Source organism: Cavia porcellus, unplaced genomic scaffold (assembly GCF_034190915.1).
Source record: "Cavia porcellus strain 051 isolate PalLab524CR breed Dunkin Hartley unplaced genomic scaffold, mCavPor4.1 scaffold_61, whole genome shotgun sequence".
NCBI lineage: Eukaryota > Metazoa > Chordata > Mammalia > Rodentia > Caviidae > Cavia > Cavia porcellus.
In genome coordinates, this window is record NW_026947544.1 from 1,598,197 (window position 1) to 1,875,918 (window position 277,722).

The 277,722-nt window shown below is 44.0% G+C and overlaps 1 protein-coding gene and 1 pseudogene across 11 annotated transcripts; one reads left to right on the top strand and one right to left on the bottom strand.

The window, feature by feature from the left end:
- Window positions 1-20,192: 20,192 nt before the first annotated feature.
- On the top strand, window positions 20,193-241,308 carry LOC134470265 (F-box-like/WD repeat-containing protein TBL1X). 11 transcript variants are annotated; one of them, XM_063244472.1, is made up of 18 exons: window positions 20,193-20,351; window positions 97,964-98,037; window positions 132,511-132,562; window positions 176,336-176,425; window positions 195,093-195,200; window positions 215,943-216,088; window positions 217,991-218,261; window positions 220,596-220,728; window positions 221,050-221,191; window positions 221,659-221,722; window positions 221,827-221,924; window positions 224,160-224,220; window positions 225,385-225,506; window positions 234,693-234,767; window positions 234,885-235,012; window positions 237,391-237,556; window positions 238,376-238,477; window positions 238,988-241,308. In XM_063244472.1, exons 5-18 carry the CDS (start codon window positions 195,143-195,145, stop codon window positions 239,012-239,014), a joined length of 1,593 nt encoding a protein of 530 aa, XP_063100542.1. In that variant the 5' UTR covers window positions 20,193-20,351; window positions 97,964-98,037; window positions 132,511-132,562; window positions 176,336-176,425; window positions 195,093-195,142; the 3' UTR covers window positions 239,015-241,308. The 11 variants fall into 11 exon arrangements, with proteins under 11 accessions (XP_063100542.1, XP_063100539.1, XP_063100547.1 ...); XM_063244470.1 differs by lacking the exon at window positions 20,193-20,351 and adding an exon at window positions 21,575-21,717; XM_063244469.1 differs by lacking the exon at window positions 132,511-132,562.
- Window positions 241,309-258,812: 17,504 nt separating this feature from the next.
- LOC134475108 (G-protein coupled receptor 143-like) lies at window positions 258,813-266,657 on the bottom strand (annotated as a pseudogene).
- Window positions 266,658-277,722: the final 11,065 nt, after the last annotated feature.

The following is a 277,722-nucleotide window of genomic DNA, read 5'->3' on the forward strand; positions in this document are numbered from 1 at the left end:
TATTTATTTCCCATGGAAAAGAGGATTGAGAGAGGTGGGCAGGAGGAAGGCGCATTCATGTAGTTCCATGTGACAGGACTTTCCACCCTTTGTTTTTGTTTTTTTGTGGTATAAGAATAGAACCCAGGGCCATCACATAGAGCTACACTTCTAGCCCTTTTTAAAATTTTTTATAGCTGGGATTGTGCTCAAATTTGTGATCCTCCCACCTCAGCCTCCCAGGGTGCTGAGATTATAGCTGTATACCACCAGGCTGAGATTTTAGTGATCTGTAAAACACTTTGTGCATTCTAGGCAAGCATTCATCCTGCTCCTCCATTTTGTTCTGCTAACGGTGTCTTTTGTGAGCATAAGTTTTGATCTTAATGGTACTGTAACTTCTAGGAAAAGTGGTTGAGTTTACTCTGAATCTCTAACTGGGTGGGGAGACCCAAAGGGACAGGGTGTTATGCAGTGAAAAGTACACTGTCCCATCCCATCCTGTTCCCTGGATCACGTTCTTTCTCTGAGTGCACATTCTTTCAAGGACACTGAATGCATTTAACAGAAGTCTCCACTCCTTGTTAATAAAGGCTTTGAAAATAGCATCTAAAAGTAGCACAAGAATCCCATACTTGTAACCTCAGCCATTCAGGAGGTGGGGATGGTAGCTCACAGCAGAAAAGAGGTCATTATGGTAAGTGATGAGAATCGAGAATCGTGGATTGTGTCCTCTTTCGGGTGTGGACATATCTCAAGCCCGAGGGGTGCATAATGCTGGCGACCCCAGGCTGCCAGGGTGTGTGGGAGAGGAGAGGCCATTTAGATAACAGGGCCCAAGCACAGGAGATAAAGGGATGACCTTAGCACCCCAGCCCACGGGAGACCAACAACATGGTAATCTGGGCCATGGTTTCACAGGTCACTGACAGACAGCTAAAAGATCCCAAAGCCAAGTAATAATAAGGAGGAGAGAACGCTAATGACACTGATTTGGCCAGCACCACTCACATCCACAGAGCACAATGTCACATTGACACCCATAAATATGTGAAATTACTGTGTGCCAATCGATAATGAAAATCATACATTTGAGGAAACGGCCATGTTAACTGCCCTGACCTGATCATCATGCATAGCCTATATGTATTGAATGATCACACCACACAATAGAAATCTGCACCATTAAAATAATAATTGAAAAAAAATAAGTAAGGACTTTGAAAGTATCATATATATATATATATATATGTATGTATATATATATATATATGTATGTATATATATATATATATATATACATATATATATATATATATATATAGAGAGAGAGAGAGAGAGAGAGAGAGAGAGACAGATAGACAGACAGACAGAGAGACAGAGAGAGCTGAGAAAATGAATACACAGTCAGGGAAAGAACCAGAGGTCAATACAAAGGACCTTTGGCCTCTAGCATTACAAGGGGTGCTAGAAGCTGGTTCCTTTTGGTAATATGGCTATTTTAACATCCGGAACCCTGGCTACCTAAGAACAAGGGATGTCTTTCCCCTTCTGGCGTCTTCTTGTATGTCTTCCTTCAGAACACTGTGATATTCACACCGGACATCTCCCACCGCCTCGCTTGAATTGATTCCTAGTCACACACATGCACCAACCCCCCCCCCACAACCCCAGAAAACATAATCACTCTGCGGGGTGGTAATTTAATAAAACAGAGATCAAAGCCAACGTAGATGCTTCATGGAAGAGGTTGCTAATGCAAATGAAGGGCTACAGTTAAACATCACAAAGAATATCTCACTTCCAGCCAGTGGCTTCGTGTCATGCCTTCAGTTGCCAGGGAACAATCTACATGCCACCAGGATGGAGACCTCGGTGACAGACCTGAGTGCAAGCAATGTGTGGCCTCAATTCTAGGCCCAAAACAACACAGTGCCCAGCAGAACTGCCCTAGTCCTCTCTGTCTGCTAGTTCCCTAGTGTGGAGTCTGAACCCAGCTCCCAAATCTGGTTTCACAGGTGATAGTGTCTCTGAAGCCAGCAGTTGTCACCTTGGCACGATGTCCCCCCACCCTGGGTGACACTAGGCAATGTCCAGATGCACTCTTGACTGTCAAAGCTTAAAGTCAGGGTGTATCCACAGCTAGAGTCCAGTGATGCTTTTCAACACGATTTCATTAGTATGTTACTCAGCGTAGCCTCCAAATCCCAACAGCCACGACTGATTCACCCTAAATGTGAAGAAAACCTCATGGAACCCTGAGACCTGGAGGACACACGTCTCACTCCAGTGATAGTGAACCTATAGCATGTGTGCCACTGCTGGCTACTTGTACCACAGAAAGGTTCTCTGCCATTACTATCTCATTCTCTTGCACCTTTGAACTTGCAGCTCAAGGATCATGTGCTCCCACTTGACCCCATTACCATCTTAAAAACAAAATGATGGAGTAACTTCCTTCAGCAACAGGAAACATCTCCAAGCCCCTAACCCTGCCGTGCAGTTTTACTTAGTGGGTCTGCTAGGACCCCTGGACTCCTAGAATTTCTGGCTGCATGTTCTGCTTTGCAGGATGGGGCTTCTGGGAAAGCTCCCAGCTCTCCATCAGGACTGGCCTCTGAGGCTGGTGTTGGACACTGAGATGGGGGAAAGAATGTTAATGCAGAGATGGAATCTAAAAGCCTTACCTCCTACCCCCAAGGAACTTCGAGGCCCAATCTCCAGCAAACAGGAAAAGCGAGTGAGCAGGTGATTCAGCATGGGATGAAATACACACCAGCTCTGCCCTTTGGCTCTTTAATTTTCATGTTTATATTTAGTGCAAGCTTTGACACTGTACAGAGCAAGAGGCACAATCATTCTGCCACAGAAGACATGCATGAGACAGGACAGACCTTTTTAAAGGGAAAATCTTTAAGAGTACACTGATGATGGGGCCTGAAAATGGCGGCGAGCTAGGGGATCGAGCGAAGAGTCTCTCCAGAGAATTCAAACTCAAAGCTAAAAAAAAGACAGCATGGAGAGGACCAGACAAATCGATAGCGATTCTTATTAACCAAGACAGTACAGCTGGAGGATTTAAAGTCGTGCTGAGACCGGAGGCTGCAAATCCCGCGCCCTTAAATCAACAAACAGACTCGTGGACCCAGCACGAAAAGCTGAGTTGCTTTTGGGGACTGCGGGAAACTGAGACCCAGATCGAGACTCCAAGTAGCAGCCAGTTCTGCACCGCTGCACCAGAACGGATGTACAAAGCTCTGGCGTTTCAAATCTAAACGGTGCACAGAAATCTGACCGGTCAGCGCTGAGCCGCGAGTGGGGGAAAAGTGGACAGCTTGATGTGTGGCAGTCCCGGAACGAGGACTTGCACCGGACTCTGGTGAGTACAGAAAACCCCGCGGCTGCTGGGTTTGGCCAGAGAACAGCTGGCCCGCCACCACGGGGAAATCAATAACACAGAGTCTGGTGCAGACATATTAGCCTGGCGGCAGAAACCGCAGCTTGGTGACATCACCAGGTCCCCCTGTAGGAAGGGCTGGTGGAAGACATCTTGAGTCCTGGCAGAGCCTGATTACTTGCTGGCTTCAGCTCCACACAGAGAACTTAGTGGGAGCCATCTTGGTTTTGGGCAGATCTGCTTTTCTGGTGCTCCTATCACAGAGAGGTTTGGAAGAGAACGGCTGGGACCTGGGCAGAATCCTGTGCCATTACTCAGCTGCTTCTGATTCAAAGAGAACTGGCAGGAGCTACTGGGGCTAAACCAAGCCTCTGCTTGGGGCCCAATAAGCAGATACAAAATAGTCACAACTCAGTGACAACCAGAAAGTACAGCCTAATTTATGAACTAACTGACACAGAGGCTAGAGACTAGACTGTACCGCCCCTACATCCCAGCCTACCCCAGATAACAGCAAATTGGGGAGGACAGCAAAAACTCAAGCCAGCACGCTTCTGAAAGGTCCTAAGCAATTCGGAGAGGACCAGAGAACTCCAGGACAGTCTGAAAGAAACCAGAAACATGACAAGAGATAAAAATAAAAAAAAAAATCTCCAGCTGTTCAACAGGAGAAATTAAACCCAAGAGAACTAAACACTGAAGAGAACAAATACAGTAATCATCCTCTACTCGACACAGCATCAGCCGAAATTAAAAAGTACTTACATGATCTCATAGAGGAATTTAAAGATGTACTCCTGATCCAAGTGAGGCAAGATATAAAGAGATTAATTAAAGAAATGACAAGCCCCGCCCAAGAGAACACAGATGGAAGAACTGAGGAAATCAGAAAAGAAAGAGAAGCATCTGAAGAAGAACTTAAGCATAACTTAGAATACATGAAACAGATCCAAAGAGAATATCAGGAAACTAAAAACTCCATTGAATATTGGCAAAATGCCTTGACAGAAACTAAAGACAACCTTCTGAAACTTGAAGAGAGATTTAGGGCTTATGAACGTGAAAGAAAAAGCCTCTTAAAAATAACAAGGAACCAGAAAGAAGCAATTCTAAAACTGGAAGATGATAAAAAGATACATAACCTAAGAATAAAGAATGTGAGTGAGGAAGCAGGAACATCCAAATATGAAATACAAAAAATATTCACAGAGATATTAAAGCAAAATTTCCCACGTATAGCAAAAAGAAATGATATCCAGATAAAAGAAGCATACAGAACGCCAGCTACCTACAACCAAAACAGATCTACGCCTAGGCATATAATAATCGAGATCCCAGAAATCCACCAAAAAAACAGAATATTAAAAGCAGCCAGAGAAAAGATGCAGGTTACCTATAACGGGAAATCTATCAAAATAACAGCAGACTTATCAACACAAACTCTTAAGTCAAGAAGGGAGTGGGGAGAAATATTCCAAGTCCTGAAGGAAAAAAATATGCAACCTAAGTTCATATATCCGTCAAAACTCTCTCTAAAAATTAATGAAGAAATAAGATACTTTCAAGACAAGGAGGAACTGTGGGAGTTCGTGGCCACCAATCCAACCCTACAGAGAGCACTGAAGGACATTACAGAGAAAGAGAGGAAGAGATATCAGGATTACAGCTACAGTGGCAGAGAGGCCTCAGTGAACGGGGCAGACCATGGAATGAGGGAATAAGGTGGACAAATTATAGCAGAAAAGTGGAGTAGCAGACATGAGGCAGAGACGGTAAGCTAGTCTTTAGTAGAGACAGCTCTGAAACTATATTTAAAAAAAAAAAGCAGAGGTCATTGCTAATGGTGTATAACGATTTAAAAGACACAGTAGTCCTAGTGCCATATTTAGATTGAATTAAATTTGTTCTGGTCTGTCCACTCATATCAGATTTGAGGACACAGACCTCTAGAACCAAAAATAGCAGGTTATACCATGGTAACTATCCTTACTTTCCTATTGACTTAGGCTGAAATCCTGTATTACTTACATTGTCTTACTATGACTGATCTTAATTGTATCTGAATCATAAGACTATTGGTTGGCCTTGACTGATCCTATTTGAAATCGGTATGTGTGTTAGAATCAACCCTAAAAGTAGAGGAAACTACTCTGAGCATGACAAGAAGTAAAGGATATCCATACTGGTATGAATCAGTAACAGCTCTCAAATACTACAATGCAGTCAAAGATAAGTTTTTATAAAAATAGGTGATAGTATGTTTAACTATAATAAGCCAGTGTTGTCGACAAATCTATTGAAAATAACAAGAGAAAACATAGTAGCTACGGAAGATCATTTATATTATAGTTTTATAAGTCTTATCCATTGCATGTTTATCTAGGAAATTGTTTCGCTGTCTTGTTATGACTTGGTTTTCCCTATAATACAGAGAGGATAGGAACAAATACTCTGAGGAAGAGACCTGAAAAACCCGAGGCTTATTTTGTAGCATTATAATATAAATTCTAGCAACCTATTGCTTGCTGATTAAAATGACTCTGGACTGGTTTCTTCAGCTCAACTTCAGCATATGCAGAGATGGGGACGGCTATCACAAAGAGAATGAGAGATGCGATGGTAGTTGGTATTGTCTTCCCTAATTTGGAACTTGAGGACCTAAAAAGACTCCATCATCCTGTAATGATTTGATTAGTTCTATAATATGCAATAAGTATAGAAAGTGGGTGAAGTTAGGGACAACTATTTGTAAGAAGCTAGAGACAGTTAGATAAGGTAGATCTCCAGTGGACTTGCTTTGAAATCTGTATTTCTTTAAATTGTTTTTTATTTTTTTTAAATGCTCTGTTCTGTTTTGATATGGTTAACCTTATCCTCTTAGAGATGTAAAACAAATAGGTGGGACTGATAATCATATTACGGAGCTTTTGTTCGGCCATAGAGCAGAATGGTTTGTAGGGTCACTTTTTTGAATGTCATTCTAAATACTTTAATTCTATAACCTGAACAGCCATTTCGAAGATGACAATTTGTAACTTATCAACTGGCAATTTCTTACCTTTTGTTTGTCTGTAATTTAGTATTATTTCTACCCTTTTTTTAAATCTCCATGTATTTTTTTTTCGTTTCCTTTTCTTTAAATTAAAAAAAAAAAAAAAAAAAAAAAGAGTACACTGATGGTCTACATAGCATTTAAGGCAGGCTGAGCTCCAAAACAGATATTTTCCCTTTTAGGGCCAAGAGGCTGGAGGGAAAGCTTATTTGGCTTAAAATTTCTCTATCACATTTTTTGGAAGACAACATTTCAGTCAAGAATCTGCTAGCTTGCCAGTAATCATGATATTAACAGAAATAAAGATGGAAAGCAATCCAAGTAGCTCAAATTTAGGTGTACTTTGTACGTAATGAAGAACTTTTCAGTCCAAAGGCAGGAAAAGGCTGATGTTGGTCCATCAGGGTGGAGGTGGTCCCTCTTACCTGAGTTTTTTGTGCAAGTCAAACCTTCCACCAATTGAATGAGGCCTACTTGCTTGGGAGAGGGCAATTTGGTTCACTCAGCCTATAGTTCAAATGTTAACTCCCTCTGGAAATGGTGCCATGGTCACATGCAGGCTCTGAGAAATCAGTAGGCGCCCTGCAGAAAGACCTTTCATGTCCTTTACTTGCATAATTTGGGCCCTGGAGGAAGGAATTTAAGTCTTTGGAGGTGTGCTCTTGAAGGGGCTGTGGAGACCCATTCCCTCTCCTGTCTCTCTTAGCCTTCTGGCTGTCATAAAGTTAGCAGCTTCCTGTGTCACCTGTCACTGTGATGTTCTTCCCCACCACAGGTCCAAAAAACATCTGGAACTGTGAGCCAAACAAACCTTTTGCTCTTTTAAGTGGACCATCCCAGGTATTTTGTTCCACTGATGGAGAGCTAAATGCTACACTGAAGAATCAACTGTGCCAGCTGAACATTTTGTATTTTGAGGAAATAAACCCCTTAATAACTGTCAGATCTCTTCCCCACAACTCAAAGCCATGGTCAGAATGGCAGGTAGGTGGTGCATACATATAGCCCCAACTACTTGGGAGGCTGAAGCAGGTGTATCACTTTAATTTAAGAGCTCAAGGCAATCCAGTGAGACTCCCATCTCACTAATGGAAGAAAGCCAAGATGCTGCCCTCCAAAATCAGTGCCTGTGACCCCAGACTAAAGAGCCTCAGAGCCTTGGCCTCTCTGCCTTATGAAAGCACCAATTCTTTATGGCATTCAGACAGCTTGCAACAAGAAGCAGCCTGGTAGGGTTAAGGAGAGCCTGCAGTCAAGACTAGAAGAGCATCAAAGGGCTTCCTTCCTGTCACATTCTATAAGAACGAGTTTGGAGAGCGAGTCCATTCTGTTCTGGAGAAGACAACACCTCCCTGAGGAACTCAGCAGACCTTGCCAAAGGCACATCAAGGCCTTCCTGGTCTGGTCAAGCTGGAGGCCTGTGAAAGTCACTTGGCCTTTCTCTTCTGCTCCACACAGCTGGCCCTTAAATCAGCTTCACTGTCTGCCTCCCAGTCACTCTCTCCCACTGGGACCTTAGCCCAGGGCCTTCCAAGGGGATGCTTTTCCATGCCTGGCTTCTAGAGCATTTCTGGAACTGTGGCACCACGGTTATGCTTGCAAACAGAAGGAGCTACCTGGTGTCCGTGCACTGTGCAAATGGAAGTGCAGGACCTCTGGGCCGTCATCTTTCTTCCTCTCGGAAGTGCTCCACTCAGTGACTGACGGATTCCTTTAGGCCTGGAAACGCTTCCATTTTCAGGATGGAGCAGTGAAGCAATAAATCTTTATCATGCAATTTTCAGAATCAAGGGCCAAGGGGGATGGGGCGTCACAGAAAGCTGGAGGTGAACAGACATGGAATGGAATGGGCAGTGAGAGGTAAAAATAGATCTTGAAGAAGTAACGTACAGGCCTCTATGTAATCGTCACCATGTCCACTGGCTAGGCCTGCCATAACACATTACCTAGATGGACTGATGGATGTGACAGAAATTCACTTCCTCACAACCCTGGTGCGAGAGAACCCAGCACAGGGCCAGTCCTCCTGAGGCCTCTCTCCTGGGTGCCAGATGCCTCCTTCCTCCGCGGCCTCACCCCATGCGCCTGCCTCCATGTATGTCTCTGACATCTCTCCTCCTGAGGACACCAGACCAGCTCGCAGCCCATCTTAGCAGTCTGCATTACCAATCTGTCATTACAATGTGTGTTCAAAATATATGGTTAATATTTAGATTGAAATATTTATTACAATGAAAGACACATCTCCCTCAAAATGCCTCCCCTGACTTTCAACACACTTTTCCCATCATTCTTGCCACCTTCTGCGGCAGCTCTGGAGTCTTCTTTCCTGAGGGTTTTCACTGTGCACAATCAAAAATACAGTGAATGCTGCTGCCCACTGCCGTCCAGCTGAAAGAAAGCTCGCAAAAAACCTGGCAATGTGTTTTCATTCATTTCTTTCATGAGTTCTGGCACCAGGCAACTTCTGGCTCTTCCTCAAAGTCCAAACAACCATGAGAAGGAAATATTTTTAATCAATCCAGGACATCAAGACGGTCATGACAGCATAAGAAAAGGTGCTCAGGAAAGAGGATTTTCAGAGCTGCTTCAGAAAGAGACGTGTGAGCCAGTGTGGTGGTGCACCTCTGTAATCGAGAGGCTGAGACATGAAGATAGCTGAGAGTTTGAGGCTAGCAGAGTTTACATGGTGAGAGCAAGGCCAACCTGAACTTACATACATAGCAAGACCCCGTCTCAGGTAACCAAAGAAAGAAAGGAAAGAAGGAAGGAAGAAGGCAGCAAGAAAGGAAGGAAAGAAGGAAGAGACAAGAATGATGAAGAAAGTGTGTTGGAAGTGAGGGAAAGGGTTTTGGATGCAATTTGTTTTGCACACGCATACATTTTTAAAAGTTTAAACACTGTACTTTGAGATCATGTTGTGCATATGGGTGAAGAATTGGACTTGGGGTTAGGACTTCAACAGATGACACTGTGGGTGGAAACACGTTCAGCCTGTAGCACTGACATTTTGCTAAATAACAATGACTACAAACTCAGTGACTTACAACAACACACACGTTTCTTAGTGTGCAGTCACCGTGGGTTAGCAGTGTGTACTCAGGTAATCTGCAGCCCTGCTCAGGGATCCACAAGGCTGCAGTTAAGGTGTCCACAGGGCTTCCTCCTCCTTCCCAGGGGCCTTGGCTGGGGAGCAATCCATTTCCAGGGTCCTTAAGGTTGGAAGATCATTGTTGGAAGAATTCATTTCCAGGGAGTTATAGGACTCAGGGTCCTGGTTTCCTGCTAGACTGTCAGTTGGTGACTTCCTAAGGGCTACGTTACTCCTTGCTTTATCAAGGCCTCAGGAGCAACTCTCCGGCTCACCTCAGAACCCTACTCCCTGCAGTGGAGTATGCATCTCTTTGCCATATCTGCCCCCTAGAAATAAGTCACAGTTGTGGCCATGTTCAAGGGGAGGAGGTCCCACAAGACAGGTCATGAGTCTGTCCCATTGCCATAGTCTGTTCTGCGTTGCTCTAGAAAAATACCTGGTGCTTACTAATTTACAAAAAAAGAAACCAAAAGGTTTTAGGGGCTGAATGTACAATATTAAGCAGACCTGTCCCTTTATTGAGGGCCTCTGGGTACATCACAACATGGTAGAGAGAAGGAGAGAGAGAGAAGAGACAGGGATAGAGACAAACAAAGATAAGAGACAGAGAAAGAGCTCATATGGCTAGACAGGAAGCAGGCAAAAATCAGGCCAGGGACCCGGCTCAGTCTGGGTATAGCAATCCCATGAGACCAAATGAATCCATTCATGAAGGTGGACCCAACCTATGATCTACTCACCTTATACCAGACTCTGTCTCTTAAAGATTCCTCCACCCAAACCATGGCCACATTGCAGGCCAAGCTTTCAGCATAAGAGCTTTGGAGGCCAGACCATTTCCAAATCATAGGACACAGACTATGGGATTCCATCACTGCATCGGCATGGGAAAAATGTGGAGAGGAATCACAATGGAAAGCCAGCAGCCAAGAAGAAATTATATCCTTCCCAGTTTCCCCAGCACTCCGTCAGCAAACCTCGACGCTATCTAGTTAGTTCTTGAACCCCAATGCCATGGAGCCATACCAGTTTTTTAAGAGCATTTTATACAGACTGGGATGAAGCAAGATCAGGGGAAATACTGGCTCTTGGTGTCACTCAGTGATCTTCCTCCACCTGTAATTTGCAGGCCCAAATAACTGGGGCGGGAGGGCCTAGTCCCTGGCATTTACATTTACCCTCACTTTTCTTTCAGCTTATATTGGTTCTCTTCTGGAGCCTCGCAGAGTGCAGATAAGTGGCAGCAAGGTGCTGCTTTTACTTGGCAGCCATCTCCATCGCCTAGAGGACTTTTGCTTTCCTCTGGGCTTTCAGAAGGAGGTGAGGTGAGGTCAGCCTGTCTGACTCACTTGTCCACTGTTTGTGCTGGGTCCCTGGCGAAACAGGAACAAATTCAGGGTCCTTTATCTTTCATCTGTTGTGACACTTGCTCTGTTTTTCCAGGACTTGAAGTTCCCCAAGTCTAATAAGCCTCAGGGCACTATTTTTGGTGGAAATGAGAGTTCTGTGCTTTTCAAGGTTGACATTGTTCTGTAACTACATGGGGTCTGGCAGGAGAGCAGAGAAGCCTCTCGCGTGGGGTGTAGGGTGTGGGATGCAGGGTGCATAACCAGTGGATTTTCTCCTATTGATCTGAAGCTGTTCAAGAGGAGGGCCAGGGAGGGGAAGAAAGGGTAAATCAGCCAAGAAGAAAACAAGCCTCACCTCTCCTGCCTTCTATCTCACTGGGCTGCAGGAGCTGGGGGTTTTTAGTAGATTTTTTTCAGTATCTGTTTATTTTCCAGCCACTAAGCTTATATTTTTTTAAGTTGTTTCATAACAAAGAAGAATTTGGAAGAGCAGGATGAATCTGTAAAAGCAATGATGTGCAGTAAGCAAGATGCATTTATGAGACCAAGACCCATAGTGAAACCAGAACTGGACTGGCAGAGCCCAGGACATACAGCAAGGGAGATCAGAACCAAACCATGCACTGGCCAATTTCAGTGGACCCAGCTGAGCTGACACTTCTCCTAGCCATGGATTGTATTTTAGTGAGTGGCTGTTATTCTTTTGCCATGCTAGGGATAGCATTCAGAGCATCATAGGCTAAACCAGTGTCTCCCACTAGACCACACCCCAGGGAGCTGGAGTCAATGTACTCTTGCAACTGGTGAGCTCTGTGGCTGCGGTAATTGAAAGCTGAGTTCCAAGGCAGAAGTGGTGTAGTCCAGCTGGTACAGCAGACAAAACAAACTCTCCATCTGGTGCCCAAAAGTCAACAGGTCCTTCCAAGCTGCACCCTGAAGTACACTTCTGCCAATCATCTCTCCTCCAGCCATGGTGCCCCTACCCTCTTAACCCTCCCCTCTCGCACAGTTATTTTTGGCCTGGGTTATTTTATTCTTCTTCAACCAACACTCACACAGAGATAGCATGTGTGCAGAGTTTAATATTAGATTATTCCTAAGTCCCCTCTTGGATGTTTTTCTAATTCCACCCGGCAATGTTTGATGGAGAAAACACAGGCTGTAATTCTCCACTTTGGTTTGTCTGTTTTGCTTTGTGGGTTGGAAATGAGCCAGGGCCTTCTGCCTGCCATGTCAGCGTGCACCATTGAACCACACCCCAGCCCTAGATCTTTGGTTTTGTCCCTCAGGTTCTTGTCACAACAGCCAGTGGCTCCAGTTTCTGCAGATGGAGAACCCTGTGGGGTAATGGGGCTTCCAGCATGTGACAATGCTGAGTCTGCCTTGCTTACCCTTTCCGTATTATTATAGCACCTGTGTTTCTGAGCAGATAACTGGCAGGTCACTTCCAGCCAACATCTGGGTGCCTGAGCCCACGTGAATGAGTGTATTTATCATAGGTTCTTTGAGGGCTCTCTTTGCTTCTCCTAAAATTAATTGCAACAAGTGCCAATATTTCTGAAGTCCAGATGAGAAGGGAGTGTCAGCTGCTTTTGAAAATACTAAAATGCCTAAACTTTCGAACCTGATACTATCCAGCAAAACAGAATAGGGGAACATCAGTCAAAAACAAGATGGTGAGAGTAATACAGGGCTTCAAATCGGGATAACAGAAATTCAAAGTGGGTTACTATATTATATCCTGCTATTTTTTCCCTTTAATTAAATGGATAAAAATAGAAAAGTAAATAATGCAGTGGAGATTAAGAAAAAAAGAGGGCATAACAGGGAAACAGCGCAGATCAAAACATAACCATTTAAGCAGAATAGTGTTTCACCACCAGATAATTCCGACCCAAAAGTAGTTACCATATTGACTGTTTCCTTGAAGTCCTTGAGTACAACTTCATATACTGTAGCATTAAGTATATCAAAACAATGTAAAACCATTTAAGAGAATGACAGCATTACAGAATATTTAGAATCGACTAACAGAAAATGAACAATGGTTTCTGTATAATCTCCTTGTCTTTAAAAGGTTTTTGCTTATACTATCGTACATAATAAAATCCAATGAGATACAACCTGTTTAGACCATTGGAGACAGAAGAACAAAAGCTAGATGAGACTTCAAAACAAGATGATACTAAATCAGTATTACCTATTAAGATGTCATTTTCTCCAAAATAGCTGTTCCTATCATCCAATCTTCTCTGTCTCATTTCTGTTGAGCTCTTTTTCTGTCAGTAGCTGTCAGTTTGTCAGCTTTAATTTTGTGACTTGAACAATTATTTCTAAGATGGCAATATGTAATCCATTAACTAGTGATTTCCTGCTGTTCATTTTTTTCTTCTGTAAATCTGTATAACTTGTACCCTTTCACTGTTTTTTTTCTTTTCTCCTTAAATAAAAAAAAAAAAAAGAAAATACTAAAATGAATTTTATTTGGGAGAGAGAAAAAAAGAAAACCTTATGTATTAAGTAACATGAAGGTCATTTTCCCCTACCTTTTTTTCTCAGTTGACTTGAAATTCATGTAAGATAAAATAACTCTACAGTACGTAATTCAGTGCCCTGCAGTGCAGTTCACAGCGTTGGTCAACCATCATCAGCCTCTGAATCCAAGACACTCATCTTTCCGAAGGAAATCTTGCACCCACATTCCAACCTCCTCTTCCTCCTGCGCCAGGCAGCCACCAACCCATTTTCAATCTCTGCAGACTCCTCACTTCTGGACATTTTGTATAAATAAAATCAATATATGCAATACAAAAATAAATGTTATCTGTTGTGTCTGTTTTGTTTTGATTTTTATTTATGTTGGAATATGTGACAGTAATTTATTAGGTCTATCTTTAAGTGAAAATAATCATCAATGGCTATCACCAAGAAATCAAATGAAACTCAATGCTGCAGAGGCCATGGAGGAAAAGGAACCCTTCTGCATCTTTGGTGGGAATGTAAATTAGTACAACCATAACGAAGTCAGTATGGAGATTGCGCAAGAACTAGGAATTCCACTTGACCCATCTATCCTTCTCCTTTAGGTGTCTTCCCAAAAGATTTAAAGACAGTGATACATGAATACCCATGTTTATAGCAGCATAATTCATGATAGCTAAATCTTGGAATCAGCCTGTATGTCCAACACATGAACAGATAGAGAAAATGTGGTATTTATACACGATCATGTAGTAATGTGCCATAAAGCAGGATACACAAGTTATTTGTAAAAAAAAGTTGCACCTTGAGACCATAGTGTTAAGTGAAATAAATCAGATTTAAACATCATATGGTATTCTCTTATGTGAGAAATGCAAAACATAAATAAAGAGCAAAAGAAAAGATAAATAATAGACAGATCTTTCTCAAACGGAAAAAGGATCAAGAGGTGGAAGGAGAGGGATCGAGGGGAGAGAAAGTGTATGGAAAAGGAATAAAGAAGCAGTATAAACCAGATACAGTGGCTCATGCCTATAATCCCAGTGCTTGGGAAGCTGAGACAAAAGGATTGCTGTGAATTCAAGGGCAGCCTCAACTGCATAGTGAAACCTTGTCCCAAAGGAAAAATAAGGGGGGGAAAAAGATGCATTATACACATGCACCAGCTCTGCTCAAGGAATGTGCATATGATATATAGTACATATGGACTCCTGTTTTTTTAAATGCTTGCAAAAATAAAATAAACTTCTGACTTTCCTTGTCCACTTTCTTCTATGGTTACTTTTTCTAATCTACCTCAGCCCGGCACTAGAAGAGGTGCCTGCTTCTGGCTCCTGGGTGAGGTGCCGGCCACTCAGGACGTGCCCTAGGGTCACAACAGAGAGGCCAAGGCCTGGTCTCATGGTCTGTGGCTCTCCCTGAGCCAGGGCGAGCCACAACCTCCAAAAATGCAGCACTTAGTGTACTGACAGCTGAAGATCACACGAAGTGCACACTGCACACTGCCCTTTGGACCAGGCCACCTGGCCATGCAGCTGTAGAACCAACCCAACAGCAGCGGGAAGCCAAATTTCTGCAAGGGTCCTGCTGCCTTGGGCTGGGGCCTGGCTTCAGTGAAGACTGACTTGCTATGAGTTCCTTCCCTGAAGAAACCTGCAGCAACTGATGAGAAGAGGTTCTGCACTTTACAAGTCCCTTCTAAGTAAAATGTTGGTAAGCGACGTGATGACCCCAGTTCCCCACAAAATACCCCCACCTCTGTGCTGGCAGCCTCAAGATTTGGGCAAGCCTGGTCTCTTCCATTGTCTGACAGCATAACGTGTCACAGAGTGATGTGGGACGTGCCTTTGGAAAGCAAGTGGGTTTTTGAAAAAAAGAAAGTGAGTGTGCTTGCATTTTACTGAATGAATTACCAACAGGGCAATTTCAAAAAGAAAGTGGAATAACAATCTTTTATAATAATATCCACTCAGCAATACAAATGTAGAAAAATAGATAAATCCCTGTGAGATTATTAACTACCCTCCCTCCTCACTCACATACAATTATACACTTATTCCTACCATTCATCACTCTCAGCTTTTATTAAACAGCTGGCGTCTGAAAAGATTATGTGTTTTAAGAAGCTAGAGCTGGGTTTTATCATTTTGCCCCCCCCCCACGCACAGATATACATGGAATGCTCTCAGTGTTTGTTTGATTATAATTAAATTCACATTACTAAAAGGATTTTTGTTTTCAGTTTGTTTATTTTTGCAAGAGGAGCCTCTGCAATGCTATTTGAAGAATGACTTTGAATCATTGCTTGGGACGTGATAACTACCTTAAAGGAAAACCTTTCAGCTCCATTAGGAAATTATAACTAATGTACTATGAACAGAACGCTGGGTCATATGTTTCCAACAAATCTCAGGCCTCGACGACTTTGTTATGTGTACCCTAATAACATTTTTTTCATTATTTTTTTGGAGCATGGATGTGGTGCTGGAGTTTGAACCCAGGGCCTTACATATGCTAATCACATGCTCTATTCCTGAGCTCGCCTTCAGCCCATTGCTTGCTTGCTTCTTATTTTTTTACTTTTCATCCATTCATTTATGGTATTTAGAGACAGGGTCTCTCATAACTTAGGCTGGCCTTGAACTCAAGACCATCCTGTCTCAGCATATTATAGCTCCATTCCTGCATATTTGTGTAATTTCAGATACACAAAGTTCTGGCAGTTTTTTTTTTTTTTTCTTTTTTTTTTTTTTAATGCCAAATGAACTGATGATTGAAAGAATCTAAAATATTCAACCTGAACAATGTTCAAGTCTGGGCAGAAGAATCTCTTGGAGAAAAGCCCTTTGTCTCATCCTCATGTACAGTCTCCCTCAGTAATACATCTAGCATAGAAGGGATGTGCATAAGTTTCCATATGTATGCTTTTGAGCTAAATTAATTTTACAGGAAATATCGAATGCAATTTCCTCCTGGAAGTGAGAAGGTGTCAGAGCAGGAATGCTGAGGGCAGGTGTAGGTGCTTTCCAGCCCCAGGAGCCAGGCACAGGGAGGCTGAGACCAGGCTCCTCCCACTTCTTTGTCCTGTGCTGTTGAAGAGGGAGGGATACCTGCCCACACCGGGGAAGGCAGTGATTAACCAGATGACTAGGCACTCTGTGGCCCTGTCCATTAAAACATGAAAATAGCCAGGTCAGATGGTTTGGGCCTGTAATACTAGCACTCTGGGAGGCTGAGGCAGGAGAATCACAACTTTCAGCTCAGCCTGGGCAATTTAGCCACTTAGATCCTGTCTCAAAATTTAAAAAATGTAAAATGAGCTGTCAAAGTAGCTCAGTGTGAAAGCTCTAGGTTCAATTCTCAATACTGAAAAAAAACCCCATAAAACCCCAGAATTGACCACAGAATTGTCAGATAGTAAATGTTATTTCAAGCCACTGAGTATGTTGTGGCAGCAATAGGGAAGAAATCACTCCCTGAAGTCTCTGAGTTCCCCAGTCCCTTGCAGGGAGACTGTGCCACTGTGACAGCCATAATGGCCACCTTGCTTTCTGCAAAGCGAGTAGAAACAGGATCATTTCTCCCCAACTCCTGCGTATGTTACTATGACTGTCAGTGACACAGTGCTGGCCGATGTTTAGGGAACTGTAAAACTGTACTAGATTAAAAATATACATCTATAAAGTTCTTTTGATCCAGTATTTTCCCTAGTGCTTTAGTTACTCCTTTGTCAGCAGCATCAGCTCCTCTCAAGCCCATTTCATTTGGTCCCATATTATCAGGGACCTCAACCCTCTCCTCCCACACACTGAGCATGTCCACAAAACCTTCCAGAGCCCTGCAGTGTCACCTGCTAGGATCCGGCCAATACTGGTGTCTTTATCATTTCCTTCCTTTCTATTAAACATATTTTAAAGTAGTCCTTCATTAATTCATTCTGAAATCAATATGCATGCACACAAACTTTCCTAGGAAGAAGTTCAGAAGTCATTTTTCCTAGAACAAGATCAGCAAACTCTTGGAACAGTACAAAGTAGAAATACAAAAGTTAGTTGCCTCTCGGTGTCCCCAGGCATCGACTCTGGGAGACCCGGACTGGTTGGCCCTGGACCACTGTTTTCTGATCTCCATCCTAGAAAGAAAGCTCCCTGGGGCAGAGAAGGGTGCTTCTCTGTGAACTAATCCTCCCCCATATCCTAGAACACACACTATATGTGGCAGGGCAAAGCCAGGTCACAGAGGCAGGGCAAGGTCTTGTTTTTACCTAACATTATGATCTTTCATGCACCGTAAAGTTTTGGCATTCACTTTGTGTTTTAGGATGTGGCATTACGCAGGTTTGTGATGCACACAGCCATGGGTTTTATCCCCAGCACTATACATGCATACAGAGAACATTGTATTATTTATCTTGATGACTGTGTTGTTGATTTCCCCTAAACTTGTAGAGAGTGCTTACCACTGCCTTTTAGAATAATTTCAGACTTCGTTTTGACTTTTCTGCTTGCACCTTTGGCTCTCTTTGTATTATCTTATCATTCTTTTGATTGATATAATAGTAATATCACATAATACCTGGAGAAAGCCAATGCTTCTCTCTAAAGAGGGTGACACCCATGTAAACTTTGTCAGTTGGTAAAAATAGAGCAATAAGGTGGTAAGCATTAAGATGTTAATTTAACAAACAGATTCTGGAAATTTGGGTCCCTTCTTGGAGGAGCAGGGCTTTTTTAACGGGTCAGAAGCAAATGGTCCCCATATCTAGAAATCTTTGAAAATCAGATGGACCTGCAGGAAATTAAATAATAAATCCAACAAAAATTGGGCATTAAATTTCATGAGAAGTTTAACCTCTATTCCCACTATTCTTTTTTAAAATCTGATATGCTGTCTTTGAAGAATTTTAAAAATCTTTTTGACAGGATCTTACTATGTTGCCTGGCCTGGCTTTGTATTCCCAGGCTCAAGTGAGAGTTTGCTGTAAATATTTTCCAAATAGTAGTTCAAACTACAGGTGTGTAGTTTGAACACAAAACATGGCTATTTTTAAAAATAGTTTTAGATTTACAGAGCAACTGAGTATATCTTACAGACTTCCCCCACCCCCAGCTTCTGGTATTATTAACATATTGTTAGTATGGTACAGCATTACAACTAGGTATTAGCAACTTAAGGTTGAATGCTCACATTAGGATTCACTCTTTGTGTTGTACATATTATTATTACTTTGCTGTATCTAGGATTGAAGTCAGGGCTTTCATAGTAAGTGATATCTCCAGCCTATTTTTTGTGTTGCTTTAATATATATATATATATATATATATATATATTTTTTTTTTTTTTTTTTTTTTTTTTTTTTTTGAGATAGGCTGGCTTTGAACTTGTGACCTTCTGCCTTAGCCTGCCACAGAGCTTGGACTGCAAGTCTGTGGGATCATGCTGGGCTTCTTTTGGATTTTTGAGAAGGATCTTGCTATGTTGCCCAGGTTGGTCTTAAACTGGTGAGTTTAGGTAACCCTCCTGCCTCAGCCTCCATAGCGCTGGAATTACCTAGCTGGGGTGCCACCACACCCAGCTATTCTGTAATACCACTACAGTACAGGAATTTCATCACCCTAACACTTTCCTGTGCTTAAGCAGTTCATTTCTCTCTTTCCTGGCAACCACTGATCTTTTTCATTGTTACAATTTTGTTTCTCCCAGAATGCATCACCATGAAGGCTCCTACTGCTTTTGAATTCGATTTTGAGCACTGCTTTTGGGGACTGCTAAGGGTGCTTGTCACAAGCAGATCCTTCCTTCCTCCAGCTTGGAACATTACCTACACACATGCACACGCACATGCACGTATAAGCACACACAGAGGTACACATGCAGGCACACCTACTGCAGTGAGTATTGTGAAAACCGTTGCTCTCTTTCTTTCATTTTTTATTTAAAGAGAAAACAAAACAAAGCAGTAAAAGGGTACAAGTAATATAGAATTTCAAGAAAAAAAATATACAGTAAGGAATCATTAGTTGTCATCTTAGAAACAGTTGTCCAAATTACAAAATTAAAGCATACAAAGTGGTTGTTATTCTATCTGTCCTCCACTCCTCAGAACGCGCTCCTTCCTGTTCTAATATCCTGGCTTTCTTTCTCCTACAGGACTTCACCTCTGAGAAACTAACACCATGAAATACAGTGGTGTAATTTATCACCCACATACCACTCAGCCACGAACAGGATTTTTGGTGATTTTATGATACAGGGGAGAATCCCCTTGGGGAGGAATTCTATGGTCTTCGATAAAAGCCTTAACTTTCTATAGGCCAGACCACCGTTAGGATTTGGGGACCAGCACCAAACAGGCAAGATGGATTCGAAGTTTTCCTTGCAGGCAGTGCTTGGAAACCGGGTCACCCTGACCCTGCTTCCAGAGCGAGCCCATCCATCGCTTTCCTCAGCCAGCCTTCGGTGTCTGATATCTGTCAAATCACAGACAGGTACAGACAGGCTTCCTAACAAGTTCAGGTTGGAATTTCCAAGCGGCTGCTGACGAGCACAGCGGCTGGTTTTGTCATGCGCGACTACTCGGGAGTGTGCGGTAGCCTAGGGCAGAGTCCCCTTAAGGCCCTGAGCCACAAAGAAGTCAACTTGTTATTTACTTTCCAAATCTGAATGACTGAGCAAGGCGAAAAGAGAATCAACCAACCACAATGTGACCCTACAAGCGGAAAAAACGCCGCGCTCCCACCAGTAGGCGCTGGGGGAGGGGAAGCACGTGTAACTAGGGCCCGATTGCATCATGAGCCTGTTCGGGTTTTCTATTGCACTCTTCATTTGTCGATTGCATGTAATACCTCAGCTTAAGCTTGCATAAGCCCAGGGAGCCCCGGAGCACCAGAAGGCAGGCTCACGGAACGGGCCTATCAAGTCCTTCTGGGGCTTCTCGAATGACAACTGATACTTAATAAGACACAATGTGTTCTGCTGATTCACAATTATGGAGACTGTGTAAGTGTGTATTTTTTCTTGATGTGCTCTAATAATGGTGTAGCAACAATCTTTGACATCAATGAGGTTTTACAGCAATATTTTTCAGGATAGTTTTTTTTTTGTCCGCCTTTTTGATGGGGAGGATCGGGCCCCTTAAAAACTAACCGCGGGTCCCTCCCCTTCTCCCGCCAACGAGTAGAACAACAAATGGTCTAGTGTTCTTGGCTGGAGCAAGTAAGGATAGAGTTTAAATTGCCCAGTGTCCTGGGCTACCAGTACTGCGCTCCTTAGATACCAAAGGGAGGGGTAAATTTATGGAAAAAATACCCAACGAGGTAGACACCAAAGGTGCTGGGGAGGGGAAGAGAGTGTGTGTTGAGCTGAATGAAGGCGGGGAGGGGGGCAGCTGTCCCCCACCGGAGCGGAGGCCGGAGCGTGGGGTCTCGGGAATCCCAGGGCTGGCCCTACAAGCCCGTGCAGCGTTGAAACACTGCCAAGCTCCGCGGTCGGAGGCCTGGGAGAGGGACTGAGGGTGTGTGGATCCTACAGCCTGGGATCCCCAACTGGCTCCTCCTGAGGTCTTACCTCCTTGGGGTCCACCCGTATGTTTCTTGGCCGCTCCGCCACCCCGTGTTTCTGGCTGTCGCAAAGGTCGAGGCTCAGAATGAGCCCCCACTTTGGGGGGTGGGTTAAGGACTCTCGGGGCGTCTGTAAACCGCCACTTTTGTGGGAGATGCACGCTGGGGGCAGAATGTAAGGGCTCACTCGGTGCTTTGAGTGGCTGCTTGTTTAAAGTGGGGGAGGGTAACACTTTGGAAACGCTTTACCCTTCCCCCCCCACTGTACTCTAGAAACCACAGAAGGGGCCTGGGTCCCCTTCTCCAGAAGAGTGCACCAGCGGAGTCTGGCGCGCGCGCACACACACCCACCCACCTACCCACCTCCGGCCTAAGCTTGGGATGGGGAATTCTGTACACACACATACACACAGTCCCCCAGCCCCGACCGGGTCTACGCTGCATCGGGGAAGAGCTGCATGGCAGGGACGCGGCCCCCACCAGGGCGTAGAGAACCGGGACCCGGGCGCTGGGAGGGGGGATCCCCGGGTCGGGGTCTGCGCGTCGGCGGCTGCTGCTTTCCCGAGATCACCACTGCCCACGCGGCCGCCCCGCCCCCCGCTATCCCCTGCGCTCCGGAGCTCGGCGCCGCCAGCGCCCCCCCCCCCCCCCCGCGCCTCGCCGCTGCCGCCGCCGCGCGCCCGGCAGCCATTCGGCTCGGAAACTTTGCAGCGCCCGCGCCCTCTCGGGACTCGGCGGCGGCGGCTCCGGGGCGCGGAGCCCTCGGCGGCCGCACTCGGCCCAGGCTCGGTGGTGGCGGCGCCGGCGTGAGTGCGGGCGCGGTGGGTGGCGGGGCGCAAACTTCTCGCTCGCTCCGAGGGGCGACGGCGGCCACCGCTCCGGGCCGCTCCCCGAGGATCCCCTGGGCGTCGGGGCGGGGGTGTGCGCGCTCCCCCGAGCCCAACAACACCCCGGACGGCCGCTCCCCAAAGTGTCGCCGCGTCGGGGTGCGAGGAGGACGAAGGAAGCACTTTTGTTTTGGGGACCGGTTGGGGGGAGGGCGCCCGGCAAGTTTGGGGAGGCGCTGGGTTCCTTCCCAGGAGCCCTTTTGCCGTTCCGGGGCCAGTTGGGCAGCCTGTGCCGACCGGAGCCGGGGCAGAAGGTGGCGGGATCCCCATGGGGGAGGGGAGCCCATTCATCCCCGTAGGGTGCAGGACCCGCGTCTGCCGGGTTTCCCAGGCTCAGGCAAGCGCGGAAACTGTCAAGCAAGTCGGGACCCCTTCCCTGCCCCCACCCGGGGCCCCGGGTCTCACTCAGCAGGGGACGCCCAGGAGGGGGAGGCGCCCCTAGTCGGACGGGGTGGGGTTGCGACCTGGGGAGTTAGGGCGCTGACCTGATGCTCTGGGCTGGGGTGGGGCACCCTGAAACCCGTCGTCCCCGTCCTGTTTCTCAGTGTGTGTTGGGGGGCGGGGTTCCCCGACGCTGGACACGTTGGGTGCGTGCGCCGCAGAAGGGAATTGGGTATCGCGGGCGCCTGGGGTTTGGGCGCTGACAACTTTGGGTGGCTGCAGGGTCGCCAGCCCGGGTTAGGGCCGGGATTCACGTGCGTCGGGGGTGAGCGGTCAGGCCCGGGGTCCACGCTGGCTTCTGCAGCGGCCTGGAGCCAACTGCGGTGGAAATTCCGCGAAGTTAGGGTCCCCGCGTGTCTCCTACAGTTGCAAGTGGTGCTGTGCAAATCCTAAGAAAACCCACTTCGCCCCACTCCCACTTGGGCTGCTGGTGTATGGGCGCTGGGACCTGACTTCTGTGGATTTCCTGGCGATGCCAGGTCCCCGGACTACCGAAATGAGAGGTGTGGGTCTAGAGTCTCAAAGGTCCTTGATAATTTTAGGAAACTTTAGGAGGCATGCTGGAAGAGACACTATTAGGAAAAAGTAAAAGAGAACGTTGAATATGGTACAGTTAAGTGACTAAGACGAAGGCTTTTATTTTAAAGGGGTTTTGTGGCTTGGATGTGCTGCAAGGTTTGGTGGGAAACCACCCAACTTGGTAATTAACGAGAGCATCAAAGTGTGAGTCACCTGGACCACTTGTTAAAATGTCATACTAAGGCGATTCTAGGCCTTAATCAGAGGTGCACACCTGTGGGAGCCTGAAAGGAGAGTTGGGATGTCCTACTGCCCGCTGGCCCAGACCCCATACTGGGCATGTGGCTGCCTTACTGGGCAGAGAGAAGTTTGTTTTGCCTGTACCATCAAACAGTGGAGGGTTTGGTGGAGGGATCCCTCTACTGTGGACCTGCTCAGAAGTGAAGCTTTCCAAATATGGAGTTTTCCCATTGGTGACACTAGTGTCACTCATTCTACACTACAGCGTCTCAGTAAGAAGATACTTTCCCTCTTTATAGCGGGTTGGCACATATTCACTGGACAGTGCTGGGCACCAAGTCCTGGGGGAGGTGCCAGGGGAGTGGGGTTCCCAAGGCAAAGTGAGCTGCCTTGAAAGAGGGGACTCGGGGCCATACATGGCTGTAGACCACAGATGGCTGGCTCACCAACAGGAGAGTGTGCCCCCAATCTTAGGTGACGGTGTGCCCCCAGTTCTTAGGTGCTGGGTCTTCTTGCGGTTGTGTCCAGCTGGGGTTGGTCCAGGAATTGTGATGGTCCCTCCTCCAGATTTCACGCACTAGTCAGTGGATGCTCCAAGCCTTTGGCTTGGTACTGCTACCGAGAGTGTAGGTTGACCCCCCTATCCAGACACTGTTCTGTGTGCTGTGAGGGCCTGAAGTCTTGGAACATTCCAAATCCCGCTTGTGGCCAGCAGAGTCTCCATAGCTGCACATGCATTGTGGCCTCGTGAGTGGTGAGGAGGGTTTCTCCTCGCTCTGTGGTCTCCTTGCTCTGTGACCAGAGGCTGTCTTTGATATAACTGGTAAATGTTGATGCTCAGTGAATCAGATGTGACCCACCTTCACAACCTTCAGCTGTCTGACCTTGAACTTGTGAGTTTTTCTGAACCTCATCTCATATAAAAATAAAAAAGAGAACTTGTCTAATGGTGCTTATTAAAGTTAGTTGAGATGGGACATTGTTGTGTGCACTTCCAAAGAATGCTGCCCTTTCCCCCCTCTATATGCCCCAGGCTGTGCCACACTGGCGGGACAGTGCTCCGGGCTTTCAGTCTGTGATGTTAAGTAACACCAATCAGATGCAGGAGCTTCCATACGGCATGGTATCTCTTCCATGAGAAACCTAAAATACAAATGGAGAGCAAAGTAAAAGGGAATTGGAAGTAAGGAGCTAGACCTTGTGCAGATGGGAAGGGCATCAAAAGATGGATGAGGAGTGAAAGCCAGGGGAAGTGGGAGTAAAAGAAAAAATTAAGATGTGTGATGCACCAGTACCAGTGTCTGTGGTGAATGTGATGTGCTGCCAACATCTACTGATCAGAAGTAAAAACTGCAGGAAAAAAAGGCGGCAGATGTGTAGGGAAAAGTGAAAGCCATAGCTTTCTGCGGGAGAAAGGACGGGAAGAGCCCATAAATTTTCCTGTAGGTAAACTGTATGATTCAGAACAGGCTTGCAGTTGTTTTTTGTGTTACTATGTGGGGGAAAGAAAAAGAACTCCTATGTCTGCAGTGCCAGCCCATGCATTACCCTTGGCCGCTGTCTCCTGAGATGGCCTATTCGCTAAATGTACCATGGTCGTGGCATGGCAGTGACTTTATGTCTGGCAGAGTCCTGTAACCTGTGCTGAGTAGCCTGCAGAGCTGTTTGTGTTTGTGAGCTCTGTTTTTGGTGAGAAGACTTTCATTTGGATGTGGGAGTTGATGTCAACTGTACTTCGGGATAAAGTGAGTGTTTACTTGCATGTGCTTGGACTGTTGCTTTCCCCATGATTCAAAGAAGCAATCTTTTGGTAAACATTGATAACTTGTGTACTGTACTTTACAGTGAAAATAGATTAAGACATGTTGGGCTGTTGGGTGCCTCAAAGTATTTCTTGCGAGTGTAACGTTACTAGGTTCAGGAGCCTGGAAAACCAGCACAAACAATGCTCACAGCAAAATTCACAGTGTTTATTCTTGATCAAGGTGTCTGCCTCGGATTCTTGTTATTTTTTTCTAAGCTTGGTAGAGGTAGCTGGAATGCTTCAAAGAAAACACACAAGTCTGCCTGCTCCCCTTAAGCTTGGAGCCTACATTATGACCCCAGTTCATCACCAATCCCCATCTGGAAGGGAGGAGCCCCCCCCCCCCCAGCCCTTCAGAAGGAGGTTGGAGACTTCAGGGCGGAGAATCAGATCTCGGACACTACCTGTGTTGGAGCAAGACTGGAAGGGCACTTGGCCCCTTTCAGATTGGCAGGTTCATTATTGTAGCCCACTTTATTGTTTTTGCAGGATCTAGGCACCTTGTGGAAATCTGTGCAAAAGCCAGCTGCCTGTACGTGGCGTCCTTCATCCTCCTAAATCAGTAATAGCAGATAGTGACACCGTTTTAGATCACTTTAAGAACTGGATCAGAGCCCAGTTCCCTTGACCTGGGCTACCCATTTGCAGTGCTGTGTGGGTGATTCTCAGTAGTAACTGGTTCACTAGGTGCCTTCTGCCAACCGTGTTCTTTGGACATCCATTTGAAGACAAGAAGTCAAGGTGAGGGGGCTGTCTGCCTCCATGGTCACATGATGTGAAAATCTGTACCTAATGTCAGGGGCCATAAAAATCCAGGTAGTTTTGTAGTTACAGACAATAGATACATGTGCAAAACAGCAAAAGAGGGAACTGGTGTTCCCACCATGTGGTTTATTTGGGGAGTAGATGTGGATTAAACCCCAGGCATTGCCGTGAATTCTTTTTCCAGCAGAATCTCAGGCTGTTTGACAGTGGTGGGGTGGGGGGATGAGGTTGAACTTGGGACCCAGAGCACGCCATGCAAATGCTGTACCACTGAGCCCCAGGGTTTTTACCAGACCATTTTCATCTAAAGCAATGTTGATACCAATTGAATGTTGATTAAAAATTCAAAAATCCAAAGTTAGAAACTTGCAAATGGCAGTTGCTAGTTTTTGACAGCCTGGGAGACTGGTTTAGTTTAGTTCCTAGTTTTATTATGAAAAAACTACCTTAGAGTTTTGTTTCTAAGCTGCACTGCTGACCCTGTGACAGTTTCTACCATTTCCACTGATCTGTATCATAGTACTTAAAAAAACAGTCTTGCCACAAGAAGCAACCTTTGAACTCTGCAATTGATGAAAATAAAGTTAATAATCTTACATGTCCAGTGAGGATGATAATTATTGCCAAGACCAGAGGGAGACCAAGGGGAAAAGTCTGTGGAGTCAGGGTTGCCTGGTACATTTCATGGAGCCCATTGATAAGTTTCACATGCTGGTAGTACCTGTGCTCTTCAGATTTGGGGAGTAAGAGGGCATGCAAATGACTGTGTCACACCTTATTTCCAGGCCAGTCACCCCAATGAGTTTGTACCCTCAGACAGTTGCCCAGTGAGATTTGTTTCATGGATTTCCACCAAAGATATATTTCAGCCATCATAGTTATCATTGGAGTGGTTTTTTGCTGTTGTTTGCATTTCACATTAGCTTTTTTTTTTTTTTTTTTAATGAGAAAAGTGTCATTTTATGTAGTATGCTACCTAACTAGTGTGTCCATCAACACAAACATGACCCTCACAATGCAGGCTACCATGTGGGCTGCAGAGCTATAGGTCTTTTGCTGGAGCTGGTTTGCTGAGTATGGTCAAAGATTTAGTTTTCACAGAACTGTAAATGTCAGACTCAAATCACTCTGGAATTTTTTGAAAACCAAGTTTGTGCATTTGCTTAACGTGAGAGGATTGGTATATAACCTCTGTGTGCGTGCGTGTGCGCTGTTTGTGTCTTTTTTCCCCTCCATGAATATTGACTTTGCAGCCTAACTTTCTATCTAAATGAGGCTCAGATTTGTGCCATGCAAAGTCTGCCAGAGTGATCCCTGCAGTTTTCTAAACACTGTAAGGATCACTGCAGGCATTCCTGTGTCCTTGGGAAAACTGATATTTATCTTTGCTTTCAAACATTGCTTCTCCCCCTCTGTTACTATTCAGAGGGCATCTGGGCAAAGAGAGAGAGGAAACAGGAAGTGGGTTTTTTTTTTTTTTTTTTAACTACCTGGATTTGCAGCTGTCTCAGCTGGCTAGAGGTCAACACTTTTAAATTTCTATAACATTGGTTGTAATGAAGTGTAAAGGGGTTGAATGGAGAATGTTTGCCCAGCCCCCTGGAAGAGGCAGGAGAAATCCTATGCAGTATGTTTTCACCTGGAGTCCCAGGCAATCATGATTTATATTGGAAGCAGGTCAACAGGATAGCACCCAAGGACTCTCAGCTCTGGACCTCTGTTGGCTTTGTGCTTAAGGGACAGCACTGATAATTATGCATTTGATGGCTGGCCAGAAGACAGGCTACAATATGTCACGTGTATCTCTCAGAAAGAGCCCTTTTTGGAAGCCTGCAGCTGGAGGTCTTTAATTTCCTAAGGTTTAATTTCCTAACTGCACAGGTCTCAGGCTCAAACTGTGCTGTTTGTGGACATTTGAGACAGAGGTGTACGTAGCAAGAATAGAAGAGAACTGCAAGGCTAGGTGGGAAAAGTGGCTGGGATACTAACTCAGGAAATAATAACCTTGGAGAGAGAATTAGAAACGCATGTGTAACAGTGTTGAAGTCCTGTTTTCGTAATTTATCACCAGGAGGGTGCTTACTTCTCTTTAGAAGATGGGACTATTAAAAATTACTTGTCTTTATTTTTCCAAAAAAAATCAAATCAATTTTATTTCACATAATTATTATGTGAAGCTTTCTAATTGGAAATCTGAAGTTGGCAAAATTATGTAACCCTGCTTAATTACACTGGTGTACTCAAACTATAGAGGAAGATTAGCTCATGGAAACATTTCATTTTTATCTCGGTCAGTACAGCACATATCTTGCCAGTAGTTGGCTAGCCCTGCCCTGCACATGCCTTTTCTTCCCTCCCTTCTTTCCTCTCTGTCTTCTCTTTGACTCTTTCCTGTCTCCTCTTTTGTGTTGGGAATGAAACCTAGGAATGACCCATGCTGGACCCCGGGGGCTCACCTCTGAACTACATCCACCCCCTAGCTCCTCCACTTCCAGTTACCTTCTGTAACTTGTTAAACACTCTGGATGCTTATTTAGGAAATTTAGTTGAAACAAGAGACTGTGCTTTAATTATTTCCTTCTCCATCTCTTAAGTATAAAAAGCATAGATTGTATTAGTCTCTGTGAACTTTCTTTTCTTTATATTCTGCACCTGGTGCAGTAGAGGATCAGGTTGGGACTGTCACCTTTGCCTTTTTTTTTTGCACTGTGTGTGCTTTATGGGAAGTTTAAGCTGAATGCATGGTTTGCCATCTAAAAGTAAATGCTCACCCTTTTCTAGTGTCCTGGTGAGTTTGTTTTTCCATTCAGGGTTCTGTGTTTGGACAACAAATGTGTTCTGGCTGGGTTTCTAGTGGTCTAGTTCTGCATCAGAGTGGAATTTCTCTGTCCACACTAGGGCTGGGGCAGTGGCAAGTGTTTGGCTTTGTACAGCTGGAAGGGGTATATTGTACTCTCTTCCTCAGCAGGTCCCACCAGCAAGCTGGTGGCTACTTTATGTCTTTTGAGTTTGCTTTTTGGTAGATGCTGGCTTTGCCTTTGGGTTCCTAAGAAGCCATCAGCTTGGATGTTTGTTCTCCCCGTCCCCCTCCTTTCCCTGCCCCCTCTCCCTCTCCCTCTCTTTTTCTCTCTTGTTCTGTCTCTCTCTCTCTCTCTGTCTCTCTCTCTCTCTCTCTCTCTCTCTCTCTCTGCCTCTCTCATTCTCTCTCTCTCTCTCTCTCTCTCTCTCTCTCTCTCTCTCTCTCTCCCTCTCCCTCTCTCTCTTGCAGTCAGGGATCAGATCAAATCTTTGCCCTTTCCTGCTAGGCACATGCTGTTCTACTGAGCCACAATCCCTAGCGCCTATCTTAGAACTTTAAAAGTCTGACTTTTAAACCAAGCTGATTTCCTTAAACATCATTATTTAAGTATAAATGATATGCCTTACAGGTCACTGATTTTTAAGTGTACAATTCAGTACTTTTTAGTCAATGTACTGAGTTGCACAAATGTGATTGTAACCCTGTCACAGAACATTTCCATCCCACAATGCAATCCCGCCTGTGGGTCTGTTCCCAGCCCAAGCACCCCTTATCCCCTCTCTGTAGAGCTTCTTTTTCCGGGGATTAGCATTCTGCTTCCAAAGAGGGGCATCCTCTTGCATGATCAAGCTTTCTTCTGGGTGGTGAGACTTGGCTGACTGATCTTCCCCTGCCCCTGGTATAGCTTCCCAGAGACAGGGAGAAAGCCAAGATAACTGATGTCCTGCTTTGATCTTTGAACTTGGGAAATCGAGACAGTGGGTGTGCTGCAGGTCTTTAGTATGAACTGTGTGGGCAGTGGTTGGCCTGGCACTTGGCACATAGGAGGACATAGCTGTCGATGCCTGTGAATAGTGGAAGCAGTGCATGACGGTGGCGCTGGGCAGCCTGGGGGAGCTGAGGTGGCTGCAGGGCAGACACCCCTTCCACTTTTCGCTTTTTTCTTGAAATCACCTGCCCACCTTCTCAAGGCTTTAGATTTTAGGTATGGGGGGGGGGAGTTAGGTCCTGGCCCAGCATGTTATATAAGTCAGCAGCACTCAATCTGGACTTTACTCCCAAGGGACACTTTGGACCACTGCAAATGGGGCAGGAGTGTAGCTGGCACCCGCCAGGTAGAGGCCAGGGGGGCATCCCCCAGAATAGAGCATCCCCAGCCCACAGCAGAGAGTCCAAAGGCCCGAAGGTTACTGGTGCCAGGTTAAAAGACCTGCCCTAGTAGCTCTTAATCACATGGTCATTTAAATGAGGCCCTTAGATCCCGCAGAAGGGCCAATTGAATTTGAATTATTGAAAATCCCATTGGCCTCACAAAAGGTACACAAGAATCTTTCAGCCTTCCTATGTACCTGGGAAGTAGGGATTATTTTTCTCAAGCAAAGGATAAACAAGATTTTGGAGCGCACTTTAGACGGGAAGAAAGGACTCTTGTTCCTTTTAGAAGTATTCATTTACAAATAAGCCATGCAGCCAGAGAAACCCGGGAGGAGGCCCTGGGCTTTAATGTGATAATCACCTCTCTCTCTCTCTCTATCTGTGGCGCTGTCTGTCTGTCTGTCTCTCTCTCTCTCTCTCTGTCCCTGAAGAGCCTACACCTGCATCATCCTACTGCACCATCCTACACCTGCACCATCCTACTGGCTAACCAGTCGTTTGTAGCTTGGAGGGCCTTTTCCTCCTCACAGACGCCTGCCTTCCGGCCCTTCTTTGGTTTCCTTTGCCATCTCTAAGCTTGCTTTCCCCAACCCATCCCCAAGGGAATGCATGATTATATGCTAATTTTAAAAAATCTAAGCTGTGCGGAGTTATCTCTTTTCCTCTGCCCTGGCAGAGTAGAATGCCACACTACATCTTTTCCTAGCCCGCTGCACACACGTAGCCTGGTGCTTTTATGCATCCTATTTCCACTCTGTCTGTTTCCTAATTGTATAATTGTGTTGAGGTTGAAACAGTGGAGTAGACATGCACCAAGTGTGTGCTTTAATCCCTTTTCCACAAAAGTACACACAGATTCATAAAACTGGCATTATGGAAGCCAGGAATCTTCCCATTGGTCTCTAGTGATTGATGCCTCCTTCGGCTGCCTCTTTTGGCCCCCTGCACCTGGCCCAGGCAACTATTGATGGCCTCTCCACACTTTTCCAGGAGTGACCCATTGATAGCTTCTGTGCTCTGCTCTGCACACTTTCCAGGGGTGAAGTCCTGCAGGGCGCATGTGATTGCTGACCTTCATAGGCTCAGCACTGTGACTCTGGCCCGAGTTGGGGTGCATGGCCTGAATTCATTCTGTTCCTGGCTGCCAGGCTGGAGGCACAGTGTCCTTGTGTCTCTTCACGACATTAGGGCACAGCCTGCATGGTTCTGACTGTTGTGGGTGACCCCACCCTGCTGCCCAGGGAGCTATTAGAATATAGGTAACCAGGCCCGTGTGTGTGTGTGTGTGTGTGTGTGTGTGTGTGTGTGTGTGTGTGTGTGTGTGTGTGTGTGTGTGTGATTCAGGAAGTCTAGGATGATGGTACCTGAGACTGTCCCTGTTACTAGGGATTGGACCCAGCCTGAGGCTGTGTGTGTGTGTGTGTGTGTGTGTGTGTGTGATTCAGGAAGTCTAGGATGGTGGTACCTGAGACTGTCCCTGTTACTAGGGATTGGACCCAGCCTGAGGCTGTCCCTGTTACTGGGGATTGGACCCAGCGCCTCTGAACTGAGCTACATCCCAGCCCTTAAAGACCAAAAAAAAAAAGAATTAAATTTCAGAACAGGATCTTGCTAAGTCACTGTTGCCTACACTTGACTCAAACTTGGAGCTCTCTTGCCTTATCATTAGTCTTCGTCACTTTTGTTTTCTTTTTTTTTGCTGAGACAGTAATGTAAAGACACTTGTGATTGAAAGGAGGTAATTATTGGCATGGTAGAAGGGCTGGGCAGAGGGTGCTGCTCCCCTCATGGTGGGCCAGGAAGCATCAAGAGAAGGAATGGGGAGGGGATGCTTCCTTTCAGGCCACGCCTCCCAGTGATCCGCCTGTTACCCGGTAATCTCTCTCAGGCTCCCACCTTTGAGTGCATGAGGCTTTGGAGGACTATGGAGATAGAAACCCTATCACCTCCCCTCCCCTCTGCAGGCTGGGTTTAGCACATCTTGTCTTGTGGGGTTGCTTGTGGCTTAAATTAACAAACTATTTTCACACACACGCAGGAGAGGGGTGAGTCAGGGAGGGTCAGGATGCTGGTACTAGCAAAACCCCACCCTGAGAGGGAAACTACCCACTTTGTCCAGGGATCTCCTGCTGAGGAATGGCCAGTAGTGTGATCAGCATTTATGCCAGGGCCAAGCCTGTTGTCATGGCCTGAGCTGGGGATGCCCTGTATCCTACCCACCCCAATAGCCAGTCTCAAGCCAGTGGACTTGAGGGAGCCACTACTGGCCGTGTTGTAGTTATTTTGAAGGGAAGACAATCCTTGCATTAACAGAACAGCTTTAGGCTGCTTGTAGACTCTCACATCAAAGTGTTTTCCCCATTGCAATCATGACTGCTAGGTCTTCCCAGTGGGTTTCTGGGTGCCGTGATCCACCTCCAGGTGCATCTTCTAACCTTGCTGCTGACCTCTGCTCATTTGTGTGTGAGTCTTTGGGAGACTCTGAAGAAGCCCTTGTGGAGGATTCCAGGCTCTGCAAGAAAGCTCATCTCTTTTGGGAGAGCAATTTTGAAGTGCTTGTGGTTATATGGAATCATTGGCTGATGTCCTGTGGTCAATGCTGCTTCACCTCCTTTTAGTTTTGAAACTAAGAGTTGATACTAAGCTTTGCACCTGCCAACACTAGGCCTGTTCTCTGCCAGTGAACTGCACCCAGCCCTGCTGTGCTTTCTTTTAGTAGGACAGCTTTCTTGAGCAGGTGTACAACTTGCTTGTGGAACATGTGTCACTGGGGACTTTCCTGGTATATTTACAGAGTTGTGCAGTTCACACCTTTGCCTAATCCTAAAGCATGTGCACCACCCCCAAAGAGATCTCGAACCCACTAGAGTGTCACTCCCTGTGCTCCACAGCCCCATCCCAGCAAGCACAGATTTCCTTTCTGTCTCAAAATTTGCCTGTCTGGTGTGTGTGGCCCTTCGATGTGACTTCTCTGACCTAATGGCTTTGGGTTTCATCCGTGGTGCAGCGCATGTCTTGCTGAGCGTTTTATCAGAACTCTGGGTAGCCTTGGAAGGTTAGGCAGAGAGACTGGGCATCAAGATGGAAGATATTATGGGATGGTCAGCAGGAGATGCAGTCTGCACTGCTGTGCAATTACATTTGAAATAGAAAAACGTTCATAAAAACAGGAGCACTGTTTGTGAAACCCTGTTATACTTTAGCTTCCCTCTAGCACGAACTGTCATTTGCTCCCTTTTCTTTCATCACGTTTCTCCTCATTTCCTGTACCAAAAGGGCAACTCAGGGACGTTTTACCAGGTGTGCCTGCCGTGTCTTGTGGTGTGTTTGGGCGGAGTGTGAGGAAGTCCTTCCCAGGGCTGAGATCCAAGAAGCTTGACTTTCCCTGGGGGGCTGTGCTGCATGACGATCCTTGCAGCTCTAAGATCCCAGGATGCTGAGCAACAAGAGATTAGCTGCTTGCTAAGGTATCCTGGAGCCACAGCTCGGATGACACAGAGACAGAGTCATAAGGTGGTTCAGTTTTCTCCACTGATCAACCTCTTGTCTGTGTGGCCAGGCTCACTATTCCGAGCTTGGGCTGTTGAACATGGAAGCTAGCTTTGTTTTTCCCTCTTGCAGGGCTGGCAGTCCAGGGCTGCCTCATGCCAGGCAAGTAAGTGTTCTGCTGTGAAGCTGTGCCCCTGGCCCACGGCTGGTTTTCTCCAGCCAGGCGTGACAAATAACTTTGAGGCCATTTGCCCACAGTGAATGGCTTATTAATAAGACTGTAGGCTGCACTATTTTTCTGCTGCTTTCATAAGTGGGACTATACTGTGTCCTGCCAGTGCCATGACAAAGAACCACTGATGTGTTTTGAAGCATCTTTTTATTATCTTACAATTTCTGGAGGAAGAGAAGTCTGAAATAGGACAAGTGATTGTAGGGATAGAAAACTCATTATCAGCATTGTGACTTAATGGTAGTTTTTGGAAGTGTATCAAGTCAGCTTTCTGTGATACTGCATAACAAATAGCCCTCTAAACTCAGAGCCTTATACCTACAATCATTTCATGCTTGCTTACTGTTTAGGCCATCATCGAGCCTTTTGGACTGATCTAGAATCAGGAAGGCCTGGTCAGGTTGTGACTGAATGATGTAGCTCTTTGTTCTGGGGCTAGGGATCCTGAGACAGGTTCTTGCTTAGGTCCCAAGGCTAAACCAGGGAGGTAAATTTAAAAATCTACCTATCACCCTCATTAATCTTCTGTTGACGGAAGCAGGTCACACAGCTGGTCTAGCCATGGGGAAGGGTATTCAGTCAAGAGTTCCCATCGGGTCATGTGGTCGGGGGGCAGACATAGACATCCATTATGGGCAGCAAGGTCATGACTTTTGTGGTGGGAAAGAAGATGACCAATTGCCTCTAGTGTTTTGGTGACTTTTTGTCTCTTGTTGTGTACTATATGACTTCCCTAGGTTTTTTTCATTCTTTACAATGCTTGGTTTAATAAGTGAACCTTGTAATTGGTGTAGAAAAATCTATTCTTAGTATGAGGTTTTCATTAGAAGCTTAAAGTGTGTTTTCCCCTTAGCTGGGTGCTGTGTCACACACTTATAATCCCCACACAGTGGGAAACTGAGGTAAGAGGATGGCAAGTGCACCCCAGGCTGAGCCTAGACCCTGTGTCACTAAAATTTGGAGAGCTGTGGCCTGGGGTTCTAAATTCTAATCCCAGTAATGCAAAATAAAAGAAAATAAAATAGTTCTCCAAGATAGCAAAGATTTGCCTTAAATGTTGTTTGCTCATTTGTTTTGTTCCCAGAGACAGGGTCTTGCTGTGTAGTTCAGGCTGACCTTGAATTTGCTACAGAGCCCAGGCTGACCTCAAATGTGCAGCGATCCTCCTGCCTCAGCTTCCCAAGTGCTGGGCTTACAGGTGTGTATACCACCACACCCAGCGTGCCTTGATTACTGTTTCTGCTCTGCACTGTAGACAACATTTGGTAATCACGGGTTAGTTGCTAGGTGAAGTTGCTGTCTGCAGACTCATTTGTCAGATTCAACAGGCCAGCCTTCCCACCATGCTTTCAGTCCTGTCTCTGGTCTTGGGGGCAGATGGTTGGGGTGTAGGCAGAAAGAAAGCTGTCGCCTTGCCGCAGGCCATTGGTTAGCTGACAGCCTGTCTCCTGCTCCCTATGTTCCTGTCACTTTATTTTAGTGATGGAAATGTTTGTAGTAAGAGAAATAGCCCAGCAATTGCTTTCTAATAGGACAATGGGCATTGCCTGGAGTTGGATGCTGCTTGGTCTTTTTTTGTTTTTATTTTTTGGTTTTGCAGCACTGGATCTGGAATCCAGGGCCTCAACTCTGTGCCACATCCAGGCCCTGTGTGAGTTAAATCTTCTGTTTTCCCACTTGGGTCAGCCATGCCAGGTGATAAAGCTCCTTTTAGAAAGCCAGTGGGAAAAGCATTTGTGATAGGAGATGCTGTTACCTAGCATTTGCTGTGATCAAGAGCACTTGTCACCTCTGGGCTGCCAGCAAGTGAAAGAAACTGCTCTGTCTTAGATGCTGGGGAGTTGAGTTCAGTAGTAGAGTGCTTGTCACACATGGATGATGCCCTGGTTCTGTCTCCAGCCCTGAAGAAGAGACAAATAGTTTTGTTACACGTTTTTTGGTTGGTTTAGTAGTAACCGCAAAGGTTCCTGTTAGTCTGTGGCACAGTAGTTGGAAGAGCAAGGCCTTTGTTGTTGAGCGGTTGGTGGCAAAATTGGGGCCCTTAGAGGTAACTCCATTCTCCCTTTCTCTTCCTGTCCTTACGCAGCTCTCCCCATCCTCCCCTGTTCTTCCCATCCTCCCTTGCTCCTCCCATCCTTCCCCTCCTCTCCCCACTGTTTTATCCCAAGGATTGTTAGGATACCATGCTTATATGTGTGACAAGCGTGTGACCTAGAAACCCACATGAAATGAAAAGGCAGATGAAAGTAGAACTACATGAACTACATTAGAGGAAGGCCTTGGCTTCTTGGGGAAAGCCACATTTTACACATTTGAATGGCCACCATGTGCAGGGCCACAATATCACATGTCACCGTGTATACCACTCTTGTCAGCTGTGTTTTGTTTTAAAGAAATTTTAAATGAAAGCCAGCTGACCTCTAACAAGTCAAAATTCAGCAGCTGGAAAAAGGAAGACAGGGTTTTAGAAGAGTGACCCTCATGCATAAAGCAGCCTGGGAGCACAGCTGGAAGGAACTGTGCGATCTTTAGCTTCTGCTGCCTCTGATGGCATGCTTTGGCCCAAGTTCACGGTGTCAGACACAAAGAGGGTGCCATTGAGGTGGGGCCAGGATCGAGGTAAACATAGCAGGTTTATGTGACTTGTTGTGAATGAAATGTATTGTCTTTTGTTTGTTTGATTGGTTGGTTGGTTTTTTTGTTTTTGATCTTTTATTGTATTGAGGTTTCAACCCAGGACCTTTGGACTGAGCTATGTCCCTAGCCTTTTTTTTTTTTTTTTTTTTAATATATATAATTTAACTGTAGGCCGTCCTGGGCAGGACTGGAACTTGGGATCCTCCTGCCTCAGCCTCCCAGAGTGCTGGGATTACAGCTGTGCCTCACCATGCCTGCCTGTATTTGTCCTTTATGTCTACTGTCTCAGGGCAGCTTTCATGAATGCTTTCTTGAAACTCTGTGCTTAGAGGAGTGGATATTTTCCTGACCGTTTTACTGACCTGCATGGTGCAGGGCATGGGGGAGGTGTTGGATTTGTTCCCAGGGCCTCATACATGCCAGGAAAGTGCTGCGCCTCAGAGGTGCATTCAGGGTGCAGCTGCACTGAGCTGCACAGCAGCACCTCCATCTGCTGTGTGATAGAGAACCACAGACTGGCATTCTTAACTAAGCAATGTCATGATCTCTTCCAAGATTGTCTCATTTATCAAGGAGCAGTGACCAAGACTTTCATCACGCTTTGCTCCTTCAGGAAGTTTTGTTCCTGCCGCAGCCCACTTGTACCACATGTAAGAGGAAATGAAGGGGTTGGGGCAGTGGCATCCTCTGTAGGAAATTATGGTTATTTTAGCCCAGTTTGAGTTCTGATCTCATCTATGATTTACTGGATTAAATTTTAAAAAAACCTGTAGAATTGAGTTCTTTTGTTTTGTTCCTTGTTCAGACTGATAAAACTGGTATGTCTCTGGAAAGAGCCATTGGAAGAAGACAGGAGAGTTGTGACCCTGGCCTCAAGAGGACTTGGGAATCCTCTGGCTTCTGGACAGCTTGGGCTGCTGCATCGCTCAGAAGTTGCTCTTGCCATGCTATATGGCCTCATTCCAGACTGCTCAGGGCCTGCACTCTGAGTAGTACAGGCATATGGTCACTGCCATTCACAGTAGTAAAAATTGCATATGGCGCAACCCACTGGCTACAAAGTTGTAGTTAGCACTGGGCACCCTAATTACGGGAAGCTCTGTAGTTACTGTGTTCACTGGAACTTCGGGTGATTAAACTGCCTTGGATATAAACCAAGAAAGGCCCATTTGTCAACAAACTGCATTCTGTCATATTTTTTTCTAGAGGAAGTCTTGATTTACTAGCAAATCTGATATAGTTAAAAACCCATTCAGACCCTATCAGAGAAAACCAGCTTCAGGCACTGTATGTCATTAGGAGTAAGGAATGTGGTTACCTTCTCTCTTCCTCTTCCTCCTCTTTAGAAGGCATGCGAACTTGTGTTATGGTGACAGTTGTTTTGCATACAGATGGATTCCTTTTCTTGGAAAGACCTTGGAGACTCAGATCTCAGCTTGTTCAACTTAAGAATTTAATATTTTTTGTAGTACAAAAAACATAACTTGAGTGTTCTGTGGAAATTTAAGGATCTTGTGTGAGTTTGTTTCTGTAGGCACCTGCACCTTCCCCTTGCCATCCCAGATACCTTCAGAGTTGGGCTGGGCCTGTTCCACATGGAAGCAGGTGCCATAGCTCATCCAGTTCAATGTCCAGCTGTCCCAAGCCATGCACAATGAGTCCACCTGAGTCCTCACTGCTTCTGGCTCCCTTGGAAGTGTCTCCACACTTCTTTAGGCGGAGTTATAGGAACCCTGTGTTTTAACCCTGTGTTTCATAACCAATGGTTGCCTCTTGCCCTGAATTCTACATTTTTTTCCTGTTTCCTTCTTAAGAAATGCAGAGGAACACCAGAGTTTCCCGTGAGAGCTGTTGAGTCAGAGAAACTGAGGAGATGGTGGGGAGCTGTGCAGAAGGCTCCAGGGCCAGCAGCAGCCAAGGAGGGAATGGGTCTTGGTCTCTTGATGTGTGTAAGTTCTTTGTGGTCTCTGCCTTTTCCGTGTTGGGTGGAATGAAATGTCACCTAATAGTGCAACCGTGGGCAGGGGGCCCTGTGCGGTAATGTGAGACCCCAGGGGAAGGATGGAGTGGGGACAGTGGTAGGCCACTAGAGGGCATTGTTGGCATCTGGCAAGCTGGCTTAGAAGGTATCAGGCCTGACTACCATAGTAGGTGACAGCGTCTTCTGTGAACATAGGTTGTCACGCACCAGTCAGCCCCTAGCCTGGCACCTTTTGGAGCTTGCATGTGGCTCTGTGGACCTGTCACGGTCACACGTTTGGCTGGTGTGACTCGGCCATGCACTTCCTCAGCACTATGTATCCTGGCCTTCTTAGGTTAGGGTCTCCAGGCAGCACTTGAAACCTGTATTTTGGGGTCATTTCAAACACTGAAATCACCCAAGAGCCCAGGAACGTGAAAATCATGGCATTGGGTAGTCTGCAATGGCCCCTTCCCCTTTTGGTTCTGGTGCTGGGGTGGAACGCAAAGCCACTGCACAGTAAGCACAGGCTGTGCAATTGCACTGTCTCCGGGCCCTCTGGAGGACTCGGATTTACAGAGCAGGAGCCTTGCAGAACCTCAGCTGGGCATGCGCACTCCCAGTGCCTGCGCCCGCCCTGCGAGCGCCGTCAGGCGACTCACCTCAGAGGAGGGCTGATTTTGGAGTGCCACATAAATTGTAGGCAATAGGCACATGTGCAGATACAGAATCTGAGGACTGACTGTGCAGAGATAAGTAGCACAGCACCAGTCCGTGTATGCACACACAATGCATGCGCATGCCCAGTTTGAGATGGATAAGAAAGAGGGCCACATCACGATTGCCCTATATGTTGAGCCCTATGTGAACCACTTGGGGAGATGGAATGAAGGGGGCCTATGCTTTAGCAGGAACGGGGCCTTTGAAGGGAAAAAGGGGGCCCCGATTGAGTGGCACAGGTCCCAAGGCCGTGATGCGGGGTCGACAAGGTGCTGACCTTGGTGACACCCCTGTGATGTCTGGGTTGAAGGCTGCCCTTCAGCTAGAGAGAAGAGGCCTGGCTTAGTTATTGCCCGCGTTGGCCTGGGAGGAGCACAGGGTGGGCGCCTTGCTAGATCTGCACATTTTGTCCTCAGAGAGGGGAGTCCTGCGCTGATCTTGGCTTTGGGTTCCAGCTGGGCGTGTCCTTTGCACCCTGTGAGGCTGAGCCCTAAACTGGGGTTTGTCTATGTCTCCTGCAGACTTGAACTCAGAGCACAGATTGAAGTGAAGGGGACACCTGTGTCTTAATTGCTTGCTGAGAAAACTCTTGTCTGTCATCCACAATGGGACATGTGTCCTACTGGAGGTCCTGCGGCATCCAGAAGGATCATTGCAGGGATTTTCGGCTAGTGGCTTTTATCCATGCCTCTCTTGCCCCAGCATGGCTGAGAAGGAAACCAGGGTACATGCTGAGATGCATGGCTGCCTTACCCAGTAGCCATGGGTTAAATGTGCATGTGTGCGTTTAATTCTCACTTTAATTTGAGAGGGTGAATTTCTGGATGGTGCAGTTCATTTTCCTCCCAGGTTGATGAGGGTTGAAAACTCACTTGCTGTGTTTTAAAATTACACGGTTGAAGAAGAGCTTCATGGAGGGTGGTGACAGGGTAGACAGCACTTGCAGTGATGTGGCTGTGAAGTAAGAGTTGTCTGAACATGGCCCTGGCAGTGGGGGAATGAAGACTTGTCTTCCTATCGGGGTCCTCAGGCCAGTCTCAAGGGCAGCTCACCCTGAAAACCCTGCACCTGACACACGACGAGTGGCTTCCGATGGTGAGGGTCTGTTGTAAAAGAAACTGAACCGAAAGTTCCTTTTTACTTACTTTGTGCTTTACTTCATATAAAAAATTAGTGAGGAATTCCACTTGAAAAAAAGAAAAACCAAAAACAAACCTTTGAGTTGAGATCCTCCCTGCCTCTTGTACTGGGCCTTGCACTTGAGGTCCTTGTGCTGAGCTACATTTCCAGTCGTTGGTATTTTCAAATCGCAAGCTCACATTAGTCACCTTAGTTTCCTTAAGTGGGGCCCAAACTTTTGTGAGTCTGCTGCTTCCGCCTCCCAGCAGTCCAGGATTGTAAGGCATGCACCACCATTCCCAGATGTGAAATGGCCTCTGGCACTTTTGCATTTCTGTGCTCTCCATCACTATTAGGCACAGCATGCACACGGTGGAGGGCAGATTTAGCTTGCTGAACCCCTAGAAGCAGGGCCTTGGGGAGCAGGGCAGGGCCAGGCAGGCCTGGCTGGATGTTGTCTGTCTTGTGCTTCACAGGACACTGACACAGCCCGTCCTGACTGGATGGGGAGCTTCACTCTTCCGGTTTCCCTTTTTCTTTCCTGGCAGCTCAGCCATATGCCTGTCACTTTGAAGACAGGTCTCCCCGTGTTCCTTGGGCCTATTTCAAATGCATGGGCTCAAATGGGCCTCCTGCTTCAGGCTCCAGGATAGCAGGGATGACGGGCATTTGTCTCCTGGCCTTTCCCACACATATTTGATGAACAGGGTGGCTGAGTGATTGAATGGCTGTGTGTTTAAACATGATAACAAAGGCACAAATTGGTGGACATTCTAAAAAGCTTCTCATGGGTGCCCATTTTTCAAGTTTGCTTTGTGGGCTATGCAGGTCTTGTTCCCCACTGATGAAAGAGGCAGAGTCTGATTCAGGATCCTGTGGTTTTGTGCCAAGTGGCATTTGAGTTGTAATAATTATGCTACTTTGTGGGACCTATTTTAAATCATTGGATTATTCTTGATGTTCAGTTAATGTTTTCTTAATTTTATTTTCAAGTTGTTCATTGCCTGGATGGAGAAACTCGTTCTTCTCTATGGGCTGCTTTTGCGGGGGGGGGGGGGCAGTGCTGGGGATTGAACCCCAGGGCCTGGTAGACACTAGACAAACATTCTGCCACTCTTCTGGGGCCCTGTCCCTAAATAGAACTTCAGGTTTTGGAGCAGTTTTTGGGTCACAGCAGAACTAGACACAAGGTAGAGAGATTTCCCAAATATCACCAACTCCTGCACACACATGGCAGCCCCATATTCAGTACCCACATCCTCGCCAGAGGTAACGATACTATGGTCTTAGAAATAGGACTCCTGGTTTATTTCCCTAATGAGACATAAAAGCCTGAACAGGTGATCTGATTCTCATAGCTGGTGTCCCCAGGAGGTAAACTGCATTCCCCCCAAAATGGGAATCAGGCCGAAATGGAAGTTCAGGTCTCCTTCTATATAGCTGGCTCTCATGTGCTTCTCTTCCTCCTCCCTCCCCGCTGACCCACTTTTGAAACTTGTTTAAAATGAAGCTTTGTTTCTTCCACGTGAGTGACGACTTGATTTCTGTTCAGCATGTCAGGCATTTCAGGAACACGAACTGCTACAAATGCTCTGTCTTCTCAGCAGTGTTCACCGAGGCTAGGGAGGTGACTCAGGGAAACACTCCAGAAAAAGCAGTGGAGAAGACTGTCATGGTCACCAGGCATGGTGGCACACTCCTGTCATCCCAGCGCCCTGGGAGGCTGAGGCGGGAGGTGGTGTGAGTTTGAAGTTACACCTGAGTTCAAGGCTGGCGTGAACCACATATACATCAAAACCCTGTCTTGAAAAAATTATGTGTAATAAGCATTGACATGTAATAAGGGGCTCATGACCACAGAGACGGGTCCTCCTAAGGGAATCTTCTCTGTGTGTTGCTGAGAAGAACAGAAGAAGGAGGGATGGTGGTGTTTTACAGGTGCACACTTAGTGCCTTTATTAAGGAGGGTGGATGCGAAGCAGTCTGGGTTAGATCCTAGTTGGGAAGAGAGGTTTTAGACAGCCCTTCTCGTTTCTCTGTTGAAAGCAGAACAGAAGGAGAACGTGCAAGACAGGATGGGATAGGGATGGGGGAGTGTGTTTGGCAGGGTGTTTGGTAGGGGAGTGGTGCAGTATGCATTTTCAGCTCTGAATTTTTTTTTTTTTTTTTTTAGCATATAGTGGTGTTACTGGGACAGAGGCTCATCCCATTTCAGAGGATATCAGGACATGCTGTTTCTGGGCCAGCTACCAGCAGACCAGGGGCGTCATGGAAACTAATAGCATCAGCATGGTCCTTCTGAGACACTGCTGTGACTTCACTGTCCTTTTTATGTATTTATTTTTGTCATTTGAGACAGGGCGTTGCTATGCAGTTTAGGCCTCACTTTGTAGCCCTGGCTGGTCTTGAACTTGTAACCATCCTCCTGCCTCAGCCTCCTGATTGCTGAGATTTCAGGAGTGTGTCACCACTCCCAGAATTTTTTGGTTCTTTGACACAATCTCAATGTGTATTCCTACCTGGCCTTGAACTCATGGCAGTCCTCCTGCCTCAGCCTCCAGAGTGCTGGGGAAGACAGACAGCCCTTACTTGGTGCAGATCTGTGCTGCATTCTAAGGGAGGGGGTGATTTTGCTCCCTGGAGGACACTGGACAAAGTCTAGAAGTGTTGAATCATTACTGGGCTGTCAGCTATGCGCACTGCTGGTATCTTGTGACTAGAGGCAGGGGTGGACACACTCCATGTGTGGATGGCCCCCAAATCAGTAGTTCCCTTTGAGAAACCTATAGGTAACTGCATAGTCTTTCATTGTAAGTGACCCTACAGAGGTACCCATGGCACTAGAGTTTAGTCTTGGTTTCTTCCCGCAGGGCAGGCACCATGGCACCTGTCCTCAATGGCTTGTGGGAGTTTGTTCTGCCCCCTGCACTATGGTGACCTACAGGGTTGCGGTTGCCTAGGGCTTTCCATGCTGCCACAGGTCAGTAACGAATACAGAGGTCCAGTATGAAGGTCCCCTGTGGAGTTCCCTGGAGTTGGGGAAAGGACCTCACCTCTGAAATGCCACCTGCATGGTGTCAGCCTCCCTGTTCCTTGGATTTAGTGCCAGGCAGTGGGATGGGAATGCTAGCTTTGTCTTCCTGCTCCAGGTGTCTGTATCTACTGCTACTGAGTGGCTCTCTCAGATGTCTGTGATGGGGGAAGGACTGACTCCACAGCAAATGTCTCTTTCAGGGCTGGGCCATTATTTATGGGCAAGCAGAGGCAAAATTCCCCACCACCTTATCCATGATCTAGTGGCCTCCAGTGAGAACCCCATCAATCATTCATTTGTCTGTAACTTGACTCTGATCATGGCAGTAGCTGTCTTCTGCATGTGGCTGTAAAGTGCTTGCCATGTGGCCTGCCCAAACTGAGATGGCTTGTGTACGTGTAAAATAATCCCAGAGACCTACAGAGACACAGAGTGTTTTACTGGTAACATAGTGGGGTATAAAGGAAAATGACCACTTAACATACTGGGTACATGAAAACATATTAAAAGTAATCTGGGAACTATATTGACAAAAATGAATTCCTGGGGCAGGACCTTTTGTGTGTGAGAGATACTGGGCATTGAGCCCAGGGCCTTTTCACGGAGCTTCATTCCTGGTGCATTTTATTTTATTTTGTATTTTGAGGGAGGATCTGGCAAGGTTAAGTAGTTGTATTACTGAGCTTTCCTGTTGCTGAGACACAATATTCAATACCCACAGCTTAAATGAGGAAAGGCTTGGTTTGCCTCATGGTTTTAGAGGATTCAGTCCATGGACAGAAAGCAGGTTCCAAGGCAGGAGCATCCTGATGGAAGGGTATGGCAGAGCACAATTGCCTAGCTCATGGAAGCAAGAAAGCAGAGCAAGGGAATAGCACCAGACAGGAAAGGGGCAGGGACCAGACAGGTCCCAAGGCCAGGTGTCTATGACACATGCAGACACATCCAGAAGTGCTCCACCAATCCCCCAGGCAGATCCCCATCAGGTGGATACTCCATGGTGACCAATTAACCATCACAGTTGCTGAGGCTCGACTGGAACTTGAATTCTTGGAGCCTTAGACTTTTAGAGTGCTGGGTTTACAGGCATGTGCCACTGTACCACACAGGTCTTTTGAAGGATCTAAAATAACAGGGTAATTGCTTGGAAGGATCTTTGGGTGAACTCGGGCAGACCTGCAGGCTGGGGCTCTGGGTGGCCTGTAATCACTTTCATCAGAGCTGTTTACATCCATTGGTCTGGGGTACATTTCCTGGGTTATAGCTGACCTCACACACTTCGAGGTTGTCCATCGTAGTCGCAGCCCTCATGGGGTGCAAAAAAGCACCTGTTCTTGCTGTGCCCAGTGTTCTGTTAACTGTTTAGATACACTAATATATAGAGCTGGACTCGGACTGGTGACTCATTCAATAAATATCCATATGGACCTATACCATTTCTCCTCTTCATTTTTTAAAAATGTAAACATCTTTAATTGAAGTCTAATTTACATGCCCTTATTATGTTAGGATTCTGGCCACTTCTGGAGTTGTGGGCTGTTGTGATTGAGAGGGGATGTACTGGCACCTAGTGGATGAAGGACAGGATTCTGTTGTGCAGCACAGTTCTGTTAATGTTGTGTGCCCTCCACCAAATGATTCAGCCCCCAAAATCTGTAGTGACACAGAGAGTAAGCCAGATGAGGTGGGTTTGACTGGAGTCAGGAATTATATCCTGTGGTCCTGGGATTTTGGCCACAGTCACCACAGAACCTCAGACAGTAGTTTAGAGCTTTCAAGCCCCAACTAAGCCTTGAAGACCTCGGAGCAGGTGGGCAGAGCTCTGCAGCAGGGCTTTGGAAAGATGAAATGGTATGGTGGTGCAGGATGGTTGCAGCAGAACCCAGCAGGCTTTCCCTTGTAAGGCTGTCTGCAGGCTCTGGCCTCAGCCAGTCTTTGCAAATAAAGTTTTATTGGCACATGTCCACACCCACTCACTACAGATTGTCTGCATTAGCATTTTACTTGTTAACCTGATGGCCACAGCCCCTCAACACCTAGTTTAATATGCCAAGATGTTGCTGGGAAAGGGTTTGTGGATGAGGTTAACCCTTCTGTGGACCTTGAGTACCTTCGATGATCCCCCTCCTGTAATCACTTGAAGGCTAGAGGAAGAAAACAGTTGACGTCCTTGGAAAAGAAGAGAATAAACTTAGGAGACAGAGCTGGTGTTACACCATCCTCCCTGGAGTTTCGTTTTTGCCCAGATTCATGTGTGGTCAGACTTTGGAGATAAGTGACAGTGGTATCTTTTTGGAAACCTGAGCGTGAGTGTGGATTGGGGTGGAGCTGGGGTAAGGTGGCTGGATGGGGGTGCTGGAAGCCAGATGTAGGCCTTCTACTCTGTGTGGGGCATGCTCCTTTGTTTCCAGTGCAGAAATGAGACAAGCCATTTCTGTTTCCAGTGGCAGGGCAGTTGGGCAGACTGATGACAAAACAAAAACAGAAACACAACCAAAGCCAGCTTTCACAACTGAGATTATTTGCCTCAGACTCCCTTAAAAAGTACACCCCATGGGATTTAATATTACTTATTTTGCAATGGTGTCATTAGCAGCCCCATCTGCTGGGCCTGGGTGCTCCTTGCTCATGGCGAGACTGGAGATATAAAGTCTTCGTAAGAGAAAATGGTAGAGGCCAGGGATTTAGCTCAGTGGCATAAGCACCTGTCTGGCAAGTATAAGATTCTGAGTTTGATCCCTGACACAGAGACAGAGAGAGAGAGAGGGAGGGAGGGTGGGAGGGAGAGGGAGGGAGGGAGGGAGGTAGAGAGAGAGAGAGAGAGAGAGAGAGAGAGAGAGAGAGAGAGAGAGAGAACAGCTTCTTTGCATCCCTGGCACTCTGGGAAGGCTGAGGCAGGAGAGTCACAAGTTCAATCCCAGCCTGTACAACTTAGTGACTCAGCAAGGCTCTCGTCAAAAAAAAAAAAAAAAAAAAAAAAAAAAAAAAAAGAAAGAAAATCAAAAAGGGCTAGAAGTGGAGGGTAGTGAGGGCCCTGAATTCAGGCCCCAGTACTGGAGGTGGGGGAAAGTCACCATGTATGCAGGAGAAAGATAAAATTGAGTACATTGTTCCTCAGGGTCAGACATGAAGATTGAGATAGCAAAGAATGGATATGCAAGATACATGTTGCTGTCACCGAGGTGAAAAATGTGCTAACTCCAGCCACCCTTCATCATCTACACTGAAGCCAGTGTAGGTGTCCCCCTTGTGGCACCTAGAGGACATGAGGGGATTGCACCTCGACTCCCACACACTCCACCCTGTGTTACTGTCAGTGAATCCCATCACGCTTAGCAGTGGATGTATCTTTTCCATCCAGAAAGCTTTAGTTCTTTTTTTTAAAATTTTATTTAAAAGGAAAAAGAGAAAAAGCAAAACAAAACAAAGCAGTGTAAGGGTACAAATAATACAGAACTACAAAAAAAAAGTAAGAAATCACCAGTTAATAGATTACATATTATCATCTTAGAGATAGTTGCTCAAATCACAGTATCAAAGCATACAAAGTGGACATTCAAACAGTGAGACTGCAAACAATTGTGTTCAATGATCCAACCAAAACATTAATATGGTCAGCTATTCAACACCCCTAAACAAACTTGCTGTTGTATCCTTCAGAGCTCTTTTTTTCCCCTCTCTTTTTTACAAAAAAATTTACACATTTTGGGTTTTATTACTCCTTAGTTCTTATTACTTTTGGGGGGGGAGAATAAAGTCAAATATGGCAAAACAAAGGATCAGTCAAAACCAAGGATAGACATAGCACATGATGTAAAACAGAGTACAAGGTTATCAACAATGGTTATCAACAATGTCTCTTGTTTCCTTAAAAAAAATTGTCTATCATTAGATATTATAAAGTTGAACAAAACAGTAGAGAACAAGACCAATAAAACTTAAGCATTGTAAACATTACAGGACTTCCAAAGGAGACAATAGTTAAACCAGAATGGGCATCTTAGTGAATCTTACTGCCTTCAAAGTAGTTGCCTATACCCTCAAACTTGATACTATCATACAGAATGGAACAGAGTCTAATCAGTCAAAACAAGATCGTGGGAGTATTACAGGACTTCAAAACAAATTAATAGGAAATCAAAAAAAGTTACTATAATATATCCTGCTAATTTTTTAAATTTTTCCCCTTAATTAAAAAAAACATAAAAAATAACTAAATAATTTTTTAATGAATAAAGGAGAGATTGAGATAAAACAGGACATAACAATATAACAATACAGGTCAAAGCATGATTATTTCAGCAACCTAGTGCTTCACCTCCAAATAACCCAACTTAATAGTAGTTACCATAGTGTCTGTCTTTTTCCTTGAAATATTTGAATACAACTTCATATACTGTAGCTTCAAATATTTCCATATCAAGAAGCCCAGAATAAAGCCTTCCCAATAAATAAGTGGAAACTTTATAAGGCTTCAAGGCCACATAATGGGGAATCATGATTACCACATATTTTTATATATTTGAATCATTACTTACATTAGGGAAACTATTTGGTATTCATACCTGCGAGATTGATTTATTTCACTTAGGAGTATGGTCTCAAGCTGCGCCCATTTATTGATAAATATCTCAATGTGATCCTTCTTTATAGCTGAATAATACTCCATTGTATAGAAATACCACAACTTTTTTATCCATTCCTCAGTTGATGGACACTTGGGTTGTTTCCAAGATCTGGCGATTACAAATTGTGCTGCTATAAACATAGGTGCACATATATCACTGTGGTATGATGCTTTCAGTTCTTCTGGGAATATGCCTAGAAGTGGAATAGCTGGAACAAATGGGACTTCCAGTCCCAGCTTTTTGAGAAATCTGCAGACTGACCTCCACAAAGGCTGCACCAGTCTACAATCCCACCAACAGTGTAGGAGAGTTCCTTTTTCCCCACACCCTCTCCAGCATTTGTTGTTGTTGGTTTTCTTGATCCTCGCCATTCTTTCAGGAGTGAGATGGTATCTCAGTGTGGTTTTAATTTGCATTTCTCTAAGGACCAATGATGATGAACATTTTTTCATGTATTTATTTGCCATTTGTAATTCTTCATCTGAGAAGTGCGTATTCATCTCAGATGCCCATTTTTGGATTGGATCTTTGAATTTTGGAGGTCTGAGTTTTTTTAATTCTTTATATGTTTTAGACAAGAGTCCCTTGTCTAAGAGAGAGTTCACTAAAATCTTTTCCCAGTTTGTGGGTTTTCTTTTCACTATGCTGGAGATTTCTTTTGACATGCAGAAACTTTTTAATAAGAAGTGGTCCCAACTATTGATTCTGGGAAGTATTTCCCGTGCAGCTTGAGTCCTGTTCATGAATTCTCTACCTACTCCTATGTCTTCCTACCTACTTCAATTTGTCTTCCAATAGATTTAGTGTTTCTGTTTTAATATTCAGATCTTTGACCCATTTAGATTTTAATTTAGTACATGGCGATAGACATGGGTCTACCTTTAGTTTTTGGCAAATGGAGAGCCAGTTTTTCTAGCACCATTTATTAAAGAGACTGTCGTTCTTCCAGTGAACCTGCTTGGCTCCTTTATCAAAGATAAGGTGGTTGAGTGTGTTTGTAGTTGTGGTTGTATCTTCTAATCTATTCCATTGATCTTTGGCTCTGTTTTGATTCCAATACCATATTGATTTTACTACTGTTGCTTTGTAGTATAACTTCAAGTCAGGGATTGTGATGTTTCCTGCTTTGTCTTTGCTGCTTAGAATTGCCTTTGCGATTCTAGGTCTCTTCTGGTTCCAGATGAAATTTAGGAGTGATTTCTCTAGATCTATAAGGTATGTTGATGGTATTTTTATTGGGATTGCATTGAATCTGTATAACAGTTTTGGGAGAATGGCCATTTTCACAATGTTTGTTCTTCGTATCCATGAGCAAGGGATGTCTTTCCATTTTCTGAGATCATCTTCAATTTCCTTTTTCAGTGTATTACAATTTTCACTGTATAAGTCTTTCACTTCTTTCATAAGAGTAATTCCTAAATATTTCATTTTTTTGCTTGCTAATGTGAAGAGTGTAGTTTCTCTTATTTCCCTCTCTGAGATTTTGTTGTTCGTGTATAGGAATGCTATTGAATTCTGAGTATTGATTTTGTATCCAGCCACATTACTGAATTCATTTATTGTATCTAAGAGTCTTTCAATGGAGTTTAGGGGGTCTTCTAGGTAGAGTATCATGTCATCTGCAAACAATGATAATTTAACTTCTTCTTTTCCTAATTTTAACCCCTTTTATGTCTCTCTCTTGCCTAATTGCTCTGGCTAGTACTTCCAGTACTATGTTAAATAGGAGAGGTGATAAAGGACATCCTTGTCTTGTGCCTGATTTTAAAGTAAAGGCTTTCAATATTTGGCCATTTAGTATGATGCAGGCTGTTGGTTTGTCATAAATGGCCTTTATTATATTGAGGTAAAGACCATCTATTCCAATTTTTTGTAAAGTTCTTATCATGAATAATGTTGGACATTATTGAAGGCTTTTTCCGCATCGATAGAAATGATCATGTGATTCTTACTTTTGAGTTTATTGATATGGTGGATTACATTTATTGATTTACGTATGTTGAACCATCCTTGCATTCCTGGGATGAATCCCACTTGGTCATGGTGTATAATCTTCTTGATGATTTGCTGGATCCTATTTGCCAATATTTTATTGAGGATTTTTGCATCTGTGTTCATTAGGGAGATCATCTATAGTTCTCTTTTTTAGTTGGGTCTCTCTCAGGTTTTGGTACTAGAGTAATATTTGCTTCCAGGAATGAGTTAGGAAAGATTGCTTCCCTTTCAATTTCATTGAATAGTTTGAGGAGTGTCGGCATTAGGTCTTCTTTGTATTTCTTGTAGAATTCTGCAGTGAATCCATCTGGGCCTGGGCTCTTCTCTGTAGGTAAGGACTTAATCACATTTTCAATTTCATTAACAGAGATTGGGTTATTCAACAGTTTTACATCCTCTTGATCTAGCTTTGGTACTTCATATGTTTTTAAGAATCTGTCTGTTTCTTCTGTGTTATCAAACTTTTGAGAGTAGAGGTTTTCGAAATAGGTGTTGATGATCTTCTGTATTTCTGTTGGGTCTGTTGTGATTTCACCTTTTTCATTTCTTATTGCATGAATTTGAGCTTTTTCTTCTCTTTTTAAAATAAGGTTGGCTAGGGGCTTATCGGTTTTATTTATTATTTCAAGGAATCAACTCTTTGATTCGTTGATTCTTTGGATTGTTTTCTTCGTCTCTATTGCATTGATTTCTGCTCTGATTTTTATAATTTCCTCTCTTCTTTTGGCTTTGGGCTTGACTTGCTCTTTTTTTTTCTAGCTGTTTGAGGGTAGCATCAAGTTATTTATTTGTATTCGTTCTGTTTTCCTGATGTGGGAACTCAGTGCAATAAATTTTCCTCTCAGGACAGCTTTCATTGCATCCCACAAATTCTGGTAAGTTGTATCTGCATTTTCATTTTCGTTTAGGTATTGTTTAATTTCTTCTTTAATTTCTTCTGTGACCCACTGATTACTCAAGAGTGTTATTCAATTTCCATGTGTTTGTGGGATTTTTGCAGTATCTTTTATCATTAATTTTTAATTTCAGAGCTCTATGATCCGATAACATGCAAGGGATGATTTCAACTCTTGCATTTGTTTATATATGTTCTGTGAGCTAATATATGGTCTATTTTAGAGAATGATCCATGTACTGCTGAGAAGAATGTGTATTCTGATGTTGTTGGGTGGAACATTCTGTATATGTCTATCAAACCCATTTGTTCGCAGGTGTGATTCGGTTCTGTTATTTCTTTGCTCATTTTCTGTCTGGTTGATCTGTCCCTTGGTGTCAGTGGTGTATTAAGGTCTCCTGTTACAATTGTGTTACTGATAATTTGAGTTTTCATTTCTGTTAATAGTTGTTTTATATAACTGGGTGCTCTGGAGTTTGGTGCGTATATATTTAAGATAGTTATCTCTTCCTCTTGGAGTTTTCCCCTTACGAGTATGTAGTGACCTTCTTTGTCCTTTATGGTCATTGTTGGTTTAAAGTTCACGTTGTCTGCAAACAGAATGGCTACTCCTGCCTTTTTTTGGATTCCTGCTGCATGAAGAATTGTTTTCCATCCTTTGACTTTCAGTCTGTCAGTATCCTTCTGGGTTAGATGGGTTTCCTGTAAACAGCATATGGTTGGATTTTGTTTCTTGATCCATTCTGCTAGTCTGTTTCTTTTGATTGGTGCATTGAGACCATTTACATTAATGGTTATTACTGTTAAATGCTGGTTTATTGTGGACATGTTATCTCTCTGCTGTTGCATCTTTGTCTTTCTGTTCTGTTTAATTATCTGCTTTGCTTAGTGTATGTTTCCTTTGTGTATCTAAACTGTCTTTCAATATTTTTTGCAGGGTTGGTTTGTTTTTTCATGAGTTCTTCAGCTGTTCTTTGTCATGGAAGTAACTTATTTTACCATCAGTTTTGCATGATAGTTTTTCAGGATACATCAGTCTAGGTTGGAATTCATTTTGCCTTAGGATCTGGAATACTTCACTCCATGCTCTTCTTGACTTTATTGTTTGTGCTGAGAAGTGTGCTGTGATTCTGATAGGTTTTCCTTTATAAGTGATCTGTCTTTTCTGTCTGACACCTTTTAATAATCTATTCTTGTGTTGGATTTTGGGATGGTAATTATTATATGTCTGGGTGTAGTTTTATTTTGGTTATGACTATTTGGAGTTATATATGTTTCACTGATCCTGATGTCGGTTTCTGATCTGATGCTTGGGAAATTTTCAGCTATTACTTCTCTAAATATCCTCTTGACATCCTTTATGTTGTCTCCTTCTTTTTCATTAATCCCAATCATTCTTACGTTATTTTTCTTTGTGTTGTCTTGCAGTTGTTGAATTGTTTTTTCCTGGTTCCTTGTTATTTTTAAAAGATCTTTCCTTTCCTGTTCACTAGCTGCAATCCTGTCTTCAAGGTCTGAAATTCTATCTTCACTTTCATTAAGGCGGTTTTTACAACTTTCAGTGGAGTTTTTTATTTCCTGTTTATCTCTGTGCATCTGCATTATGTATTCTGTTTGTTTCTTATATTGCTCGTCTAGAGATTCTATCTTTTTGTTTAGTTCCTCCAATTTTTTAACTGTGTTTTCTTTAGATATATTCAGAGTCTCTTTCATTTCTTTTATCATTTCATCTTTTACCTGGGAGATTATTTTTGAATTTCTTTAAAGCTTCCTGGAGTTGCTTGTTAATTTCAGTAGCTATTGTGCCCAATATTTGAAGTGAATGGCATATATTTTCTTCTATATACATTGCTCCTAGGGTTTCTTGAGATGGACTGGATGTTTGAGGTTGTAATTTGGTCTTTCGTTTTGTCATTTTCCTATATTTCTGTGTTTTAAGTGTTATTTGAAAGCTTCCTCAGGGTCTGTTGGAAATCCCCTTCTATGTTCCCAACTCCTGAAACTCTGGCACCCCGTTACCCGAAGCCTCTGGGCCTTCAGAACCAATGGCCCTCCTCTGCCTGTTCAGAACTCTGCAGTTCCAGATAAGCTGGGCCTCAGGGACACTGTGCGCCCACCTGCCCTTTGGAAGCTCCATAGCTCTCCAATCACAGCCCGGATGCGGAGGAGGATATAGACCCCTTAAACCCACCTCTCCACTTCACTGCACCTGGAAGCCTAGAAGAACCTGAACAGTCTGGACTTTGGGCAGAGTGCGCTGAGCACTCACCACAGGCCGCAGTGCCTCTGGAACCTGCAACCCTCCCCTGCTTGCTGAGACACCCACAGTCCTCCTGACACACACAGAGCCTGATGCAGGTGCCCCAGATCTGCTGAGCCCCTCCTCTGCCCACAGATGGTGAGGTACGGGAATCCCAAACAGGCTGGGCTCAGAGGATAGCATGCGCCCGCCTACTTGTGGAAGCTCCACAGTTCTCCAAGTGCAGCTGGGATGGGGAGGCAGATATAGAGGCCTCAAACCCACTTCTCCATTTCACTGCACCCAGAAGCCTGGTGGGTCCCAAACAGTCTGGTCTTTGGGCAGAGTGAGCTCAGCACTCACCACAGTCCACAGGGCCTGTGGAACCTGCGATGCTCCACTGCCCGCTGAGACATCCACAGTCCTCCAAACACATGGGGAGGTTGATGCAGGTGCCCCAGATCCACCCACACCCTCCTCTGCACACCGAGGCGAGGTGCGGGAATCCCCAAAAGCTTTAGTTCTTAACCCAATAACCACCAGTTCTGTGTTTTTCAGCAAAGCTTAGCATGTGTAGGTGGTCACTTGGTATTTACTTGATGCTGAAATCCTCAGAAATTTTGCTCAGAGCCTTGTGGATTTAGCCTGGGTGCTTAGCTGAGGTCAGGAAAGAAATGACTGAGGCTGCAGGCTGAGTGATCCCCCAGCAGGGACGGCTCCAGAGAAACATCCTTTGCCATCATGGTGTCACCCTTACGTGCAGCCCCACCACAGCCTCCTTTGGGTGTTATGTTGTGTGCTGCACCAGCACTTAACTCTTAGTCTGCCTGGTTACCAGGCGAGGAGAGTGTGAAATGAAACTGCCAAGCAGGGGAGAGATGGCAGGCTGGTGTGGTAGATACGAGGCCCAGGAAAGTGGAGGAAGAGCAGCTGTGGTTGATCCATGCCCTGGATCCCAGATGGGCCTAGGGAGTGGACACCTGAGTGGCCTTCCCTGCCAGTGACCCTCTCTGTTCTTTACCCCGCCTCATCAGGGGCTCCTCTTGCTGTCTGCTGTGCTGGGTCAGGTCCCTGGGGTGACTTCTGACATGCAAGAAGCTTTAGGTGTGGACAGAAGCATGGAGCTGAGCCTCGGGAGAGGAGGATAAACACACATACACACAAACACACAGAGGGAACAAGACAGACAGAGAGACTTCCACAGCTCTTCTTTGTGGATTCTGGGATCCTGGGAGTGATGTTCAAGGTGCTTTCTTCGGTTCCTCTAGAACTGGTTTAGGAAATATACATCTTGTTTTATGAGTGGGTAAACCGAGGTCAGTGCAGTGTGACTTCAGGGTCACACTATGAGCTGGGAGCTGTGAATGGACTGGGTGCAAGGATCCGCTGTGATTTCAGAGCCTGACAAGTGCTGCTTTTGATTTTTACCCCGATCCAGGACCCTGTTGGTCTCAAATTCTGTGATGTCCTGAGTGGTCCTCTGGTCCATGGTGAGATGGGTGGAAGCCAGGATACCTGGTCATGAGGCCCCTGGAACACTGACAATGTGCAATTCAGAAAACTCCTTGCAGCCAAAGCTGGAGATGCATTTCCTATTAGGCCAGGTTTCACTACCTGTTTCCATCTAGGTTTTAGTTTTTGTGGTACTGGGAATCGAACTCAGGGCCTTTACCTTGAGCTACACCTTCGCCCTTTAAAAACTTTAGTTACTGATTTATGAAACAATATCATTTTTGATGTATAGTCTCATTTCTGGCCTTGATCATGGGACTCTCCTGTCAAGAGTGCTGGCATGATGAGCATGCACCCCCACTCCCAAATAGCCCCTGAGGACTGCCTTGTAACAGCCAAAGAAGATGTGCAGTTGCAAGGTCAGTGGTCGCACACAGTCCTGCTGGAAGCCAGCTTCACTCCTCATGCATGTGTGCTGCTGCTGATTTCTCCTTACAGTGGTTCTGGCAGCCCTGTGATGGTGCCCGAGTGCCTGGCAAAATCTGAACTTCTCCTCCCTGCTCCTCTGCAAAGCAAGGGCACAACATCTTGCGTGCTCCAAGGCATGTATTGTTTCAGTGTAGTGCCTTGGGCGGATGCTCCTTCCCGTTTTCTTCTTCACTTCCCCTCTTCCCTTGTTTGCTGACGCCTGCCACTGCACATCAGTGAGCCACTTGCTCCAAGTGAAGTTTTGGCCAAGTGAAACTGTGGAGAGGCAATGCATGGTGCTCTGTGGTCCAGGATCAGAAAGAGCTGTTGCTGGCACTGGAGGAGGAAGCCTGAGTGTTGCTGCATAAGCTGAGGGGATTAGGGTTCCCCTGTGTATGGTGAGAGAGAGGAAGAGGTAGGTCCTTCCAGAGGTGGGCTTCGAGCATTGGCTACTTTCCCTGCACCCTTCTACGGGCCCCTGGAAGCTGGGGCTGTTGATGGATAGTGCCACAGCTGAGCTCCACTCTGGAAATTGCTGTCTCTGGGCATGCAGAGGTGGAGCCAGAGAGGGGCTGAGCTGGGATTTGTAGGGGACAAGTCGCTCCTGGACCTCTAGTGCCTCATGGCTTCCAAGCAGCTTGTGTGCACTTTCAGCTTGACTGCTGACACCTCCCTAAAATCTGGGGAGACCCACACGCAGGAGAGACCATTTGACTTCTCTTGTCCATGGTTCAGGGAGCACATTCCCTAGAAGCAGTGCTATTTGTAGTTGGTACGCAAACTGCCTCTGTGTACAACTGTCACCATATGGGTGCCATTTGAATAGTTTTCACGGCAGTTTACATTTCAGCTGCTATACATCGGGGGCTTTAAAAGGCCTTTCCGCACTAGCTGGGAATTTGATTATATTTCTATAATTTGTCTCTGGTAGAAAATCTTACAGTGAAAAAGGATAGGAAGACTTGGAAAGTAGCCCATTTGTCATCTGGAGATGGCTCTCATCTGAACAGTTTTTCTCCAAATGGATTCTCACTGTGACCCGCAAAGTAAAAAGGCAAAGCGTTTTAGCACATTAGCTATGGTGTCCTTTTTAGTGGCTTCCTTCTTCAGAATTTCTGGTTTCACTCCTTGACTTCACCAATGCTGGCAGCTGGGGGTCAACAGATCCCTCTCCTGGTGGCAGCGTGGCGTGGGAGAAGAGATGGAGTAAGAATTATAGCTAAAATCAAATCCAGCCGTGGCGGCCCAGATAATTTTTCATGCTCCCCTACTTCAAACACTGCCAGAACCGCTGCAGCATGGGCAGGATCCTTTCTCCTCCCAGTGAGACATCCGGTCTCTCGGCAAGGAAATAGGCACATGGCCCTTCTCTCTCCTCGGCCTGGATGGCTCTGGGTCAGAGCAGTTCATGGGAACTTGATTTTCTCAGTGAACATGCTGGGGTGACGGGGGCAGGGAGAGAGGCAGGCACTGTAATCTTCCTTCATCGTAGAGCTATTTGATGCGGCCTTCCATCACTGGCTTCTCTCAAATTCCTTGTCCCACATCTTTCCTTTATGCAGCCGATAATACAGGTGCTGTTTTGGTGGTCGAGAAGTTTCAGAAAGTGGGACGATGACTCTTCAAGAACTCTGTCAAGCTGCAACCTGATGTGAGGGAGGAGCCTGATTTTCTAAGGGAGACACCAGGGTCTCAATTCAGAGGAAGCCAGAGAGGATGTAGCCAGCCAGTGCTGGATGGGGTCAGGGCCTTGCGACCATACATAGTGAGTTACACTTACTTCTATCTTAGCCAGGGCCTGCTGTTGAAGCCAAGCTGAGGCACCCTTGGGAGAGCATGGGCCACCCAGCCCCTCACAGGGACAGCCCAAAGGATGGAGGTCAGGCACCATGCATTCCCCTTCCCCCATCCCGCTGCTAGGTTGCTGCTGGTGCACTGTTGAAGGAAGGCTGAAGAAGACCGGAAGGTGCCAGTTGAGCTGGTGAGATTTGGGGAGGAGCAGCACAACTCTTCTGCCATGGAAATGCCACCCCTGCCCCACGAAGTCACTTTCTCATGCTCTCTCCTTTCCATTCTGGCTGTTATTGAGTTCTCCATCACTGCCTTGAGAAAGGAGAGAAACACAACTTATAAAGTTTCCATTCAGCCTCAAGCCAGCGAGGTCTCCTGGGCGTGTTAGAAACATGAGTTTAAGATGCTGAGCTCAGCAGGAATCCATGTGCCTTGGGATTTAGTAAACATTAGGTTTCCTAAAAGAAGAAAATCTCTCTCACCTCTTCCATGCCTCTCTTGACTGAAAACACAAAGTATCATTGAAAAAAGAAACAGAACAAGGGGCCAGGGATTTAGCTCAGCAGCATAAGCCCTGCCTGGCAAGCTTGAGGTCATGAGTTCCATCCGCAGTACCAAAAAAAAAAAAAAGAGAAAAGAAACAGAACAAACCCTTTGGTTGATTGCATTGTGCTGTGCATTTTTCTTCCCATGAATGATACTTCTCCTGGTCTGGGCAAGGTCTGCTTGGTTGCTCCTCACTCTGCTCCCCAAAAGAAGGCAGGTTTGGGGACTGGAACTTGAGCAAGTGCCTACACTGTGACCATAGGACAGGCTCCTGCCCAAGGCTACCAAGGATCAGGATTCTCTACTCTCTCCTGCTTTAGTGCCAGGGCCCTTAACTTTTAGGGGTGGTTGTTGTTTCTGTTTGCTTTTGGGCATGGACTTCTTTGGCAAAGCCTCCAAGGTCTGAGGATCATGTCACGGGCATTAAAAGTAGGATATGAGCAGTGGAGCTGTACCTAGGTGGCAGAGCACTTTTGTGAGGCCCTTTCTTGCATCTATGCAAGGCCCTTTCTTGCATCTGTTGGCACAGTGCACTTAAGACCCTGCTGTGCAGCCCAGCTGCAGAAATCCTTGTATCTTGCAAATCTGAAATTCCACTGCCAGGAAGGTGTCTTTACTGTTTTTTTGTCTCTCTGGATTTGGCCACTTGAACCTCTGATGAGTGGAGCCATACAGTTTTGAGCATTTTCGAATGACTGATGTTTCACTTAGTACGATGTCCCCAGTCTTCATCCTCAGGATAGCATGCATCAGAATTTCTTTCCTTTTGAGGCTGACTGATATGCTGTTGTATTGGTGGATAATATTTCACTTCACCTTTCCTCTGTGAATGGACATGGGTGGTTTCCACCTTTTGGCTGCTGTGATCTTGGGCATAAATACTTCCTGGGGGAGCTCATTGGTTCCCCCATATATGTTTTGTAAACACATTAAATAACACAATTTAGTAGTGGCCCAAACCACGTCTGTGCACTTGAAGCCATGGAGAGCGTCAGCAGTATTTTGCAGTATCTGAGATCCCGGAGGGGATCAGAGGCTGGCTGCCATTTCAGTTGATGTGAGTCTCAGCAGTTGCTCCTCACTCTGCAGTTGGCTAATTCCGCCAGGGTTTATTGCCTGTAACCTCCAAGAACTTGGGTTCTTTCCAGCCAGGTTGGCAGGCTGATCTTCCCAGGTGCACTTGGAGCATTCTCCTTTCTGTTTTGCCTTCAGTTAAAATCCCATCACTGAAAATGCTTGCCTAGCTGATGGCATCTTCCATTCCTAGCTGTTTCTTTCATCCATCTATCATCCAACCATGGATCCATCCATCTGTCCATCCATCCATCTATCTGTCCGTCTGTCAATCCAGCACTGGCTGATAAGCCTGGCACCTAGCTGTGAGCCAATCCACAAATTGCTCTTGGACTCCCCTCCTGTAGAGACAGAAGAGAAGCAAATATGTCCACAGAGGTCATTGGGTTCCAGCAGCCATGAGAGGCATCGGAAATCCAGGCAGCCATGAGTGTCTCTGGGAGGGACCCCACCAGGGGAAAGCTGTGCCAGGCTCCCTGGGTAGCCTGGAGCCCAGGGCCTAAGAGGAGAGGCATTGGTGGGGGTCCAGTCCCTCTCCTCCACGTGCACCCAAGGGCGTGTACTCTCACCCCAGGAGGGCTGGGATGCCAGGGCAGGGCCGCATCCAGGACTCAGTGAAGAGTATTTGGGGGTGGGGATCATCAGGGCGAGTGTGTGGGCTCCAATCCTGCTAGACTAATCTGGAGGCAGGACTTGGAGGGTAGGCAGGGAATGTGAGGACCAGCACATGGGGAGGCGGTTGTCAGTGAAAGTCAAGATGCTGGCATTTGTCAGATTTTTTATTTCCCTCAACTGTGAGAGATTCCTCCCCTACCCCAAACTCGATTCAAATTCCAGAACACCCCACATTTCCCTTACTCGTATGTTCTCATCTTGAAGTTCAGCTGCCTGTGTCCTCCTCCTAAATCCCACCTGTACTGCAGGGAGAGAACTTAAATCCTTGCTTTGAACTGAATATTGACAATATTATAGCTAGTGTTTTCCTCATGCAACTCATCTAAGTATTTGGACAAGTTTCTCAGTGAGAGATTTGCAAAGGTGATTAAGGTGTAGCATCACATCCTGCAGGGGACACTGTGAGAAGATGTTATAAGGAGAACCCTGGAGGACCCCAGTGATCTGTAATTGTCTCACAAGGAGATGCTAAGATTTACACTGTAGAGGTTTGCTTTTTACAAAGGAATTATCCAGGTTTGAATGCAAGAAATTGCATGAGTCTCCTTCGATTCAGAACTGTTCATAAGTGGTAAAAAAAAAAAAATCACCCACTTTAGTTCTAATAGGAATGCGTATGTGGCACACAAAACAGTACCAATTTGGCCAGCACTGAAATTGTTTGTAAATGTAATCTTCGGAGGACGCAGATTGCTCTGTGTAATTTCCCTTCTGGGTTTGCACAGAGAAAATAGTTTGCCCCTAGGGGTTTTGTGTTATAGTCCCTGATCCTGTTGGAAGTGTGCAATGTTATAGGCTTGATTTTCCTCCTTTTGCCTCAGACGGTGGGTGTTTAAGCATCTAGGGATGCCTGTGTACTTGAGAGTGTTTATGCCTTATTTTTATACTGATTACTGATGTGCACAGCTGGATTCACTGTTCAAAATGAAGGGAAGGAGATAGATGACAGAGTCAGAGAGAGACAGAGACAGAGGGAAATGGATACACATGTATGTAAAGTGTGTGTGTGTGTGTGTGTGTGTATGAGAGACAGACAGACAGAATGTCTGCAAATGTATCTATGTGATGTCTGTTACAGTAAGAAAGTGAGTCACTATGTTTATGTGTGAGATAAAGGCAATGCATGTATTCATTATCGAGGCAGACAGACAGACAGAAAATGCAGTGATACACCCTCTTGGTGATTGGCACCTGACTCCACAAGTCTGCACCTCCAGGTTTATTGAACTCATCTCCACACCTTTTTGGACTGGAACCAAAAGTGAGTTCAAAGTCAACAAACGAATTTGCCCTTGCCTTACAGAATGACTCCACAGCAGTGGGCAGGTGAAACCTGAGCTCTAGGCTGTAGGGTTTCAGACAGCTTGAGGCTGGGTCTGCTTCTGTGTCCTGGAGCTGGAGGCTGAAGAGCCTCAGAACCGTTCCCCAGGATGCAGTGTGGCTGCACCTGGTGCTGACGCTTTTATGGTCACTGGGCTTAGGATGTGTTGGTGTTTTCACATCTTTTGAAAGACTTCTCCTTCGGAGCCTGTTCCCTTCAGCGTACCTCTTCACTCCTGGCCGTCTCCTGGCCGTGGCCATGGGTGTAAGGCATTGGGCAGGGCTGGCCGCTGACACACTGGAGTTTGCTTCCTTTCTAGTAGGTGATGCAGTGTGGTCTTGTCTCATCTCTGGGCTGGAGGGAGCCGTGCACCCCATGCACCCTACTTACGGGATCCTTTTGGGTGCAGAGCGCAGGAAGGAGAACGTGCACCTGACTGCCCAGCTTCTGCTGAGGGGGTGAAGCGAAGGTGCCTCTGCAGGGCGGCTGAGGCTCAGGGTCAACCTGTCTAGAAAGCACTATTCTAGGTGCGCCCCCTGCACCCTGGCTAGTGGGGTAGGGGAACGGGTTAACATCTAGAAGAAGGCTGGGCCCAGGAATGAAAGCAAAACCCGTGAACACAGGGAAACTTCACAGTGTGGGCTGAGTTCCTCTAGCTTCACAGGACTTCTGAAGGTGACTTTATCTGGGTATGATGGTATGGGGCAGGAAGGTCACTGTGAGCTCAAACCAGCTTGGGCTATATAGCAAGACCCTATCTCCAAAAAATGGAGGAAACCCTACAGAAACATGAGGGAAAGAAGTTAGGCATTAGGTAGAAAGACTACTGCATGCTAATTCATCCAGATGCTGTCTTTGTCTTTGTCTTCTGCTTTCTGATTTCCTGATAATGTACTCTAGTCCCAGAAGTTTCTGCTCCTCCTTAACAGCACTTGAGTAAAATTCCCTCAGTGTGAATGCAGTGGATTCTAGTATTAAAGAGGTGTTATAAGAAACTCTGGTCATTTGATGCTTTAGGGTTTTGTTGGTTTGATTCATTTTGTTTTTTGAGACTCCCTGTGGTTCAGGTTGGCCTTGAACTCCCTGCAGTCCTCTTGCCTCATCCTCCTGAAAATTGGGATTACAGGTGTACAGCACCTTCTGAGTTTTCATCTGGGATGCAACATTTTTTATCAGTTCAGCACAATCTGTGCAAAGAGCCAGCCAGAGCCAGCCAGCCCTGCTTCTTGTCACTACATGGTGTGCTCCTTTGAAAGGGCACACATTCCATGGACTGTTGGCTCCATCTCGGGGTCTGCCTTGCCAGGGTGCCATGCTCCTCAGCCTGGTGATGCTGAGGGACACGAACTGGGGCATGCATGGTAGCAGATCGTTGGCTGTTAGTGGTGGCCACTGTGGGAGGGGGTGTCGGGTTCGCCCAGGAGTGCTGGCCTAGTCAGTATTTTCTGGAGCTGTTGCTTTCTGTTTATCTGTGCTGTCTGGGGAGCTGTCCAAGTGCAAATGGTGGATGGCCACCCTCATCGTACCACTCTGCTGAGGATACCCATCTCACAGCAGAAACTGGATCTAGGTAGGGAGAAGTAACTTTGAATAAAAATTCATTTTGATGATGTTCATGTTCTCTCTGTCTCTGTCTCTGTCTTTCTCTCTCTCTGTCTCTGTCTCTCTCTGTCTCTCTCTTTCTGTCTCTTTTTCTTTTCTTCTGGTACTAGGACTTGAGCCCAGGGCCCCACACATGCTATTTTTATTTCTTATTTTGAGCTCAGTTATTCAGGCTAGCCCCCAAACTTGTGATGCTCCTGCCTCAGCTTATTGAATAGCTAGGATTGTAGATATGAGGCACTGCACCTGGACAAGCATCCTTTGCAAGCTTTCTGAATAAAGAATAAGAGCACAGCCAATTCTAAATCCATTGTTGGTTTTGTGGAGCTTTTTAAAAAACAAACCAAAACAGAAACCTTGAGACACAGTTCACCTACAGTACACTGGTTTGTTTATGTGTTTGTTTGCTTATTTGTTTTGCAGGGCTGACCCCAGGGCTTTGCTCTTGCTAGGCAGGCATCAACTACTGAGCTGTACGTACCCCATCTCCTAATGTAAGGCAGAAATCAGAATATTATTTTGCTTCTCTTTTTTCCCCTCCAATGGATGAGGAGTTGTAATGGGAAGTAACTGTCTTGAGGGCACCTTCTAAGAGGACACACAGGAGCTTCTATTTTCTCAGAGTGCCATCCTCCTGTAGACCAGAACTTCCAGACGCCATCCTGCATCAATTCCCCTTCTGTGAGGAAAGCTGGGAGTCCTCTCTGTCCCCTGAGCCAAAGGGGCTTCTCTGCAAATGGGCCCCTGGGGAGCCCTGTTAGTTCAGGAAGTTAGGAGGTGTCTGCCTCTGCCTCCTCCCCAGACGGGGAAGTGAGTTCCCCCTCCCTGCACCCAAAAACTGTTCCCAGGACACAGGCAGAAGTGAAAGTGAAGGGTGTGCTCAACACCTGCTTGCCCCTTGTTTTGAAAATTTTGCCTCTATGGTTTTGGCTGGAACTCAGTTTAAATTCCATCACCCCAGGTCTGCCCTGCACACCCAACAAGGAATCCCTCCAGGATGTATGTCAACAGAGCTCCTGGCCAGGGTGAATTGCCCCATGAAATAGTCCTGGGGCAGGTACTCTGTGATAGTGCCCTCATGGTGGGACTGGGCTCTGGTTTCTGGTGAAGGTTGAGATTTGCAGAGACAGCCTTTCCTGGATGTCCTGATGTTGGAAGCTTAATGTCCACCACTGTCTGTCCCCATGGCAGCTGTGGGGAGAATGCAGGGAGATTCTTTAATGGCACTAATGGGCTGTACCCCCAAAGTATCCTGAATCACAATGCAGAAACAGAGTTTTGGTAACAGGGCCTGGGGACACGAGTGAGCAGTGAGGAAGTATGTTCAAGTCTTGATGATGGACTGAATGATTATTGCTATAAGAATAATTGGATTTTTTTTTTTGGTCTTTTTGAGACATCTTACTATGCAGTTCAGGCTGGCCTTGAGCTCAGCCTGTAGCCCAGGCTGGTCTTGAGCTTACGACGATCCTCCTGTCTCAGTCTCCTGAGTGCTGGGATATCAGGTGTGCACCACCATGCCCGGCTGAATGATTGGAAATTGGTCAGCCTTGAGTTGGATGCTTTTGGCTTCAGCACCCGGATGGTGCCACTAAGGGGACACAGCTATGCTTTTTAATGCACAGTGACAATCTGCTGAGGACTCACAGGCATCTGTCACAGGGTAATCAGAGTGCACATCCTTTTGATGCACAGTGCCTTGTGAGCTCCTGTGTTACAGCTACTATTACATGGCCATTCCATAAAGCTATTGGACGGTAAGCGTATTGGGCAGTTCTTGTCTGTCCAGCATTGGAACCGAGTCCTCTAGCATGTGTTAAAGAGTGTTGGTGGTCATGGGGAGTTAGGTTTGTGCTGCTGGTAGCACCATGGTGTCCCAGCTGTCACCAGCAGCTTCTTTAGCTGTGGGATCGAAGCAGAGAGAGTCGAAGACAGCGGTGTAGGCTGCCACCCAGCCAGCTGCCTCCTGGCTGCTGTGATGCACTTAACCCCACTCCCCAGGGAATGGGATGCAGCTCGAGATTGCTGGGAGGTCAGAGATGACTCACTGAATTTTCATGACAGCGTGGTGATATTTCCCTTTATTGGATGGGAGCTGTGACTTGCATTTCTCTCCCAGTGACAGAACAAGAAACTGTTTCAAGACTTTCTCTTCTTTCCAATATCCTAGGAAGGCTGGAGGTTGTGCCTCCCCCATTTTTGTTTTTACTGGAAGGACAACCCTCTAGCTCTGGCTGGCGTCACCCTTCTCAGAATCCCTTGGAATCTGAGTCTCTTGGAATCCTGGGAAACACAGCTGTGTCCATGTGGCAATGGAGCGAGACAGGATTCAGAAGGGAGTTTGGGCCTTAGCTTGGGAGCATCCTGCATCCACAGTCTTGTGTGGTCTCCACGAGAGTGGTGACCCTGTCCAGTGGGCTTGTTGTGGTATGTTGAGCTTACTGCTCTAGGTGGTGCTTTATGCTTTTTTTGTTTTCAAATTGTGGTAAAACATACATAGCACACAATCTACCAGCTTGGTCTCCCCCTTTTTTTGGAGTTAGAGTGGTAATGGCCCAGGCCTCCTGCACCATCAAGCCTGCTTCCCAGTCTCACCAAAATGTTTGGAACAGTAGATTTCCAGTGGTATCAGATAACTTCATACAGTCACATGGCTGAACTTAGGCATCACCCCAAACAGAAATGACCTGGTTCATCACTGCTTTTCTATCTCCTCACGCCTGTCTCCAGCCTCTGGTTTCCACCATGTTCCTGTTTGTAGGATTCTGGGAGCCCCATATAAGTGGAGGTTTGGTCTTTGTCTTTTTATGACTTCACATCAGGCTCCTAACACATGTCAAGATTTAGGCTTGAGCATATAGCTCTGTGGCACAAGCGTCTGCCTGGCATGTTTAAGGTTGTAAGTTCGATTCCTGGTACAAAACAAACAAACAAACAAAAGATTTATGTAGGGGTCAGGAAAGTTTCTGAGGTGAAGGCTTTGGATTTGGAGTTACATTTTTAGTGATGGTGACCAGATACCTCTTGGGTTGGCCCAAGTTCTCCTGAGGTCAAGGTCACTGAGGCCCATGTTAGAGCTACTGACTCTGGCAGTGTGGCAAATGTTAACTGCCTAGAACCCTGGTGTAGTGTTTGATGTCTGGAGGTTCAGTTAATAATTTAAACACGGTGATTGTGGGGAATGGAGATTAGATTTAATCTGGCTTTTTCTTTCTCCCTTCTTCTCTTCAAAGGCCCAAGTCCTCATAATAGTGCTTCCCATTTTAATAATTTGAGCCTGGTTTATGTTATGAAATACCAGAAGAGGCGGGTCACATTGACATGTGCTCACACCTCTTCGCATCCACTGGTCATAACCAAAGAGTAACTCTCATTTAGAATGTCACTAACTGAAGATAAACTTGATAGAAGAACCATGCTGTATCCCCTGGCCTTCCTCAAGGACGCTTCTGCCCAGATTCTGTGAAATCCTGGGGCAGCCAAGCCTCCTTCCTGTGGCTGGAATGGAACCTTGTCTGCACCGCCGATCTCTCTGGTAGATAGCCTGTTGTGAGCAGCTTTGGCTCCTGCCTGTCTGTGGGGAGGCTGCTGCCTGCCTCTTGCTCAGTGCTTGTCTCATAGTGAGGAAGGCTCTAGCAGTGTCAAATCCAGGGGCACGGGGGGCGGGGGGGAGTGTCCTTACGTCTCTTGTGATTTGCAGAAAGGCAGATGAACAGAGCCCCTAGAATACCTTTCTTATCTGCAGAGCCTGATGTCTGTGTACTTGGCCTTTGGTAGGTGGAGTTGGCCAGGGAAAGATTACCTGACATGTGCCCTCAGGAGAAACCAGTGAGCAGTCCCTGCCCTGTGTACAGGACAAGGCCCCCCGGGGAGCAGAATCCATGTGGGAACCATCATCCCTGCCCACAGAGGTGCTGAGAATGTGGTTCTTTGGGGACAGAAGAATTGAGAAACGGCCAACAGAGGCTGAGGTGATGGGGTGCTAAGGGAAAGGGCTGACCGTCTTGATTTCTGTCTTCTTTCTGTATGATTCAGGGGCCAAGATAAAAGAAGAGATGATGCATGGGGATGGTAAGGGACCCCTAGATACATTATCAACCTGCACAGGTGCACAGAGACCTTCTTGTGGCCTTTATGACAATCCTGGGGTTCCACGAAGGTTGTGCAGGTAGCAGGTATGCTGGGCATTGGGGTGGCTTGTGCTCTGCTGTAAAGTGTTGTGGAACTTCAGTTTTGCACTGGGTAGAACAGAGTTGACAGTCTGTTTGGTAAGGTTGCTAACTGCATTCCAAGGAATTGTGTAGGTAAGGAATTTAGACCCAGGCACAGGGTGAAGGTTTGCTCCTGTCATCAATCTAGCGTGTTCTGAGATGGCCCCCATCCCTGTCTTCTAGGCTAATGTCTACTCATTTTAGGATTTGGCTGGGCTGGCACCTTCCCTTGATGGCTTTGTGGCCCTCATCAGTGTTGGGTGATATGCTGAGAGCATGGGGTGATTGCATTTCTGGGAAGCCTGATGATAACCCTTGGTTAAATCTCCCACCCCGGCTAACTGCCTCTGTGCCTACGCCACAGGCATATGCCTCTCTGTTGCCTTGCACCTGGCACAGAGCTGGGCACATGACCAGTGCTCAGTCTAGCAGAAGATGAGGTTATATAGTCATCCCAGGATCTGCCCCATCATCGCTGTCTATGCTTGGAGACCAACCCTTGGAGCTAAACTGACCCAGTATAGCCTGGAAGTCATAGTAACTCTTGGCCAGGACTTTACAGACATCCATTCGCTGCAGCTGATCAGAATGTTATGCAGAGGTTATGCAATGTGTATACACTGCATTCTTACTTGATTACATATGCAAACCAGATGCCAGTTACAAGTACTGGAAGAATTTGGCCCAGGAAACCAGGTCGGTGGTAGTGAGGTCACAGGGACCTTTCTGTACTCTGGTGATGATGTAGGAGAATAAAACTCCCTACTTACTATATATCTGGTGCAAGTTCATGTTCTGTAACATTGAAGAAAGAATTTTAGGAACAATAGAGGTTAAGAGTAGAATATATTTATTGAGAGAGAGAGAAAGCTTCTGTCTGAAAGAGACAGAAAGGGTCCTGAGCAGGTGACCAAGGACTCTTTCTAGGGATTTTTATAGAGTAAAATCATGGGGTGAGACAGGTTCAAGTTGGGGAAGACTAGGAACTTGCCTTTGGTGGTCAACCAATAAGATTAATTGTTCTGGTAAAATTCATTACATTGGAGACAAATGGGAAAGTGAGTCATGTAGGAAGTGGGCATTCTTAGAGAGCAGTGACTCTTTCCTTAGGGGGTTGGGATGATGACTCCTGACTTCCTCAGAGTGATAGGGAACTATTTAGAATATCAGTCCTTATGATATGGATGCATTTGTTTGAGCCCGTGTCTTGAAGTCTGGCCCAAAGCAGAAGGAGTCTGTCTCCTTGATAGTTGCAAAGTATCTGGGTTTCTGCACTGGCTCCTTTAAAGACCCGCCTTGTCTCACTACCTATAATATTTCTGGCTAACTCACCTGTCTGTAACAGTGACAGAAAGTACTGCTATACCCCGTCACTGTCCCATTGGTAACCCTGGTCACACCCACTGAGCACTCATTATGGTTCATCAGGACTCAAGTCTAGACGGTCTGGTGCATTATGCAGGTTACCAAGACAAAGAAGCCAATGTGATGTACAGATGAGGTTGGCTTGTAAACAGGGTGACTCATAGGAAGGAGGCCTGCTCATTCCAGTTAGAGAATCCGTCAGGGCTGGACAGGTGGCCTGGCTTTCCTGAGGCTGTGACAGTGTCAGAATTTGCACCTTGTACTGCCAAGGTCAAGTCACCTGCAGGTGAAGTGAGCTAGAGAGGGACCGTGACTCAGAAGGGCCCACTGCAGGCCATGGCTGCCATGTGGGAGGCAAAGTCTTTCCATTGTGTCTTCTTATGAAGTTACCCATTTTACAAGGGAGCTTAAAGTTGGGTTTGTAACAGAAAGCTGAGCCACTGAAGGAAGTGACATGGAGGACAACTGTCGATCTTCCCTTCAAATATGAGCTGAGTTAGGAATTGCAAAATGTTTTCTGTTTGCATTTGACAGAAGACTCAAGCTTTTCATCACAAAAAGTAAATTCAGTGGTTAGCCAGCAGTATATTGTCCCATAAGAATGCAGTGTTAATTTCCCCATGGTTTCCAACTCTGCCTCTCCCTTCTAATTGAAAATAAAGGCAGAATGTACTTTTGGTACAGGTGTGTTAGGTAATAAACAATAAGAGAGAATTTTGTTCACTGGGGGGAAAAGAGGCTGAGAATCCAACAATATAAAAGTGTAACCAAAAAAATGCTGTTTGGTGGAATTGAACTATAATTAATTGTACTAATTATGGAAACAAATAATCAAATTGCCTTGATGGTACAATGCATGTGTTAATGCCTATTTTTAAAAATTCATTATCTGTTAAGGTGGGAAAGACAATATAGTGCACTTAGCCCAGAAGGGCTAGATTTGGCCAATTGAGTTCTCTGGTGAGAGCAGGTTTGTGCCTTGCTTACAGGAGCATTGGACAGTAGGCGGACTTGGACCGGAGGATGGACAGAGGCCTGAGGACCAACACTATCAGGGGAGAGGGCTATAGAAGGAGAAGGGAAAGTTCATTCAAGAGGAGATGGGGGATTTTGCAAGGGTGTCTTCTCTGGATTTGATCCTTCTTCTTAGGTTTGTGTGCATTGTGTTTTATTATGGTCCGTGCATGCTGTTGATTTAATTAACATTTTAAAAATCCAAAGAGTACTGCAGAGTCTGCGTGAGTCATGAAAATCTTTTTATTCCTCTTAATGTCACTTTTCAGAGTAAGCACTGCTAATATTTCCCCCAGAAGTTTTACATAAATTGTGAGGAGAGACAGAGAGAAACAGAGAGAGAAAAGGTCTTAACGTACCTTGGACTTGCTGCCCTGTGTGCAGTAGACTCACCCTCTGGAAGACCAAGTGAGTGTCCAGTAGGCTTCTTAGTGCTAGATGACCGAATTTTGAGCCCAAGCCTGGGGATCATTAGAATCAGTGAGAGCTCTGGCAAGGACAGAGAACCAGGTGGTTGACGTTGGGGTGGTAGGATCCAGACAACTTTGCAGGGATTGAGAACTGGGGAGGCACAGAGGTAGCAGCTCTCACTGTGGGAAGTATGGACCCTGGATACTGCATAGCTGAAGAGTTGGAGGGGAACCTGCAGACACATTCCTGTACTAGGTAGGGTTGGAACCTCAAGACTCAAAGGTAGTGTGTGTTAAGCTAAGTCTGGTGTGTCCATCTCCAGGCTGGTCCAAGGGGCAGAGAGAGCAAGGACTCGGTCACCCCCTCATTTGACAATATCTTCACTAGAAATTACCCTCACTACTGGGCTTCCATTAGCTGTAGCTAACAATTTACAATTTATTCTTAAAGGTGACAACTATTATAGACATCATAGTGTGGGAAAATGTTTCAGAATTGCTTAGTGTACCTCTGTCTCTCATGCCTACTTAAATTAAAAAAAAAAAAAAAATTGGATGTGGTGGCCCATAACTGTAGGCTTAGCTATTGAGGAGGCTGAGGCAGGAGGTTCACTTGAGCCTAGAAGTTCAAAATTAGCCTGGGCAGTATAGTAGACCCTGTATCAGAAAAGGAAAAACAAAAAAATAAATCCCCAAAGCCATCTCATCTATTCTCTGGTTGTCTCTTCCTCTGACATTGTCTCACACTATTATCATTTTCAGTAGAAGGACTAGCAAGAGTATTTGTGGATTCCTTCCAGTGTCATTTGGGGGTGGGGGTGGTAATGGTGAATGTTCACATCGTTTTACTGATAATGATGTATAGCTCTTCTGCGTGTTAAATTTTGGAGAATAGCCTTTACTTTTATTTAAAGAATAGAGGTGGTAGATGACTTGGTAAGTGATAAAATTCCATAACAAAGCCGGGAGTGGTGGTGCACACGCCTGTAATCCCAGCACTTGAGAGACGGAGACAGGAGAATCACTGTGAGTAAAAGGCCAGCCTGGGCTACTAAAGTGAGCTCAAGGCCAGCCTGAACTGCATAGTAAGACCTTGTCTCCAAAAAAAAGAAAAAATTAGACAGAAGACTTCTGTGCAGTGGTGTCAGATACAGTGTTCCTGCAGCCATTCCCACCCATGGGGGACCACACAGATCCTCCCACTGAACCAGAGCTGGGGAGCTCAGTTGAAGGAGAAGGGTTTCTTGCTGGTTACTGTGGTTCAAATGTCTTCACTTTATAAGTTTGTATCATCATGAGCTTGGTGACTGTGTGCTGTGACCCTTCATAAGCCTTTGAAAAAGAACAGAGGCAGAAAGCACCACCCCAAGGTGAATCCTGTGTTCCCACCACTGTCTTAACACTAAGGAAAAAAAGCAACTCTGTAAAGGCACTGGGATAGGAAGAGGTTTGGCATGAGGCAGGTAAAGTCTAATAAAAAGTACACTGTGCTAGGCTAGATGTGGCCATGTTAGAATAACAATAGGATTCTCCACTGATGTAGCTTAGCATCAGTAGACTTCTTTGTTTTTAATGAGGCAGGCTTTCGCTAACTTACCCAGGCTGGCTGAGAACTTGCAACCTTCCTACTTCATCACTGTCTGGGGTTATAGGTGTGAACTAGCCATGTCCACCCCTGCACAGCATGTATCCTCTGTTGTTAGAAGAGCCCTGAGTTGCAAGTGCTCAATGCCTGAGTCCCTTCGGAAGCTGTTGAGTACTGAGAAACCTTCTTACCCACAGTGTTGTAGGAGCTCAGCTTTCGGGTGTGGGCCACTGCATAGGAGGAAGGCTTAGAGTGGCAGGAGGAAGGCAGTGTGAGCCCCTCTTTCCTATCATTTATCAATGTGAACCCTCATAGGTGCCCTGCAGTTCCCTAATGCCTTCCTTATGCTGAAAGCATCCCCACGACATAGCCAGACAGGTGGTGTTATAGCTCTCTGACCAACAGTTTGGTTTCTTGAGACAGGGTCTCACTATGCAGTTCAGGCTAGACTTGAACTCACCATGTAGTCCAAGCTGGCCTGAAACTCACATCGATCCTCCTGCCTCAGCCTCCCAAGTGCTGGGATTATAGCACCATCTCATGCAACTCTGTTAGCTTTATAAATTTTTTGTTGTTGTTGTGGGGACAGTGAGTGCAATTTGTCACATACCCTGAGACTGGCCCTATGGCAGTTGTGCAGTTACGCTAAGTACAAATTCAGATACAAATCAGCACTTTGCAATTCTGGTTGAACATATGACCTGGGCTTGGTTTTGTGAGTCTTCTGCACACACGTACTGGTGTGTGTTATGGATGGGGCGGGGAAGGAAGCTACATCTGCTGGCCATGTGTCTACATGCCTTGGGCATCCAGGTACCAACTGAACTTGTGGAGCCCTATGCATGTCTCATTTGTCTAGACAGCAAGACCCAAGCAGTGGTGAGCCCTAGGGGTATTTGTGTGCATTTGGAAGTGGGCTGCTTTCTCCTCCCCTTATACACAGCAGAACCCTGGAGGATGAGGCTACAGTGTCCCCACAGTGGGCTACAGTGACCATATTCCATGTAGTCATATGTAAGTTCTCCAGTTGCTTGGTCCCTGCCCACATCTAGGATTGCATCCTGAGTTTGGCACTTTCGCCAGTCTCCTGCAGCCTCCCTCCTATAGTGTGGTGATATGATTCTCCCACTTCCCTGAGATGAAGTGAGTTTGGCACTTTCGCATCTCAACATCCAGCTTGACGATGCTCAGCTAGCAGGTCACTCTGATCATCTGTGATAATGACACATCTGTGTAGGGACACTTGGAGCCAGTGCAGATGCCCCATTCTCACCATCTTTGCCACCTGGTGTCCTCAGTGAGTGATATCCTGCACACTAGTACCTCTGTGGCTAAGCATGGCCCAGCTCCAGCTGAACCCCTTAAGCCTGCTGAATTGTTCCTGGTTCCTGGCAGCTTCTACTATGCAGTGACAGCATTGAGGACCGTGCCAGAAGCAAGAGGGCACACAGAGCCAGATGGGTCACTGTCCCACTGACTCTTGAGCCACTGCATTCCTGATGAAAAAATGATGTTTCAAATTCTTCCTTTCATTTTGCATTTATTAGTTGGCATAGTCAAAGAGCTTTCTGCTTTTTCACTTGAAAAAAAATCATTTATGGAAGTGTTGTAACCCTTCCTCTCCTCTCCTTCCCAACCCTCTACTACCCCTTCCCCTCCCTTCTCTTTTCTTTCCTTCCCCTCCCCTCTCCTCTCCATCCTGTCTCCTCTCCTCTTTTCCTCATCATCCTGTTCTATCCCCTCTCCTCCCCTCCCCCCTCCCCTCTCCTCTCTTCTGCTCTCCTCTCCTCTCCTGTCTCCTCTCCTGTTCTCTTTATCCCCTTTCCTCTCCTCTCCTCTCCCCTCCTCTTCCCTCCCTCCCCTCGCTTCTTCTCTTCCCTCCCCTCCTCTCCCTTCCCCTCCCCTCATCTTTCCTCTCCCCTCCCCTCTCCTCTCCATCCTGTCTCCTCTCCGCTTTTCCTCACCATCCTGTTCTCTCTTTCCTCTCTTCTCCACCTCTCTTGTCCTCTCTATCCCCTCTCCTTTCCTCTCTATCATCTCTCTACCACCTCTTCTCCCCTCTTCTGTCCTCTCTATCATCTCCTCTCCTCTCTATCATCCCCTCTATCCCCTCTCCTCTCCTCTGTCTCCTGTCCTCTCCTCTCCTCTCCTGTTCTCTCTATCCCTTTTCCTCTCCCCTCCCCTCCCCTACTTTCCTCTCCAACTCCTCTTCTCTGTCCCCTCTCCTGTCCTTTCTGTCTCCTCTCTCTCCCCCCCTCTCCTCTTCTCTCTTCTCCTCTCTTCTCCTCTCCTCTATATCCCCTCTTCTCTATCTCCTCTCCTCTCTATCCCCTCTTCTGTCCTGTCTATCCTCTTTCTTCACCCCTCCTCTCCTCTTTATCCCTTCTCCATCCTTTCCTCTCCCCTCTCCTTCTCTTCCCTCTCCCCTCCCCTCCCCTCCCCTCCTTTCTATCCCCTCTCCTCTGCATCCCTTCTTCTCTGCATCCCTTCTCCTCTGTATCCCGTCTCCTTTCCTTCTAACCCCTCTCCATCCTCTGATCTCCTTTTTATCCCCTCTCCTCTCCTGTCTGTACCCTCTCCTCTCCTCCCCTCCACTTGTGCTGTGTGACAAGGAAGCTTTGGGCTGAGGATCCCAGAAGGAGTCTGTCCGATTCCCCAGAATTGGGCTGGGGGAGGCCAATGCCAGTGTGCTTTTGGAGTCATGGAAAAGGCTTAGATGAGCCCCTGATGTAGGCCCTGCTTCTAGCAGTCCACTGATTCTCTGTCCATGCACTAGAGAACATAAACAGACATTACAGAGTATTATTTATGTAACCTATCAATCTTGGTCAACCAGGGAAAAAGCAAAATGTGGGTTGATGACATGGGGCTGTCTCCCACGTTCTTCTGATCACATGCTTCAGTTTCTGTTAGACTTCCAAATCCTCTCAGTAATATAGAGATGGTTCTCTTTTTTGCATGGAAAAATGACATGTAAGGATTGTTGGAGTTTACATTTTGGTTATTTTAATGAATGCTGGAACCACATACCAAGAATTATTAGAAGAATTATTGCATTTTATGTTAGAGACTATTGTAACCCACCCAAAAAACAAGGCCCCATGATGAAAAATGGGGCCCCACATCTTTTTAAAAGAAGTGCTTTTGGGGCTGGGGATTTAACTCAGCAGCATTAGCCCCTGCATTGCAAGCAGGCAGTCATGAGTTCGATCCCTAGTACTGATAAAACAAAAAAAAACCCCAAAAAACAAAAAAGACAGAAAAAAAAAAGAAGCGCTTTTATTTTAGCTGGCCCAGCAACACAGTGCAGATGGAATTTGCAAAGCTGTGCAACTGAGTTAGAATTTTGACTGATTTTTATAGTTCATTTATGATGAGCTCATTGATCATTAAGTACATAGTGATGAGAAACAAACAAGGTGGGCCTTTGTTCCCCTTTGCTTGAAGCATTTCACAGTGTTTGGTTAGCCAATTCATAGCCCCTGGTCTGCCAATTCCAGGAACATTTGTCTCTCATAAAGGGAACAATAGTTGACACAACATCATTTGTCTCTTACAAGGGGGAACAAAGGATGACATAGCACAACCTTTGTTGTGGGGGGGGCGACACACACAGAACAGTATAACGACACCATCAGTTAATCTATAATTATGTGGTTGGTGCTGGGTTACTAAGGTAACAGGCTCAGTACAAAATGACAATACTGTTAATAACTATCCTTTTAACTAACTATTTTTGCTAATCATCTTTTAATCATTATTTTAATTTTTCAGCATCTTAGTATAACAGAGACAGGAATGGCTTTATAATCTAGGCTGGTCTGGCTGGTCTCAAAGTTGCAGTGATCCTCCTGCTCCAGCCTCCCAACTGCTGGGATCACAGCATGTGCCACCACACCCAGCAGTGTCCTTGATTGTGGTGGTCTGCTTCCTGAGGTATGAAGGAGCCAGAGAAAATAATTTAGAAAGAAAAAAATTATTTATTAAAGTATAGACCTGGCCACACAGCCTCCAGTAACCACTATGGAAGAATACATGCCTAATAGCTCAAGGGCAGGGTTTTTATCCTGTAAAATCACAAACAGCTACCAGTCTCACAATGCAGAGGGGTGGGGTCTGTGGCACACTACAGTACAGAACCGTGGCAGTTACATTTCTTGGAAAGAACAAGGTTCAGGTGGGCTAACGAGCAAGTTTAGATTAGGCAAACATCCTGTTCTGCTCTTAGAGTTACCTTTGATATTTCTCTTGCCTCCAGGGAGATTTACAAGGGGTTGTGTTTATATAGGTTACAACATTCCCCACTGATTTTATGTCTGCTTCTCCAAATCTTTGGGGAAGACTTGAGAACTAATCTTGATGGTGAACCAGTAACATTTCATAACCTCGGTGGCGTAACATCATCAGCCTCACATCTTGTAGCCTATTGACTATACAGAGGCCTATTAAAACCAAGAGTAGCAGCAGTCCAAGCAAGGGCAGAAGTAAATAGCTCTCTTCTTCTTTTTACCAGATCTTCCTTCAGTTTCTTTATTTTATCTCAAACAATGCCAGACTTGTTTACATAAAAGCAGCATCATTCTTGCAATGACACACAGATCCCTCCTTGTTCTGCCATCAGGAGATTTGAAGGACCATTTTAGCTAATGAATCTATCTGATCCTGAATGTCCTGAATGGTACTAGACAATGCCTGTACCTCTTTAAAGATCTGGATGGAAAGTTGAACTGAGACCCCCATTCCTGCTGCCCCCATACCCAGGGCTCCTGATATTCCCAGACCTACCAATAAAGGAATAAATTGAGCCCTCTTTGAGCAGCCTGCAATATAATCCAGGCTAGGAATGGGAACAGGCTCATCCTGCTTACAGGAGGTCCAAACCCACTGTGTGAGGTCAGTAACAGCACCATTAAAGTCCCCAGTAGTGGGATAGAAGGGGCAAAAGCAAGCAAGCTAAAGCAGCACATGCCTGATACAATTTAACTATGCTTAGTCAATTTTAACTTTAAGGGGTTACCAGTCTGCTGCACAGTCCATTGGTCCTGGGAAGGTTGGTCTCTCTTGAGTGTCCAGAACCTTCACATGAGAGTAGTGGAATCCAAGGCATTTTTCCAGCCACCTTCACTGCAGTAGGAGAGCTGAGGACCACGGTGTAGGGTCCCTCCCAGCATGGCTCAAGGATGTCTCATTGATGATGCTTGACTAGGACCAGAGTACCAGGTTCCACCAGAGGGCTGGACTCAGAGTAAGAGTCTACCAGAGGATGCTTCAGCCTGAATAATGGATGTATAGAGGTCAAAATGGGCTGAAGAGCATGCAGAGACTTAATGAGATCTTGGTTAGTCAATTCCACCAATTTTCCCTCAGAGAGCTTTGGAATGAGAGGAGGGGGGCTCCCTTACATTGCTTCAAAAAGGGATATAAGAAACATAAGGAGCGCATTGGGTCTGCAGGAGGGCAAAAGGAAGGAGACTTACCCAATTATTGCCGGTTTCCAGAGACAGCTTTGGGTAATCATATTTTTTAATGTCTGATTCATCCTCTCTACCTGCCCTGAGCTTTGAGACCGGTACACGCAATGAATTTTCCAATCAGTCTGTAAGGCCTAGGTTAGTTTTTGAGTTATCTGGGCTATGAAAGCTGGACCTTTGTCAGACCCCATAGATAAGGGTAAGCCAAAACCAGGAATGATCTCATATAACAATTTTTTAACCACTGTGAGAGCTGATTGTGACCTGGTAGGAAATGCCTCCACCCACCCAGTGAAGGTGTCGACCATCACTAGCAGGTATTTGTATCCCTGGAGACCTGGCTTCTTCATTTCAGTAAAGTCTATTTCCCAGTGTTGTCCTGGAGAAGTTCCCCGAAAATGAGTAGTTTCCATGTGGAGCTGTGGTTTGCGTTAACTATTTGATACTGAGGACATATTGAACTGGCAACTGCTGTCAATTTGGACAGCTGAGGTATAAAGAACTGGTCCTGAAATAGCTCGACTAGTTTTGATCCTCCTAAATGAGTGGACTGATGAGCTTGCTGAATGAGCTCCCATCTGAGGACTTCAGGCAGTAAGATTCTCTTATCTGGTAACTGATACCAGCCTCCTGGAATGTCAGGCTTCGCCTGGAGTTGGGCAGCCACGTGGAGGTCCTTTTGTGTATACACAGGTTCCGATAACATTGGAGGAATCAGCAAGAGGGTAGGAGTGGTTTCCTGTATGTCCCCTTCTTCAGACCCCACTGGTTTTATGGCAGCTTCTTTGGCTGCCATATCAGCCAAATTGTTTCCCCTGATAACAGGATCATCTCTTTTTGGTGGGTCTTGCAATGTATGATGGCCACTATCTCAGGTTACAAAATTGTGGCCAGCAGGTCTAATATTTGGGGGACATTTTTAAAACCTTATGGTAGACACATCCAAGTAAATTGTTCAGTTACTCCAGTCCCTGAGTCAGTCCATTCAAAAGCAAAAATGGGTTGACTTACCAGAGGTCCTTTTTTTTTTTTTTTTTTTTTTTTTTTTTTTTTTTTTTTTTGCCTTTTTTCCTTTTTATCGATAACGGGGATCGAACTCACAACTGCCTGCTTAGAAGGCTATGCTGCTGAGCTAAATCCCCAACCCCCTAAAATAAACTTTTAAAAAATTCAAATATTCATTTTAGTGTTTGCCTCTATTGTCAAATATCCTATGTGCTATCTCTATTAACTGACTTAGGGGCATCCCCTCAAATCCCTCCAGTTTCTGTAATTTTTTCTAATATCTAGGGCTGACTGAGATACAAAGGCAATATTAAAGCCCTTGCATTCTCATGCATAACTGGATCAATTGGAGTATAGAGTCTATAGGCCTCTAGGAGGCACTCCAGAAATGCAGAAGGGTGTTCATCAGCCAATTGCCTTACCTCTGACACCTTGGACAGAATCATAGGCTTCTTAGCTGCTCCTTAGAGTGCTGCTAGAAACAGTTGGTGATATTGGGTTAGAGCCTGCCTACCTCCAGATGTGTTGGGGTTCTAGTCAGGGTGGGATAAAGGAAATGAGCACTCTAGTCATTCTGGATCAGCCATGGGGGACCTGTCTGGGTCCAAGATGCCTTTTCGACTTAGAGTGCAGATACGATTTTGCTCTTCAGAGGTGAAGAGGACTCTGGAAAATTTGCTGACAGTCGTCCCAGGTGGGACAATGGATGGAAAAAATAGATTCAATTAGACTAATAAGGTTTTCGGGATCCTTGGAGAATGGGGGGTTGGGGCCCTTCCACTTATACAGGTCAGAAGTAGCAAAGGGAGTATAGACAAAAATCGAGTCCCCTGGCTCCCTGGGGTTGGGAACCTCCTGAAGGGGGCAGAGTGCTGATGCTGCTGTGGTAGAGTCAGGCAAATTTGGCCATGGTCTACTTCGGGTCTGGATCAGACTCGGAGGGTGGGAGGAAGTGTCGGGTGAGGGGTCTGTAGGAGAGGAATATGGGGGAGGGAGGCAGACATCTTCCAGGGGGTCCTCCGCTGATGGTAAAACTGGCACCAAGGGTTGGCAGGTGATTTTGGTAATGCTGCCACCATCTCCACCCACAGGAAACAATGAATCCACAGTGCAGAATCTATACAAATCTGAATGTAAACAATTTGGTCCGGGTGAGAAGGGGGCCCAAACACATACTGGCAGACAGCCTGAGCAGTGCCCATGTCAAAAGATCCAGTTGGGGGCCAGACACCATTTGTCCCTATTGGCCACTAATAAGAAGCAAAAATCATTAGTCTTCCTTTGAAAACAGGCTCCTGTAACCCTCAGCCTGCCTCTCAAATTCTTTCAAGTGATCCAAGACAAAACTAAGGGGCATGGGAGCAGTTTTCGCACCAGACTGACCCATTGTTGCTTGCTGTGGTTCTCTGTGAGAGGAGAAATCAAGAGAAAAGGTTATGGAGAGAATCACAAAACCTAGGATTTAGAACAAAAGACATGAGACAAAACAGGACTACACAAAGACACAAAACAAAACCACCAATACTGGTAAAAATTAAAACAACCTTTCTCTGGCAAAATAAATGAATTTAGGCTGGAGGTTTCCCTTCAAATTCCAATAATTGGAGGGCCGCCCTGCTAGGGTCCAAGATCCAAATGAGTCAAGGGACTCCAAAACAAACGATCTAAAATTCCCAACAAGGATCCTATCTCCCAAGGATGAGGGTGCCCCCTCCTAAACAAAATTAAGACTTCGTGGTACCACTTTAAATCAAACGTGAGCCTCCACTATTGTTCTTAGCGAATCGGTCCTCAAGAATTGAGTCAGTGGGCTGTTAATTCATCCTGGACGAGCCCCCAAATGTGGTCCACTTCTTGAGGTATGAAGGAGCCAGAGAAAATAATTTGTAAAGAAAAAAATTATTTATTAAAGCACAGGCCTGGCCACGCAGCCTCCAGTAGCCAGTATGGAAGACTGCACGCCTAACAGCTAAAGGGCAGGGTTTTTATCCTGTAAAATCACAAACAGCTGCTGATCTCACAATGCAGGGGGACGGGGTTTGCGGCACACTTCAGAACAGGAATGCAGCAGTTACATTTCTTGGGAAGAACAAGGTTCAGGTGGGCTAACAAGCAGGTTCAGATTAAGCAAACATCCTGTTCTGCTCTTAGAATTACCTTTGATATTTCTCTTGCCTCTGGGTAGACTTATGAGGGTTTTTTTTATATAGGTTACAACAGTGATGGTGTTTTATAGTCATCTGAAAGGCAGGTTGTAATCATGTGACAGGCAGTGTGTGCTTTAATTAGTCTCAAACACCCAAATTTTTGGTAATTTAAGACAGTAGTTTTCATATAGACAGGGGTGACTGTGTCCATCAGGGGGCAGGGGGAAACAGTGATGTGGATCTCTGGTGGACAGAGATGTTGCTCACCAACCTCACTGCACTGGACCTCTTGGTTACTGACAGTGTCTTAACTCACATACTCATGGTGCAGACCAGAGCAGGTTTTGAAGGCTGTAGCAGGAAGCTTTGTATCACTGGGACAGAAATACCTGAGCTAAACTAAAAAACAGGAAAGGTTTCTTTTGGCCCATCATCATTTGGCTCCGCTGCTTTTGGGCCTGTCCCTGGGCAGCATATAACAGTGGGAAGACATGGTAGAGACCAGTGCTTCCATCATGGCTGCCAGGAGGCACAGAGAAACAGGCAGGGGCCAGGCATGCAGGGTTCCCTTCCAGGTCATGCCCCCAGTGACCTCACTTCCTCCCACTAGGCTCCGCCTCTTAAAGGTTGCGCTAGCTCCCATACTGGGGACCAAACCTTCACCTCATGAACCTTTGGGGAATGTCTCAGATCCAAACTGGAGCGGAGTCCTCCTTTCTGAGCTTCATATTTTTAAAAAACTGTATACAGACACACACATAAGCCCACTTTGCCTCTGCATGAGTAAAGTGTACCATTGATACCCTGCCCACCCAGTGTTTCCCTAGGAGATCAGATTCCTTTGCTCTGCTACATAGCCATGTCAGTATTGTGGGGATGAGTTAGGGCCAGGCCCACTGGGGCTTATCTGCCCTGGGCAGGACCAGCAGTCAGTGAGCTGTGGGCCATGTTGGTGATATTAATCTTTAGACCAAAAGGCCTTTTGTGTTCTTTTATTCAGGGATTCCCAGTAGAGTAGCTTGGGTCTTTCTAAATGGAATCTTACAGTGTCCTCATAACTGTGGCATAGTTTTAATGAAGTGTTCTTTCACACATGCAGTTGCTTATGTTGCCACATTACCTTGCATCTTCCTGGTCAGAAACAGAATGGGGAGAGACAGAGGGAAGCTGACTGACACACAGAGCCACTTGCTGTAAAAAATGAGAGACTACTGTTGGCTCCTACCCACTCCTGGGGTGATATTCCAGCACTCAGGAGAGTACTAAGAGTCCAAGGCCAGCCTGGAATAGACAGCAAAGACCCTGTCTCAAAAAACAAAACAATCATGATGGCTTAGGGTGGTGTTCATGATTCTTGTGTCTTTGTAGGGAAGTGTTTGCTGAGAATGTGAAGTTTCAGAGAAAGGGGATGAACTTGGGGGAACCAGCACTTCCTAAGCCCTTGCAATGTCAAGTGCTCATCCAGGTCAGATTTCTGGTGAGCAGGAGATGTGTTTCTCCCCTGGAAAGTTGCAAGTCTGATCAGAGAACAAGATGTGGGTTCTAGTGACTCTTGCCCTTCCTCAAAGACATACATTGAAGTGGGCAGAGCTGTGATGGAGGTGTGGGTGGCTTTGAGCTGAACTTAGGAAAAAAGATAGAGAGGAGCTCTGGTATGCATAAAAAGGTGGGTTTTGGAGAGACTGGGCTATCCAGCATCCAGGAGTTGCTCAGCGAGGTTCATTGGTGACTTTGGAATCGTGGTGCAGAAGAGTTGGAATCCAGAGAGTGATAGTGTGTCTAGTGAATTCTGGATCAGAGGAGGCACTGGTTGGGCTTGCACCAGTGTTTGATTGTTTATAATGCCCTGGTCTAAACTGTTCAGTTTCCAAACTGATTTCTACAAATGCAGACTTTGTGGATATACAGTCCCAAGGCAGGGAGGACTATGTGGATTTGTGAAAGCAAAGAAAGCATGATACTATTAGGCATTCAAGGTCATGAAATTAATGCTGCCGCTTCCTGTTCCCATTGCTGCCGGCAACACTGGTCTCATGTGCCTCCCACACTGCTCAGTCCACTTCTTGGTGGCCATGGGAGGTGGAATGATGTCCCTTTCCTAACCCTGGAGCCTCTGAACATGTGGCTTTGCATGGCAGAAGAGACTTTGCAGATGTGATCTTGCATCTTCCAGGCATGTCTGACCACATTCTTTTGAGCAGTAGACCCCCAAAGACCAATTTTATAGCAACAACGCAGTCGCTATAAAAGTAAAAGTTCTGATCCTTATGACTGGAAAAAGCTGTAAAAATGTCTGTGAGAGATTTATTTTAAGAACATTTCACTATCATTCTTCCTTTCATCTCTTGTCATATATGACAACAGAAAATTGTATTTCTTAATGCACTCTTACATTGAATTTAAATCCAGTTAGGAAACCGGGGCTTTGGTGTTAGAACTCTCTAACTTCTAATAAGCAGATAGTCTGGATTTCATCTTCTGGGTTATGTGCGACTCTAACAAGACACATGTTATGCATTCCAGTTTGTGTCACAGACCAGCTTGAAACTGTGTTATGTGCAAATATGACTTGATTCAATCAAGCTCATTGTTTGGGTGTAATTTGAATTAGAAAGCCACTCTGTATACTTCTTCCTCATTTAAATTATGCTTTTATGCTCTTGACATTAGGAAATGCACATATTTAAAATCTCTTTACATTTCAGAGCAAAAGAAGAGCTTTGTTCTTCTTTTAAATTAGAAGTAGTCTCTAGGCTTTTTTGTATTTTGTTTTTTTCGCTGTATGTTGACAGTGTTGTGTGTATTGTGCTTAATGTTTATACATCCATAATCTTGGCTTCAAAGAGCTCAGATAATGTCTTTTTTAGACAGCCTTATTAAGCTGTAATTTACCTACTAAGATTCATCTTTTATAGATGGCTGATTTAGTGATCGGGGTTTTTTTGTTTGTTTTTTAATAAACTCACAGAATTGGGCAATATGATTTTTGAGCATTTTTTCATGTCTCCCCCACCTCCCCTTACTCCCTTCCCAATTTTTGAAACCATTACCAGCCATGCTACCCCATGGTCCCTGACCACCACAAACTTATCTGGAGTCTCTGTGAACTTGTGCATGCAGGACCTTTCATATCAGTGGAATTCTTTATTATGTTTTAGTGAGAACAGAATGCAGGACAGGAGATAAGAAGAGGCCACTAATTCATGAATCTCGTTCATTCATTCATTCATTCATTCATTCATTCATTCATTCATTCAAATGCCAGAGATGAGTTTCACAGCTGCAGGTGTGAAGTGATGCAAGCACCTTGGCAGGCAGCTAGAGTTGCAGACGTGGATCTCAGGAGTGATGATGGACATGCAGGACACAGTGTTAAGAGCCAGAACAGGGAAGTAGGGAGTACAGAGGGAGAGAGAGCAGAACATGTCATTTCCTACAGCTGCTGTAATGATAGTACACATATGCTGTCTTAGAGTCCTGGAGGTCAGTGGTCTAAAAATGGGTCTCACTGGGCTAGCCTTGAGGTCTTATTATTTCCTGGGGACACTCTAGATTTTTGCCTGTTGCAGATGCTAGCTGTCACCTGCTTTCCTTAAGTCACAGCTGCTTTTCCATTTTGAAGCCAGCAGTAGTGTGTTGAGTCTTTCTTGTGCTGGATCACCAGTATCCACTCTGTTCCTGCCTCTCCGACGTTTAAAGGGCTCTTCCAATGGCACTGAACCCAAGAGAATACTACTACTGAGCTACACCCTAGGCCCTTCTGTCTTTTACTTTGACACCTGGTCTCAGTAGGTTGCCCAGTCTGGCTTTGAACCACCATCCTCCTGCCTCAACCTCCCAAGTAGCTTGGTTTGTAAGTGGGTATGTGCCCTTGCCTGGCATTTGACCATTTTTAAATGTCGGCTGGTTTACCAGGTGCATTCTTTCTGTGACATTGTTCCTCCCAGTCCCAGAACATAACACAGTCCCAGTTCCTCAGGACAGGGATGGGAACAGTATGTGTGGCCAGGTGTCTTAATTTTGCCTGCTACACACAGCATTATGGTTCAAGTACTGTGGACTGCTCAGATTTTTCTCTAGCCCTTATCCCACACCCTTCTGGCTTCATGGGAAACGAGTGTGAAGGCAGGCCGTATGGGGAGTGTGGCCTGGCTTCCCGAAACGGAGATGCCACCTGCTGCCCATTTTTGGGTGATGGCTGGGACCATACCTCTACTTTTGAGGAAGATTCACTTTGTGGGCTTGTGGGGAGCAGTCAGGCAGAGAACAATTACTCTGTCATCGCCCAGAGGCTGGAGTGCCACGGAGGAGGTGGCAGGGGTAAGAGGAGATGGAATGTTAGGGATATGCCGGGGTGGAAGGACAGATAGGACTTGAGATCTGGTGGAGGGAGTGTTTGGGGTTTGTGGGAAATAGGAGAACAAGATGACAATGGCAGTTTCAAGGTCCTGGGGTTCAAGGGCAGCATTTGTGGGTGGAGTGCACCCAAGACCAGAGGAAGTCTGCTCTGGAAACACAGCCCAAGGTGCAGAACATAGATCTGAGTACAGACATGTGTTTCCTGAATGCCCACTACCATCTGAGTACAGATGAACTAAAAGCCTGCAGTCCCTAAGCTCATGGAATTGCCCATCCAAGCTTTGGGATGTAGCCCTACACGTGGGCAGGTGCGGCTATTGGAGAAGCGAGCAATGGAGGCCGCTTCTGCAACAGGGGTCATGGCTGGCTCTGCCATGTGACAAGGATGAGGCCCCCACTGGCATTCACTGACTTCATGGATGCTGCTGGTCCAAGACAGCAGAGGAGGAAGCCACCTCTGGTGGTGAGAGCTTTCCTTTTTTGTCTACTGTGCTATTCTAGGAAAGAGCCTCAGGCTTAGAACCTGCCAACATCCTCGGAAGGAATGTGATGCCTGCTGCCTCGGCCTCCCTGGCTCATTTGTCTTGATCTTACACCATCTTAGTTGTTGACTTTTTGGGGGAATCTCTGGTGGCCATGTAATTTATCAGTTGGGACGCTTATCTGGTAGAAAGGGGGTCCTCCAGAGAGAGTATCATGGGGGTCACCCAGACCAAAACACTCTGGGTCAATCACCAGTCAGATAAAATACTGTCTCAAGTGGAGCTTGGTGGTATGGGGCATCAGGGGTTGCAAACCAGCGCTGCTTGTTGTAATTCCAGACAAACATCTATGTGATGACCACAAAACAGATACTTACAAACAGGGGGACACGAAACAGACCCTTTCCAACCATCACGGAGCTTCTTCCTGTGTGGGTAAAAGAAAGGCAGAAACAAGTTCTTATTCTAAATCCGGTAACTTTGGATTGACTGGATTTCTGACCTTCAAAACTGTAGGCAGAAAGAGATGTGTTCTGCTGGATTCTATACAACAGACCACAGGAATGCCTGATGTGAGCTATCTGGTCTGCCTTCCCAACCCAGAAGGCTGAAATTGCACAGGCTGTGTGAGGGTCACTGCCGGTCACGGTCATGTCCTGTACGCCCTGCCCATCATTCACAAGCTTGGAGATATTTAGCCAGGGCTGCAGCATGGTAAAGGAGACAGTAGTGCCTGCCATCTCATGCTTAGTCCTCAGGCAAGCTGGACATATTCACATGTGCCCGGGCCCTGTGTAATGTTAATTTAGCCATTGCATGTGGTAGGTCTTACAAATGCCTGTGGACACTTGTCTGAGACTGCCAGAAATATGTAATCTAGAAGCCATTGCTGACTTTACTGTCATACGGAGTCTTGCTCTCAGGGTTTCCTCACAAAAACATTCCATCTGCAAAGCAGAGCTTTGTATTTATATATGTAGGTAATCCACAAAACTTGCAGATACTTGGCAAATGGCTTTTGCTGCCTGTCTCAATATTGCTTGCCATAGCGAGGAGCCAGGGGCAGTGGTAAGGAAAATTGCTTAACAAAGTACAGTCCAGCCTGAAAAAGGGTTACCTGGAACTGTTAAAAATACTATTGCACAAGTGATGTCATTGTCACCAGATTGTGTTTACAGCAGGCTGTAGCCCCAGGAGCCCTGAGCTCAGCTGGGACTCAATGTACTCTTGAGTATGCCCTGTGGGGAGCTCTTCATGCTTCTGTGGTGTTGCTTCTCTACTCTCGAGTTGCCAAGCTGCACTTCAGTGCTATGTAGTTGTCCAGCTTTGGGAGTTACCTTCAGGAATATCTCTTGAAAAGTCCCATGCACATTCTGAGACCAGCCTTGTGCGTAGCCTGCACTTGTCTTCCTGGGATCCCTGGGAGAAATTTTGCACATTTTTTTGTGAGAGAGGAGAGAGTTGCCAAGGATTGACTTTGCAATGAGCAAATTCCTAGTCCTTTATTTTAAGGCAGTGTCTCACTGGGTCATAGTGTTGGTGAGACTGATCTCAAAGTTGCAATCTTCCTGGCTCCGCCTCCCAAAGTGCTGGGATTACAGGTGTGGGCCGCTGTATCTAGCTTAGGAACTCTTCCTGATGCATCTTTATTTTTTAGATATTGTGAAACACGATCTAATTGTATTTCTTTGGAATGAGTAAAGTCTAGGAAACTCTGACTTACAGTTCATTCCCTACAGTGACAGACATTAGTACCACCTTTAGCATTCAGCTTTGCCTCAGTTTCCCTAATGTCACTGTTTGCCCAGTTAATTATTTCATTTTTGCCATGTTGTGTGCTTTGAAAGCCATCCAGAGGGTTTCTTTTTCTTTTTCTCCATTTTCCCTCCCTGAGTGAGGCATCATAGGTCTTTCAAGATTGTGGACTTGTGGTAGCTCTTGCACTGTGACATTCATGCATCATTTCTAACCCGGCTGCTTCCTGTCCAAGCCCCTGAGAACCAGTTGCGTTTCTAAATTTAGTCTCATGGTTACTGAATTGTATCTGAAGACTAAATTGTAAATCAGTTTGCAAAAGAAAGATACATGGTGATTAAAAAAATCTCTTGAAGAGTAATTACCTATCTTATGTATATCTCTTATATACATGATATATATACATCGTCTCATTTCTCCTATCTCAGTTATTCCTTTCCTTTTGAGCAGTTTCTTCCCTTTCCCTTTTACATTTTTTGTATATTTTGGGGTTTTCATTCTTTGATCATTTGATCATTTTTTTATGCCTAAATCTCCTACTCTGAAAAACAACTTTGAAGATAACAGTATATTTTATATTAGCCAGTGTTAGTCTATTTTGAAATTCTGCATCATGGTTTTTATTCTTTTATTTTGTTTTAAAATTAAAAAACAAAACAAAAACCCTCCTGAATGACAGGAAGAATGTTACCGAGTTTTACTAAACTCTCAGGCATCAAGACACAAGGAACACAGTGAAAGTTCCCACTTACCCATAGCCTTAGCTACTGTGGAGTAGTTTCCTCCAAAGTCTGTTGCAACTGGGCTTGAATACGTCTACCCCTCATTGCTGGGCCAAGAGCAGGAAATGAAAATGGGCTGTTGGAAGCAAAGTTCTTACATTGATATAAAGGGACAGTGCAGAGATAATGCACATTTGCTCCTCAAGGGAAAAAGGAAAATTCAGAACCCTTTGGGTCTGAAGTCTGTGGAGTTCAAGGCCAAGCAGTCTCAGGCAGTATCTGTGTAGTGTCCCCTACACATCAGCGAGGGTCTTATGCTCTATCTAACTGCCACAATTGTCCTGATTCAGGAAGCTTCCTGTTGGTGAAAATGAGGGACATGATGTGTCAGAGGAGGATGCTTCTCCCTTAGGCTACTGTGCATCCCCAAAGACTGTCCACTTGGTGACAATCAGAAAAGACTCCAAGGTCCAGAACCATAGGGTGTACCCACAGAAAGCCACCATGGGCAGGGACTTGAAGCAGAGTAGTTAATGACATTGCAGTTCTCAGAGTGGGATGTGTGGGTTTTCTATAAGGGTAAAATCAGTCAGGGGGCCTTGCCAAGTCTGGACAAGGAAGCAGGAATACAAGGCTGAGGTCTTCACGCAGCCACTTGGCAAAGCTTGTTGGTACTAGGAAAGCTTCACCTGGGGTTCTCCTTCCTCCTCCTCCTCCTCCTATGTTGTCTTATTCATCTCTTTTTATAGTGACAAAATTCCTGAGGAGGAAGGGATTTTTTTGGCTTATGCTTTCCGGGGTGTCAGTCGAAATGGTGAGCTGGTGCCATAGCCAGAGACCTGCAGTGAAGGTGGGAGGATATGGTGGAGTACCACTGTGGCCTCAGGAAAGCCAGCAAAGGGGGTGTGGAGGAGAGAGGGAGATGGACTGAGCTGGCAGACTTCCACTTTTCATTTTCAGTCAAGATTAACATCACAGGAGTATCTCTAGAAATGTTTTGTTTTTTGTTAGGGGGGAGTCAGAGGCAAGGAGAGAATTAGGGAACTATTTCCCCCCACCAACTACATTGCAGGAAGGGCATGATGGAAAGACAGAAGCAATGAAGCCTCTGGATTGAGAGGCGAAAAGGCCTGACTGTGACATCTTGAATGGTGTGTGTGTGTGTGTGTGTGTGTGTGTGGCTGCAGATGAGCTCGGGGGCAGATCACTTGGTTAGCATATGGGAGGCCCTTGGTTCCATCACCAAGACACAAGAGGAAAGAAGAAAGAGGAAGAAGGGAAGGAGAAAAGGAGAGAGGGAGGGAGGGAGGAAGGAAGGCAGGAAGGGGAAAAAAGAGGGTAGGGGAGATACACATGTATGTAAGCATGTGTTTGTTTAATACTTTGTTCTTGTGTTAGCTGGCAGTTACTTTTTCTCTGTATAGACATCTGTGCCCCAGGTTTTGAAGTATTCCTGTAAGTAAACAGTTGAAGTTGATGCCTGATAAAGGGAAGTCTTGAGTTCATTTGATTGTTTTCCAAAGTGGGATTTGCTTGCTGAAATAGAAGATGACGTTCTTTTGTCTGTGAAATAGAAGATGACCTTTCCAGTGTAAGGAAGCGGTTGTGTTTTGCAAATGATAGAAGCTGAAATATGAACACCAGGACCATACAGTGTTCAGAAACTTTTGTCATCATTTCTGTGAATAAATAATGTGCTTTACAATCACATTTAAAATTAAGCTTCATGCTTTTTGCAAAAAATGTAGACAGTGCTTTCGGATGCAAGGAGATTAATTATTCTTTCCTATTGCCTAATATGCTGTTGAATCCATAAACAGAAAGCTGATTAGTATCATGGCTGGACTATCTTTGCAAAGTTTGGCCTGATATCTGTGGGAATAGATTCAAATTGCAATTGATCAAGTAAGAAAGATCACCAACGACTTTAGTGTATCATCTTTTTTTTTTTTTTGCCCCTTCCTTCTTTTTTTTTTAAATTTTATTTAAAAGGAAAAAGAGAAAAACACAAAACAAAACAAAGCGGTGTAAGGGTACAAATAATACAGAACTACAAAAAAAAAGTAAGAAATCACCAGTTAATAGATTACATATTATCATCTTAGAAATAGTTGCTCAAATCACAGTATCAAAGAATACAAAGTGGACATTCAAACAGTGAGACTGCAAACAGTTGTGTTCAATGATCCAACCAAAAACATTAATATGGTCAGCTATTTAACACCCCTAAACACACTTGCTGTTGTATCCTTTAGAGCTCTTTTTTTTTCCCCTCTCTTTTTTACAACAAAATTTAGTCATTTTGGGTTTTATTACTCCTTAGTTGTTATTACTTTTTTGGGGGGAAGAGAATAAAGTCAAATATGGCAAAACAAAGCTGTCAGTCAAAACCAAGGATAGACATAGCACATGATGTAAAACAGAGTACAAGGTTATCAATGATGGTTATCAACGATGTCAATTGTTTCCTTAAAAAGAATTGTCTATCTCATTATATATTATAAAGTTGAACAAAACAGTAGAGAACAAGACCAATAAAACTTAGGCATTGTAAACATTACAGGACTTCCAAAGGAGACAGTAGTCAAACTACAATGGGCATCTTAGTGAATCTTATTGCCTTCAAAGTAGTTGCCTATACCCTCAAACTTGATACTATCATACTCATCTTTAAATGCTGTGATTCCTTTCTCTTTTGCTAAACATTAGTTTCAAGATACTAAATAAAATTTAATCTGTCACTGTAATTTGAATATCATAAATACCTCAAAACAAATACTGCATGTCTGTTAGCTTATTAGAATAATTTTCTCTGGGTTTGCTTTCATTTTGGAGTATTGATTTCACCAATTTTACAAGCACGAAATATGTGTGTGTGTTTCTTTTTAGTTAAATAGCTTTGTGCTTTCACACTGAACTTCTAAAACCTGTAAGATGATAAAGATTTATATTTTGCAGGAACTAACAAGTGCTAAATGACTTATCTCAAGAACAGAAAAATTATCTCTGGATATTTATTTCTCTGTACATATAGTGCGGCTATGTCTCTGAGCTGAATAGTGACTTTCTTTTGGTTTTAATCCCATTCTGTGTTTCTTTTACATGCACACTTAGTATGTGCCTGCCTGTATGCCAGCTCGAGGCGTGAACCCAGAGTGACTCTGGTAATTCAGATGACACATTACATACCTGTGCAGCATAGGCAGCAGACATGGAGGACTTCCGCAGAACAATACGGCTTTTCTTTCTGTGTATGCCTCTGTCAATTGAGTGCATGCACAATGTCTGTTGTATTTGTGGTTATGTTGATGCAATGTGTGCATGGGTGGAGAAAGCCATGGTATGCATTTCCAGTTTCTTTTTGCTTCTGGAAAATCTGGTCGACAGAGATAGCACTTTTTACCAAAGCACAAAGAAAGAGAATCATAGTTGTTCACATGGCCTGTGAAGATGCTGCCGTAATCTTTCCTTGTAACTTTTATTTTTGACATTGCACAGGGTCCTCCTCTCCCTGTGTCTAGCTGAGGAGTAATAAAGCCTCTCGTTAGGAGCAAAGAGCTGTTTCCATGTCTCCAGTACCCACTGAGATCCTTCTTCATGCAAGGAAGGAGGCAGTTAGGAATTAGGTCCTAGGACTGTATATCAAAACAGCAACCATAGGACTTAGAAATTAGTCTCATTTTTTTTGTTCTAAATTCAGTGTTAATAGAATCTTACAAGGCCTTGGTTTGCCCCCTGTCTTTTTTTTTTTTTTCCTGTTCTGTCTAGGTTTTTACATTTGTGCTGCTTTCATATGCTAGCTACTAGCTGCATGTGGGTAAATTTAGTTGGCATTAAATAAGAATTGAGTTTGTCACTCCTGCTAGCTATATTGCTTGTGCCCAGCAGCCACTTGCAGCTAGGGGACACCTTGTTAGATTCTGAGATACAGTGCAGAAAAGGAGCTGTGATTATTCACATATTTGCTAATAATAATCAGGGAGCAGGGGAGGATACACAAAACAAAAGAAAAACAACACACTGAAATTTTGTTTTTCTGAGACAAGATCTTGCTGTGTAGTTTGGGTTGGCCTTGAACTCACTATTTAGTTCAAGCTGGTCTCGAATTTAAGATTATCCCCCTGCCTCAGCTCCCAAGAGCTGGGATTATAGGCATGTGCCACCAAACCTTGCACAAATTCTTCAGTCTGTAGAAGAGAGAAATTTCACACCAAGTGATTAGAAGAAAGTCATGTACTAAATCTCCATAGTCAGCTTAACAGAAACACTGGAAGTTAGAACATAGAGTCAAGTATAGGATTGTTTGAAAAGGATTTGCACTCAGAATTTTGAAGATTGCCCTCTGGTGAGTTTTCAGGATGGAATAGCAATTTCATATACTTCTACAATGTCAGTGGAACTCAGCTCTCACACATGGTTTCTCTCATGGCCCCACCAGACTGAAGAAGTAAATCCAGAAAGAGGGAATGAGGTTTTGATCCTGTGAGACAGTGACTCTAAGAATGTTCTAAGGTCTTGGAAGACCTTCCCAAGGAAAAGATAGACTTTGTGAAGATAGGAGGTGGAGGGGTCTGTGGATTGCAGGAGCTGTGGAAGAGGGAGTAGAAAAGAAGATTAAGATGCAATATATCTATGTACCAGTTCCTGGACCTGAGTCCACTTATTATGTATCACATACTAATTTAAAAGGGAGACTGAGTGTGTAACTCTGTGCAAAGGCCCTGAGCTCACCTCAAGATTATTAGGCAAATACTAATAATAACAACAACAATAACAATAACCAGGGTGGGGGGAGAACAGAGGCAACCAATAACTTTTAAAAAAAAAATCCAAAACGAGTAAGAAGTGAACCTTATTCCTACTCTAATGCTTGTACAGCAGTACCCATCTCATTGTCAAAATAATGTGTATAGAATTAACAAAAAATTACATAAAAAAAGATTGGGAAAATGTGGAAAGTTAAGCATGGAATTCATTGTAGAAATTTTTAAAATTAAAATCTTCTCGAAGCTGGGAGAACATGGCAGATAGATAGCAGCAGCTACAGAGGCTCTCTGGGATACCCCGCTTAAGAGTCCAGGAATGGTGCGATGCGAGGAGTCCTAAGCAGGGGGAGATGTACCCTGCTGACCCAGGAACAAACTAAGCTAAGAGAAACCAACTGGAAACACAATCCCAGTGCGATAACAGGAACAGATAAGGTCTCAGCATGGAAGCTGGAGCCCACGCCACTGGAAGCCATAATTTGAATTTCCTGCTGCCGCTGCTGTGACCAAATCAGCACAGCAGGGAGAGAGATGCGTGAAAACTCTGAGAGTGGGAACCCACAAACTGAGTTGAGAATGGAAATGGCAAAGCCCTGCATCGACCTGTGGTGAGTAAGCGGAATGGGGACCCTTCCATAGAGTAGGAGGCTTCAGCACAGGACATACTGGGACCAGTCAGACTTGCCAGAACAGGACACTGCAATGACTTTAGTCGCATATGCCCCCTCACAAGTGAGATTGGTGGGCAGTGCCTGGCCTGGGTGACACCACTAAGACCCAGTAGGCTAGCCCAAACCAAGTCCCAGCACTGGAGGTGCACCCTCGCAGTGAAGCCTTCAGTAGGTTGACCTGGAGGGGAGGGCCCCGCATAGGCTGCCCAGGTCTGTGTCTCCCTAGTACACTGCAGTGAGCAGGAACACCTAGCTGGCACAATTCAAACAAACTGAAACCGACAGAGAAAAAACTGGGCCTTCTATACTCGCTTGTATGGAAGGAACAAAAAGTATGGGAAGAGGAAGCAACAAGAAAAGATCCTCATTCCCCAATCCTGAGAACACTGATTCGGGAAAGGTGAATGCAAAGGAGAATGATGACAGAAAAAATGCAATGTCAGACACGGCACCAACAGACATAAAGCACTATATCCGGAACCTCATAGACAAGTTCAAAAGTGAAGTATTTGACAAAGTAAAGCAAGATATAAGTACAATAGTTAGAGAAATGCTAAGCACTGCCCAAGAAAAAACGGATGGAAAGAACAGAAAAAAAGGGAAGAATTGTTTGATGAGAAAATAGAGAAAACATAGAATACATGAAGCAGGTTCAAAGCGATTACCAGGAAACTAAAAGCTCTATTGAAAGCTGGCATAGCAGCTTGAAAGAAACTAAGGATAGATTATCTGAACTGGAGGACAGATTTATAATGTGGAAGCATGAAATGAAAAGCTTCTTTAAAATAATAAGGAAACAAACATCAATAATACAAAGGCTAGAAGATGATAAGAATTAAGAATGTAAAGGAAGAAGTAGGGACACAAATGAATGAACTACAAAGGCTACTCACAGAAATAATCCAGGAGAATTTTCCTAATTTAATAAAAGGTAAAGATACTCAGATGTATGAGGTACACAGGACCTCAGCCACCTACAACCCAAACAGAGCTACACCCAGACATATAATAATCAAAATTCCAGAAATCCAACCTAAGAACAGAATATTAAAAGCCATCAGAGACAAGAAACAGATCACTTACAAGGGAACACCCATCAGAATTACAGCAGATTTCTTGGCACAAACCATCAAATCATGGAGAGCATGGGGGGAAATAATTCAAGATTTGAAAGATAGTAACCGCCAGCCAAGATTGATATATCTTGCACAACTGTCCCTAGAAATTGGAAAAACAAGGTGCTTCCAGGATAAAGAGAAACAAGGGGAATTTGCAACCACCAATTCAACTCTACAGAGAATACTGCAGGATATTCTAAAAAAGGAAAATACCAAGATCCCAGAAACAGTGGCAGAGAGACCACAATGAATGGAGCAGAAAGCGAAATGAAGACAAACTGATAACAAATGACAGAAAAAGATCTCAACAGAAATGAGGCAGAGAAGATTGGATGGTAGGAACAGCTATTTTGGAGAAAACAAGACATCATAATAGCTAGTGCTAATTTAATATCTTGTTTTGAAGTCCCATCAAGCTTTTATTCTTCTGTCTCCATTGGTCTTAACAGATGTATCTTATTGGATTTTATTATATGTGATAATATAAGCAAAAATTTTATAGACAAGGAGATTATACAAAAACCATTGTTCACTTTCTGATAGTTGGTTCTAAATACCCTGTAATACTGTCATTCTCTTGAATGGTTTTACATTGTCTTGATATGTTTGGTGCTACACTATACAAAGTTATACTCAAAGATTTCAAGGAAAGAGACACTATGGTAACTACGTTTATGTCAGGATATCTTGTGGTGAAACACTATTTTGCTTAAATGATTATGCTTCGATCTGCGCTGTTTTGTTGTTATGCCCTCTTTTATCTCAATCTTTTTTAATTATTTACTTTTTTAGTTTTATCTTTTTAATTAAGAGGAAAATAAAAAATAGCAGGATACATTATAGTAACCCACTTTGATTTCCTATTAACTTGATTTGAAACCCTGTATTGCCCTCACCATCTTGTTTTGACTAATTTTCCCCTATTCTGCTTTGCTTGACAGTACCAAGTTCGAAAGTATAGGCAACATCTGTGAAGACAGTAGGATTCATTATGATGCCCATTCTGGTTGACTCTATCTTCTTTTAAAGTCCTGTAATGTCTCCAATGTTTTGGTTTTATTCTCTATGTTTTGTTCAATTCTATTATAACTGATAATATAGACAATGCTTTTTAAGATAGCAAGAGGCAGTATGATAACCATTGTTGATCACCTGGTATTTTGTTTTTACGTTATCTACCATCCTTTTGATTTGACTGACTCTGTTCTATTATGTCACATTTGGTTTTACTCTCTTCAAAAAAAAGTAATAAGAACTATGGGAGTAATAAAACTCAAAATGTGTAATTGTCATTGTACAAAAGAGAGGAAAAGAAAGTGCTCTAAAGGATATAACTGCATATATATTTAAGTGTATAAGATAGATAACCATACTACTGAGTTTTGTTGGATCATTGAACAAAACTTTGCAGTCTCACTGTTTGAAAGTCCACTTTATATGCTTTAATTTTGCAACTTGAACAACTATTTCTAAGATAACAGTATGTAATCTATTAACTAATGATTCCCTACTGTTTATTCTTTCTGAAATTCTGCATAACTTGTACCCTTTTCTGTTTTTTTTTTTTTCTTTTTCTCCTTAAATAAAATTTTAAAAAAATTAAAATCTTCTCTAGGTGAGAAGATCAGTAAGACACATTGGAAACTGGTTTTGCAGAATGAATCTCCACAAATTATTTTTAGCATTGCAAGCAAGTTATTCAGAAACTTAGAGGTTAGGACCAAGAAACAGTGACATTAGCAAAAGCAGTTCTGAGATTTGGAAGCGGTTGCTTTAGGAAGTAGAATTGGGGAGAGGGTTGAGGAACTCAGATGCTCGTAATTTTTAAAATAGAGGCTTTAGACTCACCTGTATAATAATTTTAAAAATCTGCCCTCATGTATTACTTTGAAAAGAATAAAAATGAGATTGGATGCCCACTGTAAAATGATAGGAACATCCGTTGATGTGCTTTGACAGGAGGGCTCCTCTTCAGAGCAATATTGGTGTTGGCGTCAAACAGTGTATTTGCTAAGGGGCTGTGCTGGGTCTTCCCAGGTACCCACTAGCCAGCATACTGGCCTCTGCCCATTACATGCTGGTGGATTCCTCCCCAGCTCTGGCAGTTAAACCACATGTCTTGGTTACTTTTCTCTCGTTGCTGAGACAAAATACCAAGCACCCCAAATGAAGGAAGGAAAGGTTTATTTAACTTACTGTCTGTGGACATTTCACTCCACAATCAGCTGGCTCCAAGGCAGGGTGGCATGGCACAGGGGCAACATTTTAAGGCAGCAGCCAGAGCATAAAGGTAGATAACAAACCAAACCTCTTCTGGCTAATATTGTACACAGGCCACGCCATCAAGGGCCAGTGCAGAATTCACAAAACCTCCTTAAAGATGATGATATTTACAAAGTTAAGAACCCTGGCTCCCTGCTGAGCCTCTTAGTTAAACTTCTAAAATGCTCAAGTTGACACAGGGTATCAACCATAACACCATGTTTCTAGACCTTGCCATGGTTCCCTGGGGAGCAGAGTCACCACTACTTGGGAACCGGTGATTTAGAGGACTTAGCAGTCTATTGCCACATGTGTCATGTCAGTACAGAAATGATTGTACCGTTTTATTCTGGAAACACAGTTTCAGACTCAAACTGCTATTGAGAACACCCTGGCTGGGCACCACAGGCTCCTGCCTGTCAGCTCAGGTTCCATCACAGTCTGCTAAAGTAAACTGAGGAATCTGGAGGGAGCTCCCGTTCTCCTGTCATGCTTCTGAAAACATAGCTGAGATTTTTCACATTGTTTTCCCAATTTGGATTTCTCTGGAGTTGCAGTGTTAATAATCACTGTGGTGAATGTAGACACCTAGGCACCCTTTGGGTAACTCCAGCTGTCAGCTGTGAAACAGACTCACCTTCCTGCCCCCTGGACAACTTTCTTTTTTCCCTTTTCTGTTTTGCTTTCTTTCTTTCACAAGTTCTTAGGTAAGTCCTAGGCAAGTATTTTTCCCTAATTTTTCAAAGGATGCCAGGCCTGGTGGCTCACACCTGTATTCCCAGCACTTTGGAGATGGAGAGAAGAGGATCACTGTGAGTTTGAGGCCAGCCTGAACTGCATAGTGAAACCCTGTCTCAAAGAGACAAAAAAAAAAAACTTACAAGGGAAGTTGACCGAAAAATGGCCCCTCATATCTCTTTAATGTGGAGGAAGCCTTGGAAATAATTTAACGCCCTTATTTTGCAACTGAGGAAACTTAACCAGAGTTGACTTGTTAACATTTATTGGAAATAAAGGGGTCTGCTGCAGATGTATTCTTTGTTTATTCTTCTCTCTTTCCCAGCCTTTCTCCCTTACTCTTGGAGACAAAAACCAGTGCTCTGTTGGTGCTGAGCAAGTGCTCTACCACTGAGCTACATTCCCAACCCTTTGCTTTTGCACAGCGTTAACTGTAGCTCACAAGTTTAATTTTTTTCCACAATTCTAGTCTCAAACCAGAACTGAATCAAATTCCTCCGTCAGGTCAACATTAAACTTAACCTTTGCACGTGACTATTGAATTTGGTTTGCAAACAGAATCATGGAAAGAATTAAGCTGGTGTTACAGATCAAAAACTGATGGTCAGCTTAATGCCAGCTGAATTAAATCAGCATGGTGCTGAGTGTAGATGGTTTCCCCACCTGAGGAAAGTTGCCAGCATAAATAGAAACATGGAGAAGAATAGCTGGGCTAAGTGCTGCTGTTTGAGCCATTGGTTCTCCTGAAGGAGCTCGTCAGTGTTCCCCGGTGAGAGTTGACCATTATCATCAGAGGAGCTTGGGACCTTGGTGAGGGTGGCTATGATTCACTTTGGGGGAGCTCTGGTCCTTATATCAAGCATGGCTTCCTGGCTCCAGAGGGGAAGATGTGTGCTGTTTAATCTCGTAAGAGAAGCTACTTACACTGGCTTCCTGGCACTTACTTGAGTGTTCAGGAGGAGCTCAGGACCTCTGTGTCGCTGAGGATGGCTGTGGTACTTTTCAGGACAGCCTTGGTCCTTGTTTTGAATGTGACTTCTTGGCTTCAGTGTAGAACCCTCAAACTAACAGCACAGCTCCTTATTCTGCTGGCATAGACTTTCTATCTTCCACTGCTGATCTTGGAGCCTTCCCAGCATAGATCCATAAAAGAGACTGCCATGAGTCTTTGTCATAGGCTCTAGACCTCCAGTTGGAATGCATTGTCATAGGCTCTAGTCTTCATTGGGACTTGTGCAGGACATTGATGTGGCCCTTGGCTGAATATTCTGGGTCTTTAGTGTTTTTGACAGATTTCCTGCACTTTTCTTTTTGTGTTTAACTCTGGGTGACCATCATAAAATAATATAAATTCTGTGTTCTGATTGTAGTTGTTCTCCTCACAACTCCTGACTGTAAAAGCTGGTGAACCACTGTATTTGGGACAGGCTTTAGTAAGCTGCCAGTGTCAGCTTCACACTTGAGATCCTCTTGCCTCAGCCTCTCAGCTGGGAATGCAGGTGCATATCACAGTTCCTGGCTCCTTATTTCTGCTCAGATGTATGATGTGCAAGTGGCCTGTGGTAGAAGGCTGGCAGCATGAGCTGTGCATTGGCTCTGGTTTGTGGTGATTCTCAGGAGCTCCACTCAGAGAGCCCCAGTGGAAAGCCAGCTCCCAGTCCACTGCTTTTGAATGATCTTGCACATCTGGTTATTAGTTTGTCATCCTTTCCTCCCCCCAGCAAGTCCTTCCCCAGGTCTCTGGGCAGCCTTGGCAGCTGTGAGATTTTGCTGAGTTGCCCTGCCTTCTAGAAATGCTCACATCTCCGCTCTACCTGCTTTAGCATGGCCCAGATGATGGTGGCTGCAACAGCCAAGGCAGTGCTGCCTCTTGAGCAGGGACTGGAGGAGTGTCGCTGGAGCAGGGGACCCAGCGCAAGTCTTGGGCCCCCCAGGATGGTTGTCTACCTCCCCATAGGGGTATTGATGAGCTTTGAGGTACATCACCTCGCAGGGCCTTGTTCTGAGCATCTATCTTTTGATTCTGTGCCTGGGTGGGCATAATAAAATGAACATGTACAAAAGAGGGTGGCCACAACACTGCCAGTTGCTTGCATCTGATGGCAACACTGCCTTGCATCTGGCCCACAGTGAACCGAGGCGGCGTTATTCAGTGGGTGACCACACTCCTTAAGGCATACGCCCACCTGGCTGCAGCAGGGCAGGGCACATGGGATCTGTGCTTGCTGATGGTCCTGCCTCACTCTCCTGTTATTCCTTTCCAGGTAGCAGGAGATAGACGAGGGGCCTAGAGAGAAAGTGCGGGCCAAAGGAGAGATTTGCTGACACCTGTTTCTGAGTAAGTACCCTTGCCAAGCTCATCTCTTCCTTTCAGAGTGAAGTAGAAAGAGCCTGTTCCCTGCTGCATTTTTTTCCTGTGCCTAAGAAATGATTGATGCATTGATTTTATGATCTAGAAACATGATCTCCCAAGATATGGAATAGTGAGTGTCTGTCTGCTTCCTCTAAACAAATCCCAAAACCTCAGAAACCTAAGAATGGTTTCTGAACCTTTGTTGGCAGTTCTCAGCCCACTCTCTGTGTGATATCTGTGGGCTGCAGATACCACCGAGGGCCTTAGGGTTAGGGCTAGGGGTAGGAGTAGGGGCAGGATTAGGGTTAGGGCTAGGAGTAGGGTTAAGACTAGAATTAGGGTTAAAGTTAGGGCTAGAGCTAGGATAGGGTAAGAGATCATGTTAAGGTTATGGTTAGACTTAGGGTTATGGCCAGGGTTAAACCTAGAGTTAGAGCTAGGTTTGAATTTTGGAATAGGACCAATGCTATGGTTAGGGGAAGAGGTATGCTAGGGTTAAGGTTAGGGCTAGAGCTAGAGTCATGTTTAAGTGTATGGTTAGGTTAAGTTTATGGCTAGATTCAGTTCTACAGTTAGGGCTATGTTCAAGTTTTGATGCTGGACTGTTTATATTACTGGTTTATGGCTATGCTAGTGTTAAGGTTACAGTTCTTATTTGTCTCATAAAATTGGTCATACATGAATTTTAGATAAGAATGGAGGTAATTATTAGAATTATTAGAATTTGTTCTGTTTTGAGTAGCACAGTTTGTGATTTGTTTTTCCTTCTATATGCTTTTGAGATCCTTGTCTGGCTTCTAGTTTCTAGAAAAGAAAGGTAAGTCCTATTCGGCCTTTTCAGTCTTGTCTCTTGTGCTCCTCAAGGAGTGTGTTGTGGAATGACAATGGTGTGGCAATGCATACCAGCCTGCTTGCCAGCCAACCTGTCATTGGGCCTGTCCTAGGGGTCAGTGAGGCTATAGAGAGGGACTGGGGCAAGTATCTCCCTGCAGACTGTGCTCTGTGCAGTTTGTCACTGGAGTAGACAGCTGAAGAGCATGGGCCTTTGGAAGTGGGCTTTGGCTGTCATGAGGCACACTCTATACAGCTCACAGGATCCAGTGCACCTACAGCTGGGGTGCCCATTACTTGCTCCCATTGGGAGTATACTGCTGTGGGTATGCAGTGGGGTGAGTGGGATTCACCCATGTACTTGTGTGAGAGCACTCCTGAGGTGTGCAGAAGTGAGTCCACTGCAGGGTGTGGTGGAAATGGACGCCTCCAGAATGTGTGGGGATTCTGGTGCAGGCTCCATTGCAGAGGTGGAGCTGTGTAGGGAGGCAGCTCTTGGCAGGCTGGGCAGGATTTTAATGCCCCTATAGAGGCAAATCCCACCAGGGACTTCCTGAGCAGACATGAGCCAGGCACAGAGAAGCAGTGTTTTAAGGGAATATAGGTAAAGCAGCAGCCCAGTGGAAAGGAGACAGTAACGTAGGAAAAAGAATGAAAGGAAGCACCAGGACCTTGCATTTGACCCTGCCTACCTCATTCCAAAGGGGACTTTGATCTGCAGGCTCTTAGCACCTTTGTCTAGCTGGACACACTTGGGGGACACTGCCTCTCAATATTGAGGGGCAGCATGTAGTTCAAAAGAGCATCAGAGGTGATTCTTACAGCTCCCAAAAGTGAAGGAAGAATAACAAGTCACAACAGAATCCTGAGACAGACAGTCTCTGGTTTAGTTAATGATGGATCAGTTTCATGGATTTTTGACTTTGTGATGGTGTGCATTTCCATGCATCTTCAGTGCATCCACACTTTGAACACTAAAATTTGATGGCATCCAACCTTAGCAATAGGTAACGTGCAGCTCCCAGTCTGCCCCCAGGGCCTCTGAGGAAATAACCAGTCTCTGGCTAGGACATCAGCAAGGAAGAACTTGCACATTCAGCTTCCATGTGTGTGATACAGAATGGGATTCTCAAAGACCAAACCCTGTGGTTGCATGAATTCAGAGCATTTTGCACCAGACTCTATTGTTGTCATAGTGACTTTATTGAAATGCAAACTCACAGATAAGGTAATTAGCCCATTTGAAGTGTATGATTCAGTAGTTTTTAATATAGTCTCAGAGTTGTGCAGTATCACCACCATCGATTTTTTAGAACAGGTTATCACTTCCCGAAGAAACTTATTCCCGTTAGCAGACTCTCCCTGAGCCTGCCTCCCAAGCCCTGAGCAGCCACTCATCTGCCTCTTGTCTCTATGTGTTTGCCTTGTCCACAGGCGCATGGAAAGGAGCGTGGCCTGTCTGATGTCACGCTCTCAGCCCATATTATTTGTATGGTTCACCCTTATAGTCTCCTGTATCAGCACTTCATTTCTTTATGTAACCTTGTGCTGTTCCACTCTATGGCCTTGATCATCCTGCCTCAGCCTACCAAGTAGCAGGGACTAGGGTTGGGCCACCACACCCAGATAGAAGCCTCCTCTTCTAGAATCACATTAGGCTCACAAAAATTGCCAGTGAGAGTCCCAATTTCTGTCCACCTCCCCTCAGTGGTCCAGTCTTGCAAGATGGTGTCATGTTATCCTCAGAAAGCAGCTCTGGAGCAACACTATTGACAGAAATGCACGCCTGTGTGGTCCTGCAAGTTGGCCTTGTGGTGTGAGCATATGTGTGGGTGCATGAGACCCCACCATGATCCATACAGGAAGCCCCCTCATGCCATTTGGCTCCTGGCAGCCAGTGTATTCTCCTGCCTTTTCCCAGGGGAATGAGGATGGACTCCTGCAGAGCGTGGTGCTGCCAGAATGACTTTATTTATTTATTTTTTATTTAAAGAAAGATAAAACAGGCAGAAATAGTACGTACTTTCAAAGACAAGAAATAAACACTAATAAATCACTAGCTAATGTATTCATATTGTCCCCCTATAAATAGTTGTTCAAGGTACACAAGTGAAACATATAAATGGGATTTCAACCAGGGAGACTGAAAACAGTTCTGTTCAACTATCCAACAAAAACTAAGCATTATGGCTATCAATCCTATACACTTAGACCTGTACACATTTATCCATATTTTCATTTATGTTGAGACCTATCAGAGCATATTAGATTAAAATCCTTCTGAACAAAGATTAATAATATTGCTGGATTTCACATCATAACACTCCAGAATCAGGATTGGGTCCTGCAGTGCCACTTTCTTTCTTTCAAAGTATTTGTTCATTTCATCATGTGTCATCAGATCAGTTCTCATAAACTGTTCATAGGTTTTACACAAGCATGAGTCTTAACATGTATTTCTATCCTTTCTATATTGGAGGGGGAAACAGAACAAAGCAAGACAGAACTAAACATATTCCTATAGACACATAAAACTAAAAAGCCGTATAAAACTGCTATATAAGGAGTTCTACCATGGTCACTGTGCTGTCTCTTGTTATCAACAGAATTGCTATATCATCAGGTAAAGTATAATTGAATATATCAGCACATAGCAGAATACAACTTTGTACATAGTGTAGAGCTGCGAAAACAGGTAGTAATCAAATCAGAATGGATATCATAGTGAATCACTGTCATTTTCAGTATAGTCGTCTGTACTCCTCAACTTGATACCAGCAACCTAACAGTAATAAACAGTATTCAAAGAAGTCACATTTAACTAAGGTCTGTCATGATACAACAGTGTAAGTCATACAGGGATCCTGATTGAGTTAACAGGAAATTCAAGATGACCACTGTGCACTGTCCTGATATCTTCAGGACAGCTGTCTGTGCCCTCAGATCAAGTGCTTATACACAAACTAGGATGGAACAAGTTCCAACCAAGCAGAGTGATGCGAGTAATAAGGGTTTTAATTCCTGATACACTGTTAGCTATATCTTCTGCTGTTTTTTAAAAAGACTATTCCTCCCCTTTTACTCCCCCAGAATGAATTGGGTATTTTGGGGTCTCCCCATCACTCAGAGTTTTATATTGGGGGGGCAAACCTGCTATTTACCTAAGTGTTTCCAAACTTTCTCACTCCTGGGCTGGATTTCTAGTTATGTTTCTTCATTTCTTAAAGCCTGTCTGTTCAACCTATCCATAAATACTGGTCCAGTTATCCCTATTACTCTATAGTTCCCTATCACATCGAGTTCCATTTTCTCATGTTTGATTTTGGTCTATATAACCTTCTTCAGGGTAATTATATTTCCTATGAAGAGTCTCTCATTGGACCAATAGGGTCCTGATCCACTCTTCCTGTGGTCCTTTTTTCCCTTAAGTTAGTGTACCTATGCCATCTATACTAGAAATTATATCGAACCTTTTTTGCCTCATTTCTATTGTGCTCTTTTTCTGTCATTAGTTGTCTGTCTTCTTCATTTCATTTTCTTCTCCATTCATTGTGGCCTCTCTGCCATTGTTTCTGGTATCCTGGTACTTTTCTCTCTCTTTAGAATGTCCTGCAGTATTCTTTGTAGAGTTGGATTGGTGATTGCACATTCCCCCAGTTCCTCTTTATCGTGGAAGCACTTTTTTTTCTCCATTAATTTCTAGGGACAGTTGTGCAGGATATATCAGTCTTGGCTGGAGGTTATTGTCTTTCAAGACTTGGATTTTTTTCCACCCATGCTCTTCAAGATTTGATGGTTTGTGCCAAGAAGTCTGCTGTAATTCTGATGGGTGTTCCCTTATAAGCGATCTGTTTCTTGTCTCTGATAGCTTTTAATATTCTGTTCTTATATTGGATTTCTGGAATCTTGATTATTATATGCCTGGGTGTAGGTCTGTTTGGATTGTAGGTGGCTGGAGTTCTGTATGCCTCATACATTTGAGCATCTTTCCCTTTTCCTATGTTTGGGAAGTTTTCCCTCATTATTTCTGTGAATAGCCTTTGCAGTTCCTTTGTTTGTACCCCTGCTTCTTCATTCACCTTCTTTATTCTTAAGTTATAGATCCTCTTGTCATCTTCTAGCCTTCGTATTGGTACTGCTTATTTCCTTGTTATTTTTAAGAAGTTTTTTCTTTTATGTTCCCACATTACAAATCTGTCCTCCAGTTCAGATAATCTATCCATAGTTTCTTTCAAACTGTTATGCCAGCTTTCAATAGAGTTTTTAGTTTCCTGGTAATCTCTTTGAGCCTGCATCATGTATTCTGTTTTCTCTATTTTCTCCATCAAACAATCCCCCCCCCTTTTTGTTCTTCCATTCCACCATCTGTTTTTTCTTGGGAGGTATTTAGCATTTCTTTAATTATTCTCTATATATATCTTGCTTTACTTGGTTAAATACTTCACTTTTGAACTCATCTATGAGATCCCAAAGATATCACTTTATGTCTATTGGTTCTATGCCTGATATTGCATGTTTTCTGTCCTCATTCTCCTTTGCATTTACTTTTCCTGAATCAGTGTTCTCAGGATTGGGGACTGAGGACCCTTTCTTGTTGCCTCCTCTTCTCATATATTTTGTTCCTTCCATATAGGCGTATATAGGAGGCCCAGTTTCTTTCTTTGTCGGTTTCAGTTTGTGTGAGGTGTGCTAACTAGTTGGTCTCACCCACTGCAGTATACTAGGAGGTACAGACCCGTGCAGCCTCTGCTGGGCCTGCCCCTCCAGGCCAACCTACTGAAGGTTTCACTGCTGTAGGGTGCACCGCCAGGCTCAAGGACCTGGTTTGGCTAGCCTGTTGGGCCTCAGTCTGTGGCATCACCCAGGTCAATCGCTCCCCACCAGTCCTGCTTGAGATGGGGAATATGTGACTGAAATCACTGTAGCATCCTGTTCCGGCCAGTCTGTCTAGTCCCAGAATGTCCTCTGTTGGAGCCTCCTTATCTATGGAAGGGTCCCTGTTCCTCCCACTCACTGCAAGTCGATGCAGGGTTCCCCAACAGCTCTGCTCTCAATTCAGTTCACCGATTCCCACTCTCAGAGCATTCACATCACTATCCCGGCTGTGCTGATTCAGATGCAGCAGCGACAGGGTATTCAAGTTGCAGGTTCCAATGGTGGCACCAAGACTTTAGCTGTTCCAGTTGTAGCACCAGGATTGCATTGCGATTGTTTTCTCTCAGCTTAGTTCATTCCTGGGTCAGCAAGGTATATTTCCCTCTGCTTAAGACTCCCCACACCACACCATTCCTAGAATCTAAGCTGGCTATCTCAGAGAGCCTCTGTTGCTGCTGTTGTCTATCTGCCATCTTCCCAGAATGACTTTAAATGCAGCCTGGCGACCCAGATCTCAGAACCCGGCCCATCCTGTGCTTGTGTCTGTCTGGAGTTTGCTGCCCTGGAATGTAGATTGGCCCTGTGGGTGTGGGTGGACAAATCACTCCTCATCCATCCCCTTTTGGAAGGTTATTCTCAACGGGGAGCAGCTGCAGGCTGACCTGTGGCACCGCTTTTGACCTCTGAGGACTGCTGGGTGTGATGGAGAAAAAGGGCTGGGGCTGTTCTGTGAGCCCCTACATACATGGTACGCTGCTTTTCAGCTGCAGTCTGGGGTGGTGGTGATGGTGTATGTGTGCATGCATGCTTGTGTGCTCATGCATATGCGCACAACTTGTTGTTTGGCTGTGAATTCTTCCTTTTTGAAGTCTCAGTGACGAGGATGAGTGGTCGGTTCTCCACAGTTCCTTTTTGTTCAGGAAATCCGAGGACACAGTTGACCCAGAAAATTATCTCTGGGAGGTGGGGGTTCCCCTGTAGGAGGTGCCTTGGAGCCAGCATATGACCAGAATTGGGAGTCATAGAAGAAAACAGTTCATCCTATGGGTCTCAGAGGGCCAGTGCACCCTGCTAAACCACAGCCTGATTGTGGGGTTTGCGCACACCCAGAGGCTGTAGGTCCAGTCTCAGAGGTGAAGTGGGTGTTGCTAATCCTACCTACCCTAACCCTCCAGGAACCTTCCAGGGTTGATTTGGGCATGGAATTCAGGTGGATAAGCCCCTAGAATAGTGGCCCTTTGTAGCGCCCTAACTCACTCTGTTTGACCAAAGGACTTGCTTTTTTTCTTCTTCTTTCCTTCTAATCTGTGGTCCACATTGATTCAATAGTTTTTTCTTTCTAGTGACACTTGTCTTCAGTGCTCACCCACATGCATGCATGCTCAACTTGGGTGTCACAGCATTACCTGCAAACCTGCTTTCTCCAAAATAGCCCACAATTTACTTCCTTTCCTCTCAGATCTGAGATGCCAGGAATGTGCTGGGTGCCCCCTTGCCAGCTGAGGATAGGCAGGCCAGTCGCTTTCTTCCCAGCAGAAGTTGGTTGGACTTCAGTTAACACATGTGGTCAGAATTAAATCCTTGAAAATGGCTCCTGATTGTGGCTGTGGCTGACCACAAAAGGGCCTGAGAATTTCCACATATCCTGCTCTTTTTGCACATCAAAAGAGGCTTGTTCTGATGTCTCCTTTCAATTGTCTGCCTATCCTTCATCTGTCTGCCTAATCGAGGCTGTTCCCAGATAGTGCTAAGTACAGGACAGTGATTCTCAGTGGGGAGTGGTTTTTCCCTCCTCAGTGGTATCCCAGGTACCTCACTGGCACATTTGGGGTGGGGGCTGCCACTGGCAGTAGCAGGTGATACCACAGTGAGGCTCAGAAAACTTGAGTCACAGGACAATGACTCCTGCAATGTCAAGGCCCCAAGTGTCACATGAATAAAACACTGGCTTCTGCCTTCTTCCATCAGGACCATAGCAGTGAAGGATTAGGATTTACCTTGGCTCCCCAAACAGGACTCTTGTGCTCAGTACAACTGTAAACTTGGGAAGCAATGGGATATTGTGTTAGTGTACTCAGCCTGTCCTGACAAAACAAAGAAGCAGAGACTAGGAGGATTAAACAGTAGAAAGCTCATTTTCTTAATTTTTTTCTTTGTATTTTTTGTTGTTGTTGTTTTCATCGGTACCAGGGATTGAATTTATGGCTGCCTGCTTGCAAGGCAGGCGCTTATGCTGAGCTAAATCCCCAGCCCTGAAAGCTCATTTTCTTCCATTGCTGGAGGCCAGTTGTTCAAGATCAAGGTGCCAGAAAATGTCACTTTCCTGCTTAGCTGTCTCCCTAGCTCATCTTCCTGCTGTGGCCTCCCTCACATGGCCTTTCTTTTTTGCCTGTGTGTATGGAGACAGAGAGAAGGACTTTGATTCTTCCATTTATTCAAACACAACCAATGCTGTCAAGCCAGAGCTTCACCCTTGTGACCTCATTTAACCTCAACTGCTTCTCCATCCCTGAGTGCAGAGTCACCTTAGGGCCTCTGGCAGTAGTGATAAACACATCTCAGGGCTGCAGCAGCACACCCAGCCCTCTCTATCAGCACATGAACCAAGTGGCTGTGTTGCTTTCTCGAAATTAAAACCTCAGTCTTCAGATGTAATTGTGGTGTTGGCACTTTGCAATCACTGGCTTAGGCCTTCAATCTATGAATTTGGGAGGACCTTATTCATTCCATATAGACCTCCTTTTGTACTCCTACATTGTGTTTTCTTTTTACCAGGAAATATACTTTGGTACTTGGAAGGCTGAGGCAGAAGGATTGCTGTGAGTTCAAGGCCAGCCTCAACTACATGGTGAAACCCTGTGTCAAAAAACCAAAAGAAAGAAAAAAAAGAAATATATTTTGAGTATGTAATCATGTATCATAGGTATCAATTTAGTCTAACTCCATGTCATTTAGTCTGTTTTAAAAAATAAATCTTCATAGTTTGACATTTTTCATAGCCAATAGTCCTGTATCTAATGGCTTAGGATAATTACAGAATTCTCCAAATTTCCCACTCAATGAACAATTAGTAATTTTTTAACAGAACTCCCAATGTGAAAATAATTTTCTAAGAAAAAGGTAAGAGTTGCCAAGAGTTGTTATTTTGTATTGTGATACTTAAGAGTTTTTGTTGTTGTTGTTTTGTTTTTTAAGACAATCTTGCTGTGTACTTCAGGATGGTCTTGAACTTTTAATTTTTCTGCCTAACTTAAATAAAAAAAAAAAAATTTACTATCTCACCTATTTTTTAGGGTACAGTTTATTGTTATTAAGTTCATTCATATGGTTGTGCAGTGATCCATCCATCTTGAGAACGATCCTGTCTTTTGCCTTCCATCCTCCTTTCTTTCCTTCCTTCCTTCCTTTTTATTTTTTTTCCTGTGCTAAAGAAGGAATCCAGAATTTTACATCTTCCAAAATGGAAACTTCCCCCACTGAGCACCTATGTCCCCATTTCTCTCTTTCCCCAGAACCACTATCCTACTCTCTGACCCTAGGGCAACCTATAAGAATCCATGTATCTGCCCTTTCGTGACTGACTGATTGCACTTAGCATAACTTCCTCAAAGTCAATCCATCTTTGATATATGACAGGATTTCTGTCCTTTTTAAAGGCTGAATAGTTAAAAACAATATAGAATTTTTTAAAAACTAGAAAATTAACACTAGTTAATATATTGCATATTGTCTTAGAAGTAGTTGTTCAGATTATAAGATTTAGACATGAAGGAAATGATCAAACAATGAAAATTCAAACTATTCTTTTTGATGAACTTAGAGAGTAGTAGTATAGTTGTCACTGATACACAAAACAAAAATTATACACATCAATCACATTAATAGGATATCAGGTAACATTTAGATATATGTATACACTATGTAAGGTTTAAGTCCAGTTAAACATTTACTTTCTCATTTCTTCTTTGTTTTTTGTTTTTTAAGGGGGTACTGGGAATCGAACTCAGGACCTTGTATTTGCAATCAGGCACTGTGTTGCTGAGCTACATATCCCCTACTTCCACATTGCTTCAAGGTGAAGATTCTTCCTTCCTGCTTTGGGACATGCAGGGTGTGTTATTCTCATTTCTAATTTGCCCTGGAGTGCAGTAGCACCCAGAGCTTTGGCTTCTCTCTGACTGCAACTCGATACCCTCTGATCAGCCTCCCTCATCTCTCCCTTCCCTGTGCTCCTCTGGCCACCACTGTTCTCTTAAATACCAGGAGGTCAGCTTTCTCAGGTTCACACAGCACTTTGCATTCTGCAATTGGCTTTTCTTCATTCACATAATGATCTCCAGGTCTGTCCCCATTGCACAAATAACAGGATTCCATTCTCCATGACTGAGAACTGCTGCTTTGTGTATCATCCCAGATTGTCATCGTTGGGTTGATGGACACCCAACTCACAGTGAACTCTAAAGTGCAGGGGTCCCTTGGATCTGGGTGACTTCATTTCCTTTGCATGTTCAGCAGTGGGAATGCTGGCTCACACAACATCTTCTTTTACTTATTTATGTTTGAGGACTCTCTGTACTGTTTTTCATAAAAGAGCAGCACCCCCACCCACAGTGGGCAGGTTCCTTTATCTCTCCATCCTCACCAGCACTTATTATCTTTAGTTTGTTCCCCATGGCCATTTGTGTTAGATAGAGGTGGTACCTTGTGGTAGATTGCATTTGCATTTCCCCCATGATCAGTGGTGTTGAGCATTTCTGCCTGTACCTGTGGGCCATTTTTGTGTCTTTTAAAAACCTCTGTTTAGCTCTCATATTGAAGTTCTCTAGAAGAACAGAACTGATAGAATGTGTATGTAATTATGAAGGGAGTTTATGAGAGTGGCTTAGAGGATCAGAGCCTGGAAGGAGCTACTTACAGGCTGGAAAGCAAGGAAATCCAGCAGTAGCTCAGTCCAGGGAGCTGGAAGTCTCAGATCTCAAGGGCCTGGCTGAAGCCGGAAATCCTGGAGGTCTCTGGAGTCACTATTGTGAGCCCCACGGAAGGACAGAAGAGTTGGAGTCTGCAGTCCACTGGCCATGGCAGTAGCTGAAGGTGCTCCTGTTCAAGAATTGAGCTTGCAATGGAGAGTCTCTGTGGAGAAATCAGATCAGATGCTAGAACTTGACAACATGGAGAGGGCCAGAGGATTGGATAGTGATTCTTATTAACCAAGGTAGTAACCAAAGGGAAAACTAAAACTAGGAAGAAGAAGGAAAAGAACTGAAACCTGACACATGCACTGAGACCTGTTCCACGCTGTACTTGGCATGCCCAGACTATCCAAAGTCGCACTGAGACACAGCTGCTGATAATGGGAGTCAGTGAATCACAGGCTCTTAACAGGAGGATGCAGCACAGTGAGCAGTGGATCCAAGAAGAAGAGCTTTATTGGCTCTCAGTGAGAGCTGGAAATTTGGTCACGGGGGCCTGCAAAGCAGAAAGAACCACCTGGCCAGGCCGGAGGAGACCGAGAGAGGACCATATACCTGGGCACCAAAGCCGGGCACAGCACAGTTTTCTGAGCAATCCGCACTGTGCTGGGGGTGCAGTAAAGACACGTGGCGCAGTATGGAGTGGACCCAAGAGGAAAAACAGCATTGATTCCTGGTGAGTGCTAGGGTCCCATGGCTGCTATCGCTGGCTGGAGGACATCTTCAAGTTGGGCAGAGACCGGCACCACGGTGACATCAGTCAGCCGCCCCTGGCACAGAGAAAACTGGCGGGATCTGTGGGGGCTGAGCCACACTTCTGATTGGAACATAAGAAGCAGGTACAAAATTGTCATGACTCTCTGATGTCCACAAGGTACAGCCTAACTTGTGGATTGACTGGCTTAGAGGCTTGAGGCTAGCCTGCACTGCCCCTGCAAACTGGGAGGGCAGCAAAACCCCAGGCAGCACGCTTTGGAAAGACCCTAAGCAATACAGAGAGGGCCAGAGACTCCAAGGACACAACAATCTGAAAGAAAGCAGAAACATGACAAGAGGTAGAAATAAAAAAGTCTCCAGCTCCCAAACCTGGGAAAATAAGCCCAGGAGAAGTAAATACAGGTGAGAACTAGCAGAGTAACCATCCAATATTAGACACAGCATCAGCTGATACAAAGAAATATCTCCATGGCCTCATAGACAAATTTAAAGCTATACTTCTGATCCAAGTGAGGCAAGATATAAAGAGATTAATTAAAGAAATATAAGCCACTCACAAGAGAACAGAGATGGGAGAAGAGAGGAACTCAGAAAAGAAGGAGAAAACTTTGATGAAGAATTTAAACATAATCTAGAATACATAAAACAGATCCAAAGAGATTACCAGGAAACTTAAAAACTCCATTGAACACTGGCAAAATGCCTTGACAGAAACTAAAGTTAGCCTTTGAAACTTGAAGAGAGATTTATGATATATGATCACACAAGCAAAGATCTCTTAAAAAAAAATGAAGAACCAGAAAGAAACAATTCAAAGGCTAGAAGACGACCAAAGGATATAAAACTTAAGATTAAAACATGTGAGCGAAGAAGCAGAAGTAACCAAAAATGAACTACAAAGACTATTCACAGATATAATTAAGGAAAACTTCCCAAGCATAGGAAAATAATTAAGGAAAACTTCGCAAGCATAGGGAAAAAAAGGATATTCAAATAAATGAGGCATATGAAACTCCAGCTACCTACAACCAAAACAGATCTACACCCACACATATAATAATCACGATTCCAGAAATCCACTACAAGAACAGAATATTAAAAGCAGCCAGGGAAAAGAAGCAGATTAGCTACAATGGAAAAATTTTCAAAATAACAACAGACTTATCAACACAAACTCTCAAATCGAGAAGAGCCTGGGGGGGAAATAGTCCAAGCCCTGAAAGAAAATAACCTCCAACCAAGCCAGAAGTACCCAGAAAACTCTCTCTCAAAATTAAAGGAGAAATAAGATGTTTCCAAAACAAAGAGGAACTGTGGGAGTTCATGGCCACCAATACAACCCTACAAAAAATACTGAAGGACATTCCAGAGAGAGAGAGGAAAAAATACCAGGATTCCAGCAACAGTGGCAGAGAGGCGTCAGTAAATGGGGCAGACAGTGGAATGAAGGAGTAAAGTGGACAAATTATAGCAGAAAAATGGAATAGCAGACATGAGGCAGAGATTGTAAGTTATAATCTTTAATATAGATAGCCTTGATACACTAAAAAAGAAAAGAAAAGAAACAGGCAGAGTAGATTAGGAGGCAGGTTCCATCAAGATGCTCTGAAGAGGAAAGACACTCAACCTGAAAGAGGGTTAATAAACTGAAAGTCAAAGATGAGAAAGCAAAGCTATATGTGACAGGAAACCAAAGAGAAATAGGGACAACTCATCCAGCAGCCGCAGATAGATTGGAAAGCTATGACACTTTTGGGCAGTGTAGAACTACACAGCTGGAAGGAAGGAAAACCCTATGACTTTAGTAAGTAAAGGAGTACAGCTCAAGATCAAGACCAGGGGTAAAAAGGTTCAGCAACACTCATAAAGACAACAGTCTGGCCTCCTAATCTGAAAACTAAAGAGGCTAGTGTTACCAAACATACAAAGCATCCTAAGAAGGGGAAAGGTGAAAAACAGCCTAAAGCAGGAAGGCAAAGGTCATTGTTAATAGTGTATCAGGATTTAAAAGTCATAGTAGTCGTTTAGTTTGATTTTATTTTGTTCCAGTCTGTCCACTGGGCACAGACATCTAACCCAAAAATAGCAGGTTATACCATGGTAACTGTCCTTAATTTGCTGTTACCTTAAACTGAAACCCTGTATTATTTACAGTGTCTTACTATGACTAATCTTATTTGAAACTGGTTTGTTAGACCGCGGTTTTGCCTTGGCTGATTTTATTTGAATTTGGTATGCTTGATAATATCAAGTCTAAGAGTAGAGGCAACTACTCTGAAGATGACAAGATGTAAAAGATATCCATTCCAGCTTCAATTATTAACCACTCTCAAGTCCTACAATGTCTTCAAAGTTGTGTTTTTATAAAAATAGCTATGTAATACTATGCTTAACTATATTAAACCTGATGATGTCGACAAGTCTATTGAAAATAACAAGAGAAAGTGTAGTAACTATGGTAGATCACCTAATATTGTGGTCTTATGTGTCTTTTTCATTGCATGTTTTTCTCAGAATTTGTTTGATTGTCTTGTTATGATCTATTTTTCCCTATAATACAGAAAGGATAGATATACATATAGAGATTCACACATGGGAAGAATTTTTTAAACTACAGGAACAGATATATAATGCACAATGTAATAAACAGATACTCTGAAGAAGAAGAGACACTAAGAAACCTAGTGCTAATTCTGTAACATTATGATATAAAATCTAGCAATACTATTATTCACTGTTCAGAGTGATATTAGTCTAGTCTCTTAAGTTCAATTTCAGCATACGTAAAGATGAGGACAGCAACTACGGAGAGAATGAGAGACATATTAATTTCCCTTATGTCATGTCTTGAAGACCTAAAAAGCCTTCATCATCCTGTAATGATTTGATTAGTTCTATAATGTTCAGCATGTATTCAATGTGTGTGAAGATGGGGACAACTATTTGGAAGAAATCTAGAGACAATAAGATAGACAGTGAAGATCTCCAGTGGACTTGCTTTGAAATCTGTATTTCATTGTTTCTTTATGAACTATTTTTTTTTTATTTAAGAGGAAAAAGAGAAAAACACAAAACAAAACAAAGCGGTGTAAGGGTACACGTAATACAGAACTACAAAAAAAAAAAATAACAGTAAGAAATCACCTGTTAGTAGATTACATATTATCATCTTGAAAATAGTTGCTCAAATCACAGTATCAAAGAATACAAGGTGGACATTCAAACAGGGAGACTGCAAACAGCTGTGTTCAATGATCCAAAAACATTGATATAGTCAGCTATTTAACACCCCTAAACACACTTGCTGTTATATCCATTACAGCTCTTTTTCTTTTTTTTTTTTCCCCCTCTCTTTTTTACAACAAAATTTACACATCTTGGATTTTATTACTCCTTAGTGCTTATTACTTTCTTTGGGGGGGGGGGGAAAGAATACAGTCAAATATGGCAGTCAATACCAAGGATAGACATAGGACATGGTGTAGAACAGAGTACAAGGTTATCAACAATGGTTATCAACGTTGTCCCTTGTTTCCTTAAAAAGAATTGTCTATCTCATTAGATATTATAAAGTTGGACAAAACAGTAGAGAACAAGACCAATAAAACTTAGGCATTGTAAACATTACAGGACTTCCAAAGAAGACAATAGTCAAACCAGAATGGGTATCTTAGTGAATCTTACTGCCTTCAAAGTAGTTGCCTATGTCTTCAAACTTGATACTATCATATAGAATGGAGCAGAGTCTAATTAGTCAAAACAAGATCGTGGGAGTACTACAGGACTTCAAAACAAGTAAATAGGAAATCATAAAGAGTTACTATTTATATATCCTAATTTTTAAAATTTTTTCTTTAATTAAGACAAACATAAGAAATGACTAAATAATTTTTTTAAAACAATAAGGGGGAGTTGAGATAAAACAGGACATAACAACATAACAATAGAGGTCAAAGCATGACTGTTTCAGCAACCTAGTACTTCACCACCATATAACTCGACTTAATAGTAGTTACCATAGTGTCTGTCTTTTTCCTTGAAATATTTGGATAAAACTTCATATACTCTAGCTTCAAATAGTTTCATATCAAGAAGCCCAGAATAAAGCCTTTCTAATTAACGAATGAAAACTTTATAAGGCTTCAAGGCCACCTAATGGGGAATCAGGATTACCACTTATTTTTATATATTTGAATCATTACTTACATTAGGGAAACTATTCGGTATTCACACATGCGAGATTGATTTATTTCACTTATGAGTATGGTCTCAAGCTGCGCCCAATTATTGATAAATATCTCAATGTGACCCTTCTTTATAGCTGAATAATACTCCATTGTATAGAAATACCACAACTTTTTATCCATTCCTCAGTTGATGGACACTTGAGTTGTTTCCAAGATCTGGCGATTACAAATTGTGTTGCTATAGACATAGGTGCACATATATCACTGTGGTATGATGCTTTCAGTTCTTCTGGGAATATGCCTAGAAGTGGAATAGCTGGAATAAATGGGATTTCCAGTCCCAACTTTTTGAGAAATCTCCAGACAGATCTCCACAAAGGCTGTACCGGTCTACACTCCCACCAGCAGTGCAGGAGAGTTCCTTTTTCCCCACAGCCTCTCCAGCATTTGTTGTTGGTTTTCTTGATCCTGGCCATTCTTTCAGGAGTGAGATGGTATCTCAGTGTGGTTTTAATTTGCATTTCTCTAATGACCAATGATGATGAGCATGTTTTCATGTATTTATTTGCCATTTGCATTTCTTCATCTGAGAATTGCGTATTCATCTCAGATGCCCATTTTTGGATTGGATCTTTGAATTTTGGAGGTCTGAGTTTCTTTAATTCTTTACATGTTTTAGACAAGAGGCCCTTGTCTGAGAGAGAGTTCACTAAAATCTTTTCCCAGTTTGTGGGTTTTCTTTTCACTATGCTGGAGATTTCTTTTGACATGCAGAAACTTTTTAATAAGAAGTGGTCCCAGTTATTGATTCTGGGAAGAATTTCCCGTGCAGTTTGAGTCCTGTTCATGAATTCTTTACCTACTCCTATGTCTCCAAGATTTCTACCTAATTTGTTTTCCAATAGATTTAGTGTTTCTGTTTTAATATTCAGATCTTTGACCCATGTAGATTTTAATTTAGTACAAGGTGATAGACATGGGTCTAGTTTTAGTTTTCGGCAAATGGAGAGCCAGTTTTTCCAGCACCATTTATTAAAGAGACTGTCGTTCTCCCAGTGAACCTGCTTGGCTCCTTTATCAAAGATAAGGTGGTTGAGTGTGTTTGTAGTTGTGGTTGTATCTTCTAATCTATTCCATTGATCTTCGGCTCTTTTGATTCCAATACCATGTTGATTTTCCTACTGTTGCTTTGTAATATAACTTCAAGTCAGGGATTGTGATGCCTCCTGCTTTGTCTTTGCTGTTTAAAATTGCCTTTGCGATTCTAGGTCTCTTCTGGTTCCAGATGAAATTTAGGAGTGATTTCTCTAGATCTATAAGGTATGTTGATGGTATTTCTATTGGGATTGCATTGAATCTGTATAACAGTTTTGGGAGAATGGCCATTTTCACAATGTTTGTTCTTCCTATCCATGAGCAAGGGATATCTTTCCATTTTCTGAGATCATCTTCAATTTCCTTTTTCAGTGTATTACAATTTTCACTGTATAAGTCTTTCACTTTTTCATAAGAGTAATTCCTAAATATTTCATTTTTTTGCTTGCTAATGTGAATAGTCCAGTTTCTCTTATTTCCCTCTCTGAGATTTTGTTGTTCATGTATAGGAAAGCTATTGATTTCTGAGTATTGATTTTGTATCCAGCCACATTACTGAATTTATTTAGTGTATCTAAGAGTATTTCAATGGAGTTTAGGGGGTCTTCTATGTAGAGTATCATGTCATCTGCAAACAATGATAATTTAACTTCTTCTTGTCCTATCTTTACCCCTTTTATTTCTCTTTCTTGCCTAATTGCTCTGGCTAGTACTTCCAGTACTATATTAAATAGGAGTGGTGATAAAGGACATCCTTGTCTTGTGCCCGATTTTAAAGTAAAGGCTTTCAATTTTTGGCCATTTAGTATGATGCTGGCTGTTGGTTTGTCATAAATGGCCTTTATTATATTGAGGTAAAGACAATCTATTCCAATTTTCTGTAAAGTTCTTATCATGAATAAGTGTTGGACCTTATCGAAGGCTTTTTCTGCATCTATAGAAATGATCATGTGATTCTTATTTTTGGCTTTATTTATATGGTGGATTACATTTATTGATTTACGTATGTTGAACCATCCTTGCATTCCTGGGATGAATCCCACTTGGTCATGGTGTATAATCTTCTTGATGATTTGCTACATCCTATTTGCCAATATTTTATTGAGGATTTTTGCATCTGTGTTCATTAGGGAGATCGGTCTATAGTTCTCTTTTTTAGTGGGGTCTTTCTCAGGTTTTGGTACTACAGTAATATTTGCTTCCAGGAATGACTTAGGAAAGATTGCTTCCCTTTCAATTTCATTGAATAGTTTGAGGAGTGTCGGCATTAGGTCTTCTTTATATTTCTTGTAGAATTCTGCAGTGAATTCATCAGGGCCTGGGCTCTTCTTGGTGGGTAAGGACATAATTACATTTTCAATTTCATTAGCAGAGATTGGGTTATTCAACAGTTTTATATCCTCTTGATCTAGCTTTGGTACTTCATATGCTTCTAAGAATCTGTCTATTTCTTCTGTGTTATCAAACTTTTGAGAGTAGAGGTTTTCAAAATAGGTGTTGATGATCCTCTGTATTTCTATTGGGTCTGTAGTGATTTCTCCTTTTTCATTTCTTATTGCATGAATTTGAGCTTTTTCTTCCCTTTTTTAATAAGGTTGGCTAGGGGCTTATCGATTTTATTTATTCTTTCAAAGAACCAACTCTTTGATTCGTTGATTCTTTGGATTGTTTTCTTAGTCTCTATTGCATTGATTTCTGCTCTGATTTTTATAATTTCCTCTCTTCTTTTGGCTTTGGGCTTGACTTGCTCTTCTTTTTCTAGCTGTTTGAGGTGTAGCATCAAGTTATTTATTTGTATTCGTTCTGTTTTCCTGATGTGGGAACTCAGTGCAATAAATTTTCCTCTCAGAACGGCTTTCATTGCATCCCACAGATTCTGGTAAGTTGTATCTGCATTTTCATTTTCTTTTAGGTATTGTTCAATTTCTTCTTTAATTTCTTCTGTGACTCACTGATTACTCAAGAGTGTGTTATTCAGTTTCCATGTGTTTGCGGAATTTTTGCAGTATCTTTTATCATTAATTTCTAATTTCAGAGCGCTATGATCCGATAATATGCAAGGGATGATTTCAACTCTTTTGCATTTGCTTAAATATGTTCTGTGAGCTAATATATGGTCTGTTTTAGAAAATGATCCATGTACTGCTGAGAAGAATGTGTATTCTGATGTTGTTGGGTGGAACATTCTGTATATGTCTATCAAACCCATTTGTTCACAGGTGTGATTCAGTTCTGTTATTTCTTTGCTCATTTTCTGTCTAGTTGATTTGTCCCTTGGTGTCAGTGGTGTATTAAGGTCTCCTGTTACAATTGTGTTACTGATAATTTGAGTTTTTATTTCTGTTAATAATTGTTTTATATAACTGGGTGCTCTGGAGTTTGGTGCGTATATATTTAAGATAGTTATCTCTTCCTCTTGGAGTTTTCCCCTTACGAGTATGTAGTGACCTTCTTTGTCCTTTATGGTCATTGTTGGTTTAAAGTTCACGTTGTCTGCAAACAGAATGGCTACTCCTGCCTTTTTTTGGATTCCTGCTGCATGAATAATTGTTTTCCATCCTTTGACTTTCAGTCTGTCAGTATCCTTCTGGGTTAGATGGGTTTCCTGTAAACAGCATATGGTTGGATTTTGTTTCTTGATCCATTCTGCTAGTCTGTTTCTTTTGATTGGTGCATTGAGACCATTTACATTAATGGTTATTACTGTTAAATGCTAGTTAATTGTAGCAATGTTATCTCTCTGCTGTTGCATCTTTATCTTTCTGTTCTGTTTAATTATCTGCTTTGCCTAGTGGTTTTTTCCTTTGTGTATCTAAACTGTCTTTCAATATTTTTTGCAGGGTTGGTTTGGTGTTCATGAAGTTCTTCAGCTGTTCTTTGTCATGGAAGTATCGAATTGCACCATCTATTTTGAATGATAGTTTTGCAGGATATATCAGTCTTTGTTGGAAATCATTTTGCTTTAGGATCTGGAATACTTCACTCCATGCTCTTCTTGACTTTATCATTTGTGCTGAGAAGTCTGCTGTGATTCTGATAGGTTTTCCTTTATAAGTGATCTGTCTTTTCTCTCTGACACCTTTTAATAATCTATTCTTGTGTTGGATTTCTGGGATGGTGATTATTATATGTCTGGGTATAGTTTTATTTTGGTTATGACTGTTTGGAGTTCTATATGCTTCACTGATCCTGATGTCAGTTTCTGATCTCATGCTTGGGAAATTTTCAGCTATTACTTCTCTAAATATCCTCTTGACATCCTTCATGTTGTCTCCCTGTCTTTCATTAATCCCTATTATTCTTATGTTATTCTTCTTTGCATCGTCTTGCAGTTGTTGAATTGTTGTTTCCTGATTCCTTGTTATTTTCAAAAGATCTTTCCTTTCCTGTTCACTAGCTGCAATCCTGTCTTCAAGGTCTGAAATTCTATCTTCACTTTCATTAAGGCGGTTTTTACAACTTTCAGTGGAGTTTTTTATTTCCTGTATATCTCTGTGCATCTGCATTATGTATTCTGTTTGCTTCTTATATTGCTCGTCTAGGGATTCTATCTTTTTGTTTAGTTCCTCCTATTTTTTATCTGTGTTTTCTTTAGATATATTCAGAATCTCTTTCATTTCTTTTATCATTTCTTCTTTTATCTGGGAGATTATTTCGAGTTTGAATTTCTTTAAAGCTTCCTGGAGTTGCTTGTCAATTTCAGTGGCTATTGTGTCCGATATATGAGGTGGATGGGATATATTTTCTTCTATATACATCACTCCTAGGGTTTCTTGAGATGGGCTGGAGGTTTGAGGTTGTAATTTGGTCTTTCGTTTTGTCATTTTCGTATATTTCTGTGTTTTAAGTGTTATTTGAAAGCTTCCTCAGGATCTGTTGAAAATCCCCTTCTATGTTTGGAGCTACTGAGGCTCTGGCACCGCGCTACCCCAAGCCATTGGGCCTACAGAACCAGTGGCCCTCCTCTGCCTGCTCAGAACTCCGCAGTTCCAGACAAGCTTGGCCTCAGGGACACTGTGCGCCCACCTGCCCCTTGGAAGCTCCACAGTTCTTCAATCACAGCCGGGTTAGAGTACTCACCACAGGCCGCAGTGCCTCAGGCACCTGTGGACCCTCCCTTGTTGCAGAGATATCCACGGTCCTCCAGACACATGGAGAGGCTGATGCAGGCACCCCAGATCTGCCCAGCTCCTCCTCTGCAGACCGATGGCCAGGCACGGCAGCTAAACAGGCTGGGCTAGGCTGATAGTGTGGGCCTGCCCACCCTTTGGCAGCTCAGCAATTCTCCAAGTGTAACCGGAATGGCGAGGCTGATGTGGAAGCCTCAAACCCACCTCTCCCTTTCACTGCACCTGGAAGCCTGGGGGAACTCCAGCAGCCTGGGCGGAGATATCCAGAGTCCTCCAGACATGCAGAGAGGCCGGTGAGGGCACCCCAGATCTGCCCAGCTCCTCCTCTGCAGACCGCTGGCCAGGCACGGCAGCTAAACAGGCTGGGTTAGGCTGATAGTGTGGGCCGGCCCACCCGTCGGGAGCTCAGCAGTTCTCCAAGTGTAACCGGAATGGGGAGGCTGATGTGGAAGCCTCAAACCCACCTCTCCCCTTCACTGCACTTGGAAGCCTGGGGGAACTCCAGCAGTCTGGGCGGAGATATCCAGATTCCTCCAGACATGCAGAGAGGCTGGTGAGGGCACCCCAGATCTGCCCAGCTCCTCCTCTGCCTATGAACTGTTTTGTTCTGTTTAATTTTACCCTCTTTGAGATTAAAAAACAAGTGTGTAGAACTGATAACCATATTACTAAGTTCTTGTTGAATCATTGAGCAGAATGTAGGCAGTGTCACTATTTGAATGTGACTTTGTATGCTTTAATTTTGTAACCTGAACAACTATTTCTAAGATGACAACATGTAACTTATCAACTAGTGATTTCTTACTATTTATTTTTCTGAAGTTCTGTATTATTTCTATCCTTTTTTTCCTGCTTTTTGTTTGTTTGTTTTTGTTTTGTTTTTCTTTAAATAAAAAAAAAAAAAAGAAATGAGCTTGCGTGTGCTGCCTGGGTGCTTTTCTCTCATTCTGCTCCCCATCCTAATGGACTGTGCTACCCTCATTCTGGGCAGGCCTCCCCTAAAGCTTGCTATCCCACTTGCCAGTCGTCTTGGAAGCATCCTCCCAAACAGTCCCAGGAGTGTGTTTTCCTAATTCTCTCCATGTCTCTCAATCCAATCAAGCTGACAGTCGAGATTAACTATTGCAGGTCTCTCTTTGTCCTCTGCTCCTGGGGCTCAAGCCCTGGGCCTGCACACTGAACCACATCAGCTTTTGGGGGAGGCTCCTACTAAGTGACCCAGGCTGGGCTTGACAAACTCTTTATCCTCCTCTTCACATCCTTCCGAGTGCTGGGATCTCTGTTACCCATTGTAACTGAGTCCTGTATGCAAAGAAGGATCCCAAAGTCGGGTCCTTGATGTGTGGTGCATGACTACTCTGTGGACATGGGAAGCCGTTCCAGGTGGTGTGTGTAGCATGGCACCAGCACAGAAAAGTCTGTAGCAGGGTCCCTCTCCTAAGGACTTTGCTGTGGCAGCACCTGGTGTCCTGAGTTGAGTCCTTTTTCCTTCTGGTTCCCTTCAGCTCTGTTTGGAAGAGTAGTAGAAGAAAAATACTGAACACAGCTGCAGGAACACACAGCAGCCCCATTTCCATTATGGTCTTGCATCGAGATCCCACCCTGCCAACACCTCCCCACACCCCCAGAGCTTTGGGCCATGGCCCTTAAGAGGGAGGGCAGTGACAGTCCCCTGCTTGTCTTCATTCTCCTCCTCAGATGGACTCCGATCTTTCTGGCCCCTGTAACTTGACTTTCCTGCACAAATTATAAACTTCTGCCCCGGGTGTATGAGCTTCAGGGATGCCCTGGGATCGGCATGACAATGTTTTATCTTAATTGGAAAGGATTCTTGATTATTCCAAAATGTAGTGTCTGCCAGAATCACTGCTCTATGTTTAGATTTGACACGGAGCCAGCAGTGCCACTGACTCAATCCCTCAGGAACTTGAAGTTTACTGGCCTGCAGTGTCTCTCAGCTCAGATTTGCTTAAAACCACATCTACATGGCACCATGCAAGGGATTTCTTTGAATTTCGGCACAGAGGATGACAGAATGATCTCTGTTCATTGTTTCTTTTATCGAGCAATGTCTGCCTTCTGGCCCAGGACAGAGATCTGGGGATGTTATTTTCTGGGGTTGCTGTATTATATTTTATTTGGTGCTTGGTTGAGGATGTGAATATGTTGGGAGCAAGCATGGAGCTGGCTGAAATAATTAAAAACCAGTTGCAAAATCTGTAATATCTGTAGCCATTTATGCTCCTTCCCATTTGCCAGGGACATAACTCAATGGCACAGGCGCATGCCTGGCAAGCATGAGGTCCTGAGTCAGCCTGTGCATCTCTTCTCCGACATGTCACAGCAAACACCTCATTTTGGAAACCTGAGGAGATGCATGAATTTGTAAGGCGGGCCCTCACAGCAGAGTTTTCTGGCATATGCACCAGGGTGCACTTAATCTTCATTTTACATTTCCGGTTAACTTGCAGTACAACTCTGGTATTAATTTACAGTTTCTTTTTAAATTATTTGCATTACAGGCTGCTTTCATGTGTTTTGCTTAGCAGCCTGCTTTTAGAGGCAGAACCTTTGACAGTGATGAAAGGCAAGGTGTTCACTGGCCTTTAGATTTTTTTTTTTTTTTTTTTTTTGTCGGTACCCGGGATCAAACTCAAAACCACACACTTGAAAGGCAGGCGCTTATGTCACTGAACTAAATCCCCAGCCTCAGCCTTTAGATTTTTTACATCTGCTTTAAAGACATTTTTTATTCCACGTGAGACTCCATAGTGGTTGGTTTGCAGAATATATGTATCTTGCCATCACCAAATTTCAGCCGCAAGAATCACCTTTCAGCTAGGTTCTTGGCAAAGTGTTTATTAACAGATCATCATTGTCCTTTCATGCTATATGGTTATTTGTCTTTGTCTGCCAAATGGCAGCAGAAAATTAACCTTGTATGAAATTCAGATAAGCAAGGAACAGATGGATCTTCAGCTCTGGCAACCTCAAAGCTCTGCAGCTGTCATGAGTGAATACTTCAACCATGAATAAAGCATCTCTGGACAGAGGCTAAGAGAGCTGGTGCCACCCAATTGTCCATTGTGCACGTGGAGATGTCGCATGTGCTTTCTGCTGTGTGTCTTTTCTGGATTGTTCAGAGTGGTGCTGGCCTCCCTCTGAGGAATGTACAGGTGTTTTCTTCATGGGTGACAGTTGGAGGAGTGCATGGGACCAGTCCAGGGTGCACCGTGCCCCAAGAATCTCAGCCAGTCCTCGAATCTCTAGCTGTTGCAGAATGTCTCCCCATGCCCCTGGAGCAGCCAGGCGGGGGAACAGAGGAGAATGGGGAAGTGTCAGCTACCCACCATCCTGAGCATCTTATTAAACACTGTGTAGCATTCAAGGTGGGCACCCAGCTTTCGGGGAAGGTGTGTGGTACAGCCAGCAGGTGTGCCGGGCCAGAAGGAATTTGGAGAATGCTTGCTAAATTGATCAGTTTTGCAATGTGTGAAAAATGCACAAATCTTTTGGCAATTCAAAATGGGAAGACAGAGTCTGCGCAATGGAAGACTACCGATGGGAACCGGGTGGAAGAAGCTATGCTTAGTGGCTTACCTCCCAGACTTTTGCTGGGAGAAACTTCAGATCAGAAGGGAGCACAGGTGGCTGCCACTGAGCTGTTGCCCTCCGGGAACAATGCAGTTGCTCCACCATCCACCTGCTATCTCTTCTCAGATGAGAGTGACTGGTCCTGACTTCACTGGAGGGCAGAGAACAAGAGCTTGAATATTAGTTCATTTGTGCTTGATTCAAGAGCTAGCTGCCCCCGGGTGTGGGGAGTGTACATGTAACCCTGCGCCCAGGGAAGTTAGGCAAAAGATCATAAGTTCAAGGCAAACCTGAGCTCCATAAAGAGATCTTGTCTCAGAAATAAAATTGTCCAAATTATTGGGCATGGTGGCACACATCCAGCTACTCAGAAGGATAAGGCAGGAGAATCACAAGTCTGAAGCCAGCCTGAGCTATTTCACAAGAACTTGTCTCAAAATTTTTAAAAGCTGGGGCTTTTAAAAATTTTAAAAGCTGGAGCTCGGTGGTGGAGCATTTACCACGGAGTATACATGGAGCACAGTTCACCCCTGTACTGCAGGAAAAGAAAACAAAAATTTTAACCTAGGGTGGTGGTGCATGCCTGTCATCCCAGCACTCAGGAGGCTGAGGCGCAAAGATCTCAGCAGGTTCAAGGCCAGCCTGGACTAATACTGAGTTCAAAGCAGCCTGAATTACATAGTAAGATCTTGTCTCAAAAAAAATTCTTTAGGTGAAGAATTTTGAGAAAATTACAACTTTAAATATGTTGCTATCTTCTGTGCTTTTCCATTTTGAAGTGTCATGTGTTGATGCTTTCCCATGATTGGAAAGTAATGGGTCAGTGTTAGAAGCTGCTCAGCTGTTTAGAAAAGGGTCAGTCAGTGGGCTCCAAATGGAGAACCAAATGTGCTCCATGTGGTTGTGGAATTGGACCTCATCTCTGTGTGGCTGCCTATTTTGGGAGCTATCTCAAATGGAGTGAGGTCTAGGAACAAGCTTAAGTGCAGACTGAGACGCCGAAGAAGGAAGAGGGAAGAGCAGAGCTGGAGCAGTGCTCCTGAAAGAAACTGAATTACATGACTAGACAATGCAGTCTCCCAGGTAATGAGCTTAGATGAGTAATTCATGTAGGTATCAGTCCTTTTCCCTTCCCCCAATTCATCATTTTGCACTGGTCTCAATATTTCCCAGTCTGATACTTAATTTTTTATTAATTGCATGCAAATTTGGGGCAAATTCCTTCTCTCTTAACTCCTTTTTCTTTTTCTTAGCTGAGCTAGAGGTCTAAGCCTGGGCCTCATGTGGACCTGAGCAAGTACTCTACCACTGAGCTACATTGGCAGTGCTTCACTTCCTGTTCTCTTATTGTTATTATAGTTCTCTAAAGTGTCAGTGTGGAGAAGCATGGGGCTGCACCAAAACTGCCCCTTCGGGAATGCCCTGGGAGGATGGAACTGTTCTGTGTCCATGCGATCCTTCGGAACAACCACCAGTTGCAGGTGATTTTGGAGTACCTGGCCTGGGGCTAGTGTGATGGAGGGGCTGAATTTTCAGGTTTTTTGAGACAGGGTCTCACTGTGCAGTACAGGCTGCCCTTGAACTCACAACAATCCTCCTGTCTCAACCTCCTGAGTGCTGGGATGACACACGTGCACCACCACACCCAGCTCAGTTTTGAATTTTACTCAGATGTGGCCAGTGGCCGGTGTTGTAAACCCCTTCACTGGACAGAGCAGATAGCAGTCTCTTTTGGATGGATGAGAATAGTGAGTCCATACTGGGCTGTTGGAGAGCTGGGCTGGTGTAGACTTTATTTTTGGAGGTGTCCAGAACCCAGGGTGGTAGTGTGGTGGTTTGACAACTGGTGGTCAGCTTGTCACACCCTGATGAACTGAGTCAGCATCAGCATGGTGCTAGGTGTGCAGGGCCCACCTAAGGATTGTGAAAAGGAGACCCAGAGAGAAAGAAGTGGTGTTGTTGGTTTTCCTGTTGCTGTGGGTTCTTCTGGAGGAACTTGGTGAGCTCCTTTTATGATATAAATTTGGCTGCTGTCATTGCCAGAGGAGCTCTGGAGCTTGTTGACACTGAGAATGGTTGTGGTTCACTTTGTGGAAGCTCTGGTCTTTACTTGGAGCATTGCTTCCTGGCTCCAGAGGGGAAGATGTGTGTTGTTCACTCTCCAGGAGAAACATGTCACACTGGCTTGCTGGCATATACTTGACAGTTCTCATTATTGGAAGAACTCAGGACCTCATTATCACTGAGGATGGCCGTGATACTTTTCCAGGGAGCCCCTGGTCCTTACTTTAAGTGTTGCTTCCTGGTTCCACTGGCACACATCCTTCATCCTGCTGGCACAGACTTTCTAGCTTCCACTGACCTTGGGGGCCTTCCCAGTGCAGATCCATGAAACAGACTTACATGAGACATTGTTAGGGGCTCTAGGCCTCTAGCTGGACTCATGAGAGTTATTGTCATGGGCTATAGGTCTTCAGCTGGACTCTTGCAGGACATTGCCTCAGGATGCAGGCCCTCCACTGGGTTTTTGGGTCTTTAGTGTATGGACAGCTTTCCTACACTTTTTTGTATTGGACTTTTTCAGTGATTGTTATAAAATACTACAAATTCTGTGTCCTGTATTAAATTATTTTCTTTGCAAACCCTTACTACAACAGGTACCTACTCCCTTTAGAAGGTGAGTCTCAAAAGTGGCACTTTTTCCTATTTCTCTCATTCCCCAGTGTGCATCAGGCAGTATTTGGAGATGTCTGGGGCAATCTCAATAGGATGACGTATGTGTTTGCAACAGGTTGATGTAAGGAGTTGCAACCCAGTTGAAAGATACAGCGTGTAGTTTCACTGCAGCCACCTGGGGAAATCCTTTCAAAGGCAGTGATGGCAAATTTGGCCTGCAGAGAAGAGCCTAGCCATTCCTGCCAGCAGCGCATTACTGATGTGAAGATGAGAACGAGAGTCATTAGATGGGCTTTCTAGATACCTTCCATGTGCTGGGAAGGGATTCAAAAGCCTGCTCTGTTTTCTTCTTACATGGCTGATAGAGGAAACCACAGCTAATTACTAAGGTAGTGGTCATTGATTTCCTTTACCCAGCCCAGGATAGCCTTCTAATTGGGGACTCCTGGTTGTGTGTTAGGATCCCCATATATCTACTCTAAAGGAAGAATCTTTCTTTTCCCCCAAGCAGAGGGAGAGCGCCCCTGCCTGGTACCCCACACTGCACTGAAAGAGGAGTGAGCTGCGTGGGTGTCCGCTGTTGTATAGCCCTGCATTCCCTCCTATGCCACACGGAGCTAGCACCTTGTTCTTTCTCTGGCTCTTGAATTTGGAGTATTCTTCAACCATTCTGAAGGGGAGAAAGTCAAGCAACTGAGCAATTGACAACAGAAATGACCAAGGAATGTTTTTGGTGGCTTCATGTGCTCGGCTGTGCCTGGTTTCAATATGTGCTAAAAACCCTGTCTCTCCTTAAGCCACTGCCATTATTCTTGCTGTTGTGTGGTTATTTCTATTGGAAAGCTAAGGACAATGAAAAAATAATAATTGCAACATCTATTGCATGGCTCTAGAAATTGCACACAACTGGGATATAATTTTTTAAAAAGACCCCTGCCACATGTGACCCAGTGCTGTAATTATTCATAAACAACTTGCTTTCCCTTCTTCTAAGCTCATCAGAGCAAATCTGATTAAACTTGCATGCTTGCTTATCTGTGCATTCTTTTCTTGTGTCTGGTTGGTGATTTGCTTTACGTTACTCAGATAAAAAGGAAGCCAAGTTCATGCTTTGTCCCACACTGATCAGGAGAATTTAAACTTAGGCTTTCTCTGAAGGAGATTTCCAGGACTCTAGGACTCCAGTTATGGTGGAGGATGGGATTGTACATCCCAGGGTGATCTTTGCAATGCCTGGAGGTGCTTTCGCTTGCCATGACTGGCCATCTAGTAGGTGAAGTCCTAGCTGTTACTAGACATCCTACAATCCACTAGAGAGAGAGTGACCATCCCTCATGTCACAAGTGCTGTCACATTTAATTAACTCTATCCTGGGATGGTTTTCACTTGCTTAGAGTTTTGGGAAGGCTTATCTCCAGATTTCTCCTTGGAGGAGAGGACCCAGATCTTGCCCTGGCCAGATGCACAGGTGTCCAGACTCCAGAAGGGCCTTGGAATGGCAAGGGTCAGATCAAAGGAAACCTTCAGCATATGGCACAAGTGACAGATCCTTGCTGTCTAGATTAGATTCTGCTGGTGTTTCTCCAAAAGTAGGCTGACCCACGGAGGCCCCTCAGACTTCATGACCTTCTAGTGTCATGTAGATAGAGCTGCAGCAGAATGTTCTCCCCAAAGAGGCACTGTGAGAATTAGGCCCAGCCTTTGCTGAAGACATTGACTGAGAGATGTCAAGCTGTTGCCAGGAGGGAGGCCAGCAGGGTCAGGGCAGGGCCTCATACCAGACACACAGAGCTTCCTCCCCTTGCAATGTCTCAGTGCTGTAAAGGATCCCAGCCAGTACAGTTACACCCTTAATTATGACTTCAGAACTCGACATTAATGTTTAGAAAGTGCTTTCCTAATAGCACTAAGCATGATCTTCCATAGTGCAGCCATATCCTTGGACTTGGCCCCTATTGCATGAGTGAGGTCTTTCTAAGCAAAGCGCTTCTTGCAAGCAGTTTGCCCACTCTTCCCTGCTTTCCAGTGGGGAACATAGCAGTCAGTGGCAACCAGAGGATATGGCAGAGTTAAATTGGTCAGTGTTGGCACTTGCAATTCCAGCCAAGTGCTCCTGATGAAAGAGCGGATCCCTTATTCTCTTCCAAATAAATGCATGTTCCTCAGTTTGGGATGAAGTGGACTTGATTTGGAACATACAGAGAGGAGATTATGAACTTATTTATTTCCATAAACTCAGTCCAGTGATTGCTCCCCATAAGTCACTTTGCACTGGCACCTTTAATGAATGGGTTCCAGTACTTTTGTTAATCTTTTGAAGGAGATATTGTGGTGTTTAATGATTCGGAAAGATTACACATGTGTAGTTCAGATGCTTGTTTGCTAGACTCTGACACATACCCTTCAGTTGTAAATATGGACATTGTCAGAGGTGGTCAGAACACTCAGACTACCACTGTCTGGACCTTACAATAACAGAAATGATTCTGTCACCTTCTGACACCCTTTGAGGGGAGAAGAAGAACACAGTCAAGGTGGCAGCAGGCTCAAGCCCTTCTGGGGGGTCCCAGGAAGAACACATTCATGCCTCTCCTTGGCTCCAGATGGCTCTAGGCATCCCTTGGGTTGTAGCTGCATCACACTAGCCTCACCTCTGTCTGCCCATGACCTTCATGAGGTCTCTTTCTGTGTCTACTTTCTGCCACTGCGTGTTTGTATACTGGGGGACTCACAGGAGCAGTGGTCTTCTTCAGGGTCTGTTCCTTGCTGACTGGTTTCTGTCCCTGAGTGTGTTTGGACTCCTTCATGTTCAAGTGTGTATGAGAAATTTTTTTTCTTTTTTAATTGCCCTGAATGGACCTGCTGTATGTCTGTACATGCTTTATCTGTCCATTTGGTAGACATGCGTGTGGGCTGTTTCTATCTACCTTTGACTGAAAGAATAACATTTTAATGCAATACTTAAGAAATGAAAATGAATGCAGGAAATCCCACAAGGAACAAAGTATGTATTGTAGGTGAAGCCAGGCCCTTGTCTTTCTGAGTTTTCCTTTGGCCTTAGGCTCCCAAATGGCTGGGCACAACACTGTTGGCAGAGCCTGCTGCTCCTGGTATCGTGGCACAGTGCTGGTTGTGTTTTATTTTATTCATTTTGACTGTTTGAACCTTGTATCCTCTGCAGCCTCCAGGATGGATCTTTGCTGCCTCTTCCTGGTAGCTGTAGGTGTCCCCTGGCTTGCAGTCACATCATCCTGGTCACTGTTTGCTAGACCTTGTAGTCCATCTGCAGAAACTGTTTCTAAATCGGGACCCTTTCCCAGGGGCCAGAGTTCAAGAGTTCTCCTGTCATTGCCAGAAGGATAATGGAACCCACTCAGGGCCCTGGGTGCTTACTCCCCTGAACCTACTATCCCAAGGTGGTCACTGATTAACTTAGCAGCAACTGGACTCTGGCACATGGTGTTTAATGAACCCACACTTCCCTCCGCCTAGATCCTGGGAAAATGGCGTGGCCTACTACTTGGGTTCATGAGAAAGGTGCGTTTACATGAACCCATGGAAAACGGACCATGCAGCAGAGAGCTGTGTGTTTCTTTAAGATTATGCAGCTATCTAATCATTCATATGGGAGAAAATTGTTGGCACTTAAAAACACCCTGTGATTTTACTAGGGCTTCACATCTATTGTTAAGCTTTGCAGAAACATGTCGTGGGCATTTTCTTTTTCAAGGTGTGCTAAACTAGGCTACTGTTCCCACTTCTCCACTGCACCCCAAGAGCACCCTGGGGCCTGCTTCTGTCGGTCTGCTTCACCCTCACTGACTTCCTCCCTGCTGCTCAGATGGCAGTTCTTGGAGTTCAACAGATCCATCCGTGTGCTCCTCCTGGACTAGGGTTTGAGTTAGGAGTTCAGGCTTAGTGTTAGCATTAGGGTTTGCAATGTGTGTGTTCCTTAATTCTGGTCATGCTGGATATTTTTTTTTCCTACAAAATTCATTATATCTCATTTTTTAAAAAATGAATGGACTTGATTGTTTTTGAGGAATGTGGGGCCTTTTGAAACCACCTTCTCTTTTTTGTGCATTTAGGGCAACAGACATTACCATCAATTTATTTTATGGTAGCATTTTAAGACAGATACTCCAAGAAAGCTTTTGCTTACAGTCAGGATAAAGATGACACAGGAGGGGCTGGGGATTTACCTCAGTGGCATAAGCACCTGCCTTGCAAGCAGGCAGTCATGAGTTCGATCCCTGGTACTGAAAAAGACCAAAAAAAAAAGATGACACAGGAGCCAGGGTCAGCTAGAAGCATCCTATGACCATGGCCAGATTTAATGCCTGGCCTGACCCTTCCCATTGGAATTAGCATTGTCATACAAACCCCCTGATATTTTAGGTGTCACATTCGCTTCATCTGTGATTGAACTCATAGCTTCAGTTTTAAGATGGTGTTTTAAAAGATTTTTTTCTTGGAAAAGAATTCTTCCAAAGGTTTCCTTTAGATAAGGCTAAACTGAGAGCTAGGCATTCAAATGGTACTGTTAGATATATGTTTGTTTTTATAGCCATGATACTTAAGAATCTTTTCATAGTCTTAGGCACATAGGGTCTCTTCCAAGATATGTATTCATCACAAAAGGGACAGGAAAACCCAACCTGAGAAGCATTCTGCAAAATGACTTCCCATAACCCTAGGCATCTGAGTGTCAGGGAAAGGGTGGAGGTCACTGGTTAGGGAAGGTGCTGTGTGTGGGTCCTGGGAGAGAAAGGGGACACCAAGGAGGAAGCAGTGACATCTGAGCAAGGCCTTTAGTTTCCATTAACAATTCTGTCCCGTAGTTGATGTCTTCAGTTTGCCAGTTGCTGTGTTTATGTGAATTGTTAGCATTGGTAGAAGCCACGTCGTGATCAGGTGGAGCTCTGTAATTACTGTGACTGCAGTCTTTTTTTTTTAAATTTTATTTAAAAGAAAAAAGAAAAAACAAAGCAGTGTAAGGGTACAATTAACACAGAACTACAAACAAAAACAAACAAACAAAAAATAACAACAGTAAGAAATCACCAGTTAATAGATTACATATTATCATCTTAGAGATAGTTGCTCAAATCACAGTATCAAAGAATACAAAGTGGACATTCAAACAGTGAGACTGCAAACAGTTGTGTTCAATGATCCAACCAAAAACATTAATATGGTCAGCTATTTAACACCCCAAAATACACTTGCTGTTGTATCTTTTAGAGTACTTTTTTTCCTTTTCTTTTTTACAACAAAATTTACACATTTTGGGTTTTGTTACTCCTTAGTTCTTTTTACTTTTTTGGGGGGGGGGGAGAGAATAAAGTCAAATATGGCAAAACAAAGCTGTCAGTCAAAACCAAGCATAGACATAGCACATGATGTAAAAACAGAGTACAAGGTTATCAACAATGGTTACCATAATGTCTCTTGTTTCCTTAAAAAGAATTGTCTGTCTCATTAGGTATTATAAAGTTGAAAAAAACAGTAGAGAACAAGACCGATAAAATTTAAGCATTGTAAACATTACAGGACTTCCAAAGGAGACAATAGTTAAACTACAATGGGCATCTTAGTGAATCTTATTGCCTCCAAAGTAGTTGCCTATACCCTCAAACTTGATACTGTCATACAGAATGGAACAGAGTCTAATCAGTCAAAACAAGATAGTGGGAGTATTGCAGGACTTCAAAACAAGTTAATAGGAAATCAAAAAAAGTTACTATTATATATCCTGCTAATTTTTAAAATTTTTTCCCTTAATTAAAAAAACCATAAAAAATAACAATAATTTTTTTAATGAATAAGGGAGAGATTGAGATAAAAGAGGACATAACAACATAACAATACAGGTCAAAGCATGATTGTTTCAGCAAAATAGTGCTTCACCACCAGATAACCCGACTTAATAGTAGTTACCATAGTATCTGTCTTTTTCCTTGAAATATTTGAATAAAACTTTATATACTATAGCTTCAAATATTTCCATATCAAGAAGCCCAGAATAAAGTCTTTCCAATTAATAAGTGAAAACTTTATAAGGCATCAAGGCCACATAATGGGGAATCATGATTACCACATATTTTTATATATTTGAACCAATACTTACATTAGGGAAACTATTCGGTATTCACACATGCAAGATTGATTTATTTCACTTAGGAGTATGCTCTCGAGCTGCACCCATTTATTGATAAATATCTCAATATGATCCTTCTTTATAGCTGAGTTATACTCCATTGTATAGAAATACTATAACCTTTTTATCCATTCCTCAGTTGATGGACACTTGGGTTGTTTCCAAGATCTGGCAATTACATATTGTGCTGCTATAAACATAGGTGCACATATATCACAGTGGTTTGATGCTTTCAGTTCTTCTGGGAATATACCTAGAAGTGGAATAGCTGGAATAAATGGGACTTCCAATCCCAGCTTTTTGAGAAATCTCCAGACGGACCTCCACAAAGGCTGCACCAGTCTACACTCTCACCAACAGTGTAGGAGAGTTCCTTTTTCCCCACACCCTCTCCAGCATTTGTTGTTGTTGGTTTTCTTGATCCTGGCCATTCTTTCAGGAGTGAGATGGTATCTCAGTGTGGTTTTAATTTGCATTTCTCTAATGACCAAAGATGATGAACATTTTTTCATGTATTTATTTACCATTTGTATTTCTTCATCTGAGAAGTAATATTAATCTCAGATGCCCACTTTTAGATTGGATCTTTGAATTTTGGGGGTCTGAGTTTTTTTAATTATTTATATGTTTTAGACAAGAGTCCCTTGTCTGAGAGAGAGTTCACTAAAATCTTTTCCCAGTTTGTGGGTTTTCTTTTCACTATGCTGGAGACTTCTTTTGACATGCAGAAACTTTTTAATAAGAAGTGGTCCCAGTTTTTGATTCTGGGAAGTATTTCCCATGCAGTTTGAGTCCTGTTCATGAATTCTCTACCTACTCCTATGTCTCCAAGGTTTCTACCCAATTTGTCTTCCAATAGATTTAGTGTTTCTGTTTTAATATTCAGATCTTTGACCCATTTAGATTTTAATTTAGTACATGGTGATACACATGGGTCTAGCTTTAGTTTTCGGCAGATAGAGAGCCAGTTTTTCTAGCACCATTTATTAAAGAGACTGTTGTTCTTCCAGTGAACCTGCTTGGCTCCTTTACAAAGATAAGGTGGTTGAGTGTGTTTGTAGTTGTGGCTGTATCTTCTAATCTATTCCATTGATCTTCAGCTCTGTTTTGATTCCAATACCATGTTGATTTTACTACTGTTGCTTTGTAGTATAACCTCAAGTCAGGGATTGTGATGCCTCCTGCCTTGCCTTTGCTGTTTAAAATTGTCTTTGCTATTCTAGGTCTCTTCTGGCTCCAGATGAAATTTAGGAGTGATTTCTCTAGATCTATGAGGTATGTTGATGGTATTTTTATTGGGATTTCATTGAATCTGTATAACAGTCTTGGGAGAATGGCCATTTTCACAATGTTTGTTCTTCGTAACCATGAGCAAGGGATGTCTTTCCATTTTCTGAGATCAGCTTCAATTTGTTTTTCAATGTATTATAATTTTCCTTGTATAGGTCTTTCACTTCTTTCGTAAGAGTAATTCCTAAATATTTCAGTTTTTTTACTTGTAATGTGAAGAGTGTAGTTTCTCTTATTTCCCTCTATGTGATTTTGTTGTTCATGTATATGAATGTTATTGATTTCTGAGTATTGATTTTGTATTCAGCTAAATTACTGAATTCATTTGTTGTATCTAAGAGTCTTTCAATGGAGTTTAGAGGGTCTTCTATGTAGAGTATCATGTCATCTGCAAACAATGATAATTTAACTTCTTCTTTTCCTATGTTTACCCCTTTTATTTCTCTCTCTTGCCTAATTGCTCTAGCTAGTACTTCCAGTACTATATTAAATAGGAGAGGTGATAAAGGACATCCTTGTCTTGTGCCTGATTTTAAAGTAATGGCTTTCAATTTTTGGCCAATTAGTATGATGCTGGCTGTTGGTTTGTCATAAATGGTCTTTATTATATTGAGGTAAAGACAATCTATTCCAATTTTCTGTAAAATTCTTATCATGAATAAATGTTGGACCTTATTGAAGGCTTTTTCTGCATCTATAGAAATGATCATGTGATTCTTATTATTGGCTTTATTGAAATGGTGGATTATATTTATTGATTTGCGTATGTTGAACCATCCTTGCATTCCTGGGATGAATCCCACTTGGTCATGGTGTATAATATTCTTGACGATTTGCTGCATCCTATTTGCCAATATTTTATTGAGGATTTTTGCATCTGTGTTCATTAGGGAGATCAGTCTATAGTTCTCTTTTTTAGTTGGGTCTTTCTCAGGTTTTGGTACTACAGTAATATTTGCTTCCAGGAATGACTTAGGAAAGATTGCTTCCCTTTCAATTTCATTGAATAGTTTGAGGAGTATCGGCATTAGGTCTTCTTTAATTTCTTGTAGAATTCTGCAGTGAATCCATCTGGGCCTGGGCTCTTCTTGGTAGGTAAGGACTTAATCACATTTTCAATTTCATTAACAGAGATTGGGTTATTCAGCAGTTTTGCATCCTCTTGATCTAGCTTTGGTACTTCATATGCTTCTAAGAATCTGTCTATTTCTTCTGTGTTATCAAACTTTTGAGAGTAGAGGTTTTCGAAATAGGTGTTGATGATCCTCTGTATTTCTATTGGGTCTGTAGTGATTTCTCCTTTTTCATTTCTTATTGCATGAATTTGAGCTTTTTCTTCCCTTTTTTTAATAAGGTTGCCTAGGGGCTTATTGATTTTATTTATTCTTTCAAAGAACCAACTCTTTGATTCGTTGATTCTTTGGATTGTTTTCTTAGTCTCTATTGATTGATTTCTGCTCTGATTTTTATAATTTCCTCTCTTCTTTTGGCTTTGGGCTTGACTTGCTCTTCTTTTTCTAGCTGTTTGAGGTGTAGTATCAAGTTATTTATTTGTATTCGTTCTGTTTTCCTGATGTGGGAACTCAGTGCAATACATTTTCCTCTCAGAACGGCTTTCATTGCATCCCACAGGTTCTGGTAAGTTGTATCTGCATTCTCATTTTCTTTTAGGTATTGTTCAATTTCTTCTTTAATTTCTTCTGTGACCCACTGATTACTCAAGAGTGTGTTATTCAGTTTCCATGTGTTTGCGGAATTTTTGCAGTATCTTTTATCATTAATTTCTAATTTCAGAGCGCTATGATCCGATAATATGCAAGGCATGATTTCAACTCTTTTGCATTTGCTTAAATATGTTCTGTGAGCTAATATATGGTCTATTTTAGAAAATGATCCATGTACTGCTGAGAAGAATGTGTATTCTGATGTTGCTGGGTGGAACATTCTGTATATGTCTATCAAACCCATTTGTTCACAGGTGTGATTCAGTTCTGTTATTTCTTTGCTCATTTTCTGTCTAGTTGATTTGTCCCTTGGTGTCAGTGGTGTATTAAGGTCTCCTGTTACAATTGTGTTACTGATAATTTGAGTTTTTATTTCTGTTAATAATTGTTTTATATAACTGGGTGCTCTGGAGTTTGGTGCGTATATATTTAAGATAGTTATCTCTTCCTCTTGGAGTTTTCCCCTTACGAGTATGTAGTGACCTTCTTTGTCCTTTATGGTCATTGTTGGTTTAAAGTTCACGTTGTCTGCAAACAGAATGGCTACTCCTGCCTTTTTTTGGATTCCTGCTGCATGAATAATTGTTTTCCATCCTTTGACTTTCAGTCTGTGAGTATCCTTCTGGGTTAGATGGGTTTCCTGTAAACAGCATATGGTTGGATTTTGTTTCTTGATCCATTCTGCTGTTCTGTTTCTTTTGATGGTGCATTGAGACCATTTACATTAATAGTTATTACTGTTAAATGCTGGATAACTGTAGGAATGTTATCTCCCTGCTGTTGCATCTTTATCTTTCTGTTCTGTTTAATTATTTGCTTTGCTTAGTGGTTTTTTCCTTTGTGTATCTAAACTGTCTTTCAATATTTTTTGCAGGGTTGGTTTGGTGTCATGAAGTTCTTCAGCTGTTCTTTGTCATTGAAGTATCGAATTGTACCATCTATTTTGAATGATAGTTTTGCAGGATATATCAGTCTTTGTTGGAAATCATGTTGCTTTAGGATCTGGAATACTTCACTCCATGCTCTTCTTGACTTTATCGTTTGTGCTGAGAAGTCTGCTGTGATTCTCATAGGTTTTCCTTTATAAGTGATCTGTCTTTTCTCTCTGACACCTTTTAATAATCTATTCCTGTGTTGGATTTCTGGGATGGTGATTATTATATGTCTGGGTGTAATTTTATTTTGGTTGTGACTGTTTGGAGTTCTATATGCTTCACTGATACTGATGTCAGTTTCTGATCTGATGCTTGGGAATTTTTCAGCTATTACTTCTCTAAATATCCTCCTGACATCCTTCATGTTGTCTCCCTCTCTTTCATTAATCCCTATTATTCTTATGTTATTCTTCTTTGCATTGTCTTGCAGTTGTTGAATTGTTGTTTCCTGATTCCTTGTTATTTTTAAAAGATCTTTCCTTTCCTGTTCACTAGCTGCAATCCTGTCTTCAACATCTGAAATTCTATCTTCACTTTCAGTAAGGCAGTTTTTACAACTTTCAGTAGAGTTTTTTATTTCCTGTATATCTCTGTGCATCTGCATTATGTATTCTGTTTGTTTCTTATATTGCTTGTCTAGGGATTCTATCTTTTTGTTTAATTCCTCCAATTTTTTATCTGTGTTTTCTTTAGATATATTTAGAATCTTTTTCATTTCTTTTATCATTTCTTCTTTTATCTGGGAGATTATTTCGAGTTTGAATTTCTTTAAAGCTTCCTGGAGTTGCTTGTCAATTTCAGTAGCTATTGTGTCCGATATATGAGGTGGATGGGATATATTTTCTTCTATATACATTGCTCCTAGGGTTTTTTGAGATGGACTGGATGTTTGAGGTTGTAATTTGGTCTTTCGTTTTGTCATTTTCCTATATTTCTGTGTTTCAAGTGTTATTTGAAAGCTTCCTCAGGATCTGTTGAAAATCCCCTTCTATGTTTGGAGCTACTGAGACTCTGGCACCATGCTACCCCAAGCCATTGGGCCACAGAACCAGTGGCCCTCCTCTGCCTGCTCAGAACTCCGCAGTTCCAGACAAGCAGGGCCTCAGGGACACTGTGCGCCCACCTGCCCCTTGGAAGCTCCACAGTTCTTCAATCGTAGCCGGGTTAGGGTACTCACCACAGGCCGCGGTGCCTCAGGAACCTGTGGACCCTCCCTGCTTGCAGAGATATCCACTGTCCTCCTGACACACGGAAAGGCCGATGTAGGCACCCCAGATCCGCCCAGCTCCTCCTCTGTACACCGATGGCTAGGCGTAGCCGCAAAACAGGCTGGGCTTGGCTAATAGTGTGGGCTGGCCCACCCGTCAGGAGCTCAGCAGTTCTCCAAGTGTAACTGGAATGGGGAGGCTGATGTGGAAGCCTCAAACCCACCTCTCCCTTTCACTGCACCTGGAAGCCTGGGGGGCCTCCAGCAGTCTGGGCGGAGGTATCCAGAGTCCTCCAGACATGCAGAGAGGCCGGTGAGGGCACCCCAGATCTGCCCAGCTCCTCCTCTGCACACTGATGGCCAGGCGTGGCAGCTAAACAGGCTCGGCTCAGCTGATAGTGTGGGCCAGCCCACCCGTCGGGAGCTCAGCAGTTCTCCAAGTGTAACTGGAATGGGGAGGCTGATGTGGAAGCCTCAAACCCACCTCTCCCCTTCACTGCGCCTGGAAGCCTAGGGGGACTCCAGCAGTCTGGGCGGAGATATCCAGAGTCCTCTAGACACACAGAGAGTCCGGTGAGGGCACCCCAGATCTGCCCAGCTCCTCCTCTGCACACCGATGGCCAGGTGCGGCAGCTAAACAGGCTGCGCTAGGCTGATAGTGTGGGCCAGCCCACCCGTCGGGAGCTCAGCAGTTCTCCAAGTGTAACCGGAATGGGGAGGATGATGTGGAAGCCTCAAACCCACCTCTCCCCTTCACTGCACCTGGAAGCCTGGGGGAACTCCAGCAGTCTGGGCGGAGATATCCAGAGTCCTCCAGACATGCAGAGAGGCCGGTGAGGGCACCTCAGATCTGCCCAGCTCCTCCTCTGCACACACATCAACACTAGAGTTCTAAGCAAGCAGTTGCCATCGGTTGGAGATGCTGGGCGGCCTGGGATGAGTACCCCCCACACCTTCCTGCAAGCCCAGCTAGTTTGGGATCCTCATTTGGCCCAGACAGGAAACTTCATGGCTTCCTGTTGCACTGGACCACCTTGGCATGTCTTGAGCTGGTCTCCTCCACTCCCAATGATCCTGGCTCAATCCAGGAAACTGGGTGGCCAAGATCCCAGGAGCTGAGGGCATAGAAGAGAATTTCCAACAGACTCTGGAGAAGCCTTGGAATAACACTTGAAATACTTGAAAAACAGAAATATAGGAAAATGACAAAACACAAGACCAAATTACAACCTCAGACCTAAGCCGATCTGAAGACACCTTACAAGTGATGTATATAGAAGAAAATATAAGCCATACACCTCAAATATCAGGAAAAAAATCAACTAAAATAAATAAGTTACTCCGGGAGGCTTGAAAGGAATTCAAACTAGAAATAATCTCCTAGGTAAAAGAAGAAACGATAAAAGAAATGAAAGAGATGCTGAATATATCTAAAGAAAACACAGTTAAAAAATTGGAGGAACTAAATGAAAAGATAGAATCCATAGATGAGCAATATAAGAAACAAACAGAATACATAAAGCAGATGCACAGAGATATACAAGAAATCAAAAATTCCATTGAAAGCTGTAAAAACCGCCTCAATGAAAGTGAAGATAGAATTTCAGATCTCAAAGACAGGATTGCAGTTAGTGAACAGGAAAGGAAAGATCTTTTAAAAATAACAAGGAACCAGGAAATAACAATTCAACAAGTGCAAGATGACACAAAGAAAAACAACATAAGATTGATAGGGATTTATGAAAAAGAAGAGACAACATAAAGGATATGTAGAAGATATTTAGAGAAGTAATAGCTGACAGTTTCCCAAACATGAGATCAGAAACTGACATCAGTATCAGTGAAGCATATAGAACTCCAAATAGTCATAACCAATATAAAACTACACCCAGACATATAATAATCACCATCCCAGAAATCCAACACAAGAAGAGATTATTAAAAGCTGTCAGAGAGAAAAGACAGATCACTTATAAAGGAAAATAAGGAATATTGGAATATTGGAATAATAAGGAATATTCCAAAATATTGGAATCTAAGCAGACTCCTCAGCACAAACAATAAAGTCAAGAAGAGCATTCAGGGAAGTATTAAAGAATCCTAAAGGAAAATGATTTCCAACCTAAACTGATGTAACCTGCAAAAGTGTACAAAATCGATGAAGAAATACGATACTTTCATGACAAACAACAGCTGAAGAACTTCAGAATCACCAAGCCAACCCTGCAAAGAATATTGAAAGGGAGTTTAGATACACTTAGGAAAAAACCACTAAGCAAAGCAGATGATTAAACAGAACAGAAAGTTAAAGATGCAACAGCAGCAAGATAACATGTCAACAATAAACCAACATATAACAGTTATAACCATTAATGTAAAAGGTACACCAATTAAAAGAAACAGATTGGCAGAATGGATCAAGAAACAAAATCCAATCATATGCTGTCTACAAAAAACCCATCTCACCCAAAAAGATACTCACAGACTGAAAGTCAAAGGATGGAAAGCAATACTTCATGCAACAGAAACCCCCGCCAAAAACCAGGAGTAGCTGTTTTATTTGCAGACATTATGAACTTTAAACCAATAATGCTCAGAAGAGATAAAGATCACTACATACTGATTAGGGGAAAACTTCAATGGGAAGAAATAAGTATCTTAAATATATATGACCAAATTCTAGAGCACCTAGTTATATAAAACAAGTATTAACAGAAATGAAAAATCAAATTATCAGTAAGACAATTATAACAGGAGACCTTAACACACCATTGACACCAAGGGTCAGATCAACCAGACAGAAAATCAGAAAAAAATAACTGAACTGAATCACAACTATTAACAAATGGACCTGATAGACATATACAGAGTGTTCCACCCAACAACATCAGAATAAACATTCTTCTCAGCAGTACATGGGTCATTCTCTAAAATAGACCATTTATTAGCTCACAGAACATATTTAAATAAATGCACAAGAGTTGAAATTGTCCCTTGCATGTTATCAGATCATAGTGCTATGAAATTAGAAATTAATGATAAGCGACATTGCAAAATTCCCATAAACACATGGAAACTGAATAACACACTCCTGAGTAATCAGTGGGTTACAGGGGAAATTAAGAAATAAAGCAATACCAACATGAAAATACAAATACAACTTCAGAACAGAATCAGTGGGATCCAATGAAAGCTGTCCTCAGATGTGAGTTCCCATATCAGGAAAACACCAAATACAAACAAACAACCTGATGTTACACCTCAAACATCAAGAAAAGGAAGAGCAAGTAAAGCACAAAGCCAAAAGAAGAGAGGAAATTATAAAAATCAGAGCAGAAATTAATGCAATAGAGACTAAGAAAATAATCCAAAGAATCAATGAATCAAAGAATTTGTTGAAAGAATAAACAAAATTGATAAGCCCGTAGCCAACTTTATTTTTAAAAGGGGGGGGGAGCTCATATTCATGCAATAAGAAATGAAAAAGGTGAAATCACTAAAGACTGTAGAAATGCAGAAGATCATCAACACCTATTTTGAAAACCTCTACTCTCAAAGGTTTGATAACACAGAAGAAATAGACAAATTCCCAGAAACATATGAAATATCAAAGCTAGGTCAAAAAGATGTAAAACTGCTGAATAACCTAATTTCTATTAATGAAATTGAAAGTGTAATTAAGTCCTTACCTACAAAGAAGAGCCCAGGCCCAGACGGATTCACTTCACAATTCTACAAGAAATACAAAGAAGACTTAATGCTGACTCTCCTCAAACTCTTCAGTGAAATTGAAAGGTAAGCAATCCTTCTGAAGTCATTTCTGGAAGCAAATATTACTCTAGTACCAAAACTTAAGAAAGACCCAATTGAAAAAGAGAACTATATACCAATCTCCCTAATGAACACAAATCCCAAAATCCTCAATAAAACATTGGCAAATAGGATGCAGCAAAACATCAAAGGGGATTATACACCATGACCAAGTGAGATTATTCCCAGGCATGCAGGGATTGTTCAACATATGTAAATCAATAAATGTAATCCACCATATCAATAAAGCCAAAGGTAAGAATCATATGATCATTTGCATAGATGCAGAAAAAGCTTTTGATAAGGTCCAACATTCATTTATGATAAGAACCTTATAGGAAATTGGAAGAAATGGACCTTACCTTAATAAAATAAAGGCCATCTATGACAAACCAACAGCCAGTAGCATACTAAAAGGCCAAAAATTGAAGGCATTTACATTAAAATCAGGCACAAGACAAGGATGTCCTTTATCACCACTCCTATTTAATATAGTACTGGAAATACTAGCTAGAGCAATTAGACAAAGAGAGAGAAATAAAAGGGGTAAAGCGAGGAAAAGAAGAAATTAAAATATGATTGTTTGCAGATGACCTGATATTTTGCATAGAAGACCCCCTAAACTCCATTGAAAGACTCCTAGATACAATAAATAAATTCAGTACTGTAGCTGGATACAAAATCAATACTCAAAAATCAGTAACATTCCTATATACTAACAACAAAACCATAGAGAGAGAAATAAGAGAAGTCATACCCTTCACACTAGCAAGCAAAAAAATGAAATATTTAGGAATTACTCTTACAAAAGAAGTGAAAGACCTATACAGGGAAAATTATGATATCACTGAAAAAAGAAATTTAAGACAATGTAAGAAAATGGAAAGACATCCCTTACTTATGGATAGGAAGAACAAACATTGTGAAATGGCCATTCTCCCAAAACTCTTATACATATTCAATGCAATCCCAATGAAAATACCATCAACATACCTCATAGATCTCAAGAAATCATTCCTAAAATTCATCTGGAACCAGAAGAGACCTAGAATAGCAAAGGCAATTCTCAGCAGCAAAGGCAAGGCAGGAGGCATCACCATCCCTGACGTGAAGTTATACTACAAAGCAACAGTAGTAAAATCAACATGGTACTGGAATCAAAACAGAGCCAAAGATCAGTGGAATAGATTAGAAGATACAACCACAACTACAAACACACTCAGCAACCTTGATTAAAGGGGCCAGACAGGTTCACTGGAAGAACAACAGTCTCTTTAATAAATGCTATTGGAAAAACTGGCTCTCCATGTGCTGAAAGTTAAAACTAGACTCATGCCTATCACCGTGTACTAAATTAAAATCTAAATGGATCAAAGATCTGAATATTAAAACAGAAACATTAAATCTATTTGGAGACAAAGTAATAACTTTGAAGAAATAGGGATAGGTAGAAATTCATGAACAGGACTCCAACCGCACCGGAAATTCTTCCCAGAATCATTAACTGGGAACACCTCTTATTGAAATGTTTCTGTCCATCAAAAGAAATCAACATAGTGAAAAGAAAACCCACAAACTGGGAAAAATCTTAACTGTCCCTCAGACAAAGGACTTTTGCCTAAAACATATAAAGAATTAAAATAAATCAGATCCCCTCAAGCCCAGTGCAGGGCAATATGAACTTAGTCTGCAGAACCTACAGTCATCCTAGCTTAGCATGATGTCTTCATCTTTTGGGGTTGCTGTAACCAAATGACTTAAACTGGTTTAATAACAAGTTGATTACTTCAGTTCCAGGAGCTGGAAGCCTGAAGTCAAGGCAGATTTGGGGTGTAGGGAAAGCCCATCCTCTCACTGACTGCCCCTTCCTGCTGTGCCCTCACATATTGGAAGGCACAGGGAGCTACATGGGATCTCTGCTGGATAAAAGGCACTGATCTCAATGGTGAGGGATCCCTGGAGTTCCCATGTCCATCACCTTCAGGGTTAGCTTCCTGCATCAGAACTTGGGAGACATGGGATATTCAAACAAAGCATGGCACAGCGTTTGTACCCTGGAGATGTACAGTTTCCCTTTTTAATAGAGGAAGAAGTGCCCTTTCACTGGAAGTAACAATCCATGTGCTCATTCACCCCAGCTGGTCTGATGGAAACATGATAAAATCATAAACAGGGCCATTGCCACCTACTTTGTGCCCATAACCCTGGGAAGCCATGCCACTTTGTATGGCATTTGGGTCATAAGCTACCAGCATCGGTCCATCTTGGGTACCAGGCACCATATTGGGCACAAGACAGGGAGTGAACCTAAGGTTTTAGAACCCACACAGAGAACTCCAGCCTGAATACAGACAGAACCCCAGTATAGCCTGGTGGCCTTAACGCTTTGCCACCTGTGTCCAGAGTTCAGCCTCTGCCTGGGAGCAAGGGATGCTCAGCTAGGGCATCACATTTCCTGCTGGAATTTTATGGAGATATTGATGTTTATCCAGAGGAGCTTTTGGAATTGATAATTCAATGGGCCAGGCCTGCACACTTGACTAACAAAAGTCAGGAGTAGAGAACCATGTCAGGAATCAGTGTTTCAGGGCAGGATACCCCAGTCTCTGGAGTGAGCACAGCAGCAGCAGCCCACACATAGATTGTGGCCAAAATAGGGGAAGGATAACACACATGCCATAGGGGTATCTCCTTTCACTGCTGATCTCACAGTAGGTCCTTGTGGCCACCTTTGCTGTCCATGGAGGAATCTGTGGCAGGGCGAGGAAACACATTTTTCAGTTGGGACCTGCCACTCCCTGGCCTTGAGTTTTTGTTGCATTTCATGAATTATGCAGGGATGCTGATAGCTAGATTCTGGACAGGATGCACACTTGTTTAGAGCTGACCTCAACAAGGGTTCGAACTGCCCAAGTCTGTGTATATGGAGTTTTCTTTTGAGGCTTGCAGTGACTCAAAAAAAAAAAAAAAAGAAAAGAAAAGAAAAGAACTTTCAAATGAACCAAATAGCCTAGAAATATAGAGCAAGTTAGGCAAGGGTTTGTCACAGTGAGGAGATGTATATAGTTAGTAGTCTATTTCATTGTATTTTGCCATCAAAATTACAGAATTTTATTTTTAAAAAGGGTAAAATTTAAGGGCCAGGCTGGCAATATAGCGCAGTGGTACAGCACCTGCCTGGCAAGTGCAAGGTCATGAGTTCAATCCCCGGTATCAAAAAAAAAGATAAGAACCAGGGGTGCAGGCCAGTGATAGAAGGCCACTGTAATCCAGATATTCCTGGTTTAACAACTTAACCTTGTGAACAACTGCTCAGACTCACGACCAAAGCATGCTGTTAAGACTTAGGGTCTGAGGAGAGAACATGGCGGATAGATAACAGCAGCTACGCAGGCTCTCTGAGACAACCAGCTTAGAATTCAGGTATGGTGTGGTGTGGAGAGTCCTAAGTAGGGGGAGATATACCCTGCTGACCCAAGAATGAACTAAGCTGAGAGAAACTAACTGGAAAAGCAATCCCAGTGCTATAACCGGAACAGATACAATCTCAGCACTGAAGCTGAAACCCGCGCCTCTGGGAACTGCGATTTGAATTCCCTGCCACTGCTCTATCTGAATCAGGTCAGCAGGGAGAGAGATTTGAAAGCTCTGAGAGTGGGAATCTGCAAACAGAGTTGAGAGCGGGACTGTCAGGGAGCCCTGCATCGATCTGCAGTGAGTGAGAGGAACAGGGGCCTCCTCCATAGATAAGGAGGCTCCAACAGAGGACATTCTGGGACCAGGCAGACTAGCTGGAACAGGGCGCTGCAGTGACTTCAGTCACATATTCCCCTCTCAAGTGGGATTGGTGGGAGCACCTGACCTGGGGACTAAGACCCAGCAGGCTAGTCCAAACCAGGTCCCAGCACTGGAGGTGCACCCTAGAAGCCTTCAGTAGGTTGACCTGGAGGGGCGGGCTCTGCATAGGCTGCCCAGGTCTGTGTCTCCCAGTACACTGCAGTGGGTGGGAACACCTAGCCAGCGCAATTCAAGCAAACTGTAACTGACAAAGAGAAAAAAACTGGGCCTCCTATACTCGCTTGTATGGAAGGAACAAAAAGTATGGGAAGAGGAAGCAACAAGAAAGGGTCCTCAGTCCCCAATCCTGAGAACACTGATCCAGGAAAGGTGAATGCAGAAGAGAATGAGGACAGAAAAAAATGCAATCTCAGACACGGCACCAACAGACTTAAAGCACTATCTCCGGAACCTCATAGACAAGTTCAAAAGTGAAGTATTTGACAAAGTAAAGCAAGATATAAGTACAATAGTTAGAGAATTGCTAAGCACTGCCCAAGAAAAAAATGGATGGAAAGAACAGAAAAAAAGGGAAGAATTGTTTGATGAGAAAATAGAGAAAAAATAGAATACATGAAGCAGGTTCAAAGCGATTACTAGGAAACTAAAAGCTCTATTGAAAGCTGGCATAGCAGCTTGAAAGAAACTAAGGATAGATTATGTGAAATGGAGGACAGATTTGTAATGTGGAAGCATGAAATGAAAAACTTTTTAAAAATAAGGAAACAAACATCAATAATACAAAGGCTAGAAGATGATAAGAGGATCTATAACTTAAGAATTAAGAATGTAAAGGAAGAAGTAGGGACACAAACAAATGAACTACAAAGGCTACTCACAGAAATAATTCAGGAGAATTTTCCTAATTTAGTAAAAGGTAAAGATACTCAGATGTATGAAGCATACAGGACCCCAGCTACCTACAACCCTAACAGAGTTACACCCAGACATATAATAATCAAAATTCCAGAAATCCAATATAAGAACAGAATATTAAAAGCCATCAGGGACAAGAAACAGATCACTTACAAGGAACACCCATCAGAATTACAGCAGATTTCTTGGCACAAACCATCAAATCATGAAGAGCATGAGGGGAAATAATTCAAGATTTGAAAGATAGTAACCACCAGCCAAGATTGATATATCTTGCACAACTGTCCCTAGAAATTGGAAAAACAAGGTGCTTCCAGGATAAAGAGAAATTAGGGGAACTTGCAACCACCAGTTCAGTTCTACAGAGAATACTGCAGGATATTCTAAAAGAGAAAAATAACAAGATTCAATAAACAGTAACAGAGAGGCCACAATGAATGGAGCAGAAGGCGAAATGAAGAAGACAAACTGAAAACCAATGACAGAAAAAGAGCTCAACAGAAGTGAGGAAGAGAAGGTTGGACATAATTTCTAATAGAGATGGCCTAGATACCCGAACTTCAGAGAAAAAGTAGCGAATAGCAGGCAGAGTGGATCAATTGATAGGGTCCACTAGAGGCTCTTTATAGAAAATATAATTAGCCTGAAGAAGGTTATATGGACCAAAATCAAACATGAGAACATGGAACTCAATGTGATAGGGCACCAGAGAGTAATAGGGGTAACTAGACCAGTATATGTGGATAGGTTAACAGGCAGGCTTTAAGAGATGAAGAAATATAACTAGAAATCCAGCCCAAGAGTGAGAAAGTTCAGAAACACTTAAGTAAATAGCAGGTTGCACCCCCAATACAAATCCGTGAGTGTTGGGGGAACCCAAAAATACATAGTTCATTCTGGGGGAGTAAAAGAGAGGAATAGTCCTCAAAAAAAAAAAAAAACAGCAGAAGATATAGCTAATAGTGTATCTGGAATTAAAACCCCTATTACTCGCACTACTCTGCTTGACTGGAACTCCTTCTGTCCTAGTTTGTATCCAAGCATTGGATCTGAGGGGCACGGACGGCTGTACATAGCATAGGGGACATCTTTAATTCCCTATGAACTCAATCAGAATCCCTGTATGACTTATACTGTTATATCATGACTGATCTTAGATAAATCTGACTTGCTTGATTGCTGCTTATTATTGATAGATTTTATTCAAAACTGTAAGGTTGATGGCAACAAATTGAGTACAGACAACTATACTGAAAATGACAATGCACTATGATATCCATTCTGATTTGATTACTACCTGTTTTCATAGCTCTATACTATCTATAAAGTTGTATTTCTGTTAATTCTATTATGTACTGATATGCTCAATTATGATTAAGATAGCCAATTCTGTTGATGATAAGAAATAGCACAGTGACCAGGATAGAACTCCTTATACAACAGATTTATATGCTTTTTAGTCTTATATATCTGTAGGAAAAAGTTTAGTTCTGCCTTGCTTTGTTATGTTTTTCCCTCTAACATAGAAAGGATAGAAATACATGTTAAGACTCATGCTTACATAAAACCTATAAACAGTTTATGAGCACTGATCTGATGACACATGATGAAATGAACAAATACTTTGAAAGAAAGAAAGTGGCACTGCAGGACCCAATCCTGATTCTGGAGTGTTATGATGTGAAATCCAGCAATAGTATTAATCTTTGTTCAGAAGGATTTTAATCTAATATGCTCTGTTAGGTCTCAACATAAATGAAGATATGGATAAATGCGTACATGTCTAAGTGTATAGAATTGATAGCCATAATACTTAGTTTTTGTTGGATAGTTGAACAGAACTGTTTTCAGTCTCCCTGGTTGAAATCCCATTTATATGTTCCACTTGTGTACCTTGAACAACTATTTATAGGGGGACAATATGTATACATCAGCTAGTGATTTATTACTGTTTATTTCTTGTCTTTGAAAGTATGTACTTTTTCTGCCTGTTTTCTATCTTGTTTTGTCTTTCTTTAAATAAAAAAATTTTTAAAAGACTTAGGATCCACACTTGGACTTACATCGGAAGAACAGGAGGGTGGTATGGCCATATGACAGCTTCTTCTACCATATAGTACTGTAATTTTTGCTGACTGTACTGTCCTCTACAGTTCTGAGTTATATGTTCTGGTATACATTACAGTATTGTGTGTAAGGGGGATGCACAGAAAGGCAAGGTCAACAGATTTTCCTGGGACCATTTCTTGGTTCTGAACATTGTAATGTACATACTGTATATAGTTTCTCATTTGGCGACTAATTCATTTAACAATCTGATCCCAGGAATGTGAACTCAGTCATTACAGAGGAATATCTGGGCTTTATCTCTACCCTGAAAAAAAAAAGCTAAGAAGTTCAAATGAAAATAGTTGTATCCAAATGGACCACCTGGTGACCCGTTGAGAGAAATGTAAACCAGCAAAAGGAGGCAGAATTCAATCAAAAACTGCATAATGTGAACCCGCTGCACTGCTATATAACTTCATAGCCACTAACTCTTGCTTTTCTGAGTTCCAAAAGTTAGCTGCAGATGGGCACCCCAAGCTCCTCTGTGTGTATTTCTACAAGCAGATCACTGAGGCACACCCATCTGCTGGCCTGGAAGTGTGATCCCTGTTACCATCCCTGCCCCTACTCAGGTAAGGATGAGCAGTTTCCCTGGAGCAAGAAGGCTCCCTGTAAATCACCCCTGTGTATGCATTTCCCCAAAGCACTAATACACTAACTGAAGGGCTGTGGGAGATCAAGGCTATAATTACAGCAGGCTTTGGTTTTGCTTCATTTCCTTGCCGATTTCATGCAAGCACTGTCTTTTTGATAGCAGTGGTTATAAGAAGAGTGGTACTCTGTGCTATTTTTGGTTGTCAAGTGTAGAGCTATCTGGCATGGCTCTGTGTTACTCAATTATGTGCGACTCTGGCATGGCTCTCTCTGTGTTACTCATGGAGTTATGTGCCTTCAAGGCAGAGAATGATGAAATGAGTGATTCTCAAGTTCAGATCCTGGCTGTGTCTTTCTCCTCTTCCTTCCCTTGTTGCCCTCAACACTTTTTATCTGTGATGTTGAAAATTGAATCTAGAGCCTTCATACTGAACTACAGTCCCTGCTCTCTTCATTTTTAAATTTTGAGCCAGAGTCTCTAAATTGCTGGGACTGGCCACCTTCCTGCCTAGACCCCCTAGCATGCTGAGATTACAGGCATGAATCAACATGCCTGACTTCACATTCCTTTTTAGTAAAAGGGAGTGTCCAAATTTCAGCATAGTTGGCCATCAGTTTTCTAGCTGCTTGGCAACACTGAGTCGTTTTCAGCCATACATCTTACTCCTTGGCAATCCTTGTCAATTCTGAGACCATGTGGCTCAGGATGCTTTGTCATGGGACGTTATGAACTAGGATCCATGCGGTCACATCCACTGCAGTGCCAAGTGCTAGACTCATCTCTTTTGGGTGGCTTTGAAATTGAACACCTGTGTGTATATGCATGTATATTTGGATATGCCTGTATGCATACATGTACACATACACATATAAGACACATACATATAAGAGATAGCAGTGTTTGAACCCATGTTCTTGTGTGTGCAAGTAATCACATGCTTTACCATTGAGCTACACTCCCAGTACTAACATGTAATTGCTTTAATGGCAGTTGCTTAATTAACTGAAGAGGCAATTTTCTTTCCCTCCCAATGGGATGATGAAGGGTGGGTGGAGCTGACTCAATTGTCTAGGTACAAGCTCACTGAATTTCAGTTCTAAGACAGTGTATGCTGTTAGTTAAGTTTCTGTCATGGTAGCAAACACCTTAGGTAATTATCTAAAGAAGGTAAGTTTATATTGGTTCATGATTTTGGAGGGTGCAGTCCATGGGTCCAGGGTGAGGGAGAGCATTAGTCCATGGTGAAGCCAACTGATCAATTCGTGGTGGCTGAGAAAGGAGGGAGGGAGAGAAGAAGAGACTGGGGTCCCATGTTCCTTTGGAGGGCACATCCTCAGTGTCATAACTTTCTCCTACTTAGCCCTGCCTGCTAAAAGTTCCACACTCTCCTCAGAGTGCCATAGGCTAGTGGCCAAGCAAGCCTTCAACCACATGGCCAGTGAAGGGCATTTATGACCCAGACATAACATATGCTAGTTAATAAATGGTGATGAAATGAGTTTTCTCCCTTTTGGAAATATCAGGAAAGTCTCAAGGATCTTAAGTATCTCATATTTTCTAATAATTAATCTGGGTTAACTCAGACATGGGGCAGTAGCATACCAAAGTTCTATGAGCAAACTTAGGACTCAGTTCTCCATTAAATACTGAAATGTTTGTGTGAATCCACGTGGAGCTGGCATTCTTCAGTCAGTTCTTGTGACTCAGAAGCCCTTGTGCATAAAGCCTTGAAAGATGCAATGGAAAAATCTTAGAGTAAAGGAGGGTGTATTTACTTTTCAGACATCCCAAAAGCAAGCCTAAAAGCAGGTGAATTATGTGCTCGGGGATTTGAGCTGTTTGCTGTCCTTCCCCATGAATGTGTCATTCTCCTTTAAGAGAAGCTGTTTCAAATATTTTCTTTTGGTACTGGGCTAGACTCCAGGCTCTTGCTCAGACAAATCAAACCAAAATGGTGAGCTACATCTTCAGCCTTTTTGAATTTTGAATTAATTCTTCTAGAGGATTCATTGCTGAGAATGGAGAAAGAGCTCATTATAGTAATGATTTCTCATCTGCTATGTGGTTTGGAGTCTTGGTCTCTGATGCCCTGTTAAACCATTGTTTCCAGTATTCATGGATCTAAAACCACTGACCACCTCTGTCTTTCGGACGACCATCTCAAATGCTTGTTTGGATATGCACAGAGATGTCAGTACTCTAAACAGATGTGCTTATGTACATGTGTGCACTTGTGGACATTTGGTAATCACCCATATAGTTAATCCCAGCCAGGTACACTGGTACTTACACAGTATTCCCAGCACTGTGGGAAGCTGAGGCAAGAGGAACAAAGTTCAAACCCACTTTGGGTCATGGTGGAAATGTTCAGTGGGAAAGCCCAGAACTGCAAAATAAAAACAGCTAATCCCTAATCTTCGATCTTGTAGGAACCCATCAGAAGAGCCTTTTTCTATCTGCAATTCTCTGCAAGAGGCACTAAGGATTCCTGTGCTAGTGGTTGTCAGATGCTAGTATGGCCAGAAGCAGGGACCACTCACAGGGTAGTTTAGATCATGCATTCCCTTTCAGCTCTGGAGGCTGGGCGGTCCAGCTGGGGCATCACCATAGTCCTGCTCCCTTTAGCCCTGCTAGAGCAGAGGTGGCATGCCTGTGGCTCTTAGCACCGAAAGCTCTAAAATATTCACCATTGCTGTTCTAGGGGAAGGGCCCTCTCTTGTCTCTTTCTAGCTCCACATGGCGCCATCTCTGCTTCCTGTCACATGTCGTTCTCCCTGGGCATGTCTGATTCTCCCTTCTTATTCCTTTCTGTGGCCATCTTCTTCAGGACACAAGTCATGTTAGATCAGGGGCCCACCCAACTCTAACTTGCAATTCTGTTTCTGTGGAGTATGCTCTCAGCTTGTCACTGGGTGGGGAAATCCCAGTTCTATCCTTCACAGTGGTCCCCCCAAAACCCGCCTTGCTCCCAGACTCCTGTGTTTACCCTATGGTAACTCCCTGACTAGGCAAGCCCCATGCCTATGGGCCATTGGCCATTGGCAGAGCAGCTGAAGTAATTCAAATGACACATCTCTGTGACACATCTCTGTCTCCAGTAAGAGTAACATGTGAATGCAGCAAAGCTCCAGACATAGGGTCCACAAGAGGTTCACGTGCCCCTCCATGTTCTACCCACCAGAGAATAATCAAGTGCAAAGGTCCAAAGTCAGCTTGGAAGTCACAATTAATGTGGTGAGATTTTGGTGTTTTGTTTTTATTTGTTTGTATGTTGCCAAAAGACTGCAAATAATCCTGTTGACTAAAGTTTTCAAGTCAACCAAGCATGAGTTTATCTGTAGTGTTGCTTCCTGGGGAAGTACTTTCTCCACTTCATGGGTGCAGAGCAGCACGTAGACTTTCCTGCCATGTGGATTTCAGTTGTGTGCACTCGGGGCATTTTGGTCTGGGTCTGTCTTTCCACATGGCTACACGGCTGGAATGCTGTGTGTGCATACGCTGGCCTGGTAAGGGCATGGGTCCAGGAGACAAGGGTTTAGCCAGGCTCGCTCACCCAAGTGGGGCTGAGGCTGGGGACTGGAGCCAGCCCTGATGCTGTTCTAGTCACAACAGGGATAACAGAAGCAACATGACCCTTTTGCTTTGGGTTGCTGGGGGGGGAGGGTACTTTCCATAGATCTTACATGATTTTCTTTTTTTTTTTTTTTTTTTTTTTAATTTAAGAGGAAAAAGAGAAAAACACAAAACAAACCAAAGCGGCGTAAGGGTACACGCAATACAGAACTACAAAACAAAACAAAAAAACATAACAGTAAGAAATCACCTGCTAGTAGATTACACACTATCTTCTTGAAAATAGTTCCTCAAATCACAGTATCAAAGAACACAAGGTGGATATTCAAACAGGGAGACTGCAAACAGCTGTGTTCAATGTTCCAAAAACATTTACATGATTTTCTTGATGAGGAATCATCCTGCAAAGGAGTTTGGGGTGCTGCACTAGATCTCATTCAAGACAGTCAGTTCTTGCAGGGAACTGTACTACCCAGTGTTTTCTCGGGAAATGCTCCACATTTGGAAGTGTCAGAGTGGGCAGAAGAATCTGCGACCTTGGCATTTCCTCTCTTGTTGTCAGTGGCTTGGCACAGTAGCAGGGGTCAAGTAGGTGTGGTGTCACTAGGTTCCTCCTTCAGGCAACAGAGTTAGGCCCTGGAGGATCAGCTTCCATGGCAGGGGTGACAGTGAGGACTGTGTCAGATGTGATTATTAGGTCCTAGGTCATGAGCATGTGTGTCCATCTATTCTATCTCTCCTGGAAGAGCTGCCCAAACAAGGTTGGAATCATGCTATGTGGGGAGCAGGGGAGTCCATTCCGTTTTGTGGTATGGGCCAAGCCATTCAGAGCCACAGAGGTATATGTACTACAGAGAAACCTGCTCCTCATGGTGCTGGAAGAGCTTCTCATATCTTTCTGTCAAGAATTTGCTGAAATAAATTAGAGGAAGTTAGCACTGGCCTCACAGTAAATCAAGAAGAGGTGGAGACTTTCCTCAAATCTAATAAAAATGTCACTTATTACCATTTGGAGGTGCAGGTGGTTAGCCAAGAAACTCAGGAAAAACAGGCTGCAGGGACGTGTGTCCCTCTGCTTTCTGGATCTGAGAGGTAGATGATGACCCTAGTAGATTTCAGTGTTATCAATAGCAGACACATCATTGATGACCAGATGGATCCATTCCTCTTGCTGAGTCTTTTGTTTGTGTTTGTGTGCCTGCCTGAAGGCAGATAGACCTCAGTAATAACCGTTTGCTTGGCAGGGATGGATTGGGGAGGGGCTTCCAGTGCTGCATTCTCTCCTTTCAACTTAGACAGGAATGTATTTGTTAGCTGCTGATTGCTGTGGGACAGATTACCCAACCCAGCAGGTGCCTGATGGTCTCATACAGAACCTGAAGTCTGGAATCCAGGTGTAGTCCAGGTGGCTGCTGTTGACTGAGAGCCCTGTTGGTAGGTCACAGTCAAGGTGTCAGCCTAGGTTGCGGTCTTTGAAGACATCTGGGGCCAGAGAACCCACTCTGTGCTTTGGACTCCACATGCAAGTGGCATGCTGTGACTGCCACCCAGTTCTGCACCAGCTCTGGTAAATGTGGAACAGGCTGAACCAAAGTGGGAATCCAATGGACAGGGCTCCTTTGGTACCATCTATGATGTTGCCTGCCACAACCCGCTTTCCTTTTTTGTTCCTGTAAATTGGTGTTATGGTTAGAGAAGGACTCGTTGGAGACAGTAATCATTACCAGAAATCTGTGGGGAAAGCAGTCTTCTCCCCTCACCCACAGTGGGAACCCAAGAACTCAGGTGAATGGGTGCCTCAGACCGTGGATAACACTGATCCCCACAGCTGTAATCAGTAGGGAAGATACGGACAGAAAGAGACCCTTCCTGTGCTAGGTAAGCCTGGGATCACACAAAATTTCATCATGCTGATGTGCATTTAAAACTTAATTATTTCTAGAATTTTCCATAATATTTTTAGACCATGATTAAACTGTAAGAAAAGTGGGATGGCTGCACTGGTTCTGTGCAGCCACGCTCCAAACCACAAGAGCCCACAGATAGTCTCCCTCAGCTACGCAACACTGTGCTAATCAGAAAGCCTCAAACGCAGGTTCTATGTGCTGAGCTCTGATCTGGGCCGGAAAATAGTTCCTGTCCCTTCAGGCTTGAGAACAGCAAGCCTCTGAGGTGCCCTGTGTCTCTGAACCTTCTCTGTCGTCCATTCATTTCCAAATCGCTGTCTAGAGTCACCTCTCCATGTGCTGCCTGTGCCCCAGGACATGTAGGAACTGATGCCTTTTCTTTTTCAAAATAATGAAGCAATAGAATAACTGTCTTTCCAGTTCATGGGCAGAGTTACCTTAGAAAATAGTAGTAATCAAGCTCTTATCCAGAGGACCCCACAGTTTACAAGCTTTTATCTCTTAGTCATGAGTTGACAGTGGCCACAAATTACTCTTGCAGCACCAAAGTCCTTCATTCCATGGGTCCTGTTTGGTAGCTCTGTGAAATCCTGGAGACAGGACACTGGAGACAAAGGCGTGGGAAGGGTAATCAGTTTTTTCAAGAGTGCTTTGAAGCATGTCGGATTTGAACTCTTGAACCTGGTGAGTGCTCGTACTACTTTGTGAAGTTAGGACATTCTGGATTGGCCTCCTGAATATTTTCATAAGATCCTGAGATTTCAAAATTGAAAGGGAAGCTTCAGGAGTATCTTAGGATGCCCATGTTTTCTCAGACATGGCAGCTGAGGTCCAGATAGGCAAGATTCTCTCTCCTTGAAGAAATTTCTTTCCTTGCTTTTCAGGTCTTACTGAGCCAGGTACCCAACATTTGCCCAGGGGATAAATAACTGAGGATAACAGAAGCAGAAAGGGCTTGTGCAAGAAGAAGGTAGCATCCTGAGTGACAGAGGCTGGGGTACTGGTGAAGGGCAACCACATAGTGGTCTCTAGCCCATGAGTTTTTCAGACTTGGATTTTCTGACACCGATAGCTTTCAGGGGGATTGATGAGGTGTCTCCTCAAAAGTGCTTCCGCTGGGGCTGGCCCGGTGTTCATACGTTAGACATGGGTTGGGATTTTGCAGGGAGGAGACTCCTGCCCCTCTGGTCACCTCCTCCTGTCAACATGACTAGGCACAAGGCCTGTTGACCTTGGCCACTAGGTCAAGGTGATGGGTGCTGGCTTTCTCTGCCACAGATTAATCTTTTTCCCTTTGTATTCACCATACTTTCAAAGTCCACAGTTGGGAATTTCACTTTCCAAAGGTTGTTTTTGTTTTCCATAAAAGTGTATCTATAGAGATCTGTTTGCCCAACTTGATAGAACATGCAGAGGTTTCATGGAATCCTATATGTCGGCCTCTCTGTCATGCAGTGAGAATTTAGCAGTGTATGAAAGCATTTAGTGTAGAATCCATGTAGAGTTTTACTCTCTTTTTCCTAAATATTTCAATTGTTGTCCCCTCTATGTCACATTTCAGCTTGTTAATTTGTCTTAAATCTAAAATAAGGCATTAAATCTGATTTTTGTAGAAAAACTGGCTTGGGGGCTTCCTAGTACTCCCAGTTCACTGATTTATGTAACATTTGGTTACTCTTGTCTAGCTGCTGCACAGGTGTGGAACCAGTCAGCAGTGGGGTTTTTACTGAGGTCCAGTCCCCGGCTCTTTGGAAACAAGGAGGCGCCAGCCTGGGTGCCGCTGGCACCTGTCAGCCTGGCTGCAGGAGATCCAGCCCTAGTTAAGTCAGCAATAAGAGAAAGTGATGGACTTGTAATGAGACCTTACTTTTCTTCTGGGTATTTTTAGAAGCAGCAAATATCAGCCATAAATATTTACTGTTGTGTTCATAGATTTTGGCATCATAAAAGTGCAAAAAAAGTGACTGGGAAGGGTTGGTTTGCATAGAGTTAGAGAGAGATGCTCACTGCAGACCCTGCAGGGAAGGGAAATTCATGCTGTACACACTTAGGAAGAAGCAGGTAGGTGAAGAGCTAGGGCATCCTTCCAGGAACTCCCCAGGGGCAGTTCTGCACTTCCCTGGGTCCCGCAGACTCTTTTCCAACTGTCAGGAATAATGTGCTGTGAATGGTTTGAAAAATAAAATTCAGTATGGAAAGAAACACCTATGCAGCTACCCCGACACAGTCCCAAATGCGTTTGTGTGTTTTCTTCCACATGCTGGTGCCAGTGTGTGTGTGTGTGTGTGTGTGTGTGTGTGTGTGTGTGTGTGTGTGTGTCCCCAACCTATTACTATATATTCAGCTGCCTCAGATGCTGCATCTTCTGCTTAACCTGACAGATGAAGTGCTGGCTGATCAGCCAACATTGATTGCAGATATTTATATGAATCCATTTTGTCAATGTGTGTTCTATAATTTATTTAATGCATGAGGTTGGAGATTTGGATTGCTTCCAATTTTTGTTTTAGGGCAGATTGCTGGAAAGAATCTTCAGACCGATTACCAAATTGCTTTCCTGAAAGGTCAGGCCAGTTGGATGGCTGGGAGGAAGGCTGGGGCCGCAGGCTCTGTAAAGAGCCTGTGTAACTGAACCCAGAAAGTGTGCCACCCACCTCCACTCCCTTTGTCTATTTCTTTGGTTCCTAAGGAGGTAGAATATGTTACTATGCTGGTCATCAATTTACATTTCTTTCCCCTTGAAATGGACACGAGTCACTTTAAAAGATGAGTCTTTGGTTTGTTTGAACACTATACCTTCTGGGGTTCCCTTGAATACTACTTGATGTTAAGGATCTCAGCATGGGAGTTTTAGCTAACGGCACCATTCCTGAGGTTTGCTGGCTCCCTGGCCTTGCGGCTGGAGCCAAACGCTGCCTGTTAAAGCTTTGGATTAAGTACTAGCTAACTCCAGAAAGCAGGGAGACTAGTTAATTAGCCAATTAATGCACTCAGATGAGATGGGGCATTAATGATGGTTACCTTTGCCTGAAAGGTCTCCGATGCATACTGCATTAGTGTCTGCTCATCACCTGCTTCCTCCTGCACTTACCCATGACAAGCATTTCCCTAGAGTGACAGGAGTGGGAAACAGACCAATTCTTATGTTAGTAGATAAAAGATTATTTTTAAAATACAATCACAAATGGGAAAGTTTGCCAGTTTGTGTCTGAGATGTTGATCATTAACCAGAGTTCAAGATTTCTCCAGAGCATGACCCATGCGTGACCAGGAATTAATGAGAATCTGAGATATGGCTCACTAGGCACTGTCTTCACTGTGCTGAGCTGCCTTTAACCCAAGACATGCAGACAGTTATTTTCTGTGTTTCTCAGAAGTCACTGTTAAGTTTCTTGGCCACCGTGAACCCCTTCACTATTTGCTGATATCACACTGATAGAAAGCGTGTTTAGTGCCAATTCCAGCTCCTGTTTCAGGGTGTCTGTTTAAGGATAATGCCTATTTTTCCCCCACTGAAAGTTTCTCAAGCTTTGAAATGAAAGCAGTGAAAGGAGAGGAAACTAATTCAGAAATTAGTTGCTAAACCAAACCAAAACAAAACAAAATAAAAACCCCCAAAAAACAAGTGCTCATCTGGGGGTAGGGTGCCATTTTGCAACATAACAGATTGAGCATCTTGATAATTTTGTATATTTTGCTCATAAGGATGTGGAATAGTTCAACCAGGCTTGTAGTGAGCCATTCCCCACCAGAGTAAATAGATGGAACTGATCGACAGAGAAAAGGCTAAAAGGTCTGTCTTTCAGTGGTTTGTCTCCATAAACAGCACATGCTGGGTGTTCCTGTGTGTGGTGGACAGGGAAACTGATAGAGAAAGTGGCTGCTACTAGCAGATGACTTTGACTTTGAACACAGTTGCATGAGGTTGTATGCACACACACTGCCAGCTTCAATCTTGGACAAACACAACATGTGGTCTCCCAACTAGAACAAACCTAAAAACAGAAAGCTCTGTCCTCATTCTACGCAACTTCCACCTTGCAAAATCAGCCACGTCACCTTGGTGCCAGTCCATCTCAGGGTGGCTTTGAATTAATTCAAGGTAAAACCTCACATGGCAATCACATTCCTCACCTTAACATGAGAGCTGCCAGTTGCTTGATTTAATTGTGGATTAAATAGAGTGATAGATGCCCATGCATCTTGTAAGTACTAATTCACTGCTTAATATAGCCTAAGAATATATTTTATTTATTTTAATAGTTTTTAATTTTTAAAGGACCCAGATGTCACATCTGGAGGACAATATAATAGAGCCCTAATGACCATAGTAACCAAGAGTAATCCTGACTAAGGCACCTGGTTGGGGCCACACCGTCTGAATTACTGCACACTGGGATTTGGACACTGCCCATGACAGCATTGTTGCTGTGTACTTTTGCAGCCCATTGGACTCTACCCATTATCAGCCATCCCAGTTGTATAGACGAAGGGGTCCCAGCCCAATGGGCTCTTTGCCCAGTGTAAATCCATAGCCCACAGGGCTGCCTGCTAGATGAAGGCTTAGAAACTGAGATGTATAAAAGACCCAAGATGCGTGGTGGGCCAGCACACCTGTCCTTGACTAGCACCTGAAATTCCAGTTCCCAGCTGGGTCTCAGTCAGGTGTCTGAAGAAACTGACAATCATTTATTCTATTAAAGACAAGTTCAGAAATAAAATAACCTCAAACAGAGTGGATGATCCTACTTCGAAGGCTATTTTGAGCTAGAACTATGGATAACTGTTAACCTGCTTCAGACCAGGATGTGGGAATGATGTTACCAGTATAGAATTAAAAGTATGCAGCAGGCACATTAAAAGAGGGACCATGTAGCCCCCGAGACACTTCATGAACCTCTTCCTCCTGCTGATTACCAACAACAAATTTCAGTCTCCTGTCACCAAGGGAGGCTCTAAGTGTGATTCATCTGTAGGAACAGAATGGGAGCACAAATGAGAGTAAAAAGAAACAGGTGAAGTTTGTCTTGTATTATCTATTCAAATCTATACTCAGGTTGGGGTTGCTATTTTAATATACAATAGTGCCATATTTGCTTTCAAAATAGTGTCATTGCTACAAATGATCCCTGTTTTTAAATTGTCCATGAGGTAGTTTATGTGTGGAGGACAGCCTTAGAACCCACTGGAGGCAGGTAGTAATTTGCAAAATACAGTGTACAATCTGGTCTGGAGGTCTGAGACCTCCAAACTCCATTGTCTATCTGAAATTAGAAAAACTGACTCAGAAAGTGGGAAATAATTTTCAAGTGGAACATTCACTACTTTTAGGAAGGGGTAGTATTGTTAAACTAAGATAGCATTAACATTTTTGGAATTAGTGGGAGGGTATAATCAAAAAATGTTTAAATTGGCAAGTAGATTAATTAAAGAGGAAAGGCATGGCTTGAAAACTCCCCATTCCCCATTCATCCTTCACACCACAGTTAGAGGATTATGGCTCTGTGGGGTCAGATCCATACTGGTCTGGCCCATCCTCCATGGTGGCTGCTGTGGAATGGAATAACTCATGTGGCTAGTGTCACCAAGGGTCAAACTTTAACATTTTACTTCCTTTTGGTTCACTTAAACTTAAAAGCCAATACTTCTTTCAGCTATTGAAAGGTAATGAAAAAGTATGTTGGGAACCCACTGTATAAAATTCTACACTTTCAAATGTATGGTTCATGAACTACAACTGTGTAATACCAGCCACGTACTTGCATGAAAAATTGAGCTTCTAGGGCTGAGGATATAGCTCACCAGTACAAATCTCTCATTGTTGTGGTGTCAGGAACAGGAGGCTATGAAATCACTTCATTATCTGAATTCCAGTGTGCTTTCCAGATTTCAGACATAGCTGCATTTACCAAAGAACACCACCAAAATGTTCCCATACTGACTGACTGTGGTTTGTGTGTTTGGGACTGCAGGGTGATCACACCTAGGGCTTCCACAAGCCAAGCAATTGCTCTTATTACTGAGCTACATCCCCAGCTCTAACTGAGGGTTTTCTTTCTTTCTTTCTTTCTTTCTTTCTTTCTTTCTTTCTTTCTTTCTTTCTTTCTTTTTCTTTCTTTCCTTCTCTCTCTCTTCCTCTCCCTCCCTTTCTCCCTCCCTCCCTTCCTTCCTTCCTTTCTTTCCTTCTTTCCTTCTTTCTTTCTTTCCTTCTGTACAACTAATTGAACTCAGAAACTCACACTTGCCAGTCAGTTGCTGTGCCACTGAGCTAAATCTCCAGTCTCTGACTATTTTTAAATGTTCCTATATGTATTATTTGTTTACAGTTTTGAGTTGTGTGACTCAAATCATTTTTCTTTATATTGTAGTTCTTCATTGGGAGAAAGCACATTTTCCCAGTGTACCTTTGCCAATTAAGAAGACTATAAAGGGACATTGATTCCTTGTGGAGTCTGTGCAGAAATTAGCAGACATTATACTTTTCCCTATGCACACGCAGCTGAAAGGACACATTATACTTAGATGATACTTAGGTGATTTAGAGAAAAGTTGAGCTGATTAATAAGAATCCCCTCATTTTTTAAAAATAAGATGTCCTGACCCAAGAAAGAGAACCCAGACCGTGTTTTGCTATATAAGCAGTGGCGTTAAAGTGGATACAAATGGAATACCTTTGCTTTTACTAAGTCTTCTACAGTATTTTGCTTTCCACAGAGCTTTTGTAAATCATTATAATTATTTCTACCTGGAGTGTTGGTTCTAAATGCTCCCACTGACCCAGCACAGTGAATTTCTGTGTGGTAAAGATCATAGGGGTTGAAGAGAGCTCAGAGCCAGCAGGAAGGTCCTCCCATCGTCCCAGCAGTGGGCTGCATCCTGCATCGGTGGTGGTCCTCACACCATCCCCGGGAACATGGCTGCAAAACTACCATCCATGAGTGCTGGAATGTGCTACCATCTGAATGGAGCAACCCACTGAAATCTTGAGAGGGGGTACTTGGGATAGGGATAGTACTGTGGGCAGGAATGGGTACCCTGGGTTTCAATGATACCTTAGAGTAGGAATGGTAACCTGGGGTAGAAATAGTACCCTAGGGTAGAAAGAGCACCCTGGGTAAGAATGGTACTCTGGGTAGGGATGGTACTCTGGGTAGGAATGATACCCTGGGGTAGGAATGGCACCGTGGGTAGGGATGGTACCCTGGATAGGAATGGTATCTTGGGGTAGGAATGGTACTCTGGGTAAGAATAGTACCAGGAATAGGAAAGGTATCCTGGGGTAGGAATGGGATCCTGGGGTAGAAATGATGCCCTGGGTAGGATTGGTACCCTGGAGTAGGAATGATACTCTGGGCAAGAATGGTACTCTGCAGTAGAATGGTACCCTGGATAAGGATGGTATCCTGGGTAGGAGTGGTACCCTGGGGTAGGAATGGTACTCTAGGTAGGAATAGTACCAGGAGTAGGAATGGAACCCTGGGTAGGAATGGTTCCTTGTGGTAGGAATGGTACCCTGGGTAGGGCTAGTTCCCTGGGCAAGAAAGGTGCCCAGGAGTAGGAATGGTACCCTGGGTAGGGATGGCACTGCAGGGAAGATGGATAAGTGTTGGCCAAATTGGTGAGTCAATCCTTGTGGCCTCTGTAGCTACTCTTACTTTAGGTGATGGGAGTTATGATGACCTAGCACTAATGGCTGGTGCTGTGCTCTTTAAGTGGAGGCCGTGTAAACCCCAAAGCCATTTGTGAATCTTTTCGGTCTTTTTCTCACCTTTCACCCGACCCTCCTGGAAGGGCTTTGCTAGCAGGCAGAGCAGGACCACATAGAAGTTCCTTCCCTGTCTTGAAGACCAGATCGGTTTCTTTAAGCTCTGTGAGACTTGTCTGGCTGTTGTGAGGAGGATGCTGTCACATATGTAGTCTTTTTCTCTTTGTGGTCATGCTGATGATTAAGCCCATGGCCTTGCACATGTTAGGCAAGGGCTCTCTACCACTGAACTACATTCCCAGCCCTTTTTATTTCTTTTACTTTTAAGGCAGAGTCATAGTAAGTTGCCCAGCTTGGCCTCAAATTTGGGATCCTCCTGCCTCAGCCTCCCAGGAGACTGGAATAAAAAGTCACTACTGTACTTGGTGCATGTATCTCCACATAGTAGTTGCCGAATATCACTAGCAGTGTTATGTCACCTGCAAATTAATGCAGCTAAGTGGCATAGTTACCATGATTTAGTCGATTACATTTCTGTTTCCCAGTCAGAACTGAGCTGTGAAAACCCAGGGTGTTGACAACACGGAGGTTCCTCAGAAGGAGATCAGCTTCCAGGTGGAGACGTCTAACTTAGGATGGCCGGGCTGTGGGGCTGGCTGTGAGCCACAAGGCAAAATAATAAAAATAAGACTCTTGGGACCAGGCAGGTAAGAGCAGTATTGCGTCCCCACCATGGGCTGAACACACCTGAGAGCCCACAGCGGGAGCCAGCCACAGGGAGTGTGAACACTGGCTTCTGGGTGAGCAGAAATTCTCCTGGGAAAACAGTGACTCTTGCACCCATAGGCCTTGAATGTGGGTTGGTGCTGAACAGGGTTCATTCAGGAGCACCCCTCAGTGCACCCCACCACCACCACCACCACCACCATCTCACCCTGTAGATGCCAGTAGATATCTCAGATCAGAAACATCTCCTGTATAGCTGTACGTTCCCAAGGTGCCTTTTTAAGTATTTTATTCACAGACGTATCTTATTTTGCCCATATTTGGGGGAAAATACATGTTAAAAGAATCATTGAAAGCTAATTCACATAGTAATCAAATGATGTGTTGTTTCCAGAATTTTCATTTTATATCTCTTTCCAGTAACCGGAAGCTGGTTGTCATGATAATACCCTAATTTACCTGCGCGTTAAGTGGAGAATGTGCTGAAGGGTACGAGATGGCATGTCTGGAAAATTGCAGTGATTTTACTGTCTTCCTTCGGCATTTTAAAATGATAGTCTTGACCTTTCTCAGGACTCCAGAAGGTGAGAGTAATCACTGCTAACTGCAGCATTTAGAACCCCATGGCATTAAAAAAAAAAAAGCTTCTTGATTTATGCAGGCTCTAAATGGATGTGCATTACCCACAAGGAACTTAGGCAGCTTTGGATGAAAAGATAGCAGAGATCCTGTCCTCCATTTTCAAAATCTTGCCTGAGCATTGTTACATTCATTGAAACCATCATCTGAAGCTGGCTAGGGAGTATGCAGATGTGCCATGATGCACAGAAGGAAGTTTCTGTCCATGGCCACAGGTTACTGTGGTGGTTCCATGAGGTCATAATGGAGCTAGCTGAGGTGGTACACACTTGTATTACGAGCTACTTGGAAGGCTGAAGCAGAAGGACTGTAAGTTCTAAGCTTAGGCTGCTTAGCAAGGCTCTCTCAAAATATGGATGAATGGATTGATGCATGCATTCATCAGTGTAAGGATCGTTGGATGCGTGGGTGGATTAATGGGTGCATGGATGATGGATGATTGCATGGATGCATGCTTGCATGCACATGTGGAACTGAGAATGCAGCTTAGCAGTGGAGGAAGAATTTGTCTTGTGTGTTCCTAGCATTATCAAAAAAAAGATATGATAAGGAGCTGAAATAAATTCTGGGCTTTGTGACATCATTATATCCTAGTACCATGATACTCATTATGTAGCATAAGCAAACCTTTTGCCTCCCCATTGTGTAAGAGAAATATAGCACATTTCATTAGATACTGTAATATTCAATACTGACAACAGATGATTCTGTTATTGCTCCCATGAGATTAGCACCATCCCCATCATGTGCTCCTGCCAACATGTACTGTGGCACCCAGGCCCAAAGCAGTGAAACACCGACACCAGGAGCTAAACAAACCTTTCATCCTTGTAAGCTGATTGACTCTGATGTTTTCTCACAGTGATGGAAAACTAACTGATGTGCTATATTACACTTCTCATCATAGTTCAGCTTATACTTATTACAGTTCTCATTACTTTAACTTACACTTTTTATGCATCTCTTCATATTTAGCTGGTAAACTGTGTTACTTCAGCAGCAGCCTCTTGTCTTTGTCTCCCATGTCTCTCGATTGTGTCTCTTGATTTGTTTAGTTATGTGATGTCCACACAGTGGGAAGATCCCTAACAATGCATTTCTCAGGACATGTCCCCATCATGTTTTTGGCTGTGCTTTGAGGGCTGTTGTTTTATATAAATCTTCATCCTAGGACCTTAGAGAAATGTAACAAGAAATGTAAACAAGCTCAAACGGAATAAAGCTAAGCATGAATTCGGGAGAATATTTAAATTCTATTTTGCATGTATTTAGTTTTTCTAGAAAACTAGAAAAACACATGGGACATGTGTTTTCCATTTTTAAAATTGTGTTTGAAATTATATTTGCATGAAGAAACCTGTGGCCTCCTGGACTGGTAAAATGAGAGTAGTAAAGAGGCAAAAAGGTGGGCATATAATTTGGGAAATGCAGCATGAAGACACTGTTCAGTGTGGTATTTTTACAGCCAGAGATGGCCAGATCAGTGGTGACTCAATTTGAAATGCACAGAAACATTTTAATATTCTCTTTATAAAAAGAAAATCTAATCTGATTCCTTTTACCTGGTTATTTTTTCCCTTTCTCAAATATACTTGATCATTTAAAAAATTTAGTTGTTTGAAAACCAGAGAATGTTTCCATTTTGAAAAGCCATAGATCTAGGTGTGATAGCATATACCAGCACCCAGGAAAACACAGACAGTAAGGCTAAGTTACAGGTATTGCTATGATACAAATATAACGAAGCTATTTTTGTGAAGAATAGTACAATCTAATGCAATTAACACAATTTGTGACGGGCTACCAGGTAGGGAAGGGGGTTGTCAGGAGCTATTACCTCAGGCCTTTGTTTTATGGCCTGGGGAAGTTAAAACTTAACCTAGTTAGATTTGAAGGGGGAAGAAGAGGGAAAGTAGCAGGTGGGCTTATACAGAACAGGCTTCACAGCAAGATAGTTTGGGGGCCTTAGGTTATTACATAAACCAAGGATTTTTTAATGATTCTACTCTATATGAACTTATCAGCTACTTACTACTGCCTCATTTACCTACCTGTCTACTTATTGCATGGCTGATTGCTTTCTCTTGCCATACTAGGGTTTGAAGCCAGAGCATTGGCTCTACCACTGATCAACATCCCCTGCCCACTGCCTGGTTTATTTTTTTTAGATGTTGCTTCAACATCTAAAATTAGTGGGCAATTTTAATGTATCACAATATATATTTGAATGATGCTCCTGTATTATCCTCTTTACAATGTGCTCCATTTATGTTCTCATACTTATGTACATTGCATTTTTATAAACACCACGACACAGTTATTACTTTTACTTTTGCATTGAACAATTACCTGTACCTTGATTACTGCTGGTTTTACCATCTGTGCCAGTCATCATTCCTCCATAGGAATCTGTATTTCCATCCTGGTCGTCCTCATTCCCTTGAAGCAACTTGTTCTCCTGGTCAGGAATTCTCTCTGACTTTCTCAGGAAAGACCTTTCATTTGCCTTCATTTTTGAAAACTATTTCATGTGGCTGTAGCATTTTGGGTTGATTCATTCTTCTGAGACTTCATTTCATTGTCTTCTGGCTTGCATATTTTTAATAAGAAGTTCATGGGGTCAATTTTCCCCCCAAATGTAATTTGCGTGTTTTTTCCCTTTAACTGCTTTTGAAAGAGTTTCTTTTATCATTGAATTTTAGGAAATCGATTGTTGGGATTTTCTCTGGCATTTTTCCTGCTTGGGTTTCATTAGCTTTTTGAACTTTGAGGGGTGACACATGGCATTAGGAATACAGTGCCTTTGTGCTGATCTCCAGGCCTCTTTAAAATTTTTGTTTTGAAACAGGGTATTGCCAAGTCTCTAAGTTGAGTAGGTTATGCTCATTTTGTGATCCTGCTGCCTCAGCCTCCTGAACTGCTGAAATTACAGGTGCATGTGACCACACTTTACTATTCCTTCTTTTTAAGCAGGAAACTTCCCAATATATTTTATTTTGAAATTCTCATTTTAAGTAACCCATGTTATTATCCTTTGCAGCTAGAAGACTAGCCATAGTTTGGAAAACAATAGTGAAAAAAATCTACAGTTTCTATTTTTACATATTTATAACTCTGTGTTGATTTTTTGTACCATATAGAGTTGTGTTACCCAAAAAACTATTGTGCATTTGCCTGTACATATATGTACAATACATGAACATAATTATAGAGATCTTTAGAAAGTGCTTGCTTTACAGGGAAGACTCCAATGGTAACGTTTCCCCCCTTCTTAAATACAGCAAAAAAGTAGGACCAAAATCATCATTGAGGAAGGAGAGTTGATGGCCCGGCTCCTGTTGCCATCTAGAGATAACATTGCTGAGCTGTTAATTCTGTGAGACCCTCAGGCTGTAGTCACTTTCTGGAGATAAAAAATCATTTTAGCTGTTCTTTGGTTTTCATTTGTAACTTTCAGGGCATTTATTGCATACAGGCTTATTTTCAAAGAACACCAGACACATATAGGCACCAGACACATATACAAAAAGAGAGCCTTTTAGCATTAAGAAAACACACAAAACATTTTCTCTATGCCATAAATAAAACTTTAAAAGGAAAAAGGTCCCTTGAATGTTACTTCTTTAGGAATAGAGAGAAGGTCATATATTTACTGCACTGCCAAAAACATAATCTACCTTGAATAAAGGGTATCCTTAAAGTGATTCACTTGAAAAATTAGATGATACATGGAAATAATATATTGTAACCTTTCACCTAGCCATACCCACTTGCAATTTGGTGAATAAGAACAAAAATGAGGATAGTGGCCTACTTTTATTCCCCGTGGATAAAGAGTCATGTAAAACTGCCCTACTTCTTGACACTATTATTATATTAAAAGTAACATTTATTTTGTAAGTCATTGCCATCTTGGCACACTTACATTCATTTTGGTCAAATACTGACATCCTTAGATTTCAGGCTTCCCAAGTATTTTAGCAAGTACATGTTGGGTTTCTTATTCCTTTTAGAGAACATAGAGACTTGAAACAGTAGCCTCTCAATTCACTGCAATATTTGGTTATTGGTGTATTTAAAGTCAACTGAAATTTTGTTTTTAAAATTTCAACATTCTGAAAAATCTTTTAGGCAGAAATTGGGAGCCTTGGGCTATATCAATGTGGAGAGTAAATGCATGGACTGTTAAGAAGCCTGGGATAGCCCAGTAGAGCTCACATCAGAAAAACAGAAGAGCTCAATACTCAGAAGCTGAAGCAAGAAGATCGTTGTGAGCTCAAGGCCAACCTGAGCTACATAGCAAGACCCTGTCTCAAAACATCAAACAAAACAAAACAAAAACAAAAAACAAAAACCAGAAGAGCCCAAATAAATGACATAATGGTACATTTCAAAGGCCTAAAAAAACCCAGAATAATCCAGAGCTTGTACAAGAAAGAAAATTATAATTATCAGATCAGAAATCAATGAAATGGAGTAGTAAAAATCAATACAAAGAATCAATGAATCAAAGAGCAGGGGTTTTTTTAGAAGAGTTTTGTTTTGGAAACAAAAAAGCTAAACCTTTAACACTCTTTAACAAAAAAAGGAAAGGAAAGATATGAATCAGTTCAATTAGAAATGAGCAGGGTGAAATCACAGTGGACATTGCTGACTACAGAAAATTATTAGCAGCTACTTCACAAACCTACATGCCCAAAAAAAAATCCAAAACTGAAAAGAAACGGAGAGATTCTTCAATAACATGTAAATTACCAAACTGAACTATGAAGATATAAAACTATGAATAAGCACGTAACAAGCAATGAAACTGAAGTGGTAATTAAAAAATAATAATAATAACCTACCATTTAAGAAAAGCCCAGGAACTGATGAAATCACAGGAAGATTCTACAGGAACTTCCAGGAAGAGCTAACACTAATACTCCTCAATGTATTTAATGAAATGAAAAGAAGAGAGTACTCCTGAAATCATTCTTGGAAGCTAACATTACCCAGGTCCGAAAACCAGATAAGGAGTCAAACAGAAAAGAGAACATACTTGCAAATATTCTCAACAAGACATTGGCAAACAGAATGCAGCAAATCATCAAAAAGATTATATAGCTGTGGCCAAGTAGGCTTCATCCACACAAGACAAGGATGGTTTCACATACGCAGTCAATAAATGTAATTTATCAGGTAAACAGAAGCAAGGACAAAAGTCACATAGCCTAGAAAAGGCCTTTGACAAAATCTATTTATCCATTCTTGATTTTAAAAAATCCTGAAAAAAAAAAGAAGAGAAGAACCTTATCTCAATTTGATAAAAGCCACTTATGAATCACTTACTGCCAACATCATATAAAATGGGATAAAACTGAAAGATTTTCCCCCTGTAGTCATAAACAAGACAAGTATGTGTACATTGCTGTTCAACATAGTTCTGGGAATATTAGCCAGAGCAATCAGACAAGAGAAAGGAATAAAAGGAATACTAATAGGGAAAGATGAAGCCAGAATATCATTCTTTGCAGAGGATATGACCCTATACCTGTGAGACCCAAGAAAATTACCCTCAAAGACTCCTAGAATTAATGACCAAATTCAGTAATATAGTAGGATACAAAACAAACACATGAAATCAACAGCATTACTATACACTAATAATGAACTCAATGAGAAAGAAATTAGGAAGATACTACCATTTATAATAACATCAAGAAAAAGAAATACTTAGGAATTAACCTAATCAAGGAAGCAAAAGACCTCTACAATGAAAATTACATCACTCTGAAAAAGGAGATCAAAGAGGACATCAGAAAGGGGAAAAGGTATGCCAACTTCCTGGATTGGCAGAACTAATTTTGTCAAAATTACTATGCTTCCAAAACTGATGTGTAAGATTTAACACAACCCCAATCAAAATACCAATAGCATTCCTTACAGATCTAGAGGAAATCAATCCAAAAATACATATGGAACAAGAAAAAACCCAGAATAGCAAAAGCAACTCTGATAACAGCAGCAATGGAGAAGGCATCACAATCCCAGATTTGAAGTTCTATTACAGAAACAGCATGATGGGCTGAGGATTTAGCTCAGAACCATAAGCACCTGCTTGGCAAATGCAAGGTTGTGAGTTCAATCCCCAGAACCCCTCCCCCCCCAAAAAATAGCACTGGCATAAAAATAGAAATATGGATCAGTTGAACAGCATAAAGGAAGCAAAAACAACCCCAGACACACTCAACTATTTCATCTTTGACAAAGGAATCACAAACATAACACTGGAGGAAAGATAGCCTCTTTAATGATGCTGGGGAGATTGGATATTCACATGCCAAAGATCAACTCTAGACTCATATATGTCATCATGTATTACACTGAAGTCAAAATGGATCAAAGATCTAAACGTTAAAGCAGGAACAAGCTTCTGGAAGATAAAACAGGCAAAACTCTTGAAGATGTAAGTATAGGCAGTCTTTCTGAAGAGAGGTCCAATAGAAGAAATGGGATATCAAATGTAAAAGCTTCTGCTTTGTAATTGCAGGAAATAAGCAACAGAATGAAGAGACAGCATGCAGGATGAGGAAATCCTTTCTCTAGTTACTCCTCAGACAGAGGACGAACATCTAGAACATACAAAGAACTCAGAAAAGAATTAGACCTCCCCCCAGCAAATAAAAGACCCAATCAAAAATGGACAACAAAAATGAACACACACTTCAGGAGTGTAGATGGCCAGTGAATACATGAAAAAATGTTCAACATCTCTGGCCACAAGGGAAATGCAAATTTAAACTATGTGGAGTAAGGATGGGAATTTAGGTATTTTGTCTCAGCAATGAGTGAAAAGTAACTAAGACAGAATTTGGTACTGAGGAGTGGGATCGTTTGCTGTGACTATACCTGACCATGTTTTTCTAGAGGCTTTGGAAATGGCTTGTGAGCAGAATCTGGAAAGGTTCTGACATGTTGCCTGGATGTATAGAGCTGGAGCAGCTTAGGCTGTTCTGTAGAGGAGATTCTAGTCAGAGCTCAGGAGACCAGAAGGCTGATAGAAAGCTGGATGGTAAAGACCAGGCTTGGGAGGTTTCTGCTGGGAAGGACTGCATTGGTCATTGGACTCCACATGATGTGTGTTATGGCTTGGCAGAAAGTTTGTATTTTGCTCCTGCCGAGACTTTGCCTGAGACTGAGACAAAGGGCAATGGACTGACTGATCTTGAAAAGGAAATTAAAAAGCAATCGAACATTGAGGCTGTGGCATGGCTATTGTTGGGGGCTTTCAGCCAGCTTTATGTTTCAAATCAGGAGCAAAGAGCCCAGCAGGATAATGTACAATGCTGTGAGTTTGGCCCAAAGGAAAATTCCAGGAAGGCTGTGGATTGTAAAGACAGAGTTGAGATTTTGATTCCTGAGGAGAAACAGAGAGATAAGAAAGATGGCCCCAGGGCATCCCAGGAAGCAGGTCCCACCCTGTGCAGCCTCACAGCAAAAGTGAAAAAATTTGCTCAGAGGGAAAAACTGCAGAGTGCTATGTTCCAGAATGGCCGATAGCGGCCATATGAGGTTCCAGAATGGCGGCAACATAGAGAAGCTTTTTCTCACAATCAGGTAAACAGAGCCCTGCGATCCACGCAACTGACCCCTACAGCCAGGAGAGAGAAAGCCTGGATACTGTTCAGCTCGCAGCAAACTTTGGCGGCATCCACAAGGTGCTGATTTTAGGTGCAAGGAAAATGCATGAATTCTGAGGGTAAGACATTTCCATCTCAATTGCAAAGGGTCTGGGAGGCCAAGCAGTGTGCCCCTGAGAGGGCAATTTGTGAAGATGTAAGTGTGAAGCCGAAGGTGCAGTGGAGACCCCAGAAGTTTGGAAAAGCCAGCAATGTGGATGATCCAAGGAAAGCTGCAAAAAGCAAGCAGAGAAGATTTAAGAGAAAAGCTATGGGAGTTGAAATCCCTGGAAGTGCCCTGGGGGTGGAATCACCCAAGCTTTTTGGAGCTTGCAACCAGATTGCTTCAGATGCTGAGCATGGAACTCTAGGACTTAATATTTGTCCTGCTGGATATTGGACTTGCTTTATATTCCCATTTGTAACTTTTGGAATGGTAATGTTTATCTTGTGCCTTTGCATTTCAGAAATGTTTAACCTTGTTTCATTTGTACAGGGGTTACAGTTAACAATTTGCCATAGATCTTGGAGGAGACAAGGGACTTGGACTTTTCAGCAATACTGAAGCTGTTAGGACTTTGGCAACTCTTGGAGGTGGACTAAATGTCTTTTATATAAAGGATGTACATGAGTTGGGGGCCAGGGGTTGGATGTCTGTGTCCCCCAGGCCTCATGAGTTTGAATTGTGCATTTGTTATTTGTTCATTGTCTAGTGCTTGGATTGATGGTGTCAGTGCTCCACCCTCATAGGGGTGGAGCCAGGATGTGATGTAATGGCAGGAAGAAGGTTTGTCTTGCTCTTTGCTGGTTCCAGTTAGCTGTTTGTAGCCGCCATGAAAGGCAGTCCAGCCATGCCTGCCTGCCTAGGAGCCAAATGAATGTGGACTGAAACCTCCAAAAACTGTAAGAAATAAACCTTTCCTTTCCCAACTTTGGTCTTCAGGTATTTTGTCTCAGCGATGAGTGAAAAGTAACTAAGACAAATGGGATATCAAATGTAAAAGCCTCTGCTTTGTAATTGCAGGAAATAAGCAACAGAGTGAAGAGACAGCATGCAGGATAAGGAAACCCTTTCTCTAGTTACTCCTCAGACAGAGGACGAACATCTAGAACATACAAAGAACTCAGAAAAGAATTAGACCTCCCCCCAGCAAATAAAAGACCCAATCAAAAATGGACAACAGAAATGAACACACATTTCAGGAGTGTAGATGGCCAATGAATACATGAAAAAATGTTCAACATCTCTGGCCACAAGGGAAATGCAAATTTAAACTATGTGGAGTAGGGATGGGAATTTAGCTTAGTAACACAAGTGCCTGCCTGGCAAGTGCGAGGTCATGAGTTTGATCCTCGGGAACAACAACAAAAAAATTACGCAAAGCATAGGACAGGTTTAACATATGTGCTGCTACTTTGAGGTTTTGATTTAACCCAATGTTACTAGTCTATTGGATCAGGGAACAGTTTTTCACATGATACAGGTCAAACACATTCTAAAGAACCCAGAAAACATTTTAAAGAACATAGTTCGGTGGGTAGTCCCTGCATGTTTGAAACCTCCAGTTGATTGGCCTCCAAGGTCACTTGGGGGCAGACTCTCTTGGCAACAAACTTGCAGATAAGGCCCACTGGCCCACCTGGCTGGGACAGCCTGTTGGATTCCTGGGGTCAGGATGCTGGTATGTGTCTTGGCTGGGTGGGCATGGCTTGGAGTCTCTCCTGAGTCTGTCATCAGGATGACATCTGCAGGCTTGGTGGGGGCCTGAGGATTCAGTTCCGTGGTGGTTCCATCCCAGGCAGGCAGCTTGGCACCGGTGGTTGGCAGGAGCCCCCAACTCACCTCCCTGCCAGCCTCTCTATGGGCTGAAAAGAATGTTCTCATCACGTCTGGTTCTCTTGTATCAAGAGACAGAACAGCAGGTTGTATTGTTAAACCTATTGTTAAACCTTTCATTTGTATTCAGTAAGAACACGTGTTTCTCCTTTTGAAATCCATGTGGGCTATTTCTTTTCTAAATTTGGACAACCAGGAAAGGAGTATTATGACAATTTTATCAAAATACCCCCTAAACAATCCTTTCTGAATCTGAGATTTACTTGAACCTCTCTGTTCACTTTCGAATATTTCAGACACACCCCAATAGTCAAGCTGAGATCATGAAGAGATAAACACAGTGGTCAGATTATTTACTTTGCTATAATCACATCTCTGCTTTGAACATGACATTTTGAGCTGGATTAACACGTTCATGACAGGACTGTAATTCATACATAAGTCTGGCTGCCAGGCGGCTCTGCTCTGAATTTGATCAGTTTTGCTAGCTTGAACCACTGGTAGTATGTGCATGGCTGTCCCATCTTGCAGGCTGTACACATTGGGGGGTCTTTGATTGCAGTAATGCAAAGATAAGCATTGATTTAACAGACTAAGCATCCATTACATTACAGTTTCTTAAAGGTTTAAAATGGCATAAAACATTGTAATATAGCTGAGTTGCAGTATAGCAATTATAAATGCAAATTATGTGTGTACGCCAGCAATAGAGTACTTGTAAAGTTTCCGTGTCAAAATTTAGAGGGTTATTGACAAACTGGTCACAGATATGAATATCTTTTAATTTAATGAAGTTAAGGTGTTGAATATTGTTATAATTTTAATTGGTATGAATAGTATTAATATTTATAGTTGGGAAGTTATTCCGATTAAGCAACTAATAGCTTCAGTTCATCTATATACTTTTTATTAATTTTACTAGTAAAAAGACTAATAAAATGATTGTGATTATATCTCTTTGTACCATCAATGGGATAAGCCCCAATGGGACAGCTATGCATCTACCCCATGTAGGTGCAGGAAGGCATCAATCTACCCCAGGTAGGGGCAGGAAGGCATCACTCTTGGTTGTGGGTAGACCATCCTATGTGTTGTAAGAGGTTTAGCAGCGTCTCTGGCCTGAGTTTAGCACACCACATGGTCATCAGCACCTCTGTCTCCACTTGTGACACCCCAAAAACTCTCCAGTCATTTCCTGCTATCCTCCAGTGGGCCAGGCATGATCACCCCTGGTTGATAACCACTTGTTGAAGTATGGACACATGACAATCCCATGCTTCTAATTCAGATGACATTTGTAGTTAATCTCAAATGCTTCAGAGTGGGAAAGGAATTTTGTTTGCTGCTAGCAGAAAAACAGCCTTCATCCTTCATCTGGGACAGGTGCTCAGGAAGGCCTTGGGCAGCATAGAGGAGTGCTTTGTCTAAACTGAACATGACATGAGCACATCCAGTGGAAGGCACTTGCCAAGTAGGGCTCTGACATGTGCTCATTTGCCAGCGGTGGTTTGTATGCTGCCAGGTCCCTGGCTCCTGCTTACACAGTCACCCCCTTTGTTGTATATTTTGTCAGCTGGAACCATGCCATCTGCTCTCTCTCCCTACATCCCAGCTCATGCCAGTTTGGCTTCCCTTTACCTCTCCTGTTTGCATCTATCATTCTTGGGGAGGAGTAGGTTTATCTAAAACATGGCAAAGATAAAATTATATACCTATTGTAGTCAGGGGTTTCAAGGAGAACAATTACATACAGAATTACATATAGAATTTATATTATTTATATATTATATAAATATATTTTTATATATTTTATTATATAAATATATTTATATTATTATTTTATGATTGTCACCATGAGTTAAATACAAGAAAGTGCAGGAAATCTGTCCACAACACTAAAGACCTAGAAAATCCAGTCAAGGGCCTAGATCCCATGGCAGTATCCAGCATGAGTCCAGGTGGAGGCCTAGGGCCCACAACAATGACTCAGATATAATACTCAGTGGTAGAACATTAGCATCTGTTCACTGTTTCATGTATCTATTCTGGGAAAGCCCCCAGGTCAGTAGTGGAAACTAGAAAGTCTGTGCCAGTGGAATGAAGGATCTGTGCCAGTAGGCTGAGAGTCTTGCACTGGAGCCAGAAAATGATGCTGCAAGGACCAGAGCTCCCTCAAAAAGTACCAGAGTCATCTTCAGTGACAATGAGGTCCTGAACTCCTCCAACAATAATATTTTCATATCAAGAAGTCAGCCTGACAAGCTTCTCCTGGAGATTAAACAGCAAACGTCTTCCCCTCCAGAGCCAGGAAATGGACAGAGCTCCCACAAAGTGAACCACAGCCATCATCAATGACAAGGTTCCAAGCTCCTCTGATGTGATAACAGCCAAGTTCATATCAAGGAATCCAGCATGACAAGCTCCTCCAGGAGAACCAACAGCTCCAAACAACCACACGTAAGAGAGCCACAATGCTCACTCTTCCTCTCCACATCTCCTTTCATGCTGGCAACAGTCCTCAGATGAACCATCTACACCCAACACCAAACTGATTCAATTTAGCTGGTGTTAAGTTGACCACCAGTTTTTAATCCATAACACTACCCCTGGGGTACTAGTAGGTACCCAAAGGAATGGAAAATAGACACTCAAATGTACCCTTGAAGGATCTTGACACTATCATGCACAATAGCCAATGCCCACCACCTGTGCAATGGAACAGTGACTGGTAAAGTGAAATGCTGATCCACTTTATCAGTGGGAACCTGAAAACAGAAGCTAGATACAAGTGGCCCCACACACACACTGTATAATTTATGCTTACAGGAACCTTCCTGATGAGGGACATCCACAGAGACAGAAATCTGACAGGCAGTGGCCATACCTGCCAAAGGGGTAGTGGGGAGCGATTTATTAATAGTGAGTTTTCCGGGGCAAAGTGCCTGCCTGGCAAACACAAGCTTGTGAGTTTGATTCTCAGTACCAAAAAAAAAATAAGTAGAGAGTTTTCCGTGGAGTGATGAGACTATGTTGGAACCTGACATAGGTGGTAGCTCCTATCACACTGGAGTGTACAGAATGCCACCAAATTAATTTTATATTAAGTGATGTTTTACCCCAACTGAAAACAAAGACAAAATAACTACGAAGTTTGCAGGGACATGTCAAGTTGGATTGAATCCTGTGTGTGATCTTCTTCATTTCTTAGGATTTCCTTCTGGAGTGTTGAAAAGATTTTGAATTTGACAGTTTTTAAAGTCTTTAAATTATGAATGCTTTCCTCACAGGCAAAGAATATAATTTCAACAACAACAACAAAAAAAGATGGTATGTTAAGGAAAATGCTTTTTTAAGAGTTGAAAATGCATTAAAAAGAATTGCTCATTGCCTTGGATCATCGTTTCTTATATTTATTATCTCTTGTTATCTCTGAGTTTCCCCCAAAATCATCTTCAAAGATGCGAACAAAAATTCAGGTATGGTGATACACACCTGTACTCCTAGCAGTGTAGGAGGCTGAGGCAGGAAGATTTCAAGTATAAGCCTAGCTTGGGCAATTTAGCAACTAAATGAAACCTATCTTTAAACACAGACTCACTGTGAAGGCCGTGGGTTCAATGCCAAGTACTGTAAAAAAATAAATAATGCTAATAAAAATGACTCCCGAGGTGGGCCTTATAATGCTTAGTGGTAGAACATTAGCATGCTTAAGACCCTCGGTTCAGTGCCCAGCATGGCAAAAACCAAACAAAGCCACTCATCTAGAGAAATCCTTCAGAACTGGAATAGCTCTATGAAAATGCTACATTCCTTTCTGACATTTTGTAGTAAAATTAAGGCAGACATGCAGATTCTGAAATTTATATTGTAGTACACACAGTCTGTGGGATATTCTAATTGGCTTGGAACGTGGTATGCCATTAGTTTATTATTTATTGTGTATCCACGCTTGACAGTGCAAATCAACTTTTGCAAGATGAAGTTCTTCCTCCTATAGGGTAGAAAAGGTGTAATGCATGCTCTGAATGATACGACAGAGCCAACAAGCAAAAGATCCTAAGGTTGCTTTGGCATGTATAACAACAAGTATAACAGTTACCCCAAAACAGCAGCTCCATTGCTATCCAGTTTCACAAAAGCATATTGTCATTTTGCTGTCACAAAAGCAAGTTGTGCAGTTTCATCATCTACATGCAGCACTGTCACCAAATGATGATGCCTCAAATGGATACCAGTTTATCATTACAGATTAACACTTGCAGTATCAGAGCAGAAAGGAACATTATCTAACTCAAGACTTTCCTTTCACAATTTCTGCACACCTGACTGGCTAATTTGTCTCCTTTTCTTCCCCCATGCATATACAACTCTAGCAGCATTGTGTAAGGACATAGGTAGAAAGGATAGAGCAATAAATTTGTTAATTTGAGTTGAGATCAAGGAGAAATAGGAATAGGTGAAGTGATAGAACTGAATACGCCATCTCAAAGGTTTATGGAATTTTTTTTCATTTTTAAAATGTATTTGTCCATGTGTACAATACAGTGTTGACATTGCATGCGGAGAGCTGCTGTGTGCATATAAAGATTTTTCAGTTTTCTTTCCATCTCCCTCCAGGCTGGTCCCTGCAGGCAGGTGCCTCAAGCAGTCTGCAACAGATGCTGGCCACTCACTGGCTCAAAGGTCTACACATGAAGTCACCTAACTGTAAGCAGCCTCATGCCATTAGATCCCAGTCCTCCAGCCTGAAATACTTTCCACAGTAGAATTGGATTTTGCCAAAATCAATACCTGGTTTTTGTTTTGTTTTGTTTTTTTGAGTCTCACTCTGCAGTTCAGCCTGGCCTTGAACTCACTTTGTAGGCCAGACTGGTCTCCAACCTGCAATGATCCTCTTATCTCAGCCTCCTGAGTGCTGAGATTACAGGCATGAACCACCATATCTGGCTCACAAACACCTGTTTTTCAATGGTGTGTGTGTGTGTGTGTGTGTGTGTGTGTGTGTGTGTGTGTGTGTGTGTGTATGTGTGTGTGTTTCAGTGCTTGGTGGTCAGTGCTCAGGGGTGGATTTGCTGCTGCTGCTGCCTGCCCTGGGAACTCCACATTTACCACTTCGAGGAAATGTCAGACCTTTCCAAAGTGGCTGCCCTGTCAGTCAGCACTGTTGTAAATGTTGTTTTTGAAAATGGCAGAGGGAAGATGGGTGAGAGCATCTGTTTTCTCATCCATGTTTTGATTGTCTGTTAGTTGTGTACTTAAGAAACCCAGCATCAGTTTAATTAAATTAAATGTGCATTGATCAGCCCCAACTGAGTGTGAGCTCTTGTAAGTGACTTTAGCATTTTTGCAGCCTGTTAAGTCACTGTGCCATGTTAAGTACATGTCCCATGGGACATGTAGCTGGTCCTCTCATGTTGTCCCCAGAGGAGGCCCTGTGTCACTTAGCTTCCACCAGAGCTGCAGCTCAGCAGAAAAGCCAGGAATAATAACATGTAAGTAACACATGTCAGAAAATAAGAGCTGACAGCTGTGGCCATGAGACCCGCCTGGCTTGAGCTTAGCATGCCTGTCTTTCAAGGCATCTGTAGCAGATGATAGTAATGTTATTTTGCCTTATTCAGTTTGAAAGTGCTGGGTATGTGTACAGGCAGGAAGATTTTAACTGGAAGAGGAGGAGCCATTGTTTTCAGGTATAAAAACAAGAATGTCTTCAGTGGAATAGGAGAGACACAGCAGGGTTCCATGTCTCAGTCTGTTTTTTGTTGCTATAAGGAAATGCCTGAGGCTTACAAAGAAGAGAGGCTGGCTTAGCTCACAGAGGCTGAAGGTCTAAGCAGCAGCTCAAGACCTGCTCTGACAGATGCCACCTGGACTATACGACCTCAAGGCTTGTGCATCTCAAGGGCAGAGAGACTCACACCAAAATCAGGAAGCCAGAGAAGACCTCCATCCAGTCTTGGGACCTCCTCATAATAGGCATCACCTTTTAAGGGTCGCCCACCTCAACTGCACCACACTGAGGACCAGGCTTCCCACATGAGGACTCTCAGGACATTCCAGACCAGCCAAGTCTTAAGTAGCTATGGTGGGTTAAAAACTGGAGGTCAACTTAATATCAGCTGAACTGAATCAGTGTGCTACTGAGCATGGTTGGCCTACCTGAGGACTGTTGCCAACAAAACAAGGAAACCTGGAAAGGAAGAGTAGCGTTGTGGGTTCTTTTAAGTAAATGTTGTTGTTTGGAACTGTTGGTTCTCCTGGAGGAGATTGTCATATTGGCTTCCCTGATATGAACTTGGCTATTATCATTCAGAGGAGCTCGGGACCTTGTCACTGAGAATGACTGTGGTTCACTTTGGGGGAGCTCTGGTCCTTACATTGAGCATCACTTCTTGTTCCAGAAGGAAGATGTGAGCTGTTCAGTCTCCAGGAGAAGCTGGTCATGCTGGCTTCCTGATATGAACTTGGCTGTTTTCATCATCAGAGGGGCTTGGGACCTCATTGTCACCAAGGGTGGCTATGGCACTTTTCAGGGGACCCCTGGTCTTTACTTTGTGTCTTGGCTCCAGTACAGAACCCCCAGCCTACCCCCAGCACAGATCCTTCATCCCACTGGCACAGACTTGCATGAGGCATCATTGTGGGCATTGTTATGGGCTCTAGGTCTTCAGCTAAACTCATGCAGGACATTGTTGTAGGACCCACGCCCTTAGCTAGATTCTCTAGGTCTTTAGTGTGTGGACCAATTTCCTGCACTTCTTGTGTTTAACTTTTGGGTGACCCTCATAAATAACACTAAATTCTGTGGCCAGTATTAAATTGTTTCCCGGGCAATCCCTGATTTGCAGCAGTAGCCTAAGCTTTTTTTTTTTTTTTTAATTTAAAAGGAAAAAGAGAAAAACACAAAACAAAACAAAGCAGTGTAAGCGTACAAGTAATACAGAACTACAAAAAAATAAATAAATAAATAAGAAATCACCAGTTAATAGATTACATATTCTCATCTTAGAGATAGTTGCTCAAATCACAGTATCAAAGAATACAAAGTGGACATTCAAACAGTGAGACTGCAAACAGTTGTGTTCAATGATCCAACCAAAAACATTAATATGGTCAGCTATGTAACACCCCTAAAGACACTTGCTGTTGTATCCTTTAGAGCGCTTTTTTCCCTCTCTTTTTTACAACAAAATTTACACATTTTGGATTTTAGTACTCCTTAGTTCTTATTACTTTTGGGGGGGGGAGAGAATAGAGTCAAATATGGCAAAACAAAGCTGTCAGTCAAAGCCAAGGATAGACATAGCACATGATGTAAAACAGAGTACAAGGTTTCAACAATGATTATCAACAATGTCTCTTGTTTCCTTAAAAAGAATTGTCTATCTCATCAGATATTATAAAGTTGAAAAAAACAGTAGAGAACAAGACCAATAAAACTTAAGCATTGTAAACATTACAGGACTTCCAAAGGAGACAATAGTCAAACCAGAATGGGCATCTTAGTGAATCTTATTGCCTTCAAAGTAGTTGCCTATACCCTCAAACTTGATACTATCATACAGAATGGAACAGAGTCTAATCAGTCAAAACAAGATAGTGGGAGTATTACAGGACTTCAAAACAAGTTAATAGGAAATCAAAAAAATTACTATTATATATCCTGCTAATTTTTTAAATTTTTCCCCTTAATTAAAACAAACATAAGAAACAACTAAATAATTTTTTTAAAGAATAAGGGAGAGATTGAGATAAAACAGGACATAACAATATAACAATACAGGTCAAAGCATGACTGTTTCAGGAACCTAGTGCTTCACCACCAAATAACCCGACCCGATTGAATAGTAGTTACCATAGTGCCTGTCTTTTTCCTTGAAATACTTGAATAAAACTTCATATACTGTAGGAAATATATAAATATTTCCATATCAAGAAGCCCAGAATAAAGCCTTTCCAATTAATAAGTGAAAACTTTATAAGGCTTCAAGGCCACATAATGGGGAATCATGAGTACCACATATTTTTATATATTTGAATCATTACTTACATTAGGGAATCTATTCAGTATTCACACATGTGAGATTGATTTATTTCACTTAGGAGTATGGTCTCACGCTGCGCCCATTTATTGATAAATGTCTCAATGTGATCCTTCTTTATAGTTGAATAATACTCCATTGTATAGAAACACCACAACTTTTTTATCCATTCCTCAGCTGATGGACACTTGGGTTGTTTCCAAGATCTGGCGATTACAAATTGTACTGCTATATATAGGTGCACATATATCACTGTGGTATGATGCTTTCAGTTCTTCTGGGAATATGCCTAGAAGTGGAATAGGTGGAATAAATGGGATTTCCAGTCCCAGCTTTTTGAGAAATCTCGAGACTGACCTCCACAAAGGCTGTACCAGTCTACATTCCACCAACAGTGCAGGAGAGTTCCTTTTTCGCCACAGCCTCTCCAGCATTTGTTGTTGTTGGTTTCCTTGATCCTGGCCACTCTTTCAGGAGTGAGATGGTATCTCAGTGTGGTTTTAATTTGCATTTCTCTAATGACCAATGATGATGAACATTTTTTCATGTATTTATTTGCCATTTGCATTTCTTCATCTGAGAAGTGCATATTCATCTCAGATGCCCATTTTTGGATTGGATCTTTGAGTATTGGGGTCTGAGTTTTTTAATTCTTTATATGTTTTAGACAAGAGTCCCTTGTCTGAGAGAGAGTTCACTAAAATCTTTTCCCAGTTTGTGGGTTTTCTTTTCACTATGCTGGAGACTTCTTTTGACATGCAGAAACCTTTTAATAAGAAGTGGTCCCAGTTTTTGATTCTGGGAAGTATTTCCCGTGCGGTTTGAGTCCTGTTCATGAATTCTCTACCTACTCCTATGTCTTCAAGGTTTCTACCCAATTTGTCTTCCAATAGATTTAGTGTTTCTGTTTTAATATTCAGATCTTTGACCCATTTAGATTTTAATTTAGTACATGGTGATAGACATGGGTCTAGCTTTAGTTTTCGGCAAATGGAGAGCCAGTTTTTCCAGCACCATTTATTAACGAGACTGTCGTTCTCCCAGTGAACCTGCTTGGCTCCTTTATCAAAGATAAGGTGGTTGAGTGTGTTTGTAGTTGTGGTTGTATCTTCTAATCTATTCCACTGATCTTCGGCTCTGTTTTGATTCCAATACCATGTTGATTTTCCTACTGTTGCTTTGTAATATAACTTCAAGTCAGGGATTGTGATGCCTCCTGCTTTGTCTTTGCTGTTTAAAATTGCCTTTGCTATTCTAGGTCTCTTCTGGTTCCAGATGAAATTTAGGAGTGATTTCTCTAGATCTATAAGGTATGTAGACGGTATTTCTATTGGGATTGCATTGAATCTGTACAACAGTTTTGGGAGAATGGCCATCTTCACAATGTTTGTTCTTCCTATCCATGAGCAAGGGATGTCTTTCCATTTTCTGAGATCATCCTCAATTTCCTTTTTCAGTGTATTATAATTTTCACTGTATAAGTCTTTCACTTCTTTCGTAAGAGTAATTCCTAAATATTTCATTTTTTTGCTTGCTACTGTGAAGAATGCAATTTCTCTTATTTCCCTCTCTGTGATTTTGTTGTTCGTGTATAGGAATGCTATTGATTTCTGAGTATTGATTTTGTATCCAGCCACATTACTGAATTTATTTATTGTATCTAAGAGTCTTTCCATGGAGTTTAGAGGGTCTTCTATGTAGAGTATCATGTCATCTGCAAACAATGATAATTTAACTTCTTCTTTTCCTATCTTTACCCCTTTTATTTCTCTCTCTTGCCTAATTGCTCTGGCTAGTACTTCCAGTACTATATTAAATAGGAGTGTGATAAAGGACATCCTTTTCTTGTGCCTGATTTTAAAGTAATGGCTTTCAATTTTTGGCCATTTAGTATGATGCTGGCTGTTGGTTTGTCATAAATGGCCTTTCTTATATTGAGGTAAAGACAATCTATTCCAATTTTCTGTAAAGTTCTTATCATGAATAAAAGTTGGACCTTATCGAAGGCTTTTTCTGCATCTATAGAAATGATCATGTGATTCTTATTATTGGCTTTATTGAAATGGTGGATTACATTTATTGATTTGCATATGTTGAACCATCCTTGCATTCCTGGGATGAATCCCACTTGACCATGGTGTATAATCTTCTTGATGATTTGCTGCATCCTATTGCCAATATTTTATTGAGGATTTTTGCATCTGTGTTCATTAGGGAGATCGGTCGGTCTATAGTTCTCTTTTTTAGTGGGGTCTTTCTCAGGTTTTGGTGTTAGAGTAATATTTGCTTCCAGGAATGACTTAGAAAAGATTGCTTCCCTTTCAATTTCATTGAATAGTTTGAGGAGTGTCGGCATTAGGTCTTCTTTGTATTTCTTGTAGAATTCTGCAGTGAATCCATCTGGGCCTGGGCTCTTCTTGGTGGGTAAAACTTAATTACATTTTCAATTTCATTAACAGAGATTGGGTTATTCAACAGTTTTACATCCTCTTGTTCTAGCTTTGGTACTTCATATGTTTCTAAGAATCTGTCTATTTCTTCTGTGTTATCAAACTTTTGAGAGTAGAGGTTTTCAAAATAGGTGTTGATGATCTGTATTTCTATTGGGTCTGTAGTGATTTCAGCTTTTTCATTTCTTATTGCATGAATTTGAGCTTTTTCTTCTCTTTTTTTAATAAGGTTGGCTAGTGGCTTATCAATTTTATTTATTCTTTCAAAGAACCAACTCTTTGATTCGTTGATTCTTTGGATTGTTTTCTTCGTCTCTGTGGCATTGATTTCTGCTCTGATTTTTATAATCTCCTCTCTTCTTTTGTCTTTGAGCTTGACCTGCTCTTCTTTTTCTAGCTGCTTGAGGTGTAGTATCAAGATGTTTATTTGTATTCGTTCTGTTTTCCTGATGTGGGAACTCAGTGCAATAAATTTTCCTCTCAGGACGGCTTTTATTGCATCCCACAGATTCCGGTAAGTTGTATCTGCATTTTCATTTTCTTTTAAGTATTGTTTAATTTCTTCTTTAATTTCTTCTGTGACCCACTGATTACTCAAGAGTGTGTTATTCAGTTTCCATGTGTTTGCAGGATTTTTGCAGTATCTTTTATCATTAATTTCTAATTTCAGAGCGCTATGATCCGATAACATGCAAGGGATGATTTCAACTCTTTTGCATTTGTTTAAATATGTTCTGTGAGCTAATATATGGTCTATTTTAGAGAATGATCCATGTACTGCTGAGAAGAATGTGTATTCTGATGTGGTTGGGTGGAACATTCTGTATACGTCTATCAAACCCATTTTTATACAGGTGTAACTCAGTTCTGTTATTTCTTTCCTCATTTTCTGTCTGATTGATCTGTCCCTTGGTGTCAATGGTGTATTAAGGTGTCCGGTTACAATTGTGTTACTGATGATTTGAGTTTTCATTTCTGATAATAGTTGTTTTATATAACTGGGTGCTCCGGAGTTTGGTGCGCATATATTTAAGATAGTTATCTCTTCCTCTTGGAGTTTTCCCCTAACAAGTATGTAGTGACCTTCTTTGTCCTTTATGGTCATTGTTGGTTTAAAGTTCACGTTGTCTGCAAACAGAATTGCTACTTCTGCCTTTTTTTGGATTCCTGCTGCATGAAGTATTGTTTTCCATCCTTTGACTTTCAGTCTGTGAGTATCCTTCTGGGTTAGATGGGTTTCCTGTAAACAGCATATGGTTGGATTTTGTTTCTTGATCCATTCTGCTGGTCTGTTTCTTTTGATGGTGCATTGAGACCATTTACATTAATGGTTATTACTGTTAAATGCTGGTTTATTGTTGGAATGTTATCTCTCTGTTGTTGCATCTTTATCTTTCTGTTCTGTTTAATTATTTGCTTTGCTTAGTGGTTGTTTCCTTCCTGTATCTAAACTGTCTTTCAATGTTTTTTGCAGGGTTGGTTTGGTGTTCATGAAGTTCTTCAGCTGTTCTTTGTCATAGAAGTATCATATTTCCCCATCAATTTTGAATGATAGTTTTGCAGGATACATTAGTCTAGGTTGAAAATCATTTTGCCTTAGGATCTGGAATACTTCACTCCATGCTCTTCTTGGCTTTATTGTTTGTGCTGAGAAGTGTGCTGTGATTCTGATAGGTTTTCCTTTATAAGTGATCTGTCTTTTCTGTCTGACAACTTTTAATAATCTATTCTTGTGTTGGATTTCTGGGATGGTGATTATTATATGTCTGGGTGTAGTTTTATTTTGGTTATGACTATTTGGAGTTCTATATGCTTCACTGATAATGCTGTCGGTTTCTGATCTGATGCTTGGGAAATTTTCAGCTATTACTTCTCTAAATATCCTCTTGACATCCTTTATGTTGTCTCCTTCTTTTTCATTAATCCCTGTCATTCTTATGTTATTCTTCTTTGCATCATCTTTCAGTTGTTGAATTGTTTCCTGATTCTTGTTATTTTTAAAAGATCTTTCCTTTCCTGTTCACTAGCTGCAATCCTGTCTTCAAGGTCTGAAATTCTATCTTCACTTTCGTTAAGGCAGTGTTTACAACTTTCAGTGGAGTTTTTTATTTCCTGTATATCTCTGTGCATCTGCATTATGTATTCCGTTTGTTTCTTATATTGCTCATCTAGGGATTCTATCTTTTTGTTTAGTTCCTCCAATTTTTTATCTGTGTTTTCTTTAGGTATATTCAGAATCTCTTTCATTTCTTTTATCATTTCTTCTTTTACCTGGGAGATTATTTCGAGTTTGAATTTCTTTAAAGCTTCCTGGAGTTGCTTGTTAATTTCAGTAGCTGTTGTGTCCAATATTTGAGGTGAATGGCATATATTTTCTTCTATATACATTGCTCCTAGGTTTCTTGAGATGAGCTAGAGGTTTGAGGTTGTAATTTGGTCCTTCGTTTTGTCATTTTCCTATATTTCTGTGTTTCAAGTGTTATTTTAAAGCTTCCTCAGGATCTATAGATAACTACAGGACAATCTCCTTAATGAATACAGATGCAAAAGTCTTCAATAAAATATTGGCACATACAATACAGCAAATCATCAAGAAAATTATACACCATGACCAAGTGGGATTACTCCCAGGCATGCAGGGATGGCTCAACATACCTAAATCAATAAATGTAATCCACCAGATCAGTAAAGCCAAAAGTAAAAATCACATGATCATTTGTATAGATGCAGAAAAAGCTTTTGATAAGGTCCAACATTCATTCATGACAAGAACCTTACAGAAAATTGGAATAGATGGTCTTTACCTCAATATCATAAAGGCCATCTATGACAAACCAACAGCCAGTATCATACTAAATGGCCAGAAACTGGATACACTAGCCAAAGCAATTAAACCAAATAGAGAAATAAAAGGGGTAAAGATAGGAAAAGAAGAAGTTAAATTATCATTATTTGTGGATGACATGATACTCTACATAGAAGACCCCAAAACTCCATTGAAAGACTCCTAGATATAATAAATAAATTCAGCAATGTAGCTGGATAGCAAATCAGTGCTCAAAAGTTAATATCATTTCTCTATACTAACACCAAAATCTCAGAGAAAGAAATAAGAGAGGCCACCCCCTTCACACTAGCAACCAAAAAATTGAAAGATTTAGGAATTATTCTCACTAAAGAAGTAAAAGATCTATACAAGGAAAATTACAATATACTGAAAAAAGAAATTGATCTTGGAAACAACCCAAGTGTCCATGAACTGAGGAATGGATAAAAATGTTGTGGTATTTTTATACAATGGAGTACTACTCAGCTATAAAGAATGATCACATTGAGATATTTATAAATAAATGGATGCAGCTTGAGACCTACTCATAAGTGAAATAAGTCAAACTCACATGCATAAATACCAAATAGTTTCCCTAGTGTAAGAGATGGTAAAAATACATAGTGGTAATCATGATACCCCATTATATTGCTTTGTAGCTTTATAATGTTTTCATTCATTAATTGGAATGGTTTTTTTCTAGGTTATTTGATTTTATTTTCTGTGATGGCATGAACAGCTATTTTGAAGAAAACAACATTATAATAGCTAGTGATGATTTAATAACATCTCATTTTGAAGTCCTACCAAGCTTCTGTTCTTTTGTCTCCGTTGGTTTTATCTTGTTGTATCTTATTGTATTTTATTATATGTGATAGTATAAACAAAAATTTTCATAGACAAGGAGATAATATACAAACCAATGTTTGTTTTCTGTTAGTTGGTTCTGAATATGCTATAATACTTTCATTCCCTTGAATTGTTTTACACTATCTTTTTATGTTTGATACTATAGTATATGAAGGTGTACTCAAATATTTCAAGGAAAGACACACTATGGTAGCTACTGTTAGGTCGGGTTGTCTTGTGGTGAAACATTATGTTGCCTAAATTGTTCTGTTCTGATCTGTGTTGCTATGTCCTCTTTTATATTAATCTTTTTAAAATAAAATTTAAAAAAAGAAAAGCGGGATTCTTTTAATAAATATGGAAACAACCCACATTCCTAGGACAAAACAAGAAAATACAAAAGCACATACATACAGAAGGAAGACTATGGAGCCCCACCCCTAGAAATAACCATAAATGCAGTTTGAAGGGTAGGTTCTGTTTGTGTGCATGTGTACACACATGTGTGCACAAAACCAAATTTAGCTCATGCGTGGTCCATCTCAAAGACTAATGTTTCCATTTTCTCCTGTCTTAAAATACTCTCTTAATGGGTGTTGTGCCTCTTGATTCTTTGTTTTATATACATATTTAAATGGTAACACACCACTGGACATTTGAAATCCAGTAAGGAAAAAAATAATTCTCTGATTGTATTTCTGATTTTGACTCAGTAAATAAATATACCTACAAAACTGATACAAAGCTTTTCTTTTTCAGAAAATTTTTCTTACTGTAGGAAAAAAAGTATATGCATATATACACAGGTGTACATATATCTTCACATGCTCACTGATAAATATCAGTGAAATAAATAAATGATAAATGAAGATACATATAAATGATAAATGAAGATAAATATATGAAAGGAAGCAACCAACATAAAACCGCTGTTGATATTTTGTTGTATTTCTTCCTGACCTTTCCCTATGCATGCATTTGGGGTCAAACCGTAAGTGTATGCTGGCCTTCTCTTTGGGTTGTTACACATACACCTCTCCCCAAAACCTTCCCTCCGATTTGAGGTGCTATCATCTTTCCATTGTGCAGGTTTGAAAATGTTGACGCAGACATCTTAGTATCACCATGTTTAATATCAGATAATGTCACTTTAAATCCTTGTTTCCCTGACATTTAATTTGGTCAGCATCTCCTAGCTCTTTATTTCTCTAATTTATAAAATGGCAATAACAATAGTCACAGTCATATTTGTGTTATAGGGTATTATAGGGTGACAGATGAGTAAATGTAGATGTAGAAGACATTTAGCACTTGGGCCTCCTACCTAGCGAGCATACTCTATCTGTGATATATTGCTTTCTAAAATCACTGGAGTGGCAGCATGATATTTCCAATGTTTGTTTTCTTACAGTTTTTTTTAATCCTGCTGACTTTTTTTTTCTTTTCTTTTTTGAGACAGGGTCTCACTATGCAGTTCAGGCTGGCCTTCAGCTCACTTTGTAGCCCAAACTGGTCTTGAACTCCCACTTCAGGCCCCTGAGTGCGTGACCCACCAGGCCCAGCTAATCCTACTGACTTTGGACAGTCACGTACATCCTGGCTTATTTACAGTTAGGTAGTCTGGAGGACAGAGAGATAGAGTGAGTGACAAGATGACTGTTCTCTCCCCTGGAAGAAACGGTTCTCATCAGATCTTACAGAAGGTGCACTGGGATTTCTGTGTAAAATTTAATGTGTTGCTTTAGCAGTGAGGTCTTCATGTAGCTGCCAATTATGAAATCGAATGGACACAGCTTACAGAGAAAGCAGGTGTGTAGGAAGCCACCCTGCAGGTGAAAACACCACAGGCAGACCTTAAGCTGAGCACAAGAAGAAGCACAGAAGAGTGGGCCCCTCTGAGAACCAAGGTCATTTCAAACTGACTTTCCTGCTGCTCTGGCCACCACCCCACCACCACCCCAGCCTGAGGACTCTGGGCCATGGCTTCCTCCTGTGTGAGTGCAGCAGGCTGGTGGCAGAATGACATGTACTTTTTTGTGTCTCTTGGGATGCCAAGGGTTGCTCTGCAACTCTTAGGAGCCCCAATCGTTGGGAGACATCAGAGCTGCTCCAGGCACTGCTGTATTCTTGCCAGACACACAGGTGAAGGCTCTGTCCCTCCGGGCACTCACTGGAGCTCTGGTGTCTCTAGAGTCAGTCTTCAAGATAATTACAGAGCAATGGAGATTTTGTTGTTTGGGGACAGTCTTCTCTTTCCCAGAGAATGGTGGTTATTGCAAACCAAGTACAAATTAAATAAAATAAAATACAACATTTGTTTTTCCCTGGGATTGGATCTTGAGCTGTTTTGTCAGGTGATCTGCAATGACAGGAGCTCCTGCCACCTTGAAATTAAGCTGTTTGAAGAAGAAATGCTAGAAATCCTCCTGCCTTCTAACCCCAAATTACTATGTATCTACTGTTCCTTGTCTATGACAGAGAAAATCCCCAACTGTCATCGGCCTCCTGTGCTCATTTTCTTCTCCTGTTTCTTGAGTAAACAGCACAAAGGAACATCGTGGCTGTGCCTCAAAGTGGAAGGGGTTATTTCCCTTTTGGTGCCATGACAACTCCAAAGATGGCCAGTCAAGCCAGTTGACAGTGTTGCTAATCAAAACAGGGTTAGGCAAGAAAAATAAACCCTGGTGATGGAACAAGGAGCTCCTCATGGCCCCTTCCCCTGGCTGGGAGGCTGCATATGCTCACGGGTACCTCCCCTTTGTTTTGGGAATGGAGGCTGGAAATGGAGGTTACTCATGGAACTTAACCAGTTCGCCAAGAGTTGGGCTTGCAGCTGTGCATAAGAAACAGAATGCTTCCCTCCTGGTGAGGCTTCTTCCTGTGATGCCTTGCCTATGTTACAACACTCATGAGATGGGCCTAGAGTCAAAGTCTGATGATCCTGGTAAATGTATCTGCAATCTCAGTGCTTGGGAGGCTGAGGCAGGAGGATAACATCGAGTTCAAGACCAGCCTGGGCTATGTAGTAAGTTCAAAGCCAGCCTGAACTACATGCATATCAACACCCACTAAAAAATAAATATGAGAGCCCATTAGGTTGCTCAGGAGAGCTTTCAAAGCTGACTAAGAACATTAGCTATCAGGGCTGGCTACTTGCCATATACAGTATTCTGCTCTGCAAATTAGTAGAAAAACACTGAATCCCACAAGCTCTTTCTGGAAAGGAAGCTCAGCCACCTAACTCAGCTTCCAATCTCAGACCAGAAAGTGGGAGAGCCCAGTTGGAAATTGGGCTGCCCCCTGGGTCTCACACTGCTGGCTCTCCTACCTTCTGTCTCACAGAGCAGAAATTGGAGTTTATCAGCCCCAACCTCACTGTAACTAGTGTCACAGTGCTCACCCAACACAATCATCCTGGGCATCAAGGACAGAGGCAGCCCTGTCCTCTTGTACTGGAGCATCTTCATGAGGAGCATGGTGTTCACGGGAGAGTCACAGTCTTGTCCTCAAAAGCAGCCCTCCCCCTTCAGATGCACATGCAGAGCTCCAGGCCCTTTTCCCTCCATCTCTAGCATCTCTTCCTCCCCCTCATGGGCCTGGCTCCATCTGTTAAGAGCTCAACTTTTCACCAAGCCCATAGCTCCGTATAGAGGGAGCACTAGCTAGTGTGTGCAAAGCCCCAATCCCCAGTCATGCAAAACAGACTGACACTAAAGCCAGGCACTTAATGCCCTCTCCCATGTCTGTCCTCCCTGAAAGTCTGATGCCACCTCCTAACGCCATGTCCTGATCCTTGGGGGCTTTGCTCCTGGACCTCAGCATTATCTGCATGGTCTGCTTGTTAGACAGCTTCAGAGCTGTGTGCTTATGTGAATGTTTTCATGTGAATGTGTTTAGTGCTACCAAACACCAATTGTGATTCTAAGAGAAGCACAGTAATTTTGTACCTTACAGTTCCTTAACCACAGAAGAGTTATGGTGAGGTGCCCTGTGTGCTTTTTATTCCCTGAGGATGACATTCAGGGTGAGGCGATGACCATGGGCCTATGGGATGTGAACCTGCTTTTCCACAAGCTTCTTGTGCTCTTCCCCATGAGGTGTCCCACGAGACCTGCTGCACAGTATGCGTGGTAATTTAATAGCAGGCACAACAGGACTTATTTTGCTAATACATGCAGACTCAGAACACTCAAAACCAAGGTGAATTCACTGTCTCTTGGCTCTCATAGCAAAGGGCCTAGAGAAGCCAAATCCATAGAGACCCTCTGAGGGTTCAGGCCTGGGGCACTGGTGTCACTGGTGCAGACTTTCTGTCTACTCCTTGCAAGGTCCTGGCAGGCACAGTATCATGTCTGTGCCTCAGTCTCCTTATCTGTAACATAAAGAAAAGAGGAGCCCCACTGTCCAGGATTGATCCTTGCCATTGATCTGATCCTCCAAGGTAGAATAATGTCCTCTCCACTGCATGGTGTGCAGGGTCTGGGACTACTGGCTACTTTCCTGGGGTTTCCAGGTTTGGAGCATTTCCACTGCCAAACCTGCAAGGGGCACTGTGCTGTTTCTACCCTATCCCACAATTCTCAAGTGAGACTAACATTAAAGTTCTGTGTACCCCCCACCACCAACAACTCTACCCCAACTTGACAAAGGCTTTAAAAACACTTTGGTTGTGGAAAAAGTAATTGCTAAACTTCAGTTCAGATTGTGGATCAGTGGTGTTTGTTTTTTGCAAAGATTATCTAAAAGATTGTGAAAATTATTTTGCTGCATTTCCAGCAGCACTCTGGTCTTCTGAGCTCTGACCAGCCTCAGGCATTCCATCTGACATCTCTGAACCTTTCCCAACTCTCCCCACAAGCCAGTTCCAAAGGCATACTCACAACAATGACCTCTGTTGGTACCAAATTCTGCCTTAGTTACTTTTCTTGCTGAGACAAAATGCCCAACATTCAAAGTTAAAAGTGGAAAGGTTTATCTGGCTCACAATTTGTAAAGATTTCAGTCCTTAGTTGGCTGGTACTAAGGTAGAGGAACATCACAGAGGAGAAACAGTCCGTGGAAAAGCAGGGCAGATAGAAGACAGCAAGCAGCACATAAAAGCAACCTTAGCAGCTTTTCTTTCTGCCCCTTTTATATTTGATCTAGGCCACCAGGCTTCAGGCAGGTGCCAAAGCAGTAAGTGGACTGAGTTGGTAATCACACACCCTTAACTCCAACATGATACACTCTAGATCCAGCCATCTCTGAAAAAGCCCCCACCTATGATCCCAGAAAGCTTTGAGGTACATCTAGACACAAGCAAGAACAGGATATTAGGGCTGGAAGGAAATACAGAAATCAACTAACACAAAAAAGTGAAACAGTTGTTTTCTACCTATCTCATTGTGGGCGTTTGGGATTTTGTAATGGGGATTAAACCTGGGGACTTTGTACTGAGCTGTGTCCCCTTTCCTTTATTTTTTATTTTGACAGAGTCTTGCTACATTTCTAAACTGCCCAACTGGGCTCAAACTCTCTATCTTCCCTGTCCCAGCTTCCCAGAGTAATAATATTACAGGGTACACTACCACACCTGGCAAACTTTTAGTCTTTTGCTTTATTTTGTCTTGGTTCAAGATAGGATCTTACTGTTGTAGCCCAAGCTAGCCTCGAACTTGTACTCCTCCTGCCTCACCCTTCCAAGTGCTGGGATTAATACCATCTGCAAAGTGAACCTCAGAATACCTTACAGTTCATATTCATAAATGCCCAAAGCACAACAGAAACCACTTAGCATTGTGCCTATATTGGGCTTCATAGATGCAATTTCTCAAATGCATCTGTTTGGCTCTCCGAAATTACCCATTGAAACACCTGTCCTTCCACTATTTTGTCCTCACAAGCTGTTGATATGAAAACCAGAGGTTTCCAGGTGTTCGGGGTGTAGAGAGAACCGCATACCAGCTATTTGCCAGAGGAGTTGCATTCTCATACTACTGTACCACTCAGCTCCCAAAAAGTCTGCTGAGGACCCCAGCATTCTCTTACATATATTTTATGTTGTTTCACTGCTTCCCCTTGAGTAATATTTTATTTTTTATTACACTGTCAGATTTCATGGCTTCTTTTTGAGGGTCTAATGCTTTCTTGCTAAGGCTGTGTCTTACGAATGAATTTCCCAGCCATCAAACAGAAATCTCAGAGCAGATGTATATATTGACTGTCAAATTTTCTTTGGGTGTGTGCACAAGGGCAGTGCTTGGCTCTCACAGCAAAGGGCCTAGAGGAGTCATCCCATGGAGACGCTCAAAGGGTTAGGGCCTGAGGCAAATTAAACTGAAGAAGATAAGCATTCACTAGGACTCTAAAATTAATTTTATTTACATACCATATTTATTTTACCATTACTGGGGATTGAGCCCAGGGCTGTTCTGCCACTGAGCTACATCTCTAGGGTTGTTTTGTTTTGTTTTGCTTTGCTTTGCTTTGCTTTGCTTTTGTTTTGTTTTGTTTTGTTTTGTTTTGTTTTGTTTTGAGACAGTCTCCCTGAGTTGGCAAAGCTGGCTTCAAACTTGTAATCCTCCTGCCTTTGCCTTCCAAGTCACTGGGATTACAGGTGTCCAACACCACACTTGACTTGTTTTTTTTATATTTATTTTATTTTATCTTTAGCTGATCCAAACCAAAATTGTCCACAGTAAGGGGATACTTTGTAATGTTTCAATGCAGGCATTAATTGTATAATGTTTAAATCATGTTAACCCTTATCTCTTCAAACATCATTTTTTGTGGTAAAAATTTGCAGTCTTTTCTTCTACCTTTTTGAAATGTATAGTGCCAGGTTATTATTTGTAAACACCCAGCTGTGCAGTAGCACCCATGGTTGCTTCCACTTCCTGCTGCACTGTGACTGGGTGTCATCCCCAAACCTCTCCCGCCTTGCCCAGTGGCTAGTAGCCACTGTTCCACTCTCAGCATCTGTGAGGTCAGCTCCTGAGGTGTCCATATACAAGTGAGGCACAGCGCTTGTCTGTCCACGCAATGTGACGATCTCCAGTCACACCTGCACTGAACTCTTCACATTTTTATGGCCGACCAGCATTCCATGGTGTGTATGTCTCATGTTGTTTTCATCTACTTACCAGCAGATAAACCTCCTGGTTGCATCAGTGTCTTGTGCTACTGTGAATTTGAGGGTGCAAGCATCACTGGAACACATGGACTCATTTCTTTTCCTGTAGTGGTTGTGCTAAGACACATAGTGGTTCTAGTTTTTGTTTTCTCAGGAGCTCCTGTACTGTTCCCATAAATGGCCACACCCACTACATTCCTACCATAATGTGAGAAGGTTCCTTTGTGTCCACATTTTCACCAGCAACTGCTAGAAGAGAAGCATTTTTCAGCAAAGCTCCGGTACCTGGAAACTAAAATTCTGTTATGACTGCAAAATGAACTGTAGAATGAGACAACATGGAATGTGTTAATTTTCAGCAGCTGTGTAACAAATTAGCAAAAACTTAGCAAGTTGGAACAGTGCATAATTATCCTCTTACCACTTCTCTGGGTCAGGAGCCTGGGTCCCATGGCCAAGGTTTCATCCCACCTTCCTGCATGCATACTTGGAGCTCAGGCATTTTTTCAAGTTCCAGCTGTTGACTACTTGTAGTTTTTGGGAGTGAGGTACCCTACAAAGGCACATGGTGGCTGCTTGTGTTGTCAGGGTTGGCAAGAGAGGCTGTCCCTCGCATCTGCTAAGACACAGTCTTACAGTTAACCGATTGTGTTAGCTTTGTCACTCTGACAGAGTATCTGAGAAAAACCACTTACAAGGGGAAAGGTGTATCTTGGCCGTCAGTTTCAGCAGTTCCAGTCCATGGCTTTGTTTCTGGGCCCACAGTGAGGCAGACATTATGAGGGAGTCAAATTGCTCACCTCATGGAGAAGAGAAAGGTGCCCCCCACATTCAAGGAAACATTAACAAGGGTGTACCCAGAACTGTGCTTTCCTAATCTCCTCAGTGTTTCTTGGTCCAGTCAGATTGACAGGCAAGATTCACCATTGTACTGATGACTGTAGAGGGTCAACTTGTCAACCTCACCCAATGTGCTAACCTCCCCTTAGGCATAGCCTCTGCAGGAGAAATGAGTCCTGCCCACACACAAGTGGAGGGAATTACGTAGGGCAGGACTCACTTCCAGTCCTTCCATTCATTGTAAAATGTAAAAGTTTGCTGCCCTTGAAGGGACGCAAAATGAGTGACCTGCTGCCGACCTCCTCGCTCTGCTGACCAGCTGAGCACTGCTGCTGCTGGACTTGGTTGCCCATGCTGACAGATGCATTCTGGTTTAACCACAGTCACAAGACCTTATTCTTCCAGGTGCTTGGTTGTCCAGCTCAGATGGTTGTGAGGAAAACCAGACATGATATCTACACCAGCCTCACATGAAAGTGGCAGAAGCCATTTCCAGTCCACCACAAGGGTTCTGTGGAGAGGTGCAGATGCTCCGTGTGGTCTGACCAGCCACCGGAAGCCCTGGACTCCTGTAGCCAGGACATCAAGGCGGCAGACATGTCTAACAGCTCAGCTCCTTGTTTGTAGCGGTCTTCCTTCTTGCATCTGCACAGAACAACCACTGGGTTTATCAAAATTTGAGGAGTGAAAGACACCGCATTTCTTCCCTTTTCCAGGACTATGTGGCCGCTTCCGAAAGGCAATCAATGACATCATGGCCCGTTTAATGTACCCCTCCTGCTCGCGGCAGCACTGAGCATGTGTGCAGCTACGTGTGTTGCAGCTACTTTCACGCTAGTTCTCAAGTAGAGTGTAGATTTTCACCAATAAACAATCATTTGTTGGTTTTTGCTGTTGCTTCTGAATTTGGCTTTCTTACCATGGTTTTTACCTTATCCGCTCCTGCCTTATAAATTATGCCAGCTCTTCACTTAGATACAGATGTAGACAGAGTTGTACATTTATATAGATGAATATAGATATAAAGTAGTCTTTTGATTTCTTTGTAGTGCTGGGGATCGAGTCTAGGGGCACATGCATGCTAGGTGAGCACTTTACCACTGAGCTACAGCAAAACTGAACATGAATTACATGTTAATTACTGTCATGTGTGTAAGAAAATGGACGTTCATTACTTTGTTCAATCCCTGGAAAAGAACACAGAGAAAAATGCAGGTGGTATTTCAGCGTTCTCTCTGTGATTTCTTCCTAACAGAGGGTGGCTACCACTTCGTGAAGACCTCATCAACTCGAGGTGGGCCTAAGATGAGCATAACCAGTGACGAGGTGAACTTTCTGGTGTATCGGTATCTCCAAGAATCAGGTAAGAGGCTCTCTCTGGCCGTGCTTTGTCACAGACCAGTGGGATTCTCCCAGTGAGTCATCTGCTTTTGTGAAGTAAAACTTACTATGAAGTGTTAATGCATGAAGATATTTAAGACTTACAAAATGGCCTCAATGAACACTCATCTTCATGCGTTGGCACACCAACCCACCCTACTCGGGTCAAACCATCTCCGGTGTGGTATCCATGCCCGCTGTGTTCCCCTTCCTAGTAGCCTTACCTCATGTCACATTTCTGAATCCACTCCCAGGGATCTTGTGAATTTACTAAGCATGAATGTTTTCATAAGTGATAGGTAGTGTGGGTGGATTCATTCCCAGAGCAGTGTAACAAAGGACATGTGGTGGCAGTAACAGAAATAGTACCATCTCATCTTTCTGGGGAGCAGAGGTCCCAGGAAGTAGCAGGACCATTCTTCTGAGGGCCATGGAGAGAATCATATACCTGTCACTGCTTCTGGTGGTTTGCTGGCAGGCACAGGAAATCCCTGGCTTGTGGATGAGTTGCCTTGTCTCTGTGCCATATTTCTCTTGTGTACAGACTTAGTTCTAGTAAATCAAGGCCTTCTCACACTCCACTATCATCTTAGTTTGATTTTCTTACATCCAAACCAATCTGTTCCACCCAAATTGAGAGATGAATGTGCAAAATTCTGTGTGTGAGCTCTCTACTTCTGTAACACAATTCCTTAGATATACCAGCCTGAAAGAGGAAAGGTTGATTTGGGCTCACAGATTCAGAGATTTCTGTCCATCGTCGTCACTTGGTCCCATGGCTTTCAAGCCTATGGCGAGGCTGTTTTTCAGGACAGTAGGGCGTGGTGGCAACAGAAGCCTTGCCACATGGGGACCAGAGAAACAGGCAAGGGCAGCATCCCAGCATCCATGGCTCACTTTCAGTGACGTCATTTCATCCCATGAGGCCCCCTTAAATACTCCATCACTTCCCAGCAGCATTATGAGCTGGCCACCAAGCCAGCACATGTGGGCCTTGGGCTATGCCTCAGATTCAAACTCTAGCACATTGTTCTATGTATAAATCAGTTACCTCCCAGGAAACCATCCTCCACTGAAAATACCCTGGGTCAAACTGCATTGAATACTGGAGACTGATCCGGCCTGCAGATCAACCTATCCAGAACTCCTGGAGGGGGAACGGGGACTAAATAAAAGACATGGGGGAGACAAAGAGAGACGAAGGCAAGTCAAGATAATCTGATCAAGCCTCCAGTTTATTCAGGAAATGATCACACCTTTTATAGGCTAAGGGCAGGAGCTGGGACAGGAAGAGGTTAAAGAGATGAATACAACAGGGTCACCATCACATCCGGATACATGACGTAAGCAGGAGAGGATTATAGTTAATGTAGGCAGACCCAGTGCCCATAGGAGAGAGAGGCAGGGAGACAGCAATGCCTGTCACTCGGCTCCCTACAGGAGACCATTGCTTAGCCTGGCCCATCTGCTTTAGTTTGCATGTACTAGTATTTCAGGAGGGTTATATCCCGATAAATTCATCAGAAGTTGAAAATATTGTAAGTTGAAAATGGACCACATACACCATGCCTATGCCTTGCCCTAGTCCACATTGTAGTGCAGCACAGACTTTGGGTATTGTTCATGTCGAACATGACCAGGGGGCTCCCTGCATCTCTGGGGGCTCCTGAATCCATCACAAGAGACACTCATAGTATATAGGGCCAAGGATTTAGCTCAGCAGCATAAGTGGCTACCTGGCAAGTTGAAGGTTATAAGTTTGATCCCTGATACCAAAAAAAAAAATTATAGTATGTAGCCCAGTCCTGGAAAAAGACCCGGATGCAGAGCACAGACTGTACCATTATAAAGTTGATAGCCTGCAAGTTGAACTACTGTATGTCAGGGACTCTCTGTGCCAGGGTTAAGGTACAACCAGGTCATAAGCACCTAGGTGGCCTTTTCTAGACTCAGTCTAGATAGATAACATGAGCAGGCAGTGTAGCCACAGAGGATAGCACAAACCTGAATCATTGGTCAGATTATTTGTCCTACCTGAGCCTCAGTTTCCCCCTAAAGATGCCTAAGCTGAGCAAAAGTGTCCAAACAGATTGGGTGTGGAGTACATTATAAATAAAAACCCTCCTCATCCCAGGCTGGGATACCAGCTGGGTTATACATGGAGAACAAACAGTATGTATTGATATGTGACCCCCTCAGGCTGGCTGTCACCAGAACATGGTATGACAAATTAGGGTAGACACAGAATATGTGTCACCTCCCCCGCAGAAAGGAGTGAAGTGACAAAAAGTACTGAGACAGCAGCCCCAAGTCTGATCCCAGCCATGGCTTGGAGGACAACGAAGTTCCTTGAAAGCCCTGCAGCCCTCTTGGCTCCTGTGTTGCTTTAGAGAGCCTTCCACTCGGAAATGGGTCTACTCCCTGGTATGGTGATGGCAACAGTGGTCAAAATGTACAAACACAGCGGGTGGAGTGGTCCTCCCAGTATTTGTAGAAGGTGCATGTGAAAGGAACAGTACCCTGAATGTGGAGACTGGTCCCCTGGGGAGCAGAGCTGGAAGGGGAGATGCTCTCTGAATGAACCCAGAACTCTCCACCCCACCCATTCTCTGGAAGGTAAAAGTCAGCTTCCTAATGCTGTGTTAGTTTTGTTTTATTTGTGATAGAGACAGGGTCTCGCTATACAGTTCAGGCTGGGCTTGAGCTCACTTTGTAGCCCATGATGGTCCTGAACTCTCAACGATCCTCCTGCCTCAGCCTCCGGAGTGCTGGACCATTCCCCACTCACTCATGCTGTGTTTGCTTATGTTTGCCTCACGTTTGTTTACGAAGCCTCGGTAACCAGGCAGTGGGACAGGAGTTGGGAGAGTGTGTACTGACTGTCACAGACACAAGCTCTGAGATCTGTTGAGCGCTCTTCCTCCCCGGCATTGCAGCTTGGCTTCTGAGCATGGATGTTGTCAAACAGACTATCTTGCTTTGCTTGAGACTCTGTTCTAGAGGATGAGGCAGCCCTCTAGAGGCTGTTTTCAGAGGAAGAGGTCAAGGGGAGAGACAAAGTGTTCCTGCTGGAGTCCTAAGTTCTCATTTAGAGCTAGCTTGATCCCTGAAGTGGGGGTGAAGCCAGTATTTACTGAGAGACCTACTCCCCAGTCCATCAGAAGGAAAGCATCTCCTCTTCTGGGGAAGGAAGCCAGGAGCCTGTGTGCTCTGCCCAGCACCACTGGACCCTAACACCTCAGTTCTGTCCTCTGCAAAGTCATTCACCCCCAGCTATACTGTGTTCTGTCACCAGGAAACACTGCATGGCCAATCGTGCAGCTGGGGCTGTGGCAGCCAGTGGGACCTCAAGGGAAGAGCAGAGGGACAGCTGGTCCCCTGGTCGGTAAGCACCATCCCACCAGTCCATTTGGATGCAGTGGGCTGCAGGGGACAGGTGCGCCCGAGGCTGCCACCCATCTCGGGACAGGAGAGTAGGGCACTGGAGACCACACCTTCTGACAGCAATGTGGCTTCACACTTGGGAGCAGATTTGGAACATGGACATGTTTTGTTTTCTGCTCCCAGCTGTACTTGTCGAGTAACCTCAGCTTCTTTCCTGGCTTCCCCCAAACTGTGACACAGAGGTGCATCACCTGGCTGGCTGACATCACCATGCAAACATCACGTGGCTGGCTGACGTCACTGTGGGAACATGACAGACCTACTGACCCAGATCTATGGGTCCTGGTCAGCCCCTCCGTGTGGGGTCTTGAGACAACAGAGCATGGCGTGCTGCTTATTTTCTGAGTAGGAGGAGTAAGTCTAAAAGAATAAGTCTAGTAGAGCAGCTATGCATGCTCACAATTGTATGTGTTCCACTTAGAAAAGGCAGGTGGAGCAATAGGTGTGTTTATACCAGTGTCACCATGTGCGTGTGCATACATACATACAAGAGGAATACACTGGGCCATGACATTAGGACAGCTACATCACTAGGTGCTGACACTTGCGATCTTCCTGCATCAGCCTCTCAGAATGCTGGGATTCTAGGTGTGGGCCACCACACCCACCTGGAGAGGTGCTGGATTTTCATTGCTGTCCTTGTTCACTGAGCTCTAGCCAGAGAAAGTGATCCATATGTGCTGTTCATTTGCCAACTCTCACAGCTGCAGTGTCGTGGCAGTCTGAGAAAAGATCCTAGTTAAAAAGGAAGACTTAAATTATGTGCCAGGCACCTCTTGAATGAACAGCTTGAGTGCCAGAAGGGCTTGGTTTGGTTCCAACTTCAGGGAAGACTCTATTTGCCTCTGTCATCTGGGGACTATCTCACTGTCACTTTGGCCATCTGAGTAGATTTTGTGGGTGCAAGGTGAGAGAGCACTTGGTGCAGGGGCCCTCTTCTTGGGAGGGAAGCCAGGAGTCAGCCTCGTGACCCCCGTCAGCCTGCATGGACTCTTGTGGGCCGCTAGTCCAGATCACACATGAAACCAGAACTGTTCTCTCCAGTGAATCTAGCAAAGGGAACCAAAGTCCATTTCTGTCTTATTTTGAGAAGAAGGAAAAATTGACAAAGTGAGTCCCTGTGAGCCTGTCTTGGTTACCTTTCTCTCATTGCTGGGACAAAATAACCAGTACCCCGAATGAAGGAAGGGAAGGTTTATTTAGCTCACTGTCTATAGAAGTTTCAGTCCATAATCAGCTGGCTCCAAGGGAGGATGGCATGGCTTAGGTGCAACAATTCAAGCCGCAACCAGCAAAAGAGCCAGAGCAAAAAGTGGTTGGGGAGAGAAGCCTGTTTTCCTCCTTTATGTTACTCACAGGTCATCTTCCCTCCAGGTGTACCACTCACAAAATCTCCTTGCCCTCCTTTTATACAGGATGGGGATGTTTACAAAGTAAGGACCCTGACTTCCTGCTGAGTGTCTTAGTTAAACTTCTAAACTGCTAAGGTTGGCACAATAAAAGCCTATGAAGTGTTTACTCAGGGGATTCCTCCCTGAGTCCAGATTCTAAAGAAATCGCATTCTCTGAGATACATGTTTTTAGCGTCGAATAATTCACATACACTCTAAAGGTGCTACAGGTGAAACAGCAAGACAAAAGCCCCACTTCAGTGAATTTAGCTAGTAAGGACCTGGCTGTTCATGATAGTCTGGCATTTGAGATGGAAGGGAGTGAAAAGCACTTTGACTGCAAGAAGGCTGGGTGTAAAAAGATAAGGTCAGGGATTTAGCTCGGCAGTATAAGCACTTGCCAAGCAAGTGCACTTGAGGTCAATCCTGGAATTAAAAAAAGAGAGAGAGAGATGAGCATGGTGGAATTCAGGGAGCTTTCTGGAGCCCAGAGAGTTGCTCAAGGGCAGAGCCTACAGGGGTGACCAGCATGTCAACCCCTAGTCCTGCTGGCCATGAGCATTGATGGAGGATGGGTGTCCCCTGAGCAGACAGCTGAGTGAAGGGGTTTAGAGGATTCTCGTGATAGATGTCAGGGTGTCCTTTTGCATCCTCCACACTGGGCTAGCTCCATACAGCAAGTCCTTAACTTAAGGAATGAATTCCATTCCAGGAGAATTGTTCATAAGTCAGATTCATTTGTAGGCCAACAGTGTGAGTCTTATACAGTACCCCTATGAAAGTTCACAGGTCAGATGTTTGTCAGGGACTTACTGTGAGGGAGGGACAGAAAGATGGTGTCATGGAGAGTGGGGGTGACATCGTCATTCTTCTATAAAGGAGGGGAGGTCTGGGAATCAAACAGTTGTGGGTCTCAGTTGACAAGCTCAGAGAACACCAACACAACCCTGTTCCTCTCTGCATTCTTTATTTCATGTTTTTTTAAGTCAAGGCATAATTTACATGCAGTAAAATGCACCTTTTTTTCAGAGTACAGGTCTGCAAGTTTTCCCCCATGTACAGTCCTGTCACCAACTCCCCTCACCAAGGACTGCCACTCCCAAAACTGTTCTGTGCCCCTTGGTAATCAGTGCCTCTTCCCTTCTGATCCATGGTCACCACCATTGTATCCTGTCCATAGCTTTTTGCTTGACAATAGAACCACATAGCACATGGCTGCTAGAATGCATCCTGGAAGAGCCACCGTTGTTAAGGGGCTATTCAACTACTGTGACCTGACAGTTTTTCATACTCGGAGATCCTAGAGGAGTAGGGTGCAGCTCTACTTTTCACAGAACCTAAGACGACTCTGGTTTCAAACAGTGAACTGAGACTGGTAGGCCTCTCTGGGGACGTGGTATAAAAGCTGAAAACTGGATGTCACTGCAGGTGATTCCTTCTTCTGTGCAGATTCCTCTTCTGTGGTGTTCTCAGTCTTGAAAGGGTATTAGTGAGATAGATTGGGGAAAGTTAGGGCCCACAAACCTCAAAACCTCATGTGGAAGGTGCTGCCGAAGTGATTAGCATTTCATGTGCGTGGACAGACTGGTGGTAAAGAAAGCCATCTAAAATGAAGGCGCAGGGGTCAGGAACTTAGCCCAGTGGCACAGCACCTGCTTGGCAAGCATGAGTCCTGAGTTTGATTCCCAGTATCTGCCCCTGCCCTAAAAAAAAAAAAAAAAACCGGCAGAGGGGCTAAGCTTTTTCTGCTTTTAGTTGTCTACTGGACGTGTGCAAGACCAGCCTCTAGGTCACTTGCCAATCACTTGCAAGGCCCTGATTCTGTCCACAGCACCACTAGAAAAAGAAAGACAAGGAAAGCACTAACCTGAAAATATGAGTTTGATTCCAGCCATCTACTACGGAATTTGGTGTGTGCACAAGAACAAGGTGACAGTAACCCAAAGGCAACTGAGACATTTTCACCCATGTAGGCCACACCATGGCCTGGGTCGCAATAGGGTGTGCTTCCCTAGAGTGCAGCCATGTTGCAGCTATGCTGGCTTAGAAGTGGACAACCCCGCAAACTTTCTGGAGCTGTGCAAAGCCAAAGAATAAGAGTTGTCTGGAGGAAACAGCAGAAGCCACGTGGGTTATAGCCTCCATGTTTGCAGTCTTGGGAACAAAGAAGACTTTGGACTGCATATGCCATGCCCACTTAGCTGGCTCCTCCTCGGTAGCTACCTTGAACAATCACTGCATTACACTGGAGGGACCCGCAGGAGATGAAGGACCGCCTCTTTCGGGGGGGGGCAGGGGTGAGGGTGGGGTCTATGCATGACTTCCTCCCTGACCTCTTTCCAGCTAGTGTATATATGTCCACTGTGACCTGGATGCACAATTCTGCCTGAGCTGCACGGGCGTATTGGTGCTAGTATGGGGAATAGCCTCGTCACAGTGCGTTGCGTAAGGTTTTCAGCCTGTCCTCAAGAGCAGGGTTTCAGGGCCTGGGGATTTAGCTCAAGCAACGTAAGGGTCTGCCTGGCAAGTGCAAGGTCCTCTGAGTTCGATTCCTGATTCAAAAAAAAAAAAAAAAAAAAAAAGAAAGCAGAGTTTCTGTACCTCTATGCTGGTTATATTTGGGACTGGAGCGTTGTTTGTCCTGAGCCTTGGTGCTCAGCAGCCTCTGCTCCCTGGATGCTATGGAGGGCATGCTCCCTCTGCACCTCTGTGACTGTGGCTCGTTTTGATTGGTGGGGGAGAATTAGTAGGACTCTGATTTGCTCCTCTTTCATCCCATCTTCTCCTTGGGCTGCCCAACTCCTCAGGGGCAGAACTTGGTGCAGGGCCCGGATATGCTGAACACGGTGCCTGTTTTCATCAAAACTTTCCAGATGATTTCTCCCCCTGAGGAAGGGGAGTGCCTGCCAAAGGCAGTCTCTGGCATCCAGTAAAATAATTGTCAATAGACTTTCAGGGTGAGTGTTTTTCCTGGTGTGCTTGGTGAACAGGCCGGATAACCAAAAAAAGGCTGTTGCTAGAGTATTCATCAATAATCACATCTGCAGAATGGTTAGGCTGCTTCGCCCACCGTCTCCCAGGAACCCCCAAAACAAGCGAGGCCCTACTGTGAATCTTCTGGCTATGAACACTTACTATGCGAGGCACGTTGCCATGAATTCAGGAAGATCATTTTAATGGCTCAGCTCTTTTATTTTAAACAAAAGTTCAGAGCTTATTGTTCAGCTGAATCTCTAAAAATATTTTTTGACTCTTTTACATTCTAATGTGTTTCTGTCTTTTTTTTTTTTAAATAGGCTTTTTCAGAACAGGGGCAGGAAACCTAGTTCTCAGAGGTGACAGCAGCCTGTGCTTTAGAAATATAAATAATAAAGGAAAACATGAAGTTGGCAAAGTAAGAACTGCATAAAGGCCCATGGTTGGATTCATGGAAAGCAGTGTGGTCTCGTGTGATAATGTAACCCCATTAAGTGTCACTTGTACATTGGGGTTTGGATGCCCGGGGACCTCAAGTCCACCCTAGACTGAATGCTTTTGGACTGGGATGCATGGGCTTAGCAGCTGGTGAGCTCACAGTCCAGTACAGCAAAAGCATGCACATTATAGTGAGTAAAGGGAGGAAGTGTGAGGCCATTAGAAACTGACAGCTTCAGGTGTCATTTCCTGGGGAATAGCACTGAGGTGAGGTATAATGACATGTGGTGACATGTGGCGACATGTAATGACATTGATGTACAGTGATGCATGGCGACGGGTGGTGACACTGGATGTACATTGACTTGTGGCAACATGTGATGACATGAGGTGAGGTGTGATGACACATAGAAACATACAGCAGTATGGTGACATACAATGACATATAATGACCTGAAGCGAGTGGCAATGATGTGTAGTACATGTGACGATAGGTGGTGACGTGTGATGATGGGAGACGACAAGTGATGATGTGTGACAATGTCTGATAATGTGTGGTGATGCATGATGATGTGTGATGACATATGGGTGATGTGATGCCTGGCCATGTGTGATGACGCATGGCAATGCATGGTGACATGATGATGTATGGCAACGTGTGACATGCTGCAACGTGATGTGTGGTGATGCAAGGCTAGGTGTGATAACTCGTGGCAACATATGGCGATGTTCTGATGCAGTGACATGCAGTGATAGCAACGTGTGAAATATATGGCGATGTGGTGTTGTGTGACAACTTGACAAGCAATGATGCCTGGCAATGTGTGATAATATATAGTGATGCATGATGATGTGTGGTGACCTATGGTGACACATGGCGATGTTGTATGATGTGTGGTGACATAAGGCAAGGTGTGATGACACATGGCAATGTGTGGTGACATGATGATGTGTGGTGACATGTGGTGACATGATGATGCTTGGTGACGTGTGATGATACAAGGCGAGGTATGATGATGCGTGTTGAGGTGTGATGATGTGTGTGGAATATTGCCAGCCATGGGCACTTACTTGAGATTGGGCATCTATGGAGCTGCAGGGGACGCACAGTATCTGGGATCTGGCTGTTCACTTATGATCCCTCTTGCCTGGCTGCTACTTGTAAGCCAATGCCTCTTTCCTATAAAAGACTATTTTCCTGGCTGGGATTTAGCTCAGCGGCACAAGTGCCAGCAGGGCAAGCGTGAGGTCCTGAGTTTGATCCCCGGTACCCCACCCCCAAATAAAAGAATAAAGGAAAACATGAGCTTCATTGAATAATAAGACCTGCATAAAGGCCCATGGTACCAACCTTGGATTCATGGAAAGCAGTGTGGTCTCATGTGATAATGTGACCCCATTAAGTGTCAGTTGTACATTGGGGTGGGATGCCAGGGAACCCAGAGTCTGCCCCAGACTGAGTGCTTCTGGACTGAGACACATGGGCTCAGCAGCTGGTGAGCTCACAGTCCAGTAGAGCAAAACCATGTACATAAAACTGTGTAAAGGGAGAAAGTGTGAAGCCATTAGAAACTGACGGCTTCAGGTGTCACTTCCTAAGGAATAGCACTGGGGCGATGTGTGATGACGTACCGTGACACACAATAATGCAGGGTGACGGTGGATGACGCGAGGTGATGTGATATGATATGTGCATGTTTACGTATGGTGATGCGTGGAGACGTGATGACATGCCAACGTGGGATGCTGTGACGATGTGAGATGCGTGGTGACATGGTAAAGTGTGGCGACATGTGATGCGTAGTGACGTATGCTTTGCGTGGAGACGTGATGGCAGGCAATGTGAGATGCATGATGCCCTTTGGTGACATGTGGCAACGTGTGATGTGTGGTGACGTGTGGTGATGCATGGAGACTTGTAACAACATGAGGCAACATGTGATGCGTGACGTAGATGCAGTGGTGACATAGGGTGACATGGCAACATACGGGGATGGGTGATGATGCGTTGGGACATGTGATGCATGATGACGTACAGTGACGCGAGACAATGTGTGATGATGTGAGCAACGTGGGGATGTGTGATGAAGTGTGGCGACGTATGATGAGGTGGGACGTGTGGCAATGTGTGATGACATCAGGCAACATGAGCTGATGTATGGCAAGTGCAATGACCTATGATATGTGGTGACTTGTGACGCCATGTGATGACGTAAGTCGATGTACGATGTTGTGAGGTGACCTGTGATGATGCGTGTGGAGTATGAGCAGCCATGGACACTTACTTGAGACTGGGCTTCCATGAAGCTGTGGGGGACGCACAGTATCTGAGGTCTGGTTGTTCAGTTACAATCCCTCTTGCATCATTGCTACTTGTAAACCGTAAGCCGATGCCTCTTTACTGTAAAAGACTATTTTACAACCGTGTTGTTTTGGTTTAATGACAGCCACTTACAGTTGCATAATGTAAGAATACATACTTATTGCTCTTTTGTGTGCCCAGATATTCATAACCATCCAGATACCTGGTTCCAGTTTAATTTTGGTGGTTCAATCTTAATGAAGTTTACTTTTCTAATTTGTTTGTGGGCACAAACCAAGATTCTGGTTCTTTTCCTCACTCCATCTTTTGTGGTTTAGATCTAAAACATTCCCTCAGTCTCATTTGGGTGTTTGGAGGTGGGACCAAATTGAAGGAGACAGGGGAGGGGAGATCTAGAAAAGTGCATTCTCTGCCCTTCCTGCTTCCTGACTGCCATAGGTTAAACAAGTTTCCTCCATGACAGGCTTCCACCGTGCTATTTTGTCCTCAGCTGGCTATGGGCTGATCTACTGGAAACTGAACCAAAGAAATTTCTCTTCTTTGAAATTGCAGCTTTTGGATATTTTGTCCCAGGAATGGGAAGGAAATAAATAGGCCATCTATTTAAATGAGTTCTTTTACATTTGTCAGGACAGAAAAGATCTCATTTTCACTAAGTCCATAAAAAACAAAATTTTAAAATGAAAACCAGCAATATTTTGCAAATAAGTCTTGGCCATTCTTGTGGTTGTTAATTTGTTATAAGAGGAAAACAATTTGAGTAAAAATCATTGTTTCTAATTACAGTGGCTTAAATATGTAGCAAAAAAAAAACCCTTTTGTTTTAACACACACACAAAAGGTTAGATTCTGTTAAAGATGTTTGTAAGACACTTAAATTATCCCTTCCTACTTTAAAGGTTGTTGATAGGCCAGGCATGAGTGGTATGTCTGCAATTCCAGTATTCTTGGAGGCTGAGGCAGGAGGACTGTGTGAATTCAAGGCCAGCCTGGGCTACATAGCAAGACTGTCTCAAAATTAAGAAGAAGGGGAAAGGGGGTGGGGATTTAGCTCAGTGGCATGAGTGCCTGCCTTGCAGGCAGTCATGAGTTCGATCCCCGGTACTGATAAAAAGGAAAAAGACAAAAAAAAAAAAGAAGAAGGGGAAAAAAGTCACTGATGATGTACAGAAATCAAACACAATTCACATTTCCTGTTTTAAATAAAATAGCAACTTAGCAAGGCACCTATTTACAAAGTTCACCATCACACTTCGGGCCTGCTTGCCCTGAAATGCTAATGTGACCTTAAAACTGTCCAGCCTTAATGTTTATTTCCTGCCAAGTTCCATTCCCTTTCCCCTTTCCAGACCAGTTAACAAGCAAGTGGTCTGGACTGTCAGGCACAACTTGGTTGCTTTCCTCTGAGGTCCCTGGCCATCACTTCATGGGTGCCTTCTCTTCCAGCCACCCTTATTAAAACACATTGTCCCCAAGGTGGTGTCCTTTCTTTCCCCTCCCACATCTGTATCTGTTCAGTGTCCTGCTCTGCTGTTGTCCTCATTCTGAGTACCCCATCTCTGCCCATCCAGGGACTCCTCCACATCCCAATCCCCACTCCACTCCCATCCTACACTGCTTCCATTCTGATATCTCAGGTGACATTTCCTCTGGCTTCCTGTAATCTCACACTCACTGTCACTCCTCTGCCACTGCTTACCTCCAAGGAAAAGCTGCTTCTACTCTAGATTCCCGACCCAGTCTGGCTCAGTCTCTGAGCGCAGCAGCCTTGGGTGATTTATAGACCCAGATTGCTTTGTCACAGACCTAGAGGCCAGAAGTCCAAGACAAAATGGGGCAGTTGACAGATTTGGAGTCTGCTGAGAAGCCACTTCCTGGGTTGTAGGTGGCACCATCTTGCTGTATCTTTACACGGGGGCTGGGGAGGCAGCCCTATGGGTCTCTTTTTATGAAGGTTCTGGTCCCATCAGGAGGCTCCCGGCTCAGGACCTCAGCACCTCGTGGCCCCACCATCTTTAAGGTGAGGATAGCAATGGGGGAATCCATTCTGTCCCTAGCACTAACAGAAATGCAGCTCATGTGCAAATGCTGCTTTTCCATGGTACTTTTTCCACTGCCCCGTCTTCTAACCCCTTACCCATACCTGTCAGCAAGTCCCCTGTTCTACTCAGTGTCCCTCTATCCATCATTGCTATGGCACAGTGGCAGGAGGTGCTACTTGTTGAGCCCTTGCTGTGTGCCAGGTGTAATTCTAAGCACTTGATAAATTAAGCTGTTTTTTTTTCCTCCCAACTCCGAGGAAGCTGAAACAGCTCCACCCCTTTTGGATGAGAAACCAGGGTATTCAAACAATCTACTCGCTGCCAGAGGTACAGAGCTACCTTTCCAAACAGGCCAGAAGGCTCCAGCACTTTCTTATTCATTCAGTCTTCTCTGTAATTGACAACTAAAATCATACTTATGCTGCACCACCCAGTGTTTTGAAATATGTACGCATAGCACTTTGGCACTAATTCACAGACGCATTACCTCACACACTTAACATTTTTCATGGTGAAAGCAGCTAACCACTTTTAGCAATTTTGAAGATGCAATAAGTAGTTCCCAACTGTGAAGCTCTTGGGCTTGTTTCTCCTGTACAATGAACCTTTGAGTTGTTTGACCAACAGCCCCTGGTAACCACCATTCTGTGCTTTGTTATTTTAGATTTCGCATAAAAATGTGTTCATGCAGTAGCTGTCTTTTCTGTGCCCGGCTTCTTTCACTTAACATAATATCCTCCCACTGCCTCTGTGTTGTGATTGTCAGAATTGCCTTCTTTTAAAGGCTGAATAAGACTCCATTCCATACACAGAAACACAGTATTTTCATCCATTTGTTTGATGGACACTTTGATTGATCCCCATCTTTTGGACACTGAGTAGCTCGGTAGTGCTTCTTTGAAATACCAATCTCATCTCCTTCCTGTAGTGGAATTGCTGAATTGCAATTGTTGTTAGGTTTTTTTAATTTTAAAAAGCAAAAAGTTGTTAGTTTTCTGAAGTGTTCCATTATGCATTCCGTAATGACCATATCAGCTTACATTCCTGCCAGTAGTACATAAGAGTTCCTTAACCACGTATCTTTACTGCACTTGTCATCTTTCAGCTTTTTGACAGTAACCTTTCAAACAGACGTGAGGTGATAGATCGTTGTGGTTTTAATTTGCATTTCTCCCATGTGTAGTGATGAGAGGCATTTTGTTCATATGCCTGCTAGCAGAATCTTCCTCTCTTAAGTGATTTTTCCTGAATGTACAGTGTGATAAAGTTGCTGATTTATTCACTAACATTAAACCTTGTGTTCCTGAAAAAACTTCTCTTTGCCAGTAAGTTTTGTTCCTTTTATATACTGCTGAATTTGGTTAGCTAGTACCTCATCTGCTGTTTTTGCATTTACCTTTCCGAGAAAAACCAGCCTGAGATTTTTGCAGTACTCTTGTCCAGTATGGGTGTCACAGTGATGCCAACCTCAAAAAGTATGTTGGGCTTTTGAAAACTTTCCTACACACTGATTGGCCCTTCCAGACCGACCTTGGTCTCCTGGAGATTGGAGTTGAGATACCTTTCTATAGCGGGCCAAGTGGTAATATTTCAGTCTAGAGTCTCAACTATCTGTCTACATTTTTAGCACAAAAGCAGCCAGTGAAAATACCTAAACCTGTGAGAACATATGTATCCCAGTAAAACTTTATTTACAAAAACAGGCAAAGAGCCAGGTTTGTCCCAAAGGATGTAGCTGAGTAATCCCTGCCCAAGATTGGTAACAGACTCCCAGCATTTCCTCAGCTTTCCATGTAGCAGAGTGTGTGTAGTGAGCATTCTTCACCTGTTCTTCTTGAAAATTTCTGTCTCTCTCCCATCATCTGAACTTTCATTTCTCAACCTCCGTACTTCTCTGCCATTTGAAATTTTGCTATATTTGTGTGTACCTGGAGTATTTCATAAGTATTAGTTAACATTTTCCCTTACATTGAACTAACTTTTTAAAAACATACCAGTGGACATCAGTGTATTAGTTCTGTTCTGTGTGCATAACATATGTTAAAGAGGCTATTAAATTGTCAAACATTTGTCCCTGTGATCACATAAAAGTATTTTGAGTACCCTCGAAGTCATGAGCCCCACCTGACAGTTTTTGTTTGTCCAAGAACATGCTTATCACCCTCTGCTGCTGCATAGATGTCACTAGATGTTTCCACGGGTTGTTGCTGCATGGTGGCTTTGCCTTCTCTGCTAGGCTTAGAGCACAGATGAGGAGAGTCTAATTCCTGCACTGGGGGACATTGTGACTATTCAAAGAGTTGTCTGTCACCAGAGCTAATGCAGGTGATGTTCAAAGTGGATACCAGGAGAGGACTCACAGCTGAGACAGTGTGTGAGCTGGGTCCAGAGCTAAGAAAGCTGAGAGATTTGTGTAGCAATAGCCTTAGGTACGTGTATGTATGCATGCATGCATGTATGTGAGTGCATGTGTGTAAAGGTGTGTCAGCACACCTTTCCCATAAAGAAGCAGAGAGCAAACATCTTCATCTCTGTGCTTGTATTATGGTCTCTGGCACAGCAAATCAATGCTACTATTGCAGGGAAAAGCAGCCATGGTTAATTTATCAGCTCACAAATGTGGCTTTGGCGCTGCTCCAGTAGAACTTTCCTTGCAAACCCCAAGTCTGCCTGTGAGCCTCTGTTTGCCAACCCCTGATGCAGACAATTTAGAAATATCCCTACTGTGCTCATTGGCTCCAGATGTCTATTGGTATTCTAAATATTCAGGTCTGTTGAATTCTCAATAAAAATTCTGCTCTCAGAGCCTACAGATTGGCTGTCCTTGATATTTGTTACAGCTAGAGATACAAACCCCCCACCCTGCCTCTGGCTGCCTGAGTTTTAAATGTCTGCAGAATAAGTTGTATTTCTAAGCACTGGCAAGTGATAGTCGAGCAGGTTTTGCTGATGAATCAGGTCAGCCTCAACCAGGCATAATGGTTCACTGTCTCACTCAAATGGTTTTTGAAACCATTTGAGTTTATATGTCAGGTTCCTATGTAGACTTTTTCCTTTCTTGTGAGACTGCAGCACTTTTCATTCCAAGAGGACCAGACTTTACTTTTGAAGTTTTCACCATCCTTTTTTCAAGGAGGTCTTTGTTTTAGCTCTTCTCTGATCATTGAACTCATACCCCCTTTTCTCCTGGAGAATATTCTCACCTCCCCTGGCTGACCTTCCCTGTTCCTGTGAGTTATGCATGACCCAGTGCGGGTAGCTTCTCTGCAGCAGCCCAGAATCCAGCAGAAAGGGAGCTGAGCAGAGTTTGGGGGAATCGTTTCCCTGGGTCTCTGGTTTTCAACAATGGTGGAGTCAGTGGGATGGTGGGCGGGGACTTCTGTGGCTGTCACTCCAGGAGGAAGCAGCACCTGCATAGAAGTCAGGATTCTGAGCTTGAGAAGACAGACTGTCTGTAGGCTCTTTGGAGACATTAAGGGGGCAGTGGTGTCAAACCTATGGCATGTGTGCCACAGCAGACCATTTGCATCATCAAAAGCTCTAAAAAGTTCACCACCAGTGCCAGGGATTTAGCTTAGCAGCATGATTAAGCACATGGTTGTGAGTTCAATCCCGGGTACAAAAAAAAGGAAAAAAAAAAAAAAGTTCATCACCACTGCCCTAGGCATTGTCTGACTCTGCAAGCTGCTATAACAAAAGAGCCCAGACTGGGTAATTTATAAACAACAGCTGTTTATTGATGAAGTTTTGGAGGCTGAAAGTCCAAGGTTAGGTCCCAGGAAGATCAGCGTCCAGTGACAGCCTGTTCTTGGAGCTGGTACCTTCTCACTGTGGCCTCACCGACAGAAGGTAGCAGGGAAGCTTGTACGTTTATCAGTGCCTTTTAATCTCATTCATAAGGGTGGAGCCCTCACCACTGTCATGTTGGGTACTGGTTCCCAATCTATGGAGGGAAGTGATGTTCAGACCCTAGTGGGCCTCTGTCTCCCTGTTTCAGAATGAACATGGGGCCTGGGTCTTGTCAACCCATCTTGTACTAGTCAGGAAACACGGATACCAGTTCACAGTCTTCTGTCCTAATTGGAGGATTTCTGTCATATGATGCATCTATACCAGTCCTCAGGGTACCCCCACAGCAGTAAAGGTGGCATACTAACTACAGCGATCCCTGCATCTCCAGGCTTATGGTGCCACAATTTATAATAGCCAAGCTATGGGCCCAGCCTAGGTGCCCATCACAGATGAATGGATGAAGAAAGTGTTATATTTAGACACCGTGGAGTATTATTTGCCATAAGGAAGAACAAAGTTCTGCTATTTGCAAGAAAATGGGTGGATCTGGGGACCATCCTGTTGAACAAAATAAGCCACACTCAAAAAGCAAAACCCTGAGTGATCTCCCAAAAGAGATGACGGAAACTAGGAGAGAGGCTGTTGTTACACCTGAAGAAGGGAGTAAGAGGAGGTGAGCAGAAGGGCAGGTGATGGGGGAGTAGAGGTGAGCAAAATATGTACCCTGACATGCTCCAAAGAGCTGTGAAATTGGGGAACAAGCAGGGCAGGGGGAATAGGGAGAGGCAGTGAACAGAGCATGTTATGTGCATACATAAACCTGCCAAAATGAAACCCGTGGCTGTGTTTTCAAAAGAATTAGAGGGGCTGGGGATTTATCTTAGTGGCGTGAGCACTCCCCTGGTAAGCACAAGGTCATGAGTTTGATCCCCGATTCCCAGTTTAGCCCCACACAGGAAGGGGACATGGAAGCCTAGCCAAGTGACATGGTGCGACCCTGCCCCTCAGTGTCAGGGATCTCCTGCTCCTCCAGACTCACTTTTCATGGAGCCTCCCACTCGTCTTGGCAACATCAGGGCACCAGAAATAAGAAAGCAAATGGAGCTCTGTAGGGGTCCAGCCTAAGAGGGGGCACTGATATAAGGCTGAGTGGGCAGGAGAACTTGTCTTAGTGGTAACCTATGACCATGTAATAACGTCAATCATAAAGGGTCTTTTGTGTGCCCTCCAGTGTGTGCCCTCTTGGGTCAGTCTAATGAAATACCCAAAGGAAGCTGCTGCTTGCAGAAAAAAGGTTTCTTTTGACTATCAGTTGTAGAAGTTCACAGTGGATGGGCCACATCCCATGGTGGCCTCATTGGCAGACTTCTGAGCCAGTGCAAGGCATCAGGTGGAGAAGATCAGCCCACCATGTGCACCTGTCCTTCTCTAAAGCCACCAGGTCCCTGTCCTAGGTCTCTACTCTGTGACTCTGCTACTAATCAGAGGCCCTACCTCCCAACACCCTGAGCCTCTGAGGTTTGGGAAAGAAGTTTGCATGGTGCCACTAACTGTAGAATTAATAGCAGCTACCATGTTGCTTTATTAGATAAGTATGGGCTGCATATTTGATGCATTCTTTAAGACCAGGCAATGGGGGAGGAACAGTGGGTGGGTAGGGAAGAGGGAGTGGAGAAGAGTAAAGACCTCAATGGAGGAAGCAGAGTGCAGGGCGGTCAGCTCCTTCATGGAGGAACATTGCCCTCAAGTGGGCATCTCAGTTATTGCGGAGAGTGTGTGTGTGCATGTTGTGTCTGTTTTTGCAGAGGGTTTTTCGTGTGTGTATTTGTTATCACAAGGGTATGTGTGTTATTGCAGAGGGATATGCATGTGTGTGTCCATATTTGCAGAGGGCGGTGTGCACCCATCTGTTATTGCAGAGAGGGGTCTGTGTTATTGCAGGTGTGCATGTCCAGTATTGCAGAAGGGTGTGTGTGTGTGTGTGTGTGTGTGGTATTGCAGAGAGGTGTGCATGTGTGTATCTGTTATTGCAGAGTGGTTGCAGAGGAGCATGTGTGTTATTGCAGAGGAGTGTGCATATGTGTCCATTATTACAGAGGGGTGTGTGGTTGTGTTATTGCAGAAGAGGATGCATGTGTCTGTCCATTATCAAAGAGGAATGTGTGTTATCACAGAAGAGGCTGTGTGTTATTGCAGAGGGGTTTGTGTGTCTGTAAGTGCAGAAGGGTATGCACGTGTGTGTCCATTTTGTAGAGGGGTGTGCACATGTGGTCTGTTCTTGCAGAGAGGTGTAGTGTTATTGCAAAGAGGTATGCATGTTTGTGTCTGTTACTGAAGAGGGGTGCATGTGTTGTTGCAGAGGGGTATGCATGTGTGTGTGTATGTTCTTGCAAAGGGTGTGTGTATCATTGCAGAGGAGTGTTCGTGTGTGTGTCCAGTACTGCAGAGGAGTGTGTGTGCATATGTGTCCATTATTGCAGAGGGGGATGCGTGTATGTGTCTGTTCTTGCAGAAGGTGTATGTATCATTGCAGAGGGATGTTCATGTGTGTGTGTCTAGTACTGCAGAGGGGTGTGCATATCTGTGTCAGTTATTGCAGAGGGATATGTGTGTGTGTGTCCAATATTGAAGAGGGTTGTATGTCAGTGTGTGCATGTGTATGCATCTCTTATTGTAGAACAGGGGGGCTGTGTGTGTGCATGTGTGATCTGAGGAGACCCCAGCCATCAGCGGTCCCATTGTGCTGACTGGAAGGGAAGCAGATGCCTGGCAGCAGCAGCAGCTCCAACTTCCAGCCCCCAGGATAACATTCCGAGCCTGAGCTTAGAGGTGCTGCCTTCACCAGAGAGCAAAGGACCCTAACCCAAAATTCCAAGCACAGTGTCAGATGTTTGCTCCCCATCAGGGGAAACTGAAGAGTGTAATAGTTTAAGGCCATGCCACAGGGTGTCTTTGCCCCCTTCTATCTCTGGCCAGGCAGCTGAGTATGGGGGGTCCATGCTACTCCCTACCAGAGCTCCTCCCCCAGGCCTCTGTTTCCCAAGGATACTGATCCCCCATCACCTCTAGGTTGTTGTGACCTAGCTCCAAGAGATTCGATGCCCCTCAGGCTGGTGCTGCCTTTTAGACCCTGACAAAAGGTTCTGGATCATTCCCAGTTCCCTCTGCTCTCTCCTGGCACCCCCTCCAGTGCCGCTAGGCAGCCCCCATTACCAAGGCGTTTTGTTTTTGAACATTCTTTCAAGTGCTGCCTTCATCCAAAGCTTATCTGGCAATGTCTGAGAATTTGTAATCATTTCATTTAGTAGCAGCTTCCCACACAGGCAGTGAGAAATGAAATGAGAAGGGAGGTGGAGAGTCAGCAGAGGACTGGGGCATAGCCCAAAGGCAGAACACTTGCCTAACATAGTTCACTGCAGGTGTAGCCCTGGCGTCCTTCCCCCATGCTGGGAAAAAATAAAAACAAAAGGAAGAATTCCTGAAAGTGACTCATTATCACCTTGGCCATCTCAGAGCTTTGCTTTTTCCACTGAGATTTTAAACTGATCTGAACTGGGGCCTGTGACTACCTGCAGTTGAGTTTGTGTGACAGACATTGAATTAGAGCATTCAGGGCAAACTTGCCAAATTTGCTTTTTAATATAGATAGCCCCAGGGTAGAATGCTTCAACTCGAGATTTTTCATGGTGATGCAAAAGTGATAGGAGTCCTGGAGACACTTTACTGCACATGCCAAGTTGGGATCTTTTCCCAGGGTTTGAAGTAGGCAGATGATCTGTGCTGATGACAGAGCTATGTGATCACTTGAGGAAAGAACCATCCCTCTATGGTGTGCTGTGTTGATGGCATTTTTTGGATATTATGATTTTTGTCTTTGTATCTACAAAATGCCCATCTGTTAGCTTTCTGTTACTGTAACAAGGTATATGAGACAGCCAGCTTATAGTGAAGAAAAGTTTATGTGAGCTCCTGGTTTCCAAGGTTTCAGTCTCTGGTCACTTGGCCCTGGAGTCTTTGGGCTGGCTATGAGCAGAGCATAATGGCAGCTGCATGAGGTAGAACAGTATGGCTTACCTCAGAGTAGACAGGAAGCCAAGAAAGAAACAGGAAGGGGCTGAATCCCAAAACCCTTGGTCTTGTACTTCCCTCTCTCTGCTTGCTTGACTCCAAATCGTAAGCCCCTCATAGCCATAGCCTATCTGTTAATTAAGCATGGTTAAAACCCATGGTGCTATCACAGCACTTTGGTGCTGGCAACTCCTCACCTCCCCACCTCCCCCACTCGGCCGTCAGTCGCCTTGTCTCTTGTCACCCTGCAGGTTTCTCCCACTCAGCCTTCACATTTGGGATTGAGAGCCACATCAGCCAGTCCAACATCAATGGGACACTAGTGCCACCAGCTGCCCTCATCTCCATCCTGCAGAAGGGCCTGCAGTATGTGGAGGCTGAGATCAGCATCAACGAGGTACGTGGACCCCACACCTGCACCAGGTGACCTTTGTGTCAGAGTATGCCAAGAGATGATTTCTGTGACTGTGCTTGTGGTGTGGAAGAGGGAGGGGTTGGCGTGATGGCTAAAAATCCCACTGATTCACTCGTGGCTTCTTCTGCCTTTACCATTGGTCCTTTGAGAAGTGTCCTACTTTCATACCAGATTCCAACATTGTCTGAGGTCTGAGAATGCCCCCTCTTACCCTTGCCTCTACACCCAGAGCTCTGCCTGTGACAAGAGTCCCTCAGCATCTTCCTCTGACCCTTTATCTTGGGTCCGTGCTGCCCAGCCCTTTCTTCTGCCCGTCTTTCTCCTCTCACGACCCAAGCACATAGTTCCACCTCAGGCCTGACAATATATGCCATTGTTTTCTGTCTTGGGTCCTTCTACCATCCTCCACAAACTGCGCTCTTAGCATGTGTCATGTTGCCACCTCCCTCACACTCTTCTGCCTTTTCTTCACGTTGGACGCCTTAGGCTTTTCCACCAGTCCTGTCAAGGCCCTGTCTCATCTCTTTATCCTTAAGAAAAACAAGTGTCAGATTCCCTGCTGGCTCCCAGATTCCCCCAGTACTCATGACTTGGTGTCCCTCTGCCTATGCACTCACTTCCATCTCTTTCATCTGCATAGATGTGTTCACAATGACAAGGTCCCCAATCCAGAGGCTGCTCTGTCTAGAGGCAAATGAAAGATGTCTCATCTCAAGTCACTCAGAGAGGGAGGGAGAAAGAGAGAGAGAGAGCGCCAGGCTGACAGAGACAATGTGCTTCAGACTTTAAATGAAGTGCTTCTACTGCATGACTGCCTTCTGGGACATGGCTGCCCATTGGAATGGCACTGTATCAGAGAGGAAGGAGATAGGGAAACTGTTTGCCTTGACTGTTTGCCCCGGCCACTTCATGGCCAGAATCCGGGAGACAGGGCAGTGAGGAGGTGATGATACTGTATTGCTCTGTAGTGTTTTATCTCAAATATCTTAGTGTGGAATTAGCTGGGCAACACTTTGTTTAGACACTGTTCCACTAAAACTTCTGCCCCTGGGTTCTTCCTCATTGCCGAGGTAGCTTAGATTTGGAGCACGCACATCCACGTGTTCACACACTAGCCAGACTCAGCTGTCAGGCAAGCCGAGTTCCACTCTAGATTGGGAGCACTTCCCAAGAAAGGAACTTCCCCCTGCATTTTTTTTTTTTTAACTAGGCAGGCACTTATGCCATTGAGCTAAATCCCCAGCCCAGTGCCTCCTGCATTTTTAAGCGTGTGTGGAAATGCTTTCATGGTAGGTGGGAAGCAGAAAAGCAAAGGGTGCTTACAAAGGTAGGAATTTCTCTGTCGGTTGAAGGAGGGCTGTATTTGATCCATACATGGAATCCAGGAAGTCAAGTAGCAAGGAGGTGCTTGTTTTATTAAATCAGACGTGCCAGGCATCTACCTCTGAATGTTGTAGTCGCCTCTGACTTATGTTGGGTGATTCCAAAGCGTCCCTCTCCCACATAAGTGGCGGGGGTTTGGGGCGTTTGGGGCATTTGGGGCTGGTGATTGTCTGCTCAGAGTAACACCCATCCTGTGCATTCAGGGGGCCATGCAGCATTGCCGGCCTCCACCCACTAGGTGGCAGTAGAGCCCAGTGACTCCAGCCTTGGAGCCGTGGCTCTCCTACGGGAAGGCAAACCCACCCATACTGGAGCACAGCTACGTCGCGTGGCGGTTTCCATCGCGGGGTAATGTGGTAGTGTTCAGATGTCCGTAAGTCTAGATTCGGCCGATATTTATGCAGTGCTCGGTCCCCTGTGCCGCCCTGTAGTTCACCCATCCTTCGTGTCCTTTCCTCCCGCTCCCAGCGCACTCACGGCCTGGCCTGCTTGCTTTCCCAGGATGGCACGGTGTTTGACGGCCGCCCCATAGAGTCCCTGTCCCTGATCGACGCGGTGATGCCCGACGTGGTGCAGACGCGGCAGCAGGCGTTCCGGGAGAAACTCGCTCAGCAGCAGGCCAGTGCCTCAGCGGCCGCGGCGGCGGCTACAGCACCAGCAGTAGCAACTACCGCAACAGCCACGACAGCGCCAGCAGCTGCTTCTCAGCAGAACCCTCCGAAGAACGGAGAGGCCACGATGAACGGGGAAGAGAACGGAGCGCATGCAATCAGTGAGTGTGGGTCCTGGGGCTGCTGGGTTCCTGTGGCCCGTGGATCTCTACCACATCCGGGCACATCTGAAGGACTTTAGATAGCCCGCTCTCTGGGTCTCCAAAGCCATGTCTGAAAGTTTGCTTCCAAAGAGACCTGAAAGCGCCTGGCAGTCTATCTGTTTCATCACAGACCTTAGGCTTGAGGTCTTATGTGTCCTTGGTTGTAGGAAGTGTCACTGCTTTGGGAGCTGCAAGGTCCTGGAGGCCTTTCCTCCACGAGCCTCCCACGCTGAGGGTGGTCAGCCACGGTGTGAGAAGATAGTGAACCTCACGGTGACTTTGAGGATGCAGTACCCCCCACACCCCACCCCAGCCCCGGGCACAGGGCAGTACCCTACCTGGTCTTTTAAAGCCCAGGAGATTAGTCCCCTTTGGGTAATTGCCAGAGAATATTTGGCAGATATTAGAGAGCGTGAATTCCTGCCCATGCCCTCCTTTGACTCCTGGGTTTGTAGACATCAAGGGACTCTGCTTGAACTCTAAATTCAAAGCATAGGTATACAGTGTGTGTGTGCACATGAGCTCTGTGTGTGTGGGAGTGCATGTGGTCCATGTGTACATGTGTGTGCATGTGTATGTGTGCACGTGTGTGGCTGTGTGTGTTCTTCTTTCTTTGGAAATTATTTCCCTCCAAGCACCCAGTCAGCCCCAGCAGCCAGTCAAGAAGATTGGCATTAACCGGGCATGGTGGTTCACACCTGTAATCCCTGCACTCTAGAGGCAGGAGGATTGCTGCAGATTTGAGGCCAGCCTGACCTACATAGTGATTTCAGGGGCAGCCTGAACTATACAGCAAGCCCTCGTCTCAAAAAAAAAAAAAAAAGAAGAAGATTTGCACTGGCACCATACTCCAGTGGTCCCATCTCCATGGCCTACTCATCTGCAGAGAGCCAACTAGTCATTCCTGATATGGCTGTGGCCCATAGCTGAGCCCTGTAGGTAGTGGTCAGTGGTCAGTCACAGGCCCAAGCAAGTGAGCTCTGAAAGTCTGTTTCTCCAGTTCCAAAACCAGACCAAAGATCACAGATTGTCCAGTTGTTTACAAGCCAGGTGACGTAAAGGCCATCTGCCTAGCCCAGAAATAAAAAGACCCCAGTCTGAGGTCTTTAATATTCAATCCATATTTAATCAGTATTCATATGACCCAAGAATTCTGGAGCAGAGACAGAACCTGGCTTGTCCCAAAAGGTCATCTATTGACTGTCCACTGATACAGGTGCAATCCTCAAGTTACCCAGAAGCAACTAGCTATAGTCATTTTTGCCATCTCCCATCATAGAAAATCACTTGTAATTGGTGAGCTCTGAGAAATCAGTGCAGAAGAGTTTCTGCAAACGTTTGAACTCAGCAGTTTCACTCATATGTTAAGAAACCATGGGTCAGTGTTCTTGTGGGCACTGACTGAGCCGGGCAGTTCAGAGAGAGTGTGTGCCTCAAAGCCCTCCACAGCTTGTGGGCTTGTGGGTCTTGGTTGTGAGACCTGAGGGCCGGCTCGCTTCTGAGGTGTCTGAGGTGTCTATGCATGTGTTTGCTTTTACCTCCCAGACACCTCTGTAAAGATGCCATCTCTGTATAATCACTTCCTGAGTCCTGCAGTCAAGACTTTGCTATGCAACTCTGGAGGGGATACCATGCAGCCCACAGAGCAGCCAAAGGCAGATCATAGATATGAAAGTGGCCATGCCACACCTCTGCCTATAGAAACAGTCAGCAATGAACCATACTCTCCACTGAGGTTGCTGCCCCAGCTCTAAACGATAAGTAACTGCTTCCTCCTCAGTGAAATTGAAAGCCTGGCTGTATTTGTGTGCTATTGCTGTGGTGGAATGCCTGGAATGGCTGTTTTATAAAGGAATTATAGCTACCGAGGTCATAGTTTTGGAAGCTGAAAGTCCAGGCAGCATTAGATTAGTTGTGGCCACCTGGGCATCATCTGAGGTCTGGGGGAACATGTGTGAGGGAGAATGCCCACGGTGGAACCAGAAGTCTGAGCAGACTAGGTGGGGCCAGAGATGACATTCCACTGGGTGTCACCTCTTACAGGGGCCACCATCTTGTTGCATCCCCACAGTGAGGCACCCTGCTTGCAGCTCGTGAAGCCTAGGCTCTGATCAGACCCAGGCTACAGTGCTGCCAATCTAGAAAGAACCCAGGCACCCACTGCACAGCAGCCACAGTCAGTGAGGCCCTGGGGGCAGCGCTGCCCCGAAACGTAAAGGCAAGGATTGCTCGGGTAGTTCTGCAGGCTCCTTCTTGCGAGCATCATTGTGTGTCTCTGTGCCTCTGTGACAGACAACCACTCAAAGCCCATGGAGATAGATGGGGACATTGAAATTCCTCCCAGCAAAGCCACCGTCCTTCGGGGCCACGAGTCCGAGGTGTTCATTTGTGCCTGGAATCCTGTCAGCGACCTACTAGCCTCTGGGTAAGGACTTCAGTTCAGGGGGTCCTCCAGGGTCCTGAGTGGTAATAGAATGCACTATGTGCACTGGCTATTGTGCACTGTGGCAAGCCTTGTGCCAGGCTGTGCTGCTGTGAGCGGGTACATGCAAAGTGGTCTGAAGGCATTCAGGTCCAGGATGGCAAGGAGGGACTGTGGTGAGCTGGCAAGATGGAGAGGACACTGTGCCACCATGCTGAAGGAGGCATCCTGGCTCAAGGGCGAACCTCCCTGACCTCTGCTGGTTCCACTTTGCCAGTTCTGGTGCTCATGCCAGGGTGCAGCCCACTGTTTCTCCTTCTGCAGGTCCGGTGATTCCACCGCTCGGATATGGAACCTCAATGAGAACAGCAGTGAGGGCTCCATGCAGCTCGTGCTGAGGCACTGTATCCGAGAGGGAGGCCACGACGTCCCGAGCAACAAGGATGTCACCTCACTGGACTGGAATGTAAGCAACTTCCGCCCCTGAGACAACACCAGGCACACACATACACAGAGACAGACTGATACAAAGGTGATGGGTACTCCCAGAATCCCAGCTATGCCGGAGGCTAAGGCAGCATGGTCACATGTAGGAGCTCAGCCTGGGCAATGTAGCAAAATCCTGTCTCAAAATAATATGTTGAAATGGCCAGGGGTGCAGCTCTGAGTTCCTCCCCCTATGCTGGAGGGGTAGCGGGATATATATACGGGGATGACTCCTGTGTTTAGCTGCCACCCCAGCATGCTGGTACAGGGTCCCCGATTCCAGGCATTTGTGAGGAAACTGTGCAGTCAGGCAGCAGGCTGGGCGCTAGAAGGCCACCCCTTTCCATGGGGGGATAGTGGGGGAGCCCTGCAATAGGAAGCGGGCCTCCCTAAGATCATGCACCTGGGGAGATCCTGAAGTGTTTCATGTCTCCTTATGGCCCCCAGAGCGATGGGACACTGCTGGCTACAGGTTCCTACGACGGTTTTGCGAGAATATGGACAGAAGATGGTAAGTCCTGAGTCCCTTGTGCTGGGTCCAAGAAGAGGGCCCTCCGCCTGTGAGCAGTTGGTAATTCTGAGGTGTCTATGCATGTGTTTGCTTTAACCTCCCAGGTAACTTGGCTAGCACCTTAGGCCAGCATAAAGGACCTATCTTTGCCTTGAAGTGGAACAAGAAGGGGAATTACATTTTGAGTGCTGGTGTAGACAAAGTGAGTATCAGCTTACAATACATTGCTTTGATCTGTAGCTGCTTATTTGTCTGTAGTTGCATGATGTATTTGAATTCTCAGGCTTTCTGCTTCCCCTAAAGATATCAAAAGGGCTTGTTTAGGCTCTGTTTGTGTTTGAGGTCCGGATCTTCCCTTTAATTTATAACACAGCATGTCATAATACAGTGTTGTTTTATAAGCCTAGTGTAGGGCTTGCCCTTCTTTTTAAGGAACATCTTTCAGGAAAATCTCCGCGTTGCACACCTTCATGCCTGCAAGGAGAAATTGGGATGAGGCACACCCTTGGCCGCCTTTTACCCCCTGAGCTATTTAAGTAATGAGCACTGACTTTTTGTCACCCACTTCCTGCTTTCTTCTCCATTCTTCTGCAGTTCCTTTATAAACTGCCACTTTCCTTTATAGACAGCAGACTTCTGAGAGATTCAGGTACCACGGTAGACTCCCTGATGACTCCTGGAGTCCTTGTAGAATCCCTTGCTGTGTCCCTGGGCAGTGCTGCTAGGTACATGCAGTGGGCTCATATCCACATGCATCTGGAGGACCAAGTGTATGGAGATAAGCCCAAGTTTGATGTACCAAATCATCTCATCCTCTCTGGGCCTGTTTCCCCAGTTGTCAGGTGACAGGCTGACTGGAGTTGTGACCCTCATACCTAGGAATCATGACTAATACTGCATGAATTAGTCAACTTTTCAGAGCTGTGACCAAAATCAGTGAAGAAGAGGAGAGGTTTAGTTTGGCTCATGGTTTCAGAGGGTGCAGTTCCCTGATTGGCTGGCTCCAGCCAGCAGGTAGAAATATTTGGTGGAAGGGCATGGTGGAAACAGCTGTCATGGTTTATGTTAAGCAGAGAGAAAGGGAAACATTCAGAAAGGGGGGGTCAAGAACAAGATATACCTTTCCAGTACATATCCGTAGTGACCTTCTTCCTCTTCCAGGCTGAAACTCCTAACCATTTCCCGTGACTCTTTAGTGCACTGATGGATGGATGAGGCTGGCACTCCTTCCAGAAGCACCCCTCTGAATACATTAGCCTTTGGGGTCATATTGTTTATCCAATCCATAAAACATAGCTGTGGAAAGGAAGTATTGTCAAGAACTGAATACTGGCCAGGCATGGTGGCTCACTCCTATAATCCCAGCCCTTGGGAGGCTGAGGCAAGAGAATCATTTGCAAGTTCAAGACCAGCCCGAGCTACAAAGTAAGCCCAAGGCCAGCCTGAATTGCATAGCAAGACCTTATCTCAAAAAGACTAAAAAAAAAAAGGAAGAAATAACTGAATGCTGCACATTCATTGTTCCCACAGAGTAGCTGTCTGTTCATTCAAGTTCTAGAACCTAATATAAGACTTATCTGACCCCTAACCATCATGGTATTTAAACATCATCATATTTAAACATTATCATATTTAAATAGCATCCTCAAAGTTTTATTGGGACACAGCCACATCCCTTTGTTGAGAATTGTCCAAGACTGCTTTCAGTTATGATGGCAGAGTTAAGCAGATGTGAGAGAGACCATATGAGCCTCAAGACCTGAAATGCTTACTGTTTCACCACTGACAGAGTTTGCCTACTCCTCCACCAGGATATAACGGTCTAGGTCAGTGATGGTGAACCTTTTAGAGTTTCCAGGGATAACAAACAGCGCTGCTGCAGTACACATGCCATAGGTTCGCCAATACTGGTTTTCTAAGATTGGTGTGAGGGAGACTCCCCCATCAATTTAGATAGCTTTGCCAAGTGTCGCTGAAGCCTATTCTGTCCCGTGCAGCAGCCACCAGCCAGTACAGGTAGATGGGCAAACTTAGTGTCCTTTGTCTAGTATAAAATACTGTTCATCAAGGGTAAAATACACATAGCACTTCAGATAGCTGGGCTAAACAAAGAATGTCACACATCTCGTTTATGTTTTTATGTCTAGTACATGTTGAAACAATAATATCTTGGCCATATTGGAGTAAACTAAATTCTTAAAGTGAACTTCACTAGTTTTTTGGTGTGTTTTTTTTTTTTCCTTTTTAATGTTTATTTGAAATTCCCTGTGGGGGGAAAGTTGTATTTTATTGAAAAAAAAAAATCCCTGTGGCTCACACCTCTGTTGGGCCGTGCTATTTAGAAGGAAAACAGGCTGATTATTTTTCTTCATGTGATACATTTTTCTGGAGGAAGCTTTATGAGAACTGCTAACTTTTCTCTTTGTTTGTGGAACAGACGACAATAATTTGGGACGCCCACACAGGAGAAGCCAAGCAGCAGTTTCCTTTTCATTCAGGTGAGACTGCAGTCAAGGCCACTGCTGTGTTTTGGGGGTTCATAGGCCGACCCGGAAGTGGTTATTTAGCTGCCCCAGAGTTGAGGAGAAGGGAAGGGTGATGCCAAGGGCCCTGGAGCTAGCATGCACCAAGTCACTAGCTCCTGGGCTCTTTCCCTGGCCTGCCCTGGTGCTATGGGATGGTGGTAAAGGTCCACAAGTGAAGTCAGAAGGTCAAGGATGAGTACCATGCTGGACAGTGTGCCAGATAGTACACAGAGATCAGGGAGCTTCACCTCGAGGCCATCCCTGTTGTTTCTGGTGTTCCTGTCACTATAAGGAAGCACACTGTGAACCAGGAAGTGGGTAAGGGTCAGGAGGAGGCAGGGATGCGAGGAGTATCAGGAAGAGTAGTTGGTGATGGGAACAGTGAACCCACTAGAGCTAGCGAGGAGGAGGAGGAGTATGTTCTCCCCAGTCCTGTGCTGTATGCCCACCACTGTTTGCCAGGGGGCTATCAGGAGACCAGTTACCCACCCCGAAGTGGTCTATTTTAGTGTGTGGCAGATTTGTTTAATCAGATTATCTTTTTCTTTTAAAGAGAAAAATAAACAAAGAAAAGAAAGAAAGAGACAAGCAACAACTACAAGAAACCCAGACCAGTAATAATATAGGCTTTCAAAACAAGACGACAGATATTTAACAATGGTTGCTAAATTGCATATTGTTATCTTGAAAAGAGCTGCTTAGAATACCAAATATATCCATGCAAAATTGATGAAACTGCATTAATCTAAGTATCTTGAGCATAGACTACACAGTCTTCTCCTTCTTCTTTTGGCTACGCCCTGTGTAAAATTAACTCAGCGCCCATAGGGGCATGAGCAGGAAGCCCCATGCTGTCACCTCCTCTTCTCAGCTCTACAGTGGGAGCCAGACATGCAGTGCCCCTGAGGCTCAGGACATAGCAGAGGGTCTCTTTCCAGAGGCAGCTTGTCCCCACAAGCTGGAAGGAGACAGCCTTTTGAGTCTTTGCAGGAAAGAGCCTGCATTCCTGTTGGAAGTGCTCCTTACTGTGTTACTATAGCAGAGATGAGGCTTCTTGATGATGCATTAATTTCTCTAACTCCCTCGAGCTGTGTACAGTGAGACAGCGTGAATGTGTTCCCTCTGCCCGGCCCGCAGCCCCGGCTCTCGATGTGGACTGGCAGAACAACACTACTTTCGCCTCTTGTAGCACAGATATGTGTATTCACGTGTGCAGACTTGGCTGCGACCGCCCAGTCAAAACCTTCCAAGGACACACGGTAAGTGTTGACCACTGAACACAAGTTTGTTTGTGTGTGATAGGGCACTGTTTCTTCTATACCTAGAATTAAAAGACATAGTGACAGCAGACCTGTTATTCTTGAGCCCTTAGCTGCTGGAGCTGTGTGGCTACCATAGGGAGTTGGGTCAGCCCCACTGTAAGTAGCAAATGAGAAAAGCAGACCCTGGCCTGACTCAAAGCAAACTTTTTTTTTTTTTGTACTAGGGATTGAATTTGCAACCTCACACTTGCCAGGCAGGTGCTTAAACCACTGAGCTAAATCCCTAGCCCCAAAGCAGACTTTAAAACAGCTATCAGAATGTGTGAAGACATAAAGAAAAAGGTGCTAGTAGTAAATGAATACATGAAATGTGTCCATAGAAAATGGAAATCTGTATTTTTATAAAAGAAGACTTGAGAACTAGTTGGATAAAGTCTGGAATGAAAACCTTACTGAATGGGTTTAACAGCAAGTTGGAGTCAACAGAAATCAAGTTAGTACACTTAAAGAAAGATGGCTATAAATGGATGTAACTGGAGACCGTATACATTAGTGAAATAAATCAGACTGACCTGTGTGTAAATCTTGTGTTGTTTCCCTAGTATAAGAAACTGAAAGAATAAATAAAATTTAATAGCTACTGTGAAAGCAAAAGGGAAAGAAAGTGCTCATAGGAAAAGAACACCTGGGATGGGGAAAGGAGAAAAGGAAGAAGGGAAAGGTTATATATATAAGATAGATAACTATACTGCTATCTTGTTAGTTCATCAAAAAGAATTGTTAGTTCATCAAAAAGAATTGTGCTTTCGTTGTATAATTGTTCATGTTTTTCATGCCTATGTCTTGTAATCTGAACTACTTTGAAGATGACAATATGCAATATATTTTGCTTTTCTTCTTTTTGGTAGCAAGAATCAAACTCACAACCTTGCACTTGTCGGGCAGGCGCTTGTTCCACTGAGCAAATCCCCAGCCCAATACGCAATATATTAACCAGCATAAATCTATTATTTTGTTTTGAAATTCTGTATTACTTTTATTCTTTTTTCATTTTAAAATTTTAAAAAATCATGGAAATTGGCCTATTCAGAGAACACAATTACAAAAATGAACAGGGTTTTCACAGCATATAGGACCATATCATGTACTCTATGTCAGTGCAACAGAGAAAGAAAAAAGATAATGGAACAAAAAATGTATTTGCTGTTTTCCTGTGATGGAAAACATCAGCAACACTCAGAAGAATACAAAGAGAATCACACTGGTAGCGGTGCGTAGTCACCAGGCACCAGAACAAAGACAGAAATCGTAAAAGCACCCCTAGAAGCAATAGTGTGATCCACAGTGGACTTGTCAGCTTTCTCACAGCAGGGCAGGCCCATCCTCAGTACCCACACATCCTATTGAGCACCTCATACTGTCTTAGCCCTGTGGGAAATGCCCCCCAGCTCCAACAGCCAACTCGGTCCCACCCTAAAGCCTCCTCCTGTCTTCCAAGGCCCTACCCGGAGGTCCTGTAAACCCAGCCCTGCGCTGCTTCCTGTGGGCCTTGGCCTTGGGGTGACTGCCAGTGCATGGGGGAGTGGCCCTAGGGCAGAGGAGGTTGAGCAAAAAAGTGCCATCGTGGAGGCGGAGCAAAGATGGCAGATAGATAACAGCTGGCTACAGAGGCTGCCTGAGATAGTCAACTTGGAACTCAACATAATACAACATGGGGAGCCCCGAACAGAGGAAGAGGAATTCTCTCATCCCAAGAAGAAATTAAGGTGAGAAGAACCAATCAAACATACACTCCTGGCCAGCCGCACCACCGTGCAGCCCTGAGCGTCTCCAGGCCACTGGTGAGACAGGCCATCCCTGCACCACTGCACTCCAGCCACCGCCTCCAACTGTGTCACCAGGGGCCCACCGGAGGCTGGGGGAGTGGAGTGACTAGGTGCCCAACAGCTGCCCACACCCCAGTCGCAGCAGACACCGCCTCCCCGAATCTGGGCTGTGTCCCGGAGGGCATGAGGAGGAGGGCACGTTGCGGCATCACAGGCACAGGCCCGGATCTGCTGGGACACATCATCGCCTTCGCACTTGCTGCTCACACAAGGACCCGAGCCCACAGCGCCGGCACTGAGCAGGCCCCCACTGCTGGAGCACCACGAGGTCCCCCAGGTGGGTGTGTGTTTGCCGCTGCCAGGCCAACACAACCGGAGCCCAGAGAATCTGCTTGTGAAAACACCTCTTCAGACAATAATCAAAAATACAGAACCAGAACTTTCCAGTTTCCTGCTGTAATCAACCAGCTTCAGGGAATTGGAACTGCCTGCCTGCTCCCTGAACACTGGACTGTGCGGCCTGGGGTGAGTGTCTCTGCACCATCCTAAGCCCCTGGGAGGGAGTTTAACATACCTCAGATAATAGCAAATTAGGAGGGGCAACAAAAGCCCAACATGCTTTGGAAAGACCCTAAGCAATACGGAGAGGGCCAGAGACCCGCCCCCCCCCCAACACACCTGTCTCAAAGAAACTAGAAACATGACAAGAGATAGAAATTTAAAAAAAAAAAAAATGCCGCCACTGACCCTGGAAAAATAATCTGAGGAGGCATAAATACAGAAGAGAAACAGTGTAGTAATCATGCAATATTAGACACAGCATCATTGGACATAAAGAAATACCTTCGTGACATCATAGACAAATTTAAAACTGTACTTCTGATCCAATTGAGGCAAGACATAAAAAGATTAATTAAAGAAATGATAAACCCCTCCCAGGAGAACACAGATGAAAGAAAGGAGGAACTCAAGAAAGGAAGAAAAACCTTTGATGAAGAATATAAACAAAATCTAGAATACATGAAACATCCAAAGGATTATCAGGAACTAAAAACTCCATTGAAAGCTGGCAAAATGCCTTGACATAAACTAAAGTTAGCCTTTTGAAACTTGAAGAGAGCTTTATAGTGTGTGATCATGAAAGAAAAGATCTCTTAAAAACAACAAGGAACCAGGAAGAAACAATTCAAAGGCTAGAAGATGGCGAGAGGATTTATAACTAAAGAATAAAAAACATGAGCGAAGAAGCAGGAGTAAATACAAATGAACTACAAAGATTATTCACAGATATAATTAAGAAAAACTTCCCAAACATGGGGAAAAGAAATGATAACCAGATAAATGAGGCATACAGAACTCCAGCCAACTACAACCAAAGCAGATCTACACCCAGACATATAATAATCAAGATTCCAGAAATCTACCACAAGAACAGAACATTAAAAGCAGCCAGAGAAAAGAAGCAGATTAGCTACAACAGAAAAAATATCAAAATAACAACAGACTTATTAACACAAACTCTCAAATCAAGAAGAGCCCGGGAAGAAATCATCCAAGCCCTGAAAGGAAATAACCTCCAGCCAAGTCTGATGTACCTGGAAAAACTCTCTCTCAAAATTAGTGAAGAAACAAGACTTTTCCAAGACAAGGAGGAACTGTGGGAGCTTATGGCCACCACCCCAAACCTACAAAAAATAATGAAAGACATTCCAGAGAGAGAGGAAAAAATACAAGCAACAGTGACAGAGAGGCCTCAATGAATGGAGCAGACAGTAGAATGAAGGAGTAGAGTGGACAAATAATGGCAGAATAATAAAATAGCAGAAATGAGGCAGAGATTGTAAGCTATAATCTTTAATATAGATAGCCCTGATACACTAACAAGAAACACAGGCAGAGTAGATTTGGAGGCAGGATCCATCAAGATGCTCTGAAAGGAGACATACTCAACCCTCAAAGAGGGTTAATAAACAGAGTCAAAGATGAGAAAACAATGTTATATGTGACAGGATGCTAGAGAGAAATAGGGACAACTTGTCCAGCAGCTGCAATGGAAATAGATAGGAAAGCTATGACACTTTGGGGCAATGTAGAACTACACAGCTGGAAGGAAGGAAAACTCTATGACTTTAGTAAGCAAAGGAGTACAGCTCAAGATCAAGCTCAGGGGTAGAAAATTTCAGCAACACTCAGATAACAGGGTTGGCCCCCTAATCTAAAAACTAAAAGAGCTAATGGGACCCAAAATATATAAAGCACCCTGAGAAAGGGAAAAGGGAGGAACTGTCTAAAAAAGGATGGCAGAGGACATCGTTAATAGTGATCAAGATTTAAAAGTCACAGTAGTCTTATCACTCTGTTTAGTTTGATTATATTTTGTTCGGGTCTGTCTACTCATTAGATTTGAGGGCACAGACAGCTAACCCAAAAATAGCAGGTTATACCATAGTAACTGTCCTTAATTTCCTATTAACTTACATTGAAACCTTGTATTACTTACATTGTCTTACTATGACTGATCTCATTTGAAGCTGGTTTGTTAGAAGCTGTTTAGCCTCAACTGATTTCATTCAAATCTGGTATGCTTGCTAGTATCAAGTCTGGGAGTGGAGACAAGTACTCTGAAGATGAAAAGATGTAAAAGATATCCATTCTGGTTTTGATTATTAACTGCTTTCAAGTCCTACAGTATCTTCAAAGTTGTGTTTTTATTAAAATAGCTATGTAATGTTATGTTCAGTTATATTATGCCTGATGATGTGGACAAGTCTATTGAAAATAACAAGAGAAAGCATAGTAACTACTGTAGATCACCTAATATTGTGGTTCTATATATCTTTTTCATTTCATTTTTTCTAGGAATTTATTTTATTGTCTTATTTTGATCTGTTTTTCCCTATAATACAGAAAGGATAGATATACATGTAGAGATTCACACATGAGAAAATTTCTAAACTATTTACAGGAACAGATTATATAATGTATGATGTAAGGAACAGATGCTCTAAAGAAGAAACTCAGTACTAATTTTGTAGCATTATGATATGAAATCTAGCAATGCTATCATTCACTGTTCAGAGTGATATTAGTCTAGTCTCTTAAGTTCAATTTCAGCATACATAAAGATAAAGACAGTTACTACGAAGAGACTGAGAAACATTATGGTAAACATTTTTGACTTCCCCTAAATCAGATCTTGAAGACCTAAAAGGCCTTAATCATCCTGTAATGATCTGATTAGTTCTATAATGTTCAGTATATATTCAATGTGTGTGAAGATGGGGACAACTATTTGGAAGAAAATTAGAGAAAATAAGATAGTAAAGATCTCCAGTGGACTTGCTTTGAAATCTGTTTCTTTACATTGTTTCCTTATAAACTGTTTTATTCTGTTTTGTTATGTTTAATCTTACCCTCTTTAAGATAAAAAAATAACTGTGTAGGACTGATAACCTTATTACTAAGTTCTTGTTGGATCGTTGAGCAGAACTGTTTGCAGTGTCATTGTTTAAATATCACTTTGTATGTTTTAATTTTGTAACTCGGGCAACTATTTCTAAGATGATGGTATGTAACGTATCTGCTGGTGATTTCTTTATTTTTCTGAAATTCTGTATTGTTTCTACCTTTTTATTTTTTTCTTTAAATAAAATATGACAACACACACACACACACACACACACACACACACACACACACTGTCAGATCCCCTGGGGTCACAGCATTCTGCCCTCACCACAGGACCCCATGCTGCAGGCCCAAGGAGCACTTCCCTGAGGAGCTTTAGAGCCTGTACCCCCCTCCTGTGCCCTTCCTTGGCAGAAGGTTTTGCTCCTTTTTTTCCTGGCAGGTCCAGTTTTCTTTCCCTGAAGACCTCACCCAGTCTTTCCCATTTCTCTTGTGTTTACTTCCCCATCTGACTGGCACAGCCCCCCCAATGAGACAGAGGACACTCTTATTGATAACAGGAACTGCCGCTTTATTGTCACGGGCTCTGGCTTATATATTCGGCCGTGACCAATCACAGGCTGCCACGAGGAGGCAGGGTTGGGATGGGACATGGTGTATTGCGGAAGCTGACATGGTCCTTTGTCCCGGGTGGGGTATGGTATGTTGAGCGCCTGCGCCCAACATCTCCCCCTTTCTTTATAACTGACGCAGGGTCTCCAGGGGTCGGTGCCCCTCGTGAGGTGTCACGCTGCAGTCATGACAGTGCCTCACTACTCGTTGGTGCTCTTTTGGAGGGGGCGGGAGTATTGTTTTATGAGCCCAACCTGCATGCTCATCGACTTGGAGACCGGGGTGTCTCCTGGCCAAGGACGACACCCCCTGCGATGCTTTGCTCCACACCTGCGTCACAGCATGGCGAGCCATGCTGCCGGGTTTTGACCGGATTCCACGGTCAGCAATGCTTGTTTGATAATTACTTTGTCCCTATTCCTTTGTCTGCGAATCCAACAGAGCAGAAGTACACTGCCGAATGCGGCAAGTGTAGCCATGGTAGCCAGAGCCCCTATTCCTGCCCATTCCTTTATGAAAGAGAAAGCTTTATGGATCCAATTGGAGAGTTAGCCCAAGTTTATGGCAGTAACTACAGTGGAATTTAGCTTAGCTATCTCTAGCCTTTGTTGTTGGATGAGTTGCTGGGCTTCTAGGGACCAGTTTCTTTAGGAGATTGCTCAGAATCCTATTATTAAGCCTGTCAGTGGGGTAAGCTGTGATGCACACATCACCTACTCTATGAATGCAGCCAATACTAATGACTTGATATAGCTCCTCTATGGATAACTCTAAGAGATCTACCCTTTCATTAACTAGGAGGATGCCACTGAGGAATTTGGCATTAATCTGAGATTGGGTTTGTAAGGTATCTGCTGTCTGATGGATGATGTTAATTTGTTCAGCCATTGAGACTTGTGATGTGAGGGCTACGGCAGTGGCTGATAGCTGTCACTATCGCGGCCTTGATTCCAAAATCTCTTTTATTGCGCACGAGCTGGATCACAGGAAACTTGTCTGAGTCTGCCATAACTGGAATCGGTATGAACTGGGGTACCTGCATAACGACAGCTGAAAGTGTACTGTTATCCCAACATTGTGACACATAACAGGTTGCGGTGGAGCAATTTAGAAAAATCATATTTGTGGTTGCTTCAAACAACAGAAAAAGGTAGGAAGCTTGCAGGCAGACTGGGGTTTTTGTAATATTGAAGACCTTTTAAGACTTGTAGGTGGAGGGTGTGAAGGAATCATTGCTCCTCACCCCTGAAACATTGCTATGACAAACACGGACTGGGGTCTCTGTAGTCTGGCCTAATTGGAAAAGGGCTGATATATCTCCTGCTGCTCTGGCCCGATTAGTGAGCTTCCAGTTATACCAGCTCCAGCCCTTACTTATGGGGCTCGTGGGGACGTCATGTGTCCTGCTTGGCAAGTCGGGCGCCAAGGAGAATCCCCATGTTATGTCTTGGGAGTATCCATCTAGGGAATCACAAGTGGTAAATTGGAGGACCTTTGCCCAGATAGGGGTACAGAAGGATCCTCGGGGTCCTGTTGGCGGGAACCAGGCCCTCCACGGTAACCATGAGGGTGGTAATATTCATGGAGTCGTGGGGGAGATGGGGGCTAAATGCATGGACTGGCTGGGGAATGGGCCAGGCACGAGCAATGCCCCAAAAGGTTTGGTTAGCTGTAGAAACTAGATGAGGGGTGAGAAAAAGAAAGAGAAGAAGGGTCGGAGGCAGTTTGGTCGCGGGGGTGTGACCACTACTAGTCTGCATTGTTATTAGTGGTGTCATTGGTGGTGGGGATTGCAGGTATACTTGCTTCACCTGGTTGGGGTATCTTGTCAGGTTCCCATTGTGGGGCCATAGTCCTTATGCGGGGCGGCCCTGGGAGGCCATACTCCCCTTCATTAATCCATGTGCTTTGAGATATCATACGTTGTAAACCATTTATAGCTTCCGAGTAAGGCCCGCCTGACTTTGGGTGTCTAACTTCCTCCTTTCCGGCGGCCGCTGCATCCGCCATTTTGTGTGCCTCTTCCTCCTCTTCACTATCTGACGAGTCCTCACTCTCTGGGTCAGGGACAGCCGCCTCACCTGCGACACTGGGCTCACGAGATTGCTCGCGGGAAGATTCTGTCTGATGGTGGCTGAGCGCCATGGCGCCTGCCATTATATGGTCACGACATGTAGCATTTGCGAGGCAACTCCTCACTATCGCCCAAAGAGGTCTAACTCCTGGTTCTAGGAGGCCATTTTCTGCTGCAAAATCTAGGTCTCTCCCTAGTTTGTCCCAACTAGGGATTGTGACAGAGCCCGTGGGACCAAACCAAGGTGCTACCTTATCAACTTGGTCTAGAAAATTTTGGATTTGCTTTCATTTTATTTTCAGTCCCTTTTCTCTCAGTAAGTCGCTCAAAGCAATTAACAGCAGCTGACTGGCAGTGTTACCCATCTTAAGATAGATTTCTCTTTAGGGGACAGCTTAATCCCCACACCCCTTTCACAGCGCCCCCGTAGCCTGCCTTTTTACGGCTCCCGGAACTCTCTTTACGAGTTCCTCAATCCCTTGTGACGCGTCCGCCCAAGGTTGCCCGATAGCCCCCGCTATCTGGCGCTGTAGCCCCCGCTACCCGCTGTGTAGCCCCCGCTACCAGCATTTTGGCAGTTTTACCTGTTAACGTCTCTATTCCATCGGAGAGAGAGAGGTTCCCCGTACGGGCCTCCAGTTGACCGGCGCAGCCCCCCAATGAGACAGAGGATGCTCTTATTGATAACAGGAACTGCCGCTTTATTGTCGCGGGCTCTGGCTTATATATTCGGCCGTGACCAATCACAGGCTGCCACGAGGAGGCAGGGTTGGGATGGGACATGGTGTATTGCGGAAGCTGACATGGTCCTTTGTCCTGGGTGGGGTATGGTATGTTGAGCGCCTGCGCCCAACACCCGTCCACTAAATGTCAGACAAATGTGCAGTCATGGATGTAGACAGAGGGGAGGCTGCTATATTAAAGAACTCAGAAATGTCACAGTCCAGGCCTGGTGCTCACGATGACTGAGGCTTTCTTCTTATTTTTCAACGTGCTTGTCATATGTGAATTCTTCGATCAGCCTCCTTTCTCATGGAAACGTTTTACCTTAAAGAAATATGGATGATCTTAGCTGGGTATGTGTGGTAGATGCTATACTTTCATACAAGCGAAAAGGCAAAGTGAGACAAAGAAAAAATACAGGCTTGTGCGTTGTGTGCCTTGCTATTCCCGGTAAATCCTGGAAGCTGCTGGCAGACCTTTAGCGCCCTCTGGTGGACAATCTGCTATAGCAACTCCTGGCATTCCTTTGCCCTCTTGCAGAATGAAGTCAATGCCATCAAATGGGATCCTTCCGGAATGTTGCTAGCATCCTGCTCTGATGACATGACATTAAAAGTAAGTCCCTTCCTGGGCAACCAGCAACTGGTTTGCCTGGCTGGCACCTGTGGGCGGGCTTCTAGGCATGTCACAGGGGACAGCATTATTCCTTTCATCCCCAATGTTTTCTTCTAGATCTGGAGTATGAAGCAGGACACCTGTGTGCATGACCTTCAGGCCCACAGCAAAGAGATCTACACCATCAAGTGGAGCCCCACAGGGCCTGCCACCAGCAACCCAAACGCTAGCATCATGTTAGCGAGGTAACAGTAGGGCAGTCTGGGGCCCCGGCTCTGTTCCTCAGCTCAGCTGCCTGCTGTCCAATTAGCAGCCTGGCTAGGATAGCTCATCAGCTAAGAGCAGAAAAGCTCCCAGAAAGTGCTGGCAACAGGTTAAAACCCTTCCAAACCACACAGAGTGGTGCAACCCCAGGGAGGGGCCAGTCCTGTGCAAACAACGTGGTTCCTGAATCTTTACAGGATTGGCTCCCACAGCCACCTGTGATGACAGAGACTCTAGAGCAGCCAGGGAGCTCAGCCCCAGTGCGGAACAACCTAGAATGTGCTTATAACCCTTGTGTTTTGGCCTTCAAGTCCTCTCCCGGTCACGGCCGTGCCTGAACAATGCCAATGAGTGTAGTTGTTACACTGCATCTCAGGACTGACAACAAACTGTGTGTGTTCAGTATAGACACACAGTTCTTGTCAGTTATTTTTATGGTGGTGGTTTTGTTTACTTGCTTTACCTGCTTGATTTGTGATACTGGGATGAGACCCAGGGCCTTGTGCATGCTAGGCAAGTGCTCCACCATGGGGCAGCATTCCAGCCCCCTTGGGTGTTTTTGATCTGCAGGTGGCTGGTGTGGAATAAGCTGATAGGAAGGAATGGCTGGATCCATTCAAGGCACGGATTGTGTTAACTGGGAGGCCAATAGCCGAGGTGTATTTTGTCTCCAAGATTGGGCACCTTCGCCTTTTGTTAAGACAGAGAAACAGGAAGAGGTTAGCTGAGACCTTGGGCTTGGTTTATGAAGCTCAGCTCAGAGCCATTGGCAGTGTGGATTCAGACAAGGATTCCCTGGCTCCCGCCAGATCTGGCCTGATCTTTTGTATGATGAATCTGCTAAGACCAGCGGAGGATAGGGCAGCCAGTGAGTCACACTACAACAGCAAAGAGTGGTTGTCAGGGACAATGGTGGCCCTTCCAAACCACATCACCTTTGGTCAGGGATCAGAATCATTGCATCTCGATCCACTTTGGGTCCCTAGGAATATAGCATTCTACTCTTGGTTTTGTTTTACTTCCTTTTCACAGTACTGAGGCTTGAGCCTATACAAAGCAGGTACCAAACCAATAAACCCCACCCCCAGCCAGCTCTACCTTTGGTACTTTTTTTTGGTACTGGAAATGGAAACTCACAACCTTGTACTTACCAGGCAGGTGCTGGGCCTCTGAACTATATCCCTAGCGCCTGCCTTTGGTACTTTAATGAGAAAATTCTGAGGCCCAAAGCCATGAAACAGGACAGTCTGGTAACTGCTGTGGGTCATTGGGATTTGGCTCTGTGAAATGTGGATGTTTGTGTAACCTAGAGAAGACAAGATGTGGGAGGGATATTGGGTTACCCGGAGGCGTCAGGAGGGTTTTTCTGGGTAGTTTCAGAGAAGAGCAATGTGGGAGAAGTGACAGGCAGGCAGCAGGTGGGCGGCAGCAAGGATGGTTGTCCTGGAAGCGGTGGGAGGAATTCAGGCATTAGCTGAGTGGCAGAACCAGGAAAACCCAAAGGCCATAGTTCTCCTGTTTCAGGTAATTGTCTGAAATCCACTTAAATTGTAATGATACAGTCTAGATGCTGTCATCATTTTTTGAGGTCCAAAAAGGTATTTTTGTGTCCTATGGTGTCCCATTAGGTATCTAAATTACCCTTTTGTCACCAAGTATAAAGGAAACCTCCAGTGCCAAAGAAAACAACTTTGTGATGTGTAGATAGTTCTCCTAAATTTGAGAACAGCTCACATTTGCAGCGCTCAGCAGTGTAATCTTAGATGTGTTTGTGATTGTGCATTGTACATTCCTCTTGAGTGAAAACAACTCTTAAATGCGTATCCACTCAATTTGCGGGGAATTTTTTCTGAGTGTAAGTAGACACATGTATTTGGTTGCTTAAATAGGTATGGGTTGGGACTGAGGATTTAGCTCAGCTGTACAAGTGTCTGCATATCATGTGCAAGGCCATGAGTTTGATCCCTGGCATCAAAAAAAAAAAAAAATAGGTATGAAAAAAATAGGTATGGGTTATAGATTGTAGGACTGCATGAGAAAACATAAGTGTTCCGGGAAGTATCTTATCATTTCTAATAAAAGACAGTGAAGAAACGTGAATAGGGGTATCAATATAATAACAGCACCAATTTTTTTTGTTGTTTTAGAACTGTAGCTTTGTTTTCCATGCATATGAGTTTATGTTTCAGAGAAGAAGGAGCTCACTAGTTTATTGTGAAACATTAAAGCAAGACAATTTTAAAAAGCAGGGGCCAATCATATAGCTCAGCAGCATGAGCACCTGCCTAGCAAACACAAGGTTGTGAGTTCGATTCCCGATGCCTCCATGCACAGTATGCTTTCTCTGCCTCCTTCCCAGCGCTTCATTTGATTCTACGGTTCGGCTGTGGGATGTGGAACGAGGCGTCTGCATCCACACACTGACCAAGCATCAGGAGCCTGTCTACAGTGTAGCATTCAGCCCTGATGGGAAGTATCTGGCCAGCGGTTCCTTCGACAAGTGCGTGCATATCTGGAATACTCAGGTAACTTCTCCATGCCCGTGGTTACATTCTCTGGGAAGACATGCCTGAATGCTGTCTGCAAGGCCTTCTCTTGGCGTTGTCTGAATCCCTGACATGGAACCTGCCTTGTGCTCTGGGGAAAGCCTGGTACCATTGTGTAACACCCCCTAGCATGGGGGGTTGTGTCCCTTCATCTAAGCTCTCCAGGTGGACCCACCAACTCTACCAGCACCACTGTGGAGCTAGTCGGTGGAAGGAAGATGTGTGACTTTCAGGTGACAAAGTGACATGCCTGAGTGACACAGTGCGCATCATACAAGGCTGTCCTTTCTCCAGAGACTAGAAGAGGCAGGCTTGGAGAAATTTAGCCATTGTGGACCTCTGGCAACAGAAGCATGTGAGAGGGCCATGCAAATCTAAGAACGTCTCAGCAAAACCAGCAAGGAAGCAACTCGCATGGCATGTGGGTTCGAACTCTAGGACTCCAAAAAAGAGCCAGTGAGGAACCTGTGAGCCAGAGTTTCCCATCAGCTGAGGATGTGTATGGCAGGCCACCTGTCTGAGGCTGCCGGGATGGCCTGAGTCCCTAGCTGAGCACAGTCATGGCCCAGGCACTGGTTCTGAAGATGACCAGAGGTGAGCTGTCCTCTGCAGAGTTGAAGTTGGCTAGTCACGAGCTACGGCCACCATACCAGAAACCCTTCCATCTTCTCTGTGCTTGGAGATTTTCCTGGTCAAATATAGGGTACAACCAGGATAGCCTAGGGTATGCCGCAGCTCTCAGGACCTCCTGGCACCACACTTGACGGTTGCTTTGCTTTGCTTTGCTTTGCTTTGCAGAGCGGAAGTCTGGTCCACAGCTACCGAGGCACGGGTGGCATCTTTGAGGTGTGCTGGAACGCTCGAGGCGACAAAGTGGGTGCCAGCGCTTCCGATGGCTCTGTAAGTGGTGCCTTTGTCAGGGACAGGGACGTGGGCAGGGGACTAACAGACTTAAGCAGCTGGTGCCCAAGTGATATCAGTACACAGCAGGTGCTCAGCCCCTGCAGAGGATGAGAAGGACACCTGTGTCAGGATGGTACCATGTCTAGACTAGCCTTCTCACTGTCCCTTCCAGAAGACACTGCAGCAGAGCACACAGATAAACCTGGAGGCATTTTATCTACTCAGCCCAGGACCCCATGGGCCTTGTTCTGCCCCAGTGGGTGGTTTGGGTATTTTTCCTGACCTGGATTATCCCTCCATGCTGTTGGCTTGAATGTGGTGGGAGAGATGCTCAGACACTGGCCTGTTATTAGAAATTCCCTGGCCCTCTTGATTGTCCCAATAAAACTTTATAAATGCATCCATAGCCATACAGGTGTGGTCCCAGGGTCACGGTTCTGCCTGCCTGCATTCTAAGGCATCCTGGGGTGTTCCTCAAGGTAACAGGTGTGGCATCTTTCCTTCCAGGTGTGTGTTTTAGACCTGCAGAAGTAAACATAAAATACAGAGGGGAAAAAAATTGTAACGGACCAGCAGCGAATGCATGGGCAGCTGCACTGTTCCAACTCTCAGCTCCCAAAGCATTTGAGCATGACCCACCTGAGAGTGTGCTTTGACATCAGCTCATCTCTAGCCACAGATGTCTGTCTTCTTTCCTAATCTTCACTCAGAAGTTTAAAAACCAAGCAAACCCAAACGAATACACATGGTCATTATCAACAGGGGAAAAAAGTCTCCACCTAGGACATCCTGCCGGGGAAGGATGAAGCCATCAGCGGCTTGGTTTGCATCCACCTCAGACTCTGATGGCCGACAAGTGTGGGAAAAGCTGTGCTAAAAAAAAAGAAGAAAAAGAGAAATGTTGTGAGAAACCAAAAGGGGAAAAAACACCTCTCCTGATGCCCCCCACCCTGTCAATTTGGACCCTACAGTCACTCTCATAAAGGGTATGTGCAGAGGGTGTATTTGGAGACCAGTGTGTACCCGTGAATGATGCACAACTTTGTAATCCCAGCACCTTCTACTTTCTAGAACCTTCTTTGTTCAGTGGGTTTTCTATTCGCTGGAACTCTGTCATCCGCAGGCCTTGGTTTAAGATGGAAATGTTTTGAGTTGGTTGTTTCTTCCCTCCCACACCCACCCCATGCTGTTTTCCTTTGTCTGGTGTGGTCTTGCCCTTCATGACACCCGCAGCGGACGTGGCCACGTGGACCTGGTGACAAAACCATGGATGGACAGCTCCCCCGCTCTGCCCTTCGCTCACACCTGCTCTGTCCCTCTCTCATGGTCCTTTCACATCTGAGTTCACAAAGGGCACTTTCGGCGTTCAGTAAGTGCTTTATGTAAGAAAGCGGGGAGGGGGAGTTTTTACAGGAGAAAAAAATGACTTATAAGAGAAAGAGCCTGGAGTATTTTTGGAAAAAAAAGATAATATTTTTATGTTAAAACAATTTTAAAATCCTGAAGTGACCATTGGACACAGAGAGCTTTGTGTGATTCCTATTTTAGAAACACTGATGTTTAAGGACATACAGGTAGTGGGAGGCAGCTTGCCCTTTCCCTCCAGTGGTGTGGAAGGTGGCCGACGGCTGGGTGACGAGCCTAGCCACAGGGGCTGTGCGCTCCTTCCTGTCACACCAACAAAGCCGAAGTGCTATGAAGTGATGGGTGCCCTTTTTGAGCATAACAGGTGTCCCTACTTCCAGGATGCATTAGTTCAGTATGCAGGCCGTTGGGGGTTCAGACAAGCACCATTTTTAGTGCACCCCAAAAAAACACACATTCCTCTCTGCCAAGCATTAGCTGTCCAGTGTCAGCCCATTGTCCTAATATGACTCATGCAGTCCACCATGAGGGTTGAAGGCATGGCATGTAAGGGGTTCACTAGCCAATCTGGGCCTAGATTCCAGGGCTGGGGTCTCACACCCTGAGGGAGTGAAGCCACCACTTCATCTTCTTGCATAAAGCGGGCTACCATGTCCCCTGCTGTCCATCAGCACAGCAGAGGACAGGTCAGAGCATGTAGACCCAGCTAGAGAATGCTGCTACTCATGCTCCGGAAGTGTATCCCACTCTCAGCAGCTCTGATCACCTGGCCACTGGAGCCAGCACACACAGTTTGCAGCCAAGGGCCATGTGTCACATTGCCCAACCTTGTCTGCTGCTCTGAGGGATGCTTCAGTCTCAGTGGCCGAATGTAACCTTGCAGGCAGATACAAGTGACCACAAGCCTTGCCCAGCACATGCCTGGGAAAGGGAGTCGCCCCACAGAGGACTGAGTGGGCCAGAGGCACGAGATGGAGTTGGCTCTCCTACCCTGACAACACCAATGCCGTACTTGACCTGTTCTGTCTTTCTCAAACATAGATCATGGAGCCTAGCCAAGTGCACTTTGTCCATGTGAGGATCTGCTTTGTTCCTTGTTATTTTTCTCTTTTTTTAACCTCTCATTTCCCCTTTATTTTTTTTTTTCATTGTATTTCTTGTCAGATATAGAAATGTTTCTTCCACCACTCACTGAAGTTTTGAATTCTGGCTTCTGCGGTTTTTATTGTCTGTGTCAGACATACAGCCAGATGTGGTTCTCTGTCAACATTTTCTAGATTCTGTTCAACAGCATTGACTCCCCACCTCAGTTTTGTTCTGTATCCCTAACCCCCACTCATCCCTCACACTCTTGGAGAGAAAAAATAAATCACCTTGTGTGTCATAGCTCATTTATTTCCAGCGAGAATCAACAGATCATGTTCAGTGTCTTGAATAAATTGCTCTATTTTGATATTAGAGAACTTGGTGGTTGTGTTTTATTAATTTTCTCATCTTCCTCTAATTCCTGGCCCATATCAACATTGGTGAATGAAGACAGAATTCTGCATTTTCAACCTCACCATCGGTGTGCAGAAGAGGGGCTGGGTGGATCTGGGGCGCCTGCATCAGCCTCCCCGTGTGTCTGGAGGACTGTGGATATCTCAGCAAGCAGGGGAGGATTGCAGGTTCCAGAGGCACCGTGGCCAGTGGTGAGTGCTCAGCGCACTCTGCCCAAATCCCAGACTGTTTGGGACCCTCCAGGATTCCACGTGCAGTGAAGTGGAGAAGTGGGTTTGAGGCCTCTACATCCGCCTCCCCAACCCAGCTGCACTTGGAGAACTGTGGAGCTTCCAACAAGTAGGTGGGTGCATGCTATCCCCTGAGCCCAGCCTGTTTGGGACTCCTGCACCTCACCATCAGTGTGCAGAGGAGGGGCTGGGTAGATCTGGGGTGCCTGCATCAGCCTCCCCATGTGTCTGGAGGACAGTGGATGTCTCGGCAAGCAGGGGAGGATCGCAGGTTCCAGAGGCACCACGGCCAGTGGTGAGTGCTCAGCACACTCTGCCCAAAGCCCAGACTGTTTGGGACCCTACAGGATTCCGGGTGCAGTGAAGTGGAGAGGCGGGTTTGAGGCGGCTACATCCGCCTCCGCATCCCAGCTGTGCTTGGAGAGCTGTGGAGCTTCCAAAGGGCAGGTGGATGCACAGTGTCCCTGAGGCCCAGCTTATCTGGAAATGCAGAGCTCTGAGCAGGCAGAGGAGGGCCATTGGCCTTGCAGGCCCAGAGGCTTGGGGTAACAGGGTGCCAGAGTCTCAGGAGCTGCAAACATAGAAGGGGATTTCCAACAGACCCTGAGGAAGCTTTCAAATAACACTTGAAACACAGAAATATAGGAAAATGACAAAACAAAAGACCAAATTACAACCTCAAACCTCCAGCCCATCTCAAGAAACCCTAGGAGCAATGTATATAGAAGGAAATATATGCCATTCACCTCAAATATTGGGCACAATAGCTACTGAAATTAACAAGCAACTCCAGGAAGCTTTAAAGAAATTCAAAAATAATCTCCCAGGTAAAAGATGAAATGATAAAAGAAATGAAAGAGACTCTGAATATATCCAAAGAAAACACAGATAAAAAATTGGAGGAACTAAACAAAAAGATAGAATCCCTAGACGAGCAATATAAGAAACAAACAATACATAACGCAGATGCACAGAGATTTACAGGAAATAAAAAACTCCACTGAAAGTTGTAAAACCCGCCTTAATGAAAGTGAAGATAGAATTTCAGACCTTGGAGACAGGATTGCAGGTAGGAACAGGAATGAAAGATCTTTTAAAAATAACAAGGAACCAGGAAACAACAATTCAACGACTGCAAGATGATGCAAAGAAGAATAACATAAGAATGATAGGGATTAATGAAAGAGAGGGAGACAACATGAAGGATGTCAGGAGGATATTTAGAGAAGTAATAGCTGAAAATTTCCCAAGCATGAGATCAGAAACTGACATCAGGATCAGTGATGCACATAGAACTCCAAATAGTCATAACCAAAATAAAACTACACCCAGACATATAATAATCACCATCCCAGAAATCCAGCACAAGAATAGATTATTAAAACCTGTCAGAGAGAAAAGACAGATCACTTATAAAGGAAAACCTATCAGAATCACAGCAGACTTCTCAGCACAAACAATAAAGTCAAGAAGACCATGGAGTGAAGTATCCAGATCCCAAAGCAAAATGGTTTCCAACCTAGACTGATGTATCCTGCAAAACTATCATTCAAAATTGATGGGGAAATACGATACTTCCATGACAAAGAACAGCTGAAGAACTTCATGAACACCAAACCAACACTGCAAAAAATATTGAAACACAGTTTAGATACATAAAGGAAAAAACCACTAAGCAAAGCAGATAATTAAACAGAACAGAAAGATAAAGATGCAACAGCAGAGAGATAACATGCCAACAATAAACCAGCATTTAACAGTAATAACCATTAATGTAAATGGTCTCAATGCACCAATCAAACAAACAGACTAGCAGAATGGATCAAGACACAAAATCCAACCATATGCTGTTTACAGGAAACCCATCTAACCCAGAAGGATACTCACAGACTGAAAGTCAAAGGATGGAAAACAATACTTCATGCAGCAGGAATCCAAAAAAAGGCAGAAGTAGCCATTCTGTTTGCAGACAACGTGAACTTTGAACCAACAATGACCATAAAGGACAAAGAAGGTCACTACATACTCGTAAGGGAGAAACTCCAAGAGGAAGAGATAATTATCTTAAATATATATGTACCAAACTCCAGAACACCCAGTTATATAAAACAACTATTAACAGAAGTGAAAACTCAAATTATCAGTAACACAATTGTAACCGGACACCTTAATACGCCATTGACACCAAGGGACAGATCAACCAGACAGAAAATGAGCAAAGAAATAACAGAACTGAATCACACCTGCGAACAAATGGATTTGATAGACATACAGAATGTCCCACCCAACAACATCAGAATACACATTCTTCTCAGCAGTACATGGATCATTCTCTAAAATAGACCATATATTAGCTCACAGAACATATTTAAACAAATGCAAAAGAGTTGAAATCATCCCTTGCATGTTATCGGATCATAGCGCTCTGAAATTAGAAATTAATGATAAAAGATGCTGCAAAAATCTCGCAAACTCATGGAAACTGAATAACACACTCTTGAGTAATCAGTGGGTCCCAGAAGAAATTAAAGAAGAAATTAAACAATACCTAAAAGAAAATGAAAATGCAGATACAACTTACCGGAATTTGTGGGATGCAATGAAAGCCATCCTCAGAGGAAAATTTATTGCACTGAGTTCCCACGTCAGGAAAACAGAACAAATACAAACAAATAACTTGATGCTACACCTCAAACAGCTGAAAAAAGAAGAGCAAGTCAAGCCCAAAGCTAAAAGAAGAGAGGAAATTATAAAAATCAGAGCAGAAATTAATGCAATAGAGACTAAGAAAACAATCCAAAGAATCAACGAATCAAAGAGTTGGTTCTTTGAAAGAATAAATAAAATCGAGAAGTCCCTAGCCAACCTTATTTTAAAAAGGGAAGAAAAAGCTCAAATTCATGCAATAAGAAATGAAAAAGGTGAAATCACTGCAGACCCAATAGAAATACAGAAGATCATGAACACCTATTTCGAAAACCTCTACTCTCAAAAGTTTGATAACACAGAATAGACAGATTCTTAGAAACATATGACGTACCAAAGCTAGATCAGGAGGATGTAAAACTGTTGAATAACCCAATCTCTGTTAATGAAATTGAAAATGTGATTAAGTCCTTACCTACAAAGAAGAGCCCAGGCCCAGATGGATTCACTGCAGAATTCTACAAGAAATACAAAGAAGACCTAATGCCGACACTCCTCAAACTATTCAATGAAATTGAAAGGGAAGCAATCCTTCCTAAGTCATTCCTGGAAGCAAATATTACTCTAGTACCAAAACCTGAGAAAGACCCAACTAAAAAAGAGATCTATAGACTGATCTCCCTAATGAACACAGATGCAAAAATCCTCAATAAAATATTGGCAAATAGGATGCAGCAAATCATCAAGAAGATTGTACACCATGACTAAGTGGGATTCATCCCAGGAATGCAAGGATGGTTCAACAAACGTAAATCAATAAATGTAATCCACTATATCAATACAGCCAAAAGTAATAATCACATGATCATTTCTATAGATGCGGAAAAAGCCTTCAATAAGGTCCAACATTTATTCATGATAAGAACTTTACAGAAAATTGGAATAGATGGTCTTTACCTCAATATAATAAAGGCCATTTATGACAAACCAACAGCCAGCATCATACTAAATGGCCAAAAATTGAAAGCCTTTACTTTAAAATCAGGCACAAGAAAAGGATGTCCTTTATCACACTCCTATTTAACATAGTACTGGAAGTACTAGCCAGAGCAATTAGGCAAGAGAAAGAAATAAAAGGGGTAAAGATAGGAAAAGAAAAAGTTAAATTATCATTGTTTGCAGATGACATGATACTCTACATAGAAGACCCCCTAAACTCCATTGAAAGACTCTTAGATACAATAAATGAATTCACTAATGTGGCTGGATACAAAATCAATACTCAGAAATCAATAGCATTCCTATACATGAACAACAAAATCACAGAGGGAAATAAGAGAAACTGGACTATTCACATTAGCAAGCAAAAAAATGAAATATTTAGGAATTACTCTTACGAAAGAAGTGAAAGACCTATACAAGGAAAATTATAATACACTGAAAAAAGAAATTGAAGATGATCTCAGAAAATGGAAAGACATCCCTTGCTCATGGATACGAAGAACAAACATTGTGAAAATGGCCATTCTCCCAAAACTATTATACAGATTCAATGCAATTCCAATAAAAATACCATCAACATACCTTATAGATCTAGAGAAATCACTCCTAAATTTCATCTGGAACCAGAAGAGACCTAGAATAGCAAAGGCAATTCTAAGCAGCAAAGACAAAGCAGGAGGCATCACAATCCCTGACTTGAAGTTATACCACAAAGCAACAGTAGTAAAATCAACATGGTATTGGAATCAAAACAGAGCCAAAGATCAATGGAATAGATTACAAGATACAACCACAACTTCAAACACACTCAACCACCTTATCTTTGTAAAGGAGCCAAGCAGGTTCGCTGGAAGAACGACAGTCTCTTTAATAAATGGTGCTGGAAAAACTGGCTCTCCATTTGCCGAAAACTAAAGCTAGACCCATGTCTATCACCATGTACTAAATTAAAATCTAAATGGGTCAAAGATCTGAATATTAAAACAGAAACACTAAATCTATTGGAAGACAAATTGGGTAGAAACCTTCAAGACATAGGAGTATGTAGAAAATTCATGAACAGCACTCAAACCTCACGGGAAATACTTCCCAGAATCAATAGCTGGGACCACTTCTTATTAAAAAGTTTCTGCATGTGAAAACAAATCTCCAGCATGGTAAAAAGAAAACCCACAAACTGGGAAAAGATTTTGTGAACTCTCTCTCAGACAAGGGACTCTTGTCTTAAACATATAAAGAATTAAAAAAAAACTCAGACCCCCAAAATTCAAAGATCCAATCCAAAAATGGGCATCTGAGATGAATATGCACTTCTCAGATGAAGAAATGCAAATGGCAAACAAAAACATGAAAAAATGTTCATCATCATTAGTCATTAGAGAAATGCAAATTAAAACCACACTGACATACCATCTCACTCCTGAAAGAATGGCCAGGATCAAGAAAACCAACAACAACAAATGCTGGAGAGGCTGTGGGGGAAAAAGGAACTCTCCTGCACTGTTGGTGGGAGTGTAGACTGGTGCAGCCTTTGTGGAGGTCCATCTGGAAATTTCTCAAAAAGCTGGGATTGGAAGTCCCATTTATTCCAGCTATTCCACTTCTAGGCATATTCCCAGAAGAACTGAAAACATCATGCCACAGTGATATTTGTGCACCTATGTTTATAGCAGCACAATTTGTAATCGCCTGGTCTTGGAAACAAGCCATGTCCATCAACTGAGGAATAGATAAAAAAGTTGTGGTATTTCTGTACAATGGAGTATTATTCAGCTATAAAGAAGGATCACATTGAGATATTTATCAATAAGTAGGCGCAGCTTGAGACCATACTCATAAGTGAAATAAATCAGTCTCGCATGTATGAATACCGAATAGTTTCCCTAATGTAAGTAATGATTCAAATATATAAAAATATGTGGTAATCATGATTCCCCATTATGGGGCCTTGAAGCCTTATAAAGTTTTCACTTATTAATTGGAAAGGCTTTATTCTGGGCTTCTTGATATGGAAATACTTGAAGCTATAGTATATGAAGTTTTATTCAAATATTTCAAGGAAAAAGACAGACACTATGGTAACTACTATTAAGTCAGGTTATTTGGTGGTGAACCACTAGGTTGCTAAAACAGTCATGCTTTGACCTGTATTGTTATATTGTTATGTCCTGTTTTATCTCAATCTCTGCCTTATTCATTAAAAAAATTATTTAGTTATTTGTTATTTTTTTAATTAAGGGGAAAAATTAAAAAAATTAGCAGGGTATATAATAGTAACTTTTTTGATTTCCTATTAACTTGTTTTGAAGTCCTGTAATACTCCCACTATCTTGTTTCGACTGATTAGACTCTGTTCCATTCTGTATGATAGTATCAAGTTTGAGGGTATAGGCAACTACTTTGAAGGCAATAAGATTCACTAAGATGCCCATTCTGGTTTGACTATTGTCTCCTTTGGAAGTCCTGTAATGTTTACAATGCTTAAGTTTTATTGGTCTTGTTCTCTACTGTTTTGTTCAACTTTATAATGTCTCTTGTTTCCTTAAAAAGAATTGTCTATCTCATTAGATATTATAAAGACACAATTGGATCAGGGTTCTTACTGCAAGTGCAGAACATGATTTGCCAGTGGTAGCTGGAAAGAATATAGGACATCAGTCCTGAAGGAAAATGCCTGGGGCCTGGGTTTCCATGGAGTTTCTCTTCTGGCCTGAAGGCCTTTCTAAGTCTATCTATCTACCAGGAAGGATGCCTTCTGCTGGGTCACTCCTTGAATCATACCTGCAGGTCCAGGAAGATCCTTGGGACCCTCCCAGTCTCCACGCTGACCTGAGATTTAGATGCTGCCTGTGTCTTCATTTCTCAGATGCCTCTAACACCCTGAGCCCTAGAACCAAAATGCCAGTGAACACCATGCATGACCCAAATGCACTGAAAGGTGCTCCACTGGGTCAGACCCACCAAGACCCTGAGGCCCTGAGTTTTGTTCTGTCCAGTCTCCCCCACTTCTTGCTACTAGCATTTGAGTGAACCAACAGGGCACCTCTTCAACTGTGAGAGAAGGAAAGGTGGGGGGAGGGAGAGGAAAAGAAAGGGGAAGGGAAGAGGAAAGGAGAGGGAGGGGAGGAGAGGGACAAGGGAGGGGAGGGGGAAGGGCCATGGACATTGACTAGCCTGAACCGCACAGCAAGCCCTGTCTCAAAACGATGAAGGAACAAAAGAAAAAAAGAGAAAAAGAAAGAAAGGAAGGAAGGAAGGAAGGAAGGAAGGAAGGAAGGAAGGAAGAGAAAGAAAGAAAGAGAGAAAGAAAGAAAGAAAGAGAAAGAAAGAAAGAAAGAAAGAAAGAAAGAAAGAAAGAAAGAAAGAAAGAAAGAAAGAAAACAAGTGTCCCAGGTATTCATTTAGCTCTGGAAAATTTTAATTCCATATGACAGGCTTCCATTGCAGAACATTATCTTAAAACTCAAGCACAGGCCAGGAATACAACTCAGCAGCATAAGCCCCTGCCTGGCAAGTGCGAGGTCATGAGTTTGATCCCCGGTACCAAAACAAGCACACAGAGATGATGATATGACACCCATTCAATCCTCCAGCTTTTTCTTATAAGGTGGCCAAGAACTGAGGGAGGCCAGAGGGATTTTTTTGCTTGTGTGCACATATGTGTTCTGTTTTTCACTGCTAGGGACAGAACCCAAGGACTTCATGCAGGCCAATATCCCCACTCCACCCCTCCTTTCTCCTTCAGCCAGGATCTTGGGCTGGAATCTGTGGTCCTCCTACCTCGGTGTCTTACTTTTCTTGTTGCTGACACAAAATACCTGACACCCAAAGTTAAAGGAGGAAAGATTTAGTTAGCTCGCCATTTGTAGAGGTTTCAGGCCATAATCACCTGGCTCCAAGGCAGGATGGCATCGCAGAAGACAAACAGTTCATGGTGGACAGAAGGTAGCAGAGCAATAAGGCACAAGATGAGCCTCTTTCTGTCCCTTGTATTGCATCTGGGATACTGGGATTAGGGCATTGCCACCCACTCAGTGGATTCAGGCATCACCCACCCTTAATCCTAGCACCTTTAATCCCAGCATTATACTATAAATCTACCACGCGCTCCAGACTCAGCCATCTCTGAAAAACCCCACCTATGACAGCATGAGGCTTCAGGGGACATTCATACACGGCCATAACAGCAGCAACACAGGAAATTGTGGAAAGAGGGCAGTGGCAGAGATAGGGAACTGTGGGAGAGAACAGAGAATTGCGGGGAAGAGGATTTGCACAAGAAATACAGAATCATGTAGGTGAGAGAAAGTGCTAGAAACACAGAAGTGGTGGCTATGACAGAGGATGGTGGGAAGGAGGAATGTACTTCTGGGCTCTCCCACAGTGCAAACAGCAGTGCCTACTGTGCACTTAGCGACTGCAGAGAACCAAAGATAGAGATGCTTGGGTGCAGACCAAACACAACCCCTTGAAAATCTTTCAGTGTAGAAATTACCCAAGTGGTATGGCTGAAAGCTCCATGAGCGTGTTTTCCTCTCTCTGTGGACAATTAGAGCTCTTTGCTCTTTCAGTCATTAGTAATCAAATGCAGTTCAAAGACGTTCATTCATTCATGCCAGTATTCCTGGGAATTATTACATGATGGCAACCCCTACCAGTGTTTTCAATGAAGATGAGGCAGAGGAGGGGGAGAAGGGGAAAGAAGAAGTAGGAGGAGGAGGAGGATTGAGAATGGGGGAGAAGGAAAGAAGAAGGAGGAGGAAGAGGAGGCACTGAGTGTGCAGCTTGGTCTTGAGCACTTGCCTAGCATGTGTGAGGCCCTGTGTTCCCTCCCCAGCATTATGAAATGTAAAAAGAAAGAAAGAAAGAACCTAAAAATTTTAACAAAAATTAAGGAGGAGATAAAAGAGAAGAACTATATGCATGGCTTCCCTATTTTAGGGGATTCCCCCCCTTCCCGCCTGGTACCAGGAATCAGTCCCAGAACCTTGTACTTGCCAGGCAGGCGCTGTGCTGCTGAGCTGTATCCCCAGCCCTCTCTGTTTATTTTGATTTTAGATCCCTGTTCACTTTTTCTGAAGACTCTGAAAATACTTTCCTTGCAGGACATGGTGGCTCACCCCTGCAATCCCAGCACTTGGGAGGCTGAAGCAGGAGGATTGTTGCAAGTTCAAAACCAACCTGGGCTACAAAGTGAGCTCAAGGCCAACCTGAACTGCATAGTGAGACCCTGTCTCAAAAAGACAAAAAATAGGGCTGGGGATTTAGCTCAGCGGCATAAGCACCTGCCTTGCAAGCAGGCGGTCTTGAGTTCGATCCCTGGTACCCATAAAAACTGAAAAAGACAAAAAAGAAAATACTCATCCTTTGAGGTAAGACAGGCAACAGCTTCCTGGAAAGGGTAAAAATAAGGAAGGATGCATAGGAAAGTGGATGCATCCTGAGATCATTATGTTAAGAGGAAGAAATCAGACACACATTACCTCACAGTTTCTCTTATATGAGAAATCTAACATATAAATATAGAGCACACTAAATGTAGATAACAGGAAAGAGAGAGGTAGATCTTTCTGCAAAAGAAAGAGGACCAAGAGATGGAGACAGGGCGGCAGGGAGGGAATGGAAAAGAAATACAATGTGCTATGCACATGGACCAATGGTCCATAAGGAGTGTCACCACTGTGTACTGTAGGCTGAAAGTTGAAAAAGCCTTTGAACACAAACAAAAGTACAGGTGGCCTGAATGATGCAGCTTGTCTGTGGTGATGGTGGTGTGCGATAGCGGGCAGATCTGAGTCACTGGCTACTGTTATTTGTAACCAATCTGTCCAAGATTGGTCCAGCCACTGGAAACTACCAAGAGCCAAGTAATCCCAAATGATATTTTCTGGCTCATTCCTCTGGGTGCCTTGGGAACTGCATGTGCATGCTAACAGCAGTTCCAAAGGGTGGGTCCTCCCTCCTTGACAAGAGTTGATAGTAAAGCCCAGGTGCCAGGATGCTCCCAGGTGGTGACCAGTTGCCCAGCATGTTTGAGGCTCCAGGTTCCACCTCTAGTACTGGACAGAGGCAGGGACGAACAGACAGGAAGGAAGGAAGAAAAGGAAGGAAGGAAGGAAGGAAGGAAGGAAGGAAGGAAGGAAGGAAGGAAGGAAGGAAGGAAGGAAGGAAGGAAAGAGAAAAGCAGGGATGGAGGGAGGGAGGGAAGGAAAGAGGGAAGGAAGGAAAGGAAGAAAGGAGGTAGGGAGGGAGGAAGGAAAGCTGCTAAGCACATGGTTTTTCTTTATCTTCGGCTTGGTCAGAATAGCTTGTGAGACTCCCAGTGGCTATCAATCAGACCATACCATCTCCTGGAAATCAATCTACCGATTGAACACCATCTCCACCATCCCCACAAATCAAAATGTCAACTGAAAATGTCTTTGAGCATTCAGGGTGAAAACCAAAATCCACCTCCTCTAACCACTTCCAGACATCTTTCTGCAAAATTTTCCCTCCTCCAAATCACATTATTTTGGTACCAATCAAAATACTCTGTCCACTGTTTTTAGTTCATCCTCTGTGTATGTGTGATTTAGCACAGATGCGCTGGATAAAGTGAACTGTGAGATCCATGCTTTTGGAAAGTTTGGTTACCGTGAGACGCGGCTTCCACACAGGGGCTACCTTCCCCTCCTGGCACTGCCTGTCAGTATCTAGAAATATTTTTAGCTGTCACAGCCAGGGCAGTGAAGGAGCCAAGCCCAGGAAGCTATTGAAGATCCCACCATGAGAAGCAGGACAAGATCCACCCAGTCCCAATGCTGATGTGCTGCAGATGACAAACCAGCCAGCAGGTGGCAAGGTTATCAGCAACTTGGTTCATTTGCCATCCAGCAGATGGCTGGCACAAAGCAGCACACCTATCCCCAGTTTTCAAACATTCCTGAGTCTCTTTCTCCTGATGAGACATCCAGAGGGCTGCCATGGAGCCAGCGCTATCAAAGGGGAGAATCAGCTTGTACATCACAAATCAGTTCAGTGGAAAATCTGGGTGTTCAGAGCTTTTTCCTTCACCCAAAGATAAGTTCTTGCTAAAACAAACTTTCCGAGGAACTCTGAGACAGAGGATTATGCCAGCAAAGATTCGCTTCATGAGCTGCAAGCTGAATTCTATGAAACATAAATTTTGTAATCAACTGGAACTACAAGGATACTTCAGTCAATTTAAGACTCTGAAATCAAACTGTTGAGATGAAAGTTGTAATCTACCAACTGGAACAACTAATTTTTTCTGTTTTAATGTGATTGCACTCTGTCTAAAACTGGTTTTTTTTTTTCTTTTTTGGTTTTTTTTTGGGGGGGGGGATGCGGGGGTGAGGAGAGGACTGAGTTGCCCAGGCTAGCCATGAACTTACAATCCTCCTGCCCCAGCCTCCCATGCAGCTGGGATTACAGGTGTCTACTATCTCACCCAGCTGTAGTGACATGTGGCTGTCTCAGGACAGTTGCCCCCTTCACCAACACAGTGTGGGAACATTGTTTCTGACCCCACGTTCAGATGAGCACACCTGGGTGAGTGAACAGTGGGTGAGTTAGTTTCTGCTGGACAACACATATGAGTATACAGAATCTTTATCTCAGACTTCCACATAAATCCTGGAAGGGAACCGAGATACACATGCCTGAAGCCCACATTAAGGTTCCGCAGACTAAATAGCACTGTCTGCATAGAGGAGTGCGACAGGCCCAGGGCAGATTACAGCAGGCAGCATCAGTGCATCACTTCCCCATCTTCCCTGTGCCAGCCCAGATAGTCAGAGTCACTGCATCTGTAACCTAAGGAAATCAGGGGCTAGCAGCCCTCAACTGACAGCAAATGTATCAGAGCCTACAGTGACAACTTACCACATACTCCACATCCCATCCAGCCAAACTGGGAACTTGTAACACAGGCTGCCATGGTGAATAACTAAGCAAAGGCACCATTAAAGTATTAAAAGGGTAGGGGCTGGGGATTTAGCTCAATGGCAAAAGTGCCTGCCTTGTAAGCTCGAGGTCGTGAGGTCAATCCCCAGTACTGATTAAGAAAAAAAAGGAAGTATTAAAAGGGGAGGTGACAGGGCTGGGGATTTAGCTCAGCAGCATAAGCACCTTCTTTGCAAGCAGGTGGTCGTGAGTTCGATTCCTGGGACCAATAAAAAGAAAAAAAAAGGGGGGGGAGGTGACGTGTAAAACCCCCCATTTGTACCCACTTACTAAAAGACTTCTTAGGAGCTGGGCATGGAAACACAGGCCCAAGAGAGTGAGGCAGGAGGATTTCAAATTTGCAAATGCAAACCCAGCCAGATCCTGTCTCAAAAAACAAAAAAGGGAGCCAGGTATGGTGGTGTACACCTGTAATGCCTCGGGAGGCTGAGGCAGGAGGAGTGTTGAGAGTTCAAAGTGAGTTCAAGGCCACTGCATAGTGAGACCCTGTCTCAAAAAATAAAAAATACAACAGAAAATGGCTCAGGATACAGCTTGGTGCAAAGGCCCTCGGTTCAGTGTTCAATTCTGATATCACACACACACACACACACACACACACACACACACACACACACGCACACACGCACACACGCACACACACACACACACACACAGGATTTCCCAGGGAGCAGTTACTCTCAGACAGCATGCTCAGGGCCTCGTCTGAAGTATGTCCCCCAATACGTGCCACCTTCCCAAGAAGCCGGCTTCTCAGCAGGCATGCAGGAGCCCTCAGGGAGCTGGCAGGCGCCCTCAACAGCCGAGGTCATCATGGATTCCCACTGGATCAGCATCTTGTGGGACTGAAAGTACAGGCTGCATCCTGTCCAGCCATAGAAAGTTAAGGACAAGGGAAATCCTTGCATCGGGTTCAGTATCCCCTGGGAGGAAGGAAGGCACAGAGACATGTTGCAGTCAGGAGAGCTGCTCCAGAGGGGCCGGCCTCCTTTGGACAGGCTGCTGGCCTGGTGGGTTTGAGGTGGTCGAGGGTGGACTGCAGTGGTGCTGTCCATTCAAGGGGTCTGGAGATAGAGATGGTGGAGAGAGGGAAGGGATACAGAGGGGCAAGAGGCAGGGGAGGGGACAGAGAAGAAGAAAGCTGGAGGGTGCTGGAGAGGAGATTGGTGGTGAGGGAAAGGAAAATGGGTGAGAGGAAAGCAAGCTTCGAGGACAAAGGGCCAGTCACGCCTTCTCTGCCTGCCATCTGGCACTACCAGGGCAGAGCCTAGCCTGTTCAGGGGACTTAGACCCAACATCCCTTTACCTGTATGTGACAAGCAGTAAAGTTCACCAAGGAACCATACAGGGCTCAAACCAAAGCACTGAGACCCACGGGCTGGGGGGTAGGGGGGACAATTTGGCCATCTTGTCAACCTGATAGGCTTGAGACTACCTAGATGTGTTTCTGGGTGTGTCCAGTGGGTCACCAACATGTGAGCTTGGAAGCTCTGTCTGGTCCCTGGCCCCTTCCCTGTGGTGTTGTTCCCCTGCTCTGATACCTGGCCTGCAAGAACTAAGCAGCTTTGGTCCACCTCACCTTTCCACCATGACATTCCTGCTTTAGAGCTATCTTGCCATGGACTGGAGACTATGAGCCAAATTAAACCTCTTCTCCTTTAAGCTTCAGGCCTCAGCTATTCTGTCCAGCAATGGGAAAGCTGAGTGATACACTTTACAAATCCCACTTTCTCAAAGTTGGAAGCAACATCATGCTAAATCTGCATGGCCCAGACTATACCTTTCTACCAGCAGCCCCTATGAAGTTGTGATGGAATGGGACATTGAAGGATGTCCCCCTATTATAACTTCACAGACTTCCACCCAATACTACATTATATTTTACGTAGTAATAATATGTTATTATTACTATGTAATATATAACATATTACTATGTAATATAATTACATAGTAATAATATAAATTTATGTTACTTTTTCTTTTTTTTTTTTTTTTTTTTTGTATTAAGGATTGAACTCACAATCTCATGCTTGCAAGGCAGGCACTTATGCCACTGAGCTAAATCCTCAGCACGTTACTTTTCCTACTTAACAATGGAGCTCATCTTTGGCATTTTTAACTTCTGGGTAACATTCCTTCAAGAGCCAGGAACTGGGGATGCACTTACTTAGCATGTACAAGGCCCTGAGTTCTATCCCCTGCACCACCACCCCCCAAAAGATCAGAGACTATAATTTACTTAACCATCCTCTTTTTTTATTTTTTAGTATTGTTTTTCTGTGGATTGCCATTCATCTTTATCCCTATGCCTTTTTCATGGTCTAAAATACCCTAACAAGATAAATCCTCTGAGCTGGGCATGGTGCGACACACTTATAATCCTGGCAACTTGGGAGGCAGAGGAGAGGACTGAAAACCTGAATGTCACCTGGACAACTCTGTCTCAAGATTAAAAAAAAAGTAAAAAGGGGCTGAGGGGATAGCTCAATGGCAGAGCTCTTGGCAAACATCGGTGTAGTGCTGGGTTCCTCCCCAGTAATACAAAAAGACAGAAGAGAAGATGAGGGCACGGGAAAAGAAAGAGATTTAAGCAAGAGTGGCCTACCACAGCCACAGATACAGCTCAGTGGCAGAGTGCCTGCCTGGCAAGCGTGAGGTCATGAGTTCGATTTCTGGTAGTAAAACAAGAAGAACAAAAATAGTTGCCTACCATAATAACCCATGCGATCTTGGCTGTGTTTCTGACATCTCTCAGAGACTCTCTGTCAATATCGGGGTGCATCTCAAAGTAGAATAAAAAGCTTTCATTGAGGCAATTGGGCAACCAACTATAAGAGAAAATGGGTCACAGGTAAAAGAACATACAATGAAATCTCCTTTCCACACTGAGAGTCAGGGAGTAGTTGATCCAGTCTGAAGCACCAGCTCTCAGGGGAGATCTGACCACATGGGCCTTTGGTCTGATGCAAGGATCAACAAATCTGCCTGTGCAGATGCTCAAAAGCACCTCATGGGGAGGGCTTGGACAGCACAGCCTTGGACATCTGGAATTCTCTCCTCAGGGGAATCTAAGGTTTTCAGACACCAAATTCTCATCGGCCATTTCTATTGGAACTGTGATGCTCAACTGTTGGGCAGACAGTGAAGACTGCAGAGAGCACAGACCTCCGTCTCTCCCAGGAGAGGGTTGGAACAGGTCTCCTCTCACCTGGGTACAGCAGCACCCAAAGGGCTACCAGGTCCTGAAGTGCCCACAGCCTATGTACAAAGAGCCCACCTGAGCCACTGGGCAGAAACCAGGCCAGGCAAGGTGACGAGAGAAAAACTGCTCAGTTGGTCCCCTCCCCTCCTTTGATGGCAAAGCCATGGGTAGGAATGAGTGATGGTGCCCAGGGTACATGAGTGCCTTTGAAAAACACAACCAACTCCCTTATTCTGGTTAGCCCAGCGATGGGTCGAGACACTGCAGGTGTATGATTGAGATATTTCAAAACTAAACTCAGGACTTATTGTCAAGGCTTTAAAGACAGTAAATTTAGCATCTTTTTCTAAACTGGGTGTAGTGGTGCACACCTGTCATCCCAGCACTCGGGTTGCTGAGGCAGGGGGACTGCTGTGAGTTTTAGGCCAGCTTGGGCTATATAGTGAGCTCAAACCAGCCTGAGCTACAACCCTGTGTCAAAAAATAGAACAACAACAACAACAACAAAAAAAAAAACCAAGCTAGGTGTGGTGGTATTCAACACACGGAGGCTGAAGTAGGAAGATCACTGTGAGTTCAAGGCCAGCATGGGCTACAAAGTGAGTTGAAGAAGAGTTTGAACTGTAAGGTCTCAAAGGCCAGTTTGAACTGTAAGGTCTCAAAGGTGTCCCTTCCTGCCCCTTCACTCTGGAACTTCCAGGTCACCCTTGGAAGGGCAGAGCAGGCAAGCTGGTGCCCTATCCCCTCCCAAGGCCAATGAGGACAAAGAAGAAAAGTTACCAAGCAACAAAAACCAGCATTATCTTGAAAAACCGGGTCTTGATCACGGCCCCCATCCACCTCTCATTCTCCAAGTAAATGCCTTTTCTTCCTTTCAGTAATGAGCCACTGTCAAAAAACGAGGGAGGACCTCCGTGCTCCTCTCCCGGGCAGCCGACACTTCACAGCAGAAAACCCCAGCAAGGCAGGTGAGGGGCAGGCATCTGTGTCCTCCCAGCCTTCCACTGGGCATCTCTCTGGCTCTAAGGACTCTCTCTGCAGCTTCCGAGTGGATCTGAGCTCCAGGTTCACTCCCAGAGAAGTCCTGTCCTCCTCCCCCAGTGCTCCTGATGTCAGTAGCATCAGATGTAACCACAGGACAATTGTCACAACTAAGAAAACAACACTGACACATTACAAACTGAACTCCTGATATTTGGATTTTACTAATTTGGGTATAATTTTTTGTGGTTGTCTCTTTGATACAGGGTCTCACTGTGTAGCCCAGGCTGGCCTTGAACACACAGTGAACCTCCTGTCTCAGCCCCCTGAACACTGGGATGACAGGCATGTGCCACTATGTCCGGCTTTAGCTATTGCCTTTCTGAAGGTTTTCTCTATTATGAAAGGCACACTGTTATTTTAAAATATTGAAAAATTTAACATTTCTCCTTAAAGACGTGTTAGAACACATTTAAAAAAATGTTTAGCAAGAGTTGGGTGTGGTATGCATGGCTGTCATTCCAGTACTCAGGAGGCTGAGGCAGGAGGATCACTGTGAGTTCAAGGGCAGCCTGGGCTATAAACTGAGTTCAAGGCCAGCCTGAACTGCACAGTGAAACCTTGTCTCAAAAAAAAAAAAAAAAAAAAAAAAATTCAGCAAAACTTCAGGGGTGGGACGTGGCTTGAGGGTAGAATGTTTAGCATGGGCATAGCCCTAGGTTTGACCTTAACACTGCAAAGCTTGTTTTATGAAAGGAAAAAGAATAATGAATGACCTGTGATTTTCTGGCCAGAGACAGCTACTGCTGACATCATACTGAACCTTTTCCTTTTGATTTTTACTTTTGCTGTGCTAGGGACTAAACCTAAGGCCTCATGCACAATAGGAAAACACTTAACCTCTGGGCTCTATCATATACCCAGTACCTGTAGTGTGCTCCTTTTCCTGTTGTTCTGATTAGTTGGTTGGGATGGCCCTCCCTGTGTAGCCCAGCCTTTCCTTGAACTTGTGCTTTTTTAATAAGTCATCTTCATATGTAAGAAATAGTTGAATCACTGTTATTATGCAATACTGCACAAACTTGCTGTGTTTGATAGACTATATTTAAAGGTAGGTAGGAAAAGACTCATCCAAGGAGACGCACTAATTTTAAAAGGTTTCTAAAAGGTTCTACAAGCAACAGCTGATCCTCCAACCACCTTTCTGATAAGGTGTCTGCCCTGGAGAGACCCCCAGAGGCATAAGGCAGATGGAATGAGACAGGAGGGCCGGGACACAGGTGCCCACTACAGTCACCTATCCAGTTGTTATCATGGCAGTGGACCCATTTCCCCTGCCCTACTTCCTGTTCCCTGTTGTCCACCAGGTGCATTATGGGAGTGACAAGGCCCTCCCTTCAACCAACTTCTGGCCCCTTCTACTCCTTCCTTACCTGAGTTTCCCAAAGCCACCTTCAGGGCCTCCAGAGCATAGTAAGGGCAGCCCCGGGCTGGGCCTGGCCCAGAAATAAAAAGCTAGTCCTGGATCTGACCTAAGGGATCACTGCACAGCACAATGTCATCCCTGACTAAGCAGGTTGTTCACCTGTTAATCCTGTTCCTCTTCACCAGCTGTACAGCTCCTGCTCGGTCTGGGCCAGCTGTCCTGTGTAATCCCTTAAGGACACTGAGGACTGTTATCTCAGTCCAAGGCCTGGGGCTTCCCCTCGGCTCTGCATCCAGAGCGGTTCCCCATCATTACCTGCAGCCACTGTCTTGTGGAACAGCACCGGGTTGGCCACCAGGACAAGCAGCAATGGCAGATACATGGTACCATAGTGGGGGATGGCGTGGTCCAGTCCCCTCTCACACCTGGGGTGGGACATCGAGTCATTCTTAAAAGAGGCTTTGGCTTTGCCTGCCACTGATCTAGACGGGAGGTAAGACAGGGAGGGTGTGGGATAGGCTTCAACTCCACCTGCAGGGACCCTGACTTCAAATTTCTAAGAAAAAGCAAAAAACTGCAAAGAAGAGAGATCATTATGCTTCTCTCTAATAAATGGGAGGACCCTAGAGCATCATGACACAGGGACCTACGCCTGTCAGCTCAGCTGTTCAGGACGCTGAGATAGGAGGATCACAAGTGCAAGGCTAGCCTGGGCAACTCAGGTCCTGTCTCAAAATAAAAAGTAGAAAGGGCAGGGGATTGCATAGCAGGCTCACAGCCCTGGGTTTGGCCCCAATATAGGGGGAAAAGTAAAGGAAGGGAGATGGTAGTGAGTGTCCGGGGGTCTCGGCTAACTGGGTTGTGAAGGTGGCCACAGCCTGGGGAGAACACAGTCTGGGCCAGGGCACTGGGCTCTGGGCAGCAGAGAGCTGGCTCACCTGGACATGGAGGGGTAATAGAGCATTGTGACTTCTTCAGCACACAGCAACGTGGCCAGGCCCCAGGGCATAAGGTGGTAGAGCAGAATGATGCTTTGAGGAAATGGAGGCTGGCACTTTGGAACCTCCTGCCTCAGCCTCCCAGTGTGCTGGGGTTCCCAGAGAGCACAGCACCATACCAGTTCTGAATATTTCAGGTCAACAGAAACATGTAGGACCACGTGGCCTTCCATGCCCAGCTTCTTTTGCTCAGTGTGTTTCTGAGGTTCATCCACTCTGCAACAGGGCCTGGCTTCTTGGGGGCTGAATTCTGTCCTGTCCCATCCCATGGACAGATCGTGTCTGGCTTCCCCACCCATCTGTCGGGCACACGGGGTGGCTCCTAGCTCTGGGCCACCATGAACAGTGCTGCTGCTCACTTACAGGAGTAGAGTTCGATTCCTGCTTTCAGCCCCACCAAAAAGGGGCACTGCTATGTTATGTAGTATTTTCTGTTTGTTTTCTTCTTTTTTTCTCTCTAAATTGTTTGTTTGTTTTGTGGTCCTAGGTCACAGACCCTAGGCCTCAACATGCCAGACAAACATTCTATCACTGAGCTATACCCTCCACTGCTCTATGCTTACCTTTTCTTTTTCTTTCTGTTTCGTTTTATTTTGCAAGGGGGAGAGGTGAGGACTGAGTGAGGATTGAGCCCACAGCCTTGATACCAAGCTACATCACTCTTTCAAAATTTTTCTGTTTAGAGACCAGGTCTCACTATGTGGCCCAAACTGGCTTTCATCTCCTAAGTTTAAATAATTCTCCTACCTCAGCCTCCTGAGTAGTTGGAACTATGGCTGTGTGCCACAAGCCCTGCTCCAATTTTAATGATACTCATCCAATACAAATGGCTGTTTCTGACACTTAAACTAAACATGACCCATTCTCTAGAATAGGTAATTAATCTATAGTATCCTCCAAGAGCACTGTTCTTTTCTCATCTGCTATAGTCAGACTATCTAGGTCTCCACAAAATTCCAATTTGAAGCCAGAGGTGATGGTGGTACAATTCTGTAATCCCAGCACCCTGGGAGGCTGAGGCAGGGGGACCACAGGTTTGAGCTCAGCCTGGGCCACTTGGTGACTTAGTGAGATCCTGTTTCAAAATAAATGAATAGGGGATCGAGATTTGGCTCAACAACACAAGTGCCCGCCTGGCAAGCACAAGGTCTTGAGTTCAGTCCTCAGTACCAAAACACAAATCAAAGAGCCAGGTGTGGTGGAACATGCCTATATTCCTAGCACTCGGGAGGCTGAGGCAGGAGCATCATTGTAAGTTCAAGACAAGCCTGGCCTAACAAAGTGAGCTCAAAACCAGCCTGAACTGTGTAATGAGACCCTATCTCAAAAAGACAAAGAATAATAATAAAATGAATAGGGCTGGGGAGCAAGGTTAGTGTGAAGGCCTTGGGTTCAATTCCCAATCCAGAGAAAATTTAGAGAGGTGATTAAGTCACAGGGTACAACCTTCATGGGTAGGATTAGTGTCCTTACAGAACAGGTCTGTGCCTGGCCCTGCCCTTTCTGTGAGGACCCTGGATGACACCACCTATGAACCAGGAAGCCGTTCCTGGTGGGAGGCAATAAAGATCCAGGTTACAGCAGTGTTAGGGTAGTTTTTTTAGACTCTGCATCAAAAACCAGTCAATGTTGAAAATTTTGATGCTTTTTCATAAATAATAAATACTAAAAATGCAGTCCTTTATTTTTGTGATTTTTTTTCCTGTTAAGTACTCCTTAAATAAACTTAATAATTCATCAATAGAAATATTCTAAAGCATACCTGTGAGTCTGAGAGACAAAATCAGTCTTATGCTCCAAGGCCTGTTGAGATGCAGAGATCATCCTGGTTTATCCGGGTGACCCAGGGCATTCCATGCATTCATAAAAGAGAAGACTCTCTGGGCTGGGAATGTAGCTCAATGTTAAAGCATTTGCCTAGCACATGTGGGCCTTGGGTTTGGCCCTGAACACTACAAAAGAAAACAGAAAGAAGGAGAAAAAGAAAAAGAAAGAAAGAAAAGCTGAGAATTTTCACAGCTACAGAGAAAGAACCAAAGGCCTAGAATTCAATGCTCAACATCCCTGGTTAGATCTGGGGAAGGCAGAAGTGGCCACAAGGAAAGCAGAAGCTTCTAGAAGCTTCTGGAAGCTACCCTATATGACAGGGCAAAGTTTGAGTCTAAGTGTAATGAGAATCTACTGGAAGGCCTTTTGTTCATATATACCAATCAGTATAACAAATTCTAAAGCTCACAAACTAGACTGAGCTGGACATGGTGGCAGTACCATCCACCCCTGGAAAATGGCACCCCATGGCATGCAAGCTCAGCAGGGCAGGCAAAGGGAGCCAACATGGAATCCTGAGACAGAGTGGAGACACACAGAGTGGGACTGGAGAAGGACCCCACTCAGGCTGGACAGTACTGCTGGTGGCTTCAGCGATGGGACAGGTGGGCCAGAGAACAAGGTTAGATCATCCAAGCTCCAGGGCCAAGGCTACCTGCCCATCCTGTTTAGGGGCAGCTCAACCTCTGCTCAGGAACCCGTGCAGGGCAAACCTGGCCTCGTGTCCCAATGAAGAGACCAAGAAAGCTCGTTCTATCTGCTGCTTCCCCTCCCCTTCTCCCTGCAAATCCAACTAGGTTAAGTTTTAACTTCCTAAAGGCCATTTACAAGAAGAAGGGGGGGATGAAAGGGTTAACTCCCTAACTCCCCAGAGCTATCAGAGCAGAGCAGAAAGGAATGCCTAACTCCCCAGAGCTATCAGAACCGAGCAAAAAAAAAAAAAAAAAAATGCACCTGCAAGGTTGTTCTGTCTCAACGAGATAAGTAAGACAAGTAACTGTTCTGTTCTGGGCACATAGTGACTGGGCTAGGACCCCCAGTCTCCATGGTTACTCAACCCCAAACCCCTCCAATCAACTTCTGCCAAGTCCTATCCTGCTCAAAATTAACCAATGCAATCTGCTTCTGTAAACTTGCTTGCCTCCCGCTTGCGCCCTTAAAAACCCTGCACAATTCCCCCTCGGGGCCCTCCGCACTTGTTTGCCTGGGGGACCCCATGCGCATGGAAATAAACTTTTTACTCCTCACTACGAGCGGAGTCCTTGGGGTCTTCTTCCCTGCGATGCCGGTTCTTACACCAGGAATACCTCTGTCCTGCAGATTTGTGGATCACCAGATAGGCATCCACCACATAGCCGAAGAGCCACCAGAAGCAGGCACTGTATAGCAGCTGGATTCTCATCTGGAAGCAGAGACAGCCCACCATGAAGGATTCTGAACACTGAGCCACGGCACCTACCCCGCCATGAAGGACAAGCTGAGGTGGGGCGGGGGCAGCGCTGGAGAGCAGGGACCCATATGTGTGTAGCCTCTGGGGCCCCAGGGGATGCTAGACCTGCTCTCTGCCTTGGGGACACCTACAAACCAGAAGGAAAGGCATGAGGTCGCACTGGGCTTTTTCTGAGTGAAGAAGCTCTGCAGGCTCCTTGCCTGGGAGGGAGAGGGTAAGAAGATCCAGGAGTCCTGTGTGTAGGAGCCAGGACTCCTCAGTAACTGAGGAATGCACCCCATAAGATGCTAAGTAGAAGTCAATGCCTCCAGCTGGACAGAGGGAGGGAACTCCTGGCTTCCAAGGCAGCAGGACCAGCAGGTGACTTACTCAGAGGCAGGCATTTAGAGACTCTGTGAAATTGAACACTGTGTTCAATTTCAGCAAGCAAAAAACAGCCAGCCTCCTTCCTCCTCACATCCTGATCTATCTATCTCCAGTGGATTCTTTTGGTTTGTTTGCTTGTTTTATCTTTTTGAGACAGAGTTTCACTATGCAGTTCAATTTAGCCCAGACTGGTCTTGAACTCACAGCAATCCTCCTGCCTCAACCTCGAGAGTGCTGAGATTACAGGCATGTGCCACCAGGCCTGGCTCCAATGAGTTGTGACTGTGGCTCTGTCCACCCTGAGATTTTCTACCTTGAGGCAAGGTGATACAGCACTTGGGAGGTTGAAGCAGGAGGAAAGGATGATGGAGGGGGTCAAACTTACCACACTTTCCATGCAAAAAGCAGCAGGCCACACATCTGTCCTGATCCAGCCGAGATGTGTTCAGCAAAATCCAGGAAAGCGAGCCATATGGAAGCCCGGATGACAAGCCAGCCCTAAGCAAGAAGTGGATATGGAGGTGTCTGATCCAAATTCATACCTAAAGCCAACTTCCTGCTGCATAAACATGACAGACACTATGGATAAATAAGAAAGGGTAGAGGGATGGTGGCACATGCTTGTAATTCTAGCATTTGGGAGGCTGAAGCAGGAGGATCACTGCAAGACTGAGGTCAGTCTGGGTTACACTGCAAGACTAGGTCTCAAAAAATCAAAAACCAACCAACCAACCAACTAACAGACTGAGCAGAATCAGGAAGAAAACCAATGTCTGACTGGATGACTCTGCACCCAAATGCTTCTACTCCCTAATAAAGGACATATTTCTTCTCTGTTGTCATCTTCAAGTCTGAGAAAGTGGTTTACAGCATTGATCTTAAGTCACAGTTTTGGGCATCTCCAATATTTGTCACTCTAGGCATAGGGACAGAAGACAACTGGGCCCTCGTATACACAGCCTAGGTACCTGCTCACTGGGGTACCCCGGGCAGTCACCCACGATAAACAACAGCTTTGTCCAAAGCCAAATACTACTGAAAAACACGATGGTGAGACAGCAGTGTCACCATGTGCTCCTGAAATGTGAGCAGAGCTTGGGTCCTGAGTTGAACAAACCCACTTCAAAACAACATTTATGGGCTAACCAAACATACAGAGGCTATCACGGAATTGCTTTTAATTCTTTTCAAGTGATACCAGTGGGGATAAATGTCTAAACTTCTCATGTTTCCATGCTCTGTACCAAGATCTGAATGGATGAAATAATCCAAAGTCTGGAATCACCTTCAAATGAATCTACCCAGAAAGGAAGGAGAAGGGTTGTGTACAGCACATGGAAATTCATACTTGTTTATGTATTATATGCTACATTATATATGTTAGAGATCTGCCAAATGAAAAAGTTAAATGGCAAAATCCAGGACTGATGTGGTAGTCCACAACTGCAATCCCAGCACTCAGGAGGCTGAGACAGGAGGATTGCCCCAAATTCGAGGCTATCTTAGGCTACACAGTAAGAGCCTGTCTCCAAAAATATGACAAAATCTAGATTAAACTTCTGTAAAATGTGTCACTCTATACTCTGAACAAGATACATTCTATTCCACTTGATAGTGAACCTCTTTACATGCACCCTGCTCTACAGAGGGCAAACACAGGGCCTGTGCCTTGTAACATTTCACATATTGGCACTAACGTTTAAATTCTTTGGTTGTCTCTGTGTTTCGTTTTATGACAGGGTCTCACTTTCTAGTCCAAGCTGCACTTAAACTTACCACATAGCCCAGGCTGGCCTCGAAATAATAGCGATCCTCCTGCCTCAGCCTCCCGAGAGAGCTGGGATTACCACATCCTGTGCCACGACATCCAGCATAAATGCTTGTGACACTCAGGTATCACCAAACATTCTTTTGAATCTGAAACTGTAAAACCAGTCTTGGCTGGGTCCACAGAAAGCACTCAGGAGAGGCTGGGTCAGCTGGATGCAGTCTGCTTCCCAGGGGTGTAAATGCCAAACGTGAAAGGGGCTGAGGTGTAGCTGGAAGCCAGCTGGGGTGGCCCACACCTCTAATCCCAGGAGTCTGAGAGGCTGAGGCAGAACAATTGCAAATTCCAACCCAGTTTAGACAATTCATAGAGCTAAGAAGACCTTGTCTCAAGACAGAAAAAGGCCCGGGGAGATAGCTAAGCCTGAAGACCCTGGGTGCATACAATCCTTGAGTCTTCTTGGGCAAAAAAGCCCAGATGAAACATAAAAAGGATAGGGGGCGCAGGGGCAGAGCGCCTCTAAATTCAGCTTTTTGCCTTTTTTTTTTTTTTTTTAGTATAGGGGATTGAACTCGCGACTTTGCACTAGCCAACAGGCGCTTAAGCCACCGCGTTAAACCTGCAGCCTTCCCCTGAATTCAGACGCTAGTACCATGGGCGCGCGCGCGCGCGCGCGCGCGCACACACACACACACACACACACACACACACACACACACACACACACACACACACTCCTTCCCTTCCTCCCTCCCTCCTTCCCTCCTTTCCTCGGGCGTAAACGGCACCAACCGCCTTGCTTAGCAGAATTCCCCAGTCACCCAGTCACCCCTAAAGTCCCAAGAAGTCCCGAAGAGTTCCGGTTTCTTCGCTTTTTCTGAACTGGGAGAACTCAGTCGTCCTAACCTGCGCCCCTGCGCCCTCATTCCAGCCAGAACCAAGCAGGTCCCCACCGGCTGGCTACAGGCCATGCGCCCAGCACCATCACCCAGCCCAATCCTGCGGGGCTCAAGTCCCAAACCTGGGACGGAGCGGATCGTGCCCATGCCCTCCGCCTCCCCGTGCTGCATGTCCCAACCGGGCACCCCGCAGCCCTCCTTCCGCACCTGGGGGCCACGTGCCCTCAACCGGGCACCCAGCGGCTCCCCGCCCCACCCCCACGTGCTGCACGCCCGGAACTGCCACCGAGCAGTCCCATCCCTTACCCAGTAGCCAAGAGCGTCGCAGGCGGCGGCGCGCAGGATGCGCACCGAGGCGGGTGGAGAGGCCGGGGGCGCCCGGGGAGCTGTGGGCCGGCGCGCGCGCAGCAGCTGCAGGAGGCCGAGCGCCAGGCGGAGCGCGGAGCTGCCCAGGCACAGCTCGTGGAACGCCCGCGTCCGGAAGCTCAGCACCTGCTGCGTGGCCGCATTCTGCGTGGAGGCGCAGGTGTCCAGGCGCGGCTAGGCCATGGGCCTTGGTTGGGACGCAGCTAGTTCTGCGCGGCGGGACTTCGCGACCGGCTTGGGTCATGCGCTGTACGGGCGGCGGGCGGCGGGCGGGGGCGTCATTTGCCCTGTACTGCCCGCTCCTTCGTCCCCCAGTGGGGCTGCAGAGGCGCCGGCATGGTGGGGGCCGTGCAGGAGGGCTCACAACGTGCGCCTCTGCTAAAGTCAGGGAAGAAAAGTGGGGAGCAGCGCCAGAGGCCACCCCTTTCTCAGACACCCACCCACCCAGTTGCAGAATCTCACCTATCTCCTCCCACCTACCTCCTCATAGCTAGGCTTCTGGAAAATCAGTCAGGGAGCCTGAGTAGACTGTTGATGGGGGAAAAGCTCTCCACCTGTAAATGTGTCTCTCTTAAGCAGGGACGGTGGTTAAAATGGACTTCTTGTGGTCTTTTTCCCCCATAAAAACAATCCTGAAGAGGTAGGAGTTTCTTTTAAAATTAAAGAATATGGGGGCTGGGGATTTAGCTCAGCGGCATAAGTGCCTGCCTTGCAAGCAGGCAGTCGTGAGTTCGATCCCCGGTACCGGTAAAAAGGAAAAAGACAAAAAAAAAAAAAATATGGATAGTTGTGTGTGCTCCAGCCTGTAATCTCAGTGCTCATGAGGCTGAGGCAGGAGAGTCCTGGTGAGTTTGAGGTCCGGTGGGTTTGTCTAATGAATTGAAGGCCAGTTTGAACTACACAGCAAGACTCTGTCTCAAAAAACGCAGTTCAAGCTCTGCTGGACATGGTGGTGCACACCTATAATCTCAGCACTTGGGAGGGTGAGACAGGAGGTTCACTGTGAGTTCCAGACCAGCCTGGGCGACATAAACCGGTTCAACGCTAGCCTGACTTGCAGAGTGAGATTCTATCTCAAAAAGAAAGGGGGGGGTGGGGAGCAATCAACATAAATAAATAAAATTAAGGAACAGGGAGCTGGAAGCGTAGGAAGATCTCACTTGTTGAAGACCTTTTAAATTCTTTAAAAGTTCATCTGTGCCACCGCTCAAAAAATGAAGATAAATCTTAAGGAAAACTCCTTAGCCTAATTAGACACCCACATGCTTTACACCTTAACTTCAGTTCTGTTCTTTTCTCCCCAGCTCCAAAATACACAGATATATTTTTGAAGCTGAATTGCATAGTTTTTAACTCTGTAGAGAAACGTTATCCAAGTTGATGTACTGTGCATACTTCAGCTCAGAAGGCTGAGGCAGGAGGATCACAATGCAAGACAAGCCTGGGTAACTCAAGGAGACGCCTTTTCAAAATAAAAGTCAAAAGTGCTGGAGATATAGGCCTTGAGTTCAATACCATTGCCAGCACCACTAAAAAAAAAAAAAAATATATATATATATGTGTGTATGTATTTGTTTATTACTATTTTTCCTAAGTTTAAACTTTTGTATGTGTTTTCTTATACATTGAAAATGTTGCTTTATTTAGTATACATGTTTCAAAATTGTAGCACACTAATGATAAGAATAGGTATAGAATGAAGTTTTTAAAAAATTCTTTAAAGCTAGAAAAGATGGAAGAGTCTCCTGTAGATTATGAGTTCTTTTTCTTTTCTTTTTTTTTTTTTCCTTCCTTGCCGTGTAGTCCAGATTGACCTTAAATTCACTATGTAATGTAGGATGGCTTTGAACACACAGAGATCCTCCTGTCTCAGCCCCATGTGCTAGGATTACAGGCATTTATCAAAACACGTTTGGCCTTTTTTTGGAGGGTTTTTTTTTTTAAAGAAAAAAAATTATGGGAGGTATAGCTTTGTGTAGAGCTCTTGCGTACCACATGGGGGGCCTTGAGTTGCAGCCGCAGCACCCTCTCCTAGACAAGAAAGAACAGAAAAAAGAAGAGACTCTCAGCTGTACCATATTTATCATCAACAATAAATTGCTGTTTGGAACATGCTTCTTCTGTTTTGCTTTGCTTTGCTCTGTCTTAGGTTTTGTTTTCTTTTTACAGGTCTTACTAGTTCAGGATGGCCTTGAGCTCACTGCCTACCCCAGGCTGGCCTTAAATTCTCTGGGGTCTTCCTACTTTAGCCTCTGGATGCACTCATTTATGGTCACAAAGCAGAACACCCTTTGTCCCCTTTCCCTTTAAATGGGCCTTTTGTGTGTGTATCGTACCAGGATCAAACTCACAACCTCCAGCTTGCCAGGCAGGTGCTTATGCCACTGAGCTAAATCCCCCAGCCAAAATGAGCTTCTTTTCAATTGTTTTCAATCAACCAAAGCTGAGGTGCCCCTCTGCTTCCAGGCACTCTTTTGTTAAACATTTGGTTGCAAACAGTTGTTTCATGCCCTCCTGCCCTCAGGCTTCCCTACACCATTTACACCATCTCCCGGAGAAGCCCACAGCTAGGTGCTTCCTCCAGGACCACGCCAGGGCTTCCCCTTGGATCCTGAGGCAGGCAGACCAGAGGTTACTCTGTGAGCCAGGACAGGAAGGTGAGGCCTCTTGATCAATGGGCTGCAGCTGCAGACGACAGCATTTACAAAGCCTGAGCCTTGGGATGGTTGTGAACTCTGAACAGCCTACCCTGCTGCAAATGCAGACAATCAGGTCAGCGACCTAAGAAGTCACACACAGCAGATGGCCGCAGGACACAGCAGGAGCCTCTCCAGGTGTGGCTTGGTGAAGCAACCACCTAGTACAGAAAACAGACTGGATAGGGGAAGAAACTGCACCAAGAAGGTTTAGGAGGCAGTTTATTACACCTGTGGACCTCTGAATAGGATCTCTTCCAGAGTGAGAGCCTGGGCCAACAGGGTTGCAAGGCTTTTATGGGAAAAATGGGTGGGCAATTTTAAGGCAGATTTGGCATATCATGATTGGAGGGTTGCGTGACATCACAGGTTACCAAGGGAGTTTAAACTGCTCAGGTTACATTGCAAGGCCCTTGGTTAATTAAACAAGCAGGTTATGTGAAGGAAGGAATGTTATGTCAGGCTTCCCCAGGCATGTCCACTTGGGTTAGGTGGGCTTTCTTGGCTGGCTTTTATTTAAAATTTGAATATTCCCTTCACACCCTCACCTTTATTTATTTATATATTTTGTCTTTTAGTTTTGTTTTTTGTTTTCTGTCTTTTTGAGACAGGGTTTCACTATGCAGCTTAAGCTGGCCTTCAACTCATTTTGTAGCCCCATCTAGCCTTGAACTTGCAATGATCTTCCTGCCTCAGCCTCTTGAGTGCTGGGATTCAGGCCTGAACCAACAAACCTGGCCCCTTCACATTTAATTTGAATGAGCAGAGATTGCTTAAGGCTGCAAACGCATCCACAGTTTGGTTTCTGCTTTCCACCCCTGCTGCACACACCCTGCCTGTCTCCCTGCTCCCAAATGCAGGTCCACTACAGAAAGTTGGGGGGAACTCTGGCCCTGATGCTCAAGGGCTAGCGTGATGCAGAGGTCAGGGGTCAGAGCTCTTAAGGAGGAAATTACTTTGAATGACTTGTGTATCTGGCCTCAGCACGAATATACAGAAACAAGGATGTAAGGAGCGAAGTGGAGACAAGGCAATGGTGGCTTACACCTCCCATCCTAGCCCTCTGGAAACTGAAGCAGGGCAATCACCACCATGTAGCCAGCTAAGCTACATGCTGAGTTCAAGGTAGCCTGAACTCCACAGTGAGCCCCTGGCCTTGGGACTCCAGAACTCCCTGATGTCCAAGCTCTTGTTTTACAGAGGCTGACTCTGAGGAAGTTACATGGGCTGAGAATGATTTTCTCTCTGCCTACACCTAAAGAAAATCTTTGTTATGGCTGCATTCTAGAACACTGCACAGAAGTCTCTCACATGCTCATAGGTGGGCCTTCTAGATCATGAGCACACTGTGCTCATCAGCACATCCAGCCAGAGATGACACCTTCACTGAATGTACAGTGAGGATGGGAAACCCATAGGTCAAAAGCTGGGACTCGAACTGTCTCTCTGCCCCTGGCCCCTCTCTTCTCTGTATCTTGGTTGCCCTGGGCTGGGTGCCTTTTCCTCTGCCCTGCGCTTCCTCAGTGCTGCTTCTGCCTTAGAGCCCACTGCCACGAACCGTAACATGGGGCACAATACACCTCTCCTTTAAGTTGTACATGTTAGGTTTTTTGTCCCACTGAGGAGGAAGCAAGCAGCTAAGGTAACTTAACTCCTTACCCAGACTGCTTTCCTACTGTGAAACCAAAGCACTGCATCTGGTCTGAATCTGAAAGTTGTTAAGAGAAGCTTACCTGTCATGCAGACACGAAGCTTGCTTTCTTCATCCTGCCCATACAGCCAGTTACTACTTTAGGTCTCCCTTGGAAACCACAAGGCTCACTGTGGATTTGTTTTTTGTGGTACTAGGGCTGGAACCTGAAGCTTCATACATACTAGGCAAGTGCTGTGCCCCTGAGCTACACCTCCACCTATTTTATTTGGTTGTTTGAAGAAGGGTCTTGCCAAGGTGGCCAGGCTGGCCTTGGACTTCTAATCATGCCAACTCAGCCAGCGGGGTAGCTGAGATTGCAGTGCTGAGATTGCAGGTGTACATGTACCCCACCACATACAGCATCTGAGATAGAACTGAAGGTCACCTTTGGGTAAGGATTGTGCATCTGCCTTGTGTCCCTCTGTTCTCTGTTCTTTCACACAGCTCCTTATTTCTGCAAAAATTCCTCTTTTACTGGTTCAGTCCTCAACCCAGGAAAAAAAGGGACAGAGAGAGAGGGCGGGGGGGACGATTAAATTTATAAAACCATCACCAGGGAATTTCAAATTAGTGTGAGAAACGAAACAAGAAGGAAACTTTTTCATGAAATAGTCCAACTATAAAATAGATGAGATAAAGTATATTACACACACCTTTATGTATGCACACACTTGGGAGGCAGACACATGGAGAAATATCGTAGATGGGAAAATATAAACACAATCCCTCCAAACATGGGTTTCAAGATACAGTGGTACCTCATTTCACACTTAATTCTTTCCATGAAATGGAATTTGACAAGAACCTAATCAAAGTCAGTGGTCAGGGCAATGGTGACCTTATGAGGAAATTTAATTCAATTCTTGTATAGTTCAGTCTGTGATGAAAAGAAAGCTTTGTGCCTATATTGTCTGATCAATTTGTCATGCCTGCAACTTGAAGATAACAATTCACAATGTATTAACCGTTTACTCTCCTACTGTCTTGTTTTGAACTTTGTATTGTTTTTATTTTTTTCTGTTTAAAATAAAAATAGACATGTAAATGATTTTTTATTATGTAAAGAAAGACAAAACAAAATAGAAAATGGGCAGAAATAGTACACACTTTCAAAGAAAAGAAATAAACAGTAATAAATCACTAGCTGATGTATACATATTGTCCCCCCACAAATAGTTGTTCAAGACACAAAAGTGGAACATATAAATGGGAATTCAACCAGGGAGACTACAAATAGTTCTGTTCAACTATCCAACAAAAACTAAGTAATATGAATAGCAGTCCTACACACTTAGACATGTACGCGTTTATCCATATCTTTATTTATGTTGAGACCTAACAAAACTTATTATATTAAAATCCTTCTGAACAAACATTAATAATATTGTTGGATTTCACATTATAACACTTTAGAATCAGCACTGGGTACTTCAGGGCCCCTTTCTTTCTTTCAAAATATTTGTTCATTTCATCATGTGTCATAAGATCAGTTCTTATAAACTGTTTATAGGTTTTACACAAGCATGAGTCTTAACAAGCATTTCTATCCTTTCTATATTAGAGGGAGAAACAGAACAAAGCAGAATATAACTAAACATATTCCTATAGACACATAAAACTAAAAAGCCAAATAAAACTGCTATATAAGGAGTTCTACCATGGTCACTGTGCTGTCTCTTGTTATCATCAACAGAATTGCTATATCATCATACAAAGTATAATTGAACATATCAGTACATAGCAGAATTAACAGAAATACAACTTTGTAGATAGTGTAAAGCTACAAAAACAGGTAGTAATCAAACAGAATGGATATTGTGGTGAATCACTGTCATTTTCAGTATAAGTTGTCTATACTCCTTAACTTGACACCAGCAACCTAACAGTTTTGAATAAAATCTGTCAATAGTAAGCAGCAATCAAACAAGTCAGATTTAACTCATATCAGTCGTGATACAACAGTTAAGTCATACAGGGATCCTGATCGAGTTAACAGGAAATTCAAGATGACCACTGTGCACTGTCCTGATATCTTCAGGACAGCTGTCTGTGCCCTCAGATCAAGTGCTTATACACAAACTAGGATGGAACAAGTTCCAACCAAGCAGAGTGATGCGAGTAATAAGGGTTTTAATTCCTGATACACTGTTAGCTATATCTTCTGCTGTTTTTTAAAAAGACTATTCCTCCCCTTTTACTCCCCCAGAATGAATTGGGTATTTTGGGGTCTCCCCATCACTCAGAGTTTTATATTGGGGGGGCAAACCTGCTATTTACCTAAGTGTTTCCAAACTTTCTCACTCCTGGGCTGGATTTCTAGTTATGTTTCTTCATTTCTTAAAGCCTGTCTGTTCAACCTATCCATAAATACTGGTCCAGTTATCCCTATTACTCTATAGTTCCCTATCACATCGAGTTCCATTTTCTCATGTTTGATTTTGGTCTATATAACCTTCTTCAGGCTAATTATATTTCCTATGAAGAGTCTCTCATTGGACCAATAGGGTCCTGATCCACTCTTCCTGTGGTCCTTTTTTCCCTTAAGTTAGTGTACCTATGCCATCTATACTAGAAATTATATCGAACCTTTTTTGCCTCATTTCTATTGTGCTCTTTTTCTGTCATTAGTTGTCTGTCTTCTTCATTTCACTTTCTGCTCCATTCATTGTGGCCTCTCTGTCACTGCTTCTGGAATCCTGGTACTTTTCTCTCTCTTTAGAATGTCCTGCAGTACTCTCTGTAGAGTTGGATTGGTGGTTGTGAATTTTCCCAGTTTCTCTTTATCTTGGAAGCTCCTTGTTTCTCCATTAATTTCTAGGGACAGTTGTGCAGGATATATCAATCTGGGCTGCAGGTTATTGTCTTTCAAGGCTTGGATTATTTTGCCCCATGCTCTTCGAGATTTTATGGTTTGTGCCGAGAACTCTGCTCTAATTCTGATGGGTGTTCCCTTGTAAGTGATCTGTTTCTTGTCTCTGACAGCTTTTAGTATTCTGTTCTTATACTGGATTTCTGAAATCTTGATTATTACATGCCTGGGTGTAGTTCTGTTTGGATTGTAGGTGGCTGGAGTTCTGTATGCCTCATACATTTGAGCATCTTTCCCTTTTCCTATGTTTGGGAAGTTTTCCCTCATTATTTCTGTGAATAGCCTTTGCAGTTCCTTTGTTTGTACCCCTGCTTCTTCATTCACCTTCTTTATTCTTAAGTTATAGGTCCTCTTGTCATCTTCTAGCCTTTGTGTTATTACTGCTTATTTCCTTGTTATTTTTAAGAAGTTTTTTCCTTTCATGTTCCCACATTACAAACCTGTCCTCCAGTTCAGATAATCTATCCATAGTTTCTTTCAAGCTGTTATGCCAGCTTTCAATAGAGTTTTTAGTTTCCTGGTAATCTCTTTGAGCCTGCATCATGTATTCTGTTTTCTCTATTTTCTCCATCAAACAATCCCCCCCCCTTTTTTGTTCTTCCATTCCACCATCTGTTTTTTCTTGGGTGGTATTTAGCATTTCTTTAATTATTCTATATATGTCTTGCTTTACTTGGTTAAATACTTCACTTTTGAACTCATCTATGAGATCCCAAAGATATCACTTTATGTCTATTGGTGCTATGCCTTATATTGCATATTTTCTGTCCTCATTCTCCTTTGCATTTACCTTTCAGTGCAGAATCAGTGTTCTCAGGATTAGGGACTGAGGACCCTTTGTTGTTACCTTTTCTTCTCATATTTTTTGTCCCTTCCATGCAGGCATATATATAGCAGGCCCAGTTTCTTTCTTTGTTGGTTTCAGTTTGTCTGAAGCATGCTGACTAGGTGGCCCCACCCACTACAGTGTACTAGGAGGTACAGACCCAGGGAGCCTATGATGGGTCCGCCCCTCCAGGTCAACCTACTGAAGGCTTCACTACGTTAGGATGCACTGCCAGGTGTAGGGACCTGGTTTGGGCTAACCTATTGGGCCTCAGTTCATGGCATCACCCAGATTAAGCACTCTGTACTTGAAAGGGGGATATGTGGCTGAAGTCACTGCAGCGCCCTGTTCCGACCAGTCTGCCCAATCCCAGAATGTCCTCTGTTGGAGCCTCTTTGTCTATGGAAGGGTCTTTATTCTTCTCACTCACTGCTGGTTGATGCAGGGTTCCCCACCAGCTCTGCTCTCAATTCGATTCACCAATTCCTGTTCTCAGAGCATTTATGTCTCTAGAGAGTTGAAACTAGCAGGCTATCCTGGCTGCACCAATTCAGGTGTGGCATCGGTAGTGAGTTCAATCCATGAGTTCTCGCAGCAGCACCAAGACTTTAGCTGTTCCATTGTAGCATCGGGCTGCATTTCTAATTGGTTCCTCTCAGCTTAGTTCATTCCTGGGTCGGCAGGGTATATCTCCCTCTGCTTAGGACTCCCTACACCACATCATTCTTGGAATCTAAGCTGGCTATCTCAGAGAGCCTCTGTAGCTGCTATCTATCTGCCATCTATTCTCGATCTCACATAAATGATTTTTAAATTTTTTTAAAAATTCAGTTTGTGACCAGAATCATTGGAAAGAATTAAATTCATGAGCCAAAGTACCACTATATTGGTGCAGCATTAATTAGGACCTTTAAGTACACAAAAGCATGTATTTTTTTTCTTTTATTTCTTTTATTTGGGGGGGGGCTTTTTTTGAGACAGTGTCAAACTATGCAGCTTAGGCTGTCCTTGAGCTCACTTAGAGGCCCAGGTTGGCCACAAATTCACAGCAATGCTTTTGCCTCAGCCTCCCAATTGCTGGGATTATAGACATGCACCAGCATACCCATATTCTTTTCTTTTTTCTTTCTCCTTCCTTCCTTTTCTTCCTTCCTTCCTTCCTTCCTTCCTTCCTTCCTTCCTCATGCTGGTTATTTGAGACAGAGTCTTGCTACATAGTCTGGGCCATTGGTCTCCACACTCTAGTCTCCCCGGTTTGTACTGGTCCTTGGCCTGTCAATTGAGCAACACTGCAGGAGGTACATGGCACTAAGATAGCAGGCTTCCTCTGTGTTTACAGCCACTTTCCACCAGTTGCATTGCCATTAAGCTCCCTCAGCAGATGGCAGAGGGGCACTAGATTCTCATAGGTAGAATAACCCCAGTGTCAACTGCATGCCTGTAAGATCTAGGTTGAAACTCTAATGCCTGGCAATCTGAAGTGAACCCCATGCTGCTCACCAGTGACTCAAGAGGCTGAATCAGAAATGCAGGAGGAAGGAGATCAAAGCCAGTGTGGGCTACCTTGTGAGTTCAAGGCAAGCCTCAGCTATATAGCAAGATCTTGTCTCAAAGAGAAGACAACCAGAGGGTTGGGGATGTAGTTCAGGGCACAGTACCTGCCTGGCAAGCTTGAGACCCTGAGTTTGATTCCTGCTACCGAAAAACAAAACACCCACAGTACAAAGAAAACAACAACAACAAAAGACACACAAAAACCAAATGCAGTTATTGAAGGGCACCCTTTCAATAAATGTGTTTGTACTGAGAGCATCGTTCTGCATGACTAACCTCATTGCTAATGCTGAGAAGCCCTCTATTACTGAAGAGTTGATCCTGCCTGCTGCTAAGGACATTTGTCATGAGCTTTGAGGAGAGTCTGCAGCTCAAAAAAAAAGTTGATGGAACAGCAGAGCATATTGAGGCCCAATTGTCAACTGGTTTAGTGAGTCACTGTGGTATGTAACTCAGGCTGACAAGTCTACTGATACTGAAAGTAAGATGTTTTTCTGTATTTTTCAAGGTTGATATGAGGATATAATAGGTGCCAACCAACACCACAGCTGCTGGACTGTTCAAGTGTCTGAATGACTAAATATCAGGAAAACATAATTGCTTATTTTGTGTTGCTGTATGTGCAACACAAAATATCCATCATGATTGGATGGTGCTCTGATGTCACTACACAGGTCAAAAAGGTCACTTCTGAATGTTTGCCTAGAAAAAGTCAACACTGGCAGTTCTTTTAGTAACACAGAATGAGACACAAAACTTGCTTACCTGTAAGACATATTCAACCTGCTCAGTGAAATCACGTTGGGAATAATGACAACTGTGTTCATTTCTTCAGATAAAGTGGCCGCATTGGAAGCCAAACTGGAATTATAGGGGTGAGTGGACACTGGGATTTTTGATGTTTCAAATGTTAGCAAAGGCTTTGAAAGAGACTAAACCAGGGCCTTCTTTCTCTTACTTCAGGCACTATCACCTATCTCAGCTTTTAAAAGACTTTGAGCATGATTTCCCATCCATAGAAGATCCCTGAACAAGGAGTGAATCGGCAATTTGTGAATAAGACAGGTAAATCAACTTTGTCATTCCTAAAAGAGGATCAGTAGTACAGTGCTCACCTGGCCAGCACAAGGTCCTGAGTTCAATTCCCAGCACCTAAAAATAAAAAGTTTGATATTTTGCATTGAAGTCTGCCTATGTTCTGTGCAAAGTCAATGTAGTGGTTGATTGTGTCAACTTGAGACAGTTAGAAGCTAACTAAATGGGTTTAGCAATTCTACATTCAAGGATGTAGAAGAAGACCCACCATAGGGTGGGTTATCACCTCAAGGTATAAAAGGGGAGAAGGAAGGACAAATCCATTCCATTCATGGGAGGAGCTCCAGTCTTCACCTTTGGTTTGGACCTTACCTCCTGACTTCCAGTATAGACTCTTCAGCTTTCCAGCGTAGACTCTTCAGCCTTTCATCATAGAGCCTTTGGCCTTCTGTCACAGACCCATCAGCCTGCTGTGTGGACTTGCATGAGACACTAGAGTGAACTCCAGATCTTGGATTGAATCTTTCGGCCTCAGTGCATAGATATCCTCTGCATGCTTCCTCATCGGACTCTGT

What these genes read in the sequence shown, in the direction of transcription:
- LOC134470265 (XM_063244472.1), top strand. Translation starts at nt 195,143, where the DNA reads ATGAGCATAACCAGTGACGAGGTGAACTTTCTGGTGTATCGGTATCTC. An exon ending in CTGAGATCAGCATCAACGAG is followed by an intron (nt 216,089 to 217,990) that starts GTACGTGGACCC and finishes TTGCTTTCCCAG; the next exon opens with GATGGCACGGTGTTTGACGG. An exon ending in CTGATGACATGACATTAAAA is followed by an intron (nt 234,768 to 234,884) that starts GTAAGTCCCTTC and finishes GTTTTCTTCTAG; the next exon opens with ATCTGGAGTATGAAGCAGGA.